The 268,224-nt window shown below is 44.0% G+C and overlaps 8 protein-coding genes across 19 annotated transcripts; 3 read left to right on the top strand and 5 right to left on the bottom strand.

The window, feature by feature from the left end:
• The first annotated feature begins 1,708 nt into the window (after positions 1-1,708).
• On the top strand, positions 1,709-32,210 carry SLC39A5 (solute carrier family 39 member 5). 2 transcript variants are annotated; one of them, XM_063119829.1, is made up of 12 exons: positions 1,709-1,778; positions 9,287-9,497; positions 11,144-11,575; positions 12,378-12,585; positions 13,976-14,150; positions 15,492-15,661; positions 18,607-18,759; positions 19,560-19,641; positions 21,981-22,232; positions 24,967-25,047; positions 26,697-26,887; positions 31,559-32,210. In XM_063119829.1, exons 3-12 carry the CDS (start codon positions 11,154-11,156, stop codon positions 31,709-31,711), a joined length of 1,887 nt encoding a protein of 628 aa, XP_062975899.1. In that variant the 5' UTR covers positions 1,709-1,778; positions 9,287-9,497; positions 11,144-11,153; the 3' UTR covers positions 31,712-32,210. The 2 variants fall into 2 exon arrangements, with proteins under 2 accessions (XP_062975899.1, XP_062975898.1); XM_063119828.1 differs by lacking the exon at positions 1,709-1,778 and adding an exon at positions 8,909-8,979.
• A 16,074-nt stretch (positions 32,211-48,284) lies between these two features.
• On the bottom strand, positions 48,285-110,661 carry ANKRD52 (ankyrin repeat domain 52). Of its 2 annotated transcripts, XM_063119826.1 has the most exons (29): positions 110,533-110,661; positions 102,465-102,548; positions 91,769-91,847; positions 90,275-90,345; positions 86,307-86,507; positions 84,856-84,943; positions 80,323-80,385; positions 78,703-78,845; positions 76,783-76,995; positions 76,558-76,636; positions 74,947-75,061; positions 74,589-74,671; positions 72,908-73,025; positions 71,658-71,726; positions 70,366-70,506; positions 69,399-69,476; positions 68,463-68,574; positions 64,935-65,006; positions 63,971-64,172; positions 63,701-63,788; positions 61,798-61,915; positions 60,891-61,110; positions 60,275-60,362; positions 57,877-57,960; positions 56,102-56,247; positions 55,177-55,259; positions 53,316-53,398; positions 52,017-52,108; positions 48,285-49,026 (listed from the first exon to the last, which is right to left on the bottom strand). In XM_063119826.1, the coding sequence occupies exons 1-29, from the start codon at positions 110,557-110,559 to the stop codon at positions 48,782-48,784; spliced, it is 3,285 nt and encodes a 1,094-aa protein (XP_062975896.1). In that variant the 5' UTR covers positions 110,560-110,661; the 3' UTR covers positions 48,285-48,781. The 2 variants fall into 2 exon arrangements, with proteins under 2 accessions (XP_062975896.1, XP_062975897.1); XM_063119827.1 differs by lacking the exon at positions 80,323-80,385 and having other exon boundaries at positions 48,286-49,026.
• An 11,991-nt stretch (positions 110,662-122,652) lies between these two features.
• COQ10A (coenzyme Q10A) lies at positions 122,653-143,169 on the top strand. Its single transcript, XM_063119831.1, has 5 exons — positions 122,653-122,794; positions 131,940-132,101; positions 134,339-134,531; positions 134,744-134,845; positions 136,965-143,169. Exons 1-5 carry the CDS (start codon positions 122,715-122,717, stop codon positions 137,130-137,132), a joined length of 705 nt encoding a protein of 234 aa, XP_062975901.1. The 5' UTR covers positions 122,653-122,714; the 3' UTR covers positions 137,133-143,169.
• Positions 143,170-146,367: 3,198 nt separating this feature from the next.
• Positions 146,368-185,460, bottom strand: CS (citrate synthase). Its single transcript, XM_063119822.1, has 11 exons — positions 185,222-185,460; positions 165,207-165,254; positions 164,623-164,730; positions 160,151-160,216; positions 159,922-160,053; positions 159,490-159,678; positions 156,426-156,625; positions 154,248-154,377; positions 154,028-154,129; positions 151,307-151,516; positions 146,368-147,895 (listed from the first exon to the last, which is right to left on the bottom strand). The coding sequence occupies exons 1-11, from the start codon at positions 185,273-185,275 to the stop codon at positions 147,725-147,727; spliced, it is 1,410 nt and encodes a 469-aa protein (XP_062975892.1). The 5' UTR covers positions 185,276-185,460; the 3' UTR covers positions 146,368-147,724.
• Positions 185,461-190,114: 4,654 nt separating this feature from the next.
• Positions 190,115-206,195, bottom strand: CNPY2 (canopy FGF signaling regulator 2). 4 transcript variants are annotated; one of them, XM_063123141.1, is made up of 7 exons: positions 206,091-206,164; positions 204,854-204,906; positions 202,912-203,039; positions 197,085-197,200; positions 195,801-195,998; positions 194,129-194,225; positions 190,115-191,292 (listed from the first exon to the last, which is right to left on the bottom strand). In XM_063123141.1, the coding sequence occupies exons 2-7, from the start codon at positions 204,868-204,870 to the stop codon at positions 191,249-191,251; spliced, it is 600 nt and encodes a 199-aa protein (XP_062979211.1). In that variant the 5' UTR covers positions 204,871-204,906; positions 206,091-206,164; the 3' UTR covers positions 190,115-191,248. The 4 variants fall into 4 exon arrangements, with proteins under 4 accessions (XP_062979211.1, XP_062979212.1, XP_062979210.1 ...); XM_063123142.1 differs by lacking the exon at positions 204,854-204,906 and having other exon boundaries at positions 206,091-206,195; XM_063123140.1 differs by lacking the exon at positions 204,854-204,906 and having other exon boundaries at positions 206,085-206,170.
• Positions 206,196-207,790: 1,595 nt separating this feature from the next.
• On the bottom strand, positions 207,791-223,204 carry NABP2 (nucleic acid binding protein 2). 3 transcript variants are annotated; one of them, XM_063119818.1, is made up of 8 exons: positions 223,075-223,204; positions 222,646-222,748; positions 220,681-220,785; positions 218,233-218,371; positions 215,540-215,611; positions 212,723-212,804; positions 211,736-211,802; positions 207,791-209,676 (listed from the first exon to the last, which is right to left on the bottom strand). In XM_063119818.1, exons 3-8 carry the CDS (start codon positions 220,757-220,759, stop codon positions 209,477-209,479), a joined length of 639 nt encoding a protein of 212 aa, XP_062975888.1. In that variant the 5' UTR covers positions 220,760-220,785; positions 222,646-222,748; positions 223,075-223,204; the 3' UTR covers positions 207,791-209,476. The 3 variants fall into 3 exon arrangements, with proteins under 3 accessions (XP_062975888.1, XP_062975890.1, XP_062975889.1); XM_063119820.1 differs by having other exon boundaries at positions 223,147-223,179; XM_063119819.1 differs by lacking the exon at positions 223,075-223,204 and having other exon boundaries at positions 222,646-222,946.
• A 3,111-nt stretch (positions 223,205-226,315) lies between these two features.
• Positions 226,316-256,745, top strand: RNF41 (ring finger protein 41). Of its 5 annotated transcripts, none has more exons than XM_063119814.1 (9): positions 226,316-226,419; positions 231,127-231,271; positions 237,357-237,941; positions 241,390-241,479; positions 243,631-243,743; positions 250,429-250,700; positions 251,142-251,277; positions 252,845-252,948; positions 255,141-256,745. In XM_063119814.1, exons 5-9 carry the CDS (start codon positions 243,654-243,656, stop codon positions 255,490-255,492), a joined length of 954 nt encoding a protein of 317 aa, XP_062975884.1. In that variant the 5' UTR covers positions 226,316-226,419; positions 231,127-231,271; positions 237,357-237,941; positions 241,390-241,479; positions 243,631-243,653; the 3' UTR covers positions 255,493-256,745. The 5 variants fall into 5 exon arrangements, with proteins under 5 accessions (XP_062975884.1, XP_062975886.1, XP_062975882.1 ...); XM_063119816.1 differs by having other exon boundaries at positions 241,387-241,479; positions 250,619-250,700; XM_063119812.1 differs by having other exon boundaries at positions 241,387-241,479.
• A 4,764-nt stretch (positions 256,746-261,509) lies between these two features.
• On the bottom strand, positions 261,510-262,606 carry LOC134395296 (zinc finger protein 420-like). The gene is made up of 2 exons (XM_063121451.1): positions 262,397-262,606; positions 261,510-262,099 (listed from the first exon to the last, which is right to left on the bottom strand). Exons 1-2 carry the CDS (start codon positions 262,604-262,606, stop codon positions 261,545-261,547), a joined length of 765 nt encoding a protein of 254 aa, XP_062977521.1. The 3' UTR covers positions 261,510-261,544.
• Positions 262,607-268,224: the final 5,618 nt, after the last annotated feature.

Genomic DNA, 268,224 nt, shown 5'->3' with positions numbered 1-268,224 from the left:
CTGAGATAATGTATGTGAAGCATTTTGAACACTCTGAAGTGCTACATAAGTTCTTCAGCATTATTAATAATCCTTTTAAAAGTAAACGGATAGGACGACCATGTGCAATAGATGACAGGGTTCTGATACCTGTAACAGCAGGAGCAAGTTTTTGCATTTTTGTCACACACAGGTGGACAACTGCAGAAGGTCTGGGGGCCGGTTTTGCTCCCCAGAAACCTCACCACCACAGGTCTCACTCTGTGTGGTGCTCCACAGTTCATGAGGGGAAAAAAAGGGGGGGGTCAACAAAAATCATGGCCTGCTGCCAAAATGCTGCATCAAACCCTTCCATAGCATTAAAGGGATTAAATTTAGCTTGTTTGCAAGCCAGGTAAATTTGACCCTTTTAGCACTCTGAAATGATAAAGCACCATGTTTGTTGTTCTCGTTTCTTAAAAAGTTTTTTTTGCCGCTACCTAATTTGGCAGCGCAGTGGGGGACGCATGCAGCTTGCAACCTGTGCTGGAACACAATGTCATTGCCGGCTTCTGAAATTCCCTACCAGATTTTTTCCCAGCAGCAGACTGAGGTGGGAATGAGGCGGCAGGGTTCTGAAGTGGTACAATGGACTGTACCATTTCTGGTGGACGAATACCGCTTTCGAATGTTTCCTTGCACCCTGCAAGAAGAAAAAGAAGAAAATGAATGCAGCATGAAAAGACAGCGTGCTAACTCAGCTAGACCCGTTTGCCTTTATATGAGGAGGAGGAGGGAGCTTGTTTATTACAAAATGGCATCCCCCACTGCACTCTGAAATGGTGCGGGCCCAAGAGACAATTAATTTTTGTGAACTGCCCAGAGAGCTTCAGCTATTGGGCGGTATAAAAATGAAATAAATAAATAAATAAATTTGCTGCCTGTGTCAGAAGTCAAGGTGCAGAGTACCCAAGGCCAGCCAAGGTATTTTAGCGTTTGAAGCAGAAAATTCCAGCAGTATCTTTCACATCTGACAATAAAAGTGCAACCACAATAAATGAAATAACAGTTGGCATGGTACACAAAATCAGAAGCTTGTGGTGGCTGCCTTACTCTGCCTAATGGTAGGGCTGGCCCTACACAGGTGACTTTACCCAGGGCCAGCCTTAGGGGTGGGTGAACTGGGACATCACCCGGGTTCTAGCTGAGGGGGGCACCATGTGGAGCTGGGAGGAGGGGCGCCAAAGCTATCCACTTGGGGGGTGGCACCAAAAGCACTCCTTGTACAAGGTACTATTTATCATAGGGCCAGCCCCAATTTTTGCCTCAGGTTTTTACCACTTCGTTCTGCACTGTCTGTGTGGACCAGGCCACTCAAGAGCCCCACAAAATATTCCCTTCCTGCACCACGTATCCTATACACAATATGTACGATGGTTGCCAGTTCCTGTGCTTTTAACAGCTGTTTAGCACACACAAATGAAATGGGGAAGCTTTTTTCTTGCTTTATCTCTTCTCTATGCCAGGAAAATGTTTGCCTCTGTGGCAGGTTGCTCTTAAAGGGAAAAGGAGCAAGGGCAAAACTCGGTGGCAGCTCCTACACTATGTTGGGCTCTGAGCTATTGTTGACAATCTCCAGGCAGCCTCCTTCCTGGACATCCGGCATGCCTCTTCTTGCCACTCCCAGGTTCATCGAGCAGGGCTTGAATAGAGCCATAGCGACCCTTGACCCTTCCAGAAGTTTAGATAACCAGATCTTCTAGCACAAGCAGCAGCAACGGCTGGTATCCCCACATACATGAGAGGCTGCAAAAACAAAGGTAATTCTCTCTAATTTAAGTGTTCTGTAGGCTGTAAATTGCTCCCTCCCCCTCTCTCTTTCCCCTATATAGATGCTCATACACGCATGCCAAAAGTTGGCAGGTTTTTCACCTGAAAGGTACCCACAATGCACATGGCTCTTCTTTGGAAACTCAGGATTCATAGCTCTTCTTTGGAAACTCAAAGGACATTTCTTTGCAGAATTGTATGGGTTTCTCAAAATCCTTTCTGCACAGCTGCTTTTAAAGAACTGTCCTTTCTCTCGTAGGGCAACCATATGAAAAGGAGGACAGGGCTCCTGAATCTTTAACAATTGCATAGAGAAGGGAATTTGAGCAGGGATCATTTGTATGCATTTAACACCTGGTGAAATTTCCTTTTCATCACAGCATTTAAAGCTGCAGGAGTCCTGCCCTCTTTTGTATCTGGTCAAAAGGGCAGGGATCCTGCAACTTTAACTGTTGTGATGAAGAGAGAATGTCAACAGGTGCTGCCTGCATACAAATGATCCCTCCTCAAATTCCCTTCTCTATGCAACTATTAAAGATACAGGAGCCCTGTCCTCCTTTTTATATGGTCACCCTACTCTTAGGAGAAATCCCAAAAACCAGCACCATTCAAACGATACAAGCATGACTGCCACTGTGGAACTCATAAAAGGGAAACAATTCCATCCTTCACTTCCATAAAGTTTCCCTAGAATAGTTTCTGGAGTCCATAGGACCCTCCCCTCCCCCTCCTCCCTGCAAAACAGACACACTCAGCTGTTCATAATACCCCTTAGATGTGCTGACCTCCTCAGTGGAACCTGTATCATTAGGGATGATACAAACGTAAAGGGGAGTATGAGGGGAAACCTTTTAATAGTTAATTAACAAAGAGGTTTTCAGCAAGTGTGTTTCATTCTGGCAGCTGTGAATGCTGTGAAATAAGTATCTCTTGGTGCTGAAAACTGGGTTCAAAGAAGTTCTTTAATGTGTTGTAGCTCAGACCTTATCTCTGCTTGGAACCCATCTTTTAGGCAAGTTACTTGTCCTTTGCAGCTCTTCCAATGGGAGCCATTGGTTTTTCAAATTGCACGTGCTCATGGCTCAAAAAAGTTGCCTATCCTGGTGCTAGGATCTAAAGGTCCATTGAGAAAGAAGCTCTGGTGTGTTTGATGTTTCCTGAAATCTGTATAAGTGTGTGTATGTGTACATTGGGTTCAATTAAAAACCAAACCCCAAGTTTGAGTGTGAAAATAATCTATTCCATGAACTTTCTAGTTTGGGAAGCAAAACAGAAGTCATGTGGTGGGGAGTGGGGAGTTGTCCTGTTTTTGAATTTGTACCATTTCAGCCTGAGATCCACACACCAGGTGTAAAGTTTTTGGACAAGTAAGTTGTTTAGGGGCTGATATAGCACTCCATCACACCAGTGATTTATTGCACACTCACCATGCCTGGTATGCGGTTTTGCAGCCTGGTATTCACATGATATTGTCCATGTCCTGCACTCATTTCCCCTCTTCCCTTCCATGTTTTGTTTCTTTTTGGAGCGGAGAAAGTCTGGATTATTTCCTCTCTGGCCATAGCTAGACCTAAGGTTTATCCCTGAATCGTCCAGGGGTCAAACCTGTTCATAGGTGACACACAGGGGATCCAGTGCTCAGGCAGGGGTGAACCCTGGATGATCCCAAGATAAACCTTAGGTCTAGCTGTGGCCTCTGTGTGAAATAAATGCGCTCCTCCCTCCCATGTATTGCTGTCTTACATTCTATCCAACCAACCCGTTCTTTGTTGGGGGTGAGTGTGTCTAAGGGCAGTCCTGCTAACAAAAGAGGAGGCCAGGGTGGTTCTCTGCTCAACTGTGAAGGGGGAGGGAGAGAGGTCCCATTTAACTCTATGTTCATACTCCTGAGTAGGCATTTTCACCTTAAAAGAAATGTGGAAAATGTACCCTTCTTGCCTGCAGCTCCCTCATTATTAAAGATAAAGAGATCAAAATTGGCACAGTGATAGCTCTTAAGTAGAGCTTTCAGCATGCCAAGTTTGAATCAGATCAGTTCATCCCTTGATTTTTCAGGAATTTTTTAAATCCCCCCTTAAAGCCTTTTCCTCATACTCCACCAGTGCGAAGGATTGCTTTTCCTTTCCTTTGATCATGCAAAGCTGTGCATCTCCAAGTTCATAAACTACAGACTTGCTGGTTCCCTTACTCAAGAGTAAATCCCATTGATTTCAACTGCATTTATATCCAAGTCATACTACAATCGGGTGCATGCTTACCTTTGAGTAAACCCCATTGAACAGAGACTTACTTCTGAGTCAACAGAAGTAAGACCTCAGAAGTAAGCATAAGATTGCAGAGCACTTCTTTCCAGTTTGCTGTTTTAGATGTTAAAAAAAAGCTTCTGAGTGACAACACTATTAAGTCAGTTTTATATGTGTTTACTCAGAAGTAAGTCTCTGCCACTCTTTTTCCTCCTTTAATATGATTCAGTATAATATGATAGGATGGCAACAGTTAAATAAGTTTGTCACCAGTTCTGTACGAAAAAGATTCAGCAATATTTTCTGACTCAACTCACTTGTGATGAGTCAGTTGGTATTCATCAACCTACCATCTGTTCAATGCAGTATTAAAAAGCAAGCTTTTTAATATATTTTTTTAATATTTAAAAAGCAAGCTTTCAAAGTGATTTTACAACTTGATGGTTCCAAGAGACATTTAAGCAGTCTGTATGAGTTATTGCTTCATCCAATACAGCAGCCTTCCGTAATTCCAGATGTGTTGAATTCTGCATCCCCAACCAGTAGTCCAACATGTCTGGAGGGTACCAGATTGGGGAAGGCAGAGTTATTAAATATCATCCACTGCTGTATTTTGAGAATGTCATCATTTAAATTTACCTGAGATTACATTGTGCAGAACTGCTCATCTGGCATATGCAAAATGTGATCAACCAAACCAAAAGGGGCCACCCATCATGGCCTCTCTGGTCTTTGTCAAATGGCTACCTCTCTCTCTCTCTTTTTGGACAGGCAGGAAAAATACAATCTGGACCTGTTTTATGTGGAAGTACTGGTGTAATAAAGATTTAACAGTGCAATCCTAGGCATGTCCACTCAGAAGTAAGTCCCACTGAGGAACTTGCTCCTTATTAAGGGTGATTAGTATTGCAGCCTAAATCAGGCTTCCTCCACCTGGCATCCCCAGATGTGTTGGATCATAACACATCTGGCTGTTTGGGAGATGCTGGCAGTTGTAGCCCATACATCTGGAAGGCACCAGGTTGGAAAAAGCTGGCCTGAATGGTCCGTCTTTATTTGACAAGAATGTATCATTTTCTATAATATCTTTTTGCATTATCAAATCCTTACTTTTTTGATGGTGTTATATATACAAATGACACCTGCTAAAATTCCCTTTTCTATGCAATTGTTAAAGATACAGGAGCCCTGTTCTCCTTTTTATATGGCCACCCCATTTGAGCAGCATGCATTTTCCTTTTTTATACAACTGGAGAATGTATTTTATTTCATGTAGACATTTTTGTTATCATTAGGATATAAAACAGGCCATTCTACAGCAGTATCTACCCCCCACACACACACTCATCTCGTGACCCCAAACCATACCAATATAGAAAAAAAGAATGCGAGTAAGAGAGAAAAGAAGGTAAGGGGGGGGGGCAGAGATAAAATGACAAATCTCAGTCTTGGTAGTGTTATGCACGAACCTACCTGGGAATTAGAAAGGAACAGCCTGCATGCCATAAAGGGAAGTAAGTTTCCTTCTTCTTTTTTTACTTTAATTAAAAATTGACATATAGGGTTTTTCTAAAGCCATGAATGATCAGATGATCAAAATAAAAATAAATAGGATTTTGAGTTCTTTCATAGCCAGGTTGCTGTAAGGTTGTTACCTTATTTCTACCACAGCTCCTGTGATCCTATTACAACTGCACCAGAAGCAGAAATTCAGGATGGTGTTTCCCAATAGTAGGAAAAGACATACTTGTTTAATTTCTGCCTGACCTATAGCTATCAAGGCATGTAGGACCTCTGCCAGGAGGAATGGCAATGCTATGACAAACAAGGTTAACTAGATTGATTAATTCAAAGGGCCAATACTGCAGTGAGATCTCTTATCAAGTTCTCCCTTGTCACATGGGGTTTACCCTTTCACTGCTTTTGTGGTTTGGGTTAAGTATGATGCTAGCCAGCACAACATGAGAAGTCCGGTTATTCTTACATGTACATTTGTGTGCTTACATGTTCCATCTAGAGACGAAATTAATGGGGATTGAATTCTCTCTCAGATTCTCAAAGTTTGAATTTGCATGCCAAAATTCAAAATGTTGTTTTGAGATCTGAAAGTTCGGGGAATTGATCTTAGGTGTGTTGAGTGGTCACAAAGTGATGACAGAACTTTGCAAGCTCTTTAAAGATTAATAGACACAAGCTTTCTGCTCTTAACCCAAACATTCTCAGAAATAATGTGTAATATTAACACATGTAATATTTAGGAATAGAGAGAGGTTAATTTTTCTGAAAGTGTCCTTAGCTCTGAAATGAATTTTCAGGGAGCGGGGATTTTCTTACTTAGATTTTTGTGATCTCTGAACCCAGAACTCTAAGTTGTTGAGGGAGAAATAGCCCAGAGTTATAACCCATGGTTTGTTCTTGGGTTATAATTCTGGGTTGTTTCTCTCTAAATAACCCAGAGTTCCAGCTTCGCACATCAAGGAGAACAAGTCAGGAACTAGCATGCTTGCATACACCTAAAAAATCATGTTTAACAAACCATGGGTTGTTCCATCATATGAACCAGGTCACTGAGAATTAATGACCCATGTTGTATGGGTACTAGTAAATTTAGAGTGGGGACATATATTGCCAGACATATCTGGGAAATTGACTCACTTGTCTCCCGATTCCTAAACCTCTTTCTTTTCACCTGGAAAGTATATGCCAGCTCTTCCCTCACTCCATTTCCCCCATCCCACCACCTTTTCACATGCCGTTGCAGCCAGAAATTGACCTTCAATACATCCTGCTTGGCAGGGAAAGGCACTTCCTGACTTTTTGAGCCTTTGAGTGGTTAGGTGAACCATTAACTTCTCCAAATAAAGCAACTTGGCTTGCAAAATGGTCTATCAGGAACAAGCTGTCCTCCTGGCTCTCTAACAGCAGTTATCTTTTGCTAAAGAGTGGGACATCCACCTGACGCCACACACAAGACACCCTGGAGTTGGGGTGGGGCAACCTATTGTCCTCTAGATGATCTTGCAACACAGCTCCCATCATCCCTGTCCATCCTGCCAGGGGATGATAGGAGTTGGAGTCCAACAACATCGAGAGGGCACAGGTTGCCCCAGCCCTATCCTCGGGGCATTGCTGACTCCAGGTCTGTGAAGGCCTTTAGAAAAGACTGCCCTCAATTTGCCCCCTTCCTCACTGAGTCCGCCTTATCACCCTGTTTGTCACCTGCTCCTACAGCTCCTCATCTTTTTTTCCTCATCATTGCTACCGCTTGCTTCTTTGACAGGCAGAGGGCCAGTGAGCAATTAGGCTGTTGCATCTGCTGTTACTACTTCTCACCACCAGCACCGTTGTCTGGTCCAGAGCAAGAGGCAGGTGAACAAGCAGATTGCAATGACGAAGAGGAGGACCAACTTCATGGGTCTCTTGTCAATGGGTCCCTGTATGGTGTAGGACCTTGGTAGGTGCCCAAATGTACTTACCTGTGACGCCAGCCCTATATAGGGGCATAACATCATCAGAAGAAACTTCCTGGATCAGACCAAAGGTCCAACTTGTCTAGCAGCCTGTTTCCAACAGTGGCCAACCAAATGCACTTTGGGGAAACACAAGCAGCAAATGAAAGCAATAGCCCACAGGCCTCCGAAACAAGCAAGTAATATTTCAAGGCAGCATGCCCCTGAACAGGGAGGTTCTGTTTAGTTTAGTGGCTAATTGCTGTTCATAGACCTATCCTTCATTAATTTGTCTAATCCCCTTTAAACCTCCGGCCATCTCAGCATCTTATGGCAGTGAATTCCATTTGTTAATTAATTGTTGAAGAAGAGCTTTCTTTGGCCTGCCGTAAATCTATTGCAAATCAATCACCTTGGGCGACTTCCAAGTTCTGGTATGGAGAGGCGAACACACACAGCCATTGCAGGCACCAGTGTGTACAGCCCACCCAGGCTTGTTTATGACCTGCTGTTTAACACAAGTGCCTTTGCATAGGGCACACAGGCAATTTAACAGCCAGAGAGAAAGTGGTTGGCGGGGATATAAACGTTTTAAATAGTATGGGGTAGCTCAGCCTTCCCCAGCATAACACCCTCCAGAGGTGTTGGACTGCAACCCCAATCATTTCCAACCATTGGCTATGCTGGCTGGGGGTGATGGCAGTTGTAGTCCAACACCTCTGGCGGGCATCAGGCTGGGGAAGCCTGGGGTAGCTGAAATGGTCCAGTCTGGTGCTGGTCATATCTGGTGCATTAGATGGCAAAAACTAGTGTAGCACCAAGGCTGGTTGGATCCAGATTTAGACACGCTTAGACCCATTGAAATCAATGGAACTGAAATTAGGAGTGACTCATGGTATGGTTGGCCCTGTATGTTGCAGTGCTTACACCTAGATAATGCATATGAAGCCATTTGAATACTCAAAACTGCTTTACAAACATCAAGCATCATTGTATCTAATACCCCAAAGAAAGGAGGCATATATGTACATTCACAATTCCATTACTTAACTCCTTTTTCCACCTTTGCCCAACACCAAGCATTGTAGGAACAAGCTGTTCATTCCCACCCAGCTACCTACGTTTCTGGGAAAAGTCTAAAAATCCTGTCATGTCCCAAATTTCCACCTGTTGTTTTACAATAGGAGGGGCCTATTCCAGCTCCACCCACTCTGATACAACACAATCCACCCACCAGAGAGCCTGATCAAAAGCCTGATGAGAGCAAAAATTGCTATTAAAAAGCCAGAATACTGCACTTCTCACTTATAATCTGAGGCGATCGTTTTGGCTGGGAGCTGCTGTCCTTAATTTGTGCTCAGCGTGGTGGTAGAAAGCTGGGCCCTAAACAAAGACATAACATCAGCCCTAAAGCTCCATCACCCGGAAATTCAGAAGATTTGAAGGCTGGATGGCGGCTCCAGATTTCGTCCTGGAAAGGACCACTTTGAGAGAATTGGGTATTGTTGATATTTTTAAGGTTATATTGTTTCAATATTTGCTTTATGCTTGCACAACTGCTGAGCTACTTCCTAGGGGTTTTGTGAATTCTCTGGGTTGTGACAATGGCAAAAAAAATATATCAGGGGGTAATAGCTCATTATAACTGTGCTTGAGGCGAAAACATTGAACCACGTAACAGAATGTTTCCAGTAAAATGCTTGTCTCTAACCATGAACTCCTTTAGAAGCCTTGGCAGGTTGTTGACGTTGAACTTCTCATCTACAATACTCGTGGTGGTGGGAATAATACTGATCTACTTTACAGGGTTGTTGTAAAGAGTATTGAGACAAGATATACGAAGTGCTTTGAAACTCTCATGCAATATAAGTGCTACTCATATAGTCCTCATCCGTCAACATTTCCTGCTAACGTATCCACTTCAGAACCATTATAACAACGAGGTTGATCCACCAGTGGGGTTGGTTTGACTGTGGTTCCAAGGCCCTGCTCCAGGAAACCCATAGAGAAGACTTGGGTAAGTCTCTCTCTCTCTCTCTCTCCCTCTCCATCTGTAAAATGGAAATCATGACGGCTGAACTCTTACAAATGTGTGGGATTCAAGGAATTGGAAAACACTTAGTAGATCAAAACCGCCAGAAGCAGCTGCTGCTGCTGTTATTCAGAGCATTCAAAACAGTACAGCTGGAATGGAATTTTTAATTTTGGGGTTTTTAATAATTCAGTTTTTGATACCATTTGAACTTCAGGAATTAAATTTGATATAGAATTGGGTTGTTTAGGGGTGGGTTTTTCCCCCCTTTCATCTATTCACCTGGCTGGTTAATGACCTTAATTCACTGACTAACTGCTACTGTGTCTCAGTTGCCATACTAACAAAGGCTGACTGAAGTTTCATGTTAGTGGCTAGATAGCATTCGCCAAATGCTGTTGATTGTCAGTGCAAAAACTTTAGATGTTATTGACCACTGAATATTCATGCATCCAGATAATGTTTAGAGGATAATCACTACTGGAATTCTGAGGAGAAAATTCATTTTGACTCTAGACTACAATTAATTTATGAGCATAAATTAATCAATTTATTAATTAATCCAAGATTAATGAGCATTGCTGCAGATTAGAATGGAAAGAGTTTTGGTTCCTCTCACAGTTTGTGGGGTGACAGATCAAATTCTAGAGAGCCGGTGTGGTGTAGTGGTTAGAGTTTTGGACTTGGACATGGGAGATCTGGGTTCTAGTCCCCACTCAGCCGTGGAAGCTCACTGGGTGACTCTGGACCAGTCACTGACTCTCAGCCTAAACTAGTAAATTGTGTTGAGCAGTGTGGATAGTGCATCAGTGTTGAAAGTGGAAGGGTGGGTCAAGGGGAAGGGAGTATAACCATCTGGGGAACCCAGATGGGCTGGACTTGGCCCATGGGCCTAAGTTGCCCTGCCCTACCCCTGCTGTAGGGGAAAGCTGAGTAGTAGTGGTTCTTGTTTAAGGGCAAAAGCCAAGATGAGTCCCATAGTATGCCTTCCAAGTCTCTTGTGAAACATGAGGAGTCAGTCAGCAAGCCATCTTCTGGACCAGCCAAGGCAAAGTCCAGATGGGTCGCAGCAAAGCTGTTGCTGCCATGTTGGGTAGGGTAACCATATGAAAAGGAGGACAGGGCTCCTGTATCTTTAACAGTTGCATAGAAAAGGGAATTTCAGCAGGTGTTATTTGTATATATGGGGAACCTGGTGAAATTCTCTCTTCATCACAACAGTTGAAGCTGCAGGAGCTGTACTAGAGTGACCAGATTTAAAAGAGGGCAGGGCACCTGCAGCTTTAACTGTTGTGATGAAGAGGAAATTTCACCAGGTTCTCCATATATACAAATGACTCCTGCTGAAATTCCCTTTTCAATACAACTGTTAAAGATACAGGAGCCCTGTCCTCCTTTTCATATGGTCACGCTAATGTTGGGCAATTGTGAAATTAAGTCCCATGTTGCAGGTTGGGAGCCTGATATGAGTCTCAGGTCTGGACCAGCTAAAGATCACTGTTCTAGCAAGAGCCTGCACCTCTTCAGGAAACAGAAGCCTGCCTCTTGCTTTGGGAACTGTAGCATCGCAAAGCTATGTTTTCTCGCCATCAGAGTTCTGTGGCTTAATGCCCATATTCTTTGCATTGCAGGCCCCCCTTGATGGACCAGAAGACCTTGAGGTTCCATCTGGCCGGAGCATGGGTGGTCCTGCTCTGCCTGCAGGGTGTAGGCAGCCTTGCACTGACTGACCCTCCCGAGTTGCTGGCTGGTGGAAATGGGTGGGCCCTGCCGGAAGATGCCGCCCAAGAGCAGGGTTACTACTTGCAGCAGCTCTTTGGGCAATATGGCGACAACGGCACCTTGTCCTTTGAAGGACTGACCCGCCTGCTGATGAGCCTGGGGCTCGGGAAGGTGCAGGTGGTGGAAATTGAGCACGAGGCCCTCGGCCACGGCCACGTCTCCCACCTGGACATTCTGGAGGTCCAAGACAGCAAGCACCTGCACTCCCACTCAGCACTGGAGCACCTCAGCAAGACCGAACACAAGACCAGAGCTCAAGCAGAGAGCATCACCCCCACCAGGTAATCGGTTTGATCTCAGAACCATTTGGGGAGAAACTCTTCTCCTTATTGGGTGCAGCATTCTCTGTTTTGGACAGCTGCCCAGCGGTAACCAATGGTGAATGCTTCCACTGCAGCAGCTGAGTGGATTAAAGCATACCATTTATTTCGACCTTGATCTGCAGGTGACATCTTGCCTTGCTTATCGTACTTGCTTGCAACAAAGCTAACATCTTGTCAGAAGGTCTGTGGTCTGGTGACTCATCTTCGGCCTTGTTGTTTCACTTAGCAACCTGTTGAGATTGCGCTGTTTAAACAGCTTGGGATTTGGAAACTTATTTTGCTTACCAACTTCACAAGAAGCATTGATCCGGTTGGCTCATAAGGCAACTACCATGTTTAATTAAATCTCAAAACATGTTAGTATTGTCAATTAAATTAATCAGATTAACATTACATTTGGAAAAAAGGTCAAAGGGATTTGTGGCAATTAAAAGATTTACACATTTATTCTGGCATAAACTGTCGCAGGTGCAAAATTCTTCAGATGCAAATGTGTTAGTCTTTAAAGTGCCATAGACTCACATGGCTACCCCTCTGGAAATTAAATTGGGAGGCTGTAGAGAAGATTCAAAAGAGGCAAGGTAGTAAATTAGCCTTCATATCGGTAGCTAACAAGTCTCTTAAACTGCAGTCCCCTGCCCTGTTAATTTGAAATCAGTCAGTGGGAATTTCTCAGTCTAACTGTGTCAAGATTGTAACCTAAAATTTGAGTAAGTTCTGTCTGTACTCATTTGGGATGATGATTTCACATTTCCTGCAGGCCTGGAATCCTTCAGGTGGACACTGCTACCTTAACACCTGCACCTCCTGACATCCATGGGGTCAGGCCCAGCTTCAGGCCAGCACCAGAGCAGTCTGGAAAGGACAAAGAAGAACATTTCAAGCCTTCCCAGGGACATCCTGGGCTAAACCTTCTAGAGGGAGTGATTGCCTTGGATCACTCTGTCTACAATCACCTACACGAGGATGTAAGTGTGAGACAAGCTGGGAAACATTGGCCTGAGTTACAGTGATTCTTGCCTTACTGCAGAGGTGGGAAACCTCAGGCCCGCTGGCCAAATCCAGCCCTCTTGGAGTGTCAATCCGGCCCTGAGAATTCCCCAGATGGATACACCCCTTCCCTTGGCACCGCCCCTTAACCCCGCCTATCAATTGTTTTGTGTTTTCCTGGCTTTTGTAAAATATATTCCCCATTCTAAAAGGGATAAAAGGCCCCTCCTAAGGGTTACTTTCCTCCCTACTGCCTCCTTCCCTAATGGGCAGGGTGGGTGGGAAGGAAAACTGGAAGTGGAAGTTACCTTTGGTAGGGTGACCATATGGAAAGGAGGACAGGGCTCCTGTATCTTTAACAGTTGCATAGAAAAGGAATTTCAGCAGGTGTCATTTGTATGCATGCAGCACTTGTTTAACTCTAGTGACCAGACACAAAAGAAGGCAGGGCTCCTGCAGCTTTAACTGTTGTGACGAAGGAATTTCACCAGAGGCTGCACAAATACAAATGACACCTGCTGAAATTCCCTTTTCTATGCAACTGTTAATGATACAGGAGCCCCATTCTCCTTTCTTTATGGTTGCCCTGCGTTTGGTGACTGCTACACAGGGCTGGCCTAGCTTGCTCCCTTTGTGTGTGCTGGAGGATGCTGTCCTATCACCAGTGTTGGAAGAAAGATTCAGTTGCCAGTCCAGTCAAGGAATGGGAGGCGGCGCCATCTTTGTTTTGCTTCAGGCCACTAAAATGACTTGAGCCAGCTTGCTGTGCCACAACCATGACAGCAATTTGATTGGTCTTATCTATGTTGCATGTTACAAAATGAGGAAAGTAGCTTGGGTTTGATAAAGTAGCAGGGAGGGTGGTAGAAGGGGACAGATTTGAACCAAGGTCTGTACTGAGACTTTGCAACAACTCACATATTTTAGAGACACAGTTCTGTAAAAATTGCTATGGTAAAATGTGTGTGTACATTTTTAAAACGCTCAGCAGTAAAGTTTATTGCAATACTCTGCCTTTATATTCTACCTTTATACATAAAAATATTGATATTTTTGTGAGCTAGTTTTGGTTTGTCTTTAACCCAGATCACCCAGGTTAAAGTACAACATTGGACCATGCTGGCTCTTGCTCACCCGTTCTTCTTACTGTAACTTCGTAGCTCCATTCCCCTTCCAAAACTGACAACATGTTTCCTGATTTCAAGTTTCCCCTTGGTCTAGAGCTGCAACCAAAAGCTTTGATCAAACTCATGATGGGCGGTTTTCCTGGCAACTAATTAAACATTGGTTGGAGGTCCAGACCCCAGTCCAGCATAATTACTCCTTCTTGCCATAAGCCCCTTTTGTCTTGTCTTTTTTTGTCTCCAGTGTCTCAATGTGTCACAGCTGCTGGTAAATTTTGGCCTGAACTCTGTCTCCAAGATCACACCAGAGCAGTTCACCCTGCTGTGCCCGGCTTTGCTCTACCAGATCGACAGCCGTGTTTGCATCCAGCACTACGATGAAGTCGCTTTGGGCTCGGTGGGGAGCTCTATCTGGACTGGTAACTTGTGGCGCCTTCCTCAAAGCCTCACTCTTAGAGGGGCCCTGAAGCTCATTCCTAGCCACCACTAACCACCACCCCGCAACAAATACCAGCTCAGAGTTCTATGCTGGGCCATGCATATTCCATTTATGTGCAAGATGACCTTGCCAACATGATCTAGACTTTGGCATCAAAAGGTTGAAACTTAGCTTAAAAATAAAGAAAAATAAAAGCAAGTTCCTAGCACTTTATAATTGTGAATAAAAGTCAGGGTTGAAATTATAGAAAGGGGCTGGCAAGGTATACTCTTTTGAGGCCCACATTTTTATTTATTTATTCACCTACTGATTACAGCCCTTTGCCTCTCAAGCCTGTAGCTATACTTGGCCTTCAGTTTTCAGTTCTTCCCTTGCTCCATTCTCCTCTACCTCTCCATGGCTTTCCAAGTTCTTTGCAAACCCACATCTTGTGTCTGATGCGTTGTATACATTTATTTATTATTTTTATTTATTACATTTATATACCACCCCATAGCCGAAGCTCTCTGGGCGGTTTACAAAGATTAAGAACAGTGGACATTAAAAACAAATATAAAGAATTTAAAATCATAAAAGAAATAAAAACAGAATATCCATTTAAAAACAACTATGCTGGGGTCAGTTAAAATGCTCAAAATAAAACAACCCCAAATAAAAGCATCTCACGTCTTCACCAAGAAAGCCTAATGGTGTACGCTGTGTTAATTGCTTCACAATCACGCACAAGCTCCGGTTTGGGTGAGCCTTATTCAGCGTTCCTTGAATACTAAGGAATTAGACCCACACCCTTGATTTTCAATGCTTCCTCTCCCCCATTAACATCCCTATAACTTAATTTCTAGGCCACTGTTCAAAAAAGACCTGTTTATTTATTTATTATTTATTATTGCATTTATATCCCGCCTTTTTACCTCAGAGGAACTCAAGGCGTGGCACATAATCCTCATCCTCTCCATTTTATCCTCACAACAACAACCCTGTGAGGTAGGCTGGGCTGAGAGTCAGTGACTGGCCCAAAGTCACCCAGTGGGTTTCCATGGCTGAGTGGGGATTAGAACCCGGATCTCAGTCCAGCACTCTAGCCACTATATCGCACTGTTGTCAATAAGGGGCTTTCAAAACTTCTTGTGACCACCTTGCTTCTTTAAGTTGGGAGAAATTGCTTGTCAGAATCTGTAGAAAGGAAGTGGCCAGGCTGTTTAGGCCATGTGGATGGTGTCTGTGGGTGGTGGTGAGGCCACAGAGTATGACCCCTGCAGCCTGCTGCTTGTAAAGCTCCTCTCCTGAGTCCCTCCTCGCTCACCATCTTTGTTTCCTACAGGCCTGGGCTGGGGATTTTTGGCTATCACCCTGACCAGCCTGCCTTCAGCACTGGCCCTTGTCCTCGTCCCTCTCCTCAGCCACAAGTTCTTCCATTTCCTCCTTGCTTTTCTGGTGGCATTGGCTGTGGGGACGCTGTGTGGAGACGCATTGCTGCATCTCTGGCCACACGTAGGTACCATCACTCTTCCCTCCACTTGGGGGGTACCATTTCCCTTGGGTTATTCCACAGGGGAAGGGGAGGTGGGGGAGATGCAGCCCGATCTTCTCTGTCTCATGGTGAACCTGCCACATTCCTGTGAGAACTCCAAAGAAGGGCACTGAATACCAGTACACTGGTGTTCCCTTGCGGCAGGGGTGTGGAGCCTCAGGCCCGTGGGACAAATCCGGCCCACCTGCAGTCCCAATCTGGCCCTCTGGGGATTCCAGATGGCCACACCCACTTTTCCCCAACTGCCAATTATTTGATGATGTCTCCGTTTTTGTATCCCCCCCTCCCGCCCATTTTGAAAGGTTGAAATGCCTCTCTTAAGGCTTAATTACTCACACTAACAGCTTAAAGTTAAAATATGCTAGTATTTGGGGTATTTTGGCCCCACCCATTTTGGACTTTGGTCCCACCCACCACTGGAATGCGGCCCCTGAGAGCCCTCATGTTGAAGGACATTCAACACCCCGGCCTTATGATAGGCCCAAGCCATCAGTTTAGCCAAAGCATTCCAACTTAGCTGTCATGACCTGCAAGGCTTCCCCCAAGAACACTTGTTCTTCCAATTCATTCATTTCCCTCTCAGGCCATCCCAAGAGATTGGGGGGAATCTTTATACGCTCTGGAAGCCCCGAGTGGCTCCAAATCTGAGCTGTGTCAGTTATATGACGCACACGCCGATTTGGAGCCAGCCTGGGGCTGAAGATCTGCAGCAGAAAAAGTTAGGGACTTACCCTGACTTTTCCTGTTTGAGTGAGGTCAGCCACTGTCTGCCCTTGTTCCAGCACTACTCCAGGGCATTCTCAGGTGGAAGGTGACCTCCCATTGGTCGCCGGAAACTGAGGGAGGCGTGGGCCCAGTAAGCTTACTGGCCGCCAGAAAGCCTATACTGTCTCTCCCAGTGGGGATTATTCTCCATCACCCCACACCAGCTATACTATGGGGTTCGGCGGCAGAGCAGCCCAAACTCAGTGCCATGAAGACAGCCCCTGGGATGACTGGAGTATCTGCAAATTAATTCTTCCAGAGTTTGGGGTGAGCAGTCTTCTCTTGCCAGTTCTTAAGAGTGGTTTCGTACTTGAGGGTATCATTGTCTATGAGAGACCGTTGCATGGGAGCATTTGCTTTTAAAATCCAATTCAAGCAAGAACTGCTTTAAGCTTCCTGTGGGAAAAATGCCTTAATTGCCTCTTTCTTAAAGATCACTGCACGGTGGGAAGGAAACCACTTGGGTCTGCTGAGTGTGATTGTTTGCACCAGCCTTTCCTAACCTTGCTGGGGGGGGGGGTGCTGAAAGTTGTTGTCCAACTTATCTGTAGGGCATCAGGTTGGGGAAGGCTGGTTGACACAACTAAAGTATAGAGGTTCACTCAGGATTTCTCAGAGATGATATCTCCTGTCAACATGAATAAGTAATGTCGGGGTTGTTTCAGTGGCACATCCTAGCTAATTCTCTTCAATCTTGCAGCAATCAGGCAGTGATTCCTCTATGGAACTGTGACCACCACCACCAGAGATAGCCCAGGCCTAGATCTACACTGCTGCTTTATAGTGGTATTGAAGGGCACTGATAACTGTTGGGGCACCATCCATGTTCCATATACTGCTTTCATAGAGCGACATCAGATGAGCGTTTTATAGCACGCTTGTTACTGGGCACTCATGGATTTTTGCGGGTCCTTTCAACGACGCTGTCCACCTCCCGTGCGTCTCCTGCTCCTTCTTCTCATTTTCCCATCGCAAAAACAAAAGACCCAGAAAATAAGACATTTTTGGCTGTAGTGAAACATGCCGCTGTTTCCTGCTGTGTGCAGGAGAAGCAGTGCGATAAAAGCACCCACTGAATGGACCATGTAGTCATTGCTTGTTTCCTCCTCCATATGAAGAAAGAGGAAGCTGATTGTCCCTATTGCGGGACAGAAAATTGACGGTATGGAAATGCGATTTCCCCCATCTGATGAAGTTCATAGTGTTATTTCCTGCTTTTTATTCCACATTCATAATGATTTGACACAAGGTGCACTAGATGGTGCTTCCACATTCAGTAATCATTTTTATAGTGGGGTTAGTCTATTGCAACAAAAACAACAAATCATCTTGTGATACCTTAAAGACTAACAAATCTATTCTGGCACAAGCAAGCTTTCGTGGATTAGAGCCAAGGATGAAAGAGAGACAAGTAAACAACCCACAGCTCTTGCCAGGGTAGCTGCCTTTCAGTTGTTATCATAGAACATGCAAACAGATCTTCAGAGATGAAGGCTGCACCTATTGAATAAGCCCTTTTAAACTCAGTGGGATTCACTTCCAAGTAAACATGCTAAAGATCGTTCTGCAAGTCTTGGGAATTTCTCAGGTTCAAACTATGTATGATGGTGCCAGACCTGTGTGGCAGATTTTAGATGCTGCTAAATTCTCATAAAGTACTTTGTGTTTGTGTATGTGAGAGGGAGACCTTTACGGAATGTTCAAACAACATGCTAATCCACACTCAATGGTTGAGCGTGGGTTGTTTTGAACCATGGATTGTTTGTTGAACCATAGGTAATGTGTTATCTGAACACAACCAGGGTTGCTTGTTAACCATGAAGTATGGCTTTTTTTTTTTACCAAGCCAGCTTGAGAACCTATGGTTTGTTGTTGGGTTGTTCATGGTGGTTAACAAGCCACACTGCATAATTAACAAGCCACCCTGTCTGCCTTCAGACAACACAATAACCCACCTTGTAGAAAATTTGCTCCGTTCAGACAACCCACAATTCAGCAACAATTCACACTCAACCACTGCGTGTGGGTAGGTGTGTTGTGTAAACAGCCCCTCTAGTGTCTCTTATTCCATTTTTAAAAATGCATATGTGTGTTTTCTGAATTTCCCCTTTCCCTGCTCAAAGGAATTGTTTTTATTCAGGCGCAGGCCAGTCCCCATGAACTCCTAGAACTGAAACATCATCCAGTAGTGGAGGACGCTGTCCTGAAAGGCTTGTGTGTGCTGGGGGGTATCTACTTCCTTTTCCTCATTGAGAATTTCATTGGAACACTCAAACACATTCGGACAAAGAGGGTAAGAGCTGCACTGGATTATCCCCAGGATCGATCGATCTATTTATTTATTTATTTATTTATTTATTTATTTATTTATTTATTACATTTTTATACCACCCAATAGCCGAAGCTCTCTGGGCGGTTCACAAAAATTAAAACCATAATAAAACAACCAACATGTTAAAAGCACTCTATGCAGAGTTCTGGACAATTTAATGAGCTGACTGTGAGATTTTGGTATGTGATTTTGCAATCAAGGTGGCTCCTTTCCATTAGCTTTCCTACCCTCGGAGGCAGAAATCCCAGGCCTGTTTGTACGGGTTTCTGAAAGGATCCTTGATTGCTGTGTAACCTAGGCTGTATCCAGGCAAAGAAGCTTCTCCTATGAATGAACCAGAAGCATGCAACAAGTAGAAGCTACCATTATGTGTAGCTAGATTACCTCTCATGTTTTGGAGTGAGCCTCCCATGCTATGCCTGCTAGGCCCACGCCTGCCATTTGGAATAGTAGCACTCAGCCCATAATTGCCAAAGTCGCCATCTGACTTGTGGATGTCAGATGTGCTGAATCATCAGGGCTGACATTATAAAAAGGGGAAAAAAAGGAAAAAAGCCAAACCCATCTGCTGGAGACCAGTTAGAAACTTCTGTTCCAGACAATGGCACCCTTTATTCACAGGCTGGTGCCACCACTAGAGGGAGACAGATGCCCCTGCTATACCGCTGCAGTGTACCACTAAAGCCTTCCACAGCATCCACCATCCCAAGCTCTGCTGCCTACCAATACTCGCTTAACAGTAATTTGCGTTTCTTCTGCAGACGGGCACCACCAGAAAGCGACAAGACCAGCCTCCTGCGAAGGTGGATGAGAGTAGCACTGTCAGTTTAAGGACCTCTCATGGTGAGCTATGGCTTGCCCTCTGCTTTAAGTTCTTCTTAGTATCATGGCTTCTTCATTCTGCACTCTGTCTTACTGGGAAACATTTTTGTGTTTGCGCCCCACTATAAATTTGGGCTCTGATGCATTCATGTGCCATGTCTGGAGTCCCTCACACAGTTTCATCCCACTGTAAGAGATGGAATGTAAATATATTTACAGCACAATCTTATGTATGTCTACTCAGAAGTAAATCTCGTTGAGTTCTATGGAGCATACTCAGAGATAAGGATTGCAGCCTTATTTATTTATTTATTTAAGGATTTTTATGCCGCCATTCAGCCAAAAAAGGCTCTCACAGCGGCTTACAAAAGTATTTCTTGACAGTCCCTGCCCACAGGCTTAATCTAAAAGACATGACACAAAAGGAAAGGGGATTGGGAGGAAGGAGGAGGAAGGGGAAAAGGAAAGCAAATTCAGGCACTACAATCTTAGTTGGAAAGTTCAGCAGTTACAGTTGACAGCAGGAGGGAGGGGGCTCTCAGCTGGAGCTGGACCCAGGCACGGTAGAGAGGTGCCTGGCTGCTGCTTCCTCCCTCATTGGTGGCCTCTGCAGAGACAGTTGGTAGCAGGAGGGAGGGGGCTCTCAGCTGGAGCTGGACCAGGCACGGTGGAGAGGTGCCTGGCTGCTGCTGCTTCCTCCCTCACTGGTGGCCTCAACTCAACCCTTAACTGTACTATGGGTTGGAAGCTATTTCTTAAGGCCTTTCCTTCTACCAAGGCCTTCCACCTATTGGAGCGTTGTCCCAAGTATCAGCATCCACTATTACGGCTGTTACCACTTCCCCCAGGAGTGTTCTGTGTCAGCCCTAAACACAGCCTACATTATATAATGGGGAGCATGTTGGCTTTGAATGACCCTGTTCAGACAACACGCTAAGCCACAGTGGCTAAATATTTCAAGCTGAACATTATGGCTTAGCGTTTCATGTGAACCATTCCTAACCATGGTGGCTACATAACCATAGTTTAAACACGCTCATGAACCATTTGCTGCAAAAGATTTAGTGGCCTAACCTTGGCTTAACGTGTTGTCTGAACAGGCCCAAAGTAGAAGGTCTTTCAAATGTCTCCTCAAGGTAATAGCTGAGATTGGTTGGGTGACTCTCTTAGTTAATTTGCTACTTTGTTGCAAGGACAGTCTGAAATATTTTTGGAATGGGGTGAAAAAGAAACCTAGCTAATACAGTTTTGCCAGTCAGGAGATGGCAGGATTTTTTTTAACAAGCCCATGGATGAAACAGAAATTTTATTGGAATGCATCCACTAGTCATGCAGGGCTGATCCTACCATGAGAGAGAGAGAGAGAGGAGGCTTCCACAGGCTGGGGTGATAATGAGGAGTGATAGCAAGACACTGGACGACAGAGCTGTGTGTGCTATGGGGCTTGGCCTGCTCCCCATAAGGTAGCCTGCTGCCCTCAGGTGAGGTGGAGGAGGCTGTCTTCAGGCTGTCCTGAGTGTTAAAGTAATGTCTGTGGGGAGCTCAATGGCCAGTCTAGTCAACTTCTATACATGGAATAGGAAGGAGTTTATCTTGTCCTTCACCACAGACAGCAAAATATCTTAGCTCAGCCCTATGCATGGGAGAAGCTACAGCAAGGGTATAGCATGGGCCAAAATCAACCTGTCCTTGGGTCCAAATCCAGCCCTTTGGGGCTCCCTAGATGACCATGCCCCATTTTTCCCCAAATTGCAATTGTGTGGTGGTTTCTTGGCTTTTGCATAGTCCCAACCCCTCTCCCATTCTAAAAGGTTGATATGCCTCTCCTAAGGCAGTAAGAGCTCTAAGCTATGACCTGCTGGCATTTGGGATATTTTTTGGCTCCCCACCTCTTTTGCCTTTGGCCACATCCCTCTGCTTTCGGCCCCTCCCACCACTGGAATGGGGCTTCCAATTTGGCTCACTGGCTGAAAGAGGTTCAAAACCCCTGAGCTATAGTTCAATGGTGGAGCACATGCGTCGCCTAGTGGGGTCTGTGCGGCCTTGTGGGGCTGCTGCCAGTCACAGTAGAAGACACTGAGCTAGATGGACCAATTGTCTGACGCAGTCTAAGGTAGCATTATGTTGCCTAGCAACCTCAGGGTCCTTTTTCAGACCCAGGTACTGCTGCAACTGAGGTACTGTATATGTTTGTGTCTGTCCGTCTGTCCATCCGTCTGTGGAGAGCACACTTATGGCTCAGTTTGCTCTGCTTCTCCTTGAGTTGGCCCCTGCAGCCATGATGATCTTACACAACGATTGTGTTGGTGAGGATGGGGGAGTTGAACTGATCTTTCTGTATTTGGGTGGGCTGCCTTCAGGTGCTGAATCTCGGAGCCTGACAGGGCCAGAAGGAGAAGCCGGGAATCTCTGTGCTGAAGTCCAGGACCGCTCCATTCAAATCCGCAGCTTGGAAGATTGTGAGGCAAACTCAGAGAGGCCAGCAGAAGAGCTACATTCTCATGGACATTCCCACAATCCGGCCGGGACCCTTGGTGCTGGGATAGCAGACATCGCCTGGATGGTTATTCTTGGGGACGGGGTACACAATTTCACAGATGGATTGGCTATAGGTAAGGGATTTTGAACCAAGGTTAGGTTTATTCTTGCACCAGGGGAAACACAACAACAACAACCCAACTCTATCCTGAAGAAATCAAAGTTGTGGGCTCAATCCAGCAAGAGTTAGGCTACAAACAGACACGTTGTTTCTACAAGATTTGAAAGTGGGTTGAGAGATGTATCATTTTCCATGGTGTGTACACATGCATTCATGCTCCACATTTGTCTCACAACGATATCAAGTCGAATGGGGTTTACAATGAAAACAAACAATACAAAGCCATTTCTGGAGCAGTAAACTGCAGTGTCCAGTTAGGGTCGCATATACTATTTTATCAGAGCTGTTTCAAATAATTTGATAGTATTTGCTATTTGTTTTATTCTTTTCCTTGCAAGTGTTTTATTGAAAAGTAGGTTAAAAGTAGGTTGTTGGCTGTCTCCAGGCTGGGTTACAGCTCAATTCCATTGGAAGTAACGGACTTTGGGTGCTTCTAGACAAAGCTTTTATTGCCCCATCATCCTGCCTCATTCACAAGATTTTACAGGGGGTCTAGATGACGTCTTCCACTCATAACCCTCTGCTTCTTTTGTCTTTTCTCTTACTGCAGAAAATCTGCTAAGGAAAACCCCCGACAGAATACCTCCACAATTTCTTCCAATTGTTAGCGTTAGGAGCCCTCCATCAGGAAGCATCCTTAGTTGTAGCTACTTTAAAATCTATTTCTTTCTTTCAATGTGACTTAGAGCTTTTCTACATGAGACTGCTAATTAGCTGTTAATCCACTGTATCTACTTTTGGTTTTCTTGCAGAATTGAGAACTTGAAGAACTGAGCATTTCCTTTCCTGCTTTTCTACTACATAACCTCTAGGTGGCACTTGTGGATTTAGGCTATTCCACTATACCAAAGAGGAAATTGCGGTTTCTCTTACTTTCACAATCAAATGGCACATTTTCCCTGCTCTAAAAAAACTCTCTGAAAGAGCTGGTTAGACACAGAAGTAAAAGTGGAGGGTCATGATGTCATCTAAAGAACCCTTAAACAACCATGCATGGGGAATGGCAAGCGCACGATAAATGTCTCATGTAGAATAGTCCTTAGTTTCAGCTAACAGTTGTAATTGTGGCCTGTCTGGGCTTGGGAGCTGACACAATTACTTACTTTACCCCATTCGTTTGGATTGCAATGCTTGTACTTTAACAGGATTTGTAATATCTTGGCAAGGACTGTGATGGGAAAGGACAAAGTGACAGGGTCAGTAGAGAGGCTGGCTAAGAGCCATGAGCTAAGGTGCTTCCTGATGGAGGGCTCTTAGCTGTAACGATCGAAAGACATTGTGAAGCTATTCTCTCTTTTCTTTTTCTCCTTAATTAACTTTCTGTGACAAGAAAAAAGAAGCAGTGGGGGAGCATGGGAGGGTTATGAATGGAAGACAACTCTGTCTGGATGCATCCACCCTAAAATTCTGTGAATGAGACAGGGCAATGGTACTATACAAGCCTCATCTGAAAGGCGCTAGAAAAATAGCATAGCTGTTAAGAGATTGTGGGCCCGTTTAGAAGACACCTTAAACCATGGCTTTAACCAAGGTGGTTAAGCCAGAAAGCTGGCCATGTTCAGAAGACACCTTAAACCATGGCTTTAACCACGTTGAATAAGGCTTTTTGCTTTATTCATCGTGGTTAAAGCCATGGTTTAAGGTGTCTTCTGAACACAGCCCGTCTTTCTGGCTTAACCACCATGGTTAAAGCCATGGTTTAAGGTTTCTTCTGAACGGGGCCAGTGACTGGCCAAAGAGCACCCAATGAGCAGGATAACTGAGCAGTGATTTGAACCCAGGTCTTTCTGCTCCTAATCTGGCATTTGATCCATTAGTGGTAATAGTAGATAGTAATAGTTCTATCCATCTTGCCCTAGAAGACACCCACCCACCCACCCCAAAACCTTCTGTATCAGGGTGCTGAACCTCTTTCAGCCCAAGGGCTGAATTCACTTTTGTGGTAGGCAGGGCCAAAAAGGCAAAAAGACTGGGCCAAAAAATACCAGCATCTTTTAGTTTAGAGCTCTTACTGCCGGCAACGAAAAAGCCTCAGAGGGATTTCACGTTTTTAGAATGGGGAGAAACACGCAAAAGCTGTGGAAACCACAAAATGGTCAGTGGTCAGGGGAAATGGATACAGGCGTGTGGTAATCTGGCAGGAGAACCAGATTTGGACCCCAGATAGGCCCTACATGTTGCCATCCAAATATGCATTCTACGTGCACTTATCTGCGAGCCACCCTGAGATCCCAGGGATAGAGGGCAGGATACAAATGTTTTAATTAATTAATAAATAAATGTATCACAGATCCCCCATTCACATCTCAGCCGTTATGGACAATGGCAGCTAGAGAATTTATGCAACAGAATGGACATGTCTGCTTAAATTAAATGTGTACCTACATGGGTCAGAAAATCAAACAAGCATCAAGATTCCTTCTCCTCCTCCTCCTCTTGAGGATCTGTGACAGATCTTGGACTATCAGGACTAGCCTAGAAGAGTACTAGAATGTCATCAGGTTGAAGTATCCCAAAGCAAGATGCTTCCTAGCTCAATGCTAGATTGCTCTCAAGATTATGTAAACTAATGTGCTACACCCTGAGTGAAGAAGACTGATTTAGATGACTTGGGCCAGCCTACCTGGAGAAGAAAAACACCTTTAATTTCATGAGACTTTGTAACTAGAGGTTTTTTTATTCGTTAGGGGCTGCGTTCTCTGGTGGAATCTCCAGCGGTTTAAGCACTACATTGGCTGTATTCTGTCATGAACTGCCTCACGAACTTGGTAAGTGTAAGAAAGAGATGCTTTAAATAGAAATCAATCTCTACCAACATCAACAGTTAAAAATAATGTTTTTCTCCCCTCTGACTTTTCGGATCACTTGATGCTTGATAACTGCGGTTGTTGCTTTTGATCTTTTATTTTCCTGTTAGCTGAAGGATGCAGCTTCACATGGGTTGGTTCGACAGAGTTTGATACAGCAAAGCCTTCAAACAAACTTACACAACTGTCAGAGTTGGACATTCTGCCTAAGTGAACCCATACCTGCTGGCACCCCCAGGCACAGCCCCTGCGACGGTGCATTGGTGCATCCCTATAGCCCCCTGAGGAAGGGGGCTATCTATCTATCTATCTATCTATCTATCTATCTATCTATCTATCTATCTATCTACAACACTTCTATACCACTCCACATCTAAACAGTTTCTGAAGTGGTGAACAACAAGAGATAAAATGATGAAAAAGACAAAGAATGAAACACAAATAATTAACATTATTTGTAAAAACCCAAAATAACCCAGAGTGCCCATAAAACTATGCCTGGTCAACCAAGGAAGGCTTCCTGGAAAACCGTTGTTTTCAGGAAACACCAAAAACAACACAGGTGTATAGTTCTGTCCCTTGACCTACTAATCTCCTCTGGCATCCAACTGTTTGTTATGGTCTTCTGTGCCTAGTGACTGATACTGCAGGATTCAACCACGTGGACCCCTTTAAATGGCTTAAAATTTCTTTTTGGAAATAAAATAACCCTGAGGTGCATGGCTCTGGCATGCATGCCAAATTTCAGGTGCCTGGTTTTCACGGACTTGGCACTATGGTGCTGGTGGACACACCTCTTTTTTATTTTTTAAAGTTGTAGCGTTTAAAGATTGCAGTCAGTTGCTGTGGAAGTCCCAGATCCCAAGGGGCTGCCTTGATGGCTTCTTTGCCCCAGGGTGGCTCCAAATCTATGCGGCGTTGGTTAGATGATGCAGCCGCAGATTCAAAGCCACCCTGGGGCAAAAAGCCGAAAATGCGGAGCTGAAAAGTTGGGGACTTACCCCAACTTTTCCAGCTAGAGTGAGGGCAGCCCATCCCTGTACTCATTGAGGAGCTGCTCTGGGGGTGTTCCGGTGGATGGCAATCCCTAATTGGTTGCCATCTGCCCAGGCAGAAGGCAGGGGGTAGGCCAGCGAGCAGAATGGACACTAGAATGCTCCACACTGCCTTGCCATGGAGAGAAGCTGCATCTGCCTCCTCCTCCTAAAACAAATAATTTTCTTCCCTTCCTGCTGTTGCCACCTCCTCCTAAAATATTTTCTCTCTCCCAGCTGCTGCCACCTCCTCCTCCTCCTAAAACATTTTCTTCCCTCTCAGCTGCTACCGCTGCCACCTCCTCCTCCTTGCCCTAGTCTCAGGGAGGGATGGGGGCGGGGGCGGATGACAGCCATAAACCCTGTGCTTTCTCCTTGGCATGGGGATTATCTAGCGCAACCCGGCAGGAGTGAACGCAGAGCCAACTCGGCACCGTGAAGATAACCACCAAGTCATGTTGTGACAGGTCCACATCTAGAGACTCCAAGCCACTGCTTGGCTTTGAGAGCAGATGGTTCTCGTGCCTCTGGGTGAGATGCACTGTTGTGGTCTTTAACGTCCTCTGTCTTCGGCAGGAGATTGCGCCGTCCTGCTACAGGCTGGCATGCCTCTCCGGAGGGTGCTGCTCTTTAACCTGCTCTCTGCTTTCCTGGCTTATTGGGGTGCAGTGTTGGGGACCATCGTCAGTCAGAGCACGTCAGAAGTCACCCCCTGGATCTTTGCCATCACAGCTGGCATTTTTCTGTATGTGGCACTGGTGGATATGGTAAGGAGCCGCCTCTTGGCAGAATTCTCCTCTTGTTAGGATGGTGTTAATCCTTGAGCCTTTGGCTTGGATTCAAATTTAGTCATACTTAAGAACAGTCCCCTTGAAATCAATGGAACTTAAGTTAGTTAAATCTGGATCTGACGTTTTGAGCTCACTGAGTTTAAATATCCCTTGTCTGTTGTTGTTTGCATTTTTTACTCTGCCCTTCTTTTGAGGAATTCAGAGAAGGATCTTCTCCTCCCATCAGTCCTGTGAGGCTGGCTGATGGGGGAGAGAGAGAGAGAGCGCAACATGCCACCCCACTGATTAGGGTGACCAGATGGAAAGGAGGACAGGGCTCCTGTATCTTTAACAGATGTCAAGAAAAGGGAATTTCAGCAGGTGTCATTTGTATGCAGGCAGCACCTGGTGAAATTCCCTCATCAGCACAACAGTTAAAGCTGCAGGAGCCCTGCCTAGTGTGACCAGATACAAAAGAGGGCAGGGCTCCTGCAGCTTTCACTATTGTGATGAAGAGGGATTTCACCAGGTGCCACATGCAAATGACACCCGCTGATTTCCCCCTTTCAATACAACTGTTAAACATACAGGAGCCCCATGTCCTCCTTTCCATATGGGCACCCTAGCACAGGAAGCTGGCCTTCCCATGATTTAACCCCCCAGAACTGTAGCTGCTTTGGCAGCCCTGGTGTAGCACAGTGTGGCCTTGGTCAAACAGTCAGACCCATGAGTCTGTGAATACCCACAAAAAAGTCAGAACACAGAAGCAGCACTGGGATATTGTACCAAGAAGTAGCCATCCTAGGGTTGCCAGCCATGAAATAACTTAAAGAGAAGCCGCTATTTGGACAGCACCTCAGGCTGGGGGATTCTGGGAGTAGAGTCCAGTCAATGGAAACTATCTATTCTCCTAAGGCAGCAAGGCAGAAAAGAACAAAATCAGATGGGGTGTTTTATTTCTGCTCAGTTAAAGCCGTTTTCCGTTCAGCAGGGCCTCCGTACTCCCAGGGGTGGTGGTGGAGGGGCTGCTGAAAGAAAGGATGGGATGGGGAAGTCTGCTCCCACCAGCCCTGGATCCAACTCAAAGGGTCCCGTCTCTTATCAACACCACCACACACAACTACACCCCAGAAGAGGGACTGAACTAATTTTCAAAAAACAAGCTACTTCTCCTTAACGTTTCCTAATGGGGCTTTACTGTGAATAAACATGTGTAGGGGGATCTTGGCCATTGCTGGATAATATTGCATGATATGACATTCTGTCTTAATTCTGGTTCTAGCCAATGAGAGAAAAGCTGTGCCCCAGCAGCCCGAAAGGGCCTTGCTCTGACTTGGATGGCACAAGCTAAACTATTCCTCTTGTCGAGGGCTGGGATCCCCTATGCAACCGCCTATCTGCTGTTTTGCCTTTAACAGCAGCCTGATGCAGAGAAATGAAGCTGGTATCTCTATAGCAAGGAACACAACAGCACTCTACATATCTGGTGCCTGTAGGGTGACCGTATGGAAAGGAGGACATTGGGCTCCTGTCTCTTTAACAGTTGTCTAGAAAAGGGAATTTCAGCAGGTGTCACTTGTATGCTGGCAGCGCCTGGTGAAATTCCCTCTTCATCACAAGAGTTAAAGCTGCAGGAGCCCTGTCCTCTTTTGGATCTGGTCACTCTAGCTAAAGAGGGCAGGGCTCCTGCAGCTTTAACTCTTGTGATGAAGAGGCTTGGAGTGCTGCTGCCAACATAAGAGACCTCCATACTGGCAGGGGCACAAAAGGAGACTCTAGGTGCGAGAAAGGGACTACCCGAAACATCTGGAGGGCAAGATGGGCTAATTGCTGTCTCAGCCCACCTTACTACATAGGCTTGTTTGGAAGGGAGAGGACACGGAAGAAGAGCAGAATAAGCATGTTAAAAATAATAATAAAGACAATAATGGCTGAAATCCTAGGCATGCTCACTTGTACATAGTGGGGCTTTCTCCCTAGAAAACAATGTGGAAGATTGGCCTACAAGTGTGTCAGGAGGAGCATCTGGCATCACTGGGCAGACGAGTGGGAAAAGTAGAGCTCTGGCTTCGGACACCTTCATACAACTGGCACTAGTTTACTTCCTTCCTGTCAAATGGCCCCAGTAGATAGGGTGACCATATGAAAAGGAGGACAGGCCTCCTGTATCTTTAACAGCTGCATAGAAAAGGGAATTTCAGCAGGGGTCATTTGTATATATGGAGAACCTGGTGAAATTCCCTCTTCATCACAACATTTAAAACTGCAGGAGCTATACTAGAGTGACCAGATTTAAAAGAGGGCAGGGCACCTGCAGCTTTAACTGTTGTGATGAAGAGGGAATTTCACCAGGTTCCCCATATATACAAATGACCCCTGCTGAAATTCCCTTTTCTATGCAACTGTTAAAGATACAGGAGCCCTGTCCTCCTTTTCATGTGGTCACCCGACAGTAGATGACCTTGTAAAACTGAAAGTCAGCCATCTGGTGGTGTGTGTCAATCAGCCCAGCTCAGCTTTAACTTGTGGTGTAGCCTCTTGAGCAAGCGCCACCCCTTCCTGCCTGAGACTCTGGGGCTAGGGCTTGACGGCAGCGCAGCAGCGGTAGCGCAAGCACTTGATCCCTCGCATTTGCATTCCTTCGGGCTACCTGCATGGCCAGGAACGCAAGTGCGGGAATTGCTGGAAGGAGCTGCTGCTGCGGCCATACACCCACGCTCCACCGTGTGTCATTGCATAGGTGCTGGGGCGCGTCCATGAACCCCCCACTTTTTGAAGCCCCCCCCATTTTGATGTTTATGTGCATCTCCGGTCTGGGAGAGGTGCGGAGGTGTTATTCTATGGGTGCTGGGGTGCGTCCACGCACCCCCACACTTTAAAAAAAAATTGTACATTTTTACGACTTGCATCCCCGGTACCTAGAGGGCAAAACCACTGACACCAGCATTATACTGTGCAATCACTGCAAATTGCACGCAAAGGACTCAGAAGTTTTCCACCTTATAATCTGCTTTGATTGTGAAGTACTCCCATGCATCCTGCCTTAATTGTGCAATAAAGCAAAAAGATTTGCCATATTTAGCCCCTACTTTTTGAGTGCATCTTCCGAGCCACCGCTGGGGCACAGGAGCAGGATTTTAAAGAAATGCTTACATCTGTGTAAGCTTTAAAGATAAAGACACCAAAATTAGCACAGTAATAGATATTAGGGAGAGCTTTAAGCATACCAATTTTGAATTGAATTGGGTCAGGTCATCCGTTGATTTTTTAATGATTTTTTTACATTTCCCCCCCCTTAAACTCACTTCCTGGTATGCAAAGGATCGCTGTCGCCCGGTAGCACAAACAACAACGGCGAAAGCTTAGCGCTACGGGGATAATCCGAAGGAAGCAGGTACATGGGATGACGCTCTTAACATTAATGATTGAGAAGTTCTTCACTGGGATGGAAAAGTCGTTTCGCAGAACTAAGGGCATCACGTTAGGCTACGCTGGAAGGACTTGCAAAGCAAGTTCTGAATGGCTTAGCTGGAACCATTGTTTGAAATGGCAGAAGAACGCCATGCCGGAGATGAACATAAATGTCAAAATATTAAAAAATAAAATAAAAGTGGGGGGGGGGCACGGACTGCCAAGGAATGAAGTCAGGAAGCAGCAAGCAAAAGCCCCTAAGTCCTGGCACAGGTGCTTGGTAATGCAAGCATCCAACGACAGTGGCCAGCTCCCCCACCTTGTCAAGCTGATGGTGACCAATCAGGGGCCGCCATTGGCTGGGGCACGCCTCTGCCACAGCTCCAAAGCAAGGCGACAGACAGCAGATGCTGTCGTTGTCTCACCGCAAGCTGAAAAAGTCATGGTAAGTAGCCAACCTTTTTAAACCAGAGCTTCAGGGGTTTGCCCCTGGATGGCTTCGCGATGGTGGCTGCGTCATATAAATGACCTGCCGCCACTGCAGATCCACCCAGGGACAAACCCCTCGTCAAGACAAGCCCTGGAATTCAAACAGCAGTAGGGGAACGGCCTAATGCCCATGGCAAAACCCTGTGTATGAACTTTGGCTATTGGATGGTATAGAAATATTATAAATAAAATGTAGGGGCAGTAGGGGGCAAGGCTTCACTGCCCCAGGAGCAATACAATATAGGTGAACATTCTAGCCAACAAAAATTTCACACATTAATGTTGTAGTCCAATTGAAGAAACAACATTGTTTGGATCCAGATTTATGCTGGATCGATTGTGCTGGCAAAAGTGGACTTCCCTGCCCCCCTTTCCCATGGCAGCCCCTCCAGTCCCCTGAGAATGTCACACACAGTCAAGGGAGCCTGCTGAAGGGAGTGAGCTATGGTGTGGGAGCCCCCCCCCCAAAAAAGCAGGAGCTTCTCTGAGAGGAGACCTTCTTCTTGGAAAAGATCCTAGATTCAACCCCATACATGCGTGTATAAGACAGAAGGCAACATTCTTGGGGCCCCTCTGCTGCTGAGTGCTCAAGGACTCAGGTAACCAAAGGTTGCAATCATGCAATTGAGATATTATTTCTTGGGTCTTGTTGTTGTCTTTTCAAGGAGAAGAGCCTGCCTGGCTTAACTACAGGTCATTTTGTGGCAGCTGCCAAGGAGCTAAGTGGTTTAAGTGAAACGAAATAGGCTTGTTTCTGCTTTTCTCTAGCTACCTGAAATGCTGCAGAGGAATTCTACGAGGGGCAAAAGGGGGTCCCTCGCACACTTCCTTCTCCAGAACGTAGGCTTCCTTAGTGGAGGAGCCCTCATGCTTTGCATCGCTCTCTTTGAAGGGCAGATCAGTTTCCATTTGGATGGGTAGCACTCTTCAAGGCTGGAAACCCTGACTACGAGATGGAATGAAGGCATGGTCCACTTCACTTACGACCGACCGACCGACCGACCGCTCCTTTCCAATAGCCCTAGGAGGGGCTGCGGAATCACACCATATTCTCACCCAACAGAGTTGGGGAAAGAACTTAATAGGAAAACCCCCAAAGCAATGGGATTTTCTGCCTACTACTCCAGTTTTTCCGTGTAGATTATGGCAGCAGATGTATGCCAGATGGAGGACATCCATGTCACACACAGCCTCTGTGGCTTCTACAAAAGGAGAAAAGTTACTACTTTCAGTTGTTGGAGCCAAAATGTCAAAAGCCACTTCTTAAAGCGGTTGTACTTGATGAAGTGGGCAGGGGAGAAACACGGCGTGTATTCCATATGTGCCGCCTCGGAACGCAATGTGGGGTGGGTGAGCGAACAGGATTTATGTGACTGCAGCTACCTTGGGCAGTAATTCTTGATATAAATTGAAGGTTCCCATTACACTTGCGTTAAAAAGATGATTCCGACAGAAGTTCTTCTGGATGGTGTGTGTGTGTGTGTTATGTGAGTGTACATGGTATACGACTTCACTCACACACACACACAGTTGAATCATGGTTGACTCCTGCAAAGTCTTGGCTGTCTCAGTTAAATTCAACTGTATTTAACTGAGAACAGCATTAAAGTGGCATCAGGCTACTCAAAGCCTCCAAGCACATGATCTTCCCTAGAAGGAAGTCTAAAAGCCCCTGGATCATAGAAGAACGACTTCTCTTCTCCCTGGGCTTCCATTATTTATCATTGCTTAGTTCTTGTACTATGCAGACAAAAGTGTGGAGGAGGGAGAGAATGTATGGACTTTGCCCCTTAACAGATCCAAGTCCCCACCCCCCAGGCCATAAACAGCAGGGGTATGGAGGAAGAATGGCTTACAGGCAGTAGAGATAGCTGAACAGTTTATACTTGAGCCAAGATTATAGACGGTGGATTTAATTACAAATTGATCATGTAGTATCAAAAACTTTCCCCCACACCACCACCACCACCACCCACCTCTGGGCAGAAAAAACAAGGCAGAGGCAGATAGAAGCAACAGCATTTTAATAAACATAATTGATTCAAAGCCACAATATGAATAACAGGACCTGGTCGCAGCATACATTGTAGAAAATAGATCAAGTCTGAATGCTTTTTTTAAATTATTATTTAGCTTTTAAGTTCCTGTTTAACCCCTCCCTCCCTTCCCCCAACCCCCAAAAGGTGATGCAGAAATTCTGAAAATGCATATATAACATCCGAGACAAAAAGTAACCATTCACTGGGTTCACGTAGGGGGGCTTATACAAGGTGGCTTCCACGCTGTGCAGGGGTGTGGGTGTGTGGAAATAAGGACGAATGGCTTGTGATAGCTGTCTTTTCTTTATTGGTCTTCCAATATATATTTATATAGAACTTTTCATATAATGTTTTTATTTCATGGAACAACCAGGCGGGAGTGGGGCAAGAGTTGATGGTGGGTTTGACAAGTCTGCATTTCCTTCCAAGAACAGAATGTGGGTTTATTTGTTTTTGACAGAGAGACAAGTGCTTCATTTTGTATAGAGACCCCTAAATAGGAGGAGGAATGGGGTGGGGTAAAGAAGGGTGTTTGCCAACAAAGGCACCTGCATCTTAGGCCTCTTGGCTGTAAGGTGGGATGTAGAAAAAGTTACACTCCGATTGCACATTGGATCACAGGGGGACTCTGCTGCATTTGGGTTAGAGCTAGACTTTTTTCGGGGGGTGAACTGGCCTTGGAAGCTTCCACCCCACAACACCTCCCCAAGACACCCACTGAGCAAGCATTTTGAGTTTTTTTTGTGCTTTAAACCAGTGTTTGAAGGAAGATTGTGTATCGGCAAGCAGAAAGGCAGGCCCATGAGCTGATCTGAATGTGTGTGTACTTTTTAAAAGTCTCTTCTAAACATTGGTCCAAGATCTCTGCCACTAACAAGACGACAGTGCAAAGTGAAGTCTTCCCACAGCCAATGTGGATTGATAGCATGAGTGGTAGGGTGGAATGTTTAACAGGCAGCCCTTCCAATTTCCCTCCCATGCCCATCCTTCCCCAGACCCCGGCACAAACCATACTGCCTTCCCCAGCCACTCTTTCAACTTGCCTACGTTTATATATATTTATCTAACAAGGCATGTAACTTAAAAAATATCCTCCTTAGCCAAGCCACCCCCAACTAAGGCATCTGCCTCAAAGGAGGACAACATGGCTACATGCTGGTTTTCATTAGCAGGTTGTAGGTTTAGTGCTTTGAAAGAGAAAACACAAGTACTCTTCTTTCCCCACCCCAAACGATTAAACACAAAACAAATACAGAGCAGGTCCAATATGTATGAGGTGTTGATCCCATTCCTCCTCCTAAATATATGCGCACTAGGTTAACATAGGGCAAGAAGGAAACAGAAACAGACCCATACAGAGCAAGGAGTATGCTTCCAGCGTAGTTCTCCTACCCTATTCAGTTTTTTCCCTTGCATGGACTCCGGGGTCTACCCTTAGTGTTTAAGATGAAGAGCAAGAAAGGGTGCAACGGTGCCCTGATCTGCTCCATTTTTATTGCAAGAGGTAGGTGTGAAGACCAGCTCTCCTTTCATTCCCCTAAGTAAACTTTTGAAAGGTGACCCAATTCCACATCACAATATCCACCTTCCTACGCAGGCATCTAAGAACTCTACCTACCACACTCTTCTGCACTTGGTGTAGGTGGGGGTGGGGCAGGGAGAAAACAAGAAATGACCGATCCTAAATATAAATGCATGTGGATTTTTAATTTCATAGAACAACGAGCAAAGAGTTCAGACGAGTTCAGATAATGATCTGGAGTGGCAAAGCCGCCACCGGGTGATTTGGAGTGGTGACTCTTCAACACAAATGGCTCCGTCACAAGTGGGAAAAGAGCAGTTCACCACTTGGAATTCTTTTGGGAGTCTAAACATTGTATTGGTCATGTGGATAGCCCTAACTAAGCAATACAGCCAGGGGATGGTAGCGTGAGTGGGAAGCTGACCACGGATTGTCCAGCGTGTAGACCAGCTTCTGAAATGCCTGAGTGTGTGTGTGTGTGTGTGTGTGTGTGTGTGTGTGTGTGTGTGTGTGTGTGAGAGAGAGAGAGAGAGAGAGAGAGAGAGGTTTTGTTTTTTTAAACCCCAGCAATTTCATCACCTCAGCTGTTCATCTCTTGTCTTTAAGATCACCTGCAACTAAGACATGTTGGGATTGTGTGTGCACATACACACACAGAGACAAAAGGTAAAGTGCTTGCAGCTGGGGGAGGGACTGAAGAAGGAAAATGAGGGTTATGGGCAGTCCCATCCCTCTTCCCCAGGCCCACTCTTTTATATAGGTTATATCCTAAATGCTGGTCCTCTGTATTTGAGATCTCCAGTTGAGAACTGGAGCAGAGAGAACTTTAGCAAGGGAAGGGAAAGCAAGCAAGGGCAACCACAGAACTTCGAAGCCCACGGCCAGTTTTAATGTGGTACTGAGTGCTCATCAAGTGGTGCTGCACGCCTGGGAAATTGTGACGTTCAAGGGTCAGCTGAATGCCATAAAGCACGAAAGGGGGGGGGGGAAGCCTACTAAAACTTCTAAAGTGGTACACACTTCACCCTCAGCTCACTAGAGAGCAAGACGCAAAAGCAATGCTCAATGAGTTTAATAAAAAAAGAAATTAACTGGCCACAATGCAATGAAAGAAAATGCTGTGGTCCAAAATGTGCAGATAAAGTTAACCGAATGTTAAACTGACATCATGCCAGCAAATACACTCCTCTCTGAATGAGTTTGGACCAAAAGGATTTGACACAAAAGACAAGCAGTAAAAACCCGTCATCCACAAAAAGCTTTCTTCCTAGAAGCAGCAGTTACATGTCAAGCAGAAATAGTACTATATTGCTCGCCCCCCTCCATTTTAAGTGGAAATAGTACAGGTTTCCCTTTGGGATATGTCGGGGTTCTCCTCTTCTCCAGACTAAGCCAGGATCTACAGCTGAAGAACTAGCTACCAAGGATTATATATAGTATGTGGCTTATGTCCCAGACTGAAATGCAATAAACTGAGAAGTGCTCAGCAGCTGAGAAGAAGGTTCACACTTATTGTTTCCTCTGCTTTGCTGCCTAGTGTTCCATGTTGGGGTACCTTGAAAGCCATTTTTATGTGCCGCACAAAGCAATGCCATCAGTGTTATAATAACTACAGGCCAGGTCTTCATATCAAAACAGACCCATCAGGTACAACACCTGCCCAGCTAGAAGTCTGCAAGGGAGGCCTTGAATTATGATTTTCCATTGTTTATACCTGGGTGAGAGTAACTTGGCCTAATTTTAATGCTAAGTTTACCCTGAAACAGTTCCATCTGTTCCCATAGCCCACTAAAGGTAGGCTGCAGTTTAACAACGACTGGATGCCTTTGTCAATTATTAGGAGCCAGACTGGGAGCTGCCTACAGGTAAACAAGCCAGGTCCCTCTTGATACAGCAACCCAAAGGTACACTGGGTACAATACCCCTTCATCCACTCAGTTATTGTATGCCTTGCCACTGGAGAGAATGGATGGGGAGAGGAGACAGAAAGGAATAGAAACACAGTTATTAGCGGCTCATGCAGACAGAACATACTCCATCTAAGTCACCCTTTACTATGAAGACCACCACAAAGTACTGGCTGCACCTACCTCACACAAACAAAAACACAATTAGGGTGTCCCTTGAATGACACACACCATTTGTGTGCCCAAGTGCAAAGTAATATGGGGGGTGGGTGGGTTATGGGATACTAAGAAAAACAAAGAAAGAACAAATGAACACAACTGGTAGAAGCAACAAAGACAGGAAGAAACCTTCTTGAAATAATCAAGGCTTTCAAGAAGGAAGCCCCCACTGGGTGTGAAATTAGTGCTCATACAGGTTTCATCACAATCCTTCAAAATCCTTCCATTTACAGTTAAAATGCAGAGAGAGGGGGGGGGGAACACAAAACACCCAACAGTGCAAGCTATATAATAGACTACAAATTCTCAACACAGCAACTGATTCCCCATACCCCACCCTACCCCTTTATTGCTGCTCCCAAGGAAGAAATTTGTTTGGAGCACAGGTAGTTTTTGAAGTGCCTGCAAAATCAGAGCCAACAAGTATTGCTATAAGACAAGCACACGCCCAGCAAAACGGCAGGATGGCCCCTATTCGGGCATGTCTGTAATGAACGGAATACAGGGAAATGAAAGCAACTCCTGCTGTTCTTCAAAGAATTACCACCATCCACTCCAGCTCGACAATGGCCATGACTTCCAAGTTGCAGACACAGCATGGCCAAGCAATTAAAACAGATCACACAACAGGAATGCTAACAGGTTTTTTTAAAAAACACAGCCCCACCTCAAGAAACCCAAGAAATAAATGCAGTTTACCAAAGGAGTTTATGTAAGCCTGAGGGGAAAAAAATCAAAGCTGAATTCTGTAGTCAGATTGTCAAAATGGAGTCCCAATCCCAGTTTCAAAACAGGCTACCAATATTGGCAAATTTAGCAACAACAGAACCACAGCAAACAATGGGTCTCCTAAGTGTAATGTATCTTCTTCAAGTAACATGAGTGAAGAAATTAGTTTCTTCTGTTTTCTGGATCACCCTGATTTTTTTCTTTCTAGTTCACATTTAGTATAAGGAAGCTGTCATCAACACTTGTGATCTGGAACTGTGGCCCATCTCCATGCCTGTCATGCAAACAGCAAAATGCCCTCCCCCCCCATTCCCCCTCACAAATTTGGAGCAGAGGCTGAGGCCTGGAACTTATATGATACAGTAATTGTGTATGTTCTTCTTTAATTTGAGCCAATAGCACATTTCACTACTGATTCAAAAATTGGGACCACCTTTCCCCAATCTGGAAGACAAGTAATGGTCTGAATCCAAGACTATAATCTGGTAATCTGATTTTCTCCCACAAACCTGAGCGCCAACTGGGATCTTTTGCAGTGTTGTTTAAACTAACTTATGGAAACGTGAAAAAGCCGCTCCAAGATGCAGCTTGCATATCTGCCTCAACACATTCTCACCTGATCATCAGAATATACATTCCTTTCCTATGTGTATCAACACTGAATCTGAGGCCTCAAAGTGATCAAAAGTGCTACTTATTCCCACCAACCCACCCTGGATGGTAATGGTGGGAAGAGATACACCTCTAGAGAGGGAAAGGAAGTTGCCTCATGGTTTCTAGTTTTCATAATTCTCTAGTAAGTTAGCCACTGGGCTCTTACCTAGTTTTATTGCCAGGTTCTTATGCTGGTTAAACTGTTATAGAAAACACCTCCATTTGTGCTTATTTATTGCGGCCAGGGGTATTGTGCCAAGTTTATGCAGAAGGAGGACAAATGCCCACCCAAAACAAGCTCACCTTCATGACCATTCTTGTGTGAATATCCAAATGTAAGTGATGAGGGGAGAACCGCCAAAGCCTACTGGGCCCCCAACCCAGAGAGTACAGCATCAAGAAATGCCAAAAAATACTTCAGAATGGAACCAAGAACTCTCCAATTTCTACTATCACCTCACAACAAAGACTATGTTTTAGTTGAGCAAGCAGTTAATTCTGAAAGAACCTCACAGCTGCTTGTTACTTTCAGAGGTACTTTCAAGTAGAGAGCTGGGGGGGGGGGGGGAGACTGGAGTGATACACAGCTCTTACATCCTGTTCCCAGGGAGACCCCTGTGGCAAAAAAACTTCTATCTGCCCAGTTAGTTACTGCCCTCATACCTGTGTTCAAGTGGAAGCAAACAGGAAGAGTCGATCAGACTTCAAGACGTAGCTTCACACGTCTTAAGACACTTCCAAATATTAGAATTGCATCTAGATACCACTAACGTTGAAAAGTTAATATTTTATTAAAGGGGAAAAACAGGTTCATTTGTGATCGAGAGAGTAGTGAAAGTATTAAAAAAGATGCTGCAATTGAAAAAACCAGAACTGTATCCCTTAGGGGTGAGAACTGTTTCGATGTGAAAGGAGGGGAGACTGTTAAACTAAGACAAGCAAATAACAGACCCACTACACTTGTACCACCCTCCAGCAACAGAGGAGTCTTGCTTTGGCTTGAAAAGATGACAATGACTAAAAAAAGGAAAGATTAAAAAACTGGCACGTAGCTATATTTAGTGCAATTTTTTAAAAGCTGAATCTACACAATACAACCATGGCATCAAGATACTGCAGGGAGGTGGGTAGGGAAAGAAAACACACACATGCCAACTAAGAATTAGCACACAGTTTAGGTAAACATCTGCAAAAAAAATCTATTTAACAAATGTAGAAGCAGCCTCGTTTCTTTGTCAAGTTCCTTTTTTTCCTTCTCAAAAGGTGTGAAGTTTCAGACCTTGCAGGGCAAGAAGGTTGCAGAAGTAGCAGAGGTGCTCCCAGAAAGTTCGAAATCAGCATGAGCACGCTGGCATGTGAGTATGACGCATGTAGCATCCGGCATATGCTCTTAATTGCCTTAAAAAGAGGCTGAACCTTTGGTTTCCATCAGAACGGAAAATCTGTAACCTGCAGGCACTCCAGATTTCAATAGTACTCAAATCCACATGCAAACACAGTTGAACATCACCCTCTATTTCTGACGGTCCCTAAGCAGAACAAGAAATGAAGTATGTCTGCCATGAATGAGGCAGGAAAAGACACATGGGCGGTGAAATTAAGCCTCGCCATTCAACATCCTTAAGCTGGAATAGAAGAGGAAAGTACTTCAAACTAAGTTGTAAAGAAAGGGAAAACACAACATCCATAGTGAGTTTTCCAAATGCTTCGGAAATTTGTATGGGTGGGTGCGGGGAGAAGGACAGAAGAGACCAGAATCTCTCCATTACACCTGAGATGCAATAGACTCGGATTGTTATGTTGACTTCAATCACACATACTTTATAAGGCTTTACATCTAAGGGTAGCTTACTTTAGGAAAACAGCATGGATCAGTCAGTTTATGTACAAAATGCAGAACAATGATGTGCGTATGTGTGAGTATATTGGGGGGGGGGACCTAATCCCCACCCCACCTCTAAGTATTTCTTAGAGTATTTCTAAGTATTTCTTATGAGAGAAGAAATGACCCCAAAAGTGAAATAAAAAAGAGAGACTAGGGGAAAGGAAGGCCTTTAAAAATAAATAAATCAGTGCTTGAGAAAGAGATACATCTGTTTTCAGCTGTGAGGCAAGAGAGGTCAGGGAATGCTGGATAATATGCTCCCTATCTTGAGTACAAGTCCTTCTAATGTGCTAAATGCATGTTAGTGGCCTAAAGCTTCTGGAATGATCAACAAGCTTTGTTTCCTAAGAATAACATTTCAACACAAAAGCTATGTCTGGGTTTGAAACCTAACTTTCCAGTTAACATGCCAAAATTCAAAAGGAATCAGAAGTCAAACAGGCAGTGTTGAACCCTTGGGTGGAGAAATGGGGGAGAGAAGAGAAGGAACTTGGGAAATGCCAGCAGAACGCATTTCTCTCAGTTATCTACATAAGTGTCGGTAAACACCTTACAACATCTAGATCAACTGCAACTCATCCAACACATCACGGGAAGCTTCTTTTCAGTTACAAATTTCAAGGAAGCTCAAGCTCAAGACAAAAAATACAAAAATATGAGCAGCCATTTTGGCAGGTACCTTCGAGTGGACCAATGAAAAATGCCTTTCAAAATACTAATAGTTGGCAGCTAACACTATGGTTGTAATAATGCCCTGTTCTCTTTTTATTCTGTACTGCCCCCTCTCCTTTCCGGTTATTACCATGTGCACGGGTGCTTCCTGGTTCCCCCATTTTGAAACTTAGCTCTGGCTAAAGATGTCATTGGCTTACATTTGTTCTTGTCAGTACATAAGGCCTTTGTAGTTTCACAACCTAGCCTTTGTGTTATTCTAAAAGGTGTACCAAGACCTCAGAATGTCTCCAATACACAATCATGCTTGTTCACTCACCACAGTCTAGGAGAGAGTGCACACGTCACAGGGATCTGCTCTCTCCTTGCCACCTGAGATTGGGCACAAGGCTGCATGTATTTGGTTCTACCAAATGCAAACAATTAGAAGAGCTGGCCTTGTCTCTCCCTCTCTCTCTTTTTTGGTCACTTGACAACACTTGCCCTCTCTCCTCCCACCCAGAGTGTGCACTGTTCATTAATTCATATCCCCTGACACCCGCCCCATTTTGCCCACGAGATCCCTAACTGGCCAGACAACACATTAGTGCAAAATTCAGGAATTAAGGCAATGCCCAGAAAATAAGAACTTAGACTTCCTTCCCGACACAAGGCTTGTCCTCAAGGCTGTAAAGTCTTCTTCTTGGATGTTACCTCCCTGATATATCCTGCTCTGGCTGCATCTAAATCAAAGGAGAACCATTGGAGAGGACTATTTTCATGCATTAACCAAGAACGGGTGTGTTCAGAGGAGGTGACGGCTAAGTAGATTCCACAACCCAAGCCAAGAATCACTTCTAGAGTTCAGGTCAATTCATGCTTTCTTCTGAGGTAGTCTCGACTGCTGACAGAGTACCTCTGCTTTAGAGGGTGATCCGTAGCTCTACCCAATATGCAGCAACCATTTATGCAGGTCAGACAACAGGAAACACTGAGGCAGTATCTTGAGATGCAACAGAAGAAATAACCTGAACTAACAGGTATAATCTCCTGACATTTTGCAAAATGTTTGGTTTTGGGGTTTTCATCTGCCCTTTGCACAAAAGGTGTCCTCCTCATTTCCAGTTAATTCCCACAAGGCGTGGTAGGCTCTGGTTCTCCCTATTTCAAAACTAGCTCTGACCGCAGATGTCATGGGCTTTTCTTTGCTTGAAACTGGCTTGAAATTGCCACCTTTCCTTCCATACCCAAGCCCTTAGAGTGCCCTAAAAGGAGTGGTGAGGCCGCGACCCAAGTGTCTCCCATATGCAAACATGCTGTTCATCTACACTGCCTGTCCAGTTGCTATCTGAAGATTTCAAAAATCCGCAGCCTTCTGAAAATGCTGGTCTCATGGAAAAAGAAAAATACAATTCGAGGTTATTCATGCAGTGCTAAAAAGGTCTCTCTTCTGGTCAGTACAGGAGAGGGGGGGAACCCCACTCCCAAGGTTTTGAGAAGGCAAAGCAGGCACAAGCTGGCATAATCAACCCCCCTGCGCCGTTCTTTGAAGAAAACAAAGCAGGACATTGAGAAAGAGCCAAGTGCGGCTAAAATTGCATACTCATTTTTGTTTAGAAAAAATGTTTACTGCCACCCAACGTGCACACAAGGCTCAGCTAGTTTCAAAGACTTTCATGCAATTTTGCTTTATTATATTCAAGTTGACAAACTAATAAGAGAAGATTGGAGTTAAAAGTAAGGCTATTTTTCTTTTTCTTTTTAAATCCCTTTTGTTTTTGCACCGAAAGTGAATTTGAAAAGATGCTTATCGCACAGATACACATACATACATACACACGCACACACAAACACGCAATCTGGAAAACTGACACACAGAAGAGGAAGAGTAGTTTATACCTGACTGGTGATGAGGTCTGTCCTATCTTATTCAAAAGAAATGTTTATGTGCATAATATACATAGGTGCAGCATTTACACATAGGATACTGAAAGAAAGACACCAAGAACTTGCTACAGATGCCTTAAAGAGTCCTTAAAGATTCATTTCCCACCCACCCCACCCTGGATTATTTTCTACCTATTGTAACATCAATGACTTTTCTTTGACCCAATATTCATGATTCAAATGAAACCACCACTTATTAATGTCTTCTTTGCTTCAGCTGGGAAATTTCTACAAATCCCAACCTTCTCTTCCACCTACATGGAGAGTTTGAAAGCAATGAAATTGTGCTGAAGCCAATTTTGTTTTTAAAACGCCATATGGTCAATGTTGAATCACCCAGAAAAACTCAAGACAATAGAAAAGGATTTAAATAACTGAACGGTCCCAGGTTTTCACAACTGTGTTTCCAATGTAGAGTCCCCCCACCCATTTTATTTTCCTGTTCTTAAAAAAAACCAAAGAACTGTCAAGGCAAAGGTGAGTTGGGCTTATAGCCAGAATGGATTGTAAAAGAAATCCATATTTGAGGACAACTGAAAGATTACAGATTCCCGCCCCCTTTCTTCCCTGACTTGGCGGTCCCTTTGGCACTATTGGGGAAGATCTAATCAGGGCTGAACAAGATTTCGTCGTCTTTTTAAACATGGAAGTATTTTATTTAGACAAAGTGTGGAGGTAGGGAGATGGGAAATGTATAAACACACATTCCTGTACCCATCTGTGTGTGTGTGTTTGTGTAAAGGAGTGGTTACTTATTAGGCAACTTCTGTTAACAGCTAAACCAAATAAAAATCACACACACAAAGTTCTGCAGTTGTCCCAGAACATCTTAAATTAACCGAGGTTCCGAATTTGTACCCTCAGATGACTCCCTTCCACATACTTTTGTGTGTCAAGGAACCCTGGTACAACGGCCATAGAATCCCTGCAGCATGTTCTTGGATTTACTCTCACTCCAGACTGGGAGCCAGCCAGGCTTTGCAGAGCCTAGCTGCTGGCCTACGCAAAACTAAGAGGCGCCCAACATTTCTCCACTGCTGCGCAGCGCAGAAGAAGCTTGGTAGTGGAGGGTAAGACATCTTTCAGGCATCTTGTCAACCAACGCAGATCTTCCCATGAAGGTGCCAGGATAAATATTCCCTCAGGCTCCATGGAACAGTTTGAAAGCCACTGTCCTAAACGAAGAAGTTATAATTGACTGCCTGCAGGTATTCTGGATGCTAATTTTCTTAGCACTTTCTGGGCCATAGGCACCAGTCCAGTCACAATTGATCTCTTACTATACAGCTGTTTGTGTATTGGGTGTGTGTGTGTGTCGATATTCCATGATTTCATGCTCCTTTCAGGGGCAAAGGAAGTTCAAAAATTATAGCAATAACAGTAGTTAGTAAATGAACATTTCCTTAATCTCCAGCAACTTGGGCACCAAAAAGCAAGGAAGGAAGAAAAATAAAGGTTTTTTTTGGGGGGGGGAACAGCATCATTTTCTCAGGATTGGTTATTTCAAATTCATTGAAGTGCCCGTTTAGGAATATAAGATCAATTTATAGCTTCCCAGTACTTGCCCTCTACAAGGACATTTACATTCAGTGTTTGTCAATAGTCATATGGCTCAGCTGGGCTCCCGGCAGGTGGCCCATTTATCTAGCAATGGCAGTGCAAATACACTTTTCAAGCTGAAATGTATTTGTGCTGTTGTTTTTTTAAACACACAACTTCCCTTTGTTCATTAATTCTCTAGAGACATGAAGTTAATTAAAAGAATTATCCGCTGCCCTCCCGCCCCACCTCAAAACAAACAGAAACAAACACAGACTCCTCCTGATCCCATTTCCCCTTGCTGGCCTTTCTCCTAATGGGTTGCTATAAAAGGGGGAACTAGACCCTCATGCTTTTAAACAAAAGTGCTTATTTTTACTTGTAAAGCAAGTGCTTTGGAGAAAGGTGGTTGGAGAGAAACTTCCTTACTGAGCTGGGTTAAGGAGGGAAGCCCAATGATTACTTTTGAAACAAAAAGGGGGGGGGAACACCCAGAAAAGTCAGAAGCGGTACCTTTGGAGGTCCAGAGAAAGATACGTGGTCAAATTCTATGCCATCCCTAGGGAGGGTGGCAATGGGGACAAAGTGTAAGCAAGAACCTGCTATAATAACTTCTGCACAGGGAATCAACATTCCACTTTCCCCCACCCTGCATAAAATACTGCACATCCTTAAGCCAAATGTGCTTGCACAATACTGGGTGGGAAGGCAGGTGGGGGGCGGACAAGAGAGGACAGGAAGTAAAAAGGAAGTTTGCCTCCAGCCCTCTTTGACAATGCACTAGGGAAACCAACTCTCATCTTAGCACAATAATGCAAGTTATTACCACCAGACACTTTGATTATTACTTAAAATTGTCAAGCTGTGCTGTCAAAATGTACATGTTACAGCATTAAAGGAGAACAAGACTGGTGACTACAACAGAACTGGCCACATTTCTCCACCATCCATCCAATTTCTACCTCTACCTCTGTACAAAAAACAAAAACAAAATTTAATTCACGTATGCGCTGCTGGAATTTTTCCACTCCATTTTGTTTTTCTTCATCAACATTATTTTTTAAAAGGAAAAGAAAAAAAACCCAGGGGCAAAATTGTACATAAAAAAATATATGGATGCATGATGCTACGGAGCTAAGAACGCTGAAGCCCTTAAAGAGATCACATTGATTGTCATATATTGAATTTTTATGTTGACGTTTGAGGAAAGGAACACATTATCAGCAAGTATGTATTTTTTTTTTAAAAAATGATCAAGTGTCAGCTTATTATTTTTCCTCAGTTAATAAAAAGAAAACATGCCTAACAACCCACTAGAATCCTAATAAAATGAAATAAAATAAAATGCAAGCACAATCCATGTATCACTAGAGCTAGGAGATTCCCTCATTTTGAAATGATCTTGGAAAGCCTACCCACATTTTTGCTTCTCCTCCTCCGCCACTGCCATTTTTTAGTTTCTAAAAACCAGATAAAACTTGTGATGGGCATACCTGATATTCAAAGAATTGTGCTACTAAAAAGAGCTCCATCTCCCTGGCTCTACAACTCTGTAACACTCCGCTGAATCTGAACCACCGAGATACCCTTCATCACAGAAAACCGCCATAAACATACAGAGCATCAACCCCAATTCAACTTATAGGAGTACAAATGTTTCCATTCTGGGGTAAGTTGTGACTTTGTGATGCTTTCTCAATGGGAACACCTTCCACTGGGTTAAAAAAAGCATTTGTTGCCTGGTACAGGTGAGAGTGCAGAGCCAACGATAGCGTCCAAGTGATGAGACAAAGGACTTGAGGATCTGTCAGTCTTCCCAAACTGTAGCACAATTCGTACATGGTAACCCCCCGCCCCGCCCGGCTGCCCTTTCCCGTAAATATCTCAATCCTAAAGGCCATCCAGAAAAGTCTTCTGGTCCTTAAAGGAGGATCAGCGTTAGCCCTTAAACAAAAACGACAAGGTGTGGCGACTTCAGACTTACGTCTCTACAATCTCCCTTCTCCTCCCTCCCCCCTTGTGTGGCAGGGGGCAAGAGAAATGCGCATAGAAGGCGAACATAAAATTAGGCAATTTAAAAGTAGTTACAAGTTGCTAGTACCTAAAAAACAATGTAAACAAGGTTGTAAAAAAAATATTTTCAGCTCTCGCACTACAGAGTGCTGAAAAGGACCGTTCTGTATTAAAAAGTGGGGTGTCGGGAGGAAAGGGGATCTTTATTTCAAGTTTTGTTCATTTCTATTCCAACGTGAGGTATTTGGTGTAGAAAGGTTAACACTTTCTTTCAAGGTAGAGAACTTGGAGCAACTGAGGGCAGAGAAAACTAACCCGACCATAGTGCAGCTAAGAAACTAATGGCCAATTCGCAACAGGCTGTTGCTGTGCTTTTTGGCAAGTGCATTAAAACCTTAATACGCTCAATATCTAGCAAGCTGCAAAGTGAAAAGATCTCTCAAGATTCCTTGGGCATCAAAGAAAGAAAAACAGCTAAGCTAGTAGCGCCCTAGTCTTTGTGGAAGGCTTAGTTGAAGGAAATGGCTGGGTACGTTAGAAGACTAGAACTCGCTACCTTAAGGCCCCCAATTTTTGCAACCTATCCATATGCAGCAAACCAATGAAACGTTCAGCTAGTGCTTAAAGAGCTGATTCAGAATGATATGCAATGGTCTGTGGGGAAGACAAAGTCCTTTTGGTGGGGATTAAGCAAAAGGAAAAGGAAATGAAAACTAAAAACGCACTGTTCACCAAAGGACCAGTTTGCAGCTTCAGTATTTGGCTCTAGGCGTTTGACTTTGGTAAATTAAACAGTGCCAAAAGGAAGGGAAAGGTTTTCTCATTTCCAGATTCCACTTTTGCCTTTCTTGCATCCAGATTAAGCTCCTCTTTTTAAAGGTGCTCTCCGCCAGCCACACTCCTCAAGGTGGCTGGTTTCTGAGTTCCTGTTTTGGAAAGCTGGGCACTGCCGCCCAGCTAAGCAAGGCTATGGGTGGCATTGGGCCCACTTTCATCAGAAGGTCAGAGTAAAATAAAATTAAATAAAAGACTGGCTTTCAGTTTAAATTTTTGGTTAAAGAAATTGTAATTCATATATACATTTTGAAAGTGTAAAATGCACCATGAAAAGCAGGATGGCTCAAGCGTACAGCTGGCTCATATTTTGTCCTTAACAGTCTAGCTGATTCTGTAAGAGGAGGAGGCTGGGGAATAGAAAAAAACTCATTGTTTCACAGGGTTATGAGCCCTAACAGGTCACTGATCCAAACATGCAAAATCTTGGATCAATTCATTCTGCAAATCTCATATGCTCTACCTACTGCAGTCCAAGAACCAGCGCAGCGCTGCCGGACTGGGGAAGGGGTGGAAAAGATTGTTGGATCAAAAAAGTTTGCCCTGGCAACCCTCATCCGATTGCTACATCCCAATCTTTGGCTTTGAACGTACTTGTGATATGGTAATTTTTTTGTTAGTTTCTACACGATACAATTTACAGTACAAAAAGGAAAAAAAAAACAGTGCATACACTCAAATGCATAATAAATATAATTTTTAAAATAAAAACAAACACGCACACTAACCCTACCCACGGACATCTCTACATACATACATACACGCCCTAATGAAACTGGCTGGATGGCATTCTAGTGGGAAAAATTATAAATACAAGTGTAGGATTGTAAGGTTCTGAAGTGCATTGTTTTCCTTGCAGAAAGCTCTCTTTTTTTGCTATTTTTAAAAAGATAAACGCTTCTTTCTTTATAAATAATTTCTTTTCTTTTTTTTTTAAAGCAACACTGACTTGTCTAATGTGGAAACACTGCACGACACAGAGAAGAGGGGTAGGTAACCACGAAGGAAATTCTCTTTGGGGGGGGGGACCCAACATTTTGTAACCCCTCCCACCCACCCCAACAAAAATCAGCCTCCAAAAAGAGAAAATCCCTAAAGTGCCTGATATGGTAGGGATCATTCTAGCAGCGCATACGCAAGTTATCGGAGAGGACCGCGTCGGTTGGACAACAGCACCCATTTTGCATACAAGGGAGTACGAGCTGCCTAAGGTATCATAGTGTCCCAGGTACAGTAGTTCTCAATTCAAGTGTTTTCACTGGAATCAAAAAAGGGCGAACAACGACAAACAAACAAATAAACAAACAAAAATTACCATAAAGGAAGGAGCAGTTATAGTGGCACTTTGCCAGGAGCTGCCGTCCTTCTTGGCGGTCCCTCGTTTAATCACACTCTTAATGCCAAATAAAACTGAGAAGAGATTCAGGCTGCTGCTCCCTGCCTAGACTGCACGGCCCACAAAAGTGAACGTTATTAGTCAGGAGAAAGTGATCACAAAAGGAGAGGGAGCCAGGGCAGGTGGGAAGCCCAGAATGGTCAGGATTCAGAGGCTCCAATGGAGAGTTGTGCCCTGCTAGCCCACGTGCAATTACTTTGGTTTGCCTTTCGTTGTTGTTTTTTCTCCTCTCAAAAGCCATCAAGCCGGGGGATCTCGAATTTAAATGGTTAGCCATTTAAAGAATCTCACCAGGCCGTGGACTCAGAAGCAACAGGGAAGGCCCTTTGGTGAAGGGCAGAGAAAGGCAGAGCTCAAGCAGGTTTTTCAGGGTTCACGGGCTAATTCTAAGCAGAATTAATAAAACAGAATAGTTTTGTTTAAGGAATTAGAATCTGCATTTGTTTGAGAACTACATTACTGTTAGTTCATTTTAATGACAAGAGATGCTAGTGGTCAAAGCAGAAGTCTAGATAGGAAGCTGAAGCTGACATCCTCTTTTTCTTTTGTTTTTGGTTCCTAGGCCCAGCCCAGTCTTGTTCTCCTTTAAAGTGTCCTATATTTATAGAATTCCTAAATAAATAGAAGATATTAGATCACCCATCGTGGTTTTTAAGCTACTCCGAGTAACAGCCATCTAAGCCGATGGCATTGTGCCTATCCTTGGTGTAGGGGCAGCTGTTCCCATTGGGCAGGGCGCTGCAGGCCGCCGTCTTGGCAGCAATGCCGCAGTTCTTGAGGAGGTTGAAGCTGAAAGGGCTGATGGCGTCTTTAGGTGGAAAAGGCTTCATGGTGGAAAGGATAAGTGCCAGGCAGTCAGCAACGTCTTTGTTGGGGGCGCAAGCCAAGGCTGGGGTATGGCCTGCAAAACAAAAGAGGCACCGTCATTCCCCCAAAGAGCAGGTTTGGGCAAATACGTACCATCACGTTTTCTAGCAAGAGCTGGGGACCGCAACCCCTCTGAAGACCACCTCAGTTTTATGCCAGGAACCAGAGGGGGCATCAAGGGTGCCACTATGTCCTTTTTTAAAAAAATGCTCCTCTCCCCGTCGCCTTCTACCAGGACATAGCCAGTGGTGTGATTGCAGCTGGCCCTGAAAACAGCAACATCACCATGCTGGGCCTAGAGAACATGCAAGTTTGTTCCACACCACTCTTTCTGAAACCTCAACGGAGCACAAAGTCCACCCTTCTTACAGGAAGAGCACTAGCTGGGTGTGGGTGGAAGGAGTGCTAAGACTCGGACCCGCCGTCCCTTCCCACTCCTTAAGACACAGTGATAAGCAACACGGAGCCCTCCAGATGTTTTGGACTACAATTCTCATCAGCCCCAGGCAGCACGGCCACTAGTCATGGATTATGGGAATTGTAGCCCAAAACATCTGGAGGGCACCAGGCTGCCTTTCCCGGTGTCTTAAGAGATCAGAATGGTGAGAGTGCATTCAGTTTTTTCCACTTCCTGGAATGGCCACTGGCCTCCCTGACATTGCAAAACAGGATGGATTGGTGAAATACTAGCCAGGTGGCAACGCTTTGTGCCACGGCTCATTTGTATATTTTGGAAACAAGCAGCTAACACAACATGGGAAAGCTTGTGTCAATCTTGAGAAACCTTGATAGAATATTGACAGAAGTCGCGAGAGTTGAACACACAACTAATCTGGGTTTCTCAGATTGGTCCATGTAGTCATTGGATCCTGTACTTGTTTTCCTCTGCTCCCATAATAGGAGTTTGGGATAGGGATTAAGATTGGGGAAGAACAAGGGAGGAAAGAGTCAAACATCCCAAGTGCATCATTTCTCCATCCTTAGCACAAGGTGATAAATTAATAAAACAACGCAAATACCAGAGAACCTAATAATAATGGATCTCTCCTGTCATTACTAGTTTGGCTGCCATTATCTGTACACAGCAAAAGGTCCTCCACCCTGGGAGCTGCTTTGTGGATGAAAGGCAGTAATCTGGTGTATAACATGAAGAAAATTCACTGTGCATGTGTTGCAAACCCATTCATATTAGCCTCTCTTTCCTAAACCTGCAAATGTATTTTCAGAGTTCTCCCACACACAGCTCCTGCTTAAGAGTTGTATAAGTCCAGGCACTCACACATGAGCAGCATTTATCTAATAGTCAGAGGAAAAATGGGCGGAGAGTCAGTCTGCCTGTTGTACATCCTCAGCAGCTGTTATTTTTCTTCTTCCACCATCCACTTCCAACGGAGCATGAGTGTGAAACGGGGTGCAGAAGCCTTTTCCGCATGAGGACTTCATTCTACATCAGAGAAAATCTTGGGGGCTGCATTCTAGTGGTGGGCGGAGCCGAAGGCAAAAAGGGGTGGGGCAAAAAGGCCCAAATGCCAGCCTATTTTAACTTAAAGCTCTTAGTGACAGTAGCTAAGCCTTTGGAGAGCCATTTTAGAATGAGAGAAAACTGCACAAAAGGCGAGAAACTGTCAAATGAGAAGTGGTTGGAGGAAAGGGGTGGTGCCAGGGGAAGGGGCGTGGCCTCCTGTGGAACCCTGGAAGGGCCTGATTTGGCCCCCGGGGGGACTGAGGTTCTGTATTCCTGGTGTAAAGGAATTGTTTGACCTCAAAAAACAAGAAAAGGAAAACCCAGTTCACGCCATCCCTCATCCAGTCCGAATGACTCACTCTAACCAGGTAAGGGGTGGAGGGGGAATGCAGTCCTTGGCCCGGCCCCATCTATCCTGCAGCCCTGCCCTAACCTGAGCCTTAACCCTAACCCTCAGGTCCCACTGGGACATCCCCACAGCCAGTAGACAACTATTCCTGGTGTCCCACTCAGTCTGCCTGTCTGTCTGGTGTGGCTAGCTTCTACTGAGACCCCAACTGCTGCCCTGGGAGCCAGTCCTACCCAACCCTAACTCACTGGGACATCCCAGGTCCCACTGGGACATCCCCCACAGCCACTCAAAGAGACTAGGCAAGCTGTCTAGATCGCCCACTCAGTCTGTGAAGCCTGGCTAGGCTCTCTCTATGTGTTGGGGCTGAATTTCTGCAGCAGGAAGCCTTTAAAAATCTTCACTTGCAGAAGAAGAATTTGTTGGAATTTGAACATCTGTGGAAATCATTAAAAACCCAAGATCCACCAGCCACCAGATTAAGAACATGACAGCTAAAATTAGGAACATCGCCATGTCGAGAACTAACTTGTTAGCATAGACATCCTGAAAGGTGGGCTAAAATTTACTTAAATGAATTAGTAGTAGCAGTAACAATAAAAATAATGACAATAAGAAATGAGAGGAAGATGATCTCATTCCACTTCAAATGAAAAATGTAACAGATGTGCAATGCTCACCCACCCACTCAATAAGGCTGCTCTTACTTCATCTAGACTGAAGAGATTTTACTCAAAGATAAAGGTCCCATTCACGTGCAATAGCAAATTGTCAGTTAATTAACCCACAAATTCTGTGTTAATAAACCCATGATTTGCCAGGTTGTGTGCTGCATGTGAACCACTTCCACTTTGAATTATCAGTCTCTCATTATCCTGATTGTAGGTTGTTGCATGACTTGTGGACACAGACACTTTGCATTGTTTGTGGGTTAAACAACCCAAAATTAACCTAAGAAATAAACACAGATTAACTTTGGATGGTTTAACCCATGAACAACTCAAAATGTCTGGGCTCGCACATCAGGCAGCAACCTATGATTGGGCCAATTGGAGGTTGATTATGCAAAGCGGAAGTGGCTCACATATAGCATGACAAATTGTAGGTTAATCAACCTGCAATTTCCTGCTGGTACGTGCAAACTGGGTTACACTGTGCTGTCTCTGACCCCACCAATCCAGAAGAGCTTCTAGGTGTGAAGAATACGCACCTTCTTCATCCACAGCAAGCACAGTGGCACCTCTGCTCAGCAGAGCCTGAACAACAGAGGCCAGTCCGTTTCGAGCTGCAATATGGAGCGGCCTGTGCGTAGCAGGAAGAGAAAGGGGGTGTATTACTGGACCAACCTTGGGAGAGGGAAACAGGACCCATCTCTTGTAACCCATGGTATTCAGCGTTGTTGATCTGGCTCACATTCCAAAAGAAGAACATAACTAAAACTACTGTCCAGAGGAGAAAAAACATTTCAGATGGATTGAAGATACCCCAAGTAAAACTTGAAAACATTGCTCAGCTTGCTTTCCACAGCAATTGTTCATTCCACTCGTTTTTGGAAACACGTGGCAGCAGTTCTGGGGTTTTTAAGGGAATGTAATGAGCTGTAGGTTGTTATACTGGAAGAACCAGGAGACCTGGTATCATGAGAGCATTGATTTATGGGGCAGTGACAGCTGCCCCATCAATAAATGTGCTACCATTGAATCATAGCAAAGCATTTGCCAAAAGCAGGAGTGCCTGATAAGAGCAGCCAAGACATCTCTAGACAAATTCGAGAAAACTCAAAGAAGTTTTACAACCACTCAACAGTCTAAAGCAGGAGTGGGGGAACATGTGGCCCTCCAGAATTTGGTGGATTGCAACTCCCATCAGTCCCAGCCAGTCTAGCCAATGATGAGGGAAGATGCAGTCCAACAACATCTGGAAGCCCACCCCTGGTCTGTAGCCTAAGCTTTGGGGAGGGATCATAGCTCTATGGCAGAACACATGTTTACCATAAAGAACGCCCAAGGCTCAATCCATGACAACCTCCATTAAGAAAAAAAAGATCGGGAGCAGTAAGGAGAAAGACCTTTGTCTGAGATCAGGGAGAGTTGCTGCCACTTAGAATAAACAATGCTAGGCTAGATGGACAAATCGTTGAACCTGGGATAAGGTTCCTTCCTATCTGAAGCTATGCTTTGATAAACAAGGCTAAAGAAGTATTAGATTGCTCCTTACTGAACACACTATAGATGTCCCTTCTTTCACCACACCTGGGCTCCCAAATGTCCATTGTTTCTGAAACTCCGACCTGGTAGCCACACTCCAAGTTAAGTGACAATAATTCAGCTGGAAGCAACCAAAATACTGTTCACTCTCAAATGTAGGAGACACTTGCTTTTTGAGGGTCACCTAACAAGATGCGTTTTCTGGACTCATTTCAAGATTTGTACTGCGTTGTTTGGTAGCAAAGAAGATGGGGTGTGTGAGAGAATAATTTCTTATTTTCACCAGCTGTGCAAATACTCACATCTGCAGAGCACTGTTCGTTGCATTGATAAGGCCAAGGTCTTGGGTTTCCCCCAGAATCAACAAGGCACACTTTTCATGACCCTGGAAAGAAAAGATATATTGTTTAAAGGAATATTTTTATTTTTGAAAACAGGTCTTTCCTGAATTGCACTCTACCCCTTTGGCTTATTTCTGATGAGGAACAGAACGTGGGTTCTCTCCTCTCCTACACAAATTCCCTCTAGTTATGGTCTTTCACATTGCCCAAGTTGATCAAATGGTGGTTGTATGACAAATTGTAATTAGAGAAAACCAGGAAACAGAGGAGGGAGTTGGCATGTGAGAAGGAAAGAGGAGCACACAACCCCCCATGGCATGTTTCCGATCCTCAAAACAATGGGCCAGTTCACACATAAAGGCAAATCATGGGTTAATTAACCTACGATTTGCCATGCACGAGCGGGAGTGAGCAAGCTCCCTCCAACAACAAACCATGAGGTAACTTCTGGGTTGTTGAGCACGTCTCACTCACAGCCTATAACATGGCTGACGGTAAGTTGTTAATTAAAAGTGGGAATGAGCAGTGTGCAGGAGGCAGCACCCCTGCTCACATCTGCTATGTGTGAATCTGGTCAATGATTTGGAAGCTCAGAGGATGACATCAAAACTGGGGCTGCATAATGTTTGAAGAGTAATATTTCTACCTTAAACTGTGCAGCACTGCCTCCTTGTGAGGAAAATGCAGACTGCACTTTGCTGTGTGGGGAGAGCACGAGCACCACCCTAGGAGCGTTTTATCACATACTCATTACTAACCATTCATAGCTTCTCGCGGATCCTTTTGACGATGACGTTTGCCTCCCGCCCCTTCTGCTCGTTTTCCCGTCACAAAAAAAGACCCAGAAAATCCGACTTTTTTGGCTGTAGCAAAATGTGTCACCATTTCCTGCTGTGTACAGAAGCAGCAGGATAAAAAAGGCCACTGAATGGGCCACATGGTCATTGTTTGCTTCCTCTTTCTTCTCCATGTGAAGATCGAAGAAGTATTGTGGGACAGAAGTGGGAGGGGAGGGGAAAGCGACGGTAGGGAAATGTGATTCCCCACATCTGATGACGCTCCACATCTTTGGAACCAATTTACTAGATATTGCAAGAGTGGAATAGCAGGTGATGGTGGCTGCCATTAAAGGTTTATAGCACTTGTGTATCCTATACACAATTTATGAAATTCTGAATTTTCAAAGACGGGAACTAGCACTTGGCCTGCACCCCCAAATGATGGTGCTATAACTTTGGCCATTAAATTAAAAAAAACCTAAACTGATCCAACCTTCTGCAACATGAAGGTAAGATGGAAAATCCCCAGGTAAATGGAGGAGAAAGAGCAAGATAGAAAAAGCTCATGGCCTCTCAGGACTTTTTCAAGGGATCCTGGATTTTAACACAGGACATGGATTCTGAGAGCCATAGCTTTCAGTTTTGAAAACAGTAAATTCCAATCCTCATGACTGTGCAGAAACGATCTACATGTTGTCAAACATTTCTACTTAAGGATTCAGTGCTCCTTGGGCTCGTTTCTACATTTACTTCATGGCCTCCAGTTATCATCTCCTTCCCATATACATCTGCTACCCCCACAATTTTCCCTGCCGACGGAAATCCAGATTCTGCAGAAATCCAAATATTAAGTGTTTTCCATCATTTATTTGGAAAATAATAATTTGGACTAGTTTCAGGTGCAAAGTAGGGGTGGGTCCTGCCCATGGACCCCATTTCTCAATCCAAATGGTACAGGACCACTCCTAGCATTAAATCTAACAGCTATATGGAAGACAGCTGCTCAAAGTGACTCTTGCAGATCTCATCCGTGGGTGCTATACCTTACTGCAGGCCAGGTGAAGAGCTGTGTTCTTGTTGACATCCAGCACAGTTAGATCTGCTTTTGCTCTGTACAGCAGAAACTCTGAAAATGGGTGGAGATGCAAAGTGAGAAGTGGCCAACTTTATTTATTAAAATATTTATACCCTACCTTTCATGTCGAAGGGCCCTTCAAGGCAGTTAACGTTAAAGATAAATACAATGACTAAAAACAGCAGCCTAGAAAAAATCTAAGCAGCAGAGTTGCATCCAGCAGAGAGGCTCAGCTCAAGAACTGAGCTGAGAGAAATCCCCTCCACTGTCAGGAGGATGCTTCCAAATGAGCTCTTCTGAAACAACCTGGCCCTAGCCTTTCACTGGAAGGCCAACAGAGAAATGGCAGGAATTTCAGAATTCCAGGGTCATGGCAGAAACAACCCTAAAACAGGGATAGGGCCCTCCAGCTGTTGTTAAGACTACAGCAACCTTCCCTGACCATTAGCCATGTTGACTGGGGCTGATGGGAGTCGAAGTCCTACAATATCTGGAGAGCCATAGGTTCCGCACCAAAATATCTTGGGTCATTTCCAGATGAGGAGAGAGAGAGAGACAGAGCAAGAGCTGCTCTTACTTCCTCCCTAGGAAGTCATTCAGGCTGGGTGGATGGACAATATCTAAACAGGCCCTGAAAAGATTGTTTCCAGGCTGCCTTTCATTTCCAGTTTTTAAAACTGTAGAAAACCAGCTGGGGGAAAAGTTACTGAAGATATGCATCTTATAGAATACAAATAGCCAAATACCAATCAGCAATGGGCTTGTTGGGAATGGGCTTTTCTGGCTTCTACCTTATTACACAGTTTTAAGTAACTAGACCTCAGCAAAGAATAGAATTTGGTAGTGGGGTGGAGAGAGAAAACAGGCATAAATGTAGAGGATTCACCACTCACCAACTGCTGCCGTCTGGCCATTCTCAGCAGCCATCATAAGAGGGGTCCTTCCTAGTTGGTCAGTTGCGTCTACCTCAGCCTGGTGGCGCAAAAGCAGTTGTAAACCATGGATGTTGTCTGCAAAGGCAGCAGCGTGAAGGGGGGTCCTGGAATAAGAAGAAATCTCTTTAACTACGATGGAACTGACATGCTCCAAATCAGCTTCCTTCCTATGTATGTATAGCACGGTTGTGAATTGAGACCTTTTCAGGGCATTGCTTCTTTGCTCAAGAGAGCAGCTCTTGCTCTCTCATTTTTGTAAGGGACCCTGCCATCTTGCCTCAAGGGAATTCTTCTACAAGAATTCCACAACAAGAATTCTTCTACAACAGGGATATCACAATTGCCCGGCAGTGGAACGGCAACATTTTGTCCCTGGGAAAACACCATTCCTCACTCAATTAACAAACATCCTATACAATTTTGAATGCTGTGTGAAATGTAACGGTATAAATCTCTTGAGAATATATTGGACATCAGGAAAAACTTCCTCACTGTTAGAGCAGTACGACAATGGAAGCAGTGACCTAGGGAGGTTGTGGGCTCTCCCACACTAGAGGCCTTCAAGAGACAGCTGGACAACCATCTGTCAGGTATGCTTTAGGGTAGATCCCTGCATTGAGCTGGGGGCTGGACTTGATGGCCTCAAAGGCCCCTTCCAACTCTACTATTCTATGATTCTTTTGGACAGTGGCCGTCACACTGAAATTGGCCCATGATACAATTCCAGTATCATTTCACTTCTTCAGAAGCTGAGTGATCTCCCTCTGCCTGCTCTCCCCGCTAGCTAAGCTGCCTAGAGAGCATTTTTATCCTTAAGACAGCCAATGCATATTTTAAACAGACAGGTGGGCATGGCAGAAGAGGCATGGCAGCCACCAAAAACAGCAGTTCTGCACCTTTCCCCTCTGATTGGTTACACTGAGCAAGTACATAATCCAACATCTTCACATTCCTAGTTTCCTTTTCACTTAACGGTCTGCTACTTATAGGGCTAAAAAAAGGAGTGTCACGATGTCTCATGCTTTGTCTCACTGTACGTTACTGAATGAAGGGGGGGAAATGCAGGGCTGCTGTGTTTGAGGGAAGCCACATGTCTCCGTTAATGTTTACTTCCACTCTAAGAAACCGGTAGCAAAGCTGGGAACTGAACTCAGATCCTTGCACACTAGATTAGCATCTTAATAACTAGGCTTAAAGTTTAGTACCAGTTGACACCATAAGAACAGAAGAAGAGCAGTGGTGCTGGATAAGACCAAAGGCCTTTCTAGTCCAGCATCCTGTTCCCACAGTGACTAACCAGATGCCCCAATGGGAAGCCCACAGGCAGGATACAAAGGCGATAGCACCTGCCCACTTGTATTTCCCAGCAACTGGTACTGAGAGGCATATTGCCTCTGATTCTAGAGGTAGCATGCAGCCATCATGACTAGCAGCCATTGAGACAGCCTTATCCTTCATGAATTTGTCTAATACCCCTTTAAAGCCGTCACCATATCTTACGAGCCATGTGAGGAAACCTGTCCTGAATCTCCCACCATTCGTCTTCATTGCATGCCTTGCCTTCGAATACTACACCAGAAGCTTGTGGGGCTCCTCTCTCCACCCTGCCAACAATGCCTCTAGCTTCTATGCCACTTCTTGAAGGGAAGCTTCCCATCCAAACAATGTCCTGGGCAGTGATGTCTGATGGAGTGTCCACCAAGGGCAATCAACAGGATTGCACACTCACTCACCTTCCTTTGGCATCTCTGCTATTAACAATCTTGGCACCCAATGCTTCCACAAGCATTTCAGCAGTGCCATCCTGGTTGTTAATTCTGCAGAAGGAAGAAAGTGTGAGAAGCAAATGAGTTATAGAATGGCTCAGCTAAATTTTCTTCTGCAGGGTGTCAAAACGGAGGAGAGCTGACAACACGGCACAACACATGCAAACGTAGGTACGGCTCAGCGGCAGAGCAACATGCTTTGCATGCAGAAAGCCTGAGGCTCAGTGCCTGGCGCCCCTACTTAAAAAGGACTGCGGGCAGCCTCTGCTTGAGACCCCAGAGAGCCACTGCTAGTCCAAATAGACAACGTGGGACTGGCTACTGGTCCAAGTTGGGCTAAGGCGGTTTCATAAAGGCAGCCCTGGAAAATCATGGAAAAGAAAGATGGGGTAAACATTGAAAAACAATCAGAAAGTGCCTTCTTGGTGGCTTCCCCCAGCTATGGATCTCCCTCTCCCTGGAACCTCATCCAATCCAAACTTGCATATCAGTTCCAAAGCACTTCAAGGCCTGTTTGGGCTGGCTTACAGAGGATCAAGGTGAATCCAGCAGAGATGGGGGCCTTTTATGGTATTTTAATGTGACCAGTTTTTTTTATTATTCTTATTATTCTTGAGCCTTCAAGGCTGAAGCAGGTTATCAAGTTAAAACAACTACATAGAGTTCACACAATTACCCAGGACACTGTAGATACTCTAGCTGCTGCTTCAAGGTGTTCGCCCCTATCAAAACCATGGGCATCCTGCCCACAATTCTCTTCTCAGGCAGGACAAATGAAATAAGAGCTAAGAACTACAGCAGTCTGCTGCTCAGTCTTGCTGCCCACTCCTTGTAGAGCTTGCAGATCCTGGGAGAAAACCGCAAGTGTCCTCACTCGCGCATTATCTTACTAGTGGCAAGAAGCAAGGGCTCCATAGTTGAGATGCCCCCTTCCTAATTTGTAGTCCCCAGATGTTGTTGGCCTGCAACTCCCGTCCCTCAATCCTGAGCCCAGTGCGCTTCAAAAAAATTATTAGAGATTTGGACGAGGAGGTGCAGGGAACGCTTATCAAATCTGCAGATGACACAAAATTGGGTGGGATAGCTAATACCCTGGAAGACAGAAACAAACTTCAAAGTGATCTTGATAGGCTGGAGCACTGGGCTGAAAACAAGAGTGAAATTCAAGAGGGATAAATGCCAAGTTCTACACCTAGGAAAAAGAAACCAAATGCACAGTTACAAGATGGGGGATACTTGGCTCAGCAACACTAAAAGTGTTGCAGATCACAAGCTGAATATGAGCCAACAGTGTGATGTGGCTGCAAAAAAGGCAAATGCTATTTTGGGCTGCATTAATAGAAGTATAGCTTCCAAATCATGTGAGGTACTGGTTCCTCTCTATTCGGCAGTGGTTGGGCCTCATCTTGAGTACTGCGTCCAGTTCTGGGCTCCACATCTCAAGAAGGGGTTCAGAGGGGTGATGAGGATGCTCAGGGGTCTGGAAACAAAGCCCTAGGAGGAGAGACTGAAAGAACTGGGCATGTTTAGCCTGGAGAAGATTGAGGGGAGATTATAATAGAACTCTTCCAAGTTCTTGAAAGGTTGTCACACAGAGGTGGGCCAGGATCTCTTCTCGATCAACCCAGAGTGCAGGACATGGAATAACGGGCTCAAGTTACAGGAAGCCAGATTCCGGCTGGACATCAGGAAAAACCTCCTGACTGTTAGAGCAGTATGACAATGGAACCAATTACCTAGGGAGGCTGTGGACTCTCCCACACTAGAGGCCTTCAAGAGGCAGCTGGACAGCCATCTGCTTTAAGGTGGATTCCTGCATTGAGCAGGGGGTTGGACTTGATGGCCTTACAGGCCCCTTCCAACTTTACTATTTTATGACTGGACTGCAACTCCCATGGCTGGGGATGATGGATGTTGTAGTCCAACACCACATTTAATCCGATTTGAAATTGCTTTACAGGGCAACCCCGGAAACTGTAGGCATATGAGAGGGCTAAGGATCTGTATATTTAAAAAAGTGCTCTGCACTTCACGAGACTGTGATTCTCAGGATACTGTGTTCATATGTGTGTAGGGAGGCACAGGTAACAGTATGTAGTGCTAAGTGTTTATTTGTGATGTAGGTGTTGGCTTTTGTAGCGTGAACAGTGCTATATGGCAACAATAAGGCCCCTGCATCACCTTATAATCTAAGAATGATCCAGGGCAATGATGCCTCTTGAGAGAGATAGTTTCAGTAGAAAGGTTGCAGCTCAGCCTGGCATCACAGAAGCAAAAATCCATCTCTATCTCTGCTTCAACAATCTGCTGATCATTGCACACGTGCACGCCCACCCTGCAATCCCAAGGACCAATTGTGACTTACACTGCACAGTGCAATGGAGTAAAGGGATTTCCTTCTAGGTATGCAAATGGATTGTGTTCAAGTAACAATTCAAGACAATCTTCATGCCCTGGTAAAAGGAGAGAAGAGGCAGGAGAAATGATCAGATTACCTTCTACCTCCATTATTATTATGAGCAGAACTGAGAGATGCCTTTGCTCAATTTTTCAAGCCCTTCAGATGCTCTCTGAGAACAACAAAACAGTCATATAAACTGGAAATTGGTGGGCATGAGTTTCTGCCGCTTGCTTTAATGAACCAAGTTGTAACAGAGGCCATAGTCACATATCACAGCAGGCCAAACATCCTGGCTTAATAAGCCTACCCAAGGGGAGTTGCACAATTTCCTCTGCTGTGTAAATGGTGGCCGTAAAGGCCACATTTACACAAAAGTAAAGGCACGAACAGAGAAAAGGGGAAAGGGTGAGTGGCCACCTGGGACCCCAGATTTGGCCACTCAGTCTTGCGGTTCTACACTCCTGTACTATATTGTCTGTGTCCTACTAGTGGCCTTACTGAACAAACACCTACTCAGACTGGCTCTCCCCTGCCACCGGAAAGGGCAATTTGAATCGTGCATGGATCTCGGAATTCTTACCGCTGTAAGAAGCCCAGTGCATTGGTGAGTAGCCACTATAGTCCACCACAGAGTCCAGAGGGTCAGTAGAGAGCGCTGCCTGCAGCAAGGTCCTCAGGATTTCGGAATGCCCACACACCGAGGCAAAATGGATCGGGGTCCGGCCCTTGAAATCCCGACACAATACAAAGGCATCATGGTCCAGCAGTGCTGCAAGGCAGTCTTCACAACCAGTCACAGCCTAGAAGCAAAGGATGAGAGAATGGGCCCAACCCAAGCACTCCTAGCATGGTGCTAATAAGGAATCTTGGCAGGGCCAGGATGGTCCTGGGGAAATTTGCAGATCAAGAGCAGCAAGAGAAGTTCAGGTAGTAATTCTACTTCAGGCACGTGGAAAGGGCAGAAACAGTTGTTGCAAAAGACACTTGCAAATCATTACTAAGGAACAACAGATACTCTCTTACTAAGCAGTAATCCGTAGATCATATTAACAGGAACAGTACATCTTGAGACCGTAAGCAGCTGAAAAGGCTTTTTATATCCTCCTTTCCCTCTCTTTCAACCTACTCTGCTTAGTTAGGGCCAGTCAGACTCCGTGTGGGAAGAGACTCCAATCTCTCTTCCCACACAAAGTCTGACTGGCCCTAACTAAGCAGCACATGCAGCTCCTTACAAACACTCAAACAGGATATCCAAGCACACCACTAGGAATTGCGTGGCCAGTATGCTAAGGCAAACATCTGGAACAGACAGTGACTGACTCTCTGCTGTTTTTTGATGAGCCGAAGATTTGAAATGTTTAAATTTTGTTTCAAACATCCTTGACTGAAGGGGCTCTTAAGAGTTTGCTCACAACCAGCACGTGTAGAGCTCTTTGCATTAGCTAGCTTAGAAGACCCGTGAATCCAGAAGCTGTCCTTCCACTCACCCCTCGGTGCAGTGCAGTCCTGCCTCTCCTGTCTGCCGCGTCCACTGTGGATCCCTTCTCAAGTAAGAGGTGGACACAATCTACATGGCCGTTCATGATCGCCAACATCAATGGGGTTCTGGGAGAAAAGCAAGAATGGCTCAGGCATAGCACAACGAATAGTGATAGGGTGGAAAGGGCTTATCCCTAATTTTAGGGAGCTCGAGGACTTCCACTGTTATCTTTATGGAAGGGAAAGGTGGAGAGATAGCAACTTGGTGGTTAAAATGAGAAGAATCAAAAGCAAGACTGACTTCAATTCTAAGCGGGGTTCCAGAAAGAAATGAGAGCTTTTAACGTTCAAAAGGTAGAAGGTTATAGTCTTATCACTAGGGGGCTATGTAGGTCTTTTGTTGCAAATCAAAGCAGGTAGGAAGAAGGATCCTTGGTTGCTAACTTCAAGTACTGGAGAAGAAGGAAAACAAAGTGGTGGCAGAGGAGGGTAAGGGTATGATGTGGAAGCTGCTAGTCATGGGGCTTTATGTAAGTAAGAGCAAGGCCCTTTATTTCTGTGTGATTCCTTTCACATCAAGGAACAAGGCTCTCTCTTCCAAGGGTTTACATTATAGAGATCAGGGGCACACAACCTTTTGCGCCTGGAAAGCTGCAGTGGACATCGGGGGCGCTGGGGGCTGCACCTGTTTGTGAACTCTGGGACTGGGGAGATGCTTCGGGGGTCACTGAAGGAGGTGGAGGCTTAAGCTCAATTGGCATCACAGCTTTTGTGCCGCCGATAATGGTGGAAGCAGAAACGCACACAAGCAGCGATGGAGGCCACTGCAGGGTGACAAGGGGGAGGAGAGGAGTGGGCTTTAGCATCATCCCACTCCCAGTGACCCCAACTGACATCGTTGCTTCTGCGTCGCCATGAGTAACGTGCAAATACGGTGCCAAGGGGCGAGGGGGGTGGAGGAATGGGGGGGAGCACAGGGTGCCACATATGGCCTGTGGGTTGTGCACCCAATATAGATGAGAAGCGGAAGTGGAGAAGCCAAGACCAGGGGAGCTTGTGCCACTGTTGTTGTTTTTATACTGTTTTTATGTTTTTAAAAATTTTGTATACTTTTAATGTTTACTATTTTTAATTGTTGTAAACCGCCCAGAGAGCTTCGGCTGGGGGGCGGTATATAAATGTAATAAAATAAAATAAATAAATAAAATCAGCTCCTAAAGGGACTATCAATAGCCCGAGAGGACTATATTCTGATGTTACCAAAAACACAAACAAAATAATTGTTTGTTTCTGCATTTAAAAACTGTAAACTGACTTGGGCACCTTGTTAGAGAGGTGGTATATAAATGTATTGATTAAATAAACAAATAAATAAATGTGTATTCTGCATCTGAAAAAGAATGAAGTTCTGCAAAATAATTTGAATTCCAAAAGCTCTACAAATTATTCAAATTAAGCAAATGTGCACAGTCTCTCTCTCTCTCTCTCTCTCTCTAATAGTTAGCATTCTTTGTTCTGGTTTTGTTAGGTCAAGGAGGGAGGGAGGAACTATGAACACACACACACACACACCTGCTTCCAAATCTTGTTCAGCCACTATTTCAGCAAGTATTACTCATATTCTTGAAAGAATTATCATCACAGCCATATTGGCTAGAAACATGTTCCTCCTTTAAAATGAAAGATGATACTTTTGAAAAGTGAATTCTGCATCCACTACTACATTCTGCAAATGTTTTGTGCTCCTGTGGACTCACAGCAACCATTCAGCCCTGCCTATGATTATTTCCTATAGAAATCTGGATCCCTGAAGAACAAAGCCGCAAACAGCTTTGCTTGTCTTCAGGAACAGAAGGACTTCCTGCCCAAACAAGCAGAGGGATTAGCATTCATAAATCAGTGGAAACTCACTGTCCATGGAGGTCCATGACATCTGTGATGTCGACTCTCTCCCCACTGTCAATGAGAAGATGTAGGGAATCGGTGTTCCCATAGGCAGCTGTAAGAAACGTAAGAGGAAGGACAACATAAATAATTATGCACCCAATTTCCCTTCTCCTAATAGTTTCGCAAACTGTCATTTCAGCAAGGACCCAGTGAGTGCTCAAGGTCTGTTTGCTTACAAGAGCAGCCAGGAGAAGGCAAGCGAGCGTCACAACACAGGAAGTGCCATGCTTTCACCTGCAGCATGTAGAGGTGTCCACTTCTTCTTTTTCTCCTTCACAAGAGCAGAAGCACCATGGCTGGTGAGCACCTCCACGCACTCCGTGGAGCCCCTCTCCGTGGCAAGATACAGAGCCGTCCGCCCTTTGTGGTCCCGCACATCCAGGTTCACCAGGGTTTCGGCAAGTGTCTTCAGGGCTTCACAGTGACCGTTATAGGCCTGGAAGGAATGCCAACGTTTAGTTAGATTTGCATGGTTTGCCTCTCAGCAAAATCTTAATCCAGCGAAATCCTAAACGCATTTACTCAAAAAATAAATGCCACCGAGAGAAAGGTCAACAACTATGTTTATGCTGGAATGGAAACCTTTGATAGAACATCTGAAGGAGATAGAGAAAAATTATGTATTTGTTTGTGGATTTAAGTATTAAGATGGGAAAGAGAGGAAAAGAGGATGGATTAGAGAGAAATGAACTATGATTCTGTGAATCCAATGCATGAGACTCAGATAAGTCATAAGAAAGAACTGAATTTGATTGACATATAAATGGTAATTAGAAATTAGTTCGCATTTCTGGCATGAAGAGGGCCAAAAAATGTACTTAAACCTTACCCTTAAATGTTTTTATTGTAAGTGTAGTTGTTTTATGTATACCTTTGCTTGTATGTATTATATGTGATGTCTGTGTTGGTGATGTTTAAAATAAAAAGAATATCAAAATAATAATAATAAAAAAATGTCACCAAGTTTGATGGAGCTACTCCCTATCAGGTATGCTTAGGGTTGCAGTCTAGAAGAACCGATGAGGATTCAACCTTCTGGTGTTTGCCTAGATTTTATACTCTCTCTCTCTCTCCTCACTGTACTAAGCAGAACCCTGGCACTCGAAAGATAATCACTGTAATTGTACAAACAGTTCTCTTTACAGTATAGATACAACACACAATGCTGAAAATCCAGGTTTATGACAGATATACTTACAGCTAAGTGCAAAGGGCTGACAGGAATGGTGCTTTCCACATCGTCCAGGCAGTTAAAAGACATTTCCAGGAGCTACAATAAAAAGACACAAGGTCCATTCTCAATGTATCAGTGGCACATTGGAAAGGTATTATTTTACCATCTTTCTGAAGGTATCTTTGGGCATAAATGTTTCTATGTTGAGACTAATCATATACCTTAATGTATGCAATGCGTTAAAGGGGAAGAATTTAACCTGGTTAAATTATTGGCAATTGGAACAATGGACGAAGAAATGGTTAAGAGATAATGGTGAATGCAGAGAATTGACAAAATTTGAGGAGCTGATTGTTAAAAAAGAAAAGGAAAAGGGAGAAAATAAAGGGATAAAAGGTTTAACGAGTGGAATATATAGAATACTGGTTGGGAATGGGGAGACAGAGAATATGGGGAAGATGGTTTGGGAAACAGATCTGATGGTACAGATAGGGCAACAGAGTTGGGAGGGAATATGGAGACAAAGAGTGTTGAGAAACATGTCAGTGAGAATTAAAGAAAATTATTATAAAATTATATGGAGGTGGTATCTGACCCCAGTGAGATTAAACAGAATAAATAAGCTGTATTCAGCAAATTGTTGGCGAGGTTGTGGGGAAAAAGGAACGTATTTACATATGTGGTGGGAATGCGAATATGTACAAAAATTGTGGAAAATAGTGTTTAATGAGATAAAAAAATTGTTGGAATGGAGATTGAAGAGACACCTAGTGTGGCATTACTATCATTATATGGAGATTTAAAATGTAATAAAGAAATTAAAGAATTGATAACAAATTTGCTGACAGCAGCAAGATTAATTATATCTAGGAACTGGAAGGTCCAAGGAGATTATCGTATTGAAGAATGGTATAAGGAAATTTGGGATATTGCCATTAATGATAAATTGACATGTAATATAAAAGAGGAGGCATAAGAAATATGAATGAATTTGAGGGAATTTGGAAACAGTTCCTGGTATATGTGTTCTCTAAAGGAAGTGGAAAACCACCACCAGAAGAAGTAATGAGATTTTGGAAGCAGGAATAGATCCCAAAGGGTGAAGGGGAGCAATTGTATTGTTTGATTATGAATAATGATAAATTACAAAAGTTAACAGTTGAGCAAATTTATGTAATATTTTTTTTAATTTTCTTTTTTTCCTCTTTGATTGATTGTTTTAATGTGATGTTGATGCATTTTAATTTGTGTTAATAAAAATTATAACAACAACAAAAATGTATGCAATGCAGGAAGTGTTTTCTCACTGCAAGTAATTATACTAGCAGGTGGTAACTGCACCTCCCAGATGAATCTCCATACAGCTTTTAACACCATTTTTATATCTGTTCATTTTGCATATTGACTTGCGCTAATTTGTTGTTTCTCCTGTTCAAAAAGCTTTTGTACGCTCTGTATTCAATTGTGGTTTTGCTACTCAGCTGTTCAAATGTTTTCAGTTAACGTTACTGTTGGGTTTTGTTTTGTTCTAACACAGTTGCATTTTGTTTTTGGTGAGGGAGTACTTTTTTAATGTTCCCAGCATTATTATTTATAAGAGAGGAAAGACTGATTACATATTTTTATATGTGGATTTTGTAAAACTTATTGGGATGCGAAGTGTGTCAGCCATACAAGCGGCATTCAGCTATTCAGAAAAACCCGCAAGGCAAACTGGAGGGGATGTAAGGAACCAGGTACCACCCAGCATATGTGGTGGTCCTGTGTAAAAGTGGCAAAGTTTTGGACTGTAGTCTTTGGTGAAAAGGATAAGATACTTGGACAGCAGTGGGAGAGAACACCAGAGTTGGCACTTTTAGGACTATTTCTGGTAAACAACAAAAACTGCTCCTTTAAGCCATTGGCTGGATTTTTGTTGGCGGCAGCCAGACTGGTTATAGCTCAATTTTGGAAGGACCTAAAACGATTTTCATTGGATGCCTGGTGGACTCGGGTTTGGAAGATTGCCTTATCTGAAAAATTAACAAACAAGTTACAGTTGGCAAAAGGAAGTAGGGAACACGATACATTCGCTACAGATTGGTATCAATTTATTATGTATGTCGGTAACACTTAATTTCATAACACTTTGCCTGTAGCATATCGGTCTCTCTGGTCCATGTGAATAATGTATTTTGTATTTTTCTGTCTTAATTTATTATAATTACTGAATGCTTGGACTATTGCATGTAGGAGTGGGGGGGGGAGAAATAGAGTGTTAATTTTCAAAAATGTCAAAATAAAATAAAATTTGTATATATATATAAAAAAGAGTGACACCGACAGAACTTAAGATGTTTGATAAAAAGGAGCACTGGAAAAGCTAAGGTGTCCAAGACTCTTGCTATGCCCACTGGTCCTAGATGAACGTATGTGTAGTTTTCCACTTGCCAGTTACTAAGGCTTTGTCCTGTACTACAACCTAAATTTGTTAGTCTGGAAGCTGATTTAAGAAAGTATGAAACCACTGCAAGAGAGTTCTGGGGTTCAATGCCACCAGTATGCTGGTGATACACAACTCTAACTCTCCTTTCCATCTAAATCCCCAAAAGATGTTCTAATTCTAAATCAGTGTTTGATGCCAGTAATGGACTGGACGAGGGAGATCAAACTGGAGCTTAATCCAGATGAGACAGGTGTGTTCCCGGTTAGTCAAAAGGCCGATCAGGGAATAGGGATTCAACCTACGCTGGATGGGGTTACATTCATCCTGAAGACTCAGGCTCGCCATTTGGGTGTATCTGGCCCTGAACATGGATGCCCAGGTTTTGGAGGTGGGCAGAAGGGTGTTTGCACAGCTGAGGCTAGTGCACCAACTGCGTCCATTCCTAGAGGTGTCTGATCAGGCCATGGTCACACATGTCTTAGATACATCCTGTTTGGACTACTGTAACACGCTCTGTGTGAGACTATTTGGAAACTTCAGCTGGTCCAGACTGGAGCCAGTTACAGGGAGCATATAACTCTCTCGTCACAGGCTATTGATCTGTTTCCAGGCAGAGTTCAAAGTGCTGGTTACGATCTGTTAAGACCTCAATGGCTTGGGACCAGGCTACCTGAAAGGCCATCACCTCATATGAGCCTGCCTGGGTTTTAAGATCTTTGGGAGAGGCCCTTCTTTCAATACCACTGCCTTCAGAAGTGCCTTTGGTGGTGACACAAGTGAGGGCTTCTCAGTGCCCCCTCCCAGGCTCTGGAACTCCATGCTCAGGAAAGTTAGATGGGCTCCCTCTCTGTTGTCCTTCTACCAGCAGGTAAAGATGTTTTCATTTAGGCAGGCCTTTGGCATTCAGGCTGATTTGTGGCTGAAGGGTTTTTTAACTGGTTGGTGCTGTTCATTTCCTTTACTGCTGTGTTTTAAATCTATTTGTTTTTATGTTACATATTTTAATTAAGATTCTGCTTTTAAATCTGCATTTTACTGTTAGCTGCCCAGAGTGCAATTTTCTGGCAGAAAGGTGGGCTATTAAATAAATAAATGACTCAATGACTCAAACCCCAATTCAAACTTACCAACTCAAGGTTCTGTCTGTTGCCGTAGGCAGCTGCGTAATGAACAGCAGTGTATCCCTGCTTGTCCCGGAGAGATGGATCAGCACCATTATCCAATAAGAACTCTAAACAACTGAAACAAATGTAATTAGATTAGGCATAACATGCACCTAGAGGACCTAAAAGCTTTTGCACAAACCCAGACTTTGCCATGGTTTGTTCTGAAAGCTCTCACAACAGCACTTCATAAGTCAGATTTCTCAGTGAAGAAAAGGAGCTCCTCACCCCAATACAGAAATACACAACCGGACAGAACAGCTGGATTCCAAGGTAAACTCACATAAAGCATTCCTTTCAACCCAAGGCAGAGACCTGGGCAGGAAGCGAGACTCCTGTGTTCTCCCCTGCACCAGCAGTATATCTCAGTGCAAGAATTACACACGTAAGATTTAGAAACAGCAATTTAATTCTCTCTCTGTGTCAAACTGACATTTGGGCACGTTACAACATCAATTCAAAAACAGGTTTTAATCATGAGAAAGGAAAACGCGTAAAAGAATTTATTTATTTTTATTTTTATTTATTACATTTCTATACCGCCCAATAGCCGGAGAATGAACCGATTCCAGAAGCATCTTTTTAAAAAGAATGTACGGCATGTTCCAAAGTTGAGAAGCCAAACCCAAATTTGGTAAAAGGCTAATTACTGAAAAAATTAAGCCACAATAATGGAATGACCTAGCAATGGGTGCTGTACAAGCACAGAGAGTCACCAGAGAGCCAAACATTCCCAAAGCAGGCGTAAAAACAGGGCCCAATGTGGTCTTCAAGGCCCTAAAACCAGTCGTGCTGCATTAAATTCAATCTGCCAGGCCAGCTGATAAAAGGAAAGTGGGGAAAGGTGACAGCTGAGCTCCTAAAACTGGATGCCAAGAAGTGTTCAGATGAGCTACTCACAAGATTGCCTCCTTCAGTCGTGACTCCTTCAGTGGCTCCTCGTCAGCATCATGGCTGTTTCCTGAATGAGTCTCAGCTCTGCAAGGAGGGAAACTAGATCAATTTGGCTGAGACACAGTAGAGCAGCCTTCCCCAACCTGGTGCCCACCGGCTCCCAGCATTCCTGACCACTGGCCATTTTGGTTGGGGCTGGTGGGAGTTGAAATCCAAAACATCTGGAAGGCACCAAATTAGGGAAGGCTGGAGTAGAGACAGAGTCCTGATCGTGTGACAAAGTATACCCCTTTCCAAAGAAATCACAAACTTGGCAACCCTATACAAGAATAAATTGCATGAAAACAATGTGTATGTGTATCTGGTAATCAGAACAAGTTATAGAGACCCAGTACTACACAGCGGATCAGGCCTGTTGACCTCAATGGCTCCTAAACTTTCCCTACAAATTCACACAAGCCAAGTATGATCTGAAAAGAAGTCCTATACAATGTGCCAGGAACCAAAGGCTCTCTTTCCAATTTCAGAGTTCATCAGCCCTCATCACTTAAGATAGAGGAAAGACGCCTGTAGACATTAAGTTAATTTCCTCGGCCCGAGAATGTTAAATTTCAAATTTAATCCAGCAGACGTTTCTAGTCTTCATTGATAGAAAAAATCAGAATGTCTGCAGTATGTCCAAAAAGCAGAAAGCAAACTCATGAGAGTCCTAAACTGATTATGATTTTAAGATCTACAGTATAAAGTTATTATTATTTTAGAGTCTGAATTCTAAACATTTGGGCAGATAGTGCCATGATCATCACTTCAGCTAGATGGAAGTCAATGAAAGCTTTAGTGCTTAATTGATCCCCTATCTTCAAATCTATGGGATAGAAAGCAATAAAAAGGTAGTTTCTATTGCTGGTCTTTCTGGTGAGAAAATTACATGGCTGTTCCTGCATTAGGCAAATCCCCTACTTATTTTTCCTACCTCCTGTAAGTATCTGAAGCAGCAGCATAATGTAAGGGAGTGCAGCCTTTACAGTCAGCTTCATTAATACTGGCTCCGGCAGTGACAAGCGTCACCGTACACTGATAGCTGCCATTAGCGGCTGCGTAGTGCAAAGGAGTCCTGGATAGCAAAAAGGAGAAACGGAGGATTAGGGCACTGTGGCTTACATGGTATACAAAATATCAACAGCACAGCAAATCAGGATCAGCTCAAGCCAATGCAGTAAACTGGCCCCGGTTCTAGATCAATGCAGGGCCAAAGTGTGGCATTACCTAAACCAACAGACTGAAGGAATGGAGAGCCTGAACCACATTCATCATTTAGGAACACATGAAGCTGCCTTAGACTGAGTCAGACCGTGGGTCCATCTAGCCCAGTACTGTCGACACTGACTGGCAGCAATGGCTCTCCAGGATTTCAGGTGGGATTCCTTTCCTTGCCCTACCTGGAGAAGCCGGGGATCGAACCTGGGGCCTTCTGCATGTCAAGCAGGTGCGCTTTTATTACATGATCCTCATGTAATAAAAGGTGTTTTATAATTCTGACATGCTCGTCCTCACAAACATGTTCTAAGGCAGGGGTGTTGAACCCCTTTCAGCCAGAGGGCAGAATTGCATTCTGGAGAAGCTCGGGGGACGGGACGGGGGACACACAAAATACCTGCAATACGAGCATATTTTAGCTTAAAACTTTTATTGCTAGAAACTAAGCCCTGGGAGAGGCAGCTCAACCTTTTAGCATGCAATCGCTGGAAAAACATGAAACGATTAGCGGCCAGAAAAGGAGAGACATTAGAGGATTGGGATCCCAGGAAGGGTGGATTTCGCCTCTAGAAAGGGGGTGAATGGGAAAGTGATGGTCAAAGATGATTTGGTGAAGAAAAACTACCAAATAATTGGCAGTCAGGGATATGTGTGTGGGGGGGGGGCTGTCAGGGGATTGGGATGGCAGGAGGGCTGGATTTCACCCACAGGGCTGACGTTTCCCCACCTCTGTTCTAAGGGTTGCTCTGTAAGTGCCAGTTTACAAATAGAGAATTAAGGCAGAGATTATAAAGCCTGACAGAGGAACATTGGGTTTGGTAGGGCAAAAATATAGATGTGAACAAGCCCCTTAAGCTCAGCAGCAGCTTAAAAACAGTGAGTTACACCACTAAAAGCAGCTCCATGTTAACCCAGTGCAAAGCTTTCAACCTCTGGACAACTTTCATTACCGCTCACCTACAGCTCTTCCTAGCTCATGGGAAAAAAGGTACAGTGCTCTAAATTTACCTTCCAAACTTATCTCTCCTCCTCAAGTCAGCGCCGCTGCTCAACAGCAAGTTAAGACATTCAACATTCCTAAAGAGAAACCGACGGAAACAGAGAATGCACTTGAACAATGAGATTGCATGCGGAAGAAACAAGGAGTGACTTAGAGTACCGGTAGTGTCTGAATGGACAGAAAGGGTTTTGGCTGGATTTCATATTCAAAATGGAAGAATTGGATAGCATGGCAGACACCCTCCTATTAGACTTGTATTTGCATGCAATGTCAACTGGGATTTTTTCCAGGTTTTTGCACACTTTGCAAGCTTAACAGCTTCTGCTTTGCTGGTACAAGCTCAAGACCATTTTTGTTGGTGTTACACATCCTTGTATCGAGGGGGCATACGTTATGAAGCAGACTGAGGTGCCCGCATCAGGTGGCGAAGTGGGAAGAGTGGGGAATTGTGCTGCTCCCGACCCGCTGCCCTGTCGCCTCCAGTGGGTGCTCTGGAAAGCCCTGCCAGCCGCTGTCCTGCTGTGGCATTTGCTTCAGCAAAATAATGGCTGGCAGGGCTTTCTGGAGCAGCTGCCCACCCTCTGTTACCCTCGCATTGCACGCCACCCCTTCCCTTTAGTTTTGCTGCCAGTGCAGCTGGAGTCAAGACAGCTCCGCCCCTGGAAGAGGCAACACAGCAATGCCAAAGGAAGGGGGGGCATGATGCAGCAGGGGGAAGGGGTGGCAGCGGCATGTGTCCTCTCCTACCTTAGGCGGAGAGAGACCTTGGGCTGAGCTGCTTGGGGGGAAAGATGACCTGAAAGCACACTTGTCAAGAGTGCTATATCATTGCAGGCATCCTTTATCCACCAAAGAATCCCTTGTTCGAGCCACTGGGAAAGATGGCTATGCAGACAGGGAATCCTATTATTCTTATCTGTGTTAGCAGGATCAAAGGTAGCCTCTCCCCAACCTGTCTGAAGTACAATGAGAAATATTATCTCATGCTAACAAGGAATCCCCCTAATATAGGCCCTGCACATTGGGGATTAGAAGAGCCCCATTTTGATTACAATACCTTTCCTGCACTCCAACCAATGGATATCCTCTGAACCTGGAGGAATCCATTCCCTCCTATTTGAACCCAAGCGGCCCAGCCTCTTACCTTTCTTTCTCCTTCATTTAACTAAAGGTAGCCAATAAGGTAAGGGGAAATATGATCATGCAGAGCAGTCTTCAGGAATACCTTGCCAAGGTAAGAACAAGACGTGATACTCACCCACCGGAAGCAGCAGCATGGAGGCATGTTCTCCCGAGGTTATCTGGCGTATTGATATCAAAGCCTGCAGACAGCACATGCTCATTGCTAAGTGAGGAGACGATGCTGTACAACTGACCTGCGAATCCCAAGACAGCAAGGTAAGTGGGGATTGGACAGGGTTATTAGCTAACGAAGTCCCTGAAAAACTCAATAAGCCTTTTCACACATATAGGAAATGCATGCTGGTAGCCCTCGTTGTTATGAAGACATTTATGCAGGTGTTGGGCTGGTTTGCACAAAGCGAGAGTGGACAAAACGCTGCAGTGGCTTGTTAATCACCCTGTCCTTGCTAGTCCAATTCACATAATTACCCTTGCTGAGCGCAGCTTCTCGTGGTGTCCAAATCTGGCAAGTGCGACTAGTTGGGTGGTTAACAAACCACCCAGAACTCACAGCCAGTTGCAGAATTGTGGGATGGTTTACTAACCACCCTAACAAGCCACCCTTGACAGGTTCAGATGACACAAGAAACTGCAGCAGGGGGGTTGAATCAGCAACCTGGTGCCCATGTGAACCAGGACAATATCTGAAAGTTCAAGTGTTTAGTCAATGGGCCTTCAGTGCCATGTTACTTGTCACACAGCGATGAACACTTTCTGCTCCTCTTCATTCATGCCACACTGTTCTTACTGTATACCAGTTTTACAAAACCCCAAATAATTAAGCTCAAATCAAGCATGTACACAGGGTGAATTGACTGGAAAATGAGCAAACTTGCATATTAACTATCTCTCCTCTCTCATCTCACACTATTGCCCCGCTCATGCTCTTCGCTCCTCTGATGCCATGTTTCTCGCCTGCCCAAGGGCCTCTACTTCCCTTGCTCGGCTCCGTCCATTTTCTTCTGCTGCCCCTTACGCCTGGAACGCTCTTCCAGAACATTTGAGAACTACAACTTCAATCGCAGCTTTTAAAGCTCAACTAAAAACTTTTCTTTTTCCTAAAGCTTTTAAAACTTGATGTTGTGCAGACTTTATACTGTTAGTTTTACCCTACCCTGTGCCTGCTTACCCTACCCTGTGCCTGTTTGCATTCTCTTCCCCTCCTTATTGTTTTACTAGGATTTTATTAGATTGTAAGCCTATGCGGCAGAGTCTTGCTATTTACTGTTTTACTCTGTACAGCACCATGTACATTGATGGTGCTATATAAATAAATAAATAAATAAATAAATAAATAAATAATAATAACAACAACAACAATAACTTCTTTTAGACCAGAACATGTGTTCTCTTTGTGCAAGAATTCACTGGAGAGGGGAGGACATCTTTCCACACAGATTAAAAATACATTCCTGAAATTAGACAAGGAAGTACAAATCTAGCTTCAAGACGGAAGATTTTCCTCTGCTGTCGCTCTCAGAGTAGGATAGGGAAAATCTTTTTTTAACATGTTGTCTGGCTTGCCTCTTGTTCTGAAGGCAAGGAAAATATGGTCCCATCAACTATCTTTTCTTAAGCTTTCACTCACAAAGCACTGCCAATTGATTAAAAAATGCAACCAAATTCATCTATCTGTCCTTCAAGCTTTCTTGATTGATTGCTCTGAATTCAGGCACATGCATAGAAAGGACTGGTTCCTCAGGAACCAAACCCCACTCTAAAAGTGGTAGTGAAGGGAAAAGAAAGGTTCCACATACCTGAGGAAAGTAGCTTACGACAACAGTCTGAGAATCCAAAGAGAACAGCTAAGTGCAAGGGGAACATGTCATGGATCCCACGCCTGGCAAAACAAAGGAAAGAAGCATGATTACCTAGACCAGCTGACACACTGATCCCATTTCCACCTTTTTTCTCTCTCTGCATGAATCAGTTGTGAGCATTTATTACCCCCAATGTGTATTTGCAATCACTAATGTAGGTCAGTTGCCATTCCACTCAAAAGAATGAATGCATTACTCACCCACACTAATTGTATGTACGAAAAGAGTGGTAGCCTGGTAACACCCACTGTCACTTCCCTCCTGACAGATGCCACCTTAAGAGAAATGTCCTCACCTTGCAGTATCAGCACCATTCGTCATCAAAGTACTAATTAGCAGCTCGTGGCCGTATCTAGCAGCAACATGGAGGGGGGTATTGCCATATTTGTCAGCGCAGTCAATCTCACTGCCTGTAAAAACAAACATGATCCATTATTTACTTTGGTCTTTGGGCTGACCAGAAGCAATGGGCAACTCTGGTGTGGCAGGAAAGAGAGTGGAAAGGACTAGATATAACTATGAATGATTCTCAGTTCTTTTGGTTCTGCAGTTAATTCCTTGGGTGATTTTAGTTAAGTCGTGTCTTGGTGTGCTTAAGTCTTCAGAACAGCAAGGAGATGAATTAACACTGGGTCAACTGACGCTCCTGTAATTCAAGCAACAACGCTCTGAAATACAATTGTGGACTTCAAGGGGTTAAACTTGCTTTAAATGAGGGTAGGAGGAGAAGGCTATCAATGGCTGCTAGTCCTCATGGCTATGTGCCAACTCCAGTATCAGAGGCAGTAAGCCTATATACACCAGTTGCTGGGGAACATGGGCGGGAGGGTGCTGTTGCATCCATGGTCTGATCCAGCATGGCTCTTATTTTTATTGAATAATGTAACTACTCTGTTTAAACAAAACCCCTTTTCACAGTAAATGGGATTTTCTTTTCAATGCAGAACTCAACATAAAAATTTCAACTTGCTTAAAATATACAGGATTTAACAGATGTATGTGAATTAAAGTACATTTTGCTCCATCTGAAGTGTCTACACACACTAGGACAGGGGTCCCCAAGCTTTTTAGAATGGTGGGCACATTTGGGAATTTGAGAAAATGCTGTAGGCACCACCACAAAATGCCTAATCAGTGGATCGCCACTTTAGAGTCTACTTGTCATGTCTTATGGGTCTAAGGCTGAATCTTATTCAGCAAAAACCTTTGTTTCGTGACACCACAATGTCGGTTTAATAAGGGATTCAACTAAATGCTGGTGATGCAATATGGCTAATGCTTCTTTTAAACATATGTTTGGGCAATGGCCAGTAGTTGCTTCTTTTGGGGGCGGAGGTTATTACACAGATAAATTTTGTACTGGAACAGTCTTTAATATTCACTGATGTACATGCTCTTTTACATTATTTACCTGCTTCATGGAAATTAACTAATGGTCCGCATAAATGGATTCTCTGTGCCCTTTTGAGAGTTAAAAGACAACATTGGAAGGATAAACACTCACCTCCTCTAATGCAATGGATTGAGGACCTTACAATGCTTTCAATATTTGAACTGGTGGCATATAGATGCCTCCTTCAAATGCATACTTATTTGGATATTTGGTCCGCTTTTGTTGAAGCCTATATATAATTGCTAGAAAGTTGCATGCATTTCATACAAATCATGTACGTATATCTAAAAATTAGGAGGTGGATTTTTGGGGGTATCCACAGGCACCACATTGGGGGACCCCTTTGTGGCTGCCATTGGAGACACCTGCAGGGGCTGTGTTGGGGACCCCTGGGCTAGGTCATTCTATGTGTTAAAAGGAAAATCTGCAAGGAAAAGAGGAGCTCTGTCAGAAAGGAACACTGTAAAAACTTAAGCATGAACAAATGTCTCTAGAGGGCAGCTGACAGCTTACCATTTTGTATGAGAATCTGAGAGCGTGTAAACCGTCCATGAATGGCAGCCATGTGCAAAGGACTCTTCCCTTCTTTACTCTGCAAACATCAAAGCAAGTTAGCAAGTCCTGCTGCCTAGAATATAAAATTGCCTTTAATCCTGCCAATCCACCGAGAAGTTAAGCAGTTTTCATTTCCACCCATTTCGCTCAAAGCCCGACTGAATTCAGCTGGACCGATCATACCTGAAAGTTCACGTCAGCTCCGTTATTGACAAGAAGTTCCAGGCACAGGGCTCCGTTGGTGGAGACGGCAGCAAAGTGCAGGGGGGTGAAGCCCTTCTCATTGGGCTGATTGACATTGGCGCCATAGTTGACCAGTTCATTGGCCACGGCATCCTGGCCCATGTAACAGGCAATGTGAAGTGCAGTGTTGCCAAAGGAATTTGGTTCATCAATCTAGAAGAACAAGCATTTGAAGACAGCATTTTCATACTTGATGCTGGGGGGTACAGAAGGCTTGGTCAGAGAGGGAAGCAGTGACTCCAATACTGGGCAACCTGCACAGATTCTCCTTCAAATACTCTTGCCTGTTTATGCAACCTGTTGCACTTGTCTGTCTTCCCCCAATAAATGCTCACACTTATCTGTAGCATTTTCATTAATTCCATGTATTTATTCCCCATCTTTAAGGGAGCAACCCCTCACAAGGTGGACTAAAAAAACAAGCAGTAAATACAATGAGCAGAATTCAACGTCCTATGAGCAGAAGTCTGCTCACATGGCTGGACTTCCTCCCTCTTTCTTCCCCTCTGCAGCCACCTGTCCTGGAGTGCCCCCAAACACGATGTGTCAGGGAGAGGGGAGGAATTGCTCCTTTCCCAATCACATTGATGGAAGCAGATTCCACCCAATAAATCATACATGAAAATTAAAAGCCAGGTGATAAGTTAAGTAACTAAAGCATGAAGCCTGCATAAAACCATGAGATTCAATTAAAAAGCTAGTGGAATGCGCACACACAGAGACCACTTTCCCTGCTTATATACTAGTGAAGAGAGAATCCAGCAGGAATTAAAGGTCTCTAATAAAATAACTCCACATGTCTCTCATGCATTCCCAAACATTTGCCTCTATTGTTCTTGTGTCTCCTCTTCTCCTCATTGTTGCCTCTGCTACTATCAACATTTAGATGGAAAGTTCCTTGGGGAAGAGGCCTGTTTTGTTTTAAAGAATCTAAGATCATAAAACCAGCCCTGCTTGATAAGACCAAGGAGCCATTTCTCAGAAGGCCAAGCTCTTATGGCCAATAGCTCAAAGACCCATCCTCCATTGATTCATGAAATCGGTTTTTCAAAGCCTCCTAAGCTTTTACTGGCATCACTCTATAAACTGTTTTGCACAATAGTTTTGCAAATGGGACTTGCTTTTGAGTAGACATGTATAGCATTGTGCTGTAAAAGTCACTTAGCTTGTGCTGGTATTCCTTCAAGATATTACCACATACTTTCTGCTGTGCCTGCCTAGCAAATTCTATATCACTAGCTTCTAGTGTGAGCCTAACTTGTTCTCCATGCTGGAACATACTAACCAACTGTGCCCCATATATCTGGTGCAAAACTATTTTCTTCCTCTCATATATAATCCAACAACTTCATTAGCAAATAATGAGGCCTAAAATTCCAGGAACTGAGCGAGCTAGATTTCTAAGATGCCTTGTAGAACAGAGAATCGGGGCCATCCACATGGAAATAAGATTCCTGAATATTTAGAGGGGCACGGCAACTATCACACCCCACAGAAGGGGTCTGTTCATATCCTTTGCTCTTTACTCCATCTCTCAACATAAACATATCCATTTACTGCTGGAAACCCTTAGGGGATACAATACCAGCTGTCAGATGGCAATTTTGCATCCACATCCACGCGAATAGCCACGGTTCGTACCCGTATGCAGTTACGTTCAACATTTATTTTTAAACACATGCACATTAAGCTTTGTAACCTAAGGAGCTTGCATAATTAATTTCCACAGGAAGCCTAACCTGCCTGAAGTTATGTCTGCACACGTTTCAAGGTACAGGTCTGGAGGTGCCTGCCTGAAAGGAACACAGAAGCCTAGCCACATCGTAGTGTTTACTGAACTGGGGCCGTCCCAGAACTTGCCTCAACTCCAAGCCTCAGCAGGTGTTTCACAACTTCAATCTGGCCGCTGGCCGCAGCCGTGTGCAGCAGAGTGTAACCCTTCTTGTCTTTGCATGTGACGTCAGCTCCACGGGCCACAAGCAGCTTCAAGACCTCCAAATGCCCTGGGAGGAAACAAGGTACAAACCCAGAACAGTAAAGCAATTTGAACAAGATTGCCATTTCCCGTAGAGCTCTGTTCACGGCTTCCGTTGCAACATCAGATGGGCTCGCTCTCAGTCTAGGCCTGAAAAGCCATCTCAAAAAGTTGTCCAAGCCACTTCCCTATACATGATTATATGGCGATTTTGGCAAGATTTCGCCTCTTCATCCAGCCAGGGGCTTGGGTAGAAGTCATATTAATAAATCAGTTAACTGTAGTTAGGAGAATGGGATTGTGAACTTTTTTCCCCAGACTCTCTTTTTCGAACAAGAATTCCTGCCAATTGTTAATTGTGGTCAAGCATTACATCAGTACCAATATTAACTGGGGTTAACACCTAGTTAGCTTTAACTGCAGTAATATTAAGGCTTAGCCGAGCAGGTTTCATGCCAGAGAAGGGAGGCAGCACGTCAGTGTGCAGCTCACTCCCACTCTCTTAAGAGCAAAAGGATCAAGCAGCTTTGGGCCGTTTGGGATGTAACCTGAAACGGCGATTTGGCTCGGCTCATGGAAGGGGGAGCGGGGGAGAACAATGCGTGGATGTTGTTGGAAAAGACTCTCTATGACAAAGAAACTCTTTTCCCAGCTGATCCCTTTGTCCCCGTCCCCCCAGCCCTGATTCAAAATGGCCTTGCTACAGTGTCGCATTGAATGTTCCCTTGTATGTTTGACAAGTGAGGGAGCAGCCAAGGCAAGCCCCAATATTTCTGGATACCTGCAGTTGCGGAAGCACGCAACCACGAATAATAAAAAACTGAAAATAAAAATAAAGAAAGGGGGCATTTGCGCACAGAGAACAGGGCTGGGAAAATGCAAAAAAACAGCAACCCACCTTTCCCCAGCCCTGTTTTTTGCACACACACACACCCCACCACAACAAAATAAAACCTCAATCTGAGCAGGGCTTGGGGGCTTGGCAGGAGCTGGAGGGGCAGCAACAGCCCCCCCCCAAAGTGCCATTTGGGTACGTCGGAGGGGCTATTGCTGACAAGGGGGAAGAGGAGCTCACAGCAGTTTGGCCACGATTGTGAAAACTGATCGCGGCCATGCATGGGAAGAGCAGCGGCCATGCATGGGAAGAGCAGCAGAAGTCAATGCCACTCTCACTGCCTGATGTCCTTTACCCATGATGGTTAGCATGTCTGGGTTTGGATGACAGGCCAACCCACCATGGGTAAAACAACCTCTACTGCAGACCATGGGTTATCAGGGTGGGTTGTTTCAGAAAACAGTCTACCCTGATCAATCTGGTCCAGGTTAGCACAACATGCTAACTTGTCATGTGAACCCAGTCAGTGAGTAGGCATGCAGCAGAAAGGAGGGCATCCTGGCCCCATCAAACAGACGGCTGAGTATCTGCTGTATAATATAGTAGGGATGTGTGCAAAATTCACTCTGCTGGATTTTTTAAAAAATGGATTTATACAATTTGCACCTACCGGATCTGAATGTGGACCTGAATGCAATTGGTCGGAAATCCATACTTTTCTGAGCTTGCGATGCTTTCCTCAAAGCAAAAAAAATGTGTTTGACAACATGTACACAAAGAAAAATGCACACATTTCTAAAACACGCATAAAGTGCATACATCCAAAAATGCGTGTCTAAAAATGTACACCAAAGATGTGTACATTAACATATATATTATAAAAAATGTGTATGCATTTGTGTACTGAATTTTTTTTTTAAATCGCAAGCTCGTGTGGGAAGAGGATGGAATGAGCTTGACCTCAAAAAAATTGACTATCTTGGGAAGACCCAGATTGACAGATACATCTGTTTGTAGTATACAGTTTAGCCCTAATAATGGGTTTGGTATATCAAATTATATATTGCGTCTCCATTTTAACAAGAAACTGTCCTGCAAATTACACTGCCATCACTTTAAACAACAAAAAGACAAATAGTAGTTAATTAATTACACCAACTTCTTGAATATTCAACCCCTGATTGGGCTAAACCTGACCATCAGAGGTTATTCAAGGGATAAACAATCTTTGCATAACCCTCTAACAAACCGAGGATTATACAAGGGTTGGTGCGATGGCTGGGTTTGAACAACATTCTGCAACCCATCAGCGATTGCATATTCAAAATAGCACCCAGCACACACCCAGATTATTGTGGGTTGAATAATCCATAGTGAGCCCAGCATGCCGTGTGAACTGGGCCAATAGGTTAATCGTGGGTTAAACAACCCTCAGTTAACCTAACTACTAATCATAATTTAACTATGGTGTAATTAACCTATAGTAATCAAACGTCATGTAGCAATCCCTGATCGGTATGATCGGGGGTTGAATATTCAAATGGCCATGGAACATGCCTGGCAATCGTGGACAAATTAATTAACGTATGATTTGCTGTCATTATGTGTGAACCAAGTTGATGTCAGGGAAAGAAGTAGAGCAAAAGAACTAGTTGAGCAGGTAATGTAATGAAAATGGCAAGTAGAGAGAATCTACAGATTTATGTCAGATGTTAATCCATTTGAGACACTTGCATAGTCGTAAGCTATTACAAAATGAAAACACAGGTCCCAAATCAGATGTGGGAGTAAAGCAAGCAAACTGCTATCGGAACAAAGTATATTTGGGAAGCAAAGCATGAAAACATCAAGTAACACAAATTAGGTAATGCAGCACATTTTAGATAAGGAAATAGGCCCATTACAAAGGAAGGCTGAAGTTTTTATATTGGTCGCATTCCTTATTAAAAAGGAGTTTAAGCAACCACGCCACCTACTGACAGAGAATGAAATAAAAATACATTTTCACATAAGGACCTGTTCAAACATGAGAAAACTTCTAATACTGAATTAGATTTCATGTGGGAATTTGCACAGACCCTGTAAACCACCCAGAGAGCTTCAGCTATGGGGCGGTATATAAATGTATTAAATAAATAAATAAATATGAAGTTTGTCACTTGCGATGAACGCACACGTGTACATGTAATGGGAAGCCACAATTGCAATGTGCAATGCAATGGGATACCATACGGAAGCTTTGCACATGCGATAAAAAAACCATACACTAGGTTAGCACAATCTCCTTCCCAGTAAGTGGTTTTCTTGTTGGAAATTTAAACTTCTATGATAACGCCCCAACACTTTGCAGGTTTTTGTCAATCTAGTTTTAAACAACACCAACAAACGTCAGAAAATATGAAACCACCTAACCTCAACCTGGATGGTTGGTTCAACAAAAGAATGGTAAGGTGTACTGAGACTGGCAGCAGCTCGCCAAGGTCTCTGGCTGATGACTTTAGTCAAGAGGTGGCTCTATATTTAGGACAAATGAAGCTGTAACCGCCCCCCTGTCCCCCCACCCATTTGTAGCATCAGCTCCAAGTGCCACATGTGGTCTTCTCTTGTACTCCTCCGGCAATCTCAGTACAATACTGAGCATCTGCCCTGCCTTTCGCCCCATCAGCACCAACGCGCATCAGCCGCCACTGCTGCTACCTAATATCCTTTAACTGGAGATTCCAAGGATTGAACCGGGACCCTTATGCACACAAGGCACGTGGCCGTAAAAGCAAGATATGCACATCAGGAGAAAACGCTTTGCCTTCTTTTAAACTTAACTTCAAAACTGAACAAAAATGCATGGGATTTGTAGCTTATTAAAGCATGTCCATTAGAAATTCTGAAAAGACCCCCCCCCTCAAAAAAGGAAGGTATTTAAATAAGCAGCATGCTTCCTTAACGTAGAAAAAATGGCAACTCCTCCCTTCCTTCACCCCATTCTCTCTTCTCAGCTGAAGTGCAAAAAAGACTAATGAGGTGTTAATGCATCTAGATAGAACAGCTGCTGATGTATCTTAATGACTGCTTGTGTGATTAGGTTCCCTCTGGTGGGTGGGGCTACACAATTCATAACTGAATGCAAACCGGAAACATGAGCAGTGAAACAGCAGTCTTTTAACTGGAATAATCAGTCCACTAAATTGAGTTGATTCCTTGGGATGCGTGTGTACGTGTTTGGAATTGGAAAGTGGAGTCTCTAAGTAGCAGATTCCATAGTGGTAGTACTAACATCAAGAAGGCCACTTTCAAAACAACTTCTTAGCATGTTGTCACAGCCTAACCCTCACTGATGGAGAAGCAAGCAGCTTTAAGGGCAACCCCCTAGATACAAAATAGTGCAAAGTTACTGCACCCATCTTTTGGATTGGCATGGAGAGGATCCACCTCATCAACAGCAGTTGGGGGCGGCTGCTGGTTCCTTTTAGAGGTTCAACCTGTTACCCCTGGCCTGGCTTCACTTACATCTGGCTAGGCCAATCATGCTGTGGAGCTGTTGGGAAGCAGTGAATGGTGCAATTCCCAACACGTTTTATAAAATATTTTTTTAGCAGTCGATGTGTTTCCCATATAACCCAGTAACCCTTGCAACAACCATATAGGGCAAGTCAGGATGAGAACCACACACATCTTCAAATCCACCATACAGAAGACATCAGCCACTGCACTTTCCACCCATTTCCTTTCTGGTGTTGTCATCTGCCCCTCTCCTTCATTGGCTTTGCAGCACATCTAGAGTCCTTCATACCACATCAGTACTCAGATTGTAAGCCTATGCGGCAGGGTCTTGCTATTTACTGTGTAATCTGTACAGCACCATGTACATTGATGGTGCTATATAAATAAATAATAATAATAATAATCCCCCATTCTTTGCTAGGCTTATGTCTAGAATGGAGTGTTGGATATTTGCTGTGTGAGTCCATTCTGGATTTGTGACAGAGGCATCCAAATGAATGGGCTATCTCCTTTCAACAACCAGGAAGGTAGGGATCATGTGGCTAGCGATCTTTAAAGGAACTCTGGAGTCTGTGAAGATCATGTGGTTAGTGATCTTTGAATAAAATTTCTAAGATCTTGTGGTTCCTCTTCCAGAGGAATTTCCAGAGGTGGCCAAGCTGAAGACAGAATACTAGAGGAAAGACCCTTAAGAGTACAAAAACAGCAGAGCAAGGAAAACAAAAAACCCTAGACACCCTTCTGGAGGACAAGGCAACATCCTGGAGTAAGCAAAGTAAGCCAATTACGCGAAAAAATATGCCAGCCAACTTGTAGGATAGGGCTGGATGCCTCTGCAAGAGCAAACCAGAACAGACTTTCACAGTAAGATACAGTAAGTATCCAAAGTGCCATTCTAAAGTTGGTGTGAGGAGGCATCCAAATGATTGGAATGTACCCAAGCTAAGCATGCCTTCCTCTTATGTCGGGTGGGCTTATGGCTGACTTTAATCAGGAACTTGTCCGCCAAAAGCCTCTTCTGTGGACATGAATATGTCCAGTCTGTAGTGATGGGTGAAGGTGCTTGGATTAGCCTATATCATCACCTTGCAGATCTTGGCTAGGGGAGCTTTGGTGGAAAAGACTGACGAGTTGGCTGCGGTTTGCATGGAATAAATGGTAATGTGCGAGAGTCTTGGGATATGCTGCAAGTTATATGCTGTGGCAATATGGAAAAAGGCATCTAGCAAAGGTTGTTCTGGACACTTTCTTAGGGATGTGGGGGTGAAGGATACAAACAGTGATTCAGTACACCTACGCAATTTTGCCATAGGGCTCTAAGTTTGTGAAAGAGTTCATCACTGGCATGAAAGAAGGTTGAAACAATTTCTTGTTGAAGCTACAAAGGTTGTCCCTTACTGAAAGGGGTCCACCATTACTGATCTGTCTTGAGCAAAGGCAAGGAAGGAAACTGGAAGCAGTTAGAGCAAATAGACTTCCTTCAAAGATCACTAACCACATGATCCCTGCCTTCCTAGGCAGTGAGGGAAGATTAGCCATTCATTTAGATGCCTCTGTCACACTAATTTGAGAATATTCTGTAACTTTACATACAGCTCTTCCTCAAAGGTCCGTATATATTTATACAGCACACACAAGAGAGAGAGAGACAGACAGACAGACAGACAGAGATCAGAATGCCTGAAAAAGGAAGGAAAAAACATACCAAGGAAGGCTGCCCAATGTATTGGCTGTCTCTCCTTCTTGTCACATGTGCTCAGATTGGCCCCTTTATTTAAGAGCAGGTTTATCATCTAGAATGGAGGAGGAAAAGAAAGGGACACAAAAAGCAAATGTTATATTGAAGCCAAAACACAAGCCAATTTACTCCCCACTTGGGATGCAGCAACTAACATTCTACATGCCGACCCAGGACCTAGGCTCTAGAGAAACACTAAGGAGCAAAGAAGAGAAGCAACATGGGGACGACTTGGTTAGGTTTGCTCCTCAGCAAAAGAGAAATGTGTCCTTGACAGTGTATCAAGCTTTATTTCTCACCAAGGCTTGCTATGGAAGGCAAAGAATCCTGTGAATGCACCTCATCCTGGCAATTAGGTAGGGAAGTCATACTATACATATTCTGAACAAAATGGCTAAGATCGTGAGATTCCAAAGAAATCAAATGAAATTCTGAAACTTCTATAGCTTCTATAAATTAGACTCATTCTGCTATTTTATATAAAATGTGCTTAAACTGCATTGTTTGAGCAACAGTTGGGGTCCGGGGGACAACATTTGTAATTTTTATTCTAATTTTTGTTGTTATGGACTGGAGAAGGCTGGGACACCTGGTTCACTCCTCTGTATGATCCTGTGCCAACGCAAGTAGCACTATTTGCCGACTGCTGCTAGTCTCAAGTCAAACATTCATTAGTTTTGAAACACTGAGAGAGAGAAAGAGGCCACAGATCCTATTATTTTTTAAGCTGCGAGGGCTGGACACTGATCTTTCGCTAAAAACTGAAAGATCAACCTGTTGGGCTCTAGTGGCAACTGCTAGATTCTGTGCTGCAGGCCATATTACTGGCTCTACAGCAACATCACAGCTATGCAACTACCTAACACCTTAAACAGCTTGGTCAAAGAGTTCTTTTCATCACCCAGAGGAGCATCTGCAGCAAAGAATTCTTCCTATGATGATAATACTCTTAACGTCAGAACTACACATGCAAGATACATGCAAACACGTGTGTCAAAACCCCAGAGTCTGCTTCTAATATGGAAAAAAATCTTTGGAAAGTGTTAACTTGAAGCAGCAGAGGGGTGCTTAACTCTTCCTCTGCCTGCTGGCTTTCTTTTGCAACCCAACAGCTGCTTTTTTGCCTGCAGTGTTCCAGGCAATTTGCACAACCATGTTTAGAACCCTGCAGAAAAGTGGTGGGCAGGAAAGGGTTAAGCATCCTCTCTTCCCCAACTCCAAATTACCCCCCAAAGCCATTTCTTCTTAATAGAAGATACCGTCAGTGCTTAATCACATGGGTTTTCATGTACCATAAGTTCTATGTTAAACCAAGATACTGTTTACACTAGCCCACCTTCCTTCACTGTTCATCCTTGTTTGATAAGAGGTGGAATGCATAGAGATCCCTGACAGAAAGAAGACAGCACACCTCTTACCTCAATGTGCCCACTGTGTACGGCATGGTGCAGTGCTGTGCGGCCCGTGCGGTCAGCCACATTAACGCTACTAAGCAAGGGGATGATGGCCTCAGCACACTTGGTGGCTCTGTTGGCAGCGGCAACGTGCAGCGGTGTTTGCCAATACTTGTCGCGAGCGTTGACATCTGCCGAGTGCTTTAGGAGGAGGTTAAGTGCCTTCTGCCAGGGACAGAATACAGACAGTTTTTAAATCTGACTGAGCAGGAATAATCAGGTACTCAGGAGCAAGGCGATAGTACTGTGTTCAGAGGAAGAACTGGAATTTTAAAACACAGATCACCTAATTACCTGCAGAACTTGGGAAATAGGAAGCAAGCCAGATGCCCAGTTGTATAGATATTAGAAGGGCTGAGAGAGTGCGTGCAAGCAGTAAGGTGCTACACTTGTAGTGATCTAACAGCCCTGAGCTCAGTGAACATCCTCGTGTAGGATGATAGCCTAAAGGGAAAATACATGGTGACTGCAGCTTAATACATCACTCCGGTTAAAGGTTGGATCTAGACTAGGTTAGTTGAATTTAGTTTCCTCTGAAGTAAATGGGCCTTGAGTCATGAATTAGGGATGCCAGAGAAATCTGCAATGGATGAGTTTGAATTGTTATGAATCCAAATCCAGATGAGTTCACATCTCTATGAATCCAACTTACAGACTCCACAGCAGGCTGGCCTTTTTTGAGTCACATGGACTTGTGGACCGCTTTTTACTTTTCAGAATTTTACATACATAAATTTCATTGCACAAAATACGAAAGGTGCTGGAAACTATACTAATATATACTCCACTTTAAAAACAAACAAACAAACACATTTTATGTATCTCTGCTCTCTTCAGCTTCTACTGTGTAGCAATCTGCTCATTCACTGCAATGTGAGCTAAGAAAAATGCACAAAATGTTACATCCCAGCAAAAGTTCCATAAGTTGAGGCAGACTTTTTTGCGTACTTTTCTGAGGGACGGGGGAGAATCCAAATCATCAATGAGCAGATGACAGAATGAAAGAACACAGGTGGACCGAATTTAGTAAAACCTGTACGTTACTACTGATAACTAACCTGTCCTATTGATTTCAATGGGACCCAAGTTCAACTAAGTTCAACTAACAATTCAATTCCTTCTCTCATGTATCCTCTTTAACCACCCAGGAAGGGTCAGTCAGCTCCAAGCCAGGGTACAGATTCTGGGAAGAAGATATAAGGGAAACCAGGTCTTGGTGGCAATACATGGCCCATTGGTAGCCATGAGTCCAAGCATCTGGGTAACTGCTGCTCACGGAGCATTAAATAAAGCAACTAAAAGGGTAATCATATGAGAAGATTTCCTCCTGACCAGACGTCCAAGGTGGCATGCATGCTGGGATTCATAGTTTCAATATGTCAAGGCTCTGAGCTCAAATGAGATTAGTCTGAATTCTAAGGGAGATCTCTCTCTCTCTCTCTCTCTCTCTCTCTCTCTCTCTCTCAAAAGCTGCTTACTGTCAGGTCAAAGCTTCAAGATCCAGACGGCTCGAAAAAGAACACTAGAGGCTACTAGGAAAGCAAGCAGGGGCAGTAGCAAGGTTTGGTGACAAGTCTCAGGAGGCAGGGGCATGAGATGCAATAGTAGCCAAGGGCTTCAATTCCACAGCCTGACAAATATGGTAGCAGGATTTATTTCAGTAATACAACCATGCGGCACAATTTGCCAAAGCCACCATATTAAGTTCTAGCCAGGCTAATTGGGTAAGATGGTGGTAAGCAGAGGAAGCTACCATTGACTGTCTTTCTGGGGTCTTCTGGAGTGATGCAGCCGCTGAACTGTGCGATCTTATAGCTAATGAATGCTCTTTGGTGACTCCTAAGGTGTAAGAAGCTTGGCAGGAGGCAAAAGTGGCCCATTGGCCTATATCTTGACATTGCTTCTCCCTTCGTTCATGTAAGATGATATACCACATCCCCTCCAGATTCCCTTACAAATTCTGCCCGGAAGAAGACCCCCACCCTCACTGGAAGCCAGCCCTCAATGAAAATGCTGACACTTTTTTTTAGAGCAAAGAGGTGAATTAATCGAGCCAGCTTAAGTGGTGCTTCTCGGCTGTTGAAAATGGCCTGAAGCTGCGAGGCCAGCAGGAAAAGGCAATTATACAAGTTAACCGACTCTGGTGAAGAACGGAAGGTTTATTCAGGAGGGCACACTCTAGGGAGCCCAGTCTTTGTGAAATTAATGGCAGAAACTTAACTCTACAATCATCTTTTCGAGAAAACTACAGAGATATCCAGCAAGACCTTACAACAGCACACTTAGTATCCAGAGCTCCTATATTATCAATTTATGGATGTTATCGTATTAACTGCAATGTAACCTGCTCTCTCACTGAATTAATATAGCATATAAGGTCATATTTAACCAGAGGATGTTCTATAATTGTGTGCCAAAACACTATACAAGAGAATTAAGGTAACTACAGTTTACTTAACTATTTTGATGAATGTGTGTCCACGCATATGTGCATGGGGGCAAAAGTTGGCCTTTCAACTGATGAGGATAGGTTCACTGGAGATGTAAAACCAATTCAGTGTGTGCTGGACCCTTGCCCTTTCTGGTTTATAAAAGCTGCTGTGGTGACTGGATAAGTAGAGAAGGGCAGTAGTGAGCACCATGTGCAAATGAGTTGGTCATGAGAGCTCTTTAAAAAGAGCCTCCCTGAACCCCACTGTATTGAATAATTTCTGGCCAGTATCCAATATTCCATTCTTGGGCAAGGTGCTTGAGCGTGTGGTGGCATCTCAGCTCCAGGTGTTGCTGGATAAGGTGGATTATCTAGATCCATTTCAATAATCTTTCAGGCTTGGTTATCAGATGGAGACAGCTTTGTTGGTTTAGATGGACAATCTATATTGGGAAATGGACTGGGGTGGGTGGGTGCATCCAAAAAGGCTCTGCTCAATCTCTCTGCAGCTTTCAATAGCATCAATATTCTGGACCATCTGGCTGGAATGGGACTTAGAGGCACCGTTTTATGATAGTTCCAGGAGGTGATGCTGGAGGACTCTGGTTCAATGCCTTGGAGTTCGAGGTCCCAAAATGCTAGCATCCAACTCTTAACTTCTTTCCATCTAATTCCAAAGAAAGCTGTTCAAGTTCTGAATCAGTGCCTAATGGATTGGATGAGGACAAACAACCTGAAGCTTAACCAAGACAATGGATGTGGTCCTGGTCAGTAGAAAAGCTGATTAGGGAACAGGAGTTTCAGCCTGTGTTGGATGGTACTCGTCTCCCCTTGGAAACTCAGATTTGCAGTTTGGTTGTACTCCTGAAGTCAGCCCTAAACCTGGATGCCCAGGTTTTAGTGAAGATAGGAGTGCTTTTGACTAGTGTGCCAAATGGATCCTTACCTGGAAATGCCAGATCTGTCCATATTTATACATGCATTAATTACACTTTGGATTATATGGGGCTTTGAAGAGCATTCAGAAACTTCAGCTGATTCAGAATGCTGCAGCCAGACAGGGCTAATTATAGGGAACATGCAACTCCTTTGTTAAAACAGCTAATTATGTCAGCACTGGAGTGGTTTGGAGGAAGCGGGGGGGAGAACCAATGGGCTTTGGTTCCGTTGGATCCACTCTTGTCTTAGAATGCCCCACCTCTTTACCTACTGCCATAGACACTTCTACAGGTGTAACTGGAGTAAATGCACACCAACACACCCAACAGAGCAAACTCTGCCCCATCCAGAGCCAGAGGCAACTGTGCGAAGGGGTTAGGCTTGCTGTGCCATTTATGAAGTCTACTGGTTTTCAGCCAGACGCAGGGTGAGTAGTGTGACTATGAAGGGGCAAATGAAATTAACCATATGTGGTTGTAGGAGAATCCAATATGTAGAGTCTCCTTTGTCTCCTTAGCAGAATGAATGACAATAGGCTGAATCTAAGGAAACTGGCACCTACCTCATTGCGAGAAGCTGCAGCACGGTGTAACGGGGTTAGCCAAAGGGTGTCCTTTGCATTAACGTTAGCACCTGTCCAAGGAGAATAGGAAGGGTGAAGCAAGACCTCGCACAGGCAGTTGGCCAGTAACAGCTAGTAAACATTTCAGCAAACTGTTGAGTAGCAAAGTATTCCTTGTCCCTGCATCTTAACACCAGGATTTCTTTATTCCCTTAATCTCAGTGCGTATCTGCAGAGTTGGTGCTTGTTTGTTTTGCAGCAAATGTGGTTGAGGACTGATTAACAGAAAGGGAATACCAGCACTGCATTCAGAAGATACCCGCCATTAAAAAAAAGGTGGCTGCAAATTAAAATCACCATACAGATGCCCGGGAGGGTGGGGGCGACCTCTGGCCCATGCTGGGGCCCAATTTTGCCTGCAGAGGGTTGGACACAGAACTGACTCCCAAGCACAGGGAAGCAAAATTCTTCTACAAAATTATTCTCAACAAAGGACGGCTTTAGCAACATGCTCTAAAGCCATGCTTAAAAACAGTTTAAAAGAAGGTGGGCACTACAGCCCATTCCCAGCATGAGCAATTATGATTACACAATCCAGCACTCCTATCTTCACCCAGATTTTTAAAAAAGAGATCTCATTTGAGTTGTAACCAGTGGTCTTCAAAAGCTAAAACTTGCTTTAAAAATTATACGCTGACAGTAGCCAGCTTCTTCCATTACAATTAATTTGGGGGAATTTAGTACATACATTAAAAAAAACTCCATCTGTGCTAGATCTACTGTCCAGAAAGCTAACTGTGCCCAGCAACCCACACAGGGAGAATTACAGTGGATAGAGCTGTCAGTTTTAAAATAGCTTCACTAAATTGAATCAGAACATTTCCATAAATCTCTGCTGCTCTGGAATCATGACTAGCAATAATAGTATTACTAGCAGCAATCTGCTAACTATAGCACTTTTAATGTGGAAAGCACTAAAGCGCTTTAAGGTCTCTCATTCATTCTTGCAACCATCCAAATCACAGATCATTATAATTCCTGTTTTAAAGACTGCCAGAGGATGAGCAATAGTGACTTGCCAACAGCTTAACAGAGGCTTGAACCTGGGTCTCCCACATTTAAAGCCAATGCCCTCAAGCACAGGACTACGCAGACTTTATCAGCATTACTTAAACCTTCCTTCAACTCTGCCATCTCCACCCACCTCTGCCAATTTAGCCAATGACATGCCAGCCTGTAAAAAAAAATGTGATTGGTTTCCTCAGGAATGGCAGGCTTTCCTCCTCTGTTCAGTAAATGCCTTGAAATTGTGAGACCTGAGCCCCTCCCCAGCAGCTTTACCCTTGAATTTTTAGCCACTACTCCTTCCATGGGAGTTAGAACTATATGTCTGCTCCCCCTCATTTTGCAGCCTGCTTATAAAGCGAAGGCCTTGTGCTTTCAAAGGATATGACACATCTTGCCAACTAGGAGGAGTACATCTATGCCTCTTACCTGATAGTATTAGGAGTTCAACAATAGGGGCGTCTCCCAAGTATGCAGCTGCATGCAAAGGGGTTCGTCTCTCTTGGTCCTGATTTGGAGAAACAAGGTAAAGGTAATTAGACAATGTTCAAGCAGAATCCCGAAGATGTCTCCTTCAGCATCCAGTTCTTCTCCCATCTAAAGATCACCACCTTGCTGTGCTTACACCTGCAGCAAGATTTTTGGCCTCACAAATGCAGGAAACGTATTGCAACCTGAGACTTGTATGACATGGGTCAAAAAATGGGTCCACACACAAAGTAGTGGACATTTTAAACCTGGCTGCATCCACAGTCTCTCCCACAGTCTTTTGCGCACACACAAAATTTATCTGCCACAATCCATGAAGGTTTGCTTAGAGAAACAGATTGCTTCAAGCCAGGAAACCGTACATCTTGCAGAAGGCCTGTATACATGTCCTTCCCCACTTGCTTTTCTAAAGTGACCCCGGAAAGTACATTGGCTAATCACAAATAGCCTGCTTGATCTCAATGTCTGGTCATATTGACATATCATTTTGACCCTGTATGATGCTAGCTCATAAGGCTTCCGCTGCTTTTGAATTTGACTGACTACTCTTAACTGCTGTCAAGTTAAATGAACTCAGTAAATTCAGAAGGAGGATATCTTGTCAGAGGATTTGCTCATCTGCCACCCTGACATACTATCTTACTTTTACTTTGATGTTGTTCTTTTTAATTAATCTCATGGATAACTTAGCTACAAAGAATTCTCAGCTACAAAGCGTAACCTTGCCAAAATTCTTTTCAAACTGTGTTTCTGAGAGCTCTGGGGTTCCTCGGAAGCTTATCAGCGGTTCCTCAGTAAAAAGATCAGCAATGGTGGGCAAGCTTGCCTGAAAGACAACTGATATTCCTCTGAAGCAACAGGAGGTGTGCTGAAAGTGATTGAGCTCACACCCAGATGGAGCAAAGGCCAGGCCCGGCAAAGCTGGCCAGTGTCCCACAGTAACCAAGAGCGTGTCCCAGAATCCTCTGCAGCATGCTGAGGTTGCATAGATTTGCTGGAGTTCCTCAATAGATGGACTCACATAGAAAAAGCTTCCCTGAAGGTAAAAATGTTACGTGCCACAAATATAAAACACACAGGGACATAAAATGGCATGGCATATGGAAAATCTGGTAACAAACTGGTTAATCTAATATGCCCTCCCCAAAGCGAGTCAGAATGGACAAAAACAATAAAGAGAAAAGGTAAAGCAAGAGATAACACAAGCATAGGCTGGCTCAGCCAACACGTGGGAATCATGAGGGCCTCCAGCCATTTTTGTGACTTAGATTTTAGCAGAAACACATGCTCCTCTTCAGACGAGCGCAACCTAAAGCCTGCAAATCCAACTGCTTATGGGGAGAACTCAAATTCCCAGATACATCTCGTACAGACGCTGCTAGTTAGCATTTAAATCTTTAGCTCAGTAGTGAAACTCATAATGTGAAGACAAAGTAGCTCTACTTGCTAATGATTAATTATTTGTTATTATTTGTTAACTAATATTATCTGCCTTTCCAGCAATCAAAGTTGCTTACAATAACAAATAAAGCCAACTACAAGTAAATTAAACAATCAGCAAATGGACAGAAGAACAGCACCAGTAAAAATAAATAAACAGCTAGCCAGACAAACCAAGCAGAAGACTGTAACAAATGCACACATGGTTACTCTGGTCAGCATCTATTGTATCTTATATCTAGAATCGGGTTAATGAGCTGAACGTTTAAGAAGGCTCAGAGTCAGACCATGAAATTCCAAGGAACATAATACAGCAGGGGTGGAGCACTGGTTGAGCACCGAGAGCCACATTAGAAATATATGAGGAGTCCTATGACTCCTGCCAAATTGGTACAGTTCAGTTGCAAATAATTAACCAACCTAATCTGCACGTAACATTTTTGAATGCAGAGGAAACTGAGCCAACACTAATGGACATATTACTTTTTTTCTATGATGCACTTGCCCTGGAATTGTCTGTCCTAAATGAGAGAAATCTCTGTTCAGCCTCTCAAAGTATTGGCATCAACTTTGAAATAACGAAACCAGTTCGGACTCGAAATTTCAAATGCAAGACGGCAAGGATGACAAATTATTTGCTGGAATAGAGCAGAATGCATGCATGCACACACACACACACAATGTGATTGTTGTGCAACTTCAAATATTATAAAACTTGCTGAAATAACACTGAACTCTTCAATAGTATTATAAAAGTATAACTGAATATCTACATTTTTGGCTACCCCTTAATTACATTATTAGGATATTTGATTTACATGCTCTCTCCACAAATATGAGTTTCTTCTGTTTCTGCACAATAACACTGAGGTCTAGATAATAAAACTTTCCACATAGTAAAATCTTGCTTTTGCTTACAATAATATTGTTAACTTCTATTTTCACCTGGCTACCTGGAAAAACAGAAGTCTTTATAGTGCAATCCTATATATACTTCTTCAGTCAGAAGTAAACCCTACTGAATTCAATGGGACTTACAAGTAAGAATGATAAGAATACTACACACACCTGAGTTTAAGTCCCACTGAAAACAATAGGGCTTACTTCTGAGTAGACATGTATATATGGTTGCACTGTCAGGGAGCTTAAGATGCAGCAGCTTGCAGCTTAATCTCTAACATTGGCTATTTTTGTAATTTTTGTTTTAATAAAGAAAAGGCATCATTATTTAATGCAAATATGAAAACAGTACAATTTTATACACTAGAATCATAGAATAGTAGAGTTGGAAGGGGCCTATAAGGCCATCGAGTCCAACCCCCTGCTCAATGCAGAAATCCACGCTAAAGCATACCTGAGAGATGGTTGTCCATCTATGCATACCATAAATATATTATGGTATGCATAATATATTTCGTATTCTTAACATAGCACTACTAATTTTAAATATACTGCATATATTGCAATTTCTTCAAAAAATTCTGTTTTCCCGCCAAGAAAGCCAATTTTTCTCCATGGCTTCAAAATTTCCAGAAATGTTACTTCTCTCTAAAAAAAAGGGGGGGTGAGGGGGTGCTAGAAACAGAACTATTTTCATCCACAAAAAAGGAATGCTGGGCTTCTACAAACTGTTCAGAAATCCATTAGTTGCCTCTCTTGATCCACAACAGTGGCTGAGCACCAAAGATCAGGTAATGAATATTGACAACACATTCAAGACACTTGGAAGAAAGACTCCCTCAAAGACAAAGCAATGTTGTGATGTTGCTCTGGAAGCATTGTGCAGACCTTGCCACTCCGTTTGCTTTTAAACTTCATGCCAACAAACATCAACCCCTAAGAGCATTGCAAGTCGCTCCGATAAGACACAAAATCCTACCTCATTGCCAAAGGCTATCAAGAGGCAGAAAGCACCACCTAGATTCTGGATCTAATCAACCAACGTTTGGCCTTTGGGTTTGGCACCAAGTCCTTGACATTCACTGCTCAGAGCGATGTCAGTACCGTAAGGCCAAATGATAAAAAGGATGAAGTAGTGAAAGGACATGGATTCATACTCAAAATCAAAGCTGACTGAGACATGGGTCACTTTGCAGAACCTTACCATATACAAATAAACCCCTCATAAGTGAAAAAGAAACCAGAACATGGACAGCAATCACACTAAACTTAAGTTTCATTTCTCAGTCTGAAAACAACTGAATCGGAATAATATGATTCAGCGCAGATGAGTCAATCCATTTTGGGCTACTCTCTTTATTTGAAAAATATTTTCTTAGGCGCTAGCGCCCCCCCCCACCGCCATCACACATACACACACACAAAGTGAACAGGCAAGATCAGAGGATATCTTTTAACTTTCATTCTTCAATCCTAAGCATGCTTAATACAACACTAGCTCTGTCAAGCCCAGTGGAACTTCCAAACAAATATAATTAGGATCAAGTTGTCCATCTTACCATATTTTTCTTGGAAATATAATGAAGAGATTGGCATGTTGACACTGTGATGTTAAGTATGACACTTTCCTCCCCCCTCCACTGGAAAATATATAGGCAAGTATCATACTTTTTTAAAAAAAATGCTTTTCAAGTAATTCCCACCCCAACATTTTAATTATGAACCCACAATAGGATCACATCTCCCACAATATTGAATATTGTATTATTTGGAAATAACAAACTAAAATGAACCCTTCCTCCACCTGGAGTAATATAAGCTGCTCCCATGTTAACCCCCAAGAATAAGACCCACAAAATAGATGAGGAAACACTTATCAGAACTTCTGTTGGGAAATAAAGGAAAACTTTCCAAACTTCAGAGGAATCTTCAAGTAGTTCATCATAATGTGCCAAGAGACTGAATTCAGACCCTGTGTTTCAAGTAACCTGATCCTATTCAAAGATTTATGCTGTCATCTGTCTAACACAGGACAACTACACAAAGCCAGAATATTGCGAGGGAGACTGGAGCAGGCAGGCACCATCAGAGCCTGCTTCAGTTGGACACCCACCCCCACAGGGCTAACATCTTCACCCTGTGGGGAAGAAGAAAGAGCTGTTGGTTTGCCCCTCCATTGGGAGATGAGAGGACGGAGCAGGGCCTTCCCACCAGCCTAAACAGTCTCCTTAATTTCTTTTTATTTTCTCCCTCTTCCCTCCCCATACACTTTTCCTTGTGTGTCACGTCTTTTTTTAGAATGTAAGCCTGAGGGTAGGGACTGTCTTCTTTATTGATACATTGTAAGCTGCTCCGAGAGCCTTTTGGCTGAGGTGCAGGATAAAAATACTCTCAATAAATAAATAAATATTAATAATATTCAACAATATTATTCCCACAGCACCTAAAATGTACTAAGTGTATTATCTCGTAACATGCTGCACTGACACAAAAGTTGCCATGTCCCATCCCAGGCTGACATAGCAAATCTTAGGATCAGGACAGGTCTTAGAGTCAGTTTTGAGGGGGGGGGAAACGGTGAATAGGGCAGAGGAGCGGGGAGAGACGTAAGAGGTTTATAAGATTATGCATGGTACACAGAAAGTGGATATAGGAATGTTTTCCTCCCTCTTTCATAATTTCAGGACTAGGGGTCATCCAATGATGCTGAATGGTTGGACATTCAGGAGAGACAAAAAAAAGTGTTTCCTCCCTTAGCACACAGTTGAACTATGGAATTCATCACCTCCACAAGATGTAGGGATGGCCATCAAACTGAGGCAGTTTTGAAAGGGAATTGGACAAATTCATGGAAGATAACACTATCAAAGGCTTTCAAGGATTAGCGGTATTATGCCTCACAGTACCAGTTGCTGGAGAACAACAGTGTGAGAGGACTATAGTTTTCATGTCCTTCTTTGAGCTTTTCTATAGACATCTGGTTGGCCACTCTTGAAAACAGAATGCTGGACTAGATAATCCTTTGGTTTCATCCAGCAGTTCTTTTCTTGTTAGACCATAAAGCATAACACATTGCTAAATAATCTTGTTCAATGTAGTTTGGAATTAGAATTGCAAATAATTATTGCCAGCCATATGTCCACCCACCCCAAATCTAGTTCCCACAACACATACCCACTTTATCATGCTATTCCAATTATCTATTCCAACCCATGAGCAATTCCTACTTGCTTCAGGTAACAGGCGAGCAGCAAGAGTGCACTTCTGAAATTCTAGCTTTTCATTATCCCTGGAGACCAGTACTGTAAAGCTAAAAGGCTTGGTTTCACTTTCACCACTAAAGCCGAAGTCCAATAAAAAAAAATCATCTTACTCAAATTGGATGCAACATGGAACCATTGTGCCTTCCCCAGCAACATGTGGCTTTGCTCAGCTCACTTGTTTGGTCACCTGGATTTATCGACTTTGCTGACACTGTCATGAATGCGGTACACTCTGACCTGAATGGGAGTGGTGGTGGCTGATATGAAGTGCCCCTTCACAACAGCAGAGAAGTAGACTAGAAGATGGCCCCATCTCCCATTTTAACAAGCACCAGACTACATACTGTTTGTCAGGGACCCATCTTAAAACAGGTTGTCCTCATTACATGTCACCAGTTTAAATTCTAGTGCAAACACCACACTTTAGGTAATTTCACATTTGCCAACACCTTTGTCCTTAACAAAAGGCAATTGTATGGCCATATCTTCCTTTGCTTAGCAAAGTCGAAAACAATGGCAGTGACTGATCAAGAAAGAGATCTTGGGGTTGCAGTGGATAGCTTAATGAAAATGCTGACCCAGTGTGCAGCTGCTGTGAAGGTAAATTCCATGTTCAAAACCAAAACTGCAAATATCAAAATGCTTTGAAACAAATCTACAGTGCAACCATACTTGAAATACTGTGTGCTGTTCTGGTTATTGCACCCAAAAAAGGAGGCTGTAGAACTGGAAGAGGTGCAGGACAGGGCAACCAAAATGATCAAGGGGGTGGAGCAACTCCCCTATGAAGAAAGGGTACAATATTTGAGACTGTTTGGCTTAGAAAAAAAGGGGAGTGGGGATGCATGAGATTGAGGTGCATAGGATTTTGCTTGGAAGTGGATTGGGAGATGTTTTTCTCCCACTCATATAATACTAGAACCCAGGGTCACCCCATAAAGCTGAATTGTGAGGGATTCAGGAGAGATAAAAGGATGTACTTCTTCACACAATGCACTGTTACACACTATGGAATTCACTACTACAAAATGTAATGATGATGACCACCAACTGGGCCTACTAGACATGAAGGCTATATATTACCTCCAGTATCAGAGCCAGTATACTTCTGAATACCAGTTTCTGGGAAGCAACAGTGGAAGCAAGCTGTTGACATTATATCCTGCTTATGGATTTCCCAAAGGCATCTGGTTGCCCACTGTGGCCAACAGGATGTTCAACTAGATAGGCTTTTGGCTCTTCTTATATTTTTAATGTATCTATTCTTCTTATAATGCTTTATCATGAAATCACACAGTTGGAAAGTCCAATCGCTTTTAACAGCAGGATTCTTAAGCAGCTCTTCAAAAGGGACTCTCTCTGAATCCAAATGTTAGAATACTCCAAACACTGGTGTTCAAAGCAGAACAAAAGCAATCTAAAGGAGGTCTTACTGGTTGCTTTTACAAAGGCATTATCCACCTCAATTCTCTATTAGAAATATTTTATATTTGGCTTTGCGGAAGGGGAGGGTGTTCTTTACTAGTTCATCATATCGACTGACCATATGCTCAAAATACCCAAGATTTGTGACAAGGTTTGTCATATTCCTGACTTTGGGCTGCTACCAACAAGTTCTCAAACTATGGGAGACATGCTACAATGTTTTTGGCTGTTAGATCTCTTGGCCTGCTCCAAGCACTGAAAGCCACCCACCCTACTTCCTAGTCCCAAGACCAAATCAGCTCATAGCAGTACAATCCTTGCCACAAACTCTGCTACTTATGTGGCATTTATGAGGCATATACTACATGAGTTTTTGCTGATGAGCCAAAAATTAAATGAAGAGCCAATTATAGCCTCACAGGCTATACAAGAACAGGATGAAAAACACTGTAACACAGGCTGTTCTCACTCAAGAGACCACGAGACTAATCCAGAACATATTCAGTGCCAAGACAACAGCTGATCCTGGTGCCACCCACCGCTCTGTACAGCTAGACCAATACATCTGGTACAGCCAATTCCCAACAAAGTCAACATTTACTAATGATGTATGAGCCTTTCTGTCCTGTACACAACTGTGAGCGTGCAAAGTACTTTACAACCTTTATCCACCCACCTCTACAACAATCTTGTGCTCACCACCATTCTCATTTTACAAACAGGAAACTGAGGCTGACAGATTAAACCTTCTTGAAAGAAGCCCACCAAGAGCATGATGAAGTTGGATTTCGAAATGAGGTCTCTCCAAGACCTGGTCGCTTTAAGGACCCACAGTGACCTTTTTACATTGCACTCTGAGGACAAATTTGCATGTCTTCGCAGAGAACTTGACAGTGTTGTTAGTGCAGCTCCAGTCAAGGTGTTTGACACCACTATCTGTCCAATTTTGTGTGATCAATTTCAATTTTGCAGCCCTTGCAGCGATGCAACTGACCTCTCAATCATTGCTCTTCCTGACTAATAAAAGCTAATTGAGGGTCCAGGGAGTGGTAAATGCATCTTTGCGTAAAGCAGTGGTTCCTGTTGTCCTTAAGGAGGCAGTAGTGCGACCACTTCTGAAGAAACCCACTCTGGACCCAACGTTATTTGACAACTAAGACCCAGTTTGACAACTAAAACAACTAAGACCCAGCTGCAAAAAGCCCTTTCTTAGGGAAGGTGCTCGTGGTGGAACAACTGCAGGCATTCTTGGAGGATACTGATTACTTAAACCCATTCCAGTCTGGGTTTTGATCTGGTTACAGGACCGAATCAGCCTTGGTCACCCTGATGGATGACCTTTATCTGGAAAAGGACCAGGAGAGTATGACCCTGTTAATTCTGCTCCATCTCTCATCGGAGTTTGATACTATCGAACATGGTATCCTCCTGAATTGACTCAGTGGGCTAGGTAGTGGTTCTGGTCTTACTTGAGAAGTCAATTTCAGAGATTAACATTGGGTGACCATTCCTTGGCCCCTTGGTAATTGAGCAATGGAATTCAATATCTATAAGAAACTGCTGGGAGCGGTCATGAGGGGATTTGGAGCCAAGTGGCATCAGTATGCTGATGACACACAGCTCTATCTTCCTGTGACATCTGAATCAAATGAGACTGTGCAAGTCCTGGATCAGTGCCTAGACTCAATGATGGGCTGGATGAGGGCCAATAAACTGAAGCTGAATCCTGGCAAGACAGCAGCCGTGTGGATGAGTGGTTCCCAAGTCCACAAGATAGGCTCATTGCCTCTTCTGGACAAGGTTGCACTCCCTTTGAAAGATCAGGTTAGATGTCTCAAGGTATTCCTAGATCCATCATTGTCACTGGAGGCCCAAGTGGCCATAGCAGCTCAGAGTGCCTTTTACCAGCTTTGACTGGTTTGTCAGCTACAACTTCTCCTGGACAGAGATAGTTTGACCACAGTGGTACAGATGCTAGTAACCTCAAGACGAGACTGCTGTAATGTGCTCTATGTGTGGCTGCCTTAAGACTGGTCTGGGAACTGGAACTAGCGCAGAATGCAGCTGTTGTCAGGAGCTACTCCTTTTCAGCACACAATTCCTTTCCTGAGAGAAACTCACTGGCTGCCTATTTGCTACTGGACCAGGTTTAAGGTTTTGCTACTAGTGTATAAAGCCAAACAATTTGGGACCAGGATAACCTTTTCCCTTATCAACCTGTCCGGTCACTGAGGTCATAAGATGGCAAGCTTCTGGAGGTTCTGCATGGACCTAAGCCCGATCAGAGTCCACCTGGAGTAGAATCTTCAGTGTGCTGGCTCCCTTTCTGTGGAACTCCCTGCCTCTGAAGGTCACATTATTTCAAAAAGCCTTTCTTGATTGACCAGCCATGACTTTTATTGGTATTTTTAATTAAACTTTTAACATGGCGTATTATTCTTTTTATCTTTTATTATTGTTTACTATTCCAGAATCTCTTTACATGAGGAACAGTATATAAAAGTTGCAAATAAATAAATAATATATTTATTCCTTACCCGCCTCTCCGGATCGAGGCAGAGAACATAGAATACAAAAATAATATAAAATACATAAAACTGATTAAAACCTATAAAACTAATACATTATTAAAATAACAGCCAGACATCTTAAAATTTGACTGGGTGGGCCTGCCACAAGAGATCAGTCTGTATTGCTTTTTTATATTCAGAAAGACTGTTGAGTTGGCGGATCTCTCCCGGCAGGCCATTCCACAGTCTGGGAGCAGCAGAAAAGAAGGTCCTCTGAGTAACAGTTGTTAATCTAGTTTTTGCTGGCTGAAGTAAATTCTTCCCAGGGGACCTAAGTGTGCGGGGCGGATTGTACAAGAGAAGGCGATCCCGCAGGTAACCTGGACCAAAACCATGTAGGGCTTTAAAGGTAATAACCAACACTTTATACTTCTCCCGGAAACTAATTGGCAGCCAATGTAGTGATTTTAAAGCTGGTGTAATATGGTCACCCCTAGATGTACCGGTGACCAACCTGGCTGCCATATTTTGCACTAGTTGAAGTTTCTGGACTAGGCACGAAGGTAGCCCTATGTACAGCGCATTGCAGAAGTTGAGCCTCGAAGTTACCAGCGTGTGCACTACTGACTTTAGGTCTTCCAACCCTAGGAAGGGGCACAGCTGGCATATCAGCTGAAGCTGATAGTAGGCACTCCTGGCTGTCACATCTATCTGACCTGTAATTTAGAGCAACGGATCCAGGAGCACCCCCATTATTTATCTTATAAATAAATAAGACCAATATCCAATCACTGCACCACAATGGCCAAATACACAAATAGTTAAGCAAGAAGTTGTAAAACTGAGAAACTTTAGCACTTTCATTTCATAGGACAGATGTTAAAAGCAAAACACAGTGACTGGATGAAAGCTGTTCAGAATGTTAATGCCAAAGTCCTAGGAGTTCCAACTCCAAATTCCCTTGCTGTACCCACACTGTGGGGGGAATCCACATGGCCAGAAACAAGACATAACCAACACTGAGAAAATGTAATGTTCATGTAAAACCAACAGAACCAGGACCAATAGGAAGAAGAAAAGTTGTTGCTCCAAACTTACCAATACATTGATGTTCTCCTTCTGACTCAGCAATGACCGTACCTCCTCTATGTCACGGTTAAAGATGGCTTGGACCAGAGGAGGCTATAGAGAAGGGAAAAAAGAGCCACTGTAAAATCAGCAAGTTGAAGAAGGGAGTGAGCCATTAATACCATAACCCCACAAACTTCTGTGGGTCAGTAGGCTAGATTGACCATTGGTCTGAGTAGCCGAAAGTGTCAAACTATATTTTCTAGAATTTCAAGATGACTTTTCTAACTTAAGAATCCTGAATGCAAGATGTGAGGAATTCAATTTGGGAGTTTTTTATATGTGAAACCACAGAATAAATCTGGGGCTTCATACAGAAGTATGTACACTGCAACTAAACTATGCCTTCTCCATAAGAGACACAGACTCAACAAGATTTGGTACAACAAATAAAGAGATTTTTAAGGATGTGATGCAAAGGGGTCAAATTAAGTCAACGACCAGATTCGGATGACACATCATAGCTTGTTGTGGATTATTTAACCCATGATGAGATGTGGTGTCTCTGGGCAACAGGATGCATATATAGCTCCTACTCAGGGGTTGTTGTGCCATGTGAGAGTTAAACAATCCTCACGTAACCCTGAAACAGACCATAAGTTATGTGAGGGTTGTTTAATCTTCACATAACCCATGCTCACAGGATTCACACAACACAAACAAAAACCAAAGGGGGTTGAATATTCAAAATGGCAGCTGCACATGCTGTGCAGCCTCACCGTGGGTTAAATAACCCATGGTGGGCTGTTGTGTTGTGCAAATAGGCCTAAAGTCTCTTTTGGGTTTTGAAATCCTACACCTGTGAAGGTATCAGTTCCCAATTTTTTAAAAGTAGAATTATGATAAATCAATTGTCCTTAAAAAAATGATCCCAATAATCCTAATACTTATTAAGTTAATGCTTAATTTTACTGCTCCGAGCCAGAATTTTTACCACTTTCCAGACTACTCACAGTGTAAACACACACACAAAAGTCAAAGGGGGTAGGGAAAAGGGCAGCATTTAATTACATATGCAGGTCCCCTTGAGCTTGGCTTCGACAGGTGATGGAGAAAGGAGAGAGAATTATGCTGGAACTTCTGGCCATTTTTTGGACATAGAGGCAGGAGACCACAAAATTTGGAGAGCCATTATTTGTGGTTGGTATTATCCTTCCCCTCTCCTGAGTCCTCTCCACAGAGGACTTGAGGATGGGGGTCATGTTGTGCTGAGCTTTGGAGCAGACAGAAGCAGCAGAAGCCTCTCACAGCTTATGCTTATCCCAAAGCTCAGTGCAATGAGAAGGCCTCTGTTCAGGTCAGAGTACTCAAAGCAGAGGAAATGGAGGTCTTACATCATTCTGAGTCTTGGAGCAGAGAGAAGTTTCTGCCTGTCCCATAGTTCAGTCCAACATAGAATACCTCCCCTGAGTTCTTTGCGAACTGTAGAGAGTGAGGGCTGAGGATTATATTTGCTGGTGGACACCACTAGGATCAGGATGACTGTTAAGGTCCCAAGAAGAAGCCAAAAGATACATGTGAGTTGACAGTAGGTGTCATTTTTATTTCATTTAGCTTTCAGTGTGGAGAATCTCCTCTTTGCTGTTTCTTGCCCCACTATTATCAACTTAGTGCCAAGGAGCTGAGAGCCCTTGACAACCAGGTTTGTGGAGTTTGGCACAGGTCTGTGTGTACACAGCATTTACAGAGCAGAACAGGAAATCTCAATTCTATGATACGCCTGTACCACCTCTCTCAAGTAGTCTTCACTGCTCTTGGCCTAAAACTATTGGAGGTTTCACCACAGTCCTTGCATCTCCCTATTTTCACCCCAGCCCCTTTGCTCTGACTCCGCAGCTTTCCTCCAGAAACATATATATCTAGGTTGGCACAGAAAGCAAGGCTTTCCATTCTGTGCAGCAACTGATATTCAACATCTATGCAGACTAGAGGGTACCAGGGGCTGTACAAGTGCAGTAGAATATGTGGCTGTTTGTGTACACAACAGCTGGATCTCCCATTTGGTTGTTGGCTTCTCTCCATTGTGGAAAGCAGAAAAGGACATGCAGCAGCCTGAGGCCCCATCTCCAACTTCATTCCCAGGAACAATCCATTGGGAATGTCTGAACATGCCCAAATTAATAAGCATAACTAGGTTTCAGATATGTTCAGATGGTACTTGAGGGGCGGAAACCCTCAGGTAAAGAGGGTAAGTATTTAAGGACTGGATAAGTAATTAAGCTTTTGGAAGCTTCACCAGCACTTAGTAGCCATACCGACATTAATTTCTTAGCTTCAGCAAGCTGTTACTATTAAGATTTTGGCAATATAAACACCTTACTTTCTGCTAGGTGCTACATCATATTTGTTATGCCGAAATGTGTTACGCCAGGTAATTTTCTTATTTACCTTGTTTGCACATAACAACAACCCATAATTTAAACAACCCATGGGGGTCATACATGAGTGGGAGAGAGGAAGTGCGTGTGACTGCTACTTCCATTTTTACTCAACAACCTACGACCAGCTTTTTCTTAGGTTATTGAGCACGGCATGCAAACCCAGTGCTTGGTTGTTAGGAGCTAAACAACCCACAGTTAACCCATGATTTGTTGCTGGGTTAATAGCTAGGTTATTTAGCCCCTCAATAACCCAGCGCTCCAGGTTCATATCACACTCAACAACGTATGAACAGGCCGATTGTAGCTTGTTGAGTAAAGGTGGCAGCACACTCACTTTTTCCCCAACAGCCCATGGGTTGGGCTCTCATTACACTGATTATATTTTATCCAAATTGCCCAAGACATGAAAATTTCGGTATCCCATTTCATTTCTTAGATTTATCACTTTCTCTTTCACAAAAACAAACTTGAGCAAGTTAGTAAGCAACATTTTGTTGTCTTATTCTTTATCACAACAATTCAGTAAGGTCTCTGCTATTCCCATCTTACAGATCTGGAAAGGAGGCAGAATAGATGTCTTTCGAGACTACACAGAGCTCCTATGGCTGAGATACAACTTGAACCCAGGCCTAACTCTAATGCACTAGCTCTCGGACTACTCTAGCATCTTGACACAAAATGGAACAACATTTGAGTTATATCCTCTAAAAACTTAGGTCTACCCACCCCTCTTTTTGACATCTGAGCCTATAAAATTGACAGAGATCGCCTGAAGACTGACCTAAAGATATTACCCAATTGTTCTAGGGAAGAAAGCACACTCATCAATACCTGTTTAGCTAAATTGTCAGCAGCTACACCTTTTAATACCACCCAACCCTGCCCCAACACACAAACCACAATCCTGCTGCTTATTTCTCTGTACACTGATCAGAATGTAGACTCATTTTAACTGCATAACACTACCTTGCATGCACAAGGCTTGTAAGACTTAACTCTTCATCGTTTACAGCTTTGGTGTGCAAGGCATACACTAAGTAGAAATGTAATCACAATATACAAGAGCTCCGGCTATTGGGCGGTATAGAAATGTAATAAATAAAATAAATAAATATACAAGCAAGACAGGCCCGTTATCTTCTTGGCACAGCTCTAAACTGCAACCCCATGAGAGGGAAAATACAGCAGAGAGCTGTACCAAATGCCTCCACGGTCCTCCTACATACACAGCACAGGCTAGTACAAGGCAGAACTGATGCCAATCCATCTGCTAATCTCATCTTCCAGAGGAAAACCTTCAGCCTCTACATCTCTTTCCAGAGAAGCCTTTCGGTCCAGCTAACCCCAGGTTTAATTCCCTCCACTGAACTGCTTGTATAAATGAGCAAAAGGAGGGAGGCATAAAGAGAGAGGGATGAGTCATCCACATGGAATGCAGCGGACACAGCATCCCTCTTTTAAAGAGAAGATCGTTCCTAGACAACCATCATGTCCTATAATCTAGTACTGTGCAGCTCCTTGAGCAACTGGTAGGACACACCCACCCACTATTCACAAGGTATTCACTATTCACTATTCTTTAAAAGAGGCGGTAATTAGACCACTCCTGAAGAAGCCTAATCTGGACCCGGAGGAGGTTAACAACTACAGGCCGGTGGCTAATATCCCTTTCCTGGGCAAGGTGCTTGAGCGGGTGGTTGCAGGACAACTCCAGGCACTCTTGAATGAAACGGATTATCTAGATCCATTTCAATCGGGTTTCAGGCCTGGTTTTGGAATGGAAACTGCCTTGGTCGCCCTGTGGGATGACCTCTGTCGGGAGAGAGACAGGGGGAGTGTGACCCTGTTGATTCTCCTGGACCTCTCAGCGGCCTTCGATACCATCGACCATGGTATCCTTCTGGATAGGTTGTCTGAGCTGGGAGTTGGAGGTACTGCGTTGCAGTGGCTCCGCTCCTACTTGGATGGCCGATTCCAGAAGGTGGTGCTGGGGGATTATTGCTCTGTGCCGTGGCTCCTAAGCCATGGGGTTCCACAGGGCTCTATCTTATCCCCTATGCTGTTTAACATATACATGAAGCCGCTGGGGGAGGTTATCCGGAGATGTGGACTGAGGTGTCATCAATATGCGGATGATACCCAGCTCTACCTTTCCTTTTCATCAAACCCAGGTGAGGCAGTGACTGTTCTGAACCAGTGCCTGAGCACGGTAATGGACTGGATGAGGGCTAACAAACTGAGACTCAATCCAGACAAGACGGAGGTACTGTTAGCGGGTGGTTCATCTGTCCGGCGAGGTGATGTTTGCCCTGTCCTGGACGGGGTTGCACTCTCCCTAAAGGATCGGGTCCGTAGTTTGGGGGTGCTCTTGGATCCAGAACTGTCACTTGAGGCACAGGTGAACTCAGTGGCAAAGAGCACCTTTTATCAGCTTAGGTTGATATACCAACTACGCCCTTATCTGGACAGAGATAGCCTAGCTACAGTTATCCATGCTCTGATAACCTCTCGCTTGGATTACTGCAATGCGTTATACGTGGGGCTGCCTTTGAAAATGGTCCGGAAGCTTCAGCTGGTACAAAATAGGGCAGCCCGTTTACTAACAGGGACTGGCCGACGAGATCACATTGCGCCAGTCCTTTTCCAGCTTCATTGGCTGCCAGTCCAGATCCGGGCCCAATTCAAAGTGCTGGTATTGACATTTAAAGCCCTAAACGGTTTGGGGCCAGGTTATCTGAAGGAACGCCTCCTCCCATATGTACCTACCCGGACCTTAAGATCATCTACAGGGGCCCTTCTCCGTGAGCCCCTGCCAAAGGAAGTGAGGCAGGTGGCTACTAGGAGGAGGGCTTTCTCCGCTGTGGCACCCCGGTTGTGGAACGAGCTCCCCAGAGAGGTCCGCCTGGCGCCTACACTGTACTGCTTTCGTCGCCAGCTGAAGACCTTTTTATTCACTCAGTATTTTAACACTTAATTTTAACTTAAATTTAAATTTTACTGTTTTAAAACTCTGTATTTTAATCTTATAATCAACTTTGCTGTGTGGTTTTATCCTGGTTGCGCTTTTTATACTGTATTTCAAAATTGTGTTTTTAACCTGTTGGATGTTTTTTGTGGTTTTAATTTTTGTGAACCGCCCAGAGAGCTTCGGCTATTGGGCGGTATAAAAATGTAATAAATAAATAAATAAATAAAGGTGAATGCTTTGATTTCAAAAATCCAAATGAAATTCGCATGGTCTAGCAGATACTTTAATGCTAGACTTTGGGAAACCTAATGCCAGCTTTTCACCTATATAGGCAGGAACATAAATGGGTCTGGAAAGAATATTTCAACTTCTAAAGAGTCAATTTCTTCTTTTTTTAGAGCCAGCCAGAATGGGACCAGGAAAAAAAAAATCCAAATACGTGTAATTTCTAGCCCAGGCTATCAGAAACCTGGGATTTTTCCAGGCTTGAGTATTAACGATTCACTTCACAGGAGTGACATGAAGATAAATGAGAATTATTGCAATGCACTTTGCAATTAGATAAGTTACGGAGCAGATTATTAATCATACCTATGTGCAGTTTCTGGCTTCCATCGCCAAGAAATGGAGGGGGCAATGCATCTGTTTGGATATATGCATAGGTCCTTGTTAACTGATATACAACATTGTGAGTGGAAAAGCCCACTCTGTAGGCCAGGCGTACGCAAAATTATGACCCTCCAGATGTTTTCGAATATAACTCCCATAATCAATTACCATTGTCCATGATGGCTGGGGTTGATAGGAATTGTGATCCAAATCATCTGGAGGTTGCCTACATTCAAGCAAGTAAGGGGTAGAAGCATTCCCAGAGAACCAGCTCTATTCCTCCTCGACCCAGTGGCAACATGAACAATGGATGACAGGATGGCCTTCCACCCATCCTATCCATAATCCTGAGAGGCATTTCACCAGTAATAATAATAAAGCATAGTACTATCAAACAAAGCTAAAATCTTGGACACTACAATGAACCTGCATTGGCCAAGTAACAAAAATCCCATTCATAAACAACGGAGTGAAAAGAAAGGGTTCCTCAAAGTGGGTTGGTATTAAAAGAATGAATGTTTGTGGGATATCTGGAGGAACAGAAAACTGAACAAGATAGTTCTATTTCCTATCCATGAGTTTATTCATGCAGACAGGAACTAACTTCTACATTAACAAAAGGATGCCATGTTATGGGAATAGCTAATCACAGCTTTTGGAGTTTCATTTATATCCTGTTAGGTACATTGTGGACTGATTGTAATGCTACACTACTTTCAAAACCAAGGAAATAAAACCAGGCCAAGGGATGGTAAACTGCCAACAAATCTTTCCAACTTCAACGAAACAAAAAGTCTAATGGAGACTCAACAAATACTTCCAGCTAAATACACAGAATGGGAATCAACCAACTATTGGGAAACTGTGATACATAGCTTAAAACACAACCCTAACTGAAAATGAGACATATTGATTTTGCAGAAGGAGCAAGCAAAAATGCAGGCAGGCCATGAAAGAAACTATCACAAAGGCCAAAGGGAGGGCAGTACTAGAAGAATGTAAAATGTACAAGATGCAAAGAAGGGGGTGGGGAGAAAAGAGTGCAAGTCTTCTCTTTGCAAATATCACTATATGTATGTAAACAAAAATAGAAAAGACCACCAACAAATTTACTGGTCCATCTCTGCTTGGAAAGAGGTCTGACAAGATATCCACCCAGAAGAAATTATTTGCCTGGACCAGTGGCTTAACTTCAAAGCTCTTATATTGAGAAATGTCTTTTGAGAAAGGATAGGCTTCAACCATCAGCTGACATCTTAATGCGAGTAAAATAACAGGGACATAAGAAAACACAGGAGAAGAAGAAACAACTCTGCAATCTAGGATGTAGTGATGGACATGGATAAAGGCTATGGATAAGAAGTAGGGTTGCTAGATAAATCCATAGGGACTTTAATAACTTGTAGCACAGGAAGTTCTACAAATGCAAATTCTCCTTTCACCACAGTACTTTCATGGGAGAAATCACCCCGGTGAAATTCACCTTTCTGTGCTACTTCTAAAAACTACCCTCACAGTATCTGAAGCGAGCAACAAATCGGGGGGGGGGCGTTCAGAAAACTGAAAAGGTGTGATAGAACAAAGTGAGAGAAACACAGAAAGCAAAAAAGGGGAAATGGTGAAGGAGATGAGTTTGCAGGTGGAGGTGCGGGATAAAAGCAGAGATAGAGGGTGAAAAATGATGGGAGGAAGGGAAGGAAATGGAGCCACGGCAGAGACGCGTCGGGGATAAAGCAACAAGAGCTCCTTCTCCTTAGGCGGGAAAGAGGCTGCGCTGAACCCGGGCCTTCTTGGGATGTCGGCAGCATCTGGGCCGGGCCCAGGCTAGGCCCACTTCCTCTCCCTTCCCCTGCCTCCCCTTGTTTCCCAAGCTACGGCGGGGTCTCGGGGCCCCCCCTCGCGTGTCTGAGGAAAAGCCAGGCTGTTCCCGCCGAACGAGGTGGGCGGCTCCGCACTAGGCCGCACATCCCCAGGCTGGCGTAGCGGGAGCGCCCGGGCGGGGGAGGGGGGGAGGCCGGAGCTGGGTGTTTATTAGGGGGGAGGAAGACGGAAGCAGCACCTTCTCCCCGCTCCGCCGTACCTGGTCCGTGATGCTGAGAATCCCCATCTCCGGGCGGGGCCGCCCCCCCCTCACTCAGCAGCGGCGGCGCCTCCTCCGAGCTCCCGGCATCGATCGGGCTTCAGCCGCCGCAGCACCCTCCGGCTGCTGTGGGGCGGGCGGGGAGGAACTGAGCCCGCCCACCGGAGGGAGGAAGGGAAGCAGGCAGGCAGGCAGGCAGCCCGTGCCGGCGTAGCGACCCCTGCCGGGGAGGCCCCGCCACAGCGGCCCGCCCAGCCCCGGGGGACGAGAACCGGGAGCCCGCCAAACACATCTCGGAGTCGCTCCCTCCCCAAGAGCCGCCCTCCCTCTTGGCCCGCCAATACCGCACTTCGGGGGCGGCTGAGTCAGTACGTCGGTGTGTGAGAGAGCGAAAGCATCGAGGCCTGCGAGCTCGCTCAAAAGTCTTCTTCCAGACCTCAATGCCTTCTAATCCGGCCGGCTTCAGGCGACCTGCTAATCAACGGTGGGCGGGAGGGGGAGGTAATAGGAACAAAATGGGAAACAACTGTTGATTAGCGCGTCGTCGGAATCCGGCATCTGTATCGTTATTTCACTTTTTCAAGGGTGCAGTCCCTGGAGGCGCGAGGGGTCGCCGCTGAATGGGAAAACTGATGACAAACAATTTAGAGCCACCTACTTCTTCTTTTTGTTTAGAGCAGCCCTTCCCCAACCTGGAGCCCTCCAAAGGTGTTGGACTACAACTCCCATCATTGCAAGTCATTATGTCCCATGGTCAGGAATGCTGGGACTTGTAATCCTATGCGGCAGGGTCTTGCTATTTACTGTGTAATCTGTACAGCACCATGTACATTGATGGTGCTATATAAATAAATGATAATAATAATAATAATAGCCTTAGAGAAGGAATTTTCACTAGGAAGCAGCTAAACATTACCATTATTATTATTATTATTATTATTATTATTATTATTACATTTATTTGTATCCTGCCTTTGGCCCAATGCTGGGCCTCAAGGCGGCCGTACAAAATGAAAACATAAATAGCTAAAGCCTATAAATAGAAATATACAAAAGTTTAAAACATAATTAAATACATTTAAATATTAAAACATTTAAAACTTTTAAAATATATAATGATTTAGAAGTCCAAGGTATAGACAGGTCCAGATTATTTGCCAAAGGCCTGCTGGAACAAAAAATGGTTTTGCCCGTCTCCAAAAACACATCCAGAGCCAGTCTAGACTAATGCTTAGAAAGAAAATACATGTGTACACTATGCAAAATACACTACAGTTTAGCTGTTTCTAAAACTTATTAGAAAAACAGTGTGACTAGGCCGAAACCAATGTTGTAGGCCCAGAAGCACTTTGAATAGTTTCAAAATTGTACTTAAAAATGTACACTGGCCCAAACTAATTAAATGAAGTGTTTGAAGCTTTCAACTTTATAGCAGTATGGACCAAACTGTTAGGAAAAGGGCAGGAGCACTGTGTGTGTATGGGGGCCAGGGGGATTAAAAGGAATGTATAGATACCTATTCCAAGGAGAAGTCTGAAGATGAGGTTATCTTGGATCCAGAGGAAGGCTGAAAGAGATCTCTGCTGAGTTCTACACCCTGCTTCAACAGCTCATCAGAACAGGGGTTTCGGTAAATAGAAACCAGGAGAGTGGTCAACCAGGAGAGCTTGCGTACTGTCCTTGTGTGTACCATGTGGGTGAGGTAGATGTTTCAGCTGCATGAGAGGTTTAGAGTTAAGCTTTAAGTTGTGGTTAGGGTTAGTAATACCTGGGTCCCTGTGCAGGTATATGGGTCTCTGTAAAGTCTAGCTTGAAGAGAGAAAGAGTGGTCCACCAGGGCAGCTTGTGTACAGTCTTTGCATATATCATATGAGATGAGATGTTTCAACTAACAGGTTTAGGGTTAAGGCTCAGGTTAGCGTTAGGAATGGAAAATATAGCGCTTGATTTATGACATATTCCCTGTTTTTCAGTCGGCTTCCAAGCCCAACTCAAAATCCTTTAAAGCAGGAGTGGAGAAGGAACAGTCAGTCAGGAACTCCAGCCAATTTTGGGTGGAATCAGATCCGATGACGGGGGAACTGAAGTCAAAAGAGGATGGAGCTCACAGCACTGAAGGACTGCAACTCTCTATATACCACTTCCACTGAAATTAGACCAAGGTTCCCAACCATAGCCCTAAATAGTCTAATCACAGGATACCTTAATGGCCGTCTTCTCTTCCACAAATCTGCTGTCACGTAAAAATCCTCCTCAGAGGCCCTCAGCACCAGATGTGTGGTAGTTATGTGGTACTGGGCCTTTTCGACATTGGAGCCAAAATTGTGGAATTTCCAGAGGGCAGCTGTGTTACTCTATTGCAGTGGGGTGCAGGGGAAAACATCATGTAGCATCTTAAAGGCTAACACATTTATTCTGGCATAAACTTTCATGGAATAGTTAAAAACCTTTTGCTTTATTTTTCCATGCTTGTAAAATTCTAATTTCCTTAATAAATCTACCTCTTACTTTTTATCCCAGAGACTAGCCTGGTTCAGACAACATGCTACGCCATGCTGCTTAACCACTCTTAACCATTTTGTGGTTAAACAGCATGGTTTATCTAAACCAGGTCACTGTGTCAAGAAGGTTAATTTCTGCTCCCCAGTCCACCCACTCCAGCACTTGGTCTTATGCTACTCAAATTTGGGGGATTTTTTTGTAGATACAGGGGATTACTCAGTAATTTTATGTGGACACCCAACAAGAATTAAGTTTAGTTGGTGGTCTCACCCACATCCTCTGCTGAAAGTGAGTTGTAGCAGTTTTTATATCCCTAAAGAAGCTCCCAAGGAAAGCCAAAGCCCACAGATGAGCCAACCATTTCCATACATGAACTTTTGAAGTTCATTGAATAGTTGTCTTACTGCTGCTCTTGTTTTCATTCTGCTGCCTATTGCATTTTGTTATTGTGCTTACTGTTTTTTATTTATTGCCTTTTTAGCACATACTTTACTTTTCATATATTCTTAGCTACATAGTGGACCTACAGATTGAAGGGTTGAAGTATGAATATGTAATAACTAAATATATAAGTACAGTGTATTAGAATTCTTTTGTCTATATCAGGGGTGGGTTACTTGTGGCCATCCAGATGTTTTGGCTACCATCAGCTATCATAGCCAGAGGTGAAGGATAATGGGAATTGTAGGCCAAAACATCTGGAGAGCCTGATCTGTATGCATGCACTGAAAGGGTAGGAAAATATATTTGTTCACAACCTTTACTGTTAGTATGTCAGGGTGGTTAAGGATAAAATCCTATACATGTTCAATCAGAAAAAAGTCCTATAAATTCCTGTATGCTGACTGGAAGGACTATTTTCTGGTTCAACATACATATGATTGCAGCATAAAAGAAGGTAAGGGGTGACTAATTTAACTGATCTTAAGGCTATGTATACTTGCTTCCCACAGAGTAAGCACTATTGAACACAGTCAACTTAATTCCAAATAAATGTGTACAGGACTGAGCTTTGTGATTGAGAGCGTACTGTGGGAGATGTGATATGTAAAGAGGAAGCTTTTTAAACTAAACCCTGGGGGAAAGCTGACAGTAGCTGAGAAGCATCCGGTTCAGGTTAAACATGATAGCCAATCAAAGAGGCTAAAGTGCAACAGGGAAAAAGAGACATGGCAGAGACATCTGGGGAGAGACGCTGTATAGGTGTTTCTATGCAAATGCTAGAAGCCTCCGAGCCAAAATGGGAGAATTGGAGTGCTTGGTTTCAAAGGAGAACCTGGACATAGTGGGTATTACTGAAACCTGGTGGAGTGGAGAAAACCAGTGGGGTACGGTCATCCCTGGATACAAACTTTACAGGAAGGACAGGGAAGGGCGTACTGGGGATGGTGTTGCTCTCTACGTCAAAGAGGGCGTGGTGTCAAGTAGACTAGAGCACCTAAATGGGGAAGAGTCTTCCACAGAAGTGCTGTGGGTGACAATGCAGGGCTCCAAAACTAATGTAGTGCTAGGAACATGCTATTGTCTCCCAGACCAAAATGCTCAGAGTGACCTTGAGATGGAGAATGAAATCAGGGAGGCCTCCAAATGAGGAAGCATTGTAATAATGGGTGACTTCAATTATCCTCACATTGACTGGATAAATTCATATTTCATTCAAGACAAAGAGGTTAAATTTCTTAATGTCCTAAATGACTGTGCCCTGGAACAGTAGGTCATCAAACCGACCAGAGGGGAGGCAACCCTGGACTTAATCCTAAGTAGTGCTGCCCAGGACCTAATACAAGATGTAAATATTGTAGAACCAATTGGTAACAGTGACCACAGTGCTATCAGATTCAATATATACTTAAGTGGGAAATTGCCCAGGAAATCCAACACATTCACATTTGACTTCAAAAGAGGAAACTTCTCTAAAATGAGGGAACTAGTGAAAAGAAAGTTGAAAGGGGGAATCAAGAGGGTTAAATCCTTGGAAAATACATGGAGCTTACTCAAAAGCACAATAATAGAAGCTCAACTAAAATGTATTCCACAGGTTAGGAAAGGTAGCACCAAGTCCAAGAGGTCATCAGTATGGTTAACAAGCAGTGTCAAGGAAGCTATTGTAAAAAAGAGGGCTTCCTTCAAAAAATGGAAGTCTTGCCCAAGTGAGGAAAATAAAAGGGAGCACAAGCTTGCACAAAGGAGATGCAAGCAAACAATAAGAGATGCAAAAAAGCATTTTGAAGAGCACATTGCTAATAATATCAAGTCCAACAATAAAGAATTCTTTAAATATATTAGAAGCAGGAAATCAGCTAGGGAAGCAGTTGGACCGTTGGATGACAATGGAATTAAGGGAGTACTAAAGGAGGACAGGGAAATTGCAGAGAAGCGGAATGAATTCTTTGCATTGGTGTTCACTGCAGGGCAGGGGATACAGGGCAGATGCCTGTGCCTGAACTGATGTTTTCAGGAAGGGAGTCTGAGGAACTGAGGCAAATAGTGGTGACAAAAGATGACGTTCTCAACCTTATTGACAAATTGAAAGCAAATAAATCACCAGGCCCAGATGGTATCCATCCTAGAGTTCTCAAAGAACTCAAATATTAAATTCCAGACCTCACAAAAATATGCAACATGTCCCTAAGCTCAGCCTCTGAACCCGAGGACTGGAAGATGGCCAATGTAACACCGATTTTCAAAAAGGGATCCAGGAGGGATCCAGGAAATTACAGGCTGGTTAGCTTGACATCCATTCCAGGCAAATTGGTTGAAAGCATTATTAAAGACAAAATTCGGCAGGTCCTGCTGAAGAAGAATCAACATGGCTTCTGCAAAGGCAAGTCCTGTCTCACTAATCTACTAGAATTCTTTGAGAATGTCAACAAACATCTAGACAGGGTGATCTGGTGGACATTGTTTACTTGGACTTCCAAAAAGCTTTTGATAAAGTCCCCCATCAAAGAATCCTGAATAAACTTAGTAGTGATGGAATAAGAGGACAGGTCCTCTTATGGATCAGTAATTGGTTAAAGAACAGAAAGCAGAGAGTAGGACTAAATGGTCAATTCTCCCGATGGAGGGAAGTAAATAGTGGGGTCCCCCAGGGATCGGTATTGGGACCAATTCTTTTCTACTTGTTCATAAATGATCTGGAATTAGGAGTGAGCAGTGAAGTGGCCAAGTTTGCCAATGACACCAAATTATTTAAGGTTGTTAAAGCAAAGGGATTGTGAAAAGTTCCAAGGGGATCTCTCCAAGCTAGGAGAGTGGGCATCCAAATGGTAGATGTGGTTCAATGTCAGCAAGTGTAAAGTGATGCACGTTGGGGCAAAAAAACACCCAACTTCAAGTATAACCTAATGGGATCTGAGCTGGCGGTGACTGAACAAGAAAGAGATCTTGGGATTGTGGTGAAATTGTCAACCCAGTGTGCGGCTGCTGTAAAGAAGGCAAACTCCATGTTAGGCATTATAAGAAAAGGAATTGAGAATAAAATGGCCAGTATCATACTGCCCTTATACAAATCTATGATGCAACCACACTTAGAATACCTAAAAAAGGATATTATAGAGCTGGAAAAAGTGCAGAAAAGGGCAACTAAAATGATTAAGTAGCTGGAGCTTCTCCCCTATGAGGGAAGGTTACATCAACTGGGATTGTTTAGCTTGGGGAAAAAAGAGGCTAAGGAGAGACATGATAGAGGTGTACAAAATTATGCATGGTATGAAGAATGTGGATAGGGAGACATTTTTCTTCCTCTCTCAAAGTACTAGAACCCAGGGTCATCCCATGAAGCTGATTGGTGGCAGATCCAGGACAAATAAAATGAACTACTCCTTCACACAGCGCATAGTTAAATTATGGAACTCACTACCACAAGATGTAGTGATTGCCACCAATTTGGATGGCTATAAAAAGGGGTTGGATAAATTCCTTGAGGCGAAGGCTATCAATGGCTACTAGCCCTGATAGTTGTGTTCTATCTCCAGTATTCGAGGCAGTAAGCCTGTGTGCACCAGTTGCTGAGGAACATGGGAGGGAGGGTGCTGTTGCACCATGTCCTGCTTTGTTGGTCCCTGGCCAACGGCTGGTTGGCCACTGTGTAAACAGAGTGCTGGACTAGATGGACCCTTGGTCTGATCCAGCATGGCTCTTCTTATGTTCTTAATCTGACGTACTCTCTTTGAGCATTCAATACTAAAAAGAGCACAATTTTCATGCCTCCATTCTCCATCTCTATCTGTCATTAAAGATATACCTTCCAGTTCAAAAGAGGGGTTGAATTATTTTGACTTTTTGCTTCAGAAACTCCCCCCCCCGCAAAAAAAAAAAAACCAGCTAAAGAAGTAAAGCATTGCCCAAGTAGTATTGTTCTTCACTGAGAGCCAGAAAAAAACACACATGTGCTATCCTTACACACCTCCTAAAAGAGTTGAATAGCACATGCTCTGCTGTGATGACAAATAATTTAGAATTAAAGGGAAGTGGGGAAATAGATGCTTCTCTGTGTTGCTATAACTAACTTAACATCCTTAGGTTGAATGTTACAGGGTGGAGGCAAGTTACCTTGGTTACCGTGTCTTGTGACTTGGCGTGGGATGGGAGAGCTCCTCTCTGGGTTTCAACTTCAATCATTGGTTCAAATGAGTTCACGAAGAAGGGATCAGGAAACTGTGCTGCTAAGGCTATTTTTAGTCATGTTATTGGACCTGCAATTAGCCTTGTTACCTAACAGAGAAACCAAGGTGAAATGACAGTGGTATAAAGACCAGTTGCTGACATTTTCATTCACCACTGAATGCTTTCTCTAGAGATCTACTGGAGAAAAGACTAGCATAAGGGAGGGGCATTTCACCTTTACCTAGTATGATACATTCCTTTTCACAGAACCACAGAAGTGTTGGAAAGAGTCTGACAAGCTGTGAGAATTATGGGAAATATCCAATGTAAGTCCTACTTAGGACAGACCCATTGAAATGAATGGAACTTAAGTTAGTCATGACTAATTTACATCCCATTCATTTCAATGGATCTACTCTAAGTAGGACTAACATTGGATTCTACCCTATATACTATGTTGCTGGTAGAGGTGTGGTGTTAAATTTTGAACTGCAGGCACTCATACTGGTCTCCATAACTACAACCCCAAGGAGAGTCCATAAATCTGAAAGTCAACAAACTAGTTCTAGCAATATTCATCTGGGCCAGGAGCAGTTCTTTTGTAAAGCTTATTGTCCGTTCGGGATCAAGCCACCTCAAAATTCTTTGCTGAGAAAATCCATTCCACATGCCCCAACACTGTTAGGGTGACCATATGAAAAGGAGGATGGGGCTCCTGTATCTTTTAACAGTTGCATAGAAAAGGGAATTTCAGCAGGTGTCATTTGTATGCATGTTGCACCTGGTGAAATTTCCGCTTCATCACAACAGTTAAAGCTGCAGGAGCTATACTGCAGCTATACTGTGACCAGATTTAAAAGAGGGCAGGGCACCTGCAGCTTTAACTGTTGTGATGAAGAGGAGCAATTTCTCCAGGTTCTCCATATATACAAATGACACTTGCTGAAATTTCCTTTTCGATACAACTGTTAAAGTTACAGGAGCCCTGTCTTCCTTTTCATATGGTCACCTTATCCAACACTACTGTGAGAACTGCTACAAAGCTCAGAGCAAACAGAAATCTGAGTCGGTGGCTGATCCCTGCTCATCAGAAATAATAATAAGAATAATAAGAATAATAATATATTTATTTATTTCTTACCCACCTCTCCCTTTAGATCGAGGCAGGGAACAACATTAGAACAGGAATCAATACATCTTAAAAATTCAAGATTTTACATTGATCTGGATAGGCCTGCCGGAAAAGGCTAGTCTTTAAAGCTGCCTTAAAATCACACAGAGAGTTAATTTTACGAATCTCCTCCGGCAGGCCATTCCACAATCTGGGGGCGACGGAAGAAAAGGTCCTCTGGGAAACTGATGTCAGCCTAGTCTTGGCTGACTGAAGTAAGTTCTCCCCAGAGGACCTGAGTGTGCGGGGCGGACTGAATGGGAGAAGGCGATCCCACAGGTAACCTGGACCAAAACCATTTAGGGCTTTAAAGGTAATGACCAACACTTTGTACTTTGCCCAGAAACTAATTGGCAGCCAGTGGAGTGATTTTAATGTTGGGGTAATATGCTCACCCCTAGATGTACCGGTGACCAACCTGGCTGCCATATTTTGAACTAGTTGAAGTTTCCGAACTAGGTACAATGGTAGCCCTATGTAGAGCGCATTGCAGAAGAAAGACCTGGCCTCTGTGAGCCCTGCCTCCACTACACCACTGCTTGCTGGAAAGTCTGCTTTTTAGAAATTGCCAGACTCCTTTCAGCATATCTACACTGCAAACTTAAATGGTATGAACAATAATTTCCTCTTCCAAGTGAAATCGCCAAACTATTATCTCCAGGATCCTCTGGAAGAAGCCATAACAATTTAACTGGCACAAAATTGATATAACATTTCAGTTCTAGTAGCTAGGCCCTTAGTTTTTATTTCCAACCTGTTATTAGTAAGAAGAAAATGGAAGGATAATATAAATGTAGCTCAGCTTCTAAAAGCATAAGTTATCCCTGCACGGTGGGTATCTGTTGGAGGGGGAACAGTGGTACCATGTGACACCTTTATAAATATTGGTTTGTTTACAAAGCACCGTGTTGACAGATTAGGAGACCAAATTGTGGAATACTAATAAGGTAAATTTAAAACATCTGCTAAATTAAACTGTTTAGCCTTAGGGTGGCCATATGGAAAGGAGGACAAGGCTCCTGTATTTTTAACAGTTGTATAGAAAAAGGAATTTCAGCAGGTGTCATTTGTATGCCTGCAGCACCTGATGAAATCCCCTCTTCATCACCACAGTTAAAGCCACAGGAGCCCTGCCCTCTTGACCAGATACTAAAGAGGGCAGGGCTCCTGCAGCTTTAACTGTGGTGATGAAGAGGGAATTTCACCAGGTGCTGCATGCATACAAATGACACCTGCTGAAATTCCCTTTTCTATACAACTGTTAAAGATACAGGGGCTCTGTCATCCTTTCCACACTTTCTTGGAAGTAAGTCTCGCTGAATTTAGTGGGATTCACATTTGAGTATACATATACACTGTTAATTTACAGGCCATGGGAATCTGAAGGACACTTTGTTGGTACAATTAAGTTAAGCAGTTTCATAGGAGCATTTTTAAGTTACACCATTGGTCCAGCTAGCTCAGTATTGTTTACACCTCCTGCCTTCTCCAACTAGTTCCGGCTATTGGGCGGTATAGAAACGTAATAAATAAATAAATAAATGTAAGGCCAACCTTGGGTGGCAGAGGGAAATGTGAGTACAGAATCTTGGAGGGGGAGTTGGGAGTGACTATTGGGAAACAAAGAACATAAGAGCTGTGCTGGGCCAGACCAAGGTCCATATAGTCCAGCATTCTGTTCATTGAGTAGCCAACCAGCTGTTGACTGGAAAACCACAAACAGAGCTTGAAGGCAACAGCACCCTTCTACCTAAGTTCCCCAGGAACTGACTGAAATTGGCAAGGAAGAGAAGCTGCTGAGTTAATTTGGCAAATAGGTAGCAGCAGTGGAGGAGAAAACTAGGGAATTACAGAACGGGCTTTCTCCTGTATTGTTCTCAATCTCTGGAACACACTTCCTGTGGAGTTTCAACTGGTCCATGCTCTCTTTCTCTGTGTTCAGGAAGGGGGCCAAGACACATTTTTTTAACTTGGCTTTTAAAATTGTTATTATAGTGTTTTCAAATTTTTAGGTATACTTTTATTTGTTTTTTTTTTTTCCTGTTCTGGACTTTTTCTAAGTTGCCTTGGTTGGTCCCAGAAAGGTGCTACAGAAATACAATAAACTAATGGAAAGCCCATGTCGCCATGGGCACTAGTAACCCTGCTTCTTTCCAGCTTTTTTGCCCCTCAGTTAATGTTTATTTAGTGTTGGTAGTGTGGTAGAAACTGTATAGCAGAGGCAGGTAAATCAGGATCTACTAATAGATCTCAAGAGATTTGCAGCAGGTCTCCAATGATTTCTGAATCCCAGTACTTAAGTGAGAGCTGATAAAATTGCAAGAGAAAAGAAATCTTTGGCATAGGTAGCCTTGTGCTTATTGCTTTTCTTTCTGCCTCAGGGTTCTTCATCTGTAAAACAGTACTAATTGTTTGTATTGTTCAGCTCTGATGGCCAGTTTTAATGTGCTTTTTTTTAGAAGAATTCACAAGAAGATTTGTATATATGTCCGTGCATGGGGTGTAGTACATAGTTGACTCCTCCCTCTGAGACACATTTCTTTCCCCCCAACTCTGGTGGATAGTCTTCATTGTTCTAGTAAAAAACCAAATACATCTTGCAGGCCTGAATTCTGCCAAACTCTGCTGTACAGAACCGACAGGGAAGCTCAGAGGGGCTCACAGTGTGATGCTGTGATCCTTTCCATGTAAATGTGTTTAGGATCAAGCTATACGTTTGTGATCTTTAACACAGACCTCTGGTTGTAAATTCCATGATAAATTTACGACAAATTAAATGGGTTTAGGAATACGGTGCACTCAGGATGGCCATCTCCAAACACATCATTCTTGCAACTTCACCACTCCCCTGTATCTATGTAACAATTTGTGTATCAACTTCCAGTCAGGGAACATGCTGTTCAGTCATACTTACTGCATTTAGGAACAAGGGCATATTTCATATGCATCATGAAAAACACCACCTTTGTTACACTGCATCTCTACTGCAGGTTCATAGCCAGGCGTCAGGATTATTCATCCACTATTTTCAAGCCCACAAGAGTGTTGTTGGGTGCCCCTTGCTTTGTTCCTTTAGTCAAACTCCATACAGAATGCAATATGAATGTCCTTCATTTAAGTACCTTTCTTGACAGCTTCAGAAAAAGGTACCAATTAGATTGCTGGGCCTGGGCTATACCTTAAAAGAATAGTCTTAAAGGGTAATTGAAAGAAATAGAAGTCATTAAGGGTGCAATCCTATACAGGCTTTAGGCAGAAAAAATCTTACAACTTCCAGCATGAATTGGATTCTGCACCAAGAGATTTTGCAGTGTTTCTGTTTCGACGCTGTGAGGTTGTCCCCCAATACATAACCAAATTACACCCATGTGGTTCTGTATTGCATTCACACGTTAACTGAACTAGTAACCAAAATCCTCTTTACAGAGCAATCCTATTTGCACACAATAAAGATGCATGCATCCTCATTCTTTCACCCACCCCTGAAAATCTCCATGGCATATTTTATATTGTTGAGTGGCAGTCCTAAACCCAACTTCCCATGAACAACTACGGCACGTGATTGGCCAGAAAGTTGCCCTCCTCCGTTCTCTCGGGACACGTCACAGCGTCAACTTGGGAAAGGTTCGGCAATTCCTAAAGCGCCTTAGCCTCTAAGAGAAAGAAAAACCACCATTCCCATCATTCGTTTGGGTGTGGCTTTTGGACTACAACTCCCGTAATGCACTGCGCTCGTTTCCTCCCCGACGCTTTCTCCATGAGTGTGATGCATGTACGGCAGCGCACTGACGGTGCTGTGACGTACGCAGGGTGAGGGGTCACGGAGGCCGGAGCCGGTGTCTGGCTGACTGGCAGAACTGAGACGACCGGGAGTCGGGCATTTCCATCAGGCTCCCCCTTCATGGCGGCCCGCCGGCTCCGGGAAATCTTGCAACTGGGAGCGCGAGGAGGGCTGCGACCGAGAGCGCCCCCGACTGGCTGGTGAGCGGGGAAAGAGGAGGAGGAGAAGCAGCAGAAGCCGAGCAGGGCACAGAGCGGGGAGAGACAGATGGGTGGGGAGGAGGAGGAGGAGGAGGAGGAGCCGAACTGGAGTAGGGGAGGACAACGAAGCGGCTGGAAGATCAGATCCCCCCAAAATACAGGGGGGTTAATGTGGCCATCTCTCTTTCATGTGCTTTACACGGCTGCCTGACAGGCAAATTCAACAGGTGAAGCTCCCCCACTTCTATCAGCCCATCTCCATGTTGTGAAAAGATTCACCTGTTGAACTTCTGCTCTTCAGGCAGCTGTGAAAAGTATAGCATAGCATAGGGATGGGGAGATGTAGAATGGAAAAAGTGGACACGCTAAACGCTTTAGAGCTGTTGTGTGAGATAAGTGGCTTCCATGATGTTCTACTGAAAATGGATTAACCTTAACAGGGGACATCTGGGAACCACCCTATGCAGGGAGTGTGGGATATGGAAATAGGGTCGCAATAGGGAAAATACACAGTCATGCTAGATGCCCCTTATTTTGACCCTTAATTCAGTTGTGTACCACCGAGGAGTTTGGCGGGGGGGGGGGAAGCTTCTATTGCCTATGGAAGGTCATCAGAGGAGCAAATGGCAAAAGGAGAGGCCTTGGAAAGGGAAGGAGAAACAGAGGTTTAAAAGGATACGCCTCCACTGAGGAAGGAGGACTAAGTGGGGAAGATAGTGGTAGTTTGTGGGGAGTTACTGGTTATGTCTGTGCGAAGGAGCTTGGGAGGGTTATTTCCTGGGAGGGTCTCCGGGATCTGGAGGGTAGCAGAAGGGGTAGGATTTGCGAGTTAGGAGGCAAGACTGTGGAAGGAAGAGGGTGCAGGACAAAAAGGCCAGTGGGGAAAGCTTACTAGAAGAAAGCACACAAATGAGTGGGGAATGAGCATCTGCTGGGACTCCCATGTGGGTTGGTTTCCCCAATGGCTGGAGATGTTCTGTTCATGGCTGTGTTCCTGTAGTGGAGGGGGTGCACTGTGTGCAACAAGTAGATGTGTATTAGTAACAATTCCTCTCCTCCAGCTTATGGCACTGATGGGCGGCTGGTTGGCCACTGAGTTAACAATGCTGGGCTAGAAGGACCCTTGGTCTGATCCAGGAGAGCTCTTCTAAGGGCATGGTCATTTTGAAAGAGGGTCTGTCATGGTCTCTGGCTGGTGACATTTTTAAAATATGTAATTCCTGTAGCAAAATACAAAGGAAAGCTTCTCGTCACCAGAATGAAAAACACAGTCACCCTCGGCAATTGTATTGGTGATCACTTCTGGGTACCCATCACATTTGTTTTTACTCACAATTAAGGTGTGTAAGTGAATTCGTGCATTCTTTCAGTTTATGTTTGTTTGCAGAGTCTTTGCTGTGAGTGAAGAGCTATTTGTTGGCGGTTTTTCTTGAATCAGGTTCTGTAGAATAAGACACTGATCTTGCGCATACCAGATTGCTTCCCCTTGGTTTATTTAAGCATAGTTTATTAGAGATGGAAGTAAGGCAAGACCTCAGCGTAGGAGCAACTAGCTCTCTTCATGCCTATAGTAAAGGAAGTTGTTCATTGTATTGAGACTGATGTTAGTAAAGTGTCACTAAAGTTTGTGAAGCCTGTGTTGGCTCTATGAAACAGAAAAAGTCCCAAATTCAGAACGTGGAGCTGACATGACAATGCTGCATTTTGGTCCTTTTATCGTTCAAGCTGGAGAAGGTTGGTGGTGCGTGTTTCCTTAGCAAACACAGATGGGGCTTTAAAGTTGAGGAAGAGTTGGTGCCAGTAGAGCCACTTCCGGCATGGACTTTGGCTCCCTCTGACTCAAGACACCTATGACTTTTGAGCAGCTGTTTGATGGGCTGTCAGGAGCAAGAGTGTGCTGAGGAAGAAGGCATGTAAGTTTAAGGTTTAAGGTTCTTGTACTTTTGTACAAAGCCCTAAACAACTTGGGACCAGGATACCTGAGAGAGCGTCTTCTCCCTTACCAACCTGCCCGGTCACTGAGGTCATCCGAGGGCCTGCTCCTGGTGGTTCCACATAGATCCATCCTCCGATTGGAATCCACCAGGGGAAGAGCCTTCAGCATGGTGGCGCCCCTCCTGTGGAATTCCCTGCCTCTGGAGGTCAGGCAGGCTCCAACCTTGTACTCTTTTCGGCGCCTCCTGAAAACATCTTTATTCCAAGAAGCCTTTCTTAACATGCAGCCTTGGATTTCTGTGTTGTTGTGTTTTGTTTTGTTTTTGCTTCTTTTTAAATTTTGTTTTAACTGTTTTATTCTGTTTTTATTTTCATTTTACCTTGTACACCACTCCGAAATTTTTTCAATGAGGAGCGGTATATAAATATTCTAAATAAATAAATAAATAAATAAATGTCAGGAGTGTCATCCTTGTGGGCCTTCTTCCCCAGCGCAATTGTTGGTGGCAGCAGCATAGGGGGAGTTTGGATGGGGCTTCTGAGGTCCGGACACCTGTGGTGGGCTGCAGAGGTTGCCCATGTGTGCCTGTGCTGTAATGCAATGTTTGACTTCACAGTGCGTGAGGAAGTTGGAGTGATGGAGACCACCACATCAGTTGTGATCAAGTTGCTAAGGGGAATGCCTTTTGATGCAAGATCTTGTTTGTATTTTTGTATGAAAGGCACGAATTGGCATACGCAGGTGTGACTCCAATGAGAAGTGCTGCTGTTCTTCTTCCAGGTGGGGGTGGGGGTGGGTATTTATATGCCCCGTATACCATGTGGTGGCTGCGAAGTGGCACTGTGTCATTCATATGATGCAGCCTCCAACTCGCACCCACCACAGGGTTTTCTGGCGAAACTGTGTGGAAGCACACAGACACACACACACGGCTTACTGTGGCTTTTCCTTTTAATGTGAGGTCATCGCCTTTGCACTGTCTTTCGGTGGTGACCTCGCTGCGTAGCGAAGCTGAGGGTGTTCTGGGGGCAGATCAAGCCTCACGGTAGGTCGAGGGGATTGTGGTAGGGCTGGGCAGAGGGTGGGCTCCATGAGCTTAGAGGTTGCTGACACAGCCCAGAAAGCCTGCACTCCTTACTGTCCCCACCCCACCACTGCGATACTGTAGGATTTTAAGGGAACGCAGTGCTGTGAAGACACTCCCTAGGTAGATCTGAGGGGAGCTGCAGTAATATTTAGGTATCTGATGCTCTAAATTGCCCATTAAGACAAAGCATTTGATGCTTTTGTGTTTGAAGTGGCCTGTATCTTGGGAAGAAGAGTACTCTTCCCTTAAGCTAGTATGATGAGCTCTTGTAGTGGTTAAGAGCATAACCTATGAGCTGGAGGTCCTTGGTTCAAATGTCAACTCAGTTGTGTACTCATTGGGTGGCTTTAAGCAAGCTATTGTCTCTGAGTCTCAACACCTCTCCCGTCTGTCAGGAGTTCAGTGTCTTATAGGCTTCTTGTAAGGACTGTTGAATTAATGCATTTGAAGTGCTTTGGAGTTCCTCCTTTTGGGGTAGGATTTTCTCCCCCAACTTGGTGGATATTTTCCATTTGGAGCAGCCTTCCTTAACATGATGCCTTCTAGTTGTTTTAGACTACAACCCCCATCATTCCTGACCATTGGCTATACTGACTGGGGCTGAAGGGACAGCACCTTGTTGGGAACGGCTAATTTGGAGACTTCAATGCTTTCAGTCAACTTTTAGTAGTGGAGAATGTTTCTTCACCTAACCCATATTTTCTCTCCAAAAGTGTCTCTAAATTTGTGCCAAAAGTTTGAGTGCAAAGTGTCCAGTAACGCTCACAATTGGGCATCACTCTCTGACTCTGCTATGTGGAAGTTGTAAGGATGTTTGTAAGGGACTCCCAAATTCAGATCTGTGTTTGGTTTTGGTTTCCCAGTGTGATCTAGAGCAAGTCCTTTCCAAGTTACAGCCTCCTCATATGACCTTGAACTTAGCTTTAGATCTGAAAGTCTTTGAGTTATGCTTGAACAGCCCAGCTGACTCTGAGCAGGCTGCAGGAGGGGGCAATCCAGAATCTGTATTTGGGTTGGACAGATGCTCTTCTGCTGTCATGGGCAATTTACCTTGCCTCCCTGCCTCACTTTCCCTCCTTAATTATACACTGGGGATAACTTATAATGCTGGGGGATTGTGAAGATTAGTTAGCAAGCACAATGTGTTCCATTCTCATTAAAGCTACATGTGTCTCTTGGATAGCTATTCCAAGCTGCTTCGAAGTTGTGTTGATCTTGTGATTTTTTTAGAAGATAGTATTTTATTGTCGATTTTCAATTGGACTGTTTTTAATGTTGTACGCTGCTTAGTTTGGGAGCCTGTTTGACTAAAAAGCTGGATTAAAATGTGAGTAGAAAATATTACAAAGATGTTGGAAGATAAGCTATTGTTCTTTAGAAGATCAACACAACATCTGACTTTAGCGAATGGGTGTGGAATCCACCAGTTTTCCTTGAGAACTCTGAAGTGCTGACACTCAGAGTGCAATCCTATGTGTGTTTGCACAGAAAAAAAAGTCCTACAATTCCCAGCATTCCCCAGGCAGCTGGCTGAGGAATGCTGGGAGTTGTAGGACTTTTTTTCTGTCCAAACATGCATAGGATTGCACCCTTGGTTTCTTAAATTGGAAACCCTGCTTAGAGCTAATACCTTCCCCACCTAAGGGTCATAACCCACTTTGGAAACGGTTGGGGTATTTTTGGGAAAAGACACTAAGGGCTCATGAGTCCAGAGGGATCTGTGTGCGCCAAGTGTTTCTGGGACGTTTGTTCAGTGGGCTGGTGGTGGCCAGTGGCTCTGCAATATTTGTGTCTTTCCCCTTTTCTGTTTGCTGTGCCAGTCTGTTGGGTTTGAGCCACAGAAGGCACCAGCTTGAGATTTCATCAGCAGGGCCAAAGGTCCAGTGGAAAACTCTCCAGGGCTCTAGAGGCATGGCTCGAGACCAGAACTTAAAAAGCCTGTGCACCCAAGGTGAGGGCTGGCAGTATGTGGGCCGCAGCGCCTCCGTTTTCTTTATGGGGCATAAGCTGAGGGGTTTGGGTTAGGGTTAATCCCCAGAGAATTCTGAGCACTTTCTCAGCCCAGATTAAAAGTCCTAGATTTCAGCTGGGGTGGGTTGGATTTCCTGTGCTTCAACTTCCTTACATAATAGTCTTGTTCACAATCGCTCATTTGGCAGTGATCCCAAACAAATGTCCTTGCTAACCTGCCGGGCAGCTCTTACTGTAACTGGCCATTCTTTCTGGAGTCCCTTTGTCCCTGAACATGCCGCAATATGCTTCTTGCCTATTGCACAGGCAATCCTTTTGGGGTTGAGTTGCGTCTGGCAAATAGACCTCTGCTGCCTTGCGACACCTTGCCGGGTCCACCCACCCACACCTACCCACTTCAACCTCAGACCGGTTTCTCCCTCCTGGCATGGTCTGTAACTGCGCCAAAAGCGCTTGCCTGAGTTGCCATGTGTAGCAGAGTTATTGCTCGTGCGGCATGCGCTGAACGTTGGAACTCGCCCCTCAGCAATTTTATATTCTTTCCTTCTCTTTTGGGGAAAGGCTTTAAAGGAATCTGACTGCAGCTAATCTTTCTGAAGAGATGCCGAGCTTCGGGACCATGGTAGTGGTCCCTAAGACTGGGGTGGGGAGCAGGAAATGCTGAGGAAAGTTTCTTCAGTCCCCTGGTAACAAAGAGACCGTGGTTGCAAGCAGCCCGCAGCCCTTCCAGCTCAGGCAATGGGCATTTCTTTCTTCCCCTCAGGGAGGAAAACTAAACTCCTGCTGCCATGGGTAGATTTTCCACAGGGTGTTGTGAGCATTTATTGGCTGTCAGGGCAGCTCAGCTGGCCCGGAGGGAGGGTTCAGCAGCTGGCTTTGTGTACGTCAAAGCCAGCCAGGCGCTTTGCATGACACAGAAGCTGGCCGGGGCTGAAGGAAGTGCAGAGGGCCTTGTATAACCCTGTCTGATGTTTTCTCCCATGTCGTTTTGAGCCAGGCTTGTGGGAAGCGGAAATCGCCGCCCACAACTTAAGAGGAGCGTAGCCTAGTTAGGCTTAGGGGTGTATGGCTGCCTCTGGGACAGGCTGATAAGAAAGAAGCCACCTTTGCCTCTTAACCCTTCTCAGCCTTCCCCGACTCAGTACTGGAGCATCTGCCCTATGAAGGAAGGTTACAACAACTGGGATTGTTTAGCTTGGAAAAAAGGAGGGCTAAGGGGAGACATGATAGAGGTGTACGAAATTATGCATGATGTGGAGAATGTGGATAGGGAGACATTTTCCTCTCTCTCTCTCTCTCTCTCTCTCTCTCTCATAATTCTAGAATCCGAGGTCATTCCATGAAGCTGATGGGTGGGAGATTCAGGACAGTTAAGAGGAAGGACATCTTCACGCAGCATTTAGTTAAACTATAGAATTTGCTACCACAAGATGTGGTGATGGTCACCAATTTGGATGTCCTTAAAAGGTGGTTAGAATGGCTATGTGTTACCTTCAGTATCAGAGCCAGTAAGCCTATGTACACCTGTTGCTGGGGAACATGAGTGGGAGGGTGCTGTTGCACTGTGTTCTGCTTGTGGGTCCCTGGTCAACAACGGGTGGGCCACTGTGTGAAAAGAATGCTGGATTAGATGGACCCTTGTTCTGATCCAGCAGGGCTCTTATGCCCTTATATTCTTAATGCCTTCTAGATGTTTTTGGCTGCAGATCCCAGTATTCCTGAGCATTGGCTCTGCTGTTTGTGGCTGATGGGATTTGAAGTTGAAAACATCTGGAGGGCACCTGATGTGGAAAGGTTGCTGTGTCCTGTCCTTCTATATAACCATTATTATTATTATTATTATTATTATTATTATTATTATTATTATTTAAAAAGCCCTGTTCACTTTTCAGTTACTTTCAAATTTCTTTGGTTTTGGGAAGGGGGGGTTTGGGAGAGAGAAGACATGCCATCCAAGCAAGCATCACTGGGCCTGTGTCTCAATTGATAGGCAGACATGGTAATTTTTCATTTCTCTGACATCCTTTCATGTTCAGGATGACAGAGGTTTTGCATGAGGAAATGGCCACACCCGTTCTTAGGGTGGCTCATCAAAGTCTACAGAGGGCTGCATGGTGGTCAGGGGAATTCTGCAGAAACGAAGAGGATGCCACAACCACCCTACTATGTACTATTAGATGAAAGTTGATGCCTCTCATGTGAACTGTTTTCTATGACAGCAGTGGAAGTCTGTATACAGTGAACTGTCTGCGTTGCTTAGCAAATGAGTATTGCATGTCTACAGTGCTGAAGACTCACACACATGCAGAGATATTTTGTGTGTGTGTGTATGGGTTTTGTCAGGTATGCAGGGTTGAGGTAGGAGGCTCTAGATTAACAGGGGCCTTTGTCCTTGGAAGTTAGTTGCCCTAGAGATGAGGGTTCTGTACTGTAGAAGCCAGTTGCTAATTCCAGCCATGGAGGCAGTGACTGGGTTCGGATGACCCAGCAACCAACGGTGGGTTAAATAGTGAACAGTGGGTTAAATGGTCAACAATTGGCTATTGTGTCATCTGTCAGGACTTTTTCACACAATGAGTGATTATTCAGCTCAAATAACCAACTCTGTGTGGAGTTGATTATTTGAGCAACTGTTGGTTATTGAGCTGTCTGTTGGGCACCGTTGACTATTTCGTCACACACGGTTATTTTCGGTGACTAGAGTCCTCTGGCAAGAGTGACTAAAGCAGTGGCTGCCACTCTAGTCCAGCTGGCAGAAATTGCAATGGCTGATGGGATACCAGCAGGAGGACTGACCAGGGGAGAGAGGGTGGGGGATGTGTCAATCAAATAAAACACACCATTGACTAATAGTCAACTCAGTGCTGGCCTCCATCCACACCACGGTTGATTATAAACATGTTGTGTGGGGAGTACCCAATCAATAATCAAGCATCGAGTTGGCTATTAACCCAGCATTGGCTATTGTGTTGTCCGAATGTAGCCAATATGTCAGATGTGTCTGAATTTCCCCATCATGTCATATGAATGTAGAGATGTAAAATTTCCAGAAATTTTGAAGCCATGGGGGGGAAAAAAGGTGTTTTTTTCCAGAGGGTTCGGGAGGAAATGGAAATTTTCAGAAAAACTGACATAATGCAATATTAGCACTTTTTACAGATTGAAAGTCACTTTGTTACTTTAGGAACATAAAATGTAATTATGTCCAAGTTGGTTTGGCATAAAATTATTACATTTGTTATATAAAAGTACAGTGTATTCAAACAATTATTACAAATTGAATTTACTTTTTGAATTTGTATAATATTTTTTGAAACAAATGGAGCTACAAGCTCCTGAACTGTTAGGAACACCTGAACTGTAAGGAACCTCTTTGGTTTTGCCAGTTTATGAGGAGCAGGGGGAAAAGAATTAAAAACAAACAGAAGAAACCATCAAAGTAACAAAGAAAAATATTTATGTCTCTGCTAGTCCTCCACAGTGTCATGCAGACTTAAAGCATTCATTTCCATAGAAAGAACTGAGAAAAAAAAGGGGGACCAAAATTCAATGAATATGCATGACATTTAATCAAACTCATTTTCTGAGCTATAGCTGTCACTCAGTTTCAGTCTCTGCTTCAGTGGCAGTGCCCCCTAGAGGCAGAAATGGATCTTGCTCTTGCATTTGAGAGTTGTAGTCTCAATTTCCAACCTAGGACTCGCTTGTCCTTCGTGCACAGAAATTGTAATAATCTGATACTGTACATAGTTTTTAGAAATCATTTGGAGAAATAAATATCTGAACTCCTTGTCTTAAACATTTTATTTGTCATGCTAAAATAAAACTTCCCATAATCCATTTTTTCTTCATTTTTTTTTTCAATTTTTCGGGAAAAAACCCAAAAGAGGCTTTGAAAAAAATGGGGACGGGGACGGGGACGGGATGTTTTTTCCAAATGTTTCCATTTTCTTCTGGGCTTTCACATCTCTATATGAATGTAGGACTCAGATTCAGAAGATGTAACTTACCACTGAGTAAAGTGTTGGGTGAATGCTCCTGCTTTGGTTTCTGATGGTCATCCAAGGTCAAGGGCATGGGAATGAACCTCTGGGAGGGTGGAGTTGGGTGTCCTAGCTGTTGAGTCAAACTAACCTCAGGGACTTCTTCAGTTCTAGGTACATGCCGTCCTGTGGGATTCTGATGATCCGAGCCCCCTGTGCCATCAACAGTCTCGACTGGGATCTTAGTGTTCAGCACAGCCGGACATTTATCAACTTTACAGCGCCTTTCACCAATAAACGGAAGGAATATTCGGAGCGGAGGATCATTGGGTGAGCAGATTCATTTTGAAGGAGGATGAATGGGCTCTCGGAGGAAAACTGCATTCTCTCAGATCACTCATAAGAATTGCACAAACATCCTTTACTTGACTATTATGCTTGCCTGATCTGAGAGACTATTAATATAGTGGGCTAAGAACCCAAGAGTCTTCCCTGCTGGATCAGACCAAAAGCTTGTCAAGTCCAGCATCCTGTTCCCCATGGCGACCAACCAGATGTCTCTGGGGAGCACACAAGCATAATATAGATGCCCGTTGTGAAATAGGCCCCTCCTTTGTGTTCCCAAGCACCTGGTACTGAGAGGCATACTCTCTTTGCTACTGGAGGTAAGATATAGTCACCACAACTAGTAGCCATTGATAGCCTTGTAGTCCATGCCTTTGTCTAATCCCCCTTTAAAAGACATCTATGTTGGTAGTTACCACCACCGCATCTTGTGGCAGTGAATTCCATAAGCAAACTGTGTGCTTTGTGGAAAAGTACTCCCTTTTGTCTGTTCTGACTGTCGTGGTATTCAACTTCATTTGATCACCCTCTTGGTTTCTAGTATTATGAGAGATGTATTTATTTATTTCATTTATATCCCACCTTTTTTCCTCCAAGGAACCCAAGGTGGCGTATATAATCCTCCTCCTCTCCATTTTATCCTCACAACAACAACCCTGTGAGGTGGGTTGGGCTGAGAGTGTGTGACTGGCCCAAAGTCACTCAGTGGGTTTCCATGGCCGAGTGGGGACTAGAACCCGGATCTCCCAACACCCAGTCCAACACCTTAGCCACTAGGCCATACTGGCTCTAGAGAAACTTCTTTCTGTTGAATGCCTTCCCCATCATACCTAGTTTTATACATCCCTTCCCCCTACTCACCTTTTTTCCAACATTAAAAAGCCCTGACATGTGGCCCTCCAGATGTTGTTCAATAGCCAGCATAGCTGATGATTGAGCGATGATGGTAGCTGCAATCCAGCAACATCTGGAGGGGCACACGTTTCCCAGCTTTGGGCCACAGGGACAGAGCTCTGTATTCTTAGCTCTCTGTGTGTGTTTGAGTGAGTTACTTAAACAATGGTCCTAACTGTGTTTATGTAGAAGATAGTCCTCTTTAATTGAACCTGTTTAGGATCAAGGGGTTAGTTGTACTGGGCCTCACCCACAACTTCTTTTTTAGGACTTTAGTGCTCTATTCTGCACTACTGTAGGTTTGGATGAATAAATGTAAGAATGAAATATGTGTATATCCTGATAGCAAGGTGTGGGGTACAGAGGTCTGTCTGATGAGAATAAATTTTGTACACAGACTCCCAAATTTTGCTATCAGGAAACCCAATTTCTGCAGTTATATGGCGCTTTCTGAAAACTTCCCCATCCATGCAGGATACATGACTTTATTATTGCCCCTGAAGGGTTACATTAGATATGAAAGGTGTGTTTGGCATAACAAAAGCTCTGGAGCTCTTCATTCAATATGTTGTGGTTTAGCAGTTATGGATGTTTGCTTCACTTTGAACTTTGGCATCTCCCTCTGCACGAAAATACTCAAAGCTCTGAACGTGGGCACAAATCATGCATGTTTCCATTTATTGCTGTGTCCCAAATGCCTCTTGCGTCTTTTGCTGTAGGTTCCTACTTCGTTGGTTTTCTCTGCAGTAACAAAGCACATCTAGTTTGCAGTCTCCATGATTTTGAACTGGAAAGCTAGATTTTGAGACCGGCTGGTTAAAGCTCTGTGAAATTTTATGGGCAGGGTTGGTATGGCGAGAGGTCTTAGCCCTTCAACCCCTCCCGTTATCCTTCTCCTGCCTGTTTCCTCGGCCAATTCAGTGTCCCTGCTCCATCCTGATGCCTTCTACTGAAACCATCTCTTAGGTTGGGGGAATAAAGCATACAAATTGCATTGTATCTCCCTACCTCCCGCCGCGCTCACCCCCAAAATGAAAACCAAAGCCTTAGCTTTGAGGAGGGGGAGGCAAAGCTACTTGGAAAGTTCTCTGTCTTTGACACACACTGAGCACGATAGCTCAGAGCTCAACAAAGAGCGAGTTTCCACCTTCCTGTATTTCAGAGACGTGCATACGTGTTCCATTTCTGAGTACCCTCTTTTCGGTAGCTCCCCTGGACAGTTCAGTTAGAAAATGCTTTGCCTTTCCCCTGTGATGCATGCAGTGTACTGCCATTGTAAGGTTGTCCGCGTCACTTGGCTCCTGATTTCACTCTCCTCTTCCTTGCAGTTACTCCATGCAGGAGATGTACAGCGTTGTATCCAATGTGGACGAATACAAGGAATTTGTGCCCTGGTGCAAGAAATCAGTGGTGGTCTCCAAGCGCACAGGCCATGTGAAGGCCCAGCTGGAAGTTGGATTCCCTCCAGTTGTGGAGCGTTACACATCCATTGTGACGCTGGTGCGGCCTCATCTAGTGAAGGTGGGCTCTACGTGTGTGTGTGCGCAGTCCAGATTTGTCCACAAGGGCCACACGATTAACACCCTACATGGGTGAACTGGCTGATGGGTGAACCGAGCTGCGTTTGGAGCGAGGAGGATAGGGTTGGATGCTCTCGTGTGAGATCATCTGGGTGGGCCTGGACTTTTGCTAGCCAAGGCCTTCTCTGACCTTGCCCCTGTCCTCTCTCCCAGGCTGTCTGCACGGATGGGAAGCTCTTCAACCACCTGGAGACCAGCTGGCGCTTCAGCCCCGGCATCCCAGGCTACCCTCGCACGTGCACGGTGGACTTCTCGGTGAGCTCGTGTGGCGAAAAGCCTTCCCAGCCCCCTCGGCTCTTCCTGCAGGAAGGATTTGGTCAGTCTGTGCTGTCATGGGTGGGCCGGTCCTTTTGAAACAGGAAAGCAAAGTGCTGGCCTGGGGCAGAGCCCAGAACATTATCGGCAAGCGTTAGTCAGCCGAAGAATGGAATGTTTTGCTCATGTCCCCAAGTAGTCAAGAACCTGATTTCATGCGTGAGGTTTTATGCCTCTTGGATCTGCTCCCTAACTCTTAGAGGGCAAATGAGAACCATAACATCCATTTTTGCTTAATGAACATGACCTCCAGCGAGTCCCTCTATCATGATTCTCAAAGTGTGAGCTCCTGTGAGGGAAGGTATACTTGCTGTGGGATGCTGGACTTCTTCCTTCCTTCTCCAGCTTCTTGTATTTATCTAGAGTGGGACACAAGGCAGAGATGGGCCTGTTTCTGCCCCAACCCCCAGCCCCGGAATAATCCCAGCCAGCAGCCGCGTGCCCCTCCCCTTGCTGTACTAAGACACTTCAGGACTAATGAAGTAATGCCCTATTATTGGATGGAGCCAACCTGATCACGAGGCAGGGCGAAGTGCTTGTCTTAGGTGCCAAATGAGCGCAAGCCCCACACTTTTCCTCCCTCTTCCCCTCTGGTAATGCACCGCTGCCCCCGAGACCTCTTCTGTTGTTTGGGTAAGAGTCTCTAAGATGGTGCCGTTGCCCTACCGCAACCAGTAAGGCTGCCTTCCTCAACTTGCTGCCCTACAGATGTTTTGGACTGCAGCTCCCATCAGGCCTAGCAAGTAGTTGGGGTGATGGGAGCTGTAGTTCAAAATCTGGATGGCCCCAGGTTGGTGAAGGTTGTCCTGGGGGGACTCTCCAGGCCATCAGAGGATGGGAAGAATTGAGAAAGAGAGAGAATTCTGCTGCCCCCACATCTCTCTCCATCTTCTTGTCATGTCTAACCCTACTGCCCCTGCTTTGGGAGATGATGTTTCAGGTAATCAATCAGAATCAGATTCAGAACTAGAAGACGCAGCGCCAGACACCAGCCAGCCTGTACCAGTGCAGGAGGAAGCTCTCACGGGCGATTCCCCACCTGGGAGTCAGCCCTCTCCGGAGCTTGTCTCCTCAAGGCCAAATCCTACACACTCGGTGGGAAGTGAGCTTTCTTCTGGAGGAGAGCACCCCGCCAAGCTAGCTGATGCTAGGGTCCGCTGGAAGCTCAAATGCACAGGGCAGAAGGAAGGTGTGAGAAAGTCGGTTCAATTACGCCAGAATCTTCCTCCGCACCAGGCTCTCTGAAGTTACAGGCATTTGGGAAGTGGCTTCCTATTCTTCTTGAGCGGACAGTTGTCTTGCTTAGTTTGCATAGTTTTGCCTAGGGGGACGTTTCCAAGAGGTTAGACTCACTTCAGGTAAAAGAGACGTTTGTTGCTTAATAAAAGCTTTGTGGATTACTTAGCAAGCCTCGTCATTTGCCTCCCATCGAAAGCAGGAGTGTTCTGAGAAACACAACACTTCTCCCACTGCCTGCAGATTTGATTGCTGCCTTTTTGGTTCAAGATGATGGTCGGAATTTTCACTTTGCTGAAGACTATCCCAGATAGAGGTAGAACAAATCCTAACAGTTTCATGAGAATCGGTTGGAAGGTTTCCGAATCCATCACGGTCATACAAACAAACACTATTTATATAGATTAAAGCTTGTTGAAAAGAGCTTCAGCTGCTCAATTCTTTGTATTTATTTACATTTATATGTATTTATTTATAGCATTTTTATCTCGCCCTTCAGCCAGAACGGCTCACAAAGCTAAGCAATAAGACTGCCCCATGCATATAATAAGACTGCCACATGCATATAATCTAAAAGATGCAACGTGAAAAGGAAGGGATTGGGAGGGAGAAGAAAAATTGCAGGTCCCGGCACTAGCTTCTTAGGGCGGCTTCTTCTTCTTCTTCTGAAGTCCTCTGCAGGGGCAGTTGGCGGCAGGCAGCTGTATCCAGGCGTGATGGAGAAGCGCTTGACCGCTGCTTCCCCTCGCTCTTATTTTCCCCCCGTGCCTGAAAGCGAGGGCCGCCTGCATCTCACGCTCTCCCTTCCTCCTTCTCTCCCCAGATTTCTTTCGAGTTCCGCTCCCTGATCCACTCACAGCTGGCCACGGTTTTCTTCGACGAGGTGGTCAAGCAGATGGTGGCGGCCTTTGAGCGCCGGGCATCCAAGAACTACGGTCCCGAGACCCGCATTCCCCGCGAGCTCATGTTCCATGAGATCCACCAGACGTGAAGGCCGCCCCGCTGCTCCAGTGGCCCCGCGGACACTCTGGGCCGGGGGGTGCCGAGCTCTTGTGGCTCCCCCGGCCTCTCTTGTTTTTCTCTATTTATTTGGTTTCTCCTGGTATCCTGTCTAATTTATCCACTGGGCCTGGTGTGATGAACGAGACTTAGGGCCAGGCTGCCGTGTGACCTCCGGAGCAACTTCTCCACGTTCTCTTGCCTGGACGGGCTCTTATGCTGGGTCATTCGTTCATACATACCTACATATATTTTGTAGCACATGTTATTTGAAGCTCCCCCCCCACTCCTTCTTTTCAACCCCCTGCCCCTCCATCCCATTCCCCACCAATCATATATCCCAGTGTGGCTGCCTTAGGCTGTGCCAACCCCTGTTCGTTGCGGGGGAGAGGTGGCAGAAGCTTGCGCATGTGTCATCAAGTTCTCCTTCTGTGCTGAGTGACTGAGCCTGTTGGAAACTGTGCCTCTTAAATCATGTGTGTAAAAAAAACAAAAAAGCCAGCCTGACTGGGGCTGCTTCCTGGTAATAGAAAGGATTGCAGGGAGAAGGCTGTACCTGTTTCCCGATACTTCTCCCTAGTGGTTGGGTTTGCAGGACCCCTGCTCTGGAGGGAGGATTTGGAGCCCCGTCAAGGGAGGGCGGATGTAGCAGGAGGGAGGCAAGCAGTCTAGCAGAGCCGAGTGGCTGGTCTCTGTTATGGAGGAGGGTGGAGGGGAGAGAGGCTGTTGCTGCCCTGAGGCTCTGTTAAGCGGCCGTCAGGCCTTCTGCGCTCTTGCATCCGTCTTGGCCTCGTCTTTCTCACCCAACTGATACCGTATGCTTTGTTTGTAGTTAAGCTGTGGGGGGAAGTGGCACCCAGTCCGCTGACCCCGTGGATGCCAAATTTGGGCTGGTAGCTGAGTGCAACTGAGTTCTGAGATTTGAAGGAGAGATGTGCCAAACGTAAGGCGAAGGAAGGCATGGCTCAGGGAGCTTGGACAGTTTTTAAAATGGGATACTAGAAGCCCCCAAGTGGGTGCATTTTGGGGAGGGGAACAACCACTCCCTGTTGGAATGCCACCGGAGCCTTCTATAAAGTCTGGGTTGCCAGAGCTCCTGGATGTCGGATACTCTGGAATGTCACTCCTCTCTCAGAACCACAGCATTTGGTGTCTTGTGCTCTCTAGGGACGTGCGGTGACCGAGGCATCTATGGGAGGTGGCGAGACGGTGGAACCGTTGTGTGAGCTAGCAGGTGCCTTCATTTCCCTCCAGCCCCATAGTTGCTTGCTGCTCTGTATTAAGGGTCTCTAGGGAAACGGCATGAACAGGCCAGGGGCTGCAGCTTTGGGGGACGAGGTTCCCACCTCCCCAGAATGGTGGCTCCTCTCCCACTGGATCTGGATCTTTCCATACCAGGAGAGATCGGCCTTGTGTAGTTCGCGCAAGATGAAATACCCGCAGTGGGCTACGAGAGAGGAGTAAGTGCCCCGCCGTCTCCGACGCAGCCGGCAGGAGGGAAGGGACATAATTGGTATCCACAGATCCCGGCTACAGTTCTGAATCTTGCCAAGCTCCATTGCTTGGCCAGTTTTGAAAGCCGGGTGCTGCAGTCACCCTGTCTGCCCAGCCGCTGTTCCAGAAACCACCTCCTGTATCCATTACCTCGTCAGCCTCTCCAAATCCCCCCACCCTTTTCTGAGATCCATTTGTGCTGCCGGTTTTGCTGTAACCCCGATACCTTCTCCCTGTTTTGCAAAGGAGTGTTACTTCCATTAGATGCACATTTTGCACAAACCGTGTGTGCACCTGATTGCCAGGGGTGGGGGAGGATGGTGCTGGCTCAGCCAGGGGCCCAGGGAGGGGCTGAGTCAGCACCCCCCCCCATGTCCCACTCGCCGTATCAAGGGCTGTTCCGTGCCATGTGGGCTTTGGGCATTCTGGGCACCAGGCTGTATGTTCTGGGTTCGTGTGTGTGTGTGTGTGCGTGTGTGTGTGCGTGCACGCGCATGCCTTCATGGAGATGTAACATTGGACGAGTGTGGGAGCGAGAGTGATCACATTGTATGTTGTTTCCATAGCTTCCCATTGACCATGGCTTTGTGAGGCTCTGGGCTCCGTATGCAGGGAATTGGGAGGAGGGCTGGGGGATATTTTATTTTTAATGGATGCGTAGGGTATTAATGTAACTAATAAAGAATGAATAAATGTTGGGTCGGGGAAACTAACGCAGACGGCTAAACGTTGGGCCCTGCTTTTCTATGCCCCTGTTCAGCAATCTGGCCATCTTCCTTGCTGTGCTGCAATGCCTCTACTTTGTGCAGTTGGGGACAGGAGGGAGGGAGAGGTTCTCCGGCAAATGGTCCAACCAGGGCTTGTCTTGCAGATAAACCTCTTCTTCTCTGAGCTTTCCCCTTCAAGAAGTGGGGGTGGTTATGGGTTATGGGTCACAGATCAGAGCCTGCCATGCTTGGGCAGCGGGTGGCAAGCAGCCACTGTGGCAAGCGGGCACAGGGAAAACGCTCCTCCGACAGTCCTGTGTCATGGATACCTGAGTTGTTGATGCAGCTGGGTTTTTCCCCCCAAGGCTGCCTGCTTTTTTTCCACGGTACAATGGATGAGGCTTCCTTTGGTTTGCCACCAGGCAAGGTCCCACGCTTAGCTTTCTGGGGATGTCTGCTATTTCTGAATCTGCGGAGAGGCTAGCGTGGACACGACTCCAGGAACAACCGCCCACCTGCCGTGCCGTATACCGATTTAGCAACCTGGCTTTGAGGCAGCTCCTCCAAGTCTTATTCCACCACCTAGGTTTTGAATGACAGCTGTCTCAGGGCAGAGTTGGGTTGTAGTCATCTGGAATTGGCATTGCATGATAATAGGTGTCTTTTGTGGAGATGTTTCCACAGCCTTCCCCCCTCCACCCACCAAAAAACTCTTACCTTTCATATTTAACGGTCCTCTCCTTTTCCCCTGCTTCCGAAATGTGCTGATTGAAGGAGTCTTGGTTCGTTTGGGGCCATTTGAAACTATTTACTTGCTCTTTATCCCAGTTTCTGCTGTTCCCCTGTATGCACGACAAACAGGCTTTGCTATGGAGTGTGCACACTCATAACCCTCCAGGGAAGGAAAGGCTTGCATTTTTAAGGCCAGTGTTTCCCAGAATGCTTGTCTGATCAAGTAACTGCTCACTTCCTCTTTAAAGAGGCATAAATGTTTGTGAAGAAGCCATCCCAAGGGGTCCCAGATACCCGGGAAAAAGCCCTGGATGAAGATAAGCTTCTCTCGAGCATTCTGTGAATGAAAAACTGTAGCGTTAGGATGGCAGCTTCCTGCTTAGTTCCCCTTGTTAGCTAGGGTGACCATATGGGAAGGAGGACACGGGGCTCCTGAATCTTTAACGGCTGTATAGAAAAGGGCATTTCAGCAGGTGTCATTTGGATGCATGCAGCGCCTGGTGAAATTCCCTCTTCATCACAACAGTTAAAGCTGCAGGAGCCCTGCTCTCTGTTGTATCTGGTCAAGAAGGCAGGGCTCCATATGGTCACCCTATTGATATCTGACATGCATGCATTGAGGTGCAATTGGGATGGCCCCAAATGTGAAGTCTTTTGGTCCGTATGTGTGGCAACAGGTCCTTGAATCTCAATCCCGTGATGTGTCTAGCACAGCAACTGAAGCAATGCAGGAAAAGCAGATCCCTCAATGCTTTAAAGATAACCTAGTTTGAACCCATATGTTTTATCTGAGGCTCAGTTATGTTGAAAGGAGAATTTGGGGGTCACGTTGCCATGTCTGAGCAGCCTTCTACCATAAAGGGTGGCTAGAAGCATAAGTGGATCAAGCATTTTAAAGCAATTGGTACATTCAAGCATGGCCTTTCCCAACTGGGCACCTCCAGAAATGTTGGACTGCAACTCCCATGACTTCCTCCATGCTGGCCGAGAATCATGGGAGTTGTAGTCCAGCGCATCTGGAGGTGCCCAGGTTGGGGAAGACTACTGAAGGATATTACAGGAATAATCCAAGCAGATACCACTTCTTCCACGGTCTGGCAATCTTACTATAAAGTCACGGATTTTCACCTTTCTAACAAAGGCTGCAATCCTTCTCGTGCTTATTTCTGGAGCTAGACCCATTGAACTTGGTGGGATCTACTCCTGTGTAAACACGTAGCATTGCATTTATTTAGACTTAATTGCCTGGCTGTTTCAGAGTCTGGGTATTGAAAGAGAAGGCTGGTTATTTGTAAGCTAGTTTTTGAGTACAATTAGCTTGTTCTTCCTTGGTGTAAGGTGATATACCAACGTGCTATTTCAGAGGAGTATAGAAAATATAGGCAGAATGCGGTATTTGGTGCAGAATTCTGCAGAATCGCATCTTTTCTCTTTAAAAAAAATGCAAGTTCCTAGTTCTTATGGGCTAGAACAAAATATTTAGACCTGTAAGCAATACCTAAAGAAAACTCAGAAACCAGAGAAGTGGCTGAATTAGATCTTCATTGTGCTCTGCAGTTTTTTAAAAGGCATTTTTCCCAATTTGCATAACTTATACAGACCATAGGACTTCGTTTTTATTTATTTTGTGCCTACTTTGGCATGACTTTTTTTAAAAAATTTTTATGGACCATATACAAACAGCTGCTTCCCAGCCGGGCACTACTCTGCAAAGTTGGTTTCTTTTGTGGATGTGCAACCTGCATCTCTGTTTTGACAGTAGATTCTTGAGAACAACGCTGTGCGTTCAGAGAATACAGAACTTATAGTAGGCTCTTTGCAGGCAGATTTCTGTCCCAAAAGAGTGTTCTTCAAAGCTGGTCTTGTTAGCAAACAATTTATTTAGCACTTCCTTGATCCCTGAGTTTTCTCACGGTGGTTGAGCTCTCCTTCACAGCCATGACTAGAAACTTGCTTTTTTTTAAAATGAAAAAAATGAAATGCAAGTTGCTCATTGCAATTCTGGTGACTCCCACCTAAAGGTGAAAGGGAGCAACCTTATAATTATTAATTTGCTAAGCAGGGACCAAATTTAGATATTCTTAACCAAGACATAGCAAGTTATTTCTGGCTCTTGAAAGATCAGCTAATCTAGCAATATATTAGTCTGTTCTCTTCAAGCACCAGGAGACAGGCTAGTAGCTCTGCTATTACCTGGAATCATTGCACACCTGATCCTTGCGTCATGGCTAGCATTTTCTGTCGTCCTACCCTATTACTCCCTGTTAAATGGACAGAGAGAAGTAGCACCAAACTAGAGTGTGCTGTCATGAGTCCCGCTGAAAACTGGGATGCAAAGTTCGGCCTGACCTAACTTCGGTTGTGGTCGGAACAAAACTAAGTTAATGTGTCAGGGTTAGGTGTTTGTTTAAACTTTCCCCCGTGATTTCAGGCTTCCTGCCAATCCTTGCTCAGCCTCAAGTACTGACAAGATATTTTGCCTTAGTGCAGCCGTCCCCAATCTAGTGCCCTTCAGATGTCTTGGGACTACAACTCCCAGCATCCCCTGGCTAGCATAGCTGGGAGTTGTAGTTCTAACACATCAGGAGGGCGCTAGGTAAGGGTGCCCTAGTGGAACTCATGCTGGCCCTTTAGAACTCTCTCTGTTGCCCAAAACCATCAATGCATTACTTGTGGTTTGCTTGTATGAGTACCTTCCTTTAAAAATGGTTCTTAGTGTCTCTCTCCTCCCTCATCCAAGGACCCTGGAGTTCTCAGCTTCCCAGGTTGCTCTGTGTTCGACAACTGAACCTGCTGCTCTCCATGGGCAAAGCAGATCTATGATCAATGTTGCAGTGCCTTCTGCTTTTACCTGTGTAGATCTTCATACCGGCTCCAGCGGCCTCATATGCTCCTTAGCCTGGTATGTGCTACCTCAGCTTGTAAGAAAGGGGATGTTTTCCAGAGGAAAATTAAGGGGAAGAGTAGATGAAATCATGCACAGTAGGAGAAAATAATTATTTTGCCCTACCCTTTAACTGTGAATCTTATTTGATAATTGCAAAATCTGAGAATGTTCAAAGACAGAACCAATCCCCAGAGCCTTTTTATAGACCAATAAAAAATGTTTGCAAAAGATGACTAACCTGACTGAAATGTTATGGGGTTGTAATAAGTGGTGGTAATGGTGATGCAAAGGTGCATAGGGGTTAAGAACATAAGAAGAGCCCTGCTGGATCAGACCAAGGGTCCATCTAGTCCAGCACTGTGTTCACACGGTGGCTGACCAGTTGTCTGCCAGGAACAGACAAGCAGGACAGGAGTGCAATAGCACCCTTCCACCCACAGTCTCTAGGCACTATGGAAAAATCTTCAGTAAGCAATGGAGGTGGCAAAGAATCTCCCACCATGCCTTGTTCTTCTATAACACACACACCTTCCATACCTGGATTGCACCTGGGGCACTAATACCCACTGAAATTGCTCCAGGTGGGATGGGACAAGAAATTTGCTTTAGTGCTGCCTTCCCCAACCTGGTACCCTCCAGATGTGTTAAACTACAACTCCCAGCATCCCCCAAGAATTAGACCCCAAAGCTTTTAACATCTAGGAAATAAGATTTCCCACTTGACAACCACATTCTGCATTCAGAAAAGAGGGATATTGAACAAGGTGAGCAATAAACCTAATTTATCCAAATGAACTTGATGCTGTGCTTTGCAGTAGTTAGCAGATATGTAGCACCCAGTGTGTCAGAGAAGGGAGAACAGAAGTAATTGCAAAACTATTCAGGCTGTAGATGAGCCTTCCAGGTATTTTGGGCTATAATTCCCACCAGCCCCAGCCAGCATGGCCAGGGATGATGGGAGGTGGAATCCAAACAACCTAGAGAATACAAGCCTGGTGTAGATGTTACAACTGACCCTCCCTCCTTGACAATTGTCATAGTATCACCTAAGACAGGGCCCAGGTTGGAAGAAGACGACTCCAGCTATCTGCTGTGACCATTTCCCAAACAAAGCTATTTTAAAATGAAACCTGGACAAGCACTCGATTCTGCATTACAGGCAGCCAGTGCTGTACACGTAGTTACAGAACTGTAAAGGATCACCTGCCTTTCTTGTGCGTTATCTATTTGCTCATAAAGGATTATATCCCTCTGGTTCGATGACCGACCCAGGCCCCGTTACCCCTTCTCCTTGAGCCCAAATCCAGCAGACTTGGGCCCAAGCGATGGGTGGCTTCTTGCAGTAGCTCCCAGCAAAAGTGAAGTTGCCCACTCGGGAAACCTGCTGCAGTCCTTCTGGGGCTACCAGTTCATACCGCAGAGGTGAAAGATCACTATCGAGGGCTTCCCCATATGAAAGCACAGGGCTGGGGGGAAGATGTTCACACATGATCACTTGCACTACCAACTTGGTAAGATCTGAAGGAGAACGGCATCATGTGCTTTCCGTGATGGTGTACATGAGCCTTGTGGTGCTGCTGGTTCTGCTCCTAGGTTAGGCTTAACCTACAGCATACTTTGCTGAAGCAGGGCTGCACTCTCAAAAAGCACAGGCTCACTCTTGGCACAACCACCAGGGACAGGGCTATTTATAGAAGCCTTCTGGGAACAACATTCCGGCTGGGCTTAGAACAGTCAGTCTCCTCGCTCCGGAGGCAGCAGGTGCTGGTTTCTTTCCAACATGTGCACGGAGCCCTTCAAGGGCAAGGAGAGACTCACCCAGGAGCAACCAGGGGCACTGCTGGGCTTGGAGCTGCGATTTGAAACATCCACGCTACAAAGAAAGGTCTGCAGCAAGAAAAAACTGGAATTGTTCCTCCTGCACACCTTGGGCTGTATTTCTACATGGACGTGGATCAGTGACAACTTGCAAGTTGCAGTTAGATCTAGTTCAGTACCGGCCACCTTTGTGCCTGTGAAATACCAAGTATGGGCAAAATGGGGAAGGGCTTTAGGTCAGTGGCAGAGGTTGGGAAAAGACGCCTGTCTGAGAGCTGCTGCCAGTGAATACTGAACCAAATGGACCAGTCATCTTGACGCAGAAGAAGGTTGCTGGCTATGTTCCAGTCACAATACGCCCCTCGCAGAACTCCCGCAAACTACTAATGCTACTAACCGCATACAACTTCGTTTGAAGGCAGCGGTCCAGTGTGTGCGTGTATTTTAAAAGCCGGGGTAACCGAACAAAAAAACAGGTGGCTGTGATCTTACTCTGAAGTGTGTAACCCTGCTGAATTCACTGGAACTTCTGAACATCTACAGAGGCCCTACTCTGTGCACAGGCATACATGTTAAAGGAAACCAAACCATTCTGGGCTGTAACATCAAAAGGAGAAGCAATTGCTGCTGTGGTTTTCCTAGCCTTCCATCCTGTTTCCAAGGGAAGGTTTTCTACTCCCAAACAGAAATGGGTATAGGCCCAAATTGAAGTTGCTGAAGTCAGGACAGACTTCTCAACTGCTCATTGTTGAGAAACTTAGGAACATTTATTTTGGGGCTGCGGAAGCTTGTTGTTGGGGGACCACCCAAAACCATTCCCTGTTAACTTTCTTGTTAAGAGACCTCAGCAGCCATTTCCCATTGCTTTCTTTTCCTCAAATATTCCCCCCACCATGCCTCCCAGTTTCCAGTGTGATTTCGTTAAAATTAAAAGTAATTAAGGAGCACTGAATTAATTCAATCTGGTTAATTATTTTTTTTATTTTGTTTCAATGCACTCATTCTATTTCGGGTTGGATCCAGGCTCTGTTGACAGCAGGTCTCGTCACCTGATTTTTGGGGATTTCCCTCCCCCACACCCCTTTGAGCAGGTTCTCTTGACTCGGTGTAGCATTTTCAGGGGGGCTGTTGTGAGGAAGTCCACTCCTGCCAGCAGCAATGACCCAGCTTAAATCTGAATCCAACCCTTTGTTTAAACAATATGACCTGCCAATACTCCCACCTTAGTTTGATTCCCTTTTGCTCCAGCATCAACTTTGTTTTGCGCTCACTTTTTAAAAATTATTGTTTTTTTTTAGAATAACAGGGCACTCCCCTGAGCAGCACCCATCCACCCACTCCGAGGATCACAAAGCATTCTCATCACAGTGGCTGCTGCGGTCTCCAGCACTCAAGGGGCCGGGGGGGGGGGGGGGCTGACTCTCTGAGGCTGGCTTCCCAGAGCAGGTAGCAACTCCAGGGAATATGGTGGTCAAGACAAGAGGTGCAGGCAAGCCAGCGGAAGCAATGATGAAAAGCTTCAGGGGCAAAACCAGAGCCCAGTGAGGCCTGCGGGCAACACTGGGAAACAGAGACAGACTTCATTTCCGTAACTTGTTAATAAAAACATTTATTTTGCAGTTTGTACAGAACCACCTGAAGTTTGCAAACGGAACGCTGATGCTTACTCAGCCACTTACACTGTGTCTTCAACTTAGAATGTGGGCAGGGAGGTTCTTTCCTTTTTTTTTCCTTTTTTGTGGCTATAGGACAAAGGGTTTCACACGAACACACAGAGAGAGAAAACAAACATTGGTAGGAGTGTATGAAGTCCTTTCTAGAGAGGAAAGGAGGCCAGGAGACAGATTCTACTCTTCATTATCACTGCTGTCGAAATTATGGCTAGCCAATTTAGAGCCACATGGCAACAGGATCACAACTGCCCTTTTGGAAATGTTATCAACGCCTTCTTAAATAATTGGGCCACCCTACCCCAACCTTTCAGTACCACAGCTCTGACACTGAAGTCATTTTTTAAAAAAGGGGGGGGGAACAGAGGAGGAAGTCGACACTCTTCTCTCACGCCCTCAGGCCAAATAGGAGGGGACAAGGCGATCATTTGTCCTTGACAGAAGGAGTTGTTCACTGCAACTCTGCCTTTGGGAACAAAATACCATCTGACTGAAGATGAAGGTTTTGGGGTGCTGGTCCCCAGGAAGGGGTTTGAGCACCCCAATGCAAATCAGGGTAATCAAGTGTTGTGGCATTTGGGGGCGGGAGAAAAGGGCAGCACTGCCCCTCTTTTGATAGGCAAAGAGGTGAGCTATCCTTACCCAGAACACAGGGAAGGAGTCGAGCTGTAGCCCTCCCTGCGCTTACCTTTGGAAAGCACCGACCCACCGTTTCACTGTAACAGCAGGAGAAGAAGATACAAACAGGGAAGAGGTCTAGACATCCAGAGGGAAAGGACCGCCCCCACCCCCCACCCCGCAAAACTGCAAGCCTTCTTAAAGAGGAGGACATTGTTCAAAGGCAGGACATCCAGTCTGCATGGAGCTGGAAGGTGACACCCATGGAACAAAGCAGCCTGTGATATGACATGATAGTGAATGGGGCAGGATCCTCTGTTCCTGGCCCGCAACAGGGGGCAATAAGGAAGCAGCGTCTGAGCTGGGAAGCAACACTCTCTCTAGCCTGGGGCATCAGCTCAGGTTGGGAAGAGCTGGCCTGGGCCCTGCACTTAGGAATCTAGCTTTAGGTGGTATTTAAGGTCACGGGGTGGGGTGAGGGGTGGTGGTAAATAAGTATCTAGTTTTTATCTGAATTTAATCCCATAAATAACCTGAAAAAAAATGCGATGGTCAGTGCCTCTAAGGAAGGATCTTTTCAAGGCCCTTTGAACAAACACAAAAAGTTGCATTGTCTCTATCATTCCCTCCATAGCTAACCCTTGCCACATCCCTGGCTTTAACCAGACTTGGCACCCACGAGCACCATCATCCCGTCTGTGCTCATGGATTTCGGTCTTTCCAGGGGGAAGCCCAGTGCCCGGCTCCAGATGAGCTGCGACAGAACACCGAGGGCCCGAGACACCCCAAACAGCACTGTGTAGTAGTTCATCTCCTTCATGCCATAGTACTGCAGAGGAGAGAGAGAGAAAGAGAGAGAGAGGTCATGGTTAGAGGACAGCCAAAGAAGGCAAGAGAAAAACCCCGTATACAGCCAGGGAAAAATACACCTCATGTCCCACTCAACCCCAGTTAACTCATAGCCACCGTCCTGTTTTGATTATCCCTTCATTCTTTGATATCTACCTGATTTGATACCAAATGGCTTCTCAAGACCACCGTAATCTACCTCCAGACATGGCCAAGTTAGTCCAGATACAGAAAAGAGAGAGACTCTCGTGAAATGATCCCCACTCCCCCAATCCCAGTCATCTCAGCCTCACCCTACATGAACCGTAACTGCTAGGTAAAAAAGGACCGAAATTGGCTTCTATTGACTCTTCTGTACATAGCGTAACATATGTATTTACCTCCAGCTTTGTTACTCTAAAAACAGCCTAATTGATCTCTAATTCTGTTTTCCACCAACCAAAGAACCTGTCAGGTTCATTGCTGATGGTCAGGGAAAAGGCACCGGGAACTGGAAACAAAAAGGGAGGCAAACTCCAGTGCTTGGGGAAAAAAATTGTGTGTAACAAACGCCATAAATGTTCTTCTTTTGAGCACCGGAGTTTGCCTCCCTTTTTGTTTTCACCCTTGATGGAGATACTTTTGAGTTAACAGCTGGATTTCATATTTTCAAAAATGGGGAATTTACATTTGTCTGCTATCTTCTGGTTCTCAGTGGTCCTAGGGGCATTAAAACCAGAAATCAGCACTTCAACTGAGAGCCCAATTTGACTGTTTGCAACCCCTCCTACTCCGCATCATCTTAAGATACAGACAATGCCTGATGCAGCACCGCTCCCACCATGAATCTACCTGAATACTATGCGCGTCATCTAAAGCCCTTCTCCGAGGCTTGGAAAGTGGCCAAAAGGGAGAGGGCCTTCTCAGTGGTGGCCCCGTGATTCTGGAACAACCACCGGTGAGGCCTGCCTGATGCCAACATTGTTATCTTTTTGGCATCAGGTTAAGACCTTCCTCTACTCTGAGGCATTTGGCAGCATGTGATAAGGTTTTTAATCAGGTCTTGGGATTGTTTGTTAACATTATATATACTGTATGTATGTATATGTGTGTCTGTTTATATCTCTGTATGTAAATATTTGCATACTGTATGCAATATCTTTAAGGTTTTTTAATCACTGTAAACTCCCCAGAGAGCTTTGGCTATTGGGTGGTATTGAAATGCAATAAATGAAATCCTGACAACATCCAGTCTGTTTTCCCCCCCCAGCCCTCTAATGGATAACCTGCTTTTTGGAACATCTTTCCTGATAAAGAGATCTTTAAAGTCTGCATTTTTTGTGATCTGAGTTAGCTTAATACACAATATAGATATTTTTTACAGAATTGGCACCTGTAGGGCCTCATAGCCACCACTAGAGGGAGGCCCACGCCACCAACAGCTTGCCTGGGTCCTGTAAATTAGGAGTTTTGTCTTCTGCAGATGCTTGAGTTCCCCAAGCAGATGACTGGAAATGGCAAACAAACCATCTCTCTCAAGCAGCCTATCTGCCATGACTCTTCTTCCCCTAAAATATACAGCCACAGAGTACTAGGCACATCCTAGAGGAGGGGTGGGCCACTTGTGACCTTCCAGATATTTTGGACTACAATTCCTATCAGCTCTCACCATGGGCTGATGGGAGTTCTAGGCCAAAACATCTGGAGGGCCACAAATTGCCCACCTGTGTTAGAACATCCAACAGTGAGGCTCAAGAGACTTCAAAGTCCTATGAGGAGAGACTGAAAGAACTGGGCATGTTTATCCTGGAGAAGATTGAGGGGAGACATGATAGAACTCTTCAAATACTTAAAAGGTTGTCACACAGAGGAGGGCCAGGATCTCTTCTCGATCCTCCCAGAGTGCAGGATGTGGAATAATGGGCTCAAGTTACAGGAAGCTAGATTCTGGCTGGACATCAGGAAAAACTTCCTCGCTGTTAGAGCAATACGACAATGGAATCAATGATCTAGGGCTCTCCCACACTAGAGGCAGCTGGACAACCATCTATCAGGGATGCTTTAAGGCGGATTCCTGCATTGAGCAGGGGGTTGGACTCGATGGCCTTATAGGCCCCTTCCAATTCTACTATTCTACAATTCTATGATCACCCACAAACTGAGTACATATCCTGAAAGGCTGCCGCAGAATGGACTGCAGATCTATCAACATGGGACAGGTTTCTCCAAGGACAGACGTTTGTCCTCCGCCGCTTGAAAGCCATTGTGGCGCTGATTCAGCCTCTATATGCTGGGTAACAAACTGGGCTCACTGATGTGGATGGGAAGAGCTGCATACTGCCAATGTCAGAAGTTTATTGCAGTGTGTGAAAATACAGGTTTTGGGCACAGAGATGGCCACATGAGGCTGCAACGAAGGTGCTAACAGAACCTCTGCGATCAAGGAGAACAGTGCGCAAGTCAACGTGGGACTGACACCAGATCTGGGAACTTAAGTGAACCCAAGTATATCAACAACGTGCAGCCAACTTGTTGCTTTAAAAACCTGGAAACCCACTACTAAGAAGAGCAGAACTGACTGACTTGGTGTAACAAGGTAAATGCCAAAGAGCCACGACTAATCCACACAGATCCCATTCAGCCATAGGTGAAGTCCACACTAAGTTGCTATTGTTTCTATCCAATCAGGGCCTTTTTTGGCTAACTGATAAGAGAGACTGGAAGGCCCCTCCGCAGAGTCAGGAAACAAGAGCTAATGGCCTTCAGTCAATTCGTGCAGGAGATAGAGAAAGAAGCTGGTCTCTCCCTCTTCTGGAATGCTCAACTACAGGCTCACAATTGGTTTGTCATAAAACTGTTCTACCATCAAAGAAGAGCAGAGTTGGAAGAGGCCCACAAGGCCATCGAGTCCATCCCCCTGCTCAATGCAGGAATCCACCTTAAAGCAGATGGCTGTCCAGTTGCCTCTTGAAGGCCTCTAGTGTAGGAGAGACCACAACCTCCTTAGGCTAGCTTCTAGACCCCTGAGCATCCTCATCACCCTTCCTCTATAACCCCTCCAGCTTGTCTGCATCCTTTTTGAAGTGTGGTGCCCAGACCTGGACATAGTACTCAAGATGAGGCCCAACCACTGCCGAACAGAGGGGAACTGGTACCCCACATGACTTGGAAGCTATACTTCTATTACTGCAGCCCAAAATAGCATTTGCTTTTTTTGCAGCCAAATCACACTGTTGGTTCATATTTAGCTTGTGATCTGCGACAATTCCAAGAGCCAGCTATCCCCCATCTTGTAACTGTGTGTTTGGTTTCTTTTTCCTAAGGCCCAGATTCCAATAGGCACCTCAGCTCAGGAAGTACAGTGCTCCGGTCCCCCTCTGCAGCAGTCAGGATGCCAGAGGTAGCAACTCACCTGTAGCAGGACCCCACTGTGTGCGTCCACATTGGGCCAAGGATTCTTGGCCTTGCCCTGCTCCAGGAGCACATTAGGAACGATCTTGTATAGTTGAGCCACCAACTTGAAGAGGGGATCTTTGGGAAGGTGCTTGAGGGCGAATTCTCTCTGGCAGGTGTAGCGGGGATCTGTCTTCCTCAGCACTGCGTGGCCATAGCCAGGAACCACCTACAACACAAGAAGTCATCAGCATCTGGCAGGCAGTACCTAGCATGATGCAGGAGGAAGAAAGACATAGGCACTCGTACTCCATTCTAGTTCCTAGCTGTCGACATCCACACCTTGCAGAAGACTTGAATGCTGCCACCATGAACCTTTATTTATATATCACAGAAAGAATGAATACAGACATTTATTAAGAATGAACACAGACATGTTTTAATGGGCGTCCCATTAAAACATGACCCTAACTGTGGGTATTGTACTGTGCTTTCTATCAGCTCCTGAATCTTTGAATCATTAAACAGATAGCAAGCACCAGAGCAAAGCTCACGTAGTGAAATATCAATTGGAATGAACAGAAACTGTATGTTAAACCACGAGCATTTGTGCTTTCATTTTTCCTTGCCCCAAAGTCATATTCTTAACACACGTGGCTTACTAACACACATACACACAAACACACAGACTGTAATCTAGGCCACCATACCTGCCTACTTTGTCCTGGCTATAGTTTCATGGCAGGTGTCCAGGAAAAATGTCCCATTGGTCTATAACTCAGACTGGCCTTTCACCATTTGTTTTCTCTTCTGTCTCCCCCCACTGTGCCCTGCTCCCAAGTGATGGTGACTCCCAGCATCAGACTTGATTTTTTTTTGGCTCCGAACCATCACTATATTGGGAATCCACTAGCTAGTAACCAGCAATTTCTAGCGGCTGTTACAAAAGAACAGGGAGTGATGATCCATCGCTAAATTCATTTGCCACTTTAGGGCCACTCCTCGTATTCGCAATCAAAGAGTTTTTTGGTTGGTTGGTTTTTTTTTTTAAAAAGGGGCAAGATATTCTCTAACAATGGATTGAGAAGTGTGAGTTGGCATTCTAAGAGTCCCAGAGTTGTGTTGATTACAGAATGAAGAAAAGGGGGGGGCAGGAAAAAGCCACAGTGCATTCCACAACTCCACATGAGGGATGGAAAAGAAGAATGTGGGATTGCAAGCAGAAATCCACTTCCTGAGTCCATTTCCTCTCTCTCTCTTTAAAAACAAAGCAAAATATGGCTGCAAAGGTATGCTTGAGAGTGTGCGTGGGAATTGCCAGCTGAAATCCCAGGAAGAAGCCAGGGTGGGCGGGGAGTGGGCATGCGTGAATAAGATTTCCAGTGATGATGGCTCTGCCCCCCCACCTTACTCATAAAACTGCATTATGAAAAATTAAGCTACACACAAAGGCAGAGTTCATATAGGATACAGTTATGGATTTGTCAGAGATCAAAGCTTCTTGGTGCAGAATCCTAGTTCCTCTTTAAGCCCTGGTCCTAGCTATCATTCATCCAGACTCAGAAGTTCAACGTTCTTCATTAAAGCTTCCTCACCCGCAACCCATCATGTCCATGTGTCACCTGAACACTTCCAAACATTTTAGGCACGTAGGAAGCGGCCTTATACGAGGTCAGAGTATTTCTCCATCTAGTCTTGTATGTTCTATTCCAGGGGTGCAGAACTTCTTTTAGCCTCAGGGCCGAATTCAATTTCAGAGGAGCTCTCGGGCTGAGTTCCATTAGTGGGCGGAGCCAAAGGGAAAAGGGGTGGGATCAAAATACAAAGAAAAATCACCAGCCTATTGTAGCTTAAAGCCTTTCCTGCCAATCATTAAGCTTTAAGGAGAGGCATTTCAACCTTTTAGAATGGGGGTGGGTGAGAATGCACAAAAGCTGGAAAATCATCAAAGGATCAGTGTTTGATGAAAAGGGGTGGGGTGTGGGAAGGGTCATAGCCATCTGGGGAATCCGGGGGTGGGTTGCAGATTAGGACCCCTGGAGGGCCCAGGGTTTCCCCACTCCAGTCTACTCCGACTAGCAGACTGTCCGGCAGTGAGAGGCTTTTCTACATCACTTGCTACCTGAACCAAATACACACTCTACCAATGCGCCTCCCCATTTTAGACTGACCTCACTTGGTAAAATTTGGGCCGTATAACGAGATATCACTCATAATTCCCTAAGCGTTGGGGGAAATCCCATGTTATTATATATTTTCTTAATCCTCATTAAAAATTGCAACTTTTTTGTTCTTGAGTACTCTTTCGAAAGTCGTATAGTTTTTGAGTAAATCATGGTTAAATGTCACACGTAATCAATGTGAACACTGATTTTATACGTTCAAATGAAATTATCTCAAAAACTAATGGTTTTTGAAATAATTTCGAAACATTTCAGAAGGAAAATCATCTCTGTAGCATAAACGAGTGAGAAATTATGCATATTTAAATGTGGCAACTACATAATAGCATGGCAGCCATCACACAGCCCCCCACTACTGGAACTTTGTAAGACTCACTTTTCTGAGACACTTATGTCCTATATAAACAAAAAATATTCACTAAGCTTTTGCACTTGTTGGGGTAAATAAATCCTGGTCTGGCTCTGGGACTAACACCCCTGCAGACCAAATCCCTCCTGTCTCCCTGACCATGTCCTTCTCTCCGTTGTCCCTTAGAAGCCTGGATGCTGCCACTCACCCTGCCAGAGTTCAGCGTGTTCCAGATGAAATCCCTCAGCTTCTCGTCAGACACGTCTTCGCCCAGCTCCTTCTGCAAGTTCGTCAACCAGACCAGCACCTCCTGCAAGAAGCCCGTGAGGTTTGCTGATGACGTACAAGAAGAGGAAGAGCTCCCCCAAAATGCTCTTCCTGCAACACCAGATTCACCAGCACACCTGGGCCAGGTACATACGCCCTACCTGATTCGCAAGACCGTGGAGGGGCCCGGCTAGACCATTCATAGCTGCGGCAAAAGCCAGGTAAGGGTCAGAGAGGGCACTGCCCACTAGGTGGCTGGTGTGTGCGCTGACATTGCCGCCCTCATGGTCACTGCAGAAAGAGGAAAGGGAGAGAGAAAGAGAAAGGAAGTCAGCGGAGAACAAGCCGGCTTATCACTGTACACAAAGCTGAAATGACAGATTTGCACACATTTGCCTAATTACAACTAAAAAAATCGAGAATTTCACCAACATTTTTTGTTTTAAGAATGCACATCTAATTGCATGATAACAACATGCATCTCCAAACATGTGTTGTTCATTTGGGATTCCGAGACTGGGCACAAGCTGCTCCTAAAGGAAAAAAGAAGGAGCCCCCACGTTCCAGGCCTGCATACCTTAAAAAATGCAACATTTTTGTTCTTGAATATTCTTTCGAAAGTCATGTAGTTTTTGAGTAAATCACGGTTTAAATGTCACACATAACCAACGTGAACACTGATTTTATATGTTCAAATGAAATTATCTAAAAAACTAATCGAGTTAAAAAATGTGTAATTACAAAAAGTATGTCATTAAATTTGAAACATTTCAGGAAAAAAATCATCTCTGTAGCATAAACAGGTGAGAAGTTATGCATATTTAAATGTGGCAACTACATAATAGTGCGGCACCCATATTGATGAGGTCATCACGCAGCCCCCACCACCACTGGAATTTTGTAAGACTCACTTTTCTGAGACACTTATGTCATATATAAACAAAAAAGATTCACTAAACTTTTACACTCTTTGAGTAAATAAATCCTGGTCTGGCTCTGGGACTATTATGAGCTACCACCAAGCCAGAACACAGCCCGGCAACTACAAATTGGCAGCCCGCCGGGAGGTATTATATCAACCCCGTCTCTGGGCTGCCTGCCTGGGACTACAAACACAGCAGTGGTGTCTGAGAGATGCCTGGCAACAATGCGCACATGCTGTGTTCGGCGCGGTGGGTCAAACGCTGTTCAGGCAGGCACCCTTTCTTGCAAGTGCAGGAGAACTTCCCACTTGCCATAGACTCAACGGCAGCATCCCCCTGCTTTTAGTCCAGACTTCCTCAATGTAGTGCCCAACTCCAATCACTGCCAGCCAGCATCGCCAATAACGTTGGGTTGCTTGTATTCTGTCACTACTAGACTAGGAGCGGGCAGACTTCAGACTTGCAGGATCTACCGTGTTTTTTCCTATTTATTTATTATTATATTTTATATATTACATTTTTATATTGCCCAATAGCCGAAGCTCTCTGGGCAGTTCACAAAAATTAAAACCATGAAAAGCATAATAAAACAACCAACAGTCTAAAAACACAAATACAAAATACAATACAAAAAGCACAAGCAGGATAAAAACCACACAGCAGAAATTGATATAGGTTAAAATATGGAATTAAAACAGCAAAATTTAAATTTAAGTTAAATTAGGTGTTAAAATACTGAGAAAATAAAAAGGTCTTCAGCAGGCGATGGAAGGAGTACAGTGTAGGTGCCAGGCGAACCTCTCTGGGGAGCTCGTTCCACAGCTGGGGTGCCACAGCAGAGAAAGCCCTCCTCCTAGTAGCCACCTGCCTCACTTCTTTTGGCAGGGGCTCGTGGAGAAGGACCCCTGTAGATGACCTTAAGGTCCAGGCAGGTACATTACTAGGACTCCTGAGGTCCACCAACCAGAATCAAATGCAAAATGGCGGCTCAAGGGGCAGAGCTAATTACCTACTGAATCCCCACGAGAGCCGTGCACTGGGAGAGCTTACCATACACAGTTACAAACCTGCAACTAAGTTAAGTACAGATCAGGGATCCCAGCAGTCTAATTTAGAGCTAAAAATGCTATTGTTAACCAACTGGGAGTTGGAAAGACCCTTGATGATCTTCTGCAAACCCCCCAGAGATCAGCCAGTCCTGATTTACATTCTGCCCGGCCCTGCACTTGTAGCCCTGCCAGGCAACTGCTGCAGGGGACAGTCAAGAGGTGCACACTGTTCCCAGTGCCTGCTGCACCTGGCTTGTTCCACCAAGTCCCACCGTCCACACAGGTCAGACTTGCGGAAGTGGCAAACCCACGGGCCAAAGATGGCAGTGCTTCCGGAAGCTTCAAGCCCAGCACACAGACGATATACCTGTGAATGGTGAGGTAGAGCCGCATGAGTTCAATGAACTGGGGGTCAGTGTAGCCCAGCATGTTGGTGAAGTTGTGCGACCAGTCCAAGGCGGGATCGATGGCACCGATGCTACTGCCTTCGCGGTACAGGTTACGGTAGATCTTTGCAGCGATGCACGGCAGCTTGGCAATCAAGTCCATGGAGTCCTCATAGATAAACTGCAAGGCAAAGCAAGAGAGAGGGGTGTAGCAGGAGGGACATAAAGGTTAGGAGCCACTCGCAGGGGTCTTCCCACACCAACCTCAACTTAAATTGCAGCACATGGTCTGTTCGCTGAGAACATCTGTAATAGTTAAGTTAATAGTAGAAGGACTTGTGTATAGTCTACCGCAGGACAGCTGCATGTATAAGCCTTCATGCGTGAAGTGGACTCTAACCCACAAAAGCTCATCCCATAATAATTGTGTATTTTCAGGTGCTACAAGACTCTTCTTTCTCCCATAAGATGCCTTGGGAATGTTAGTAAGCATAGCTGCCTAGTGTTCCGAAAGTTTTTGTAAAGAATTCCAAAATTGCCAGAATTTGAACATGTTTCTAGTTCTCAAGATTGTGAAAAGCCATGTGAGGCTAGCACCTCCTGTAGGCCCAGAAGCCAAAACCGAAGCAGGGGTAAAGACTTCCCTTGTGTGCCCATAGCAAGGGGACTGACCTCAATAACTATATCATTCTCAGCCTCAGATTTCCATTCTTGGCTTTTATTTAAAATAAGATTTCTGCTTTTAAATCTTTAAAAAGGGGGGGGGGGAACAGAATTCAAGAGGAATTCCTTCACAGGTTGCCACCCCTCCTCCCTATATATATTCTATCCTTTTCTTCCACTGGGCAGAGTCATCTCAGAAAACATTTCTGCTGATTCCAAGTGGAGGGTGGTTCATATGTTACTGCTTCCAGGGGTGGGCTTCATGTCATAGCAAAAACTTATTTGTTTTATTTTATTATTACATTTATATCCCAACTTCTTCCCCTCTTGCAAGGAACCCAAAGCGACTTACATGGTCATCTTTCCTCTCCATTTTATCCTCGCAAAAAACCCAGGAGGCAGATTAGACTGAGGCCCTTTCTACACCTAAGGATTATCCCAGGAAAATGGAGGCATCGCCCCTGCCTGCTCCCGGGATTCCCTGTGTGTCATTTGGACATAGGGGGATGATCCGGGGGGGGGGGGGGGAGAGGCAGGTGTAGAAACGGCCTGAGAGTCAGTGACTAGCCCAAAGTCATTCGAACAGTCCTAGCTTCCTCTGTGGCATTCTGGCTTTCCACATGCAGCAGACGTTTGGAAATGGGGCAATTGCAGACAAGCAATCCCACCCTTCCTGCCCCAGCATGTACATTCAGCAGAAAAATATCCATTTAGCCAAAGCATCCAGAAATTACTGGAGTACAAGACATGGCAGAAGGGAAAGCCTGCAGAGGAATTTATGCTCAAATAAGAAGTAAACCAGAGCGTTGACGTTTTGTTATCCAAATAAGCCTACACCAAAAACTATTCTGAATTCTCCAAAGAAACCAAAATGCTGCAGTCAAAATAGTCCCAAATGAATACTACGTAGGATGCATTTAAAGAGAGTTTTTAAAAAGGGGGGAAAGGCAGGCCCCGGGGTGAGTACCAAGTTCTGCTTGCTTCCATCAACAGATTCCTCTATTTTCTGCTCTTGGAGGTGGACAGTCCTACCTTAGTGATACAACGATGAGTTTCCATTCTAGTCACTGGGTTTTTTAAGCATTTAAGACGGCAGAATCAAATGCAAGTGTGGCACCGAGACTCCCCAACACCCTTCCTACCACTGCCATTGAGTTTTCCTGTATTAGACACCCACCTTCAGTGGTTGGGCTGGGCAGAGGCTGAACAGGTGATGGTTAGTCAACAGCCACAGCAGAACTGCCACAGTTTCTCCCCCATTCCCCCCACCTCAAATCCAAACAGCAATGCCTTGTGACAGGTAACGGCTTGTGAATCTGGACCAAAGTCTCTTCATTTTGGTGCTGAGGGTGCGCATGTACATATAATTATGCTCAAGGCCTCATGTTACCAGAACAGGCACAGGGTTGGGGGGTTCCACATGTGGAGGACCCAAGATCTCATACAGAACTGAGTTGCTCGGTCCTTTTATCAGGCACTAGCTAGAGGATCTTCATGAAGCAAAAGCTAACTGGGCTGTCGTGTTCCCAGCTGGAAGGTTGGAATGTGGTAGGACTCCGTCTGGATTCGGCCAGCTGCACAGACTAGATTTCTCTTTTTGCGGCAAGTACCACCTCTGCACACAGAGCTAGGGAGGACTCTGCACTCACAGTTCTTAATCCCGGCGATTTTACCACTACCTGGAATTGGCAAATCAATCCTAGGACGAAGGGTGTTCAATAATCCTGGCAGCAGCTTTGCATTCTAATGAGAGCTTCCAATTTCCTGGTCCAACAGAAGAGTCTGGAGAAGCCAGTCCTCAGATTTTGCTACTGCTACAGCTTTTAGTTGTACCTTAAGCTACAATGCATTAAGCATTGCCACCCTCTGACTAATGGCAGCTTCAGAAGGACTTAAACGTTAAGCAAGAATCGACTTGACATTCAGGATCATATTCTTTGCAACAACAAGCGATAGATTAGTGCTTTTATTTTCAGCACAAAACAAGAAAAAGAGAGAGAGAGAGAGAGTGTCAGAGAGTCATAATTCCATGAATGTGACCACACTGTGTATTAGAAACTACATTCTAGCTCTATGGCACATTCTTGATCGTACACGTTTCTCTATTTCCTGCATATAAGTAAGGCATAGCACCATTTTGATGCAAGTGGTTCTGACTGCCAGCGACACTTGAAACTTGCAGCTTCAAAACTTCACTCTAGACAGCCTCAATCAGATGCTATGGGGGGGGGGGAGTCTTCAGTCCCTCCCTCCCTCCCTCCCCCCCTCTCTCTCTCTCTCACACACACACACACCAAACCCCTTCCTAGCTCACACAACCTCTTCTACAGTGCAGAAGGAAAGGCTGCACACCCTTCACTCATCTTCCCATTCCACACTTACCTCCCAGTACTTGGTCCGGCTGATTCCCTCAGAGTAGGCGCGGGCAAAAGTGCTCTCGCTGTTGAGGGCGGTAACAGCGGCGCTGAGTTGCGACATGGGATGAAGGTTGGTGGGGAAGTTGTCAAGCATGGTCACCACGTGGGACGGCAGGGCTGCTCTCTTGGCCCACTCCCGAGACAGCCAGTTGACCTGAACAAAGAAAGCATGTCACACGTTGCCTCCGTGACCAGGAAGAAATAGGTGCTAAGCTCCTCACAGCCTTCTTTGCTCCCCATCCCCATTCACCTCTGCAGACCTTTCCAGTGCTTTCCTCCACCTGTTCTTAAGAGCAGGCAACATAATGGTTTTGGAGGCTGAAGGTTCAAGCTGCAGCCTCCCAGCCATCTCCGGAATCAGAGGCTCTACCGAAAACCCCAAACACTGTCTTGTTACCTGTTCCTGCGAGGGGATCTCTCCTGTCACCAGCAACCAGAAAAGTCCTTCAGGTAGGGGCTCTGCACCTCCAGGGGCTTTGGACAGCAGCTTCTGGCACTCGGGAATGCTGTAGCCACGGAAACGGATGCCCTAAAAGCACAGCAGGAAGGATGGCGAGAATTTACTTCTCAATGGACAGGCTGTACGACCAGATCTGTGTTCGTACTACAAGCTCAGGCGATTTTACCTCATCAGGGTCCAAGACTGAGGTCTCGTATATTAGCCCTTTCATCCCTCTCATGCCACCGTAGACCTGGGGACAAAGAGAACCAGTTGGATAAGGGGAGAAACTTATCTAACTCCACTATAACACACAAACGTCTCATCATCATCATCATCATCATCATCATTATTATCATTATCATTATTATTATTTGCTTTTCCCCATCCAAGGAACCCAAGGCAGCGCACATAATATGCACAGAGCAGACCAATCTCTGCCCACCTTTGAAGTAGGCAACTCTGATACACCTACCCAGGGTGGTAGATACTCTGTTTCCCCCCAAATCCAAGCTCTGTATCAAGGAGACCCACATTCCACAGAGCTGCTTCATATTTACTAGGTATCTGTATGAAAAATATTCCCTGTAGGAAATACATTACAATCTTCACACACTTTTCTCCTCTCAGATTCATGTACTATCCCACACACTAAGTTTCCCAACACACACACACACACACAGAGATCATCATCAACATAACCTGGTTTCAATATAATGCCAAATCACAGTTTATGGGAATGAGATACTATAAATCTTCCGCTTATGCATTCTTCCATTGCGGCTGCAAGGATGGCAACGGAAGCTTTCGCTCTTTTAGATTAACCACAGTTTGCCACGTCATTCAAATCCTAAAGTGTGGTTAAATCTTAAGTATGATTAGTGGAAACAAGCCAACTTTGTAAACCATGATTTGTTTCCACCAATCATAGTTAAGGTTAATGACAGTTTAGGGTTCGGACAATACAGCAAACCACAGTTAATCTGAAACAGAGGCAAAAACTTCTGATCACCTCCCCATAGCCATGCTGGAGTAAGGAGGGGAACGTGCAAGCCTAGGGCTCAGTGTGCTCTGTTCTCATAATTTTGCATTTACCTCTGAATCAGCCCATAGCCTGTCTGTTATTTCTTATGAAGAATTACGTGCTGTGTGGGAATGTTATAAACTTTGCGTATATACTACATACACAATTCTGTGTGCTTATAAATACTGTATGTCAACATTATGGAAAGATATATCACACACTTCCTTGCTGGGCTGAAGATATTAGACTGACCCATAGTGCATTACATTTAACAGAGACTGGGGTGGGGGCTTGTGTGCACTGCTCTTAAAACTCCTGGCCCCCATCTTTATGGCGGCACTTTGGCTCTGCGAGACATCTTGCACCCGCACTTGCGTTCCTTCCCGGCATTTGCACAGGAAGGAAGGCAAGTGCGAATTTTCCACCCCCACGCCTCTGGAAAAATAAATGAAAATAAAAATGGGGGAGGGGGGGAGAGGAATGGGGCTGTTCCTCTCTCCCTTTTTTAATGTTATAATTTGTATCTGCGGAGCTCCATAGTTACAGATAATAAAAATAAAAACGGGGTGGGTGGGTGGCAAGGAACAAGGCAGCCAGAGGAGGACGCGAGAGGGACTGGGTGAACCACCTCTCCTCCTCTTGGCTGCCTCGTTCCTCCCCCACCCACCCCCATTTGTTTTTATTTTTATTATCTGTATCTGTGGAGCTCCACAGATACAGATAATAATTTTAAAAAGTGGGGGGAGGAACAGCCCATTCCTCTTCTCCCCGTTGTTGTTTTTTAATTTTCCAGAGGCGCAGGGCCGCCCATGGTGACCAATCAGGGGGCGCCATGGGCTTTGCTGCCAAAAAAGTCGGCGTGAGTGCCCAATATTTTTGGAGCAGAGTTTCCAGGGTTTGCCCTCGGATGGCTTCACAATGGTAGCTGTATCATGTAGATGACGTGCCGCTACTGCGAAGCCACCCCGGGGCAAACCCTTCATGTAGATATGCCCCTAGTTTTCTCAAACTTCGCTACCCACTTGCTTGACAGTGATCCAAGCTCTAGCATTGCCCAAAGTTTGCAATAGCGAGAACAATTCACACTTTGTAGTGTGCTTGCTTGCTCCTCAGTCTTTGTGTACTTTGCAAGGACCTGGACACAGAATTGTTCTTAAGGCCCTGTTTTGTCAAACTGGCAGCTTCATTCCACGCTGCTCGCCACCTCTTCAACCACTCCAGAGACAGCAGGTGACACAGCAACAAACCTCTTAAAAAGTTGGCTTTGTCTTAAATACTTCCCCTTCCACCAGCTTCCTTGTGGCCTCAATCAAGGCGAAGAACAGAGTCCATAGCTTCCCAGCTGGCACTCGGAGAAAGTCTTGCTACTGTGTGTGCCAAGGCTGCAGCTAGCTCACGGGAGGTGCCACTTCCGTTGCAATTGACTAGATGTATTCTGATTAAAAAGCCAAGCAGGGATTGCTCAGCACTGCTTGGGGCTAGTACAAATCTGGAAGCCCTTTTGACATCTACACACTGGAGAAAGTCTTAAACGGGGAAAAATTAATCCGTAATGCAACCACCTTGCTCAGTAGCGAGTAGACTCTCTTTGGGAAGAAAATCAGGTGTTGATTTTACTCCACCCACCTTGCAAGTGGATAAGAATAAAGTGGGCAGGGCAGTATCAGGTAGGACAGGGGGTGCAGAGCCTCTTTCAGTCTGAGGGCCAAACTGTTTCGGAAAAGTTCTCGGGGGGCGCGTTCCAGTGATGGGTGGGACCAGCACATTTTAGCTTAAAGAGCTTACTGCCAGTAGCTAAGCCCATAGGAGAGGCACTTCAACCTTTCAGAATGGGGTGGGGGGAGAACGGGGCAGGGCACCTGGGGGACCCAGGTGGGCCCCCAGGTTTAGCCCTCAAGTCTGAGGTTCTATGTCTGAGCTAGGAAATATTACAGCTTTGATGCCATGTTGTCTACCTTATGTACCGCTGCATTACAGGGCAGCGTGAATACGACTTGCTTAGGGCACCTTGTAGAAAAACAAAGCCTGGGATGTACAACCCCCTCCATAAAAGAGTGCATCCAACGGCGAGAGGTGAGCAATTTATCACATGAAATTTGGGGGTCATGGATTAGGGCTGTGATAGTTGATCTGATCCTTTTGGTAGGAGAATAAGGAATTTGCTGGGGGATCTGACATAGTCGAATCCCTGCTTGGAAGGGATCGGGCTGACCCGTATGACAGATTCAGGAGTGTGTATAGTCAAAGATAGGAAAAACAGATGAAGACTAAATCAGGAAATGAGACTGACAAACCGTGACATGCTCTAAGTTGGTGCTCAGCTGTGCTATGAAGTTACAATCACAGGGACCGTGCCACAATTCTGCTTGAGCACAAAAAAAACGGCACAATGTGGTTACGAACACAGAATTCAACTGAGAATCTGAACGTTCATTTTTTAATAAGGTCAGTTTTTTCTTGCCCTTGTGGGTGCAGAGATATGCTCAAAAGTCATTGGGCGAAGTGAGGCAAACTTTCAGAAGTCAGAGAGATGACTAAACATCTGTTACAGTGGTTTTAAATGTATGCACGTTTTGCAGGTTTCTGTGGTTTTTAATTTTTGCAGATTGTTTTTAAATGTTTTATCTTATGTGAACCACTCAGAGAGCTTCGGCTAAGTTTTCCAGTGTCAAAAGAGTTGACTGCAGTTCCTACAGTTCTCCTTGCCACAGAATTAGACAAACATTTCAGAATAGATTATGCAAGAGAAACTGAGAAAGTTTTGCTCAATTTGCCAAATTTACCCAGGTTGCAGATTTTGGATTGCTTTGGTGCACCATGCCCAGTTAGCACCAATCAGTGCACCAGTAGGTTCAGAGTCTACTGTGCCTCTCTCACTCCAACTCAGAAAGCTAAACAAAAGAGCTCAACAAGTAGTTGCTTTCACAAGAATACAAAGGAAATGTCTTATACATAAGGCAGACAACTGGTGCATTTAGCCCAGTATTTACTATCTACTCAGACTGACAGCAGCTCTCCAAAATCCCAGCAGAGGTCATTTTTACTGCTGTGTCTTGACAACCTTTACTGTGAGATGCTAAGGGTGGAATCTGAAATTCTTAAGCAGATCATGCCATCTGGCCCTTGAGTCCTGTCCTGTCTACCTCCAGGATCAGCAAGCCTATATACACTAGTTGCTGGGGAACATGGGTGAGAGGGTGCTGTTGCACCTGCCTCCTGCTGGTTGGCCACTGTGTGAACAGGATGCTGGACTAGATGGACCCTTAGTCTGACCCAGCAGGACTCTTCTTATGTTCTTCTCCATGTCCTTTTCTGTCTTAAATGTGGTCTAGTGTCACAAGTGCCCTTAAACCATCCTCAGGATCCTCTGCCTAGTTCTCATGCTAATGGGCAAACTCAAAGCAGAACAAGGGGCAATTCTGCCACCTCTGCCATGCTTCGCCACCTCCCTCAAGACATTTTACCAGAGGACAACATGCCTAAGGCAAGCACAGCACAGGGGCTTCTTTACAACTTCTTCAGTCTGGGAGCAGTGTGCAGGTGGAGGTTTAATCTCCTGCAGGGATGCAATGACTAATAAAATTACACATCAATGTACTCTCAAGCCCTGCCACCACTGTGCTAGTGGAACTTACCATATCCACAGTGATTTGACCGATGACTGTGTTGCCATATTGTTGCCTGAAGCTTTTAAGTCTTGCTTGCTCCTTCGGTACCATGTTTACAAGAACATCTTTCAGATTCTGAAAATGAAATGGTAAAATCAGATCTTCCACAAAGCCACAAGCAATGCAGTAAATCAATGCCAGTAGTTCAGCCCTAGAAAAGGGGTGGGGTAGAAGAAAGAGGGAAGGAGGAATAACGCCAAGATGGTTTGGACTCTTTCCTTAAGTACAAGTGAAATAAAGTTAGACACTGGCCATCCTATATTCTTAATTTTATTATGTTCCTGTAGTAGTCATGTGTGTAGCTGGGAGGCTATATACAGGACTACTCCAGGAGCTGATATACACCAGTTGCTGGGGAACATGGGCAGGAAGATGCTATTGCACCTGTCTCCTGCTTGTGGGTCCCTGGTCAACAGCTGGATGGCCACTGCGTGAACAAACTGTTGGACTACATGGGCCCTTGGTCTGATCCAACAGGACTCTTCTTATGTTTAGAGCAGGCAAGCTCATTTCCGCTGCACAACCCACAAGAAATGGAATTAACTGCTTACCGTGGAAGCACTGGCATGTCTGGCAGCGAAAATAATACATGATGAATTCTGCAAGGAGAAAAAGGAAGCATCTTAGACCTTAGCTTTGCAGTGATAAACATCAATCCCCCCACCACCACGTGCATCGCAAGTAGGCCTGCCCTGCCTTGATTTCCCCCTCCCATTTGGCATCCATCTTGCAGATACACCTCTCAGCTCCTTGATTATAAGAGACATTTGTCAACAACATGTAAGTGAAGTCTGATGTCATGCATCATCAGTATTTTCATAGCATACCCTACTGGGGAAGGGAGGTTAAAGAGAGGTGTGTTTTGAAATACATGGATGAATACCTTCTCCAGGGTTGTCCCTAGAGCTAACATACAAGAGGCACATCTCTAAGTAGCTGTAGCATTCAAACAGCTGCAGTAAAGTTCAGTTTATTTCTTCAGTTGCTGCAAGAACAGGTTTTCTATAACCCTGCGGACTGACGACGTCAAAAGCAAGTTAGGCGTGTTAGACTGGGGCAATGTAAAGTTTTAAACACAGGCTCTTTTGCTCAAAGAAAAAGGAGGGTTAATTTGCCCCTTCGAATCGTATCCCCTCTCTCCGCCCGCCCCCATCACCCTTCCACACCCATGAGCTTTCACCTTGAACAATTCTCTTACTGTTTTAACATCCACAGGTAGTCCTACTAATGCAGAACTCCCGGCATCAGCTGCCCAAAAGTTCTGGTCACGATATTACTCAGCAAGTGCTCTCCATGAGTCATTCTCACCAGGGAAAGGAAAGTGTGCTACGGTTTCACAATCCAGCTGTCTTGCTAGTTAAGCAGCACTGGATACCTCGTTGCAAGATGCCGAGTTTCATCCGCTAAGGTCCACCAAGACTAGAATTACACAGCCACAGTCCTATTGCTTTGAGACACACAGCCGATGACGCCAGAACTGCCTGAATTTAACAGCCCACCACATGGTTATCTCTCATGGATCTGTTGTGCAGCCTTCAGCAGCACAACCTCAGCTGTCCAGAAAGCTAACCATTAACCCTTGGAGAGTCATCCCAGTACCTACCCTATCTGAAAGTGCTGAAACTTCAGAGGCCATACCCAGAGCTTGTGTGTATTTTGTGGTTCCATGCAAGCACAGAAATAAGTTGTGCACACTACGGGGGGAAAATGTGTATGTTTTTCTGAAGTTGCATCCTTTATATAGGTCACCAAATCCACCTCTTCCTTTTTCTTGCAGAATGTTGCTCATCATAATGCAGCATTCAGACTTTCTAGTTCTGTTTTATTTTTTAGCATATCGTACCCACACACATACCCATCCTTAAGGCTAAGCCTCCCTTGGCAAAAAGCCTCTATGAGAAGCAACACTGCAAAAATCTGGTACGCACCATATAAATAAGGAACCCCAAACCATAGCTCATTTCTTGGCTCAACATGCTCCTACCTTCGTACACACTTGGATGATGTATACTTGGAATAATTCAAGGGGAGCAATCTGTAGTGCAGCCTTCTCCAACCTTGTGCCCTCCAGGTATTTAGGACTACAGCTCCCAGCATTCCTGATTACTGGCCATACTGGCTGGGGCTGATGTGAACTGCAGTTAAAAACAACTGGAGCACACCAGTTTGGGGAAGGCTATTCTATTTTTCATTTCCTTAGAAGCTACCAACACGAGGAGGGATTGCTGATTCGAGGTGGGGGAAATAGATGCCTTGGTAAAATGAAAGAACCAGTATCTGTGCACTCAGCACTGTACGGACCTTCCCAATGGTTGAGATCATCTGCACTCTTTTCACAGCGTTGAGAACCAAGAGGATGAAGAGGAGGGCCGTGCCTGTTGTGGCAACCACCCTGTGGATCTTTCGTCCTTGAGTTGGCACTGTTTATATAGCTTGCACTACCAGCTGAAAACTTTTTTCCTCCAAGGTGCTTGCTGAGACATGATTGGTTTCCTCCCTTGTTGAGTTGCTGCTGAACTGGTTCTGGAAGGTTCAAGGTTCTTTTAAGGTTGTGTGTGTGTGTGTGTGTGTGTGTGTGATATGTATAGTATGTAATGAAGTTGAAAAGGAGTCCCAAATATTGTTAATACTTTAGGCATAAATAAAACCCAAGTGTAGCACACGTTAGGTGAGCAAGGCCTCAAAGTCACGAGACACTGCCCCCTTCCCACTCTCACCCCCTTCATAAAAGGAAGATGCAAAGAGACAGGCAACACTCTCGCGGTTACTACAGTGGAACAGCAAGCAAGTAAGACCCATTGCAAAGTAAACATACAACACAGCTAACAACCCAAGTTAAAGGACAGCACACAAACTGCTTCAAGGCAGGTTTATACAGCCCCCTCTGCAAAATGAAATGCTACTAGGTCTGTTACTTTTAAATGCATTTCACCCTCTCCCAACTGGCCTGCACTTGGGATAAGCCAAGGCATTCCAATACACACACACACATAACCCAAGACAGCATGTGAGGGAAAGGTGCAAGCTAGGGACAAAACCAGGAAGGAGATTGTCAGATAGGCATTGGACACACACACACTTTTGCTGAGATTTCGGTTTACTGCAAGCCAAAAGTTAAGATTCTGTAAATCAGAAGTTCATCATAAACAGGATTAGGAAATTAACATACATTAGGCAAACGCCTATTGCAGGGGAGGGGAACCGCTTTTGTTCCGAGGGCCATATTAATCTCCAGGAACAAGCCGTGGACAGGATGACGTCAAGAGGAACGATCTCCCCAATGACCCACCTGGCACCAACATTGTTATCATTTCAGCACCAGGTCAAGAATTTTCTTTTCTCCCAGGCATTTAACAGCATATGTTGAGTTTTAACTAGGGCTATGCACGGACCCCCGATCCGCTCCGCACCCGATCTGCAAATTCTGGATCGGGTCCGCTCCGCCCCGCATCAATCCACCTACTTTGCGCTCCGCTGCAGAGCTCCAGATCCAAATCGGAGCTCTGCAGAGGCGGCGGTGGCAGGTAAGGGGGGAGGAGGGAGGGGGGCCGTTGCGGCCTGGTCTTCCGGTTTGAGTCCTCAGGCTCAGGTGAAGCTGCTGCCGGAACACGACGGACGCAGGTAAGAACCTTCCCCCCTCCCTCCTTACCTGTGTCCGTCGCGTTCCGGCAGCAGCTTCACCTGAGGCTGAGGCTGAAAGCGGAACGGCAGGCTGCAGTTGCGGCCTGGTCTTCCAGTTTGAGTCCTCGGGCTCATGAGAAGCCGCTGCCGGAATGCGACGGACTCAGGTAAGACCCTTCCCCTCTGCCCCCTTACCTGGCTCTGCCGCCGTCGCCACACGGACTGCGGCAGCGCCAGGTAAGCCCCCACTTACTTATTTTTCGGAGCTCCAGATCAAGGCGAAGGATCCGCTTGGTCTCGATCCTCTTCGCCTTGATCCACAGCCCCCCTGACCCGCTTCATCTCCGTCTTTGTCGGAGGCGAATCAGGCCGCCTCGCTATTGCTTCTACACTCTGAAGCGAAGTGGGGCACAGCCGTAGTTTTAACTGACTCCAGAACTATCTTTGGCCTGGCTGAGAGTTTAAAAATTGTTTTAAATATTAGCTGTTGTTATGGTTTTAAATTCTGTATACTGTTTTTAATGTTCAGGCTTTTCATTTTTGTAAACAGCCCAGAGTGCTTCAGCTATAGGGCAGTATATAAACGTAATAATAATTATGATGATGATGATGATGTGGTGGGCTCTCCCCCGAAGCCCCTCCCTTCCATGTTATTCACCCTGCCCACTTTTTTAAAAATTATTTCTCCATACAGATTATTTCTGCATGGAGAAAGGGGACTGGCCAAACCAGGCTGTTCCTTCCCATGCCATTTGCATCCCTAATCCAGATCAGGGATAAGCTAGGGATTCACTTTGAGAGGGGGCAGAGTCTGCGGAGAGTGCTCAGCTCTATAATAATAATAATAATAATAATAATAATAATAATAATAATAGAAGAATTATTTCTTACCCGCCTCTCCATTTTGATTGAGGCGGGGAACAACAGCAAAAATAAAATACTGATTAAAAACATAGTATACATTTTTAAAACTTCCTTAAAAACATCCTAAAAGCATCCATGGGTCAAACTGGGCTTCAGAATGGGCTAGAGGGTGCCCTCCCCTGATCTAGTTAATCTAATGAATCAGAATTTGACCTTCTAGATTAGCCGTTCTGTCCTACTTGCAAACTGGTACAGTAGGAAAAAGGAACGGGGAATGGGATACTAACAGACCAGAAGCAGAGGTAAAAGAGCTGCATGTGAAGGAACCCTCAAAAGGCCTTTTTCTTTCCTTTCTTGCAGAGGAAGCCTCTCCTATGCATCAAACTGAAAGCTTTTAGCACAGAGTGACCTAGTTCACATGGCACAACAGCCCATCATGGGTTAATTTATCATGAGGAACTGTGGCATGTGCCAGCTGCCATTATGAATATGCAAGTCCTGATTGGGGGTTGCCATGGCTTGTGGTGCTGTGTAAACTCAGTTATTTAAAGATTAAAGAAACCTCACATAATCCACAATCTGTTTTAGGGTTATACAAGGGTCATTTAACCCTCAAATAACACCTGCTGCCTGGATTCACACAAGTGATGGGGAACCTCAGTTGGGGGGATTCATATTCACAATGGCGGCCAATAGCACCATGGCTCAAGGGTAAATTAGCCCATGATGGGCTGTCGTATCAAGCAAACTAGTCCACTGACTGGATTCACACATAATGCTAACTCATGGTATGAGTTGTTGAAGTCTGGGTTATCATGACGTGTGAACCCAGCTATGCCAACAAACCATGTTTTATTAACTGCAAACAACTCAGAAAGAGAACCCATGGCTTTTTATTGGGTTGTGAAGTCTGGGTTGTTTAGACCATGGACTGTTGTTAAGTGTGAACCCAGAACTGTGGCTTGTTTTGCCAGATTATAGAGGAAGTGGGCAGGAGTGGTAAAAAACAAACAAACCAGCCACTCTGCATGCCAGTACTAGTGCCACAAAGGCATTTAGGATACAGGTAGGGAGTGGGTGGAGGGGGAAACCCAGGGTTTTACCCCATTGTAGCTTAATTTACCCCCGGGGGGTTGTTGCGTCATTTCGGATGCTCACAGGTGCCATTTTTATGTGATGCCCACAACTGCCAGTTTTGCCATGGCTTGTTATGTCAAGAAAACTCAGGTGTCAGGGATCGTTTAAAGATTAGACAATCCTCAAATAACCCTAAAACAAACCATGGGATAGGTTGAGGGTAGTCTAACCCTCAAACAACCCGTTGCCTGTTTTCACATGATACAATGCGCCATAACATGACAAGCCAGGTGTCTGCAAGTATCATCTAGTAATGGCACCCGCAGGTGCCCAGCATGACACAACAACCCCATGGGTAAATTAAACCACTCTGGGCTGTTGTGTGAACCATGGCTTAGTGTTAAGTGTGAACCAGGTCACTGCCTTTCCCCTTTTCTGAAGCTTATCAGTCATGAGGGCTAGAAACACGCTGCTTTTGAATAGTGAACATGGGGCTTCTTAGGACACCAAACAATTCAATGCACACTGAAAAGTTAATCCGACAGTCCTGGCATAATCACCACCACAAAAAATGCTAATATCTTTCCTTCTGGTTGTTTTCTACTGTATACCACAACAAGCAAGCCACCCCTGAATCAGATATTTCATGGCATAAAGACTAAAAAATTATTTGGAATAAACAAGTCCCAGCAAGATTGACAGACAGCCAAAAAAGCTCAGGGATGCTATCAAACACTCACATAGAAACAAGTCAAAAGGATTTACGCAAGCTTTTCATGTTAAACGTACAAAAACCCAGGCCACCTTAACCTTTGCTGAGCACATTTTGCCAGCAGTAAAGGAGGCTTGAGGCAGACATTCATAAGAATCTGAGGTTACACCATCAAGAGGGAAGACCGTTAAACCCAATTAGTTTATTAATGAGGCCTGCTGGCACCAATTCAATGCTCACAAACAAGCAGCCAGTGACACTGCAAACATCTCTCATGACTAGCAGTCCTGCCAATTTGATGGAAAGCCTTGAGCGAGAGGGTGTTGCATCAGGTCCTGTAGCTTGCTTGCCCTGCCTTTTTAGGGGTTCAAATTTCTAGACCTGCTACTGGGGCAAAACTGGTTGTGAGTCACTCAATCCCTCCCTCCCCCACTCTGCAAAAGTTATGACACAGGTTTGGTTAGTGTGTGTGTTTTTAACCTCCTACTAATAATTATTTTGATTATATGTGAAATTGATGTTTATTAAAAATTGCTCAGATCTCTTCCGGCAGGCCTATCCAGTGGAATTTTAGAAAGTTTTTAGGATGTTTTAACAATGTATATTATGTTTCAATTCAGTTTTATGTATTTTATATTTGCTGTTGTTCCCCGCTTCGATCAAAATAGAGAGGCGGGTAAGAAATAAATTTATTATTATCATTATTATTTGAACAAACACTGATAATATAAAGGAAAATGGTACAACACACTATGTGTCTTGAAGAGGTCAAGACTCTTATGCTACTTCCTCCTATTCTATAGGTCAGGAGGAGGCAACCATGCATCTTCCAGTTGTTTCTGGACTCCCCTTAACCCTAGCCAAATGGATAATGGACAGGTGTAATTTTTATTATTACATTATGGGAAAAGTATTCATTTATTTCCATTATTTATATGCCACCTTTCAGGATGCGAATCCTACCAAGGTGGCTTACAAGTAACATAAAAAGAATAAAATCATAATAAATGACATTAACCATTTAGAAAAATCAGGATCTGTCCCTCAGGGCAATGGATGGAAGATGGCCCTGGGGCAGGGAGAGTTTGGCTGAAACTACCTCCCCCCCCCTCTCTCTCTCTCCTGGAAACTTTCCTACAGTGGAGTTGATGGGAGATGTAGTCCAACACATCTCAAGGGTTCCAGGTTGCCAACCCACACTGCATAGGTAAAGAAACCAATGCCGCTTAGAGTTCAGCCAAGGTGCAAGGGGCCTTCCTCACCTACTCCTGCCTGGCCTGGCCTTCCCTCGTGGAGGCTTCTTCTGAGCACCCCCTGAACTCCTGCTTGTCGGCTCCCCCACCCTTTCCGGCTTACCGCTTCAACGTCCATCCTTCTAAAGCCTTCTGCTCGCCCCTGTTCCTGGGCGGTCCAGGTCACAACCGAGCTGATTGGCTCAACATGTGCACTTCTCCGATTGAGAACAGACCTCCCGCTGCAGAGGTCACTAGAAGCCAGCCCCATTGAAAACAATCTTGAAGCGTTAAGCCGCTTGGACGGCGAGCAAATAGTGCTACCACAGCTTTCCCAAAAATCATTCTACATCATGGCAGGGCGGAGAGAGCCAGCTGTTGCCGGCAACTCTACATTCCCTGGAGTGATGCTCAGGCTTCAGATGACAACAGGATCCAAGTTACTGCCAAAATTGAGACTCCCAACACAGACATGAAGCAGCACAGCTCAGCTTTCGCTTGCAACAGAGAATGGCTTTACTCTCAGAGCACAATCAGGAGGGGGGGAAACCCAGCCACTTCTCAAAGCAAACAAGGGATGCATCAAGGCGAGTGGTGTGGTTCTCAGAGACGTATCTAAGCAACCGGCATCGGTTCTCCACTCTGGACTTAGTGAGATATCTTGGGACAACTCGCAGCAGGAGGCTGGGGAAAAACAATAACTCACTGGAAGACGCACCAAAAATGGTCATTTTTCCACTGCATTTACAGGCAGGTGGCTGAACTGACCAGAGAACACGCTGTCTTGGGGATCAAGATGATTCTGAACAGCCACAATTATTCCATGGCAGGAGATTGCTGGCTATCTAGCGCGTTAAACAAGATTAATGTGAATCTCGAAGCTCTTTAGAGATGGTTTTCTTATGCAACTCTCCCATAGCATTCTGCAGTCTACTCTTTTGAATACAATTTCAACGTTCCGTGTTCATTTTTATGAAGCTATTCAGGGCTTGGCATGTAGTTACCCTACAGAACTCCCTCTTGACTACTGAACATGAGCAGGCTTGCAAATAGCCACTACTATGGTAGCCCAGTGCATGTAAAAATTGACTGTCTTATTTTGAGCCACAAGCAATGAACACAGGTATATGGACAGCTGGGCTAGCAAAGCTGTGTCGGTTAGAAACCTGTGGATACTAGGGGTGTGCACAGACCCCTCGATTCACCTCGGAAGCCGATCCGGAGCCCCCGAAGCAGCCCCAATCCGCCTTGGGGGTAACCCTCCCCACTTACCTGGTGCCTCCGCTGCTGCTGCAGACGTCGGAGGCACCGGGCAAGCCCCCTCCCCACTTACCTGCGTCCGCCGCCACCAGCTTACGTCCAGCAGCTTCCACTCGAGGATGCTGAAGGCTGGAAGCAGGCCTGCTTCCAGCCTTCAGCATCCTCGAGTGGAAACTGCCAGACGCAGGTAAGTGGAGAAGGGGGGCTTACCTGGGACCGCTGCTGGCTTGCGTCTGGCGGCAGCGGACGCAGGTTAGTGGGGAAGGGGGGCTTACCTGGGACCGCTGCTGGCTTGCGTCTGGCGGCAGCGGACGCAGGTTAGTGGGGAAGGGGGGCTTACCTGCTGCATCCGTTGCTGCCACCATCTTTATTCTGGTGGCTTCCAGTGCTGCCAGAAATGAAAGGGAGTAGGCCGCACGATAACTCAAAATTGCGCGGCCTACTCCCTTTCATTCCCAACGGTAGCACCAGAAGTTGCCAGAAGAAAGATGGTGACGGAGGCAGCAGGTAAGGAGACTGGGGGTGGGGAGCGGCTCCGAACCACCGAGGCAGCCCAAAGCTTCAGAGCCAATTGGCTTCGGATCGCCTTGACCTTCGCCCGAACCGCCTCGGATCCGGGTCAGAAGGGTCCAAACCTTCCCGATCTGCTTCGGATTCGGGGTTTGGATCCGAGGCAGTGCACAGCCCTAGAGGGTACTCCTTCATTTTGTGTTTTTCTCAAGTATTAAGAAATAGTGTTCAATCTGATTTACTAATCCTGATTTCTTTGTGAAGTCCAGGTGAAGACATTATCTGTGGGTACCATAACCCTTTAAAAACTTATTGCCTTCCCAACGGATCAAGAACCCTTATTTGCCAACCTTCTGGAAACTGTAAGCAGCATCCTTGTAAACCAGGCTCAATCACTGTGGTCTTAGCTGCTATATTTATTATGGGGTTAAAAAAATCAAGTCCATTATGCTAAAGTTTTTTGCGCGTAGGTCACACTTGTATGAGTCTAAACTGCTGACATTTAGGACAAAAAACCCACAAAGCCATTAAATAGTTGTAAGTTATGGCACAGAAGGGTCCCTTCCAGATGAAAAAGCAGGAAGGTTTTCAGATACATTGGTTTTGTACTACTAAAAAAGGTTCATATTTGTATGTGGAGGCAGGCAGGCAAGCCAGTAAAAGCTGTAGTGGGTTAATAATTATAGTATTAGGTTCACAGATGTTAATGGGTTTTACTGGGAACCAGGTGCATTGAGTCTAAGCTAATCTGCAGCCAAACTGGTTTTTCCAATGACAACCTTGTACGCACCTACACTTTGGGATTAATTTTTTTCCTCACCTAGACACTGCACTTGTATGAATAGTTCAGGAGCTTGATATAGGTAACTTCTCCAGAAATTCTGCCTACAGCTGTTAAGTGGCTGTGCGGGCCACAAACCAAGGCTCTATGATTCAGCAGCATCTGATAAGTGGAGCAGGCACCAGGGTTGAGGCAGCTGGACAGACATCTGTGAGGGATGCTTTAAGGTGGATTCCTGCATTGAGCAGGGGGATGGATTTGATGGACTTATAGTCCCCTTCCAACTCTACTATTCTATGATTCTATGATTAATACAGAGGTTGCCTCTATCACAAGATTTAAGTTTGCAAAGTTCCTTCTTTCTCCCTCAATATTGCAACCGCTTTTCTTAAAAACAACAATACATTGTCTCCAGATGTGTTGGGACTATATGCTGTCAAGGAATGAGGGAAGATGCAGTCCAACACATCTGGAGGACACTATGTTAGGGAAGGCTGGTCTATTCCATTCAAGGCCAAATCATAGTTTGCAACTGTACAATGCAATTTCCACAGCCAATTACTACAAGTGTTTTTAGCAAAACTTACATGAAATCTCTCTTTGCACAATAGGTTCTTCCAAAAGAAAGGTGGGGTTGCCCCATTACAAAATGTGTTGGGCAGAATAGAGATGTTATGGTACAACAGCACCTACATGACATACACTATCAAGTACCTGCCTCCTCTAAGTTTCTAATCAGGTCATGAGTTCAACTGCTTGTCAGACAACACGTGAGAAAATATGGAAAGCGAACCTAATATTAATGCAACATTTCTCCAGCAAAGTTTTGAGTAAGTCAAGAAGTGTGCAATATTGGCTTACTCCCACCCAAGGTTACTACTGACACAGAGTCTCAGCTTGTGTTGAATAGCAGACATACATGTTCACAGAAATGCTCTGCTAAACATTGCTGGATTCTAAGGATGAGCAATCCTAGGGAATAATATTAAGAACATAAAAAGAGCCCTGCTGGATCAGACTGAGGGGTCATTTAGTCCAGCTCTCTGTTCACACAGTGGCCAACCAGCTGTTGACCAGGGACCAACAAAGCAGGACATGGTGCCACAGCATCCTCCCACCCATGTTCTCCAGCAACTGGTGTATAGAGGCATGCTGCCTCTGATTACTTGAGGTAGTACATAGCCATCAGGATTAGTAGCCATTGAGAGCCTTCTCCTCGAAGAATTTATCCAAGCCCCTTTTAAAGCCATCCAAATTGGTGGCCATCATTACATCCTGTGGTAGTGAGTTTCATAGTTTAACTATGTGCTGTGTGAAAAAAGTACTTCCGTTACTTTCACAAGCAACTATTTGACTAGCAAAGAACATCTAGTCAAAGTGCAGCTGGAAAATCAGCAAGCACTCAAGTCTCTGGAGAACGCATAAATCCATGAGAAAGTTAGCATTTACATATTTGAAGGAGGCGCAGGGAGTACAGTAGACACTCCAGCTAAGAGCAGTTTCACTTCAGAGATTTAGGGCAATCCTATAATACAATGGAAAGCCCACGTGAGCAACTGTCAGCCAGAAAACACCACACTGCCGAGCTTCATGCTAGTACACAAAAGGGCTGAGTATTCCAAGACGTTTAGCGCAGGGAGGACTCTTTGTACTGCAAGATGCCTTTTTAACTGCATTACGATCCTTCTTTACTATTCCTCCACCTCTTCTACTCCTGTAGCTCCATTTTCCCTTTGTCCAGCTTTGAACTGCAATCTTTAGCTAGGGATTAATTTTGGTGAATCATATGAAAACCGTAGTGCAAACTGATTGCATTATGATAATGAGATACTATAGTCGTCATCTGGAAAATTTTAAAGGAGACTCATCCTGGTTGGATTTTCCCTGGTGTGTGTGGGGGTGTTTCATGCTCACTTGCACATGCTTTTTTAAAAAGTATGCTGTGAGGCCAACCTTGTTCATTCAAATGTAATGTATGGAAGCAATCCTTTTTCTCCTCTTCCCCCTTTGACACGGCAAGCCTAGATTTATTTTAGAAGGGAAGGCAGAACAAAAACTCAGGCTGCACATGTACTATCCTGCTGTGCAAGGACCTTTCTTCTTCGCAGCGTAGGGAAATTTCCTTGCCCCACCCAAAATGCTGTGATTCTCAGCATTCTGAGCAGCGTGCAAAATAAGCCAACCTTCCTATAGGTAGGAGGATAATTCCTGCACACCAGCAGACTCTTTCCATTGTTCCTAGTAGAACAATCAAGCACTAAAGAGCGAATGTCGTGTTTTGATGTGGAGCCCAAGATTCAGCATTACATTTATTAAAAAGCACAGGCATACATGTGGCAATAGTCTCTCTGCTTTAGCTAGCTAGCAAACCCAGCTCTGACTTCAGGGCCTTTTCTAGTTAACTTTACATTTGCTTTTGTAGTACAGACCAGAATCCCCCTCCCCCAAGGCTTCTAAGAGAACTCCAGAGCGACTCATTTCTTCCACTCAAACTTTGCTTCTATAGTAAGGAACAGTCATGAATGCCAAACTTTCATCACAGGAGATTATTCTGCCAGTAAATGTTCTTACCACTACTACAACCACTACAAAGTTCTGCTAATGTGATCCATTATACAGTGATACCTAAGAGGCAGGTCAGGGTTCCCAACATATTACATGATCTCTATCCATGGGTTGCCAAAGCTGGGTGTTCGATTCAATGATGAACAAAAGGCCATTTAAATCCTGGGCAGGAGCAGAAGGAACAATATTCTGAGCACTGTTTACTACTACAAGGATTCCCCATGTTGGATCTAAGTCCTCTTTCTCATGCTCCCCTCCATGTGTTCAATTAAGGCACAGAAGGGAGAAGAATTACAGCCATCATCCCCAACCTTGACATGCACACACTGAGCAGAACTAAAGGAAGAGCCAGATGTACAACCAGGGTTCCAGCTGCATGTTCAGCCCTTGTGCACAGAGTCATCTGTGGATAGAGTTCTCTCCAATTCCAACCAAACATGGAAGTAGAAGAGGAGGGCAAGGCCAACATGCATGATCCACACTCCTCCACATGTTGATTGAACACAGAAGAGAACATGGAAAGAATTCTCCAGTCACATACTCCTCCACCTCAGGCAATGTCTAACAGGAAAGACGTATGGTTGAACTCCTGAAGAGGAGCAGCACAGTTATAACCAGACCCACATGCAGTGAGGTGGTGGCATACCTGCCCAAAATGAACTACTCCCACTTTTTAAAAGAAAACATTTAGTATCAGAGGTTCCACTTCCCATTAATTTGTAATGGCCATAACAGCATACACATGAACCAACAAACTGGTGCTTATCTGTATTATCAAGACAGAATTAGGAGCAGATGGCCACTACAGCCTCCAGAAGAGGCAAATACTCCAAGGGAAACACTGAGCAATTTCAAAAAGCAACTCTGCAGCCATTTTGTGCTCTGCAAATTGAAGAACAAGAAAGCCTCAAGCATAATTCCAAAGTATTTCAATGAAAAAGGGCCTGTTCTTATTTATAGAGTATCTGAACTTGGCACAGTGCTTTAGAAATAATAGGCATGCAGGATCTGCCCCAGAAGCAAATAAAAATCATCACAGAACAGATAAAGGGGAAATGGGATTTAGATTCCAATCATTCCTCCTCCTCTGGAAACAGACATGCTTTCAGGAAATACGCACATCATGATCCAATTTTTAAAGCTCCCCCCCAATTCAGTTACAAGGTGTTTGTTTTTGTTTTTTGCAAATTCATGGATAAGAACTGCTTACTCTGTACATCAGAAATAGAAATCACTTCCCAAATATGGTATGTACTCTCCCCCCCCTTAATACTGAGGGGGGAGTGCAGGGGGATCAGGAAGCAGAGATAATGAACTCTAAGAGTGTTTAAGTTATCTTCCAGACTGTGCTTATGGGAATACAAGATCTGAAGTTGAACAAGTCATCAGAAGCAAAAGGAGTATCTGGTTAGAGGGTTTACTAATCAGCTAGGTAGAAGACATTTCAGATTTGATAAGGTTACTACTGACAACTGGCTCCCAGTATACCTTAAGCACACAGAATGAGGGTCAAACTACATGTTGCATTAATTGTGTGACTAGCAGCCATGTCAGGGTTTGTGTGTATGTGTTGAATTCAAGGCACAGCCCTGCATCCAATTTGACTGAGACTGCAGTTTGCACGGATGGAAGTTCTCACGACCACCACCATGATCCTGATGAAAATTCCCACTCTGCACGGCAGCCTTATAGGGGAAACTTCTAATTTTTAATGCAATCCCACATGTGGTGACGGGCGGACGATTTTCACCAAAATCACACCTGGAGAGGGAAGACACCCTGTACACTGCAGTCCTGATGGAAATACATCTCCCCCATGTCTAGGATTAAATTTTAAAAACCATCTGCAGCTATTAGCCATACAATTAATGTAATTCAGAGTTCTGGCCCCAAGTATGTACTTTTTATTATACCGCCAAAACAGTGGCCTTTTCACACAAAGGAAAACAGGAACACTGTGTTATACTAAATAAAGCTGTCTGAGCACTGTTAATGGAAAAATACGATAAATATTTAAAATTATATACATTGTTTTAGTTGCACGGTCTAGTGTCCAATCGCAGTATTTGTCATTTGCATATGGTGAGAATCATTTGCCAGTGACCTGTGCAGTAAAAGGTTAAGGGAAACAAGGCTTAAAAGGGTAGGATGGAGTTCCAGCAGTAACAGCAACTGGAACTCATTATGAGCAAAAAGGACATCCCACCCAGTGACCACTGGAAGCAGGGCCCAAAGTTCTGCTTCGGTTTGAGCTTTCTGCAAAACTGATCACACAGTTGTAAACTTCCTGCAGTTGCACAGAAAACAAGGGCATACTTTGTTATGTATGTTGTTTTCAATACCTTCAACAAGCCAAGTTGTGTACAGATTCCACATTGCCTTAAAACACACAAACAGATTAAAAAAAAGGTCTTATGTTTCCTCTGTCACCACATACCAGCAGGTACCAGCCCGTAACTGAAAAGGAACTGTTTCCCAGCAGATACAGTACAACCAAAGGACACTTCCCCCCTACCCCAAAATCATTCACAGCTTTAGCTTACCAACACACAATTGGGTTGGTGCATAGTAGAGTAGTATATGCATTATAAACGTGCACGCACACACAGAAGGCAGCCATTAAGCTAGGAGTTTTATTTTCTTAGTTCTGGAACAGAAAGTGTCCCAGCAGCCCAGAATACATCCCTGCTATGAAGGTGATGAAAAGGTTTAGAGCCAAAGCTGTCTCAGCCCTGCCTTTGCAATAGGGATATAGGTAGCAGTTCAAAGACCTCACCCAGGATAATGCTTTCTGTAGAGGACAGTTTATTATCTGCCAGCAGGAGTCCAAGCCACTTAAGGGATTCCTACGTAAATCTGTTCAGGGCACAAAACAGTGCATACACTGTGACCCAGAGAGTTCCACGTCCAGGCTCAGCAACCACATTTTGATGGCCTCCAGGAAGGACAACTACGCTGCTGGGCTCCAAAGTAGCTTGTTTCGTTGTGTAGATGCTCAAGGTGCATCGATAGAAAAATGTTATGATGTATCCAATTTCAGTCCCCTGAAATTTGAGGCACCATCAGAAGGCCTCGATAAATGCCACCTACTTTTATACAGGCGTTCATGTTTAGCTCCACATCCATGTCCTCAACTCATCGGCCAACAATGAGTGCAATTAAGGTGGCAAGGCCAGCCAAGCACCTCCGTGTCATTTCGACCTTGTTATCAGCATCCAGGTGATGCAATCCAGCCAAGGGCCACCTTACCAGCAAAACTCAGCAAGAATGTTAACTCACCATGGGAGAAATCTCAATGAGTCAGACAAATGACTTGGGGGGAGTTTCAACTCTGCACGATTCTCTCAACACAGAATTTCCCTACAGCAGCAACTTGGAAACCCCTTTCATTTATAGGGTGCCAAATCAAACTGAGGCCCACAGACCTCCCCTTGACCATGCTCCTCCTTTTCTCTCATTCCACTCAAGGACATCTGACAACAGCAACAAGATTGGGCCCTGCTAGCTGAGCATTTCAGCAGCCCCAAATTATAATGTTATAATTGAGAGTTTAGGATGCAATCCTATGCATGTTGAGACTGATAAAAGTCCTACAACTCCCAGCAGCAGCAGCAGCCTGCCAGACAATTCTTCTAGGATAAGACACACAACCAAAAACATTAAAATAAATATGGAAGCCTCTGAAGATGAGAGCTTGGTTAATTAGAGTAACAATGCAGATGCCTCCCTGTTTGATGAAGCATTGTCAAGAAATACTTTTGTAAGCCACCGTGAGAGCCTTTTTTGGTTGAATGGCGGCATAAAAATGCTTAAATAAATAAATAAATAAATTGCAGTACTATCATCCTGAAGCTTAGAATCCCAATTTTAAAGTTTTTAAAGACCACTCGGAAACTATGCTGCACTCTGTGCTCCCAAACTTATTTGACCTAAAGGCCAAGGAAAATGCTTTATATCATGAGTGAGGAACAATTCGAGAAGTGTCCAATAGGCAATTTTGCCTGGAGTTGCAGATCCACATTATCAACTCACAATCCCTTTATTTTTAGAATAAAGAGAACTGCAGTAAAGGACTGGGGCAGCAATGAACAGAATACTTGGCAAAATTCTAACATAAACACAGTTGCACAGGTGAGATAAGAGCCAACACATCATCTCCCTCTCTACAAATGGTGAATGCAAACCTATGTTGCACTGATTGAGACTAGGTGGGTCTCTGAATCATACGTGCATCTAATTTCACAAGAACAGTTCTTGGTTGTAGATCTTGTCCAAGTACACCCATAGCCTCTCCCATACTCTCTAAAATACAGGCCAGGACCCACAAGATCAGAAACTGTTCTTAGGTAAACCTTGTACAAACAAGAGCTTGCCTCCTCCATTAATGCTTCAGGGAATACAAAGCTTACAACCCACTGTTCTTGCTGCCTTCACCTGTAAACCAGAAGAGTGATGAGGAGAGACAGGTTCCTCCACCCTCATTACAGACGCACAAGTCAGAGGACCTATTCAAACCTCTGTGGCGATGGGTGTACTGTAGGAGGATCACATCTTCCCAGGACTGCCTTACCTCCATGAATTCAATATAATGTCTAACTGTTAAGAACAATCTAATATGTGTAGGTCAGACACACATGATCTTAAAAAAACCACAAACAGTTTTGAGGATATGGCTTATGCATTATTGGGCCTAGGCAAGTTGGACAATAAGAAACTAATCTAGTTTCTTTGCCATGCATTAAATTCATGCCTTGCCTTTTAAATAAGCATGCTCAAAGACATATCCAAGTTGTGAAGCAAATGGAGAATTTAAGAGGTAAACTTCCTTCTGCTGCTGGCAACTGAACAAAGAGAGAGAGAAGAGCAATCAAAAACAGGAAGGGGAACATGATTGCAAGAGGAGAAGGCAACATGGATTAGGTAGATAAAGATGAATAGCTTACATGGCCAATGCAGGCAGGCCCAAACCCACCTCACTGTGTATACCCATGACCCATGTTCTTAAAGGTTTGACTAGGCCCAGAGGCCACTGCTTCTAGCATGAAGGAAAGCCACCAAAGAAAGGGCCACTGCAATGCACAAGATCCCCTCCTACATACAAATATATGCAACAGCAGCTCACATGCACTGCTAAAAAACTGTCAAGAGAATTAACATGATCATGCAAACATAGGGGTGGTCAGGCTACATTCAACATCGTGGAAGGAGACCTCCACTGGCACAGCGGGATTTCCCCTTCTCCCCCTCTTGAACCCCTTTCTTCCATCCCATCCCAATCTGCTCTTGTGGGTCTCCCAAGATCCCAGAGCAGGTCTAAAGAGCACATAGAGGGCTGCAGGGGGAGGGGGAATACCACTGGATACAATTAACATTTGCATACAGGATGCTCACAAATGTTACTAAAAGCTATGGAAGAGCACCTATCCTGCTAGCTACTTAAATTCTTAGCTACTGCCAATGTTACTTGCTCCTGTAACTAGAGTATTTGCTGCCACTTGTAAAAAAAAAGACAGAAAAATAAGATACCGCACATTGCACAACTAGTTAAGACTGCAACCAAACACATCCTTGGAGGCCCTTGACATGTAGCCAGAGTTGTTCACAACCACCCCGAACATGAGCAGCCCAATGTGTGGACTGGACTCCAGTACTACACCCAATTATACTGTAAGCAAGACAAATACTCTCCCATAAGACACTCAATTATTTCCCCAATCAAGCCCCTACAAACAGGGACATTTGACATACCCTTGAAAATGCTGAAATCTCTAGATACCTACATAAGAGGAAAGGACAGGCAACTCATCAAGAAGCAAAATCAAAACCGGAAAAGAAGAAAAATCAGACAAAAAGGAAAAGGGAAGGGTGGTTGGGAGGGGATTAGGAGCATAAAGATGAACAGCTTACTCAGGTCACTACGGCTCTGGCTCATCTGGCTTTTGTTTCAGATACAGGCTAAGAATGTCCCAATTTTAACTTCACTCTCCATGTTTCTCGCCATACACAGAAGCACTGCATATCTGTTCCAGACAGAATTGGCTCAGCAGATTTCCTCCACCACCAAAATTTAGTCCTAGCACAGCAACAGAGCAAGTTAAAAGCCAGGAATGGGGTGGGGGGAGGGTGGGAAGCAAATATGCCAGAAATAGGATCTCTGAGATCAGCTATTTGCAATCGATTTGTTAGGGAATTTCATAGGTCTGGAGTCCAAATAAAATTGTCAAAAGGCCCTTCGCCCTATGACGAGGTCATGGGCTGACTTTCTAGCAAGGCAGTAGCAGACAGGCTGTTTCTGTAGAAGGCAGATAAGGAGACTGTGCCAGAGGAGAACACAGAGCATGAAGGGGGGGGGGGAATGGAAGCCGGGAAATTTCCCATATTAGACAGTATGCCTTCAGGAACTGCTGTCACCTGTTACAGGGTGCTTGTGGGTCAGTGGAGGTAAATTCCTCCAATATAGCTGAATACACCGGCCAGTTTGAAGCACACACCAAAAGAGGGAGATAAAGAAAATGAAACTATTTTAAAAGGTCAGACTATTTTCTAAAGAGGACTACTTTGCCCCTACAATGTTTCATCACGCTGGGATGTGAGACAGCCAACAACCATTGATTTGCACAGATTCATATACACCTTGCCTTTTATGACCATTTTCACTTTTAAGAAATACTAGGAACAAACAGTACAATAGGGGCTGCTGATGTTAAGCAATGCTGCATTCCCACTTCAAACTAGAGAAAGAACAGCATAGGCCCAAGTCTCTTCAGGGTTATGGAGCAATAAAAGAAAAAAAAAATCACCCTTTGACAGCTGACCCTACTGCTGTCTAAGTAACCTGCAGACAGAAATGTTTCTTTATATGATCTGAGGCTAGGGGAGTCAGGAAAAAGCAGAGAAGAATGAGGCATACACTTTCCTGGCTATGTTTCCACCAGCTAAAGCAGCAGAGTTTAGCTGCTTCAATCACATGCTATAAAAAGGAACCAGAATACCCAGGATGCACCTTTCCCCTAAATACCAAACTTAAGGCTGTGGAGGACTATTTTATATATAAACTGCCCCTGCCAAAGGGACTGAGCAGCTTCCCATCTAGAGGTCACGTGAACAGGAAAAAAAGTCAACCTGCCACTGCCAAGGCCTAAGGCTCTCAGAGCAGCACACTACTATGACATCCTGAGCTGAAGTCAAACCTCATCATGTTGGGGGTGGAGGGGAAGAGAGAAAGAGAAGGAATATGTATTGCAGCAGCTTTCTCCCTTAAGAATCAGATTTCTCTCCACCAAGCATCCCACCTCTTTCTAAAGAGAAAATTAACAAGGACCCCTCTTTCCCACCACCCCTTAAAATTATATATTGGGGTGCAGGGAGGATTGAAGTGATCCAACAGGGGAAGGATTTTAAAAGCATATCATGAACGTAGTTTCCACCTCCCCACACACACACCTTTTACAGAGAGGTGGTAGTGGAGAGGCAGGCCCAATCCAAGGTAACAAGAGATTCTTCATACTCTCACACACCCCACTACATCCACCCAACTTGATCACAATCTGCCAAAAGACACCACCGCCCCCTTTCACACAAGTTGCGCTCCTCTATGTCGCAATCCTATGCACAACGATTTAGGAATTACTTGCCACCAAATATGCATTGTAGGAGCGGGCCGCCCAAAAGCCTATGAATGCACTGAGAGGTTCCTCGCCCAGAGCCACTAAAAAAACCACCCTAAATCCATCCCTAGCCCCGACTTTTCTTCCCCCATTTTACATACACAGAAGGAGACAGGATCACCATAGCGCAGCCTCTAAATTAAAAAAAGAAGAAGGGGGTGGGGGAAAGCCTTAGCAATGCTCCCTAGTGGGCGCGGCGCCTTTAACGGCGGCCTGTCCCCTTCCCTCCCAGAAAGGGAAAGACCCAGGAGCCCAAAGGGGGAAAGGGAATCTTCACCTTGGCACCCAAGAGGCGCGCGGCCGCCCTGCTACTGGCAGTCAGCAAGGTCATGGCGAGCAGCGGCAGAACCTGACACGGCGGCGAAGGAGAAACCAGCGGCCGCCTCAGGAAAGGGGGAAGTCCGGGGGGTGGGTGGGAAGCAGGCGGTGAAGACCAAGGTTGAAAAGAGGAGGAGGAGGAGGAGACAGCGGCTGAAAGGAGAGGCGAGCAGCGCCGGGCAGGGTCCTCGCAACGCGGCAGCGTCGGCAACGCAGGGCGGAGCGAGCCTCGAAGAAGACCCGAACCCTTCACGCAGCCACCCAGAGTCATCTGAATAGCCGCGCCCCTTTCCTGGCCGCCTAGGAACGACGCCATTGGGCGGGGTGGCGCGATGGGCGTAGCTTGCCCCGCGCGCGGGCCAGGGAAGGGCGCGGGCCTGACAGGGAGTTAGGCGTCTTCTTCAGGCGCCTGATGGCTCGGGGTTACCCGAAGTGGCTCCCTTACCACCCCCACCCCGCTTCCTGGCCTAGCGTGCTGCTTTCCGTTGAGGCGCGGCAATTCGTCGGGTTGCCCACTTTCTCTTAGCTTTGTGCAACCATTTGCCTCCATGCAATGAAAAGCTTCATTTGCTTAGTTTCTGCTGCCAGATTCTTAAAAGTGTAGAAGTGAGGCCATTTTCTTTTTCTACCAAAAAAAAAAAAAAAAAGTTGGCAGCAGTACATTTAATTACCACACACACATTCTCATTGTACCTTATTTTTGATAGTCCATATATAGGGAACCGGAGATACCGGATATTGGCTCAAGAAACTGGAGAAACGTAGCTGGAATGGTTCCCTAGTACAGTGAAAAAGTCACAATGACACTGGCCTGGTTCAGGCAACACGCTAAACCATGCTGCTTAACCACAAAATAGTTCAGGGAATGCATAATACAGCATAGTTTAGCGTGTCGTCTGAACCAGGCCACTGGTGCTTCTCCCATTTTTATGCCTAAACCCATCTGGGTTGTTACCTCAGTACACAATCAAAAACAAAACCAGGAAAGGCTTGCTACTTTTCTTATAAATCCCTAGGGTGACCCTTCCAGCCCAATTCTACTTCAAAGTAAATCCCACTGAATTTCATGGGACCGAGGAGCTTCTAGCCAAGGCATTTATGGTACTATCACCATACCATATTCACACATTTTTAGAAGTCCAAAAGTCATTGTTTTCAACTCATAAGAGTCTGGTGTATTCCTACTGCTACTTTTATATTTTCTTTTACTGCAGAGGGTGCTTCTAGTGCTACCAATGGGAAGGTATTATACAGCTATTCTGTCTCCCTAATTTTCTGTCGCCAGCATCACAGTGGGTGGGTGATGAGTTGAAGATGACATCTGGAAATGCCCATAAAGTTCCATGAATGAAGCAGGGCAATTGCACAATAAATGCCTCATCCAAAAGCACCCAGGAAAATTGGTTTAAGAAGGGATAAAATTGCCCCACAATGCTTTCCAGGAATATAAGAACCATGATGGATCAGACTAAGGGGCCTTCCAGTCCATCATTCTGTTCACAATGGTCAACCACTGCCCACAGGAAAAACACAAGCAGTACACAAGTGCTACAGCACACTCCTGACCATGTTCCCCAGCAACTAGTGTACATAGGCATACTGCTTCTGGTACTGGAAAAAGCATATAGCTTTCAGGACTAGTAGTCATCGATAGCCTTATCCTCCATAATTTATACAAGCCCCCTTTAAAGCCTTCCAAATTGGTGGCCGTCGCTATAACTTACAGAAATAAAGTGTGAAGAAGTCCTTCCTTCTATCTGTCCTGAATCTCGCACCAGTTTCATGAGATAAGCCCAAATTGTAATATTATGAGAAAAATGTCTCCATGTCCACTTTCTCCACACCTTGCACCACTTTGTACACCTCTACCATGTAATTGTGCACCTTCTTATTGATAGTACTAGGAGCCCTACATCTAGAAGCACCCTAGGTCCTGAGTAAAAACGTACTATGTTGCAGCCTTAAGTATCTGTCATAATACCCCAACGAATAGCTGCAACAGAAAGGTTATTATGATGGCACATGTTGTACGGAAGTCTCACACACTGCTCAATTCCTGGAGCTCAGAAATGTTTTCGGGTGAGTGTTGCAACACTGTCTTAGCACCTCATTGCAGTGAAGGGAATTATTCAGGCAATCCTTCAATCCATTTATCACACTAAACTGAAAGATCACAGGAAATGTATTCTAGCATGACATGGTGATGTCTCAGCATATTACTGTAGTATAATGGAGGGGAAAGGGTTTTAGAGATATTTCAGTTTATTACATAGAAGAATATGGTGATGGTCTGACACTTCTACTGCATGGCACAATGGTTACAACTGTTTTCTTTAGTATGGCAAAAAGTCACTTCCATTTGGCATCAATGTAATCCTGTGAGTTATTACTGCAGTTTCTCAGCTGTAGTAAGGTCGGCTCTGCCACTGAGCAGAGGGAAGTGGTTGCCTCACGCAGATGCTGGGAAGTGGAGAGCAGCAGTGGGGTGTGTGCCGTGCAGGCTGCAGCCCTCAGGTGAGCTATCCCATAGCCAGCTTTGAAGCAAGATTAAACTACCTGTCCAGTTTGCTCAGCTTCTGTAAGTGGATGGGGAGAAAAGAGGTCCTTTACTTTAGGCAGCAGAATGCCTTGAGACAGTCCTTTTAAACTACTTCTTTTTAAACAGGATTAGGCTTTACAAAGGCATACCTGTCATTTCTGCCAAAAGGCCTCTTCATCTAAGAACAAAGCATGCCTCTTTGATGCAATAGCACGGGGACTTCATTCAGCACTGTGCTATATTGACATAATGTTTGATTGTTCACATAGCAGAACTGAAGCGTGTGGGAAGAGCAACAGTAAATAAGATATTGCAGAACAAATATCTTTCGTAAACTGGAGAGGTAACATCACACCGTGGACTCTAGGCCCCTTGCTCTGGTGCTTCATATTTTGCATTCCCTCCTGAATGTTGCCATGCCCCAAACACATGTCCTGCTATTGACCTGTGCCCTTATCCTCCCCCTCATGCAGCATGTATCTGTCAGAGAGCAGTCTTCAAGCCACCCTAGTATTTTCTTCCTAAAATACAGGAGAAGCATTTTCAATTACTTTGCCTATAGCCCTCTGTCATTCAGGATAGTTTCAGGCATCTATTTTTCTGTATGGATGAGAAGTCCTCAAATTTCATTTTAGGTCCGCATAGTTAAAGCAATGGTATTCACCGTAGTAACCTATGGCTGCAAGAGTTGGACCATAAGGAAAGCTGAGTGAAGGAAGATAGATGCTTTTGAACTGAGGTGTTGGAGGAAAATTCTGAGAGTGCCTTGGACTTCAAGAAGATCAAACCAGTCCATACTCCAGGAAATAAAGCCAGACTGCTCACTTGAGGGAATGGTATTAAAGGCAAAACTGAAGTACTTTGGCCACATAATGAGAAGACAGGACACCCTGGAGAAGAGGCTGATGCTAGGGAAAGTGGAAGGCAAAAGGAAGAGGGGCTGACCAAGGGCAAGATGGATGGATGATATTCTGGAGGTGACAGACTTGACCTTGGAGGACCTAGGGTGGCAACAGCCGACAGAAAGCTCTGGCGTGGGCTGGTCCATGAAGTCACGAAGAGTCGGAAGCGACTGAATGAATAAACAACAACAAAGTTTCCCTCAGTTAAGCGGGGAGGGAAAGGCACCCTAGTTGAGCTTAAATCTTTAACAAAAGAACCACTTAGGTTCTTAATATATTAAGTGGTATAAGAGTATTATAATCAATCAATAAAAACAAAGGGACACTTTGAAAAGTAACCTTTTGTTTCTACAGTTGTTTTGCTTCTGATATGTTATCCATAAATGCAAGACACTCAAATATGACCCTGAGAGCGGAGGGTGAATTCTTGATGTTGGAGTCTGTTCCTTATAGAAGCATAGCAAACTAAAAGTCTCCAAAGTGCCACAGAAGCTTTTGTTTTCCTGCTCCTAACTAATATAGCATCTGGATAGATTTCCTTCAACAGGGTTGTCATTTAGCGTATGGCATGAATGAGCAACATTATCATTCTGACTGATCATTTCCACACCTATGCATCTACTGGAATAAGTTACAAAACAGTAGACATTATCATTTCTTGCTGCAGTAACAGCATCCTGTAACATATTAAAGATGAACAAATGAAGTACACTCTAGCTTTCAAAAGCTTTAAAGGGCCACAGGAACTCTTGTTTTTGGTATAATTCAAACAGCAAGTGAAATGGCCTAACTTGGGGGAATGAACAAGAGGGCAGGTTTGAAGAGAAGAAAAAAAGCATTTTGAGTGCATTTGAAAAGGAGGCTTAGTGACACGCAACTAGAAACTAGAGTAAAGAAGAAAAAGACAAAGCCAGCTACAGAAGTAGAGATAAGTCAGAGATTTTAGAGATAATTTATTACTGGCGCCTGTTTCAATAGATTGAACTGCCTTTGAAAAATATTTGGAAACTTCCATTGGTTCAGAATGCAGGTCAGACTATTGTCTGGTGTTAGATGTTTGCTCACATCACTCCAAGTGCTGTTTCTGCTGCAGCAGGTTGCCAGTCTGTTTCTGAGCTGGTCTTAACATTAAAAGCTTTAAAGAGCACTTTTGTGAACAGTGGCAACTTCCAAGGTTGGAGGCAACATTTGCTCAATTTCTATAATTTCCAAAGAGCTGCTAGCAGCTGCCAGAGGAAGCAAAAGCTCTTCCCCAATTTTTCCTGCAGAGTGGGTGGTAGCTAGTCTTAACTGCATACTGAATAAAAGAGAGTAGACTTATGTACCCTTACTTTCAGCATTTTAACATTATCAGTACACCCATGCCACCACATATAACTAAAGGAAACAAACTGTACCAAGAGCTCCAGCATAAATCACAGCATGATTTATTTTCTTGCCATCACTGACAGATCTGCGACCCAGAATCTTGAAAACAGGTGTTAAAAAGAGATATCAAACATTTTAAAATCCCTTTGAAGGAGAACACCTCCCCCATTCATCGAATGCCTGATGCTTCAAATCAGCACACACGTGGATTTTACAAGCAAGTTATTGACCTTCACATGGGCCAGTCTATACATTCACAAAGAGGCTGATAAAACAACTTCTGTGTGATGACTGCCCCACAAGCATAACACGTAAATTTGCTTGCTGTGTATGAAGTTTCCATAATACTGCTGACAGTTCCTAGAGGCAAATGTCTGGTACAGAGAATCGCCACACAAGACAAGCGATCCAAGGGGTAACGCAATCCACATGTTACACCATCGATGTGGAGCAGTCACTGGACAGTAACCATTTTGGGAAGCCTCCATATGGCTGGCACAACAGACTAAGCAACCTTCTCTTGTGCATGGACTGAAATTGGCAGGAGCCTGATCCTCTCCAGCAGCTTCCTCTTTCAACTAATTATGGGGTGGCGTCTGTCATAGACTCTTCCCCAACTCCCACTCAAAGGGTTACACAGACAGTGTCACAATATGATGGTAGCAGAGCCACAAATTAAATGACTTGCCCAGCTCTGCAGTAAGAGCCACATTTGGGATTCATAAGGCTCTGCAACTTTAGAAGTGGACCCAGGAGCTGAGTTGCTGGTCCTTTGACTCAATCTACAGATCAACACACCTGCGTATAGCAGAAAACATTGAAAAACAAAAATCAGAACCACTGGCTATGCAGTAGGGGAGGGGAGGGCTTTGACCCTGAAATGGAAGTCTTTCTTGTTCCCTTTAAAAAATAACAAAAAGAAAAGGTTTGATAATAACAGGTTTAAAAAGAGTCAGATGAGGGACACAGCATTTTGCATTTGTTTACGGAAATTCTACAAAGAAACTTTGCTCATGTATTCTTCCCAAGGCATAATCTTTGGTTTCCAGATTGTTCAGTGTTCTTCCCAAAACTGTAAGAAGATTGGTGGGACAATAATTATAGGAGTGGAAAAAGGGGAGGTGGGTCTACAAAGTATTAGCCAACGCATCAGCTGGGCCAGTCAGGCCTTTGCGTTTCATAGTTCATCATGTGGCAGATGCAAGGCGTGGTCACAAAGATCTACAAGAGAAGGACAAAACAATTTACTTTATTGTTTATTCTAGCTGGAACATTCAGCTAGACGATGGGGCTGCTTCAAACTTAACCAATATTGTATCATATCAGCAGTTCCCAAAGGAAGATGGAATAGCTGTAATCGTCCCCGCAACACCCAAGCAAGGGTTTAAATTACTCTCTGAAAGAGAAGGCCCCACCTAAAATATAACAGATGATATAACCACCTAATAGACTCCTAAGGATTATTTTCAATATTTATACATAACTTTAGACTTTGTTTCGATATTTGATTGAAGACATGTGGACAAACATGATAAGAGGTACTCTAACCACAGGGCAATACTTTTGTGTTTAAAGGTGAGCTTTTCCTCACCCTAGCCTGTTCCATTTCACCGCTCCCACCTCTGTGCTCACTCTTTTGTTCCCCTCTCCCACCCCAATCCCTGCTAATTAAAAAACACACACACTTTGAAGCGCACCTCTGAATACTCTGTAATGATTTGCCTCATCTGCACCATTTCTTCTATTAACATTGCAAGGGCACTGGCAAAAAGTTCAAGACTTCCCATCCCTATTAACCATTTGTTCCCTAATCCCACGCCAACACAACGTGTGACCCACTAATGATTAGTGGTTCCTCCAAATGCTGCCTGCCAGCCATATTGGGGCCTACAAGTTGCTACACACACGTTTTTGAAGTCCCAATAAAAACAAGGAGTTCTGAGTGCAAAATACGCCACCAGACATGGGGGGAGAGAGCTGTGTTCACCTTGGTGGGTCACATGTTGTGTATGTACATAAGAGATGTGGTGAATTATCCCTCACTGAAACAGCTGTCAGCTTGGCTGTTTTTCCAAAAAGCTCAGCCCAGTTCAAGAGACTTTTCCATACTGATAAAAATCACTGCTAGAATCTCCCATTCTCTCTTTCATATAGAAATTCAGACCAATGATGACTCAATTATTGCTTTTGAGTCATAGGATTATGCAGGGTTAACTAATCTTTCTAATCACCATGGACATCACGAGACTAGCCACGCATTCCGAAGGCCTCTGGCAAACTGACTACATGGACAGATCAGGTGAACATGCAATTCATTTGGCTGCCAGCCAATTATTAAGGCCACTCCTACAAGCCAGCAGCCGCTGTCAGCCTCGGCTTGTTGATCTGTATTAGATAATTATTAAGAATTGACTTTGTCTAGACTTCCTGGTTTAAGTCAGCCTTTAGCCTTAAAAGGGAGGATTTGTGTGTTAATTCCTTGGCTGGGGAACACAGAAGGCCTATTATGAAACAGAAATAATGGCCACTGAGAAGTACTGCAGAATCTTCTGATGGTTAGAAATAGGTGCTGCACTTTGGCTGTACTATCATGGCATCCCTCCAGTCCTCAAACACTAGAGGGCAAAGGTCAGATGGAAACAAGTACAGTCAGGTTTTTAGTCCAAAAATAGCTCAGGAAGAGCCAGCTTCCTAAATGGTACCCCGGCAATTGGCCGCTTGTCATTCCTCTCATAGTCAATGAAAATCCACAGAGGGGGAGAAGGAGAAGTCGAGAGTCTCGTTGGTCTGTTCTATTGGCTCAAATAACCTTTCTGTAATAACCAAGGAATTAAACGGGGGGTGGGGACTGCAAGTGTTTATAAAAGACAGAATACAGCTCTTTCCACATGCAGATAATTTGGGTTTCCAGGACACTTTGTAGACAATTAAGGAGACATACCTTAGCCCAATCCCAAGAGGCAGGTACCTTGGAGGCAGAATATCACAGCAATTCTGCAGAAGCAATATCATACTTACCTATTTAGTATTTCTGTATTTTATTTAGTATATTTGTATTCTGCCCTTCAGCCAAATGGTTTCATTTAATTGCATCTTACCCCCAAAAAAGACACCATGGCTTGTTTAATCCTCAGAGTGTGCTGGCAGGTACAATCTTCCATAGTCACTCAGCTGGGCATGGCTTGTCATGGCATCCAAACCAGGGCAGCCTGGCTTGTTGGAGGGGAAACAACTCTCCAATCACACAACAACAGGCCATGGGTTATTTGAGGTTTGTTTTCCCCTCTAACAATGCACGCCACCCAGGTTCGGACAACACAAGCTGCTTTCAGGCAAGTAATGAAGCAAATTGCACTCCACATGTGCTGGCACACACCAAGGGTTAAATAAGCCACAGTGACATGTTTAACCCTCAGTGACAGCATATTGTTCAATCTTACTGAGTTATTCATTTCTTGTGGGAAAGAATCCTATAAAGCTAAAGTTTCCGCTAAGGTTGTCATCTGGTGAAAGGAATCTTAAGTCAATTAATTACACGAGTTTTAATCAATTGAGGGCGCAATCCTATACATGTTAAGACAGAAAAAAGTTCTATAAGTCACAGGGTTCTCCAGCCACTTATGCTGGGAGTTGTAGTATGTTTTTCTGTCTAAAAGATGCATGCAAGCTCCCTAAAGTGTTAGGAAAAAAAATAACTGCAAAGAAAAAAGAGCATCCTTGACTTGTTTTTAAGATGATGCACACACTTAGAATGGAATTCCTCTCTCTGTGAGATAGCAGAAATACCTCTTCTAAGATGGCACCAACCACCCATGATTTGTTTTGCTAGTACTGTTAATAAATGTAACAACAACAGTAAAGTTAAAAGCACCTGCTGCTCAATTAATTGGACACACTTTTTTTAATTGATCAGAAGGCTTTTAACTTCACAATTAAACAGTGCAACCAGATTTCTTACCCTAAAAGCCACACAGATGGCCCAATAAAATTATTATGGACCCCATCCATGATTAATGTTGACCAAGCCCATTTCTACAACTATTGATCCCATTCATACCTGTTCGTTTGCTGCACAGTCGGTCCTTGACATTTTCTGCTTCGTGGGAGAAGAATTCTACAAGCTCATCTTCATACTCTTCAGCTATACTCTCACACTGCACAGGAGAACCAAGGCAGTCAGCCATGCAGCTTTTTCATGTTCCTGCTTCCCATCCCCCAGGGGGTCAGGCCAATTCCAAAGCCCACTAACTCCAGGCCAACCCGAGAACTGCTTTCATAATTCTCGCCTACTGAAAAGCTGTACAAGGGAGACTATTCAAGCTCATATGGGGTCAATCTGAGTAGGAGTTCTACTCCTCTTCATCAACCACTTGTTTTTAAAAAGAGCATTCTTAACATGGTGTCTTTAATTCTTTCATTGTTTTACTTCTTATGTTCACTGCTCTGGAATCTGTTTTAGATGTGGAGCGGTATACAAATGTTTTAAACCAATCAATCAATAAATCTCTACCATGTTGCTAGTACAGCTTCTCTCCTTCCTTGGATATCCCATTCATTGTATGTGGAAGCCAAGCATATATGCCCTGAAAACCTTCCTTTACTAAGCAGAGCAATCATTTAAGTATGCGAGTGGTGCTCTTACACTGAGTCCTACACTCAATAAAGAAGGGTGCCGAGAAAGGAAACAAGGAATCATGTAACCACTGAATTAAGGAGGAAAATATATATACACACACACACACACACACGTGTTGGATGTGAAAGGGGAGTAAGACTGCACTGAATCTCCTCCAAGATTTGTTAGTTTGTTTATCTGTGTATGTATAATTCATAACATTTAAAAAACATACATTCCTATTAGCAGTTTGATAAGGGTTAGGCACTTTTTGTATATAAACTGTAACCTGTCATGGAGGTCAATGATGCAGGCATGGGAAATCTCCCAGCCACATGGTGCTTGCTTATTTATTTATTTATTTATTACATTTCTATACCGCCCAATAGCCGGAGCTCCCTGGGGGTTCCCCATCTGCCCAGCAAAGGGGTAGTTAAAAGCAAAGCATCCAGCTGTTGAGCAAAGATTTTGAGCTGTGCATTTTGCAGGCAGACCTGTCGCACAGAACGGAGGTGTGCATGTTGCAGTTATGGGACCAGCTTACTTGTGAGTAGCCATGCATGGTGTTTGGGATGCCATTTGAAACTGCTACTGAGCAATTCAGTCCTGCTTACTTCTGAGTAAGCACGCAGAAGCCTTGTCCTGCTTACTTCTGAATAGGCATTAAATGGTAATAATCACCTCTGACCCCACCCACAGATAGAATGTCCCCCCTTTCCCATCCAAATCTTTCCCATTTTGCAATTTGGGTCTCAAGCTAAAAAGGGTTCCCCAACCCTGCCTTACAGACTTTTTTTTTATCCTGCCAGCTATATGTATTCTTTTGTCTTATGCTTATAAGGAATGATATAGGCACTATCTACTTGCTCTGACAGTGCATCTTGCACACCATTGGAGCTAATCCAAAAATGGAGCTGTAATGCCAATATTGCAACTACGGTATCAGCTGCTTGTCTCCATAATCCCACCGCAAGTAATACATTTTGAGATGAGAAGGAAGAGAAGCTACAGACTTCAGTCAAGAGGATCCAACAGAGAGGTCTCCTTTCCTCAAGCAGCCAAGACTTACAACAGAAATAGGCCCTCAGCCAAACTCACGCCCTGCATTACTCACAGCAAACTTCAGGCTTGATGTCACATCGCCATCAAATTTGGTTTCAGAAAGGTCCATCTTGGTCCCATCATGGGAGATCACCCTGACGTAGTTTTTCCGGTGGGTGGAGGGATCCACCTTCTCCCCATAATCGCTCATGTTCTCACAGATGCGCTCCAGCAGTTCTGTCAGGTGAGCTTCAGACCTGGCGTAGGGCACCTATGGGATAGTGAAAGCAGATTGCTGGGCAGATGCCGAAAGCCTCCCGCTAGTCTTTGCCTCAACTGCAACACCGTTTCCCCTCCGTCGCAATTCGCAGCAGGTACAGCATGGGATCTGTAAGCGTTAGGCAAATCTCACAAGCTGCCACTGACGTGCGGTCAGACATTTTACCATAATACAAAATGGAGGACACTGAAATTACTTCTTTAAGTTGCCCCCAAAAGGCAAACCAAGATACCAAACAGGAGTGCCAACAGCAGCCCTCCAAGTTGGAGCTAAGGATGAAAGAATGTCGTAGCACCCCTGTTGAAACCTCTCTAAGCCTCTCTCAGAACCCCAGAAATCATTCCTCCAGGTTCCCCACCAATACAGTTCTAAAGCTTGAAGCTCTTTTCTCCCCCCCCCCCCATCTCCTGCTGTCAACCGGGGGAACAGCTGGAGGAAGAAGCAGGGTCTTCTCAATCATGGCTCCACGATCTGAAATGAGTTGCCCAAGGACATGCATCAGTGCGCCTTGTTAGTTTCACCTAGGTGGGCTAAGCCCACAGATTCAGGCAGTCTTTTAGGGACAGGGGTTAGGTGTATTTTACATTATTTTTTCCAGCTTTGTTTTCCGTGGATACCAGGCTGCTGAATTTTTACCTGATCGTTCCATGGTTTTTGACATTATATATTGTTTGCTTTATGATGCAATCTCATGGTTTCAGTTATCATAAGCTGCCTCAAGATTTTTTGGGGGGCAGGGATGGCATATTAACTGGCAAAAATAAAAGTTCTTAATCTTAACATCCCTCACAAAATGCTGAAGACAACACTGCCTTCCTCAGGAGCAGGACTATGTTCTTGACAAACAGTTTCTGTCTACTTTGGAGGCAGAGCAGGGGGACAAATCAGAGTGGAAAAAGATTTGTGCCTCCCTTTGGTTTTACCAGACATCTAAAATAACAGCCCAAGACTGTTGTTTTTCTCTTATAGAATTCTTACACCAGTGTGTTAAACGTCTTCCTAACCTCCCATCTCAGAGATTATAGAAAAAAGTCTCCAAAGACTCAACCAGTCTAGGGCAAGGATGAAACATGTTACCTCTACAATGGATTGGCTTCCATCTGGGTTGATGCGGAAGGAACCTATTTGGATGGTTTTCTTGGGATCTACCTGAGATATTTCCCACTCTAGCTCATCCACCAGGGCTCGACATGCTAGCAAAGAGAGAAAACATGGGTCTAAGAAAGCAGCACCGATAGGGAGAATATTATTCATCAAGACCGTTACAGTCAAAGCCAGAATAGTCAAGAGCCATTATGAAAAAGGCACAATCAAAAGAGAATGTTTATGCACATAAAAAGAAAAGGATTCTCAACGTTTTTCCATCTTATCCCTGAGTTGTACCAAATCGTCTTCAGGGACTTCCTAGCCTTATAATCACGTCAAAGGTCTCAGCAAAAATATACAAAACCAAGTGCATTTCTCTCTTAGACAACTCCAACTCAACCAAGTTTCATCACAGCTTTTCCATTCCTCTCATTAGTTGCCAGCCCAGTAATCATCTGCCCCATTGCAGCTCCATCCATCCATCACACAAACCTTCACTCCATGAGTTACTACTGATGTTCAGGAACATTCTCCAAAATTTGGCAGCCGGAAAAATGCATTCTTCAAAACATAACACATTGCAGATGGAAGTATGCTTTCCTGCCTACCTGCCTTCTCTCTCCTCATTTCTTCCTTTAATTCCTTTCTCCCCATACCTGTCCCTATGGCTCGCTCCAATTTCATCTCTCCCAACTTAGTTCCTATTCGATGTCTCCCCCCTTCCCAGCTGCCTTTCTCGTGTTCATTATGGAACTGTCGCTCTATTGCTTCCAAGGCCCCTGTCATCCAGGACTTGTTTTTCTCCAGACCCCTTCACCTCCTTGCTCTAACTGAAACCTGGCTCCCTGCCCATGATACCGCCACCTCAGCTGCCCTCTCTCATGGAGGACTCTCTTTCTCTCACTCGAGTCGCCCAGAGGGTCGAGGTGGTGGTGTGGGTCTTTTATTATCGAGTTTCTGCCAGTTCCAGCCTCTTCCAATTCCACCTTCACACTGTTTCTCCTCCTTTGAGGCACATGTGGTGAGACTCTTCGCTCCACTGCGACTGCGGGTTGCAGTTCTCTACCGCCCCCCTGGCTCATCCTCTAAATTTCTCTCTGATCTGGACTCATGGCTGTCCTTTCTCCTCTCTGACAACTCTCCTACTCTGATCTTGGGTGACTTCAATATCCATGTGGATGACCCTCACGATGCTGCAGCTCTACGATTTCGCTCCTTATCTTCCTCTTACGATCTCAAGCTCTGCTCTGAAGCACCCACACATTCCCTTGGACACTGTCTGGATCTTGTCCTCACTCGGAACTGCTCTGTCCTGGACTTTTCTATTGTTGACTTTCCTCTGTCAGATCATCATCTAGTCTCTTTCAATATTACTCACAATCCCCCTCCTTCACGTCCTGCTTCACGCCCTTGTCGTGACCTGCATTCTATCAACTATGAGGCTTTCTCTCGGTCTCTAGCCTCCTCTCTTCCTTCTGTCTTCACAGCCATCTCCTTGGACTCAGCCGTCTCCTCCTTTAACTCCACATTGTCTTCAACTCTTGATAATCTTGCTCCATCTACAACTCGGATAATTCGCCCCTCTCAACCCCAACCGTGGCTCACCTCTTTCCTCCGCTACCTTCGCTCTTGCTCCCGGGCAGCCGAACGCCTGTGGCGTAAGACCAGGGACTTGGCGGACTTTGTCCACTACAAATTTGTTCTCTCCTCTTTCTCTTCTGCCATTTCACTGGCCAAACAGCAGCACTACTCAACGCTGATCCAGTCAAATGCTAGACACCCTCAGCGGCTCTTCAAGTCCTTCAATTCTCTCCTGAAACCTAATCCACCATCTCTCCCCGCCTCTCTGTCTGCCAATGACTTTGCCTCTTTCTTCAATGCTAAAATCCAAACTATTCGCTCCGATCTGGCCAGCTCTGCTCCGCTCCCAGCTCCTGTGCCTCACCTGTCAGTTCCTCCTGCAACTCTCTCGGCGTTCCCCTCAGTCTCAGCTGATGAACTGTCTAAAATACTGCGCTCGTCGAAGCCTTCCACTTGTTCCCGTGATCCCATTCCCTCTCGCGTCTTTATTAATCTTATCCCCGCTATCCTCCCGTCCTTGCTTCACATCATTAATTCTTCTCTGTCCTCTGGCTCATTTCCCTCTGCTTTTAAACATGCTACTGTCTCTCCCATTCTCAAAAAACCCACTCTTGATCGACTTTCTCTGTCTAACTACCGACCTGTCTCTCTGTTGCCCCTTGTCTCAAAGATTCTGGAACGTGTGGTCTACTCTCGCTGTCTTGACTTTCTCTCTAGTAACTCTGCTCTGGATCCCTTTCAATCTGGATTCCGTCCTTTGCATTCCACTGAAACAGCCCTTACCAAGATCACCAATGATCTTCTCACTGCCAAGTCTAAGGGCCATTATTCCGTCCTTATTCTCCTTGATCTAACTGCAGCCTTTGACACGGTTGATCACGATCTTCTCTTAGATTCCCTCCATGACCTTGGACTCTGTGGCTCTGTCTATAACTGGTTCGCCTCCTATCTAGAGGGTCGCTCTTTCAGCGTGTCGGCTAACGGCAGCTCGTCCTCCTCCTTTCTCCTTTCAGTAGGGGTTCCGCAAGGCTCGGTGCTTGGCCCGCTGCTGTTTTCTCTATACATGCTGCCCTTGGGTAAACTTATTCAATCTCATGGCCTCCAATATCACCTGTATGCCGATGACACACAACTATACCTCTCATCTCCGGAACTTTCTCCTGATGTCCACGATCGTATCTCAGCATGTCTTTCAGATATCTCAGCCTGGCTGCTTCATCGCCGTTTGAAACTCAATATGGCAAAAACTGAACTGCTTGTTTTTCCTCCTAAACCTTCTCCTCATCTCTCATTCTCTCTCACTGTCAACGATGTCACGCTTACTCCGGTCAAGGAAACTCGTAGCCTTGGCTTTATATTTGATTCCTCGCTCTCCTTTATTCCTCATATCGAGGCAGTAGCTAAATCTTGTCGTTTCTTCCTGTATAATATTGCCAGGATTCGACCATTTTTGTCTGTCTCTTCTGCCAAGACTCTCGTTCACGCACTGGTTATCTCTCGGTTGGACTACTGCAACCTCCTCCTCTCTGGCCTCCCCTCATCTCACATCAGTCCGCTGGTCTCTGTCCACCACTCTGCTGCTAAGATCATCTTCCTTGCCCGCCGCTCTGACCATGTCACTCCGCTTCTGAAATCTCTTCATTGGCTCCCAATTCATTCCAGAATCCAATATAAACTTCTCCTGTTGACCTTCAAAGCTTTTCACGGTCTAGCTCCTGCCTATCTCTCCTCTCTCATCTCACACTATTGCCCCGCTCGTGCTCTTCGCTCCTCTGATGCCATGCTTCTTGCCTGCCCAAGGGTCTCTACTTCCCTTGCTCGGCTTCGTCCATTTTCCTCTGCTGCCCCTCATGCCTGGAATGCTCTTCCAGAACACCTGAGAACTACCAACTCAATCACAGCTTTTAAAACACAGCTAAAAACTTTTCTTTTCCCTATAGCTTTTAAACTTTGAGTTTGTTCTGACTCTATACTGTTAGCTTCACCCTTCCCGGTGCCTGTTTACACTTCCCTGTGCCTGTTTGCATTCTCCTTCCCTTCTTATTGTTTACTACAACTTTATTAGATTGTAAGCCTATGCGGCAGGGTCTTGCTATTTACTGTGTTATCTGTACAGCACCATGTACATCGATGGTGCTATATAAATAAATAATAATAATAATAATAATGGAACAGTGTGTATGTCTGGTAAAAAAAATTACATAGCAGCATCTGACCACATATTAAGATCTATGTTACACAGGCCAGAGACATGTGGGGGACTGAAAATGAATAGTTGGAAAGTAGTAGGATTGCCAGCTCCTGACCTGGATGCAGCAGCAAAGCAACAACTTCAGCCTCTGTTCTTCTCCTTTCCCACCTGATGTAGCAAGCAGGACTCCAATTCAGCTATTAAAGCAACAGGTGCTATTTCTAGGTCGGGAGCTAGCAACCCAAGATAGCAGCAAATCCAATAGCAAGGGAGTAGGACCTAACTTGATTCCATAAAGGCTTTCCTGAAGAACTAGATTCTGAGGAGGCAAGTCCAATGATGTCCCCCCACCATCCCATGTAGAGGCTAATAAAAATGCTGCTGTTGCAAAGAATAGCAGTTGTATTCAGCTTACCGTAACAGAGAGCCACCAAAGAACCAAGGCTGTCCTCCCTCCAGACATTAGGGCTGACTTGAATAGACATGTTACCTCACAAGGGCTAGGGCATTTGGAAACCACTTTTCAGCAGCCTCCCCATGGTGTAAGGAACATTTTGGTTAGCCCTTTGTTATTCAGGTGCTGCTAAGTAATTGTGAAGTAGCTCAACAATTAGGATGGAGCGGAAGCTTATTTATTTATTGTGTTTATATCCTGCCTTCTTTCCTTCAAGGAGCCCAAGGTGGTCTGCATAATCTTCCTCCTCTCCATTTTTATCCTCACAACAACGATCCTGTGAGGTAGGTTGAGCTGAGAGTCTGTGACTGGCTCAAACTCACCCAGTGAGATTCCATGGCTGAGTGGGGACTAGAACCCAGATCTCCCGAGTCCCAGTCCAACACTCTAGCCACTACACCACACTGGCCAGGTTTAAGGTTTTGGTACTAGTGTACAAAACCCTAAACAACTTGGGACCAGGATACCTGAGAGAGCACCTTCTCCCTTACCAACCTGCCCAGTCACTGAGGTCATTGGAGGATATGCTCCTGGTGGTTTCACATGGACCTTTGGCCCAATTTAGTGTAGTGGCCCCTTCTCTTTGGAACTCCCTGCCCTTGGAAGTCAGTCAGGCACCAACACTAGGGTGCCTCCAGCACCTCTTGAAAATAACTCTATTCCAGGAAGCCCTCCTCAACTGACCAGCCACTGTTTTTATTGGTCCTTTGTTTTAAATTGAACAATTCTAATTTGCTGTTTTTTATCGTCTTTCTTTTTACTGCTTTATTCCTATGTGCACCACACCGAAATCTATTTTAGGTATGCAAGGTATATAAATATTGTAAATAAATAATAAATAACAAGAGCTCATTGAACAGGAGATGTATTTTGAATAAAGCAAGGTCTAAAGGGCCAGCAATGCTAACTCCCGGCTGTAGCAAGGCCCTCCCCTTAATACATACCTCAGCCGCTCACTCCCAAGACAGAAAAAAAGGACTTTTAAATGATGCATACACCTTCCCCTTTGCATCTCAGCTGCTGACTTCTGTGCACATAGCAGAAGTGCATGCCGCAAAAAGCAGGCAAGATGCACAATGTGGGGAATATCCTTGGGATTGGAGGCTTTGCTAGGGGCCAGACGGGAAACCGCTGGGGACTTGTACCCCCAGCCTAGCTGTGCCTAGTGTAAGGCCTTGCCTTCATCAGCCTTTCATCTCCATGTAACAATGAAAAAGAGAGAGCACAGAAAGAAGTAGCACATCCATATGCACAAAATGATGGTATAAGTCAAATTGAGCTTCTGGGAGCTCAAGGATTCCTCAGATGACTATCAAGGGCTTTGCAATGAGATTAGTAACGGTGGTGGACCAGCTTTCCTGAAGGGCAGCTTACCCACCACTCCTGGTCTCTCTTTGCATTCCAGAGTGGGACTTGAACCCTAGAACATGCCTCAGAATCCTCAGTAGACATGTCAGCATGGAAAGGGTTCCTTGAAGGCAGGATGTTTGAAAGCCATGAGTGTAATCATTATCTTTTACTGTTCTTACATTTGTCCCAATAGGTCCACCACTTATTTTTAATTAGGTTAGTTAAAAGATAGCCCAGTTTACCTCCACAGTGGAGATCCTGGCTCCTCCGGGCAAATGCGGCACTCAACAGGAGTGAAAGGATAACAGACAGGCAGACCATGCTCGAAATCCAGCCATTCATCTTTGTGGGCGTGAGCAAGCGCCACAACCTGCATGCAAAGTTAGACGTTAGCCCAGGGGTGTTGTGTGGAAGCTATTTCTTTCTCAAACTCCCAAAGCAAGCTGCTTCTGTTACTAGGAATCTCTTCCTAACCGCCCCCAGCCACAGAAATATGGGCATGAGTGACACGCAGGCAGCCCAACCTCTGCGCTCAGTAGGACTCCATAGTACAATTTATTATGCTAAGCAACACTCTGAAAGGTAGCATTTATCCCCCAAGTTCAGGTTTAGAATACAAAGTGCTCTTTGTGCGACAGGCCAAAGGCGGCAGTTGTGGCTGGTTCCCAGATGCTTTTGATGTCTTACAATTCTGACTATCTGAGATATTTGCTAGCTTCGTATCCTTTCCATAGAGAAAAAAAAAAGACATTATCCCTCAGTGAAACCATGCGCAATAAACCGTAGAAGGTATGGAAAACTCCCAAACAGTTCCCAAGAAAAGGGGACAAAAGGAGCCTATTGGGAATAATGTACACACTTATCCAGCCAATTAAGGGCTAGCAGAGAAGAATAAGATGGGATTCAATGTAGATAATCCCTTTCTGGATTTCAAACAGAATCTTCAATCCTACACGCTCTCCCAGTTTATCCTCTAATATGTCATCTTGTAGCTTTTCAGATCCCAGATCACCTCCCTGATCAAAAACCCCTAAAGCTGCTGCTAAGACACTTGCCCATAAGTTTTCTAAATCCCATGAGACCCTGTCTGGAAGCACCCCCTAAGATCAGATTCAGCAAAACCACATTGTGCGAAATTTGTAGGATCTCATCATTTCAGACTTACATGTAGCAGATTGCATTTGAATAATATGTGGAAAGCAAGCATATCGGGAAGAGGACAATATTAGCTTCTTCTGTATATGTTTGTTTTCTATATAAAGGGAGGTTTTTTTATAGGGCTTTAAAAAAATGTTGGAGTCACCCAAAAATGTATTCCCTTACCTGCAGTCTAAGTGGAGCAGTACAAGAAGGACTGCTGATTTTGCTGAATGGCTCTCAAACTTTTGTGGAAAATAAACTTCCCAGTAGCATGTAATTTCAGGGCTCCACCACTAATTTTTAGAATTTCCTGGTTTTGCATCTAATTAAAGTGGCAGTTGTTACATACGTATAGCTAAGCTCTTAAGACTCAAGCACAAGTTAAACTTTCAATAGTCGGTTGGCCATCCCAGCATGTATTTTGGTCCAATGTAATGCTCACATTAATGTATGAACATGCTTACCAACATTTAAAAACAAAAACACACAACATTGGTTTGATCAGTTCCACTTTACAAATTAAACCCAAACATATTAGTAACTTGAACAGGGAATAGCCTTAAAACCAAGCCCTTTTATTTCAGTCATCAGTTAAGAAATACCTGCATAGAGCAGGCCTAAGGTGAACTCATATATGCACATTATGCACCAAAATCTGTTTTGTATACATGTACAAAAGTGTTACTTGCCATGATTTCCAGCCACATATCTGTGGATATCACACTAGCAATAAGTCACCACATGGTTATGTGTAAATGTGTGACTGGAAACTGCAGTTAACCTGTTTGCTCTACCTCTATCTGTGTGTATGAGGAGGAGCACCATGCCCACATAAACACACAGCTTCTGGTACATAAATGGATGTTGGAAAAACATGAAATTGCATATTGAAGAGTCACTGAGTATTGCAAGAACCTTGTAAGAAGCTAATTTTCTGACTTCAAATCTCAGTTATTGAGACTGAATGGATTTACCAAGCTGATTGCTTTAGGTTATTTTTAATTGTGGATCAAAATGTGTGTATGAACGGATTTACAGACTTACAGTGGAATTCTATACATGTTTCTTCAGAAATTCCACTGACTGGTAGTCTAAAGCTGTAGGGGAAGGAGTAAGTTCATATAACATAGTGAAACTAACTTCTGAAAAAAGGTATAGCGCTGCACTGTTAATCTCACAATCAGTTCTCATGTAACATTTGTCTAGCCTCTACATTAAGAGGTCTATACAAATGAGGAAAGTCCATACGAATGGGGGGAAATATTCTGAACTGGTTTTGTTATATGTTTTTCTGAGAGGGCCCTAGGAAGTTTCCCAAATCTGGGTAAAGTCCTTCTCATAGATTTACCTCACCCCCCACACATAATATGCAGATAAAGCCATTCCACATAGCTCACCTTTTTTTTTTAACAAGTACATGATAACATGTCATACTTCCTGTTAATTTATTTTTAAAGAGTACCACTTAAAATAGCTAAAATGATGGCTTTGATCCAAAGAAAGTTAGTTATGCTTAAATTGACTGGCTTTTTTTGGATGCCAGAGGGATGACTGTGTTAGCACGGATTAGAGCACTTATCTTTTTCCACACACCGTGTGGTCTAATGACGCAAGGTTGAAATGATATGGCTCTGATTTCCAAAGAAAGTTCTACCGAAAAGGAAGATCTAATGAAACACTTTAATATAAGCCACATGATAGTTTAAAAATTAAAACATAAGCACTAATGTTTATGAGAGCTGCATTGTGTATTTGAAAGAAAAAACAACTTCGAGGCAGATAGAGGATATTGAGGGAACTGATTTTTTGAAACCTCTTGAAATAAAGGCATTTTTTCATTTGTATCTCATTGTTTTGGTCAACAGCAACTCTACCCCTAATCTTCCTCCAACAGAACATCATACTTCAAAAACACTGCACGAATCGACCCTGTTCCTGTACTATAGTAAAGAGATATACTATGAAACAGCAGCAGCATTTATATAGCCCGTTTACTGTTCCAAGCACTTCATTTCCGCAACCTTCACTACAACCCTGTAAGGAAGGCCATTATTATTTAGCCCCATTTTGCAGGTGGGGAGCCAAGGCTCAGCGAACGGAGGCTAGCCTAAGGCCACCCAGTGTAGTGCGTGGCAGAGATGAAGTTTGAATCAGAGAACTTTGTAACTCCTATTCCTACTCGCTACGTTACACGAGTGTATAAATGCCGCCCACCGCCACTGCTCTTTACAAAAAGTTGCCCCCATTTCTGAGTACTCTGCTCCCCGTGCTCAACTCTCACCGCCACCGCCTCCTCCTCCCACAGAGGGACCCGAGTCCGCCCGAATCCCCAACTCAGTGCCGGCTAGAGCAGCTCCTCTCCTTTAGAGGTGACTAACGTCTGCCTGAATCATCTGCCTGTCTTCATCCCGCCCCATCGGCTCCGCTCGAGGAAGACGGCCAAATCCCAACCCAACCTTCCCTTTCCTTATTTCAACACCCTCCTTTAAACACCCCCAGAACAGGCGTCTCTTAAAAGCAGGCGCTGACAGGACGACTTAGCGTAGCGGAAGGACCCCTCAAAGGCCCCCCGGCTCGCGTGGCGAACAGCGCGGCAAACCTGCCAGAGGCGTGGCTAGAATCGCAGCAGGCCGAAGAGCAGCAGTGGGCGTGACTAACTCCTTAGGAGGCGTGGCTCCGCCTTCTTTAGCACCGACACCCTCATCCCATAGAGGTACAAAGAGCGATAGACAGCCCCGGCTTTCCGGTATGATTTAAGAGCTCCACCCATCTCGGTTGGACTGAGCACAACGTGGCTGTCTACAAGTGGACGAAGCAGAGTTGTCATAACTTACTGTGGCTTGGCACTCTCAGCCCCCCTCCTCTCTGCCCACACAGAAACGCAACATATAGGCTGTTATACACAAACTACTACAGTTTATTTCTCCTTTCCTAATGTGTAAAGTGTTTGAGAGCAATTTAAACACACCCAAATTTAAATACATCTTGCACAGGATGAAAAGAACATGAATTCTTGACTTAGCTAGGTTGCCCCTGCCAAAAAAAAAGGAAGAACCAGATGTCCAGTCACAATTATGCTGAAGTCCTGGATTTCTCAATTGTCTTATGGGCAAGTGCCCCTTTTATCTATTTTATTTCCCCTTTCTCAACTTGCATCTGCTCATTTTTTATATATATTGGTAAGCTTATATCCTGCCTTTCCAATAATAATAATAATAAAAAGATCATGACTTTCCAAACTCACCAACAGAACATCAACAGATGTATACTTTTTCACAACTTTCCTTTCTCCAAGGTTGTTTATTCGTTCATTCGTTTCTGACTCTTCGTGACTTCATGGACCAGCCCACGCCAGAGCTTTCTGTTGGCCGTTGCCACCCGTAGCTCCCCCAAGGTCAAGTCTGTCACCTCCAGAATATCATCCATCCATCTTGCCCTTGGTCGGCCCCTCTTCCTTTTGCCTTCCACTTTCCCTAGCATCAGCCTCTTCTCCAGGGTGTCCTGTCTTCTCACTATGTGGCCAAAGTACTTCAGTTTTGCCTTTAATACTATTCCCTCAAGTGAGCAGTCTGGCTTTATTTCCTGGAGTATGGACTCGTTTGATCTTCTTGCAGTCCAAGGCACTCTCAGAATTTTCCTCCAACACCACAGTTCAAAAGCATCTACCTTCCTTCGCTCAGCTTTCCTTATGGTCCAGCTCTCGCAGCCATAGGTTACTACATGTAATTCCATTTGTGCAAGCAACACCAACTCGATATGTTGGGGTTGCATGGCTTCTGCAATACAACCACAGAGGACTCTCTTAAACTGTGAGAAGAGAACTGAGGTGTCACCAGCAGACACTTTCCGTGATGCTAACAGGGACTATGTGGAAACTGGCACAGAGATGGCGCATGTAACTCATGTCACCTGGCCTTGAGGTTGTCTCAAGAGAGCGGTCATATGTCAGGTGACAAGATTTATTCAACTATTGTTACTTCCACAATTATTTTGGTTGTCCTAGGTTTGTAGGCAAACATTAACACATTCATAGTTCTTTGGAATGGTATATTTACTCTGAGATGTTCACAGGATAAGAGGAGAATTAAAATATTTATTCCCAAAACATTCATGGATAGTACATTCAAATAGCCACATCAGATTAGACAACAGTGACATTCCTTAGGGTGGGGGGGAACTTCAGTAATTCAAGCAAATTATTCCCGAGTGGAGAACAGAGAGACCAAGGAATAAAAGGAGGCTAGGATCCAATAACTAGATAAAAGAGCACTTCAAAATATTTTAAAATATAGTTTGGCGATGGCCATTAAGCCACAAATACAAAAATGCAAGAGGTTTAACATTTTATTGTTTTTCAAGAAATAGTGTGAACCTTGGCAAACCTTTTAGTGTTAAAATGTCACCCTATCCTCCTTTGAGAACTTCTTATATCCATTTGTGATGCAGACTGCTCATGTTCCTTCAGTTAACTTGAGACCAGGACCATCTATAGCTTTCTGTGGACTCTTGGGCAACTTTGGCCTAGGAAGGCCCCTTAAAGTTTTATGAGATGGGAAGGTATATCCATTGAAGCAAATGGAGTATATGAACTGAGAATACTTTATAAGACTCCTGTAATGTCTCAAGGATTTGGGTAGCTTTCTTATCATACACAGCTTAAGCAGTTCAGAGATAAATCTGCATCACTTCTGACCTAGCTGGGCCTTGTGAGAACTGAAACAGCAGCACTGGCTGAAAAATGCCCATCACTGCCAACCTCCACCACCACCAGCTACACTGAAGCCCTCTAGAATAAAAACTCAGATCTATTTCAAGATTTCAACACAATAATCCATTTAAAACACACACACACACAAAATGTTTGTTTTTCATAACAATTAAAAGCTGGTGTTTTAAAAAGAATGTTTTTCTTGTCAATTTTGCTGCACTTCTAACCTAACATCATCATCGCATCGACAGAAACCAATCTACAGTTTGCTGTAAGATATAATATCAATTAAGAATATCTTTGGGAAAACAACAGTGCCATCTTATTGGCCATTTCTGGAAGAGTTACTCAGACTAATAATTTGGCTTGGAAAAAGTGGCATAAATTCTATTTGTTTCCCTAGCTACACCTTCCCTATACAAGATATCCCATGAAAGCGAAGAGCCCATCTTTTAGTCCACAATTCTAAAACCACTCAGTCCATGTTAGCTTAATACTCTTCACCATGAGTCCACAGTAAATAGCATTAAGAATTTTAGAGACTTACAAATGAGCTAAATTCAAGGACACATGCCCATAGTGCAGGAGCTTATTATCTTGGAAGGTTAAGGATACGAATGAAACACTATCAGGCAAAAAGATGGTATGGCAATCATGTTAATTTCCTGCAAAGTGTGAGAGTAATATACTTATATGGGGAATCCTGAAAAGAACAAGTTTGACCCAGAATATCAGTATAAACACAACAAACACGATATCCCTCACCCAGCATTGCATGTTAAAAGTACATTTCAGCAGCTAAACATAAGTTGGTTTCATAGTCTCTACTCCAGCATGATATCCATCTCTTCCCATCAGAATCAGGCCCCCTGCTTAAGAACTGGTCAGCAGGAGGCAAAAGATAACACAGCAGGCAGTGGAGGGAAGAGATATAAAAGGACTCCTTAGTCCTGCACCTGTTATCTCTTGCTGCTTCGCCGTGTCTCTTTGCCATTGCTGACTGGGTTGGAGGATGACCCTGTCCCTGACGTCCCACTCTGGTGGTTGGGCTGACTCCTGGTGATGCGGCCACTGGTGGGGTGGGTGGGGACACTAGGTGGGTGGGTGGAGCTGCCAGAGCCAGAAGTGATCAACCCATTGCCATTCTGGTTGTCAGTGGCTAAAAGGGAGAGAAAAATCTTATTTAAATCATGGAGATGAGCCATTAAACCCACTGGTAATCTTTCTGGGATGTATTAAAAACCCAAATCAATATGGAAGGTTCAGATTCTAAACTGCAAGAATTGATACAGCTTTAAAATGTGGTATTTTTAATCAAACGCTGGACACATCAACTGAGGAATACTCAGTGTTACCAGCAATAAATGCTGCTTGATTGACGATGCAATCCTATGTCTACTCAGAAGTAAGTCTCAATGAGTTCAATGGAACTTACTCTCACATAAGTGTATACAGGACTGGAGCCTCAGAGAATAGAAAAGGAAAATATATTTTTGGAGAAAGAACTATTTTGTGGAAGGTTGAAGTAAAAGATATGGTCAGAACATTTCTGTTGATATATGCTGTTTTAAAAGCCATAGGATTATTACAGTAAATGTGATGCTTTGTTGTTGGGTTGTGAACTGTAAATTTGTGGTTAACAAACCATGGCCCCATTCAGAAGACACCTTAAATCACAGCTTTAACCATGGTGGTTAAGCCAGAAAGCTGGGCCGTGTTCAGAAGTCACCTTAAATGATGACTTTAACTATGGCGACTAAGGCAAAAAGCCTTATTCACCATGGTTAAAGCCATAGTTTAAAGTGTCTTCTGAACACGGCCCGGCTTTCTGGCTTAACCACCGTGGTTAAAGCCATGATTTAAGATGACTTCTGAACAGGGCCCATGGTTTGTTAATAGAGCTGGGTTTACACAATACAACAACCCACAGTACAGTGACAACCCACACTCAATCTATACTCAAACTTAAGTATGGGTTGTTGCGTTGTGTGAACCCAGCCATTGTGTGGGTGAGATGGTGGTGTTGGGAGAAGGAGTTTAGATTCATTAGGCACCAGGAAACATTTTGGGACAAGCTAGGCCCGTACAAAAGGGACCAAAGGGTCCTTCAGATAACCTGGTGCACAGGTTAAGAGTGTTGGACTGGGGCTCAGGAGATCCAGATTCTAAGTCCCCACTTGGCCATGAAACCCACAGCATGGGGATATATCACCACCTGCTAATTCCTGACAATGAAACTGCTGTTAAAGGCTCGGCTACATTTATTTAAAACATTTATATCCTGCCTTATATCATTAAGATCTCAGAGCAGCTAGTTCAAAAGCTGGCAATCCATTTAGGACTTTATAGGATAGAATTAGCATGTTGATGCACCCACTTCAGGGGTCCTTATATCCTTGACTATTTTATTTATTCATTTTTTACATTTTTATACCACCCAATAGCCAAAGCTCTCTGGAATAGATGAAAGAATGTTGGCAGAAGAGCAGCTTGTCTTGTCACTGTGCTATGCTGGCATGAAAAGCTGTACCCACTAGACAGGAACAATTAAACATTTACAGGGACCCTAAATTAGGTAGCTTGGCCATCTCTGTCCTACAACACTCCTAATTTGAAAATCGTTACCCTCAGATGACAAAACAGTGACACAGCTAATTTTTGCCATCACATTTGCAAGCTTATCATTACAATAATTAGGGACAGAAACTCACTTTTTTAAAAAAAAATAGGGCCATCACCAGAAGTCCAAAAGCTAGAAATGTCCGAAATCTAACATCCTGATCTTATACAGAGTTAGACATACCTAATTCCATTTAGGATTGGCCTGTAGGATGATTCTGGATTCCCACTCACCCCTCCAAAGCAATAAGCAACTTTCCTCAAGACTGCAACTAGAGAAGAAAGATTAAATTCCCCTTCCCTGTCTGCTCTGATCCTGATCATTACCTCTCATACGACTGCATTTTTAAAAACTGCACATTAAATGCAGAAATACATTTAATCATCACATCCAATTTGCTGCCCTTGGAGACTGTGAGCAGATAACGGGTTGGATGTTGACCATTTCCAGGCTAAACAACAGAACAAGGTAGCAAATCTTCCAAACCTGCTCATGGCTGAACAAATTGAACAGATCATAGGTGATTTCTGGTCCACTCAGGTCAGAGAAGCACTTTTGCTTAGTAGTCCCAGAGAGGCGAAAGTCACTAGCTGCTTACCTGCTGATGACGTAGAGGGTCCTGGTGTTGTTTGGGAGGCTGTTGGTGCTGCATTGTCATTCTGTGTCTATAAGAGAAAACAAAGACTGCTAACATTTTCTGACAGATGTTGAGGTTTTACAGACACAACAGCCATTTGGGCAGAGGGCAATGACAGTCTCACAAAGATTATCTGAAAACAAATCTAACTAGGATAACTCTGCAATGGTGGTGGTGGAATGGAGAAGGCAAAGGATGATGTTATAAGGCTATGGAGGGGGCAAAAGGCATCAGGACCATTCAGAGGAGTGGTACAGACTCCCCAAAATAATTCTTACATAGCCATATTCATCTAGGCAAGGTGGATCTTAAAGTTGTTGTCTGGAAGCACCTCAGAGAGAGAAGCCCACCCACTTCTACACGCTAAGGAAGTTGCTCCTTTTCCAGCCATCATCATAACACACACTTGAGTTAGATCCATTCAGGCAACCCAGATCCATAACCTGAGAGGATCCTTATACCTTTATGAGTTGCATAGAAGGGAAAAGCCTACAAGAAGCAACTTCACCGCCTCACTGTGATGGGTGAAATTGCTTCTTGCAGGGCTACTCTTAAAAGGGACAGGAGCCTTCTCAGGTTGTAGACCTGGCAACTTTATGGGCCTGGTTCCTGCAAGGTTCAGTGTAAAATGCTCCACCTCCACTGAACCCTTAATTTTCTCAGGGCAGGGAACAAAATATACGATAAGTGTGAGAATTTACAGAGGAGAAATGCAGTAGGAATAGGTGTTCAAGGGAACAGGAACAGAATTCAAGAAGTACCTCTTAAAAGACTCCAAAGTGAGGGAGAAGGAAAATGGGTTTTCTTGGCGTGACACATTTTCCTGTGGTCAAGGACGGCACAGAGACCCCTTGTAATTTGGTTAAGAATGGATACCAGCGCTAACAAACACCACCTTCAACATTTATTTCACTCCCCAACATCAGTTCAGGCAATCCTTATACTCACATTTTTGTTTTGTGACTGCTGGGCAACATACTCTGGATTTGGCTCACTGAAATTTGGCACTTCTGAGTAAACCATACAAAACCTGGGGCAGGAGATATTACAGATAAATGTGCAGTTCTCGTCCCACTAATCACTTCCCATGCTGCTCTCTCCCACAATGTATGCAGCACTAGTATTTATTTAAGGATGCAATGCTATACATGTTTAAACAGAAAAGAAGTCCTACAACTCCCAGCATTCCCCCAGCCAATTATGCTGTCACTTACCAGTAGCTATTCCATCAGGCTACCTAAATGGTTTCTATCCTGGTTGATCATTATAAAAACAGTAAGTCCTGGTGCCTGAGTTTGCTTTTCCCTCCCCCTTTGTAGTGAACCTTAGGTGGGGAGCGGCTAGTTGGGACAGGGTGGAATGGGAGTGAGTGTGGCTGGTTACTAGGATGGTGGGAGAGAATGCAGGTGACATGGGAGTTCAACCAGGTTAGGGTGCACTCCTATGCATGTTTAGAAGGAAAACTACAATTCCCAGCATGCCCCAGCTAGCCATGTTGGCTGTGGAATGCTGGGAGTTGTATGACTTTTTTCTGTTTAAACATGCATAGGATTGCACCTTAAAGCATTTTAGCCCCACTCTAGCTGAAAAGTCTCCCTGAGTGGCTCACAGAACAAGTTAAGAAAAACCCCAAGGGGGTTGGACTCGATGGCCTTATAGGCCCCTTCCAACTCTACTATTCTAGGATTCTATGATAATCCACACCCTCAGGTTTACAAGTTAAGAAAAACTCCAAGATAATCCACACCCTCAGGTTTACAAATTAAGTAAAACCCCAAGATAATCCACACCCTCAGGTTTACAAGTTAAGAAAAACTCCAAGATAATCGATACCCCCAGATTTACAATCTAAAAGACATGACACAAAAGGGAAAAATAGATAGGGAGGGAGCTCTAAAGGTTAATATTTCATGTGGGTGGGGGTGTTCAAACCCTGCCAATGTAGGTTTCGCCCAGAAAAAAACAGAAATAAGGTTTATTTTACAAATAAAAGGAGTAAAATACTTTGGGTGGACAAGGAATACAAGAACAACCCAGTATAAGAAAAGCAGGATAAATAACTCCTATGTTCACAGGGGGGGAAGTCAGCTCTCTAGCTCCCAGAACCTCTCTTCAGTTACCAGCCCTCTTCTTCAACTTCCCACGGATGCAACTTCCAAGGATGCAATCCTATGCATGTTTAGACAGAAAAAAGCCCTACAACCCCCAGCATACCCCAGCCAGCTATGCTGGGAATTGCAGGAGTTTTCTCTGTCTAAACATGCATAGGATTGCACCCTAAAGCCAACCTAACTCCCATGTCACCTGATTTCTCTCCTATCATCCTGGTAACCCAGCCATACTCATTAACGTTCCACCCTGTTCTGACTAGTTACTTCCTACCTAAGGTTCACTAGAGAGGGGGAAAAAGCAAACTCAGGTACCAGTTCTTAACATTTTTATAATGATCAGCTGGGATGAAAATCATTCAGGTAGCCTGATGGAGAATGGCTACTGGTAAGTGACAGGGGAAAGCCAAAGACACTACATGGCCAGTGATGCATAGTATCCATACGCTAAGTAGCAGCAGGAACAGCAGCCCTGAAAAAGTATGTTTGATCCTTTTAGGCCTAAACTTGCCAGACAACACTAGACCCAAACTTTGACAGTATTCTTTGAACTACAGACTTTCATAATTGCAGGGGTGGAAGAATTCAAGCTGTCAAAATCAAAACCTGACAACAGGCAAGATTACTCAGGCTACTATGGTGCCAGAGTGATCTAGAGTTAAAAAGGAGAAATAGTTGCAGAGATGGGTAGCAACCATCATGCAAGCTTATCTAGTGAAGTTCTGTTAAAGACGGGTGGGGGTGGGGGTGGCAGGGACAGAAGATCCTGGCTCCAAGTATAAATACCACCACTCCAGCCAGTATTATACAAGTCATTATAAGAGTAGTAGATAAAAGCTGAGGAACACTCTAATTTGGGTTTTTCCCACAGAAACATTTTGGGAAAACAAGGAGTCACCTGTAAGAAGAGGAGATATGAAATTTACCTCAGATTACAAAGTAAAGATTTGTAAATTAATAGATACCTTTAAGATGTCTATTCTACAGCTTAAAAGGGTATTCATCCCACAGAGTTTGGGCTTTTTACATGAGTTTTTTAACCCTCACATTTACCAGAGCTTCTGCTTCCATATTCTTTGTGGGATTAAGATTGGCTCCTTTACACATTTTGTTTCTGGGGGGTTTATGTCTCTGCCTTTCTATATGTTCCATTACACAATCACTAAGTGCTGCTGTTGTAAAGGGGAATTGCGCAAATGCACAAGGATTCTAAAACACCATTCAGAAAAATATCAGGAAAAACAAAACAGCATGATAATGCTTGCAGAGGCTTTGCAGGAGGATGCCACCTTGTAAAGGACCCGCAAACTGTCATGAGTGAGGAATCATGAGCACACAATAAAAGCCTCATGTAGAAAGGCTCTTAATTAAAAGGAACTGGGCTTTGGACTTGGAGCAGGAAATCTTAAGCAAGACATATTTCTCAAGGTTTAGTACATTTGCTAACTTGTAGTCTAGATATTTATTATGAAGTAATCACCACACAAAGAAGTCACTGGTACCTTTCATTCTGGAAATGAAGGAAGCCACCTTCCATGATTCCAGGATATGTTATACCCTCTGGATAATACTACCCTTTAGTAAAAATCTGGCTGCGTGTCTGAACGAAAGAAACCCACCAACCCATCCCCCAGTTCCAGAAAGCTACAAGCCTTACTCTCCAACTTTCTGCAGGTCTCCTCCACGTCCAGTGTATAGAGTCAGGCAGCCTTTGAAAACAGATGCATACCTGATGGGGAGAAATCTATGGTTAAAAGCAGCACAAAATCCCTCTTGTTTTGGAGTGCCTTAAAGCATGGAACATAAAGCTATTACCTACCTGTACTATTCATATTAGCACACCTGGCTTCCAGTTCAAATCAACTGAGCTCCTATACAATTCTGGATAATAACAGGTATCACCTGAAGGAAGTTAGGTGTTTTAAAATCTTAATGAAACCAATAACACTTCAGCTGCAATCCTGTATCTATTTACCTAGGAGCAATACTCCCAAAATAGACACACATTTGCCAGGACCTAGAAATACTTGCATCTATCTTGGAAGTAGTACTTCTGTACTGACATTTCCCCACAGAAGATGTTTAAATACAACGGTGACTTATGAAAACAATCCTGTGTCACAGATCTGCATGGGAAAAGTCTCTTAGAGATACATCTAGCCAAAACCTTTGAAAGGGGTTCAAAAGAACTACATTTAAGATGCACTCAGGACCCCCAAAATACACTCACAGTGGAGCTTCTAGCACTTTGCTGATCCACCAGTCATCCTGACAAGAAAAGAAGAAAGGATCCCAATATCAGCACACAAAAGACAGTGGCTCGGTTCACCATGGATTATACAAGGGTTGTTAACCCAGGGTGGCCAGGTTTGCACAAAACGGCAATTGGAAGGATACATATTCAAAATGGCACCTAGAACACGCCGCAGTTCATTGGGGGTTAACCAAACCATAGTGAGCCCAGTGTGTCATGCAAACCAGGTCTGTGATTTAGATGGTTGTATCCAATTGTATCCTTCCATCAGTGGAATGGACACCATTGGTGGATCTAATTCCCCCCTGTAGTATCTCACGCTCACCCCAAATCTGCTTCAGAGGATTGTGGGACCCCGTGGAGCAGATTTTGGGGGGCTGCAGGGAGGAGGACGGGAAGGAAACTCCTGATGCACAAGCAGAAGGTCACTCGCGTAGTGTTGGATTTAGCCCAGAGAGTCTGACTAGGACTATGGAGACTGGAATTCAAATCCCGTTTTAGCCATGATGTTCACTGGTTAACCTTGCACTAGTCTCCCCTTGCCTACCTGAAACAATTCTGAGCTCCTTGAAGGAAGGGCAAGAGAAAAATGCAACAAATTGTATCTACATCTTTAGTTATATTTATATACCTGTGTGAGCGCATGTGTGTGCGAATGTGTGTGCATGCATGTACATGCATGTGCACACACTATATAGCATCCTGTATTCTAGTACGCATGACTGGGTATCTCTACTGAAAGAAAGGTCCCTTCTTCTTTATGTGTTCTTCCTGTTTAGCATTAAAGCTGCTGTGCAGATGTGCTCTCTGCCTCTAAACATTCCAAGGTCAACACTGAGAAGAACATAAAGGACTGCTATGGTGGATCCCTCTAGTCCGGCACTCTGTTTCCAACAGTGGCCAGGCAGATGCTTCCAGTAAGCCTGCATGCAGGGCACAAAGGCCACAATCCACCGCTCTTATTTGTTCTAGCATTTGATTTTCAGAATGGAGCAAATGAATGCTCTAAAGCTGGCAACTGCTACTGAACATTGTGTTATTGGTTTAGTATTACAGCTCTAAACCAGAAACAACAGAAAGAGTGAAAGAGTATTGTATGTCATTTGAAACGAAGGGTAGCTTCGTACATTACTTCTTACTAGAGGGTGACAATCCCTGTGTGGGGAAAAATGATTTTTGTAATGTGTGAAGGGTGGGTCTTTTCTCTCTGTGTGTATGTGTTACAGGCACACACACCCCACATGTACCTATGCTTGCCACATAGGAAGCAAATCCATTACACAACAACCTATGTAACTCATAAGGGCTGGTACAGATATAAACACAGCCTGCCATCTTAACAATGATTAAGAGATTAGGAGCAGGCTGCTAGATTTCAAATGTTCCCTTTCATGAGAATTCCCCCATTAACATGTAGCATGCTTTGCTCTTAGGTAAGATATCAAACCCTTGGCTAGGTGTGAACCATGGTTAGCATTAACCACTGATGCCACTGTAACCATTAACCATTATGATGCAGGATAGGGGGTATTTGGGCTTAAGAGGGAGAGCTGAAGAGGGAGGGACATGCAATTCTGTGCCTTGTTCTATATCTATGTCAGTCCTGGCCCAAAGGAAGACTGAATTAAAAACAACTTGTACATTTGCAGAGGGAAAACACAACCCTTAAAGAAAATCACTTCCCTGCTCATTGTGCGAGTACCTTGGCAACAAATGGGGCATAAATAAAACCTTTATTAATATGAAATCATTCCTTTTTCAACATTCCACACAAAGCACTGTGAAACTGCAGTGGGTGGGGAGAGAAAAGTAATGCACCCTTTCTGCCCAATCCTATGCAAGTCTACTGCATTTAATAGGACTTACTCCAAAGTAATTGTGTACAAGATCACAGCCTTTAAATCTCTCTAACAGAGTTCAAGAGTGTTAAAGTGCATTAAGGAGTAACTGATCTTCAGCATATACCTCAAGTAGCCTGAAGTGAGCCCAACCACATCAGTTCCTTTCTCCAAATGGCCTTTTACTCATAGCCTCAGAAGTAACATCCATTTCCCCAGCTTCACCAACATCACTCCTACTGAAGAGATAATCCATACCCTTTGGTGAGTCGGATGATATCTCCTGGCTGGATTAAGTTCCCAACGTCATCCCACACAGAGATGTTTATGCTGCCGGTTTTGTCAGCTACTTTACACGTCCGCACTTCATGGCCGTCTTTTGTCTTGGTCACCCGGCCTGGTGGTAGAACAGTCACGTTAATTCAAAGTGACTAAGAGATGTTTCTAATTTCATGTCAGAAGAACAGGGCTAAAGCAACCCCGTTCCATGCAAACACTGATATCTGCTGCTCTTTACTCACAGAAGAGAGGTGGGGGGAAATACACAGAAAAAGGAAGAAGAAACTGTGCCTCCAAGATATATGGCATAACAAGAAAGGAACACAAAAATAGTACAGATATGCAACTGATATAATCACAATATTATACACTAACAAATGAGGTGAGAATATTCTGACATGTAATGGGGTGCAGAACAGTTAGCTGACATCACAGTATGCAAGATAATGCAACACTTTTCTGAATGCATATAAAAATACTGTGCCTAGAAATGTAGAATCTAGTTATTTCTAGAGAGATCGACTCTAGATTGATATTTTATTCCTGAATTTATCTATAAGCTGCACTCAGCCTGATAGGCAGCGATTCTGTTTCTCCATTTCACAGAATCTAACCTATTTATTTATTTATTTGTTATTTATTACCTATAATTACTAACGAAAGGCAATTCTATAAGCAGACTGCTCTCTCAGGGTTTTAAAACCTGCTATCCTCCCTTCCTTGCTTCATATTATTAATTTTTCTCTGTCCTCTGGCTTATTTCCTTCTGCTTTTAAACATGCTACAGTCTCTCCCATTCTCAAGAAACCTACTCTTGATAGCTAACTCTGTCTAACTACCGACCTGTCTCTTTGTTGCCTTTTGTTTCAAAGATCCTGGAGCGTGTGGTCTACTCTCGCTGTCTTGACTTTCTTACTAGTAACTCTGCTCTAGATCCTTTTCAATCCGGATTCCGTCCTTTGCATTCCACTGAAACAGCCCTTACTAAGATCACCAATGATCTTCTTACTGCCAAGTCTAAAGGCCTTTATTCCATTCTTATTCTCCTTGATCTAAATGCAGCCTTTGACACGGTTGATCATGATCTTCTCTTAGATTCCCTTCATGACCTTGGATTTTGTGGCTCTGTCTATAACTGGTTTGCCTCCTATCTAGCGGGTTGCTCTTTCAGCGTGTTGGCTAATGGCAGCTCGTCTTCCTCCTTTCCCCTTTCAGTAGGGGTTCCGCAAGGCTCGGTGCTTGGCCCGTTGTTGTTTTCTCTATACATGCTGCCCTTGGGTAAGCTTATTCAATCTCATGGCCTCCAATATCATCTGTATGCCGATGATACACAATTATATCTTTCATCTCCGGAACTTTCTCCTGATGTTCACGATCGTATCTCGGCATGTCTCTCAGATATCTCAGCCTGGCTGCTTCATCGTCGTCTGAAACTAAATATGGCAAAGACTGAATTGCTTGTTTTTCCGCCTAAACCTTCTCCTCATCTTTCATTCTCTCTCACTGTCAATGATGTTACGCTTACTCCAGTCAAGGAAGCTCGCAGTCTTGGCTTCATATTTGACTCATCGCTCTCCTTTATTCCTCATATTGAGGCAGTAGCTAAATCCTGTCGTTTCTTCCTGTATAATATTGCCAGGATTCGACCATCTCTGTCTGTCTCTTCTGCCAAGACGCTTGTTCATGCACTGGTTATTTCTCGGTTGGACTACTGCAACCTTCTTCTCTCTGGCCTTCCTTCTTCTCACATCAGTCCATTGGTTTCTGTCCACCACTCTGCCGCTAAGATCATCTTTCTGGCTCGCCGCTCTGACCATGTTACTCCACTGCTGAAATCTCTTCATTGGCTTCCAATTCACTTCAGAATCCAATATAAACTTCTCCTGTCGACCTTCAAAGCTTTTCATGGTCTAGCTCCTTCCTATCTCTCCTCTCTCATCTCACACTATTGCCCCGCTCGTGCTCTTCGCTCCTCTGATGCCATGTTTCTCGCCTGCCCAAGGGTCTCTACTTCCCTTGCTCGGCTTCGTCCATTTTCCTCTGCTGCCCCTTACGCCTGGAACGCTCTTCCAGAACATCTGAGATCCACAAGTTCAATCGCAGCTTTTAAAGCTCAGCTAAAAACTTTTCTTTTTCCTAAAGCCTTTAAAACTTGATGTTGCTTGGACTTTATACTGTTAGTTCTACCCTACCCTGTGCCTGTTTACCCTACCCAGTGCTTGTTTGCATTCTCTTCCCCTCCTTATTGCTTTACTATGATTTTATTAGAATGTAAGCCTATGCGGCAGGGTCTTGCGATTTACTGTTTTACTCTGTACAGCACCATGTACATTGATGGTGCTATATAAATAAATAAATAATAATAATAATAATAATAATAATAATAAAACAAGCTAACCGTCTTCTCCTCTCCCACATAGCACTCACCTGTTTCCAACACAATGAATATAAGATTTAGGTTTTTCAAGCCCGGTTTAATATCCTTCACCAAAGTTTCTGTCGTCATGTTGAATGGCTTTCAATTTCCAATATCTGAGCAAATAATATTTTTTAAAAAATCTTAACTACCAAATAGAACAAAGAAAGGTGCTGACTGCAATAGACAATAAATCTTGTTATTTTAACCTTGAATAGTCATAGTTATTTTAACTTTATTCGGTGCCCTCTTCTACTAAGGACATAAAAGCAATGATTCCAAATCACCAAATACGTAAGGGCTCTACTGTACAGACTATTCCCTCCTGCCCACCATCAGTTTCCAGACCTAAAATATCCAAGATGAATCACTTGAAAGATGTCTTGTGTTACTTTGTCCACCTACCATTGTTTGGATTCCGGCTATTCTAACCAGTGGGAAAAAATCTGCAAATCAAAGACTTGCACAGATTCATAGAACACTTTCAAAAGCAGTGCTAAGAATGTTTTCTGCTTTAGTTTTCATCTGGTATGTGTCAGTTTGGATTTTGATAATTTAGAAAGTGGACTCATATGTCAACAGAAAATCACTTGCAAAAATACCCATGGAATGTGAGGAAGCCCAACAGATATGTCAAACCTTCTGTTCTAAAATCCTGTATCTAAAACAGAGATGGTTAACCAGTTTGGAACAAGTATGAGATAGTTCCAGAATAGTATGTGCTTCAGGTACATATGCATTCTTTCTTCTATGCTTTGGTGCAATTTGTCTCTAGTCTACTGAGATGGGGAGCAGGCAACAGCCCAGGACTGGAGAGGCAGGCTAAATTATAGATCTGGCTCTATACCATAGCCAGGCCCACAGGCCTTCCTGTCCAAGCACACCACAAACCTCCACAGCTATGCTGCAGACTAGTCATCCATGACCCACACCTACGACAAACATCCTTGAGGGAGACTTTAAAAACAACAACCTTGAGATACACCAGTTCAAATGATACACACACATCACGTAGTAGTTGCAGAAAAATATTTCCATGTATCTGTGACTCTAATGCAGGCATGACTTTTACAAACTGCATATCGTGTGGAACAGACAGGGCATACATTCTTGAGGGGAGTCTCCATGCAACTGGACTGAGGCACATGGTAAATAGCTTGTAAACTTTATGGGCCCCATATGGAGCTGCCACCAGGTGAAAATTGTGTTTGGCAGCCTTTCCAGAAGGGCTGCAATGTTTGAATTGGACTGACGTCTAACCAAGATCTAATCAAAGATATCACTTTGTACCACTCGTTTGGTCATTTTGGATACTCCTGCAGCTATTTGGATAGTGGCATTCATCAATGCTTTTGAAGCCTCAGTAATTTAGACATTTAACATTTCAAACTACTCCTCAATTGTCCCAATCTGTAAACAAACCCCTCTCTACTTTGCTTACTTCCCGCCTCAGATTTTAGGTTCTCTCTTCATAGCATTTGGATTTTTTAAATAGGTTAATGCTAGATCACCCATGCCACATTTAACCATTTTCCCTCTCTCTGGTGCAAAGTTACATTTTATGCACAAAAGAACCTAGTCCTGATTCTACAAGATAACCCTTTACATTACAGAAGCCCCCACTGACTGCAATTTTAGAACAAATACACTAGATCACACCCTTTCATACACTCCCTGGTTCCATATTTAAAATTACTAACATGATTTTGATGTTGCTCACTGAAAAAGCAGAAAAAGTTCAATCTTCTACGCTCTTCAATTTACTCATTCTAATTGAGAACTTAGAAGGATGGTTACAGGGTGATAAGACTGTCCTTCCTACATTCATACAAAAATTCCAGCCACGCTTAAAATACTGCTGCTAATTACTATGGATACAAATACTCCCTTTTTAACATACAAATTATTAGCCCATCCTGGTATTTTGTAAAAGCACTTAGCCCAGTTTTACCAGGTTTCACATGGAAAATTATTACCTGTTTTGAGCACTGTACACAAAATCCTCCTTTAGCACGTGTAGAAAACTGGTTTCAAGGCAACTGGCATAACATCCTTGTTCGGGTTACAGTTCATATACTACTGTAAGAAAAAGATACCTTCCCTTGATTTTAGCCTGTCCAACCACACTTCTGATCAATACAAGCAAAATGCATCTTCTGGTGATTATTTTTTGCTGTAGGGTTCCTTTCTGTACGAAGCAGAGACTAATTTGCTTATTCTTAAGGCAAATTGCTGTACCGTGACAAATATTAAGAAAGAATGAGTTAAAAACTACAATCAAACAACTTGGTAAATGCAGTTTTGTTCCTATGGAACATGGTTTCTACCAGCCCTGCAACATGCTCGCCTGGTTTAACCATCCCCAAAGTACCAAAGAGCTTACTGAACTCCCACATTCTCCTTACCATCAATTCCGAGGCTATTAATTACATTTTGAATAAAAGAGGGTCCCCCATCACTTTTCCAGTGAGCCCGACCTGGAAGAACGTTGGGCTGCAGACATTCCAGGAAGTATCCTGCAGCGTCCAGAGCAGCCAATCGTGGCACAAGGCTGTCCTTCGACATGCAGGAATGTTCCAATCTTTCAGCCAATTGCAAGCAGTTAGAGTATTAAAGTGACAGTAACACCAACTGATGCATGCTCAATTTGCCAGCAGAGAGTGCTGTGATGCTCTTTGCTCTTGAGAATAATCTCCAGCTGTTTTATACAGGATGCTCCAATTGCTTCGATTTTCAGGTTTGTTAAGTGAATCATGAATGAATGAATGATTACAATAAATAAATCTTTACTACTATCAGAGATATCCATGTAGTATTGGCATTCTACATATGCATCATAGCCACCCTTATAGCAAAGATGAATTTAAATAAACTAATATAATAGTCCTTTGACCTGGATCTTAACCTGCATGTCATGTCTGAAATTATATGTGTTTCTTTCCACTGAAGTTGTTTTAGCTAATTTCACTTGCAGTTGATTCACACAACTTTCCTAATATGATGAAATGTGGGTACGCTCAATACTTGTGGCAATTCAGTTAATAATTTTAAATTAATTGCTTCACTGCATGACTTCTTTTGGGTTTCTAATCAGGGGAAACAATCTACTTTAACAATTAAAGTAGTACAATTTAACAAGTAAAGTAGTACAATTCATGGTCTTCCTTGCATTAAATACTATAGCATAGAAAGGTTAAGATGCATTGAATGGACAGTGTCCACAAAAGCTTATGCCAGAATAAATTTGTTAGTCTTTAAAATGCCACAAGACTCTTTATTCTTATAGTATAGAAAATGTCCCTAATTCTGTATCTCCTGTGAGATGCATGATCTTTCAGATTCTTAATTTGGATTTATTTTTTTCCTTCATGTTCACCATCATGTCTTTTGCATTTTTAAAAAAGGCGCCAAGGTTTGCATACATTCACTATGGTAAAATATCTACAATTGTGTGCTGTTCCCAAGCATAATTCTGTGAATCTAATGTATGTAAATTAGGTGGAAGGGTAATTAAGACGCATTTCTGGCATGAAGAGGGCAAAAAGAAAAATATATCCTAACCTCATTCCTAAATGTTTTTTAGTGTAATTGTAGTTGCTATATGTGTGTGTATGTACTATGTGTGATGTTTGTTTAGATGTTGTTGGAAAAATAAAAATGATGTATGAAAATTGTGTGCTGTTCCCACAACATATGTAATGCTATAACATGATCCTGTATAGCTCAGGGAAATTTCAATTATGCTTGAAAGACACAACAATTAATGTGAGTTTGAGAGCTGCATCATGTTATACATTTCTTTCATGGAAAGGACTTCCATTTAAGAAATAGTATGAAGTTGGTATCTTTGTAAGCTGTGCAGTACATGAAGCAACATGCACAATCAGGACATGACAAAGTCAGGTAGTGGTTTGAGCTAAATTTTAAACAGAATGTACAAGAACACATCTTTTCTCTCTGCAGAAGATGAGGAATGGGGGGGGGGAGTTTTTAGAAACTTTGAAACTTGCAACAGAGGTTATAGAAGAGCTGGAAAAACCAGTTTCTTCCCCAGAACAAGGAATGCTGGTAATCTCTAATTATTCAGGCTTCAAAGGCTACTCTTGGGAGGTCAAAATAGGATTCAGTTTTGTGCATTCTGTATTTCTGCTTTTTGTGTATGTCTGCCTTTGTGCGCAAATGCTAGCATAGGAGAAAGAATGGAGTAGCCTAACCTACTTCACAGAGTTGTTGTGACAGTGGAACAGGAGGAGAAGGAACCATGTACGCCTACTCTAGCTTCTTAGAGGAAAGGTGTGGAATAAATAAATCATAAAACTGGCTGTATAAATTGGATCAGGGCTGACATTTATTTTCAATGTAAGGATTCAATCCCGGAATATAAAGACGGTGGAAGTGCCCCAAGGCAGGTGCAAAGCAACAGGTATGTTTTTGGTAAACAACCACCACGAGGGCTGTGGACTGAAAGCACACAATACAGCAACCTTCCTGAAACTAAGCAGTGCTGCATCTGATTAGTGCCTGCATAAGAGACCCTTTGGGAACCATGTACATACTTCTTGACTCCTACTGAATAGGTGGATATAAACGAAAAAGGAGGCTAAGGGGAGAACTGATAGAGGTGTACAAAATTATGTATGGTGTGGAGAATGTGGATAAGGAGACGTTTTTCTCCTTCTCCTGTAATTTTAGAATCCGGTAATCCCATGAAGCTAATGAGTGAGAGGTTCAGGACAGTTAGGAGGAAGGACGTCTTCACACAGCACTTAGTTACACTGTGGAATTCGCTACCACAAGATGTGGTGATGGCCACCAATTTGGATAAGTGGGTAGGATAAATCCCTGGTAAATAAGGCTATCAATGGATACTATGCCTGATGGTTGTGTGCTTCCTCCAGTATTCGAGGCAGTAAGCCTGTGTGCGCCAGTTGCTGGGGAACATGGGCAGGTTGGCCCATGTTGCCTCATGTCCTTCTTTGTTGGTCCCTGGTCAACAGCAGGTTGGCCATTGTGTGAACAGAATGCTGGACTAGATGAACCCTCGGTCTGATCCTGCAAGGCTCTTATGTATGCATTAAATAAACAGACATATGCCCTGGATCACCGTTTCTAGAATTTAAGCATTGTTGCTTTACTTACAGCCCCTTTATTAAGTTTATACAGCAAGAGATAAAATACAGGACCATTCGGAGACCAAGAGAACAAATCTCAGCTCACAGTAAGATCTTAAGCCTGTTTACTCAGAAGTCAGTGGGACGTACTTTATATTTTTACTATTACATTTATATCTTGCCTTTCCCCCCTCGTACTTTTTCCACGTACTCATCTCCATGTTATCTCTCCAGTACATCTACAACGGCACTTCCAACAAGGCCAAAGAAAAGTGCAACACCCAGCCCGAAGCAGCCCCGGGGCTGCATCAGCCTGCAAAGAAACTTCCACACGCCCCACCAAGGGCCACGCCCACTCCCCTTCGCAGGCCCTCCCGCCTTCGCCTGAAGGGAGCAAAATCACAGAGTCCTACAATTGTCCGAGTGGCTAGAGCGGTCCAGATTGAGCTCTTTCTCGACGCTGCCCTCTTCAGTTTCCCCCGTGCGGCCGGATTCCCACATCCGGGTTGAAGCTGGCGTGTTTCCGGTGGCGGCTGCGATGATCGAGGGGGCGGGGGGGAAAGCAGAAAAAAGAAAAGGGAAAAAGAGGACGGGGTTGCGGAGCGACGGCGGCTAATTCCGAGCGGGGCCTAGAACGAGGTAGGGGGTGCAGGTTGTGGGGTGGGGCTGCTCTTGCCTCTGAGGCGTCAGGGGGTGGCTTTGACGGGTGCGGGGCGGTGACATTGAAGGGCGTGCGTGTTTTGTTTTGAGGTACCTGGGGGCGCCTGAGGGAGGGAGGGAGCGGGGATGGCTGTGGCGGAGCAGCTCGACGGCACCTGCGCTGCTGGCGGTTGGACCGACGGACCGGCAAGCGCAAGGCTTCGGGCGAGGAGCTCGCGTTGAAAGGCTGCGAGGCGCCTCTGGATGTAGCGGGGTGGACCGAGGGTGGCAGCGGCAGCAGTCCTGGACGCCCCCAGTAGCCGTTAAGGCCCCTTGGGCTCAGCGGGGCTTTCGTCTGAGTCCGCAGGCCTTGGGCTTCGCTGAGAGAAGGTTGGTCTCGGGCTTGTGGCCGCTGTGAGAGTGTGTGTGGCGGTCAGTCAGGCTGGCGAGGAAGAGGGTGAGGGAAGTCCAGGAGCCAGTGTGGGTAGTAGATAATTTTGCCCTGGGACCGGCAAGACCCAATCACTTTTCTGCAGCGAAGTTCACTGAGTGGCTTTTTCAGGGCGTGAGGTTTAAAAGACGGGAGGAAGAGAAGCCCCGTGTCCGTGGTCCTGAGCTCCTTTAAAAGAGAGAGAGGGGGGGGGGAATATATGGCTATAAGTGTGTGTGTTTTAAAGGGTAAAAAAGGCAGGTTCCTGCCCCGAGGCGCTTATAGCTCTGCAAAAAGCAAACACGCCCGCTTAAGAACAGCTCGCATAAATCCTCCATTCAATAGGTTGAGTGGGAAAATTAGGTGGTGGTGGGTTCTGAGGGGAGAGGATCTGTCGGGAATGAGATTTGGCGTTGTGTTAAAGGAGATACTTTGCAATTGAAACCTTGGCAGAACCTTAATAAGGTTTGGGACGGGGGCGGTTCTGAGAGGTGAATTGTTACAGGAGAACTGTTCGAGATGTGGCATTGGGGGGGGGGGATTTTTGATGCGTAAAGAGATTCTGGCTGAGTTCGGACGACACGCTAATCAACGGATGTTTCCCGTTCTGTTCCTATTACACACACACACACACACACACACACACCTTGATTAGCGTGTGTCTGAACTCAGCCACTGGTTTGCTTATGGGGGAGGAATATGGCTGGAGACTTTTGAGGAAGACAAGAGGTTGCCTTGTAATGTCTGGAAGAACCAGTGACATAGATTGTAATGGGATTTGAGCATTATTGGCCGTTGCCTTGTGCTCCCCACCCACACTAAAGTTTATCAGGCTGCTTCTCTGAGGAACCATGTGTGTTTGGGGATGGGCCTGGGAGAAATCAACTTCAGTATGCAGTTGATGCATTCATGCTATGGGTCCCTTACTGGGAGCTTGAAGAGCTGGTTTTGTTAAAAGAAGAAACTAGTGAAGGTGGAGACAAGAGTTTACAAATACCTTGCTTAATGGATGCTCTGGTGAAGGATCCTGTGGCAAATCCCTGCTTAAGGCTGAAAGAAGATCTGGTATAGCTGTAGCTGGTCATCCAAAGCAGTTTTCCTCTGACACTTTAAGGAAGTGTTTTGCTATAGTTCAAGAGCACTGATGATGACAGAGAGCTAATCCTGTTTGTGGCAGTAAAGCAGGTTTTTGTTGCCTAAATTCAGTTGGGCTAGTAACAAGTAGGGGAATAATTAAAATATTTCAGGCCCCATTCTCTTACCTAAGTTAAGGTATCCAGATGTGGGGTGGAACATGTCCTTTCACCTCTGGGAAAACATACCCAGGATTTCTGGAATCAGAACACTTTGCAAACTATAGGAAAAATTGGGATTGGCCGAAACAGAAATGTCATTTCCAAGCATGAAGACTCCAAAAGATCCAAGCAGGAAGACTCCAAAATTTGTCTTGATTTATAGTTTTATGCAACTACAACTCCTGTCTCTGATCATTCACCATGCTGGCTGGGACTGATGAGAATATTCATTTAATCACAACTGGAGGGCCACAGCACCCTCACCTCTACTCTAGAAACTTGTAAGGTATCCTTTATTTGTTGTATAAATGCATGCAGGAAAACACAGATCTCTGCAACAGGGTCTTGGAAGTAAAACAGTGATACAAGATGTGGTGGATGTGAAAAAGTTCATGAAAATGTACAAGATACATTGAATTTCCCCCAGAATAAGCATTTGTGGAGTTAGACTAATGCCTGAGTTTAACTTTGGTATATATGGGAAGCGGTAAAGTAAAATGGTCAATTGGGCTACAATCCTAAACACACTTTCTAGGAAATAAGCCACTTTAAATGCTGTGGGTCTTCCTTCCAGGCAAACATGTAGAGGATTTTGCTCTTTCAGTAAAGAGTTACCATTCAGTTTTGATTCAACATCTTTTCACTGTGATAAACAATTTACTCTAACTTGTTGTTTAAGATCTTGTATGATAGCAGTAGATGGGCTTGTATTGCTGTGGCAACTCTTGTACATCATGGTTTAAAAGTACAAAATATTTCTGTTTACTGTTGCATTACTGGGTATGATCTGAGGTTGCGATATAATTATTTATTTTATTCTTCAACATTATGATATGTTTGTTCCATGTCAGCATTTCCTTGCTTTTAATTTTAAGATTAGAACAGATATCAGAGTTGTCTGTTAATCTAGAAAAATACTTTCAAGAGTTATGAGCTGGGAACTTTATGCAAAGTTGTTCTGCAATACCTATGTAATATTAAAGCTGCAATTACGTTCTTGTTGCAAATCAGTAGCTTGTCTTGACAAAAGCCCTTATGATCTATACAAAATAAGCATTTGAGTGGTGTAAAAAAGTGTAACTTTAATAATAATTCATGTGCATGTGGTTAGATATTTCCTAGATGTGACTTAGATGTTTGCACTAAGAATAAACTTTTATTGGAACATCCTCTTCAAAATAACAGGCTGAATTGATTCCTGGCTGTAACTTCATGGCACAAGTCTCTGCTTGCACTGCTACTGCAGCGTTCTTTGTGAGGCAGGTGTGGAATGGCTGTCTAACTCAGTTCCATCTGTCTTTAAAACCCTCTGCTGTTGCCTTGCTTCAGCTTTGAATTGTCACAGGCTCAGTTTTGTAGGGGGTACTCCTCACACACAACATGTTCTAACTGCATTGTTGTGTGACTGGGCTACCATGGAGTTGAGTAAAATCTATTCCAACATTTGATTGACAGTTCCTCCACCCTCTCTCCACCCCTGGTCCTCCCAATGGTATCCCATCAGCTATTGCTGCAAAAAACCAATCTCGGCAGCTCTCCTAGAGTGGCACCCGCTCCTTTCGCCACTCTTGCCAAGAAAATGTCAACTCAACACAACCAAAAACTCCATGGAGCGCGCCACACAACACGCAATACAACGGTTGTGCAGGAATTCTCCTCTACACAGCATGGATATTCTGCGTGGAGTGTTCTCCCCCTAAAAAAACTCCACTGCTACATGGTGTTTTCCCGCCAGACAACACATTTCTTAACTGTGGTGTAAAAACTCAACAGTGGAGTTCTAAAACCACTATTGAGAAACGTATTGTCTGAACTGAGCCACAGTTTTTGCTAGCACAAGGTGCCTGGGAGCTATTCCCATGGTCCTTAGGATCACACTAGGGTCTGTGGACTGTCCTGTGCCCTTCCCTGCTCCCAATAATCCATTTGCATGGTCCTTCTGTGTCACATAGGTGCTTTTCCCTAGTAGCAGCACAGATAGCTGCTGCTTCACAGGGGCAGAGTACATAGCAGCCTGCTAGGGCAAAAACATGAAGGATCCCCTTGCACCCATGTAGGTAAGGCTTGCACTCAGTTTTATGCTCTGATCCTGCTGCATACCCAAGCATAAGGTTGGTAGTTAGAAGTTTTGTCTCAAATTAATGCAATGGTATTAAATTTTGCTTTGAGGTAGAAGATGACAAATGGCTGTTGCAATAAAGCATATTTTTAGATGTGTCTTGATTCAGGACATCAATTCATATTACAACAGAATTTTATTGGACAAAATCTCAAGTAATACAAGTTGAACAACCTTATTGGGCAAATGATTGCTCCATGTTAAGCTATTTGTATTGCCACTGAAAATAGGACCAAAGGGATTGAACATGAATCTTAAATATTCCAGGACTAGGCTAAAAAGAGGTTGGGGGTTTGGGTATAAATGTTTATGCAGTGTACCAAAGCTAGGAAGAGGCTGTAGAAATACTGTTGTTGGGAAATCGGTGTTAAAATAAGTCAAACACAGCACCGGTATGTTACAGACAATTTGCCCTGCCTAAGGGCATGGAAATGGGCCAGATTTTAATAAGGTGCCTTGTCATATAAGTCCGTGCATAAAGGAAATTACTGGTGGAAGAACATGTGCAAGTACATGTTTGGGACAGCAAAGCTGTATCTTCCTAATGATATAGTTGATAAAATATTATTCCTTTGGTTTGTAAATGGCTTCGTGTGCTTCCTTGTACTTTAGGCTTTCCCCTAGTGCTCTCCAGCTGTTGTGGATTTCAACACGCATCAGCCCCAGCCAGCATAGTCAATGGTCAGGAATCTTGGGAGTTGTGATCCAAAACATCTGGAGGGTATCAGGTTGGAGGAGGATGCTATAGTTAAAGGGAGTATATGGAGGATCTACATGCCTTGCCATGTTGCTGTTAATCAATACTTCTGATTCCATATTAAGACTGGTACTGTCTGTCCTTTTATATATTCCTATGGCTACAGTTTCTGACTGCAGAGAAAAATGATGACTTAGTCTGAATGAGGAAAAGAGACAAGAAGATGGGCCACAGTGACAGACTCTTTCAAAAGAGCAACTCAAAGTCAACGTTGTCTTGTTGCTGTTCAGGAAGGAATTCTATTACAGAAGGTGATACAATTTTGTTTTATTTATTTTTTTCAGAGCTCAAACCACTTCTAAGTCTTAGACTGGGTTCAGACAACACGATAACCAACAGTGGTTTAAATAGTGGACTTTTGGTTATTTAATCCACCATGTTGTGTGGAGGGATTTTTTTAACCAGTTGGTTATTTAGCCAGAATAACCCACACAAAGAACCAACACTGTGCAGAGTTGTCTGTTTGAACCACTGTTGGTTATCATGTTGTGTGGCAGCCACCATTGGTTATTTCATCGGCCACTGAGTCACAAGGCAAGAGTGGTCAAAGCAGCTGCCATTCTAGTCCAGCTGGCAAGATAGATTTTTGGCTGCAATGGCTGATGGGATACTAGCAGGAGGACTGAGGGGGTGGGAGATGAGTGAATCAACTCAGTGTGGACTAATAGTCAACTCAGTGCTGATCCTAATACACACCACGGTTGAGTATTATCATGTTGTGTGGGGAGTACTCCCTAGATAAACAACTATCAAGTTTATTATTACCCCACCGTTGACTATCGTGTTGTCTGAAAGCAGCCTTAAAGTATCTACGCCTCTGTGTATTGAAATCCCAAAATGGCTACAGGTTCAGCCAAATGGATTGAAGGATTCAGTTTGTAGTATGTTCTGTTTTCAAAAACAAACAAAAAGATGCTGCTATCTTGAATTATATCTGTACTGACACTGTTTTTATTTTGACATCTGCATACTTTGGAACTTTTTAGAACTGAAAGCTTCCTAAGTATCTGCTGTCTGAATTAAGATATGATATTGATCTTTAGAAGCTGGTTCTATATCCTTATTACATTCACCTGTAATCTACAGTGGGTAGCCAAGCACCAGTGGCTTCTCTACTTTGTGGAGTTTGCATACGTGAACTATTTTGGTCACTTTTATGGAGGTACGTAAAATGTGGATTTCAAATTAAGCTCTGTGAGAAACTCCCCAAAAGTTATCCTTTACAAATGCTCAGTTTCTGAAATGGGATGTGGTTGTGTTTCACTGGTGTATTTGACAATAATTAAAATTGCTAGGAGAAAGAATCTGTTGGATGTTGCTCCCTCTTCCCAGAGAAATGGTCTCTCCTACAGTACCAATTCCTAGCATAGTCTACTGGAGTTATGCTAGCAAGTTAAAGGCCACGAATGTTGGGGACAATGCACCAGAGTTGTTGTGTGTTGTTGCTTTTTTGAAGAAATTTAAGGAAAGAGCACAATGCACCAAATCATAGTAAAATAAGAGATAAGAAGATTGAGCACTTGCATGAAATTTAGTTATGCTCATTTTGTCAAACTGAGCTGATTGGTAGAGGTTTTTTTATTCACGAAAGAATGGAATTTTAAGGATGAAAACTATATAATAAAGTCTGAGCAATTAAGGCTGTAGGGAAAGAAGGAGCATGGAATAGTGTTTCAAACAAAAGGAGCAACAAAGAAAAGGGAGCAAAGACAAAAGGCAGGTGAAGAGATGCAAGCAAGAGAGAATGAGATAAACGAAGAATTCTGTCAGGCGCATAATATGAAATGAAGCAATGTAAGAATGAACAAAGCTATGAAAAACTTAAGGTAATTTAGCTGAACATCATAATAGCGAGTTGAGCCAGAGGGCACATGGTCATGATAGGCAAGAAAGTTCACATGCACAGCAGCATTCTGAATAGGGTATATAAAGGTGGGGAGTCTGTGGCTCTTCAAATGTTGTTGAACACCAACTTCCATTGATCCCAGCCAGCATGGCCAACACTCAGGAATAATGGCAGCTATAGTTCAACAACATCTGGAGGGCTACAGGTGTGTTCCCCTAACCCCGGTATAGAGGAACAAGGCAAAAAGAAAGACAGTGTGGTGTTGTGGCTACAGTGTTGGGCTGGGGCTCAGGAGACCTGGGTTCTAGTCCCCACATACCCATGAATCTCACTGGGTGACTTTGGGCTGGTCACTGACTCTCAGCCTAACCTACGTTACAGGGGTGTTGTGAAGATAAAATGGAGAGGGGAAGGAACATGCAAGCCATCTAGGGTTCCTTTCAAGAGGAAAGAAGATGGGCTATAATGTAATAATAAATTAAATGAATTAATTAATAAAATATTGCTCTAGTCTATATGAGGGGGGAAAGTAATGCTTAGGTGATGCAAGAATCTATAAGCTTTTTGCTTTTTTCTCTGGTGCTGTGAGCCCATGTTTCCCAGTTCCTTCCTCTTTGATCTGATTATAAGTAAAGCTGGGTGATATGGCCAGGCAGTGCTGATGTTTGAAGTCTACATAAAGAGCTTCGATGTGCTGTTTTCTTGACCTAGGCTTTTTGTGATGCATTTGAGCATTTTGCAAGAGCCTGACTTGCCTTCCTGTTTCCGAAATCTTCAACTTGGGTGTCATGATTGGTTTCAGAAGCATGATGTTCTGAAAAGTAATTAAAGCATACACTTTCTTGGGGAGTAAACTGCTCAGCTCTGTGTAAATAATATGTTTGGACTGCACAAATAATAAAATGATCTGTCATTAAGAAATGAGCTCCTGGTTTCTGTGTGCCAACATTTTCCCTGAGAGAGAAACAATCTGTTCATGAAAAGTACACCTAGATGACAAACACAAACGCTTTCATGAAATAAGATGAAATAAAAAGACACCAGTTTGTTTTATGGGAGTTACTTGTACAATCTCTGTTTAAAACGGTATACAAACCATGACTTTGGCTTTGGTGATAACACAGGGGAAGGAGCTTTTTAATAACGAAAGGTGTTGGCTTTCAAGAATGGACTTGACAATAGTTCATGTGTAAGGAATAAATTTTCTGCATACAGATAATTTATTTGAGTAAGAAGATATATTTCTCCAGCTATGTTTGCTTTTGTAAATCCGTTTGCTGTTGCCCCTTCTTGAAGCAGTTAGTGACAAGATGAGCCACATGATGACTTCAGTGTTTCTTGGACTGATTTCTGTTGGTCAGTTAGATGACCTTTATATTTACCTGGTTTGCACATAATACCAATTGACGGGACTACACAGGAACGAGCTAACTGCCTCCCATTTACTCACCACTTCCGTTTGGCATCTGCTTTCCGAAACAGCCCAGGAATGCCCTGACATTCAAACTTGGTGCTCTGAGTTGTTGGAGATTAAACAACCCAGAGTTTGAACCCATGGTTTGTTGATGGATTAAAACTCAGGGTGGTTTAATCCTAAATTTATTAAAGGACTGATAATGCTTTTTTTTAGCTTCAATCTGTCCTACAAAAGAATCCAGTGCTTGAATTATGTGGGCTTGTCTGCTTGATCACTCCAGTGGTTTAGCGGGGAAAAGAAAAGATGAAAGGAGATTAACTGGTGGCTGTCAGTAATTACGTTGATAGTAAATTCATGTTTGCTTGGGAGAACATGTTGAGATATGTGTTTCTTGGGGGGGGGGAAAAGACCCTCTAAAACGTAAGGATACACAAACAATTCAAGGTGTACCTCTAGGAGATGCAAGAAGAAGTTGAAAATCAGATCTGTAGATCTAGTTCCTTTCTGTGTCTGACAACTTATTTGTCAGGGAACGTGCATTTAGTAATGTATGAAGGGCAGTGTGAGTATATTTCCCAGCAAGGGTAAGTGGATTAGTTGCTCCAGTGCATATTTCTGAATCTTTCCTATGAGCTGACTTGGTTTAACCACACTAATGTTATCTTCAAGCTGCAAAGTCCTGGAGTCAGAATGGCATTAGCCCTGCACTTGAATATTTCAAAGCTCTCTGTCTTGTGTTTCTGTAATTGATAACATGCCTGTGTAGCAAGCAAGAACGGCTGTCCTTCCTTTGAAATCTGGGAGGCAGAGTACTTGAAGACACAGGAAGCAGGCGCCAGTAGTACAGTGTCTGTTATATAATGACTTTCTGTGCCAATTGACACCCAGACTGCAAGGTGTGCTATGCATAAATGGATATTAGCATGATTTGAAGTCTCATCAGAAATGGGAATGAATCCATACAAGCGATTTCATTTGCATTTCTTTTTCTATTTTTACAGGAAATAAATACCACCTTTCATTTCGTTTAAAAGAAGGTTAGGGCTGTTTCAGAAAACGGTGCCTTTGAGTTTTATCTATAGCAACTTAGTATTCCCTATTAAGCTAGCCTTTCTGGAAAGTTATATTGGAACAGCCCATGTTTCAGCATTTTGGTGTGAACAGTTACTACATACCTCCTGATTTACAGTGTGCCACATAGCTTCTAAGAAAATGCATTGGAGGTTTTGTTGTATATTTTGCTTCATGCATTGTAACATTTTTGTTGACAGTTCCCTTTCTTAGGTGTCTGGAGGCTCCAAATTCAACTGGACCATAAACATATCACAAGTTCTTAGACTGTTTAATATCATACTGCAATGCCCAGAAAGTCATCCATTAATAAGAGAGTATTTCCTGAACTTCTTATAGTTGCAGCGTGCTTTTTTCTGAATTAAAATTACACATGGAAAATCTGTTTAAAGAATAAGAATCAGTCATACTGTTTGCTTGAGTCACACTTCTAAGCCTGCCTCCTAATTGAAAGGAGGCAAACTCAAAGCAATGATTTATGTAGAAATGCAAAGGGAAACCTCACCTGAGGATGGGTCATTCTTCTTTCTCCACATTAGTAGCGATTGGATAATTTACTCGCACTCAATGCAGAGAAGTAATTAGTTCAGAGTATGGTGCTAATAATGCTAAGGCCATGGGTTCAAACACCATATTGGTTGTTTGGGGTAGATGAGGGCTTTGTGCATCTCTTTTTTTATCTTGCCTTGTGGACTTGAAAACGCTCACACTACTAAATCAAAAGGTGCTGTGCAACTATTCAGTATTTCCCTACTTAACAGATTGGTAAGAAAATAGACAAAAGATGCACTGGGAAAATTCAAGAGGTTTGCACACTGAAGTTGTTAATGTCCCCCCCCCCCCCCAATCCACCCATAAGATTCCGTTAATGAGACAGAGTAACTATACATTAAAGCCTCATTTGATCTGAAGGCACATGAGGCAGCCACCTTGCTGAAGCTAGGCAAGTCAGTGCTTGGAAGGGAGGCCTCCTAGGAATCACATATGGCCGCCTTGAGTTTCACAATGGAAGAAAGGAGGGATTTAAATGTAATACCGTATTTCTTCAATTCTAAGACGCCATCGATTGTAAGACGCATACTAATTTCAGTACCACCAACAGAAAAGCTTTGATTAGAAGAAATAATAAATGTACCCGCGATTCTAAGATGCACCCCGTTTTTAGAGATGTTTATATGGGAGAAAAAGTGCGTCTTAGAATTGAAGAAATACGGTAAATAAATACCCTCTATCATATAGAACAGGCACTACATTGACTCTTACACTTTGTGAGTGCTTGAATTTCCCAAATGCAGAGACTAATATCTTACTAACATGAACAGTCTGCTCATGTAGCAGTTATGAAGTGTGTGTATTTCAAAAATAATTTAGGAAAGAAGTGTAGGAAAACATTTCCACACTAGAGTGAGAACCTCCACTGCTGAATATTTTTGCTTCTCAGAGCTCTTAAAGTGATGGGGTGCGGGTGGCCACCGTATTTCTAGAAATGCAGGTGCTACTGTAGCTTTATAGAAAGCTGCTAGATTGCTGACTTACAGATTCTAGAAATTCACAACTGTCGGACATGAGTTAGGCACCAGCCTCTCTCATTTCTACAGTTGGGGGTTTTAAGGGGCTTTTGATGTATGTGAGAATAAAGTTGCATATCACAGATGTATATCAAACAGTGAAAACTATTATTTGTAAATTAAACTCTTCCTTCTTTTTCTGTTGGTGAAATCCAGTGGCAGTTTTTTCAGCAGAGCTGGGAGGGGAATGATTTCTCCTGCAGGGGATCCCTCTGGAGTTGATTTTCAAGGGACTGCAGGTGGAAGGAGAGAGGGAGAAAGTCCCATCACATAAGTAGACTTCCTCCCTGTAATTGGAATGTTAATTATTTTAACTTCCAAGCCGTCTCCTAAAGCAATAAAATGATAGGCTGCATGTGAACTATAGGTTCTAGCATTATGTTGCAATGTGTAGCAGGAACGAGCAAGTCATCCATGTACTACTATTCCTTTAGAAATCGAAGTTACTGACAATGCCGTTATTTGAAGATACAAGCAACAGCAATATTTCAGATAACAATCTCGTCAAAAAAAGATGCCCAGATCCCTGCACTCCACTCAGATGAGTAGACTGTGGTTTTTAATTGTAGCTGTCTAATCCTTTTCCCTTCTATTGTTGGCATGGAAATGGAATTTAAAAAGCTTTACACAGCTGTACCGGCATTATATTGCATTAGCTACTGCTTGCTGAATTGCAGTGAGATGACGTAATTTGACTATGGAAAGCAAAGAAGTGCAATGCACTTTGTGGTGGTGGTTTGGGCTGTGGCCCAAACAATGCCAAATATTTCAATTTTTTAAAGGAAGAAAATTTGTTGTTTTGAGGCTAAGGTACTGATTTCTTATGACAACATTACCTGGTTGTTGCTGACTTAAATGAGCATTCTCAACATAAGTTAGTGAAAACTTTTAATTTCTGTACCAGGCAACATAACTCCGTGTAATACCAAAATAAGTGGCTGCCAGGAACGACAGGAAAAAATAACAATTTGGGCAGCAGGGTCCATGTTGGATTGGATATATTTATAATCTCATTCACTGTGAGTATTAAAACATGGCAATGTATCAACTATAGGTTATTTGGTACTGCTAAAAGAAAAACTAAGCATTAGGATAAAAAGCATTTGTAGGATGTGGCTATTGACTTTCCATCTTTCTAGCCTATCTGTACATTACAATTACATGAAACACAGGGTTTTATTATTAAATTGATTGCCATAAAATTGCTCTTACCTTTGTGCATGCAGTGTGGGGTGGGTGGTCCAAAATAAATCCGGAAAATCCAGAGGCACATTCAGCTGATACTCAGTGCTGCTTCACAGATTTTCTTACTAAAATATCCCTTAAGAATATGTTCCAGTATCAAACACCATCAGTGTATTGAAGAACATTTTGAAATCCAAAGTCTGCAGTTGTCAGTAACTTTTCATTTGCTTTTTCAGATAAAACCTCACTTTGGATCCCACAGTTCAATTGATGTAGCACATATTTTTCTTGCTGATCCTTTTTTGTTTGTGGCACTTGTAAAAATGATAGGTCCCCACTACTTTACAGTATGCAATATATTGTGCATTTTACTTTCCCCTGTGTTACACTAATTGCGTAACCAACTGAACAATGCAGATGGGTATTAAATGAAGAACATACGAAAAGCCATGCTAGAGTAGAACGAAGGCCTATCTAGTCCAGCATTTTGTTCCAACAGTGGCCAACCAAATGCCCATGGGAGATCTACAAGCAGTACATGAGTGCAACAGCATCATCCCACTTACATTCCTAAAAAAATAATTTCAATTTTTAAAATGTGTACAGACTGAGGTTTCACAGCTAATGACCACTGATGTTTGAGCTTGGTGGAACCTCAGATCATGCACAAACTTGATAGATTGATATGGTACCACTGGATCAGCTTTTGGCTACTTAGTTTTCTAATTGCACTGAAAAGCCTTCAGAGCTCCTCATCATTGGGGCATACTGATGGAATAACCTTTCTAGCTAAATATTTTGAAGGTGTTACAATGTTGGGAAACTGTTTTCCAAGTACCAAATGGTTATTGCTTTATGCTGTTAGCTTCTGCTGCTATTCTGTATGCAGAACAACCTAGGCCTTCTCATTTATGTAAAATGAAGATGATTCCTAAAACAGGAGTGAATTTGGTCTTGCAGTGCTTTTTACTTGGAAGCATTAATGACTTTGAAGGACTTCTCCATATCATTTAGTTAACTATTATGCCCACTTATAAAGGCAGAACAAATTTAAGTGACGTCTTGGGATTACAAGAATGAGTCATTTTCAAATTTGGAATAAAGTCTGGAAACTTACTTGAAACTACTAAGAACATTCTTTCACCTGCCAGTTGTTAACTAAGGTTAAGTAAGGCCTTATCGAAAGTCAGTGTAGGTTACATGCACAGAAGGACTAGGCTTTTGTATCTTTAGTTGAACGAGGTCATTTTGGCAGCTACAGCTTCTCACCTTTGGCACTGAGAAGCTACAGACATTACAATTTCATCTTCTGCCAAATATTAAAGGGACATGCACATTTGTACCCTGAATCTGGTTACCCACTGGCTGTATCTGAACCTAGTGGACCACAATAGGGCAAACATAGTCATATACCTTTGTATAGGACATTAGCTTTATTACAGCTTGCATGTCTCAAAACTAGGCCTTTTCTTTTTAAAAAAAAGAAAATAACTTATAAGAGTAGATTTTCTCCATAATGGCTTTTTGTACCTGTTAATTTTTATTCCTTGAAGAATATCACTTTGTTCTCAGTTTCAAAGTGTCTGAGAACTTAATGCAAAGATTAGATTCCATGGAAAGAACTAAATTGTGTTTCTGCTTTTGTAAAGGTAGACACACCGTTGTACCTGACACACATTCAGAACACATTATTGTACTGACAATAGATTTAAGCAGCAATGGGATTTTATTTACTACCGTATTTCTTCGATTCTAAGACACCATCGATTGTAAGACGCACACTAATTTCAGTACCACCAACAGAAAAAAAGCTTTGATTCTAAGAAATAATAAACGCACCTGCGACTCTAAGACGCACCCTGTTTTTAGAGATGTTTATATGGGGGGAAAGTGTGTTTTAGAATCAAAGAAATACAGTAATTTCATCTTGTGCCGGGGTCTCCTGTTGTCGTGGTTTTAAGCCATCCCGCTGAGATGAGGGATGATAAAGAGGTCTGCTGTGTAATCCACAAAGCTTTATTTAGCAAATAAACATCTCTTCACACCTGCAGGAAGTGAGAATGCTAGGAACTTTCCTCTAAGCTTATTTAGGCTAACTTAGCTTGGTAGTTGCTCTTTCAGCTAAAAGGGAGAGTTTCCTGCGCAGTCCAAGAGCTGCCTTAGCTCAGGGAATATCTTTCTCAAGTCTTTGGCATGTGGCTAGCTTGGTAGACCACCTCCCACCTGCTTGCAACTCTGCTTGCTTGACCCTGCAGCGGACTCTGGGATCTGTCAACTCCAACGTCCTCCACCCCGACAGAAGCTGAGTTCCCAGGGACTGAGGGAGGATGGGATCTGAGTTGTTGACACTCTCTCGGATAGGCTCCTGGGAAGATTCCTCCTTGACTCTCGAAGAGTTTTGGAGGATCTCCTCCCCCGCTTCCTGTCTTGACTAGTAAGTTTCTAGTCCTGCTTCTATAGATTCTGAGTCTGATTGACTTCCTGAACTCCTTCCCCCACACTAGAGAGAACAAGCTTGATCCTAACACCTGTACTGTGAATGATGTGCTGGTTGCTGTGAGACATAATAAATCTGTTGGATTCTTAAAATCTGAGATTGAGGCCTGTTTGAAGTCTAGATAAAATATTACTTGTGTCCTATGTTAGATACTTATTAATCTTTAGATTAATAGTCCTGTGAAGTGAAATTGGGGTATGAAAATGGGTTTGTATTTATGCATGTTTTTGACATGTTTGGAACTCCAGCAATAGTAATTCTCATTGCATCAATTTCACTTGCCATTGGGAACCCCTAGATTTTAGACTTTATAAGAATCTTATGGTTGTAAAGCTCAGCCAACTACTAAACAAGTTTAATTGTGATTTGAACTTGACACAGCTCAGTAGGTGTTCTGTCTTTCAGACATGATTCATTTGAATGCTCCTTATAAAACTTATGAACACCTAATAATTTGGTCAGCTGTTGTCTGCTTTCCAGCCAGAATGTATTACTTAGCTGTGAGTCGTATATTCCAGAGCTTAATTTTGCTGCTGTTCTGTGTGTGCCTCTTTCTCTACTGTCTGTTCAAGGTGAACATTCAAGGCTCATCTTTATCAACTTTCTCTCTGAGCTATACAGGGACAAGTAGTGAGAAATGCCCTAAATGCTGGATTTGATCACTAAGCAGCAAGCCATGTTGCCACAGCCATCTTATTAGAAATGTTCATTTTAAATCTGTGTATCTAATATAAATAATATTCGTTGATGTGCAAATTGAACTCTCTTTTTCTGATTATCAGCAGTGCATTAACTACAAGAGGCAAATTAAACTGATGATCATGCTGCTAAATTGATAATGCGGACTACTCTTGCCATCTGCTTTCTGGTCTTGGGTGAGTTACTTCTCCCTGTTTTGGTTTCCCCCTGTCTGTGTTCTCATTTATAAAGTGCTTTGAGGTATTTGTATGCAGTTTTGTGTCCATGGTTGACTATTACTTTTTGTAATGCTTATGATCCAGTGCTTGAATTGTTACTACCTTAGGATAAGTTATATGCCACACTGGTTTAGAATCTTAAAACAAAAACCATCTTGGCCAATGGGACTGCATTTTGCAAATGAATAAAGGGGAGGCAGTCACCCCTACTTCCTCTGATGTCATAATTAAAGCAGTTAAAGCTATATCTAGCAAGCTGACTTTACTTATAATGAAGAGCACAATGTCTTCTCCACAGCAGCTCTTGCTCTAGGCCCAGGAGATGGTCCCTGAGAGAGCAGAAATGAGCAAAGCCTGCTATTGAAGTACTCCAAGGGCCCTGCGAGTCACTTGAAGTAGCCTTGGAGGAAGCTGGATAGCTAATGGTTTTTCATCACTGGCTATATGTTTACCTTGGGGACGATAAAGAGGCTGACAGACGCTGGGCTCTTACCCTAAAGATCTGTTACTTATCTTTACCAAGGTGCACGGTCTAATGAAGAAAATTCTCCCAACTCAAAATGAGCTATTGGAATGAGCCAGAGTAGTTTAGGAAACTGCAGGGATAGCTTGCAGTAGAGCTTTCGTGGATCAACTGAAGTGGAGTGTGTAAGTGAGAGAAGAGAGAGTGGTTCAGGAAATCCATTTTGGCAAGTGTATAATTGGGCATATGGGGGATAGTCAAGGAGGATATTATGCTCCCCCAGTAACTCACTAGGGAAGTCCATCTTGACCACACTGGGTTTAGGTATGCCATTAATGAACTAGGGCTACAATGCAGTTGTAGAGCACATGCTTTGTATACAGAAGACCCCAGGTTTCTATCCCATCATCTCTGGATAGAACTTAGACTCCTGTCAGACACTGGAGATCCTCTTCCTAGGGTCCTAATTTGGCAGTGAGTAAAACTCAATGGACAAATCTCTTTGGTTCTTTTCACAGCAACCTATTTTCAGGGGGGTTGAGATGGTGGTTTTAAGCATGGGATTAGGAGGTTGCATTCTGGAAGGGGGACTTGAGTACACTATATAGCTAGCCCTGACAGTTTATGCTCTAGTCATTGTAAGGCCTATGTGCCAGTCACTCCCAAACCATGTGATGTAAAATTAATTAATTAAATGTCTGTTGTGAGGCTGGATAAGCTGTCTTCCAATTAGCCTCCTGAGGGCAGGTAATTACGCTATGTCAACATCAGGAGTGGTTGATCCAATCTCACCTGATGCAGAGTACCAGAGGGAGAGGCCGTAGTTCCATGGTAGAGCACAAGCTTTGCATTTGGAAGGTCTGTGATTCAATCCCTGACATCCCCAGGCTATAAAAGAATTCTGCCTGAAACCCTGAAGAGCTGCTGCCAGTCAGTGTCAACGATAGTGGTCTAGAATGACTAGTGGTCAGACCCAGTATAAGGCAGCTTCCAATGTTCCTAATTACCTGCCCTCAGAGGAGGTCACCATCTGCTAGTGACTGAAAGTAGTTTGGGCAGCTTTGTTTTTCAGCAAGGCTTACAAGCTACATATATCTTGCCTTGCTGACTTGGGTCTTGCTCATAGAGATAGGTATAAAACATTTAGGTTGAGGCCTCAATCAGCTGTCCTATTTATAGAACGTATCTCTCTCCCCCTGCCCTCCCCCAATATCTGCTCTATAACTTGGCATGAAACTTAGGCACTCCTTGCCATCACTCATATATTAAAGTTGTTCTGCAGAAGCAGAAAAAAGGTGTGGAATTAAACAATGCAAGTGAAGAGATGAGTAATAACATATTGTGGAGGGAAGTGTCTAATTTGGTGCTAGCAGGCAGGTAAAATTGTGGAGTAATTCTATGCACAGAAATGAGGCTGAGTTAAGTTGTTCTCTCTCTGCTGTACCACACCCAGCTCTTCAGGGACTTGGAGCTTGTCTGTGAATCTCTGGCTTAGAATGCAGCAGTATCAGGTTAGTAGGCAGGCAGCCTAACCAAAAGAATGACTCCTCAAAAGCAGGATTCTGTACTGGTATCTCTTGTAGCAACGGTCCAAATGTTCTTTGCTCAACTGTTCATTGTTCCCCCCCCCCTCCTGCTTATTCCAGGGTTTTGGCATCGGTGATGAGAAATGGGGTATGATGTAGCACGTTTTCAAGGGGATGTTGATGAAGACCTTATATGCCCCATCTGCAGTGGTGTCTTGGAGGAGCCAGTGCAGGTAGGTGTCTGAAATCAGCCCCAAACAGTTCTTATAGTTTGCTATGATGGGAGAGGTGAAGGTTTTCTATTTAGATCCGTTCTTCCCTGACTAGCAGCTGAACATAATTCTTGAGATAGCATAAGGGTTTGTTTCTTTTAACTCTCAGAGCTCTTGTACTATTATGATCTCGTCTGATCTGCTTGACTTTAGCCAAAGAAACAAGGTTAAAAAATGCATTTCCCAAAGAAAGTTAAATCTCTTCAAATTCCACTGGAGTCTGCTAAACATCATGATCAGAGCACAGGTATATATTATTCAGTGAATACTGACCAAATAGTGTATTCCCCATCATATCTAGTCATGAAATTGGATATAAAGCCTTTTAACAATACATTGTATCCAAATGAAAGGAAGTGCACTTCATGATAGGAACCTTAATACAGGCTATCAGAGTACACAGTTTCTCTAACATCCACTGTAATCCCTGATGGCTTTTCCAAAGCAAAAATCTAGGGCTGTGCTTGTGAGCTAGTTAACACATTATACATATGAGCTATACTGGAAAGATTTGAGGGTTTGTTTGTCTTTAAAATATCACTGTAAAATGCATATGAATTCTAAATATATATGTTGTGTACGCCCTACATGGGCAGGCCATACTTATATAGATCCTGAAAAATAATTAACAATAATTCATGCAGTGCTACAATAGTATTTTGCAATATATTCCTGAACTGACAACGCATTGGCTAACAGAACACATTGGCTGGCATAAGAGTTTTCTAGCCATTTACCACTATGTTATAAAATTGTGGTTTAAACAGTAATTGTAAAAGAATTGATGTTCCCCTTTTTAAAAAAACTGCAAATCTCTATATATGTTGAAGTGTGGACATATGCAGAATTAGCATTGCTGTCTGTGGCTGGCTGAACCTTCTACATCTGTGTGAGAAGCTATTAAATATATTGTGTTGCAGTTCTGGAAAATGTAGCTATTAGAAAATCAAAAGTAAACTAATTATTCACAACCCTTTCTAGACCACCCACTTATTTTCTGAAGGCACTGGTGTTCCTACAAATCTCAGGGTAGCTGGCTAACTTCATGTTGTGTGAAACAGCTGTTAATGTTTCTGCTGCAGCATTCCTTCATGGCCAGCCATTCTGTGTAGGAGTTGCATGCATTCATTTGTTTTCACTGGGGGTATACATCTGCTGAGAAGTCACAGTTAGTTAAGGCTTCCTGACATATGCCCACACTGGGGGGGAAACCCACATACATAAGATAGTCCTGTGTGACCATATGCCTGCAGTTTGCTTCCCATGTCAAGATCTTGTAATATGTGAATCAGCCCTAAGCATATCAGAGTACTGGTACTCTTATCAGTAGTGGAATGTAAGTTCTATATGTCACTGAAATTGGGATTGGCTTCTCTGCTGGAAAGGTGTCCTTGAAAAGATGGATTCAGCTAAACAGATAGCTGCTGAGTGTGCTTGACTTTTGGTGGCAGCAAATCTACTGGGAAAGCATAGTTAAAAGAAAATAACACCTAGTATGTGGGCAGCACTCTAGTTGTTGACCAAATAGAAGGTTAACTACCATATACTTGTGTAACTGGGCTTACTGGGAATTGTCACTCCACATTCAAAACAAAAATGTCTGTTTCTTGAGAGGCTGAAAGTACTGGAACATGGATTTATTTTTGCACAGGGAACTGTCAGGGACTATTCTTGTCCTAGTTGTTCTCCTTATGTAACATCTGCAAGAGGAAACAATTATCAAGAAATGTATGTTATCTGGATGGCTTTGGTCCGTTGCCCTATGAGCAAGTATGGGCATAATCCCCAAGGCACGTGTTATTTCTTACTTGAATTTTTATCCCATCTTTCTAATTCAAAATGAAGTGCTCAGCATAGCTAACATCATAGCTAATCCCCTCTTAAACACATCAAAGGAGAGGGCAGCAAATTTAAAAACTAAAAACTAATTTCTGGATGAAGCAAAGAAAAATCCATGAGTTAGTCCAAAAGGCCTGTCGAAAATGTCTTCAGAAGTTGACAGAAAACCAAAAATGGTGGGGGGGAGGGGAATTATCATGTTTCCCAGTAAATTGCATCATTTAATTGAATTGCTGTTTTCAATACGTTGGGTAGAGGAGAACTCGCTGCATCCTCAATGTCTGAAAGAGTCACAGTTACCATGAAGGTTCAGTCCATTCAGTGTAAATATATTCAGTGTTGGGGTGGTGTTTGGCATGTGTGTAAAAGAATTACAGTATTTAATGTCATTTCTGATTAAACTAGGATCATTATATGTAACAAGCTAGCTTGCCGTGTTAATTAACTCAAATCCCCTTTCTTTTGTCCGAAGAAATGGACTACTTTATGTTTAAACCTGAAGTGATACCCTAAAAATTGCATCAAGACACACACTGCATTTAATCCATTGTGGCAGGTTTAATACAGCCGAGAACCACATGTGCTATTCAGCTACAAATATTGATTTTTCACTGAACAGGATGCTTTTAAGCTTGGGAGAAGTAAATAGACTAAAAGCTTCTGTGCTTTCTTGACTTCCTGTTGAACTGAGCATATGTTTTGCATTTCTTATCAAAGGTTGCCTCTACCCACATGTCCCGTCCCCCACAGTGATTTATTGGGAGCCTTAGCCTTCAGTTTAAACTTATCTACATATCAGCAGAATGTCACATCTGGGTTCAGGCCTTCTATATGTAACAGGGTAGGCCGAAAAAACTTGATAGCTATGTCTTTTTCTTAATTAACATTGGAGGTACATTTCTACAGCTGAAAAGGTTTAGTTTTAAAGTGAGGGTACATTAGAATTATCCATCCTTGGTGTGTCTGCCTGAGTTGCTCAACTGAATGTGACTTTTGAGTAGGAGGCAGCCAGAGCAAATGATTCATGCAGAGATGCAACAGGAGCCATCTCTGTAGGTGAACAATTCTGCTGTGTTTTGGCATTGAGAGTGATTGAATGATCTGATCACATCCGATGCAGAGATGGGAAAACTACATATCAGTGGAAGCCGGCTAGAAAGAGATGTGGCCAGAATGATGACTCATGCAGAGATGCAATGGGCAGTCTCTTCTGTGGGTGGATGCTTTGAGCTTACAGGAGTCTTTAATTTCTCTCAGTCTGCTAGCAGTTCTCTCAGACACACCTATGCACTCTAGCATAAGGTTCAGTAATTACAGGGGTATCTAGGATGTTCTTAGCATAGTCATAGGATTTAGGTTGAATAGTTTCCATGGAGTATCTGCCTCATAACCAAGAGATTGCTAGCAAATGTTGGCATTTAGGCATATGTAGCTGCATATTCATATGTGATTAATTATACTGGCTAAAACCCAGAAGAGAAGATGCAGGATGAAAAGGTGTGTAAGAGCACAATGATTACTTTAGGAATCAGATCCTGTTTCATCCTATAAAGTAATACTCTGCAGAGCCCTTGATTTCTGGGTTTTAAGTTTTTTTCTTTAAAAAAAAAAGTGCCCGAAACTCAGTATATTCAGTATATGTAAGTATATTTTGAAAACTATCGTCCATCTGATGTGAAGCTCGGTGAACTCCCAGAGGGAGGGAAGGTCGTAAAGAGCCAGTGTGGTGGGTAGTGTTGCACTGAGTGACAAACTCACTGTATAGTATTATTTCCTTGGCCTCAATTTTGTAATGTCTTGTGTGGGAATGATAGTGACTTACCTCAGAGTGTCGTGGTGGTGGAGTTAATAAAATAGGGCTGTTAAGGCATTTTTCTTCCCCCCCCCCCAAAAAAATGTCCTCTTCTCAGCCTTGCAGCTGAGGGCTCAAATGGCTTGCTTAGGGTCACCTGACTTGTCAGGCCCTGGGTGGAACGAAGGCAGTTATGCTGGTTCTTCTTCAGATAACATGGTTCAATTGTTGAAGTAATGTACAACCTGAATTTTACCTCCCAAAGACCTGTTTGTTCGATATTTTTAAGAACCTTGTACTTTGAGGTTAATGGAAATAATGCAATAACCATTATGCTAATTGATAGCTACCCCTACAAAAAGAAGAAGCTTCTATTATTGCCAGAGGAGAGTTGAATAAACTTGCATAGTTCATTAATAACTTGGGATTTTGGGCCAGGGATTTGTGAATATGTAGTAAAACATCTTTCTGGCTAGCGTGGGTTCTCATCCAGTTGACTTAATCCTCATGAGACATTTGCTTCCCTAGTAATCATTGAGATTGTTTGGTTGCTTGAGAATGTGGTCCTAAAGGGACCGCAATACCTGATGGAACGCCTCTCCCGACATGAACCTACCCGTACACTGCGCTCAACATCTAAGGTCCTCCTCCGAGTGCCTACTCCGAGGGAAGCTCGGAGGATGACAACAAGGGAGAGGGCTTTCTCAGTGGTTGCCCCCCGACTGTGGAATGATCTTCCCGATGAGGCTCGCCTGGCGCCAACGTTGTTATCTTTTCGGCGCCAGGTCAAGACTTTTCTCTTCTCCCAGGCATTTTAACAGCATTTAACAACGTTAAGTTTGTTTTTAATGGACCCCAGAATTGTTGTTTTTAAATGGATACTGTTGTTTTTATACTGTTTTTATGTTTTTAAAATTTTTGTATACTTTTAATGTTTACTATTTTCAATTGTTGAAAACCGCCCAGAGAGCTTCGGCTGTGGGGCGGTATATAAATGTAATAAATAAATAAATAAATAAATAAAGGTAACCATTTTTCTTAAACTACATTAAGTAATTATGCTTTGCAGAATTACATTCTTTGCAAGGTAGTTATATGCTTTTCTGGAGTAATCCCACTCACCCCCACCCCATTTATCTTGTATGTAAAAAGATAATTGACGTGGAGGAGGGCTGACAATGGCTGCTTGATGTGTGTGACCATAAGGGCAACCAGAATGATTGACACATAGCTCAGTAGACAGTGTTTTGAAAGTGAAAGCCAAAATGCATATTTCCATGTATTGTAAAACTGACCTGTGTGACTTGCCGCAATAATTTCTTTCACACTGTTTAGATGTGTATCTTCTTTTCTTTTTCTTTCTTTTTTTTCTTTCTTTTTTTGTCTAGGAGTAAAATTTCTCCTAGAACAATGCTAGAAAATGAGCTGACAAGCTATAATTCAAAAATGCACACACTGCAAGCTTGGAGAGTAGGCATTAGAGAATTTACTCGGGTATGAATTAGTAGATGACATCATCCCCACATCCCATTTAACAAGCATTAAAGCAGGTAGATAAAAAAATATTCTGTACCTCACAATGGTGCCCCTGATATCTAAAGTAGGGATATGCAGCTGGCATACTAGCGATCCAGTGTTATCTGCCCGTGTGGCATGTTTGGCCCCTCAATTGTTGCTCAGTCCAAAATGTGGTCCCTGTTTGTTTGTTTTAAGGAAACCGTGGGAATGTGTTTTTTTATTCCTCTGCTATATTTGTAACTGTATAATAGCAGCTGTATTACTTCCTTGCATACTAATTCTTGAGTTTTAGGGTGTCTTTCTTAGAAGATGGGAGCCTTTTGTAACCCAAGCTGGTTATACCTCTTCAACAAGTGGTGTTCTCATGGTCCAAATGCAGCAGCTCATTTTCTTTAAAGGAAAACAAATACTTGATCAGTAAACATTTTGTCATTCCAACTGCAGTGTGCTAAACCTGCTGTAGCCTTCTAATGCTTAGCAGGTTGAACTCCCCCCCAACTACTTTGCTGGCTCACTTGGGAGCATATGGTATAGGCTGAGTGTAGGAGTGCTCCGTGCAACAAATAATCAGGAAAACCCTGAGAGAACAGTAAGTAAGAAACTGTAGGAACATTACCATGGGACTAAAAGCTTGATGAGAACCAGAGAACAGTGAATTAATTTATAGAAAACGAGACTTCTGCCTGTTCTCCAGATAGCAGTGCTCAGGAGGTGTAGCTGTGAGCTGAGCTGGTAACGTGCATGTCCATGTGAATAAATCCTCTCTAGAAAAGGAATCATAACTACAATTTGTGCCTTACTTGGAGGGTTGACTGCAGTCCATCCACAGGTCATTAGTGAATACAGCCAGTGTAAAGGAAGGAACTGTGTTAGCTATCCTAGGAAGTATCAGTATATATTTTTTCTATTAAAAGTATGTTTCAACTATGCAACTGAGAGTGATTATGAACATTTTGGGGGCTGAAGATTGATGGCATTGCACAGGAAACGGTTTTACAGATGGCTTGAAATTCTGCATTTGAGTTTTCAGGATTGTTTTGGTGATCTGTTCTCAAGTTGAACACCTTACGTGGGGGTTGATGTGCACCTTCCTCTGTTGCTCTCTACTTGTACTACTCCAGACCTGGAATGACAGGAGTTGATCTGTAATAAGATTGATGTGAAGTGTAGAGATTCCTGCCTTGAGGTTAAGAAATGTGCTAGCTTATTTTCAGATCTCTTTACTGATGGCAGTTCTTCTGCATTGCTGCTTCAGAGTCTGGTAAGTTCCAGTCAGGGTGAGCTAGTGTCTCCATCTGCTATTAGTAGCTTGGGTTGGCTTAAATTGTTGGTGGATGTTCTGTCCTACTTCCAACTCTACCTCATGTTAGTGAAAAGCATTCAGTGAAAAGGCTGCATGGAAAACAGAATAAGAACCCACGTGATTTCAAACTGCAATCCTGTAACAAGAACCTGATGTAACCTGAAATGGCATGCTTTGTTCTGTTCTCTACACAGGCTCCTCATTGCGAGCACGCCTTCTGCAATGCCTGTATCACCCAGTGGTTCTCCCAACAGCAGACTTGCCCTGTGGATCGAAGCGTTGTAACTGTGGCTCACCTGCGCCCTGTTCCCCGGATCATGCGTAATATGCTGTCTAAGCTGCAGATCACTTGTGACAACGCTGTTTTTGGTTGTACTGCTGTAGTGCGGCTTGACAACCTGATGTCTCACCTCAATGACTGCGAACACAATCCAAAGCGGCCTGTGACTTGTGAACACGGATGCGGGTGAGTACTGTCAAATTTAGCTAGGTCTGACCCAAGACACTGTGATGTCATCATTATTTTATTTATTAATTTTAGTAAATATATATTTTAATCCACCAAATAACAAGCAAGAATTCATTGCTTGGTCTCAGGATTATTCATAGCCGGTGCTACTTCACCTACATGCCAGTATGATCTTGAAAGATCAATGAGAAAGCCACTGGCTGTGTGGTCCACCTGCTCAAAGCTCAACGGGAGATGGCATTTATGATGCGTGAGGTGTAATTGAATTGCACAGTACTGGCAGCTGGTAACTTAGGGCTACTGATTTCAGTCACAGATTGTTTAGAGTACAGCCATTGGTTTGCAGGTCACCTAGTCATAAGTTTCTATTAGAAGATATTCACTGCTTACACTTGTACTGCGCTTCTTCTCAATTCCTACTATTCCTTCTCTGTGCAGCTTGGAAATGCCCAAAGATGAGATGCCGAATCATAACTGCATTAAACACTTGCGGTCAGTGGTGCAGCAACAACAGACAAGAATAGCCGAGTTGGAAAAGACTTCAGCAGAACATAAGCACCAGCTAGCAGAGCAGGTAACTGCTCCCTTTGCGGCTATCTCACATGTCTGATTTAAATAGCTGGTGTTTAAGGGTGCTTCCCCCCCTTTTTCTGAATAACAAGAATCAGCATGTTTTTACTAGCCAGTTTCAGAATTGTTCTTACATTTTAACTTGCTATCCTTATAGTGTTGAGGCTAAAACATGGCTAGCACAGAATATTCCTTGTTACGAGTTTGAGCATGAATGCAGTCTAGTACTACAGGATGACAGCAGTTACTATAGAAGTGGGTTAAGTTATTTATAGTGTACTGTATGAAGGGTGAGGTCTCTGGATCATACTGGCTGAGTTCATGCGACATCTTTTTAGAATAGGGGCAACTCCAGGTTCAAATTTGGCTCCTTGCATGATTCTATGTGCCCCCCCTCAACCAATCCCAGAGATAATTTTTGTGAACTGCCCAGAGAGCTTCAGCTATTGGGCGGTATAAAAATGTAATAAATAAATAAAATAAATAAAATAAATAAAATAAAAGGAGTGTGTGAATGAGCAATCTCTGTAGCAATGAGGCTTGGTAGCATACCACATGGCTGGGGCATAGAGTGTAGGCAACTACCCATAATAGTATCTCTTCAGCAGGGCTCTTTGCTGACTAGGATCTTTGTGAATCTTCTAAGTGCTGAGAAATGCAACAGTAGGGACTTGCCATCTTGTCATGTGCAGTTGCTGTCGGAGCCAAGATGTGGGCCACGCAAAGAATAACCCAGGCTTCATCTACCTCCTTCAGGTCTATGCTGTGCAGATGTGGCCTTAAGTTTCTAGTACAATTGTGTTTATTAACTTCCTTTTGAAAATGGATTGTGCAGGAAATGTGTCCCTTTTAGGGTGCGGTTTGGTATATGACTTCACATTGAAAACTTGGGCTCTGAGTATTGGTAGATGCTATTTAATTCTAATGAATGAGAAGAACAAAACAGATTTTAAAAAATTCAACACTGGTAGAGGTGCCTGTAGAGCACAAGAATGTTTAGAGATAATTTTAATCCTCCAAAGCCCACATAGTTGTGCCTATTATTTGGTCACCCATGTTGTAATGTGTGAGCTTTTTGCCCTTCCTCATTATTGACTATAGACTTTCTTAAATGTAAGAAGTACCTGTAAAGTGAAAGCCTTTTATTACACTTACTTTATTGCTGTAAGACAGCCTTCCTCAACCTGGGGCGCTCCAGATGTGTTGGACTACAACTCTGGCTGGGGCATTCTGGGAGATGCAGTCCAACACATCTGGAGCGCCCCAGGTTGAGGAAGGCTGCTGTAAGAGTATGAAGCTTTCAAATTGTGTAGCATTCACAATCATGAGAGAGACTGGAAAACTGCACATTCCCACATTCCATATCTGCATAGAGAACAGATATGTTACAAGTGCAGAGATGTGGGTTTTTGGGGGGGTTGTTTGGTTTTTTGGCAGTCTCTATAGATTAGGTATCATCAGCTGGAGACTCCTGTACCAAAACTGAACTTATGGAATGTGCCATCTTGCTTGTCATTTGCTCCCTCTGTCCGGTTTTGTTTAATTGTTCTACCCTATTGTGGTTTTTGCAGAAACGTGACATTCAATTGTTGAAAGCATATATGCGAGCAATACGTAGTGTCAACCCCAACCTGCAGAATTTGGAAGAGACTATTGAATATAACGAAATCCTAGAGTAAGTGCTGTGCTCTTGGCTGTAGTTGGATTAGAAATGGGGTAGTGCGGTGACGGTTCAGACATGGACAAGGCCAACATCAGCCAAGAGTTGATAGTGTTGGGAAATGATTGAAAAGTAAGTGGAGTAAACGTCACTAGCTAGAAATCACTGTATGTATTTCATACTGCAAATATAGGGTCATTTCTAGGGATAAAACAATATGCAGAGAAGGCAAGGTGATATCTTACGTTATTCCAACTTCAACTTCTGCTTGTAAAGGAATATGTAGGGTGGGGTCGGTGGGTTCAGCTCCACAAGGATAACCTTAACCTTTGAGTTTAAAGTGAAGTTGGTTACAAATGTATATATTTATTACTTAAGGACCTAGTTACGTTATGGTTAATACTTCGAACACACACATGTCCAAGAAGGGTATGCAAGATGATGTAATGACTCAGCTCTTGAATATGAATTCATAAGTGTTTTCAAAGCATGTGTTAAGGATTGTTGTTGTTTTTATTCCTGGGCTGTTATAGCAGCTTGACCACTTAACTGACTGGCCAATGTATATAGGAACAATCGGTGGAAGAAAAATGGATGCAGCTTTAAATTTGTATTTCAAAGGTTCAGGTCAGATATCATGTTCAGAGCAAGAACAAAAAATTAAAGAATAAAATAAAACAACTCCCTACTAGTCGAAACCCCTAGCTGTCAAACTGAGGGGGGGGAGGGGGATAAAATCTTACACTACCCCTAAAAATGGCTCATTGAGCTTTCCTGTGGCAATTTTTTCAGGGAAAGAAAATTCCATGTTTTTAGAGTACTCTATCTCTTATGTCCCTTCTGTTTGAACATAGTACCATATGCTCACCACCAGTAGATCTAGTAATGAAAAGAAAGAATCAAGTAAGGTAGGCAGGGCTCTAGACATTAAGGACTCACTGTCCTCACTTTTTGTTAGGGATCTTTTAGCCAATAGGGATCTTTTAGCCAATGCCATTAGAGAAAGCAGAACTACCGATGAGGCTAAGGTAGGAGATAATAGAATTACTCTCTATGCAGATAATATAATATGTTAGGAAAACATTATGGGTAAGGTCCAGATTTAGTCATGATGCGAACAGTCTCATTGAAATCATTGGGCTTCTATTAGCCAGGGCTAGCCTATTGTTTTCAACCAGTCTACTCACAGTATGAGTAAATCTACATGGATCCAACTTTCAATTTAAATCCCTCTCCTAAATATAACTCTTTTACTTTTAGAAGCCTAGGTTTCCTAAAATCCTCAAATTCACCCCTTTCAATGTCCAGTGCAAACTGTAGATGACAGGTAGACGGTGATTCTTTGAGCCATACCCACCAGGAGGTCAACCACTAACTGTTTGAACTAGCAGTAGCCTCCAAATAGTCTTCATTGACAGAGTGCATTATAGTAATCAAGCCTTGAGGCCTCAATATCCTCATTGCAAAATGAGTTTGAAATAATGGAATTGGTGGCACAGCTGGTAACTGAACTCCTGTGTCTGAGTCCAGAGATTAAACTTCAAAACTTGTAGTTTTCAAAATTTCTTCTGAAGAGCCTTGGGGTTCCTTGAAAGCTTTCTTTCTTTCTTTCTTTCTTTCTTTCTTTCTTTCTTTATTGCATTTTTATACCGCCCAATAGCTGAAGCTCTCTGGGCGAGAGCTTATCTAAAGCTCCTCCAAGAGAAGGTCATTAATGCCGGATGAGCTGCTTGGGGAGAGTAGGGTGTGTTCTAGGAGGCAGAGCTTGTTATGAGGCAGAGGGAGGCCCAAAAGCCCTAGCCAACATTCTGCATGAACTGAATAGGAGTTCTAGAACATGTCCCAGAATGTTGTACAATGCACAGCGTTGTTTTTGTTTTTTGGTGGATATGCCAATGGGAAAAGTGCTCTCTAAAGCTGGAAACTTTGAAAACCATTGCAGAAGTGTTCCTGCCTCATCCAGTTCCACCAGTTGTTCTTCTCACACTATGTTGTGACCTTTGGGCATAGATGCCAATTAATATCTGAAGAAGTCAGGATTTGGCAGACAGAAGGCCCAAGGTCACAAGTTAGAGCAGAAATACGACACAGGTCCTTGCCTCCAGATGTGCATTGCAGTTCCACTAGATAACATTATCATTGAAACATTGCCTTTCCCCCTGTATTTCTTTCCCCAAAGGGTGACCTTGTTTTTAATTGTTTTCTAGGTGGGTGAACTCCTTGCAGCCGGCCCGGGTGACGCGGTGGGGTGGTATGATCTCTACGCCAGATGCCGTACTTCAAGCTGTAATTAAGCGTTCGTTGGTGGAGAGTGGTTGCCCCACGTCCATTATCAATGAGTTGATTGAAAATGCCCATGAACGGAACTGGCCACAGGGCCTGGCCACCCTAGAAACTCGTCAGATGAACCGGCGCTATTACGAAAACTATGTGGCCAAACGCATACCAGGCAAGCAGGCTGTGGTAGTGATGGCCTGTGAGAATCAGCACATGGGTGAGGAGATGGTGCTAGAGCCAGGCCTGGTGATGATATTTGCACACGGAGTGGAGGAAATCTAAAGACTTAACAGAGATGATAAAACAATGTGCTTGAAAGAAAAATATACTTTGTCGAAGCCCACTGATCCTACCCTGCTATACCATGTCAGGGCATTATTCTTCTCCAAGTTGATTTAAAATGCCACTTCCTAATTATACTGGGCAGGTGCCCAGCAACTTATGCAAAATGCCGCGTTGCATTCTCTCACCCTTGCGAAAATTTACCTCCTGTCTGGTGTTGACACAGGTTTCCAAATGTCCACATAAAAGCACAAGGAATTCCTCTGTGCTCAAGAAAGAGCAGTGGGCTTCTGTCGTAAGAAGTCTTTGATGTCCTGACATGATTGCGTTGTCCCAGATAGCTTAGTTTCAGGGTGTGACGGGCTTTTGAATTCTGATTTACAATTCTCCAGAGCTAAATTTTATTTGGAAGACCCCACCCCAATTCACTCACACATGCATACACACACTTATTGACTGGTTTCCCATGTCATTCTTTAAAGGCATTTTTGTGCAGGCCGCACACTTTTCCATCATGGCCCATAGTATCTGACTTTCACACAGTACCTTTAAGGCAAAGCTTTGCAGCCTTTGTGTAGGGAGGGATGGCAGGGGGTAGGGAGGAGGTTACAAAAATGCGAAGGCAGATGCCAAGCCGGGGGGGGTGCAAGTAATGCCAAATATAATCTGCATACCAGTAGTGAAATTTTGGCGTAAAAAGTGATGTGGAGCCAAAAAACTGACCTGTCAGGAGGACAATCTCTGCAACCCGTTTGGGATGTGTGGCCTTACGTTGCACAGGAGACAGCCTTTCCTTTTCAATAGGACATAGAATTCTTTAGCAGTGTACTGTTGCTGCCACCTCTGCAGAGTGAAATGGAATTCTCGTCACAGCGCTCGGATGTCATCTTCCTCCTTGTACTTTTGAAGTGCCGCTGGTGATGTCAGGTGCTTTGCTGACCTGTCCTTCCTCATAGGATACAAGCCTTCAAGCAGACACTCCGCGCAGTCTGATCAGAAACAGGCTCCTCTGAATTGCGTGTGCCATTTAAGGTTATCTCAGCATCATAACCTTGCAAAGAAAACGGAAGAAAGAACATTAACCTGGATGAAACTGTCTTGTCATTGTATGTTGGCTGTTTTGATAAATCTGCGTGTAATTTTTTGGGGACATCTTGATGATCGTGTTCAGTATTTTTGTAATACTTTTGCCTTTGTATGTTTCCCTTATTTTATTTTTTAAATACAGTGGCCAGGAATGTCTTCAAGTCCTATTTTAGTTTACCTGTCAAATTTAATTTATTTGCAGTCTTTTTTTTTTCTACAGCAACTTTCTTTGTGTTTCTTTAAATATTTCTTGCTTTAAGCATTTGTGCTGGAGTTGGTGGGGCAAGGAATAAATGCATCAATAAAGGAGCAGTTGGACTTGCTCTAATCAAAACATTCAACAGTACAATCCCTTTTGAACAGCTTTCATCGGTTAGGCTCCCTGAATATCTTCACCTGGGCAGAGACTTTTAAACAAGGTTTAATTCCGTTTCTTGTGTTAGGGGTGCCTAAAATGACATAAGGGATCTGCAACAGTAGTTGGCCATAGCAACTGTCTCCAGTATAGAGTTTGGGCCACTTCACAAACAGGTGCCTCTTCAAATGTCTGTGACAAAGAGAGCTCGTGGAAACGATCGGCAGCAACGATGGCTGCCTGAGGAATGCTTCCTGTGTTACCACACTGCAAATGAATGCAATCCTTAATTTGAGAGAGTGATTTTCCAATCATGTATTATAGTAAATGGCCTAGTCCTACATCAGCCTTCCTCAACCTGGGGCGCTCCAGATGTGTTGGACTACAACTCCCAGAATGCCCCAGCCAGCTGGCTGGGGCATTCTGGGAGATGCAGTCCAACACATCTGGAGCGCCCCAGGTTGAGGAAGGCTGCCCTATATAATGGTCCCGTAGTGGAGAATACATGTTTATGGGAATGGGGCTCTCGCAGCAATTGGAAGCCAGCAGCCTGGTCCTTTTGCTGAAAGAGAAGGGAGGGCATGGTAGGAAGACGTGGTTCTTAAACATCAGTCACCTAATAAAAACAGCTCCCATCCTTCTCGCAGAGCTCCCAACATTCCAATGAACAAAGTGCATGAATAATGCAGCTTAGCTTTGCTTATGATCTCGAATATTCACCAGGCAAATGCTGTCCCAAGTTCTGTTCTGTGGGAAAGGCTTGTGCTTTGGAGACTCTGGATCTGCAGCAGTCATTCAGTTTGGTGGCCTTTATTTTTTGTGCAATCCTGTTTGGTAGGTTTTAATATTGTTTCCTCCTTCAGTTCAAATCTTTGCTGGCACACTGCTTCATGCTTCTCTCTCCCGCCCCTCCCCACCCCATTGAAACTGGGTCTGTCTCTGATACTGTTTCCGATGGTGTTTCAGCTTTTACACCTGTAACTGTGTAAGCTACTTAAAGTAACTTTACAGTTCATCTGTGAGTACTTCTGTTTTCTAAGTCATGTTTTTAAAACACCTGGAATGTGCTTCACAGGCCAGATCAGTTTTAGGGATGGAATGGGTTGTGCTTGTATTCATGTCAGTGATATGACATGTTTTGAAAGGGGATCTGTTGGTTGGAAATAATTTCTAACCAAGTCCCTGTTGCTCAGGAATTTGAAAAAGCTGCTAAATCCAACCTAATAACTGCATCTCTTCACCTTTTTCTCCTAACACGCCTTTTTCTCCCCTTGATGTCCTGCTGTCGCTCTTCCTTGTGCTCTGAAATATACCATAGACTTTGTCCTGTCTCCTGCCAAGTACGCAAGTTGCTGATTGAATTTTGTCTTTTGCTGTTCAGTTGTGTTGACTGCACTAATAAATGGCCTTTTTCTGACTCCTTTACATGCTTTCTTCAGACTCTAGCGTGCTGCATTCTGCATGAAAACTTTGCACAGCTGCTTGGTTATTTTTTGCCTTAACCTGCAAAACTGAGGGGTTCCTTAGTAATGTGTTGGGGAAAGCATAGGGGTAGAAATGCATGGCTGCTGTCATGCCACAGCCAGCCTGTGACTCCCTAACTCTTTCCCACCACTTCCTTTCCTCCCTGGAGGGACCACACTGGATTCACGATAACTAAGAAAGGGATGGATGCTTGAGTCTATTCCTGACAGAGCAATTCTTTAAGGCAGACTTCCCCAAACTGGCGCCCTCCAAATGTTTTGGACTACAAATCCTAATATTCCTGATCGCTGGCCATGGTGGCTGGACCTGATGGGAGTTACAGGCTAAAACATCTGGATGGAAACACTTTAGGGAAGGATGATCTAAAGTTTCCTAGCAGATGTTACGGATGCTGTAGATGGGCAGAGCGGAAATGGCGCTAAGACTTCACGGATTTTTAAAAATGGTGTGTAAAAGAAAGTCACCCTAAAATATGGCTGCCTTCTCCACACTATGGCTGCTAGAAATGGCCACCTCCTGAAAATGGTGTACAACAACCCCTGCACACATTTTTGAGCCAAGATCGACATTTACCTGCTATTTAACTGCCATGTCAGCTGCTTTTAGAGAATGTAGCAAGTGGATGCCAGATTAATTATATCTAGTCAAAAGCTAATGTTTTCTGTTATTGGGGTTGACCTGTTTTCCTGCTGCTGACACCTTTAGATTCTGTTGAAACTGCACTCCTGATAAACTACTTTTCTGGGGTGAAAAAAATGAGCTGCTAGATAAATTTATAATAAACTTATGGGAGGGCATTCCCTGTGGGCTCTGCTCATTGTAATGTATGTCAAACAGCTCTTTCCTCTTCTTTCCCTACCCCATCCTCTCTTCTCTTCCCCCTGCCCAAATTACATTTAACACAGCCAGCTAAATTTATTCCCTGCCTGTCCAATGCAGACTTGAAAATTCTGCTTTAAAATCTGATCTTTATTCTTTCAATGTATGAAACAGTCATAGTTTCTTAGAATGTTTGACACTAATATTTATTTGACACTGTTTTACACTGTAGTTCATAACAGTATTCAGAATTAGTTTCCCATCTCTTACAAAATTAAAAAGAGTGCCGTCTATTACTATTTCTGGAGTTGAGAGCCAGGTCCTAATCTCAAAACACAACATTAATTAGGAGAAACCGTTAAAGCAGAGCTCCTGCTGCATGAATTGAAAGTTGTCTCCAGCCCCACTTTAAACATACACTTGGTGAGAACTTTAAAAAAAGGTTTGGCCACATCTCTTGCTCCTGTGGACTCTTACTCTTTGCTCTCTATTCCCAGTTCCAGGCCTGCACCAGGCTCCCTTACATCTCCATATGGCCTCCTTTGATAAAACGTGATGTAGGCATTGATGCCCTGCAAGTAAATTCAGTTGAAAGTGATAAAACTCTTGCGCAGGAGTTAATTGGTGATGCGAGCAACATTTCCTGATCCAGCGTCTGCTAGTGTAGTGTGAGCGAGGTTGGAATGTGCCTTAAAAAATGTTGGGTGACACAATCATTGATGCCTATTGGAGCATCAATAGGGGCATTCCGATACGGTATTGATGCCTCCTGGCCGACACATGAACAGTGACATCATCCCAAGAATTTGGATTCTCTAATGCAGCTTGCAATACAGTGGGGTAGAGGGAAATTCCAGCATGTTTCCCAGTCTACACACTCCTGTGCTTGAGCCTTACCTGACAAACAGCAGTGTGGGAAGAAGCATTTAACAAGGTTGCAAAGAGAATGCCTGCCCATTTTCTGGGAGCCAATTCGGGAAAATACATAGGAAGTACTATACATCTGCTAAACACTGAATTAGATAGTCTATTTCATGGTCTTTCTGGTCTCCAGAAGCATAGGATGAAGAGTTTTCAAGAATGAAATGCATATCTTCACAAAGGCTTAATTGCCAAGTATTAATGTGGTGCTTAATGTGGTTCAAAAGTGTTTCACATGTCTACTACCCTATACATGTAAATCTTTAGTAGCATATCTCCAGTTTTACACATGCCTGTTCTTGTATATATTCAATCTGTGTACACAAAAACAGTTAAATGGGCAGGAGGAAGCAGTCATGAGGTCATACATGTGTCAATCTAAACTTACATGTAGTGCTGCCCTCTATTGGCAATAGTATTCAGTGCACTTCAATCATACGTTCATTAAAACATTTCAATCCCACCCTTGCAAATTCACAAAGCAGCTAACAAAATATCCAAAAGATTCTATTTTTTTTTTATAAAATTCAACAATAGAAACATTATTTATTTTTATTTATTTATTACATTTCTATACCGCCCAATAGCCAGAGCTCTCTGGGTAGTTCACTTTGATATGATCACTATCACAATACATATCTATTACAATATATATATATATCATTCTTCAGATCTCAAACATTTCTTTCCTTTTTTTTTAAATCAGAAAAAAAATAGCATAAGAAAAGAGATACTTTTTAGAAGGACTGGCAGAAACACATAGACTATATGAAAACAGAATCAAACAGAATAACATTGGAAAAAGCTTAAGCAGCTTATAGAAAATTGTGGGATTCATGAAAAGAAGATTCTAAATTAATGAAATAGGATAAATTAATATACCTTGGAATAGTGTTTTGTTTTTGCTTTCTCTGCATCTTTGGAAAACTCAATAAAAAGTTACAAAACATATTCTTAACTACTTAATAATTGCTTTTATATTTTTTAACGCTTCAGTATGTTCATTTATTAATTGTTGGGTCGATTGTCTTGGCTGTTCCTGTATTATTCCTTTGAGGGTTTATTTCATGGTTTTAAAGCAGGCTGATGGCATCTGCCAGTTGGGCGGTCTATAAATTTCTGACTCCCCATTGTTAAATCACAATGACACTCTGCTTTGTCCTGTGTGTACATTTTATGATGCAAAGTAATTTGTCCATTCTGAGTGAAGTTCTTTCCACACTCCAGGGATTGAAATGGTTCATCTCCTGTGTGAATTTTTTGATGTGGAATTATCACAGAAGGATTTCTCACACTGCAAGCATTTAAATGGTTTTGGTTCCGTGCGAATGCTTTGAGAGGGTGTGGTACATAACGGGACTGAAAGCTTTTTCACACTGCAGGCCTTTACATGGCTTCCCCTGTGTGGATTCTTTGATGTGAAGTAAGATGACTACTCCGATGGAAGGCCTTTCCGCACTCCAGGCATTTAAATGGCTTCTCTCCTGTGTGAATTCTTTGTGGTCTAGTAAGTACTCCACTCTGAGTGAAACTCTTTCCATACTCCAGGCATTTAAATGGCTTCTCTCCTGTGTGGATTCTTTGATGTTTAGTAAGTACTCCACTCTGAGTGAAGCTCTTTCCACACTCCAGGCATGTAAATGGCTTCTCTCCTGTGTGAATCCTTTGATGTTTAGTAAGGTCTCCACTCCGACAGAAGGCCTTTCCACATTCCAGGCATTTAAATGGCTTCTTTCCTGTGTGAGTTCTTTGATGTTTAGTAAGTTCTCCACTCCAACGGAAGGCCTTTCCACACTCCAGACATTTAAATGGCTTCTCTCCTGTGTGAATTCTTTGATGTGCAGTAAGATGACTACTCCGATTGAAAGCCTTTCCGCACTCCAGGCATTTCAATGGCGTCTCTCCTGTGTGAATTCTTTGATGTCTAGTAAGTACTCCACTCTAAGTGAAACTCTTTCCACACTCCAGGCATTTAAATGGCTTCTCTCCTGTGTGAGTTCTTTGATGTGCAATAAGATTACTACTCCGATTGAAAGCCTTTCCACACTCCATGCATTTAAATGGCGTCTTTCCTGTGTGAATTCTTTGGTGTTTAGTAAGTTCTCCACTCCGACGGAAGGCCTTTCCACACTCCAGGCATTTAAATGGCTTCTCTCCTGTGTCAATCCTTTGATGTTAATAAAGATCATCACAGCAACTGAAGGTCTTCCTCTGCTCTTTACGTTCTTTAGGACTCACTCTTTCTAAGAATACTCCCCGTCCATCTTCTGCCTTGAGCCCTGGCACATCACAGATCGCCAAATATGCCACGTTTGCAAAGTTCTCCATCATAACTTGTTCGTGCAGAATCCTTTGGCTCGGATCCAGCAGAGACCACTCCTCCTTGGTGAAATACACGGCCACCTCTTTGAAGAGCACCAAGGCCTGATCTGGTCGCACAGGAACCATTTCTCCTCCACCATGAAGAAGGGGTTACTTGTGAGGCACCAGCATTTCATCACCTGCCCCTTCCATGCAGCCTCCCCACCGCTCACGCCCAGAACACGGGTGTTTAACCCTCGCCTTTGGCCAATCAGAGAGCAAGGGGGCGTGTTGGAACAGCAAGGAAACATAGACGTAAACAATAGAAAAGTCAGGTCCCTCCAGTTGCAAAGATAAAGAGCAGCCAGGAAGTGAGCAGGGAGGCCTTGTAGGCCTAGGAATAACCACCACTGCGCAATTTACAGGCCTCGAAGGCGCCCCTGCTCCCTGGGAAGCCCTGCTGGGGAGCCCGGCCTTCTCGCCTCTCCAGTGTGTGCCTGGCAGAGAGAGAGGCACACACACCCTTCCTGTTGGCTGGCTGCAAATTCTGCTCCCCAGGAGGCCCTTTAGACCCCAGAGGTATATTTATTTATTTATTTATTTATTTATTTATTACATTTCTATACCGCCCAATAGCCGGAGCAGCCCCCCAGCAGGAAAGCAGCCGCCCCCAGCTAAATAATTAAACAGCTAAATAGAGCCAGTGCAGTTAATTAAGCAGCAGAAATCTTAAAACATGCTCAGAAGCCCTCCAGAATAAAACAGCTTTTATTAATTAAAAGGCCAACAAGGATGAGGCAGGGTGGGCCGCACAGCTGTGAAGGCAGGCTTGCTATGCCGCAGCCCAGATCCCTGCAGATGTTTTGGACTCCCACTAGTCCTAGCCAGCATGGCCAATGGTTAGGAATCCTGGGAGCTATAATCCAAAACAACTGGAGGGCTCCAGGTTCGAGAAGACTCACTCAGATGGTGGGAAAATACAGAGCAAGGTCTTTGATAAGATCATAATGTACTAATAGACTGTTATGAGAGAAGGCAGTCTTTCATGTATCCTGGCCCAAGCAACTTAAGATAAAATCATTTATGTGTTTAGACATAAAAATGTTTTACAACTCCCAGTACTAGCTGGCTGGGGGATGCTGGCAGTTGTAGGCCTTTTTAATGTATAGGATTGCGCTCTTAATAATTTAAAGTTCCAATGTAGGATCTGAAAATCAACTGTCTTAAATAGGTATTATGTGCTTTGAGGCCTGTCTATGTTACCACCCAAGGGACTACATTCCAGATTAGCCAATGAGTCCAAGAACTGTTCACGTGAAGCCTCACACAGAACACATTACAGTAATGGGGCCAAGTTTCATCTCTTTATCTTTAAAAATGAGGGAGCTGTAAGTATTTTGGTTAACTCTCATAGGCTATGATGAAACAGAACGGAGGTGGCCACGTCCATCACAATGTCCCCCAAGGACAAGAACCAATGAACTGGAGGGGGAAGGAAAAGGAGGAGTGGGAGAGCGAACAAGCCACGACGTGAAATAGCACAACAACACGCACATGTGAAAGCTTGCTGCGCTAATGACATGGAAGTCAAAATCACGGGTGCATATCAGGGGAAAAAAGTAGGTGTGATGGAGCTCTTTGTGACAGTCATGAAGCCACTCACTTGCTCCTCAAAGCTGGGCTGTGTCCAACATAGCTTTGGCAGCTCTTCTGTCAGCCATAAAGCCCCTTCAAGGATGAGTTATTAAAGCATTTTTTAAAAGCCCGGGTGGAAATCCTTATAACAAATGCAGTGGTGACTGGTGCCGTTTGGGGCTGGTGGGGTGGAGGGCAGACAGTTAATGATAGGTGGAGCCAAGTGGTCTGCTCTACAGCAGGAACCCATTTCACAGAAAGGGCTAACTGAGGCAAGTTAACTTAAGCACCCACAAAATGACACACAATCAGTAATTTGAATGGACATTTGTCTGCTCCACAGTAGGAACCCACCTGAGGTATGCAATTAAGGCTAGTTAAGACCATAACAGCAAAGCAGAGGGTGGCAGGGAGAATGTCTCTGCCCCAGACATTACAACAGCACTAAAGGATCACTGCTCACTCACTCAATATCAATGTGTTGCTGCTCCTCACTAAAATTTGGTTTGAGGGAGTATAAGAATAGCCATCTGTCCATTACTTTGAGCACATGGAAAAATTATTTAAAATGCAGCACAGACTGATAGGCATAACAATAATAATAATAATAATAATAATAATAATAATAATAATTTATTACCCGCCTCTCCCTCTGGATCGAGGCGGGGAACAACACTAAATAAAATATAATACATAAAATTAGTTAAAAGAGCATATAAAACCAATACGATATTAGAATTTTCTCCGCTGTGGCACCCCGGTTGTGGAATGAGCTCCCCAGAGAGGTCCGCCTGGCGCCTACACTGTACTCCTTTCGTCGCCAGCTGAAGACCTTTTTATTCACTCAGTATTTTAACACTTAATTTTAACTTAAATTTAAATTGTACTGTTTTAACTCTGTATTTTAACCTTATATCAATTTTGCTGCGTGGTTTTATCCTGGTTGTGCTTTTTATATTGTATTTTGTATTTGTGTTTTTAACTTGCTGGTTGTTTTATGATGGTTTTAATTTTTGTGAACCGCCCAGGGAGCTTTGGCTATTGGGCGGTATAAAAATGTAATAAATAAATAAATAAATAAATAAATTAACAATCACAGCATCTTAAAATTCTTAGGTTTAAAATTAATCTTGGTAGGCCTGCCGGAAGAGACTAGTCTTTACAGATGTCTTAAACTTTGAGAGCATTTCCTGAAGGTATGTCATAGTATGTCACAGTCATACAAAGTATGTCATAGTAAGTATGTCATAGGACTCCTGGACAAGTACAGGAGAACCTATCATGCCCATATTAAGGAGGCAGGCAGACCAGTTTCCATGATGGGCCAAGAGGAACACACTGCCCTTCTGCCAAATATGGACTCTTTCCATTCCTCCCATGCCAGTGCAGTAAATTGGCATCCATAAGAGACTTCCATAACATACGGATAGTGTCACGTCTTTTTGCTTTTTGCAATCTCTTGATCTCTCTCTGGTGACTGCACAGAGCACTTGACCCCCATTGCTGTTACATGGTAAGCAAGGATGAGGACAGTGGCATGGAAGTCGGGGTGGGGAGAGCTGGGAGGGACTGGGGAAGACAGCATGGGGGTCAGAGAAGTGGCTGGAGTGGGTGTGAAGGGAAGCAGTGAGGTGTTTTCTCTGCAGGGTGCGGGTGACTCTGTGTTCATGTGGGTGTTTTCTGTGTAGGCTGGCTGGGTGTTTGTGTGTGGTGTTTTGTGAACAGACATGCCCCTCCCCATTTTGTGATATACTTTTGTGTTGACTTATTTTATTTTTTATTTTATTATTGCATTTATATCCCGCCTTTTTCCCTCCAAGGAACCCAAGGTGGCGTACATAATCCTCCTCCTCTCCATTTTATCCTCACAACAACAACCCTGTGAGGTAGGTTGGGCTGAGAGTCTGTGACTGGCTCAAAGTCACCCAGTGGGTTTCCATGGCCGAGTGGGGACTAGAACCCAGATCCAACACCTTAGCCACTACACCACACTGACTTTGGTTTAGATATATGTTTACCTTGTATATTGACAGAGCCATGTCATGAAGCGATCAGTGCTTTATTTGCTTTGAATTGTCAGTGGTAATCAGATGAGACACATGGTGTATTTTTTCTGTTCAAAATTCATCAATAGTATTTTTTTAAAAAAAAGGAGTGATAAGGAAAATTAATGAGGGAAAATGACACACATCCCAATTTTATTAAACTTACAAAACACAAAGATTCAAAGAGGGAGGAAACCATAAATACAAATACCAACTTCAGAAAATTACATGCATTAAATGACAATATAATCTAGGAGGTATAATCTAGTGTTTATGGGAACAGGGTTCTCACAGCAATTGTTAGCCAGCAGCCTAGGGTGATACGGTTGGAAGAAGATATGGTTCTTAAACTAAAGTCACCTAATAAGTAGGGCTGTGCACGGACACTCCCCCTCGATTCACTTCGGGTCGAACCGCCCCTCCCCCGCTCCACAGAGCGAGATCTGGAGGGGCGGATCAAGATTTTGCCCCTCTTCCCTACTTACTTGCCTCCATGGTGGGTGGCAGAGGCAGGTAAGTGGGGAAGGGGGGACAAAATAGGGGCCAAATAAGCCCCCTCCCCCTTACCTGGCTCCGCTGCCGTAGCCACTCGGACTGCAGCGGTGGCGGCAGGTAAGGCCACCTCCTCCTACTTACCTGCCACCGTCGCGGTCCGGCACAGGCTTCAACTGATGCCTGGGCCTCAGTTGAAGCCTGCGCCGGACCACGCTGGACACAGCGCTGGACATAAGCCTTCCTCCCCCTTACCTAGCCAAGTAAGCTCCCTTCCCCCTTTACCTGCATTCGGAGCTCCGGATGGAGGCGAACCACTTCGCCTCAATCTGCAGCTCCCCCGACCCAATTTGGATCCGCCTTTGTTGGAGGTGGATCAGGTCGCTCCGCTCCGGATTCACGATCCGAATCAGAGCGGAGCACAGCCCTACTAATAAGAGAGAAAAGTGATATGACATGCTTTGAAAGGAGATTCATTGGAAATAATTTTTAATCCAAGTCTCTGTTGCTCAAGAATTTGAAAAAGCTGCTAAATCCAACCTAATAATTCCATCTCTTCACTTTTTTCTCCTAACACGCCTTTTTCTCCCCTTGATGTCCTGCTGTCGCTCTTCCTTGTGCTCTGAAATATATACCCAAAAAATTGTCCTGTCTCCTGCCACGTATGCAAGTTGCTGGTTGCATGTTGTCTTTTGCTGTTCAGTTGTGTTGACTGCACTAATAAAGGCCCTTTTTCCAGACTCTGTTACATGCTTCCTTCAGACTCTAGCGTGCTGCATTCTGCATGAAAACTTTGCACTGCTGCTTGGTTATTTTTTGCATTAACCTCCTGCAAACCTGAGGGGTCCCTTAGTAATTTGTTGGGGAAAGGAATGCATGGCTGCTGTCATGCCACAGCCAGCCTGTGACTCCCTAACTCTTTCCCACCACCTCTTTTCCTCCCTGGAGGGACCACACTGGATTCCCAATAACTTCAGAGCCGAGTGAGACCGGGACAGTCAACCCCAGCTGACCCAAAGTTAAGAAAACTTTATTAAAAACAAGGAGTAGATGTAAGAGGAAGAAGGGGTGGGGGCAGAAAAGGTAGTATTAAAGAATAAATTGGTTACTTTCTAAGCTAGACAACAATAACAAGGAAGCTCCCATACATTTTTGAGCCAAGGTCAACACTGTTATCAGCTATTTAACCGCCATACCTATTAGCATCCCAACTGCTTTGAGCAAGTTTAGCAAGTGGATGCCAAATGAATTATATCTTGACTATAAATTATTTAAATAATTATATCATTGTTTTCTGTTCTAGGAGTTTGACCTTCTGTTTTTCTACTGCTGACATTTCTGTGTTCTGTTGAAATTGTACTGCTGACAAACTGTACTTGGGGTCAAATTCAAGGGAGAGAAAATGAGCTGGTGGGCACCTTTATAATGAGAAACTGTGATGGGAGGGCATTTCCTGTGGGCTCTGCTCAGTGTAATATAGGTAGAACAGCTCCTTCCTTAATTAACACAACCAGCTAAATTTATTCTCTCCCTATCCCAAAGTGCCTGTGGACACTTCACTTGGACCCAGAGAGGTCCGCCTGGCGCCTACAC

The sequence above is a fragment of the Elgaria multicarinata genome, chromosome 3 (assembly GCF_023053635.1).
Source record: "Elgaria multicarinata webbii isolate HBS135686 ecotype San Diego chromosome 3, rElgMul1.1.pri, whole genome shotgun sequence".
Lineage (NCBI taxonomy): Eukaryota > Metazoa > Chordata > Lepidosauria > Squamata > Anguidae > Elgaria > Elgaria multicarinata.
The sequence above is the reverse complement of the archived record's forward strand: the minus strand, read 5'-3'. Positions and strand labels throughout refer to the sequence as shown.

What these genes read in the sequence shown, in the direction of transcription:
- CS (XM_063119822.1), bottom strand. Translation starts at nt 185,275, where the DNA reads ATGACCTTGCTGACTGCCAGTAGCAGGGCGGCCGCGCGCCTCTTGGGT. An exon ending in GTCAAATCACTGTGGATATG is followed by an intron (nt 160,217 to 164,622) that starts GTAAGTTCCACT and finishes CTTTGTCCCCAG; the next exon opens with GTCTACGGTGGCATGAGAGG. An exon ending in GCCGGACCAAGTACTGGGAG is followed by an intron (nt 156,626 to 159,489) that starts GTAAGTGTGGAA and finishes TTTGCCTTGCAG; the next exon opens with TTTATCTATGAGGACTCCAT.
- LOC134395296 (XM_063121451.1), bottom strand. Translation starts at nt 262,606, where the DNA reads ATGGTTCCTGTGCGACCAGATCAGGCCTTGGTGCTCTTCAAAGAGGTG. An exon ending in GGGGAGTATTCTTAGAAAGA is followed by an intron (nt 262,100 to 262,396) that starts GTGAGTCCTAAA and finishes AGTTTCACTTAG; the next exon opens with AGTGGAGTACTTACTAGACA.
- ANKRD52 (XM_063119826.1), bottom strand. Translation starts at nt 110,559, where the DNA reads ATGGGGATTCTCAGCATCACGGACCAG. An exon ending in TTCACCTGGCCTGCAGTAAG is followed by an intron (nt 53,399 to 55,176) that starts GTATAGCACCCA and finishes TTTTCTTTCCAG; the next exon opens with GGTCATGAAAAGTGTGCCTT. An exon ending in GCTTGCTGTGGATGAAGAAG is followed by an intron (nt 49,027 to 52,016) that starts GTGCGTATTCTT and finishes TTTGTTTTGCAG; the next exon opens with GCCATACCCCAGCCTTGGCT.
- RNF41 (XM_063119815.1), top strand. Translation starts at nt 243,654, where the DNA reads ATGGGGTATGATGTAGCACGTTTTCAAGGGGATGTTGATGAAGACCTT. An exon ending in TCTTGGAGGAGCCAGTGCAG is followed by an intron (nt 243,744 to 250,428) that starts GTAGGTGTCTGA and finishes TTCTCTACACAG; the next exon opens with GCTCCTCATTGCGAGCACGC. An exon ending in GAATATAACGAAATCCTAGA is followed by an intron (nt 252,949 to 255,140) that starts GTAAGTGCTGTG and finishes ATTGTTTTCTAG; the next exon opens with GTGGGTGAACTCCTTGCAGC.
- SLC39A5 (XM_063119829.1), top strand. Translation starts at nt 11,154, where the DNA reads ATGGACCAGAAGACCTTGAGGTTCCATCTGGCCGGAGCATGGGTGGTC. An exon ending in GGGGAGCTCTATCTGGACTG is followed by an intron (nt 14,151 to 15,491) that starts GTAACTTGTGGC and finishes TGTTTCCTACAG; the next exon opens with GCCTGGGCTGGGGATTTTTG. An exon ending in ATGTGGCACTGGTGGATATG is followed by an intron (nt 26,888 to 31,558) that starts GTAAGGAGCCGC and finishes GCTTTTCTCTAG; the next exon opens with CTACCTGAAATGCTGCAGAG.
- NABP2 (XM_063119818.1), bottom strand. Translation starts at nt 220,759, where the DNA reads ATGACGACAGAAACTTTGGTGAAGGATATTAAACCGGGCTTGAAAAAC. An exon ending in ATCATCCGACTCACCAAAGG is followed by an intron (nt 215,612 to 218,232) that starts GTATGGATTATC and finishes TCTCCCCATCAG; the next exon opens with GTATGCATCTGTTTTCAAAG. An exon ending in AGCAGTCACAAAACAAAAAT is followed by an intron (nt 211,803 to 212,722) that starts GTGAGTATAAGG and finishes TTTCTCTTATAG; the next exon opens with ACACAGAATGACAATGCAGC.
- COQ10A (XM_063119831.1), top strand. Translation starts at nt 122,715, where the DNA reads ATGGCGGCCCGCCGGCTCCGGGAAATCTTGCAACTGGGAGCGCGAGGA. An exon ending in AGAGCGCCCCCGACTGGCTG is followed by an intron (nt 122,795 to 131,939) that starts GTGAGCGGGGAA and finishes GGACTTCTTCAG; the next exon opens with TTCTAGGTACATGCCGTCCT. An exon ending in TGCGGCCTCATCTAGTGAAG is followed by an intron (nt 134,532 to 134,743) that starts GTGGGCTCTACG and finishes CCTCTCTCCCAG; the next exon opens with GCTGTCTGCACGGATGGGAA.
- CNPY2 (XM_063123141.1), bottom strand. An exon ending in CATCAAGCCTGAAGTTTGCT is followed by an intron (nt 194,226 to 195,800) that starts GTGAGTAATGCA and finishes TCTCCTGTGCAG; the next exon opens with TGTGAGAGTATAGCTGAAGA. An exon ending in ACTGTGCAGCAAACGAACAG is followed by an intron (nt 191,293 to 194,128) that starts GTATGAATGGGA and finishes CTTCTCTTGTAG; the next exon opens with ATCTTTGTGACCACGCCTTG.